The 218,652-nt window shown below is 41.2% G+C and overlaps 3 protein-coding genes across 7 annotated transcripts; 2 read left to right on the forward strand and 1 right to left on the reverse strand.

The window, feature by feature from the left end:
- The first annotated feature begins 77,127 nt into the window (after window positions 1-77,127).
- tnfaip3 (tumor necrosis factor, alpha-induced protein 3) lies at window positions 77,128-92,218 on the forward strand. Of its 2 annotated transcripts, none has more exons than XM_042333670.1 (9): window positions 77,128-77,214; window positions 77,898-78,222; window positions 82,689-82,879; window positions 83,475-83,622; window positions 84,342-84,512; window positions 85,407-85,587; window positions 86,432-87,477; window positions 88,831-89,054; window positions 89,469-90,080. In XM_042333670.1, exons 2-9 carry the CDS (start codon window positions 77,916-77,918, stop codon window positions 89,742-89,744), a joined length of 2,544 nt encoding a protein of 847 aa, XP_042189604.1. In that variant the 5' UTR covers window positions 77,128-77,214; window positions 77,898-77,915; the 3' UTR covers window positions 89,745-90,080. The 2 variants fall into 2 exon arrangements, 1 of the variants encoding a protein (XP_042189604.1); XR_006084971.1 differs by lacking the exon at window positions 77,128-77,214 and adding an exon at window positions 92,174-92,218 and having other exon boundaries at window positions 77,826-78,222; window positions 89,469-89,857.
- Window positions 92,219-110,275: 18,057 nt separating this feature from the next.
- Window positions 110,276-149,940, reverse strand: si:ch211-278j3.3 (E3 ubiquitin-protein ligase RNF19A). 4 transcript variants are annotated; one of them, XM_042333219.1, is made up of 10 exons: window positions 133,372-133,398; window positions 131,673-132,557; window positions 125,365-125,570; window positions 122,548-122,692; window positions 120,487-120,649; window positions 118,502-118,616; window positions 118,078-118,212; window positions 116,454-116,643; window positions 115,816-115,991; window positions 110,276-114,123 (listed from the first exon to the last, which is right to left on the reverse strand). In XM_042333219.1, coding segments are annotated over exons 2-10 (1,626 nt in total). In that variant the 5' UTR covers window positions 132,167-132,557; window positions 133,372-133,398; the 3' UTR covers window positions 110,276-114,121. The 4 variants fall into 4 exon arrangements, with proteins under 4 accessions (XP_042189153.1, XP_007891173.1, XP_042189152.1 ...); XM_007892982.2 differs by lacking the exon at window positions 133,372-133,398 and adding an exon at window positions 149,917-149,940 and having other exon boundaries at window positions 110,276-115,991; XM_042333218.1 differs by lacking the exon at window positions 133,372-133,398 and adding an exon at window positions 146,560-146,576 and having other exon boundaries at window positions 110,276-115,991.
- An 11,498-nt stretch (window positions 149,941-161,438) lies between these two features.
- On the forward strand, window positions 161,439-214,866 carry znf513a (zinc finger protein 513a). Its single transcript, XM_042332874.1, has 7 exons — window positions 161,439-161,515; window positions 162,097-162,171; window positions 177,011-177,142; window positions 183,054-183,695; window positions 190,488-194,070; window positions 197,145-197,230; window positions 213,209-214,866. Exons 2-7 carry the CDS (start codon window positions 162,132-162,134, stop codon window positions 213,952-213,954), a joined length of 5,229 nt encoding a protein of 1,742 aa, XP_042188808.1. The 5' UTR covers window positions 161,439-161,515; window positions 162,097-162,131; the 3' UTR covers window positions 213,955-214,866.
- Window positions 214,867-218,652: the final 3,786 nt, after the last annotated feature.

Below are 218,652 nucleotides of genomic sequence, written 5' to 3' on the forward strand. Positions count from 1 at the left end.
AGCAAACGGAAACACTTAGAACTTGTCGGAACATACAAATAACGAGGACCTCATGTTATCTGCATCGTGTTTTACATATATTCACCAGTGAGATGGAGAAATTTAGTAAATAGTGCATATATGCAATGCAGTCGTCGCCTTAAACTGCTTGTGGTGTGGCGGGTCAGCGCTGCCACTTAGGACTGTGCAGAATTCTGGAGAAAAACTCCCTTCCCTCCTTTTTCTCTCTTGGTGGCATTTGGAAATGTAAAGCTTTGAATACCAATTGCTTGAACTGGACATATGTGAATCTCTTCTAATCCTACTAATCTGGGCTCCAAGTGCCTCTTTGTACGAGAAGACAGCACACATAGATCTAAGTGAGAGTGGCCAGGAGCCTGGAAATCTTTTAAGTGCCCAGTGTGAGAGAATGGACAGGGGAGAGCAAAACTCTCGGCGGAGATGTTGTCTCAGAGGGATGTCAGGGAATCTCCTCACCTATTCCGAGCTGTCCCAGGAAAGGAAATCAACCCAGCAGGAAAGCACATAGACACCGCCACTGCACACTCGAGCAAATCCGCTCAACTGGAATAAAACATTCCCGATGCCGGGGTCAGAGTGTGTGGTGGAGGGAACTGATCAGCACCTTGTGATCCCAGCGAGGCTGGGAGAGAGCACTGACACAGCCAGACCGCTTCATGTGAAACACCCCGTCTGCAGATTAACTTGTCTGATTCCACTCGAGAGGCTTCGTAAATTCATAATAACTATGCAATGCGACTTAAATTATAACAGTGGAGTCACAACTCTTACCATTGTTTTGCTTGAAATAATATCAAAGAAGCTGACTTGATGTAGGGGATTGCTTGAGGGACAGCTTGTCTGACAATGAAAATTAAAATAACATTTATTCCATCGCGACAGCAAAACCCTCTGTGTGGATGGCACACGTCGTTTTATTACTTTGGATGCATAACGTTTTCCACCCCATCCGAAGGAATACAAACGAAATTATAATAATAATAATATTTGCATTTGATATAGCGCCTCTTCACACCATCAAGACGTCTTAAAGCACTTCACAGGACACACTGACTGTATTTTATGGGCCAAACACAGTAGCAATTTACTTACCTCAGACCTTTTGCTCACTAGCTTTAAGTATGTACATGTCAGGAACTGCAACCCCCAAGTTAGAACTCAACAAAATATCAAATGAAGGTGCCTGTAGATATAAACACTGACTAGGAGATCGAGAGAAGGTAGACTAGAACGATTCTATAGCTATTAAACACATTTAGCAAAGAGAAAAAGAACTGGTTGCCAATTTAAGAGATTATTTTTTTGGAATTTATCTATTTCCCACATTTACCGAGGTTTTAATTCTTTCATAAATCTTGCTCATTACAGCTTTGAAGATAATGTGCCATTTGGTTCAGTTTTGCAGTGTAAGTTTTGTAAGATCAAAGAATCGTATTAACCATTCTAATAAATTATTCTTAAATATTCTAGATCTATTCACTGGTAATTTACTTCGAAATGGTTTGCATTTTATAAAATGTCACCTGCACACTGGAACAGGGATCAAGCTGAAGGATGTTTTATTTACTAATTTCTTTAAAGGGCATTTCATTCCTCACTCTGGCTTCTGAGCTGAGGTTAAGGCAGAATCTTGATTGACGAGAGACGAGACAGATGTTAGTGAGATAGAACAAATCGAAAAATCAGTCTGCCTTTAAACTGGACACTGTTTCTGACCTCTGGACTCCCTGCCTCAATCCCTGCACCTCGCCCCTCTCTATATATCTTTGCATCCCACCTTTAGACCTACGTTTTCAACCTATGTGATCACACCTCACACTTCCCCCTCCCTCTTCTCTCTCATTCAGTGTCCAACTCTGCCACTGTGCAGCACTCGGAGACACTGCCCTATGTGGAGGATGCTATCTAAATGCAAGTTGTTGTGGTCTTAATGTGTAATCAATCCAGATTAACAACACCGGGTTATTAAGGTAAAAACAATACAACTAAAAACGTGAGATTCAGATTTCATCCAGGAATGATATCCACTCCAAGAGTCTTCAGAAGAGATGTTAAACTGTGGTCCCATCTACCTGTTCAGGTGGAGGTTAAAGATCCCATGACACCACTCCAAAAAAGAAGGGTGTTTCTCCCAGTGTCCTGGTCATTACTTCATGTTTGTATGTGAGACATTGCTGTCCACAAATTGGCTGCCACAAATGTAGCCACAGTAAATGCTGTGAAGTGCTTTGGGACACCTCAATGATGCAATTAGGCACTATATATGCAAGGATAATTATTATTTCCCTAATGAAGTGATATCAGTGCCATTCCTGCAAGTAACACACATGTGCAGCATAGGCAGCGGGTGGCTACAACAACAACAGCAACAACAAGATTACATTTGTATAGCACCTTTCACGTCGGGAGGACGTCCCAAGGCGCTGGACAGAGTACAGCATTTCAGACCCGAGCTGGGGTCGGGGGGTGGTGGGGGGGAGAAGGGAGGGGAGGGGAAGGAGGTGGCCAATGGCATGGTCAAAGAGGAGGGTCTTGAGGCGGAACTTGAAGGAGGCTAAGAAGGGGATAAGGCGGAGTGACTGGGGGATGGAATTCCAGAGGTTGAGGGCAGAGTGGCTGAAGGCTCTCCCACCAATAGTGGCGCAGGTGGGTCAGGGGACGTGGAGCAGGCCGGAGCCGGCTGAGCGGAGGAAACGGGCGGGTTGGTAGAGAGTTAGGAGGTCGCAGAGGTAGGGTGGGGTGAGGCCATGGAGGGCTTTGTATGTGAGGACCAGGATCTTGAACTGGATCCTCTGAAGGATAGGGAGCCAATGGAATCAGGCGAGAGTGGGGGAGATGGGGACATGGAGTTTGGTGTGGGAGAGGACACCGGCTGCAGAGTTCTGGATTATCTGCAGCCTGTGGAGGGAGGGGTTGGGTAGGCCGACAAGCAGGGCGTTTGCATAGTAGAGCCTGAAGTTGATGAAGGCATGAACAAGAGTTTCAGCGGCCTGAGGGGTGAGGTAGTGGAGGAGTCGGATGATGTTACGGAGGTGAGGGAAGGCAGAGCGGGTCATGGCTTGAATGTGGGGGAGAAAAGACAATTGAGGGTCGAACAAGATACCTAAATTCCTGACTGGCTTGGTGAGTTGTAGTATGCAACCATGGAGGTTGATGCTGCCAGAGCCTGGGGTGCTGAGGCGCTGGCGCGAGCCAATCAGGAGGGCCTCAGTCTTGTTCACATTTAACTGTAGGAAATTTACCCTCATCCAGGACTTGATGTCCGACAGGCAGTCTGTCAGGACAGCAGTGGTCCTGGAGTTGAGGGTGGAAGCAGAAAGATGGAGTTGGGTGTCATCCGCGTACATGTGGAAGTTGACCCCATGTCTGCGGATGATGTCACCAAGAGGGAGCATGGAGATATTAAAGAGGAGAGTGCCAAGGCCAGAGCCCTGGGGGACACCAGATGTGACAGTGCGGGGGCTTGAATGTCAATAGTGACTTTGACCAGGGCTGTTTCTGTGCTGTGGGCAGCGTGGAAGCTGGATTGGAGGGGTTCAAAGAGGGAATGGCGAGAAAGAAAGGAGCGGAGCTGGGACGCGACAACTTGTTCCAGGAACTTGGAGAGGAATGGGAGGTTAGAGATGGGGCGGTAGCTGGAGAGAAGGGATGAATCCAGGGAAGGTTCTTTCAAGATGGGCTGTTTTTAGGGGGGTGGGAACTGAACTGGTAGACAAGGAGAGGTTAATGACATCGGACAGGAGAGGGGCCAGAAGGTGAAGCTGGAAGACAAGGAGAGAGGTGGGGATGGAATCGAGGGAGCAGATGGTGGGTTTGAGTTTGCGGACAGTCGTGGTGAGGGAGGAGGGAGAGATAGGGTCAAAGGAGTATGGGAGGGATGGGTGGGGGGGTGGATCACGAGGGAGAGGTGATGTGGGGGTGGCTGTGGATGGGGCTGAGGTGGCTAAACGTATCCCCTCAATTTTAGATTTGAGGAAGTCCAGCATCTCACAGTTGGAGTTTGAGGAAAGGATGGACGAGGTATGGGAAAGTGGATGGAGGAGACGGTTAATGGTGGAAAAGAGAAGCCGGGGGTTGTACTTTGCCTCCAAGATAACCTTGGAGTAGAAGGAGGATTTGGTGGAGGCAAGAGCGCAGAGGTTGGTCTTGGTGTGGTGAAGTGAAATCTACCGATGGACCGTTAGTTTGGATTTGGTCCAGGCGCGTTCGGCAGCTCGCACCTGTGCCTTGAGGGAAAGGAGATGGCTGGTGTACCAGGGGAATTTACGGGTGTATGAGGCAGTTCGGGAAGTGAGGGGGGCAAGGAAGTCCAGAATGGAGGAGAGGGAGTTGTGGAGAAAGAAGAGTGAGGAGGGGAGATCGGTCAGTGAGGGTCAGAGGTGTAGAAGTTCAGATGACTCCAGGGCAGTGGAGAGGGAGAGGGAGGAAATTTTTTTCCATGGACGGTATGTAATGGTGGAGTGTTGGGAAAGGGGAAGGGGTATTGAGGTGTTGAGGGAGATGACGTGCTGGTCCAAGATGACGATGATGACGACTATCGACGATGGTGATATCCGAGACGGTGAGGCCCCGGGTGATCACCAGGTCAAGGGGGCGGCCACAGTCATGGGTGGGGGAGTGGATGAGGAGGGAGAGGTTAAGGGAAGAGAGGAGGGAGGAGAAATCGGCAGAGGTAGAGCAGGAGGGGGTGAAGTGGAGGTTGAAGTCGCCTAAGATAAGGAGGCGTTCAAAGTAGAGGGATTGGGAAGATAGGAGCGTAGAGATGTCCTAGAGGAAGGTGGGGGAAGACTTGGGGGGATGGTAAACAGGAGGATTTTGAAGGAAAGCCTGGAGGGGTGGTAGCGGGTAAGGTGTTCAAAAGAAGGGAAGGTTCCAGAGGAGTAAGGGGAAAGGCCGAGGGGGGACCGGGAGATGAAAGCCACACCACCGTCATGGCGATTAGACCGTGGGTTTGGTGAAAGGTATAACCTAGAGGTGTGGCCTCAACTAGTGGGAAGGTGTTGCCTGGGGTGACTCAGGTTTTGGTGAGGGCGAGGATGTCGATATTTTCCTCGACGGTGAGGTCATGGTTAATGAGTGGACGTTCTGCAGACCGATGCAGAGGGGACAGTTAGTGGTGGGACTGTGGGGGGGATGAGGGATGGGAGGGGGTGGGCAGGCGGGTCGGATGGGGATGAGAGTGAGGGAGGAAAGGTTGGCTCACGTGGGTGAGGGCCAGCGGGCCTTGCGGCGAGAGTGGGGGAAGGGGCAGTCAGGATGGGTGCTGTAGAACAGCCAATGGCGTCTACCATGGTGGGCACGACAATGATTGTGAAGGGAGGAGCAGAGGAAGGCCGTGGGGGAGTCGAGGAGAGATAGGAGTCGGGACAGGCGGAGGGAGAGGAGAGTTAAGCGGGAGTAGTGGAGGGAAGGGGACAGGGTTGGGAACATCTTGGGGAAACAGCTCGGGTCAATTGCAGCAGCCAGTTTGCGCACGTTGAGATACAGAGCAGACAGGAGTGTTGAGCGAGCCATGGTTAGCCCGCTGGGCTGGGCTGGGCTGGGCTGGTGAGGCTCAGTGAGGAGATGGGGGCAGTGATGTCTTCCCCGTGAGTCCTGGCCTCGAGATTCAAAGGAGGCAGGCGGGATGACGTCACGCGGCAGCCAGTTGTTGATTCGTTGAGCCCTCAGAAAGTCTGGGATGGTGGCGAGGGCGCTGATGATGGCACGGGCTCTGTTGGCGGATTAGGGCTAGAAGAGTGGTGTGCAGTGTGTGCAGTGAGGACGGTGGGGGCGGGCATCTTTGACACTGGCACAAAGGCTGCATCTGTCTAAAAGGGGACTCAACCACCTCTTCAGCCCCCTCCCAAAGAATATTTTCATCCGCTCCTTTGGTATGCAGTGTAAGGCAGTGACATCAGTGACACTTCCTGCACATGGTGCAAAATACAGTTGACGTGATATCAGTGGCAACCTGACAATCTGGAAATTGTCCATTTTTTAACATGAGGAGCCAGCTTTTCAAGGCCAGAAGCCAATGGTCCCTCTTACACACAAACTTGCACTCGAATGGGGTGCATTCTAATGGGGAGCCCTATAGTAACATAGAGACATGAGGAGGCTGTTCCATCACTTTATTAGATGATGACGAATTGTTTAGTCCCATGCCCCAACTTATAAGAATATAAGAATTGCGAGATGAAAGAAGACAAAAGTCCATCCGATTCACCTTCCACCATCCTGGCAGTCGCATGCACATGTCATGTTCCAAACTATATACTGTATCCCAAGATATTATTTCTTCAAATAAATCTATCTAATTTGTTTTTGAAAGAATCATCACTTTCTGTTACCATCATCACCCTAGGGAGCCTGATCCATACATTTACTACTTGCTCATTTAAATAGTGTTTAAGCAGATTTGCTTTGAATTTACCCCCCGTCAATCGCAGGCTGTGTTCTCTGTTCTGCTGTTCTGGACAAGATAAAACAGCTTATCAAGGTTGACATTATCTAGTCCCTTTAGAATCTTAAAACCGCAATCAACATCCTTGCTTCCCAAGTATATGTCAATCTCACTTGTAAACATCCAGTCAGTTCTGCATCTTCAGCCTTCTGCGATAGTGCATTCTCACCACCTTCTCTGTGAGGAAATGTTTTCTGATCTTGCTTCTAATCACATTAAAATGAGATTCGCTTGATATGAATCCCTCCACCAGACAGAAGAGTGCCTCTCTATCAGCTTGTCAATTGTCATTATTCAAAACACTTCAGGCAGCTCACCCCTTAACCTTAACCGCCTTAGTTTCAGAGAACTTAACCTAAGTTTACCCAGCCTCTATTTTCCGCATATGCCACATCATTGTATCTCAGTGGTTAGAGCACTCGCCTCGCAAGCGAGAGACCTGGGTTCGATTCCTGGTAGGGCGAAACCTTGGGCAAGTTTCCTTACTCCACACGCCTGATAATTATCCCTCAAATAAATAAAATAAATAAAAATAATAATTTGGCCACTCAATCCACGACTGTTTGTGGAATACTGTTGTGGGCAATTGGCTGCTGTGTTTCGCACACAAAATATACAGTCAATTCACTTTACAGTATATTCTGTGAAGCGCTTTGAAACATCTAGAAGACGTGAAAAGTGCTATATCAATGCAAGGATTATTATTATTATATGTATTATCATTGTTACCTTAGCTATTCTATCAGAATTACTCATGAAAAGGGTATGAGGAAATGGTGGGAGAATGGGATTAACAACAACAGTTTAGATTTACATAGTGTTTTTCATGTCAGGAGGATGTCTCAAAGCACTTCACACAGCTGACTGAACCGGGGTGGGGGAGGAGGGGAGGGGGATGTGGGAAGGAGGGAAAGTGGACAAAAGCAGGTTGAAAAGGTAGGTTATAAGGTAGGGTGTGAAGGCAGAGAGGAAGGGGGCAAGGCAGAGAGACTCTGGGATTGTGTTGCAGAGAGTGGGGGCAAAATAACCAAAGACTCACCCATCGAAGGTGAGGCCTAGTGGGTGGGGAAACGTGAAGCAAGCCACATGGATAGAGCAGCCAGGACAGTAGAAGGTCACAGTGGTAGGATGGGATGAGGCCTTGGAGACAATTGGAATGAAAATCTGGAATTCAATCATCTGGGGCATAGAGAGCCAGTGAAGCCAAGCAAGGATAGAACGATGAGCTTACAGAGCTCAGAGCGGGAACGGATACAGGCTTCAGGTTTGAATGATAGTCCTGGATGCTAGGAGTGGATAGCTCCAGTGGGGGAGCTCTATTCCTTAGATCAGAGGAGGTTAAGGGCTTATTTGTTTGAGGTGTTTAAAATACTGAAAGGAATTGATAGGTTGGATGATAGACAACTTTTCCCTGTGGCAGAGAGATCCATTACAAGGGGGCAGAGCATCACAATACAAATAAAGACATTTAGACCAGAGGTCAGAAGCTTTTCTTCACACAGATGGTAGTGAAGATGTGGAATCCTCTACCCCAGAAAACTGTGGAATCGGTAAGGATGATTAAAAGGGACATAGACAGAGACTTGGACAGTAGAGGTATTAAGGGGTATATGAACCTCCAGCCTTCCTATTCCCCTTTCCCATACCCCTCTATTCCATTCCCTTCATGTATGCATCAAGTTTTCTTTTAAATACATTGATATATGTTTCAAAACTTTCTTTTTTTACTATGAGGTTGATGGAAAATAATAATTTGTGCGAATCTACAGTTTGGAGTTTACTAAACTCACACTTGTGGAAAGCCAGTGGAAAGTTCCTTCTACTCATGTGTAAAACAACAACAAATCGCATTTATATACAGTAGTGCCTTTCACATCAGGAGGATGTCCTAAGACGCTGAAAGGAATGGCGGTTAACAATTTTAGTGATAGCAACATTTTATAGCCTTCGCTCCATCGGGTCTGGCCCCCTCCTTGTTCCCCGAATCCTCCACTCCACCATCGGTGGCCGTACCTTCAGCCACTACGCCCCAAGGCTCTGGAACTCCCTTCCTCACTCCCTTTGCCTTGCCCTCTCTCTTCCTATTTTCAGCTCTCGGCTGAAGACCTTTCTTTTCCACCGTGCCTTTGGTCACCTTCCTCCCCCTCCCCCTGGCTCGGCCCCGGGATCCATCACTGTGAAGCGCTCTGAGATGCTGTCCAGCGTGGAGGGCGCTATATAAATCCAAACTGTTGTTGTTGTATACCAATCCCCACCCACCCCAACCCCAAAATAGGCTATTATTTTTACTTGTAGAAAAAAATACTATTAACTCTTTGAGTACTTGAGGATTGATCACTAAAATATACTCTATAGGAACGATATTCTATCTTGTCTTAGACTGTAAGACCATTTTGTCTTAAGATTTAAGATTGCACAGAATTGTGAAAACGTCTTAAATTCAATGTTAATTAGGAAGCTAGCTTTCTGCAGTTCTTAAAATGAAACTGGTTTCCAAGTTAAGACTGAATTAAAGAATTTTCTGTAATTCCATAAATCTTAAGACAAAACAGTCTTACAGACTAATAGGACCTCAATGTGGTGAATTTGCAATGTTTCTGAACACATTCTCTTTTCATATTCCTGTGAGAGAGTTCTACAGCTGTAAATTTCTGCCCATTTTTGTCGATCTTCTTTATGCTGTTTGTTTATGCTGTTAAAAATAATTTAACAGATTTTTGTACAGTAAAAGTTAATTTAAAAAATGGTACTGCACTTTAATATGAATGCTGACTACAGCAAGGAACTGGACCATTAAAGCCTACGGTGCACTAATTGTCCTGAGTGCTCTTCACCGAATGACAATCAGCCATATCACTCCAACATCAGCACAGCAACATTTAGATTATATCTACAGCACAATACAGACTTTTATTCTGAATTGTTGACCATTCTATGAAGTTGTAAATACTGTATAGCACCAATGCAGAAAATTAGTACAAGATTATGCAAGTCTTAACATAAACAAAACATAATATCATATGCAGCCAGTTCCTGCTAAGTGAATTTAATTATTTCCCACTACCAGACAATTACAGTGAACTGTTTGTGACAAGATTCTGTTGCACAATTATTTACACATTATAATAATAGCATTGTCCTTCAGTGGCCAGACATATCGATTTTGACTTTGCTGCAAAAAATAGCTTATTCACTATCCTCTGGTCGCGGGATTGAAATAATTACAACACAGGTACTGGCATTTTTCGGCAGTGAAGAAAGCTGGTAAATGTCGGTACCGGCATTGTACTTACACTTAGCCGGAAATTCCGGCTTGCCAGACCAGATCTCTCTCCCAATTTGTCCAGCCAGCCAGGATTGTAGTTCAATTAGATTTGATATATTGCCTTTATCACATCATCTGTCTGAAAGCACTTCAACGGATTTACCAGGAAAAACTACCTTCTCTTTTCAAATAGTGCCATGGGATCTTTAATATCCATCAGAACAGGTAGACATTGCAGTTATAAGTGAAACTATTTACCATGTAAACTTTTTGTAATGTTATAACTTTTTTCTTTGCTGTAATTTGCTTTTTTAAAGAAAACATTCAACACTTGCTGAACAGAAGTAGCATATGGTAAAAAATAGCATATAGCATAAGGAAAATTGTAATTTAACATAAGTTTGTGCATTAAAAAAAATATAAACAATATTGTAAGTATCTTGAATTACCAAGATTCCAGTTAACAGCTAAATGTATAGTAGTAATCCTCGCATTAGGTGTAATGTTTATATAATGTAAATGTAAAACGTATCTATTAGTTTGTGACTTGTCTTATCAGTATAGTTCTTGGTAAGGAGTGTCTTTATTTCAGCAAAGTGAGAATTTAACCAGGAGGAAGAATGTGCAAGATGGTATAAATACATTTGGGGAGGAATAAAATAGGGTAGTTTATAGGAACAATGACATTACTACTGTCAGTAAATAGTGAAAGAAAACCAAGGTTGTAATGGCGAGAGAGAAAGAGATAGGTTGGAGGGTGGTGGTGAGAATGATCATATGATTACACTATCAGATACGCTTTTCTCGAATCCTGTCCAGGAGGTGAGAGAAGTGATGGAAGAATGTCCTGAGTACAAAAGAAGTATGCGAATCTCGGAAAGATTTCATAAGGCTTGAAACTCTGCCTGGTCTTAACCTATAAGACCATTTTATCTTCAAATTTAAGGTCACAAGAATTATAGATTTTTTTAAAATTCAGTGCAAATTTGGAAGTTGATCTTTTTAAAAGAATGTGGAAGACTGTTTTACTGTGGAAAACTGGCTTCGAAATTTGGATTGAATTGAAAAAATTCTACAATCCTGGGTGACCTTAAATTTTAAGACACAATGGTCTTACAGGATAGGACTGCATGGAATTTCAGGCAATTCATTTTGAAATATTGCATTTTCGACCCTTGTTTGAAAAAACACAGTTTTCCATTCTCTTATTTAAGGTATGGGCAGGTAACATAGCAACTCAGATTAAAAATTGCTGTACAAATATTGTGCTATTCATCCCACTGTTGATTAGATGAAAGAGAATGCAGAGCTATTGGAAATTGAATCACTAATACAATTGCAACTTTGCTATTCTACTCTTTCCTGGTTTTGGTCGCATGTGGGCAGATATTAGACCATGTTGGAGAAGAAATTGCTACGGAGTTACTATGCCATTTCCATTCAGCCGAATTCAAGCCACACCAATGTATGGAGTCCGTGGCCCACATGCATGGACAGCACAGAAATGGCAAGCTGATTTGGAGAAGTTTCAACTGCACATTATGGAAGGGTGAATGGTCCAGTTTAACTGTCAGCGGGCTATGTGACCATTAATTCCCTCCTGCTCATTAAGCTCCTGCCATAATGCCAGCAGCAGCTTGAAATTTTGCCAAAATGTCGCAAGAATTGTGGCTCACATATTCATTCTTATAATTCCACATGGAATAAATATCTACAGAATGCGTTGTGCAAGATTACCAAGAGGTTTGATGCTAACAGGAAATGCAGAATCAGATGCTATTGATTGTTTTGCTGTTATCTCCAATGGTGAAACAAACATTCCACTTCCAACAGTGCTTGCCTGGCACCTCTGTATTGTTGTCCTAGTACAATAAAGCCACAGACGTATGTCTCTTCAGAACCAGCATGAGCACTTAAACTCCAAAGTGCAGTCAGAATCTGGGATTTTATGTTGTAACAACATTCGAATATGTTTGCAGAACAAATAACAATCTTTTAATTTGATACAGCAAAAAACATTGTGAAACATCTCAAACTGCTTGAAGCATCGATGCTATAAAGTTTAATGACTGTGTATTTGCAGGCAGCCAGTTTGTGCACAGTAATATTGCACAAACAGCCATGAAATGAATGTTCAATTTATCTGGAGCATGTTGGCCAGGACATTAGGAGAAACTCTTTTTGAATGTTATTTTTAATGACTTACTGAAAAGGCAGACTGGACCTCAATTTAATATCTTAACCAAAAGACACCTCCTACAATGCAGCGCTCTCCCAACATTGCATTGGAGTGTCAGGCTGGACTGTGAACTCCTGGCATGGGTTTTTTAAAAGCAGGAGACAAATGTGAGACGATAGAGGTTATTGGGTGTTTGTCCATAAATTTCTTGACCTTATGTTGGGTGTATTCATACAAGCTAAATATAGTATGTCACTTGACTGCATTTTCTCTAATAATGAGAAGTAAAATGCTCCTCACTAAAGATGTATAATTTATAGATAATCAGAGAATAATGTCTCAATCTTAATTTTGATGTGTAATAGAAGGAAATAAAGTATTTTATCTAAACACATTTTCAGCAAGACCAATTGGATTACAAAGAGATTGCAACCATACTGGAGTTTGTTTTGTCCAAGCTCTCCCAAATAACAGTCTCAGATTTTGCTATCATTCTCCTAAAGACCTGCACTCCACAAATGAATTATTGAAGCTTGTTCCTGTTGATTTGTTGAGATGATTAAGAAGCCGTGAAATTTGCATTACTGAAAGTACCTCCTACAATGATAACCCAGCAGTGCCTATGGACAGACATCAAGTTTAACAGCTTTGTTTGGGGTTGGGATGGATATCAGCTCTATGTTTTAATAAAGGTTTCACCTTGGATCTTGTTGGGGATTTTACAACCCTGTGTACAGTTCCAGTTCTATTTTAGCAGAAGTTGGATTCTGTTCACACATGCCAAATGAAATGGATTTTGACTTGACTTTATCACATAATATTGAGTCAAAGTGAGTGTCATATAATTTGTGATGTGCTCCCATACTTCCTACCAACCTTCAAACTTGCACCCTTTACCAGAGCTGGATATTCCAACACCTTTCACAAAGCCCTGTCAGGGGAGCGAATGTCCCACCTCCAGCACATCATTAGATAATTCAATGATGATACTTAAGGGACCTCCTCATTTAGAACAGATGTTAGATTGTTGTGGGACATTGCTGTTCACAAATTAGATGCCAGATTCGCCTGCAACTTTCTGTGAAGAGTTTTGAGATATTCTGCCAAGTTGATAAGCTGATATATCAAATGCAAAAATTATTATTAGATACTGTTTACTTCTAGCCTTTTGTCTTATTTCAGATTTGTAGTTATGATGTTTGATTAAATTCACAGTAATTATAGGGGTCAATTTCTTGATGGAATTTCTTATTTTAAGGAAATTGTGCAAATAGAGATTCTTTCCAGTAACCAAAAGAAAGTCATCCTATCAGCTGAAACACTGCTCCAACATATTCTAATTTCAGAGCGGTCTTGAGGATCTCCCAGAATTCCAATGTCTTTATTATTAAGGGAACCTGTTGAGAAATATCACATATTAGACCCCATTACTAGTCAATACAAAGTATAGAGAGAAATACAGGTGATTTAATTGTATGCTCCATACGTGCCAACTCACCAAACTACCATGTACATGTGCATGATTACAATAAATGTGGTATATATTTTGTACATTCAGATTAAATTTTGAAAACAAGATGATGCAGCTTATATAGAAGTGTAATGTCCTAGCCTTTAAATCATATGCCTGAGTTATCTATAGAAAATAACAGTTGAAACTAGTAAAACACAGGGTTGGAAACAAAAGTAAAAACAAATATGAAGATCAACTTGTCCTGCAAATCCAAGATGCCTGGTTAATAATGTAGCATCTATTTGGTTCTTTACTTGACAGCTGAAGCCAAAGCCTATGTTTGTGTGTGTATGCGTGTGTGTGTGATATAGCTCCAAGCTAGCCTGGGTTCCAGGCCCCACTGTTTAACTGTCCTTTCAATCCAGCCAATTGTCCATCTCTTTTTGGCTCCTTTCTATATTCCTTTCAGCGCTGCAGCCTCTATTCTGCTTTGTATGTCGCTTGGTGTTTGGTTCATCCGCTCCCAATGTGCTCATGTGACCAGAAAATGAAGGTTTTCATCCCAGCTCCCTGAGGAGGCTGATAAAAAAAGATTAAGATGTAAGCTGGCCAGATAAGCTGGGAACAAGGTTTATTATAGCTGAATAGAAGTACAAGGATGGAAAGCAGGCCAGCTTTATTTTTGTTTCGGCAAGGCTGGAGGGATACCCGTTGATGACTACATGTAGCTTCGAGAAGGTTTGTATCATTAATTACACATTAACTATGTCTGCTAAGTGGGAGGTATCGATAAAAATGCAGATGTTTCTGCTTTGGAACAGGATGAAAAACACTCTTGATCCTGTCAAAAGGACATTTTGAGCCAAAGGAGCTTCATGGGTGTTAAAGAATGGTTTGTATTTTAGTGTCCTGGTTCAGCCTCTTAATCATTAAACTCCTTTATAGCAGTAAAATGACCATCCATTGTCATGGTCACTCTGATAGAGCCATCAGACATGCTGAAAGGAGAATGTTTTACGAAAGGCACTAAAACAGAACACAACAAGCATAACTGCTTGAATTCAAAAGGTAAAATGGTAGAGATTCACAAAGAGAGAAAAGCAACCCCAGGTTAGTCTATTTGAATGGCTTTGTTCTACAAGTCAAATATGCTTCAGCCGTAACATGTATCCGCAGTTTAGGTTTTCCTCTATCCTCATTTTTCTTTCCCCTCCCCCCTTGTCAGTAATCACTTTCCCACATTATTGAGCGTCTGTTATCCACAAGCATCTCTGTCATTGCCATGCACATCTAGCTTATTTAAAACATGTGGTTTAAATTGCTTTAAACTGTGGTTTAAACCCTCAACCAGTCACTCAATTTTTTTGTATAAGTTGGAAACCAGTTATACAGTAGAATAAAAGTTTAGGCATTAGTATAAAACCCAGAACAGCAACAGCAACATTTATTCATATAGCACCCTTCATGCGGGTAACATCTCAGAGTGAATTAAGAGAAGGAAAATATGTAGAATTAACAACATAGCCACAGGGGCTGTAAAATGTAACATTTCTAGCATTATACTGCAAAAGATTATATCATATTCCACCTGCATGTGGACCTTGAAAAGCATGCATTATTCAGTGGTGCAATTTGCAGTGAATCATAATGTATCCTTTTGATAACTATGATAAGGAACATGAAGTACCTCAAATTTCACCTCTGTATTTCCTCTAGACTTTACTATAAAGGTATACAATCAACCTTCTCTCATCTGATCATACATAAGATATATTTTTTTAAGTTTTGGTCACAATATATTAAATATGCATGTGTATCTTATTGAAAAGTACAAAAATGAGCTAATTTGAAACTATTTTTGAATATGGACTACAGCAAAGCTTCATTCAGCTATTTAACACTCTGTTCGTATTGCAGTCTGTTACATTCTTTCCCTGCTAATCCCAAGCCACTGTTTTATCCGTCTCCTTTCAAACGCTTGGACTTTTTTTTTGCCTTAGTGTGCTCCGTAGCAAATCAGAAAACAAACTAACAGATACAAAAGAATATGCTCCGCTCCTCTGAAACACATCTTCTTAGCTTTCATTGTCTGAGGCTTACTTCCAGTCCTCTACAGTTACCACAGTAACTAATTACAAATCTGCTTCTCTGAGAAAGAATTATTTAATAGTGATGTAAGCCTTTTTATGCTTCGGAGCTTGGCCTTTTGCTACTCAACTTCTGGTAGATGTTCGGCCCTGAGGTCATACTGTACAAACTCTGAATGTTGGTGGCCGATTCTCCTCTGCCAATGTTTTCATTGGAGCTGAACCAGTCATGTCTTTAAGGAAGCTGAGCCTCAGCATGTTCCTTTAAGGATGTAGTAGAGGGAAGATTGGGAGAGCATTCTCACTGTCAATTGACGTTGATCTATTCTGTGGGTGTGATCTGTGATCCTAATGCACGCCAGCTGAAATCCTTGTGCACTTTACATCGGTCAGCAGTGATCTGGCCAGTATATATTATTAATTAATAATAATAAAATTAATAATTCTTACATTTTATTTAAGGGCTCTTTAACCTTTAATGATTTTCATCTTAAAGTAACTTTATTCAGACATTGGAATATTTTGATTTTATATAGTATATTGATCATGGAGGTCCAAAATGTATGCATGGGGCAGTCTCCAATAGTTCGATTGTGTTTGCCCACAATACACCTACTTTATAGTATATGGGACATTCTATAAATGTGAAAGACACCATATCAAATGTAAGGATTATTATTAGTATCACAACATTTGATGTTGGAATCAGAAAGAGAGTTGATTAAGACACAAAGGAATCAGCTGGAAGTTGTTTATTCTAGGAGTGAATTTGCTGGTGTATGCACTGTATCTAGTAGTCGGCAGATTATATAATTGCTTGTGTTACAGCTATCAAATAATTTTTTTAATATAATTTAGACTCTCCTGGGGATTACTGCCCATGGCTAGTCAGCCTTGGTGTGTAAATTTCAGAATCTAAACAACTAGTGTGAAATGTTAGTGCAAGAGAGGAAACAGAACATTGCTTCAAAACAGGAAACTGTGTCAGATTAACATGCCCATCATAGCACTAGAAACATTTAGGACATGTTATGGCACAGACAATATCTTAGTGATATATTTTTGGCATAAAGTTAAAATGTAAAGAAAAATTAAGTTTTCACGGTCAAAAATCAGAAACAGCTAGAGTCCCTTAAGCAAGAGGCAATCATTTTTGAAACCTTCGCATACAGTATTTGGGACAACTATTAAAGAGAAGAAAGTGTGAACTTTTATTTAGTTTAATACATTTATGCTTTTAAAATATCCATATTCCCTGTTTTTTTAAATGAGTGGAGATAGGTCTAATTCCCTGGTGATCTAGAGAAGTGAAGGATACTGCTGAATGGCCTTGTGATGTCTGACTTTGTGGATAAGTTAAATTCTTTAGTGATTTTGTGGTAGGAGAATCTATCCAACATCTGGTTATGTATTTGGGGATGTGTGTCTGGCACTCCAGTGATCTTGTGAGGATGAAGTGTCTAGGTGTTTAATCAAGGAAGTATCCAATCTCTCCAGTGATTTACTGAGAATACATGTATGTTCACTGAAAAGCCAGGAACAGTGGTGTGGTACAGATCTCCATCAGTTCAATGGAAAGAGGGCGTCAATATTCCCTGATAATAATAATAATCCTTGTATTTAATATGGCGCCTAATTACATCTTCTAGACGTCTCACAGCACTTCACAGAATATACTGTAAAGTGAATTGACTATATTTGTAAGCGAAATGTGGCAGCCAATTGTGCACAGCAGTGTCCCACAAACAGTTGTGAACTGAGTGACCACANTTTTTTTTAGGGATTATTATCCCTGGAAAAGCCACCCACTAATCTATTAACAACTGGGTTCCTACTTACTGCTAGGTAAACAGAGCAGTGTGGAAACTTGCCCAATGTTTCACCCTGCCCGGGAATCAAACCTAGGTTTTGCGTTTAATCCAGAGAGGGCTGATCAAATGTTCTGGCAATCCATTATTTTATGAAATAGATTTCAGATTCCTGGCAACACAGGAAAGCTCACGTGCACTTATGTACTATTTCAGGATTTGAACCTTCCAAATGTGGGTGGTCTGAATCAAAGATCAAGTTGTTCCAAACCCTATTCCTGCTACCTAATTGGTTCTAATTATGACATCTCTCTCAGAAATGCCAAGATAGGCAGCGTGCAGGGAAATGGGATTATCATGCTGGAGCAGAAGGAGGCTTTCTTCTGTGGTCCTTGATGGACGACTCTGCTTTACATAATTTACTGTTGTCATTTTATTCAGGCTTGTAGTCTGCCTCAGCATTTTTTAATACATAAATATATCACAGATGAACAATCAAAGAGATGTATAAAACAATATGCTCAATTTCCAAATGTAAAAAAAGTAAAAATGCCTTGCATTTGATATAGCACCTTAACATGTCATCGAAACATGTCAAAAAGCTCTTCACAGAATTTACTGTAAGGTGTAGTGACTATGTATTTGCAGGTATTTGAGACGCTCTGAGATGCCATCCTGCGTGGAGAACGTTATATAAGTGCACGTTGTTGTTATATTTGTGGCAGTCATTTAGACACAGCAATGTCTCACAAACAGCCATGAAGTGAGTAACCAATTTTATTTGGGGGAGTGTTGGCCAGGACACTGGGAGAAACTCCCTTCTGTTTTTGAATAGTGCTATGGGATCTTTAACATTCACCTGAACAGGGAGACGGAACCTCAGTTTAAAATCTCATCCAAAGGATGTCACCAATAATAGACAGCTCCCCCTAACCTTGGCTTAAAACCACTTTGGATTGAGAGGCAGGAATGCTGCAACTAAGCCAGGCCTATACCTTACTGGGCTAGAACATTCAGATAAATGAAGGCAACATTATAATTTTTAAGAACTTCTGATCTAACACTTTATCTTCTTATTCATGGAGTAAAAATATTGGGTGGTACTTTTGGTGGCCTTCTGCAGAGATTTTGTAGCATCAGAAAAGTTAAATCAGTGCATGGATCCACCACGCTGTGTGGCACTTAGCAATGTAGGTCAGGAAGATGCCTGGGTTTGATCTTCAATGTACATTGAGTGAAATGATCTCACTCAGGATAATGGTGGAGATGAAACTATTGGCTTCAGTGACCCAGAGCTATGAAGGGGAAACATACAATGTTACAGTGCAGAAAAAGAGCATTCCGTCCTTCACGTGAGACGTTAAACCAAGGTCAGGTCTGATTATTCAAATGGATGTTAAAGATCCCATGGGACTATTCAAAAAGAGAAGAGAGTTTCTCCCAGTGTCCTGGCCAACAATCCCCAAATATATTTGGTCACCCACTCCATGGCTGTTTGTGGACATTGCTGTGTGTAAACTGGCTGCCACATTTGCCCGCAAAATGCATAGTCAATCCTCTTCACAATATATCCTGTGAAGCACTCAATGATATGATAAGGTGCTATATTAAATGCAATGATTATCATTATTATTATTATTCATCCCATTAAATTTGAGCTGGGGTTTTACCCAGCATGAGCCCCCTTGTCTAATCCACTCTCCTGGTCACACCATCTTATGCTTCAAACAGTCAGTTTGGGTTATTGCTCCTGAAGACTGTCGGAGTAGGGTTTTTTAATTAACAACAACAATAACAACAAATTACATTTGTATAGCACCTTTCACATCAGGAGGATGTCCCAAGTCACTGAAATTAACATAATGTTTTGTGATTCTCACCCCTTAATTCAGCACCACTGACAGATCTGTAAACACAAGTATATTGCTTAATGTTATTATACCTTAAAATAAGTGTAAGGCATATTACAGTGTATCTGTAACTCAAATCTGTAGCTCTCCTGATGGCTATTTTTCAGATTTCAAATAAACAAAATTTAAACCCTCTCCCCCTCAATAATTTGTGAGCATTTACCTACAAAAATACCCACTTTTCAGTATATACTATGAAGCACTTTTAGATAGATGTCTTCCTGACATGAAAGGCTCTATATCAAATGTAAGGATTATTATTTATTAGAATAATTTATTGAATCCTCATGGCAGTAATATACGTGTCACAAGCTTCTTAAATTGTAAGCTGCAAATTAATGATTTTATATAGATTTTTAACATTTTCCTTCTTCCTATTTTAGCCATTCCATTAACTATTCGTCACCATAGGGAGGAAATGTCTTCTATGGTTGCTGAAGGTTCCAGTCAGACACGTGTAATGCTGTCATAGGCTAACACTTCCTTTACACCCCTCTATTTACTTCACCAATTGAGGAAATATATACTTACCCTCCAGTTGTCACTTCTTCCTGACAGGCAGGTCAAGGTTGGAGGGGTGACTGGTGGCACAAATACGTTTCTTTGGGAATTTGGGGTTTAAGATGATTTCAATAAAATTTTGCTTTTGCTTCCCAGTATGTAAACTCTTTAAAGAGTCCTTTAAAAGGGCAGTGTCTTCCTGGCAAATGAACGTGTTTGGCAAACTTCCATATGAGGAGAAATTATAAAACCAGAAGAGCATAATTTTATCACCATTGGTAAAAGTGGCACAATAATAATAATCTTTACATTTAATATAGCTCCTTATCACATCTTCAAGATGTCTCAAAGCGCTTCACAGAATATACAGTAAAGTGAATTGACTGTATATTTTGTGGGCGAAACGCAGCAGCCATTTGAGCACAGCAGTCGTTGGTTGCATGATGCACTTGCATTTTGCAATGATGCATTTTGGTAAGATTTATGGCATCGTAGACCAAGAAAGGCTGAAAACGGTCACCTTCTAAACCGCATCAAATAGTTAATCTTCTGATGATCTGGTTCCTTCAGTGCTAGTATATTAGCCAAGATTCATGTCAAAACTATTTTGCTCAAAAAAGTCATGTCAATATACTTTATACTTCTTGCTCTTAAAGTTTTGAATCATTTTCAGTGCCAGCCTTGAAAAATTATAAATTATTCACACAGAATATTTGAGGGGGAGTGTATATCATTTGGTGATTCAATATTCATTGGGTCAAACAAACACACAAAGAACAGCTATGGTCCAACCTGTCATTCAGAATTAGAGACACTGGCTGGGAGTTCACTCTTAAATGAACGGGCAGGGGAGGATGTGACTTCCAATTTCACTGTCAATCACTTTCATCCTGTCATTTTGCAATTCAAAGCTAATAGTTTAACCACTATTCACTGATTATTACTAATGAAGCATAGAGTCCATCTCTGCACTGTTCCCACCACTCTCCCCAGAGATAGCTCCAATTGACCTTACCATATCGTTACATCCCCTAAACACCTACGTGTGGAGCGGGCCATTAGGTAGTCAGGTGAAATAACCCTGTCAGGAGAGGAGGCATTGTGAAAGGTCACCTCTGAAAGAATGCTCTCATTATTTGTTGTTTATCTGCATTTGCAATGATGCTGAACCACATTAGGAGGAATAAAAAAAGCCTATCAAAGAAACTGTTCACAAGTGGAGTGAAACTTAATGAGGGAATTAACAACTGAAAAGGAGGTAATTAAAAATAATGCAGTATGTTTTGAACTGAATTCATACAATGTACACAAGATTTTTTTTGAAAAGAAGGAATGTTTATGATAAAATTGGAGGCAATTTATAATATAATTTTACCCTGATTCCGAAATGGAGTTTGCCCCCCCTGTCCTCAGTCCCAGTGATTAGCGGCCTGTCCGGTTAGAGTTGCTCTTCTCTGTTTGTGTTGTGTGTCTTGGTGCTGCATCTGTTTTGTCGGTTTCCAGCTAATGGGCAAAGTTAATTGTGTTGGTTGTAAGGCCACCTGTCACACACATGCCTCATTTCCATACTAATGGGCAGCCGGTGACAGGCAGACAGCGCTTGTGCAACCTACTTATTCCAAACACACTCAGCATTGGCCTAATACAGTCAGGGAAAGCTTTAAACAGAACGCCAAAACCCCAAGAAGATCCTCCCATCACCCTCTCCCCATTCTTTGCTGAGCCTGAATCTCCATAATAATTTTTGATCATAATGTGCTTAACTGCAAAGTGAAAGCTTTACTCAAATGAGCATTTAAGGCAAGACTTTATTAGAAAAGAAATGCAAATATAATTCATTTGATAATTATACTTTATACGAATCCCATCATAACACTAAGAATTTATTGCATTTTGTGTCATAGAAAATTCCCTGGTTTATTATAGGTGCAGGAACCCATTGATGCTTTCTGTTGTTCATTAGCAAGTTAAAAATCATAGTGGCAATACCGAATAAACTACCAAATTAAACATCCGCTATTTCAATAGGGATTTATTTTATATGTGCTATAAATTATAGTTACTAGCTCATTACATAAACACATTTAAATAATGGTATAATTAGAATCCACATCGGAAACTTGTTTGTGCAATTGATGTCATTTTTTTACCAGTAACATATGGTGCATGAAATCCTTTAAATGAACACAATGGCTTTTCCATCCTGCTGCAACCAGGGAAGGAGGAAACGGCAGCAGGAAAAAGGATTGCATTTAGCAAAATCAAATTAATAAACGGTGGCACCCCCTGCTGCTGGTTGTAGCAACCAAGGAATGTGTGTGAGGCTTTGGTTTGCGTAAGCTCGAACAATGATTTTGTGGGGGTAAAAAGTATACTTGTCAAGTCAAAAAGTGACTGTAGCATTACATTTTTGGGAGTTCTTTCAGAGCAATATTCATACCTCACAAGCATTTTGAGTGAGGAGGTTCAGAAGGGTCTTTCACATGAAGGAAAGAATACTTGAAATGCACTGGTGAGGTATTCGTCTTGTAATCTGTGGGAGAGCAGCTCCTAGTGGAGACTTAAATGTAGCTTTAAGTAAGCTAGCAATACACTGAAAGCCCCTGTTGACCATTAAGTCTCACGTGCGTCTGGTGGAAGAAGGAAGGAAGAATTAATGGGGAAGAGAGGAATCGTTCCTGCTCCACTCAGGTCAGTCTTGTTCCTGTGACCAAGCAGTGCTGTGCAGACCATCTGCTGAGAGATGCCTGCAGGCCAGACAATCATGCCCTGCCTTTCTCACGAGTCCATTGTAGATAAATGGAAAGAATGGCTTGTAGGAGAAATGAATGACAAAGATTTGTTTTGGTCAGCTGGGCATCTGACACATGCAGAAACCCATCACCATTCATAAGAGTATCCAAATCAAACAGAGTTTCCCATACGAATGTCACCTATGGATGGAAATTTCTCTGTGTTTGGAATGGAATGAGCACTCTTTTCCTGGAGGGATGCATCCTACTAGGCCCAGGTTGGCGAGAGAGAGCAAAGGCTTGGGGACCCCAGGGTATGTGTTCGGGGAACCGTTGGAATTAACTAACTAAAATCGCACAGTATGTCATGGAAAGCACTGGCGACCGTCTTACCGTCCAGCTTCCTACCAGCTAACTTAGAATAGTTCAGGAGCTAAGGGGAAGAAGCCCTGCCAACCTCCCCCGTCTATTCCTCCAAGCCCTACCAATGGATTAGGCCGATTGGTTTATCATTAGTGGTGCAGTGGAGTACTTTGAACCAGTCTGGGTCGGAAACCGGACAATCAAACATAAAGTGGACTCCATTCTGACAATCCGTTGCCAAGCATGTCACCTTGGAAGCAGTTCAGCTCCAATGAGACTCTGCTTACCTTGCCCCCAGGAGGATACGATAAGGATATCTAAATGTAATTTTATAATAAATGCTGAGATCTTTAGATGCTCAGTTGAACATTTTATAATTAAATAGTATCCAATTCTAAGTACCAAAACGCTTAATGATAAACTGCATCTCCTATTTGAAAAACAAGATGCCGATAGAATGCTAAAATTATTGGTTATTGTTTACGGCTTTTTAAAAAAAAATCTTTAAAGGAGCAATAATGTAGAGGAAGTTCTTCCACTCTTTTACTTCTCTTGTTAGGAAAATGCCATAATTTCAATGTTAACTGTGATCAGCTTTAATGCAATTTGAGTGGTGTGACTGCATCCATGGTCAGAAACCATTGCTCAGAAATATAGCATTCCACACTGGAAAAACTTTCATCTACTCATTACATCCAATATGACTGGCTGCCAGTCAACTCCTAACCATTAGAATACCTGAAGGTCTGGAGAAATAATTGTCTCTCTTGGTCAGATTGGGGACAACCTCTCCTCCCTCATCTACATCCGTACCCTCCTGTCAGTCCTCCCCCACATTCCACCACCAACTGTTCCTTCCACATCTGCCTACAAAATGTCCGCTCCCTCTCCAATAAAACACTCACCATCCAAGACCTCATTGTCGATGAAAACTTTGACCTTCTCGCTCTCACTGAGACCTGGATCACTCCAGGTGACACCTTCCCACTGACAAAGGCCATACCGTCCAGCTACACCTTCTATCATACCCCACGACCTAACCGCCATGATAGCAGTGTGGCTCTCATCTGCCCGTCCCCACTCGGTCTATTCCCTTACTCCTTTGTATCCTCCCCCTCCTTTGAGCACCTTTCCCTTTATCACCCCTCCAAACTTTCCCTCAAAATTCTCCTTATCTATTGCCCCCACAAGCCCTCACCCACCTTCATCCCTAACATCTCCACCCTCCTATTTTCCCTCTCCCTCTGATCCGAACACCTCCTCATCCTAGGCGACTTCAACCTTCACTTCACCCCCTCCTGCTCTACCTCTGCTGACTTCTCCTCCCTTATCTCATCCCTCAAACTCTCCCTCAACATCCACTCCACCAACCACGTCCACGGTCACCCCCTTGACCTGGTGATCACTAGGGGCCTCATCGTCTCGGACCTCACCATCGTCGACAAAGCGATCTCGGACCATCACTTCAGCTCCCTTAACTCCTCAATCCCTCTCCCCACCGAACCCACTTCCATTTCCTACCGCCCCTGGAAAATAATCTCCACCCCCACTCTCTCAGCCACCTTGGAGTCATCTAAACTCCTTACCCTCTGGGCTTTCTTCCGCAATGACCTATCCTTCTCAGTCACTCTTCTCCACAGCTCCGTCACCACCACGCTTGATTCCCTTGCTCCCCTCACTTCTCAAACCGTCTCCTACTCATGAAAGTCACCATAGTACACCATGGCCGTCATCACTCCTATCCTTAAAAAACCCTCCCTGGACTCATTCCTGCTCTCAACCTACCGCCCCATCTCCAACCTCTCTTTCATCTCCAAGGCGCTGGAACAAATTGTTGCTTCCCACCCCTCCCCGCCCCTGCCTTCACGAACCCCTCCAATCGGGTTTCCGTGCCGCCCACAGCACAGAAACAACCCTGGTCAAAGTGACAAATGTCATTCTGTCCATCTGCGACCAGGCTCCCTCTACCTCCTCATCCTCCTTGACCTCTGCTGCCTTCAGCACCATTGACCACTCTATCCTCATCCACTGACTCTCTTCTCACCTTAACCTTCATGGTTCTGTCCTTGAGTGGTTTAGATCGTTCCTCTCACATCACCTCCACTTCATCTCCACAAGGTTTCTTCTCTAGCCCCAGCACCGATTCGTGTGGCATTCCTCAGGGCTCTGTCCTTAGTCGCCTCCTCTTCAATATCTATATTGGAGACCTGTAGCTCAGTGGTTAGAGCACTCGCTTTGCAAGTGAGAGACCTGAGTTCAATTCCAGGCAGGTCAGGGCGAAACCTTGGGCAAGTTTCCTTACTCCACACAGAGCCTAATAATAATCCCTCCAAAAACCAAAAACAATAATAAATTGGTCATTTTCAATCTACGACTGTTTGTGGGACATTGCTGTGCGCAATTGGCTGCCGCGTTCGCCCATAAATATACAGTCAATTCACTTTACAGTTTGTTCTGTGAAGCGCTTTGGGACGTCCTCCCGACGTGAAAAGCGCTATATCAAATGCAAGGATTATTATTATTATTATTATTATATGCTCCCTCTTGGTGACATCATCCACAGACATGGGGTCAACTTCCACATGTGTGCGGATGATACCCAACTGTATTCTCTGCCTCCACCCTTGACTCCAGGACCACTGCTGTCCTGACAGAATGTCTGTCAGACATCAAGTCCTGGATGAGAGCCAACTTTCTTCAGTTGATTGTTAACAAGTCCGAGGCTCTCCTGATTGGCTCCTGTCAACGCCTCCTCACCTCAGGCACTGACAGCATCACCGTCCATTATTGCACACTCCACCTCACTGAGCCAGTCTGGAACCTCGGTGCCTTGTTTGACCCTCAACTATCTTGTCTACCCCACATCTGTGCCATGATCCACCCTGCCTTGCCCCACCTCCACAACATCACTTGGTTCCGCTACTGTCTCACACCACAGGCCGCCAAAACCCTCACACACGCATTCATAACATCGAGGCTTGAGTATGCAAACTCCTTGCTTGATGGCCTCCCCAACTCCTCCCTCCAAAGGCTGCAGATCATCCCAACCTCTGCAGCCTGTGTCCTCTCCCGCACCAGGGTCCGTGACACTATCACATCGCCCGATTCCACTGGCTTCCCATCACACAGAGGACACAGTTCAAGATTCTGGTCCTCACCTTCAAAGCCCTCCATGATCTTGCTCCCCCTACCTCTGTGACTTCCTAACCCCCTACCATCCTGCCCACTCCCTCCTCTCAGTGGGTTCCAGCCTGCTTCACATCCCACGCCAACCCTGCCCCTTCATTGGTGGGCTGGCCTTCTGCCACTCTGCCCCCACCCTCTGGAACTCCATCCTGAAATCCCTCCGCCTCACCCCCTCCCTTGCTTCCTTCAAGAACCATCTCAAGACACTCCGCTTCGACAGTGCTTTCGATTACCCTGTTTCCCCCCCTGCCCTCCACCCTCCCCAATTCCGACCCCTAATTCAGGTCCGAAACACTGACTATCCAGCGCCTTGGGACATCCTCCCAACGTGAAAGGTACTATACAAATGTAATTTTGTTTTTGTTGTTTCAAAACACTTGTGCCAGGGAAGCCCAGTGTGATATCAAACACTAATATTACAGTAATACAGCTATTGATGTACTATACCAAATTTATTATTATGATAATATGACTAAGTATAAAATAATTAAACAAATTTTGATTGAAAATAAAACATGTTAAACACTTTAATTTTGTTTGTTGTATCATTGCTTAATTTCTCTCTGTTCAATGGGATTCCTTAATAAGTCGTACAATATGGAGGATTGTTGGTCAGTAATACTCACATTTGATGTCATGTCTATCAGGTTAAAATCATCAACAGGCATCACAAGGAATCGCTGTAAATTGCATTTGAAGGCACTTACGGCAGCCAATTTGCATTCAGCAATGTTCGACAAAGAAATGAATGACCAATTTATTTGGTTGTCTATCACACCAGGAGAAACTCCCTTCTGTTTTCAAAATAGTATCATAGAATCTTGAACATTCACCTGAACAAGCAGAGACGACCTCAGTTTAAACTCTCAACAAAGGACACCGACAACAATGCAACACTTTCCTGGATATAAACTCAAAGTCCCAAAATGGGCTTGAACCGACAAACTTCAGTCTCAGAAGCAAGAGTGCTACTAATTGAGCCAGGCTCACACCTCATTGTGACATTGAATGTTATATTTTTGCCGCCAAAGTTATTATACAATGCTATTGGGCTTTATTATCCACTGTGCTAAAGAGATTCCTGGTGAGTGTGTGTTGGTAAAATAGTTTGCAACAACAACAACTTGCATTTATATAATGCTCCTCATGCAGGTAGCTGGGTAATTTATGTAAAAGCATTTACTGCACAATGTTATGGGACTTACTGTGCAGTATTATTTGGAGTTAATATACATTTATAGTATATCAGTGTACTAGAATACTATTATATCATGCACAGAAGATTAGACTACTATATTTTTATGGGGAAGACAACTGGACAATGTTACAGAGAGGTATGCGTGTGTATGTGTGTGGTGGAGGGTGGGAGGGAAGGGTGGGAGGGAAATATTATGTTGTACATGTGGAGGGTGGGAGGGAAATATTATGTTGTACATAATATTTGTTTCAAAGTGGTATATTAGGGCTTATGTTCCGGTGTGATATTTAAGGGTTAACGTTACAGTGGTACTGCATAGAGAGGGTTATGATACAGCGTGATAAATAGAGGTTCTTTATACAGTGTGGAGTGCAGAGGTTCATAACTCAGTATGAGATTACGATACAACAACAACAAGATTCCATTTATAGAGCGCCTTTTACATCGGGAGAACGTCCTAAGGCGCTGTACAGTTGGGTCAGGACCCAAGCAGGGGGAAATGGTCAGGGTGAGGGGAGGGAAGGGAGGGAGCGAGGAGTGGGTAGAGAGTTGAGAGGGGAGCTGAAGGCACGGTCAAAGAGAAAGGTCTTGAGACCGGCCTTGAAGGAGGAAAGGGAGGAAGCAATCGAAGGCACTGGGGGATAGAGTTCCAGAGCCTGGGGGCTGAGAGGCTGAAGACCCGGCCACCGATGGTAGGGCGGTTGGGGGAGGGGATGTGGAGCAGACCGGAGCCAGAGGAACGGAGGGTACGGGCAGGTAAGTAGGGGGATAGTAGGTCAGAGAGGTAGGAGGGAGCAAGGCCGTGAATGGCCTTGTAGGTGAGGATGAGGATCTTGAATTCGATCCTCTGGGGGATGGGGAGCCAGTGGAGGCGAGCGAGGGTGGGAGTGATGTGGTCACGAAGCCTGGTGCGGGACAGTACACGAGCTGCAGAGTTCTGAAGATACTGTGTCAAATGTAAAGGTTATGATCCAATGTGGTATAAATTGATTAATACAGTGGGGTATATAGGGTTTACGTAGCAGTGTGGTTCTCTATAGAGAGGCATATTAGCTGCTGTGTTCACAAAATCCACAAACCCTCCATTTTACAATATATGCTGTGAAGCGCTTTGGGACATCCTCCTGATATGAAAGGCACTATACCAACTGCAAGGATAATAATAATTATTATTATTATTTATATTATTATTACATAAGTATTAGTATTATGTTACAATGTGGTTTACAGTGGCATATATATTTGTTATATAAATACAATACAGAGGTATATTTATATTATATACATCGTGGTATATAGAGGTTTATGTTACAGTGTGGTAAAAGGGATATATGATACAGTGTAATATACAGAGGTCATGATACGGTGTGGTGTATAGGAGTTCATTTTACAATGTGATACAATATAAAGAGACATATGATGGTGTGTTATATAGATGTTTCTGTTACAGTGTGGTATCCAGGGGTGTACGTTGGAAAGGTATAGGGAATTACCGGTGCAGAATGGTATAGGTGTTTGCTGAATTTGTCTAATAAAATCAGCAGTCAGCTGAAAATCATCTCTTATGCTCAGATCATAAAGTGTTGAAAGATTTATAAAGGCTTTGAACATGCAAAGCTCCCTTGTTTTTAATGTTTCCTATTTGAAGGCAATTTATGCTAATAATTTCCTAAAATTGCTTGAAGAATATTTTCTTTTAATAGTATTGTTTTCTTCAGTGACAGCTGAACGGTGTCTTGGTTCGCATCGTTCAAAATAATGTTTTTTTCGCTCCGCTATTCAAATGTACTTTTCTTCTGTTTGAATACTATAAAATGTATTATTCGCCCGGTTGTGCTAGAAATCATCAAGCTGCAATGAGCAATCCATCTCCTTAATGTGCTGTAGGGACATAACTTGTTATAGCAGAAAGTGAAGGAAAATGGACAAGTGTTAATCAGAGAATATGATAGACAGCTTGTGTAAATCTGTTCCTTGGTGGATTAGAAGTAGCACATGCCCATCTTCTTCTCTATGCCCTGACAAAAGGGTCAGCATGTGTACCTAGTGACAGAAGGAAGAAGAACAGAGGCATATGGGCCCCAGTACTGTTCCCTGCTGACACACTGTCCCACTGTAAGTACCGCCCCACCAGCTCCCTGAACAAAGCAGATTGCAATACCCTTTCTTTCCCATCTGTATCCTCATGCCCATGCCCCAACAGTGCAGAGACCATGTCTTTCTCAACAGAAAAAAAACGGAGGAAAAGGGAGTTAACTGGGAAGGAAGACAGATTAACAACCAATAACCGCAACACCTAAACCATAATGAATTGTCACCAGAAATTTACATGGTATATTCCCTTTGGGGACTCTTTCATCCATCAAAGCAGTTTATTGGCCCTCTTTTTGTTGTGGAAAGCGCAAACACTGTCATAAAATTCTAAACTGCTTAATTGCTGCGCTGTAAAAATTTGCATATCAGAGATGGGCAATTTCATCATTAAATGGCATCAGGCATTTGTTACAAGGCCTCAACAATCATACAAAAAGTATCACTGAAGAAAGGTCACCCGTCGGCAACACGTCTAATTCAGTGCTGAATTCTAATAAGCGGCAATTACAAGTTAAACACTATCGTGATTCCGTGCATCTAGCTTTTGGTAAGCCTCGGGATCGTGGTTACTGTCTGCATGCTCTGACTATTAAGCAACATCATTACTTGAGAATTGAGAAATTCTGAGCATGAATAAATGCTTCAGGTTTGTTTAAATAAATAAGAGGGAGGAGGTTCATTTATGTGCCCCCACAGAGTAAACTGCATGTAAAATTATGTATTGGAAATAAAAAAAACAAGTGCCATTTCATCTCAGCTTTCTTAAATTTTAAGCAATGTTCCAAAGAACTGCATTAACAGTCTTTTAGATCTCAGTCACTTGATCGTGATACTGATTATTAGCTGATTGAAAATACTCAGGATAGGTGCAGATTTAAATTCAGAACAAACAACAATAAATTAAAATAATACAACAATTATAACCATTATAACCCTCCGCATTATTTCAGCCTCAATAATCCACCCTTGTGTTATGATGAGGCACAAACCCAAAATGATCGCTGCAATGTCACTTCCTGTGTGCTACACATGTACCCAGCATCCAGGAAACACAGCTGACACAATTTCCTGAAAAAATTATCATTGCTGACGACATATCCTGTATTGTGAATGCAAACTCATGCAACAACGAGCTTCCTGTTCTTGCATTTGATATGGCATCAGGCATTTGTTACAAAATAAATGGCATCAGGCATTTGTTTCCAAGGAGCCAACAAAATAGCATTTTGCCCACAAAATGTACAGTCGATTCACCTTAGAGTATATTCTGTGAAGTGCTTTGAGACGCAGAAAGTTACAAACCCTGAACCCTGCACAACTTCTTCATTCACTTTACAATCCCTCAAAATTCATTGTGAACCTGCGCTTCCTTTGCAATCTCCTTCAGTCCTATTCTTGCCTGAATATCCTTGATTCTTTCAACTCTGCTCCTTTTTTAAGCACTTTGAGATATCCTACCAAAGTGAAAGGTGCAACATAAATGTAAATTGTACGTATTCTTCACTCCCTCAGTCCCACCATTAGTGGCTGAGCAGTTATGTCCCACTCTCTGCAATTCTTTCTCAAAATTCCTCCAACACATGTCTTTTCTCTTTACTTTCAAATTCTTCTTAGAGATGTAATTTGGTATTCATTGGCAGGATATCTAAAGCATTTCACAAGATATCCTGCAAAGTGGAGTTTTGTAGGTGAATGCGGCAGCCAATTTATGCACAGCAATGTCCTGCAAATAGCCATGAAGTGGATGACCAGTTTTATTTGGGGGAATGTTGGCCAGGATACCGGAAGAAACTCCCTTCATTTATCAAATATGTCATGGTATCTTAACGTCTACCTGAACGGGAAAACGGGATCTTGGTTTAACGTTTCATCTGAAGGATGACACTTTCAAAAATGCAACCTACCCGATGCGCTGCACTGCAGTGACAGCCTAGATTATATGAGCTCCAAGTCCCAATATGGGGCTAAAACCGCAAACCTGTCAGTGAGAGGTGAAAGTGCTACCAATTGAGCCAGGCTGACAACATTATATAGTGTCTTTCAGTTGTCCGTGCCTATCCTTGTTTGTAGTGCCAGGCATTTCTTTCTGCAGATGCCCACATTGCCACATTTATAATAATAATCCTTGTATTTGGTATGGTGCCTCATCACATTGTGGAGACATCTCAAAGCGCTTCACAGGATATGCTGTAAAGTGAATTGACTGTGTATCTTATAGGCGAAATGGAGCAGCTAGTTGCACAAAGCAAGCTCCCACAAACAGAGATGGAATAAATGAGTCACCAGTTTTATTTATTTTCAGTTGCAATGTGATGGATTAGCATCTATTGAAAGTTACAGCTGGTATGGAATCTGCACTGCAGCCAAACGTGGCTGTTGCTATCTAAAGGACATATACAATGTTCAAGTAAAAATATGTTAAGGTCTATGTGAACTTTGTTGACATAGGACATTTGAAATGCAGAGTAGTTACCAGATGCACACTGGCTTGTGCAATTCAAATATGGAGTATTAACAGGTTTGTCTCTAAACAAGATCATAACCGAGGTTCAGATTAAGAAGATTCTTCGGACCATCTGATCTCATCCCATTACTGCAGCAAACTGTTTCTTAAATGAGATTGTGAGTCACTGACTACAAACAAATCGGGTTGCTCAACACTCTTGATTTGACGGCTACAAAGACAGATATGTTCTGCTTGGTCTGCTCTTTTTCCACGATCACCACTGCCAATTTTTGCTACCCTTCTTTTAAACTGATTAGCTTTTCCCTACCATTGGCCTATTCCTGTTCCTATGTTCCCATATGTTCCTATGTTCACAGGATATACTGGAAAGTGGTTTGACTGTCTATTTTTGGGGAAAACATTGTCATAATTTGCCACTTGACCAAATTTAATATCAGCAGCAAATTTGAACATAGCCCTTTATGTGCATATCGACCATTACCTACTTACCTGCCGTACCCTCCATTCCTCTGGCTCCGGTCTGCTCCACATCCCCCGCCCCAACTGCCCTACCATCAGTGGCCGGGCCTTCAGCCTCTCAGCCCCTAAGGTCTGGAACTCCATCCCCCAGTGCCTTTGCCTTGCTTCCTCCCTTTCCTCCTTCAAGGCCGGTTTCAAGACCTTTCTCTTTGACCGTGCCTTCAGCTCCCCTCTCGACTCTCTACTCCCTCCTCGCTCCCTCCCTTCCCTCCCCTCACCCTGGCCATTTCCACCCTGCTCAGGTCCTGACCCAACTGTCCAGCGCCTTGGGACGTCTTCCCGACGTGAAAGGCGCTCTATAAATTAAATCTTGTTGATGTTGTTGTATTAATATGTAGTCCCGTAGCTTGGTGGTTAGAACATTCGCCTCGCAAGTGAGAGGACCTGGGTTCAATTCCCAGACAGGGCAAAATGTTGGGCAAGTTTCCTTACTCTACACGCTTCTGTTTACCTAGCAGTAAGTAGAAACCCAGTTGTTATTCGATTGACAGATTGCTTTTCTGGGGGTAATAATCCCTTCAAAAAATGTTAAAATTACGTAGTCACTCAATCCACAACTATTTGTGGGAAAATGCGGTGCAGACAACTAATGCTCCATTTTCATTGGTGAGGGATTGGATGCTATAGGCCTGAAATTCCACCTCGTCTGAGCCTTAAATTCAGTCTTAATTTGGAAACCAGGTTTCTGTAGTCCTTGAAAAGATGAAAAGAACGTTCTCACCAGGGCTCAGTGCCTCAGCCTATGCTCCCATAGAAATATCTTACATAAGGACATACTTGGTGGTTGCTTAAGCATGATAGTTACAATTTGTGCTCATGTATATGGTGTTCCTCTCCTGTTAACAAACATTCCACTGGGTCTTACTTGATCCTTGAAGAGAGAAGACAATACATTCACGGTACATAGGTACTCATTTTCATTTAGGATCTGCATTGCATCATTATACTGCCCTGATGCAATTGCAGCATTGCCATTATATGTAATATGAAGTGTTTGGACACAACTGGTATGGCCACAGGTTTTTGTATAATACAGTGGAATTTATATGAAAGTACATCAATTTTATAGATGATGATTAATATCAAGTAGATGAACCTTCACAATACGCCTCCAGAAAAACACAGATTGGACATTGGTGGTTACTGGTGTTGCAAGATCACATTTTTTAATAATACCTGAATAATCTTACTTGAATGGAGTTTCTCCTGGTGCCCTGGGCACAATCCCCCAAATATAAGGTGATTCACTTCATGGCTGGTTGTTCAATATTATTGTGCACAAATTGGCTGCTGCTTTCGCCTATAAATCCACAGTCATTACACTTCACAAGTGTAGTTACCACAAGGATTATTAGCAAGATTGTGTCACTTACTAGATGACAAGATCATAAGGAAGTAAGAAAGTAAAATCTGGTGAAGCGCTTTGTGACGTCTCAACTACTTGGTAAAGCATTGTATCAAATACAGGGATTATTATTATTATTTTGTCACCCGCCATTAATATATTTCTTTGTTTCAAGGTTTCACGGCATTCAACATTCCATCCTTCACAAGACAACTATGCTGCCCTATTATGTGTCCAATATATGAATTGTTGGCTCCACTTTGTGCTACAACTGTTCACCTTCTGGCAAAACACCAATTCTTTTAACAGAATACTGATTGAGATACAATAATCTGGCTATCGAAAATTGTCTTTTGAGAATATTCATTGTAGCTCCTTTGTATTTTCATTGGAATTTACAAAAAATATTTATATTCCACATTTATCACTTTGCTTTCTATACTCTATTATTTTCCTGCCAGTACAGCTTGTCAGCACGTATCATTTGTGGAGTCCTATAGCTCAGTGGTTGGAGCACTTGCCTCGCAAGTGAGAGATCTGGGTTCAATTCCCAGCAGGTCAAAATGTTGGGCAAGTTTCCTTACCCTGCAGCCTCTGTTTACCTAGCAATAAGTAGGAACCTGATTATTAGTCGATTGGCAGATCACTTTTCCGGTGGTAATAATTCCTTCCAAATAAATAATCATAATAAATTGGTCACTTCAATCCACGACTTTTTGTGGGACACTGCTGTATGTAATTGGCTGCTTTCCAATCAACATTTCATTTTTTAAATAAACAATTAACTGATTAAATGAAATAAACATCCTTAGCAATCTGTTTGTGGATGAATCAAATCACTGTCACACCCACTAAATTGTCAAATAAAAAAGCAATGAAAGAAGATATTTACAACAACTAAAGAAGAGTCAGTCATCACTAGCTAAGGGCAGGTGGCATTACAAGTGACCCCATTCTTCCAATTCACAGTTGTTTTACAGTAACTGAATCAGTAAACTAATAGATGACCTGTATTTAGCCTGGGGTTCCTTAAGGTTACTTGTAGATCATTTGCAGGTCAGTTTCAGAAGGCTAACATTTTGCTACCAACTCCCACCCCCCTAAACATGTTGGTTCACTGACTGCAGAAAGGATTGGGAAAGCTTCATGGAATGGTTTGAGCAGACTGTGTTGTGGGAATTCATCTCATACAGAAAAGGAACATGTTGTGCATATGTTTTCGTCTGGAATTCTCTCCGCCCTCTCTCTCTCTTTCTCTACCTCCACCCCACCCATCACATTCTCCAGGTCAGGCAGTTGAAAGGTCATGCACAATTCAGCTCTCTCGGCAATAATTAACAATAATCTTGGTAATTAGATTCAGCAATAATTGCCATGTGAAAGTAACTGAAGCCTTTGAAATGGAAAGAAAATAAACACAATATGTAATGCATCAAAGTGGTAGGCAATTTAATTGTTCATATATAATGAAGGTAAAACTATCCTGTAATGTGCTCATTAGCATAACAGATTCCCATTCCCACCATGCATCATAGGGTACATTGTAAACACACACTACAGCACATTATCATTACCATTATCATATATTTTGTGATTTAACAAGCGCATCATGATGCACCATTACACAGAACAATTAATAATTTGAGAATGACAAAATTATAGTTTAGTCAGTTTAGAACAATTCCAATGAATGATATTTACATATGCCTAATGAATCACCATAGATGGCAGATTAAGGGATTTAATGAATATTCATGCAGACATTCACAACCTATTCCACAGTTTATAAACTGAATTATGGTTGATGTGCCCTTTTTTTAAAATGAATGCATAAGTATCTCCTACATGAAGTAAGTGAGTAATAAAGTTTGATATTATACAGTAGATTTAAATGATGGATTGTGCAGTATTTCCTGCTTTAACTGCGGCAGTGAGTTAAGTCTCAGTATTGTTACAACTGCATTTTAGCTCAAGGGATTAAGCAAAGTTTTTATAAGATTCAATTCATCAAAGGAAGCTGATAGCTGGTGTGACAGCCATTAGGATTCTGAACAATCATTGTGGCAGCTTTATTAATTCTGGGCTGCAAAAAGTTCGGTAGAAAAAAAACTGCCTTTGACAATGTAACGAGTGTTGGCTAAAATCCATTTACAAGAGAAAAAAAATAATAAAACAAGCTTTCAAAAAAAAATCATAAAAAGTTTCAGCTATGCGATCGTGCTGCTGGGTTACTATTGGAGACGTGTTTAATAAAGACACTGAGGTCAGCATAAAAAAGTACCAGAGCCAGACTTGTCCAACATTTTTATTACTGAAGCTGCGGCTGCTCAGTTCCATATCTGACAACCCAAACTGAATTGTATTCACTCCTAAGTGTGTCAGGATACAAGGTTACCAATTGTGCCAAACAAAGTGTGCCACTTGTCACACTACAGATTGGCATTTGCAGAGGCCACGCTTGTCACAACACCAAATCGCATTTCTTTAGCACCTTTCACATCACATCAGAAGGACGTCCCAAGGCGCTGGACAGTGAAGGGTTTGCACTCCAGCTGGGTGTGGGATTCAAGAAGGCAAGGGGGGTGGAGGTGGAAGATGTCCGAAGGCACAGTCAAAGCAGAAGGTCTTGAGATGGGCTTTGACGGGGGGCAAGGGAGGCGTAGAGGCTTCAGGATGGAGTGGAGTTCCAGAGGGTGAAGTCAGGAAAGCTGAAGGCCCGACCTCCGATTGTGGAGCGGGCGGGGGAGGGGAGGGTCATGGAGCAGGCCAGTGCCCACCGAGCAGAGGGAGAGGACAGATTCTTAAACTTTTAGTAGGTCGTATTCTGCTAACCAGTGATCCAGAACTCCAGTGTCTGACACAGCCAGCATCCTAGATACGATCATTCAGAAGGAGGTGTGAGAGAGGTCTGCCTCCAGAATACTTAGGGACCAACTAATGTGTTAAATATCACTAATTTGGCTCATTTGAATGCCTGTGTTATGTAGCACAGAGGAGTTACTTAATACATCCCAATATTGCAAAATGTACCTCTATTATTACTGATGGAGAATTGTGATTAGAAACATCGTCATTGACAGCTGAAAAAAAACACATGATAGATACTCGCCTCTTCCAGTGAGGCAATACCAGAGTAACCAGAATTACAGTACACAAGCACTTCCATGGTTCCACTGCTCCACAGACTGAGACCCTATCTTCCCAATAGCACAGGATGAGATCCCTCCATTCTATAGTGTGACGTCAGCAGTTTCTTTGTCCACTGGCATCGTTTCCACCCCCTTAAAAACAGCTGTCATCACCCACACCCATCTCTGTTCTCAAACTATCATCCCATCTCCACAAAATGTACAGTAATTCACGTTACAGTATATTATGTGAAGCCATTTCTTTCATCTATGCTCCTCAACAACAACAATAAATTGCATTTATATAGCGGCTTTTACATCGGGAGGACATCCCAAGACTTTGAAAAGTCAAGGTTTGCACCAAACCTAGGAATTAGGTTCAGGATGGGTGAGGACCGAGGAGGGTTGGGGATGGAAAGATGATTGCAGGTCCAGTCAAGAGGAAGGTCCTCAGAGAGTTCCTGAAAAACATCAATTAGCTTAGTGGTGCCCCTTTATAAATCCAGGCCCTTGATCATCTTATTTTTCTCCAGATGCTCAGCAGTTTTTTTCTCTTATAACAGATTCCAACATTTGTTCCCACTATCAACCTGAAACTACCTGGTCAATAGTTTATCTCATTCCCTGGTGTAACATTTGCTCCTTCCAATCGCTTAGGATGTTTCTTGTTTTAAGGACTTCTGAAATCTTCAGTCCACACCTGCACATAGCACCAGCTACACATTGTGTACTGTGCTTTGGGGCGTGCTATTTATTTTGCTGTATAACATACTCCTAGGTTATACTTTGATTTTTTTACAGTGCAATTGTTCCCTCTTTTGCTCTAAGTAAACAGGTTTCTTTACTGATTTAAGTTATTCTGTACTTAGAAGCAGCATTAATACATGCCCGAACATAAACAGCTGGTGTATGTGAGTTATTATCCTGGTGGGCAATTATTAATGGTACAGGCATGGTCACACTGTAAAAAGGGAGATGTCCCTCAGGACTTACAGATGTCACATTCTTTAATAGATTTGTCTAATATGCTCTGTTTTCAAAGATTTAGATTTAATAAGCAAACACTGTATGATTTGTTTGAGGAGTTCAAGGAGGATTTACAGTTTCACACTCAGATGGATAACATGATGGCCAGTATCAACGAAGGTGTCGACAGTGATCATCCTTCGCTGCACCAGTACCTTTCATCAATGGAAATCTCACATTTCAGCCAATCAAAGAGGTCCTGTTTAGAACTGTTACATTCTGAGTTCTGTACATATCCATGTGCCAATTCATGGTCCATTGAGAATATATTACAGTATATTATAAAATCTGCAGTATTCTTTAAATCATTCCTTAACTTGTAAAAGGAGTGATATAAGGAATGTCACCAGGTGGAAACTCACTACAGATAAGGAGTTTGTTCCTCTTGGATTTCCCAGCACCATTTTTGTGAGACTGTGGCGAACTATTATTTGTAAATTTTGGTCCAACATCCTCAACTAGTTTTTAGCAGGGTTTACCATTTGTTTCTCAATGTCAATCCACTGTATTCTGTGGGTGAATCGCGGAAGCCATTTGCGCACAGCAGTGTCTTCCAAACAGTGTTGGATTTAATTATTTATTACCCTCGGAAAGTGATCCGCCAATCAACTAACTGCTTACTGCTAGGCAAACAGAGGTGGGTGGAGTAAGGAAACCTACCAAAGGTTTCGCCTTAAATGCAAGTTGTTGTTGTTCTCCATTTTCTGGGTTAGAAATGATGGGGTTTGAGGCTGTGGTATATGAGTCGCAAGCCAAGTCTTAATACTGGCTTCCAGAATCACTTAAGAAACAGCTTAATGTTGTAACAGGAGAAGCGTAAAGTATGAAGTTAAATGGGCCGAAGGGCATTCTTCACCCAAACCTCTCATGATCATGACAAGGAACTGTTACAGGGTTCATGTCACATTAAAACACCAATTGAACCAATTGAACACAACATGTGGCATATTTAAAAGCTAAATAATTACACTTCATATGGAATAATGCAACCTCTGGAAGCGATGTGAATATTTAGCTGCATTTCATATCTTTTAGCTTTTTTCTTAAGGTAGTAACCTAGGTAAAGGGCGAGGGTCCATTGCGTAGGACACTGCCAAGGCTGAAAAGAGTAGGAAAGAAATGAGATAAGTCAGTGAAGTTAATACTGAGGCCTAAAGTGTTAAAAGCCTTGTGATTGTGGGAAGAAGGGATGATTACATAACATCATAATAATCCTTCCATTTGATATTGCGCCTTATCACGTCTTCGAGATGTCTCAAAGCGCTTCACAGAATATACTGCAAAGTGAAATGACTGTACATTTTGTGGGCAAAACATGGCAGCCAATTGCACACAGCAGTGTCCCACAAACAATAGTGGATTGAGTGACCAATTTATTGTTATCATTTGGCAATGTATGTCAAACTGTTTGACCTCCTGCAAGGAAACATTGGAGATCATTTGCTAGATTCATAACTGTATAGATTAATAATAATGATAAGAATAATTCTTACATTTGATATAACACCATTTATGTCAGGAGCACGTCTCAAAGTGCTTATTCATGGAAATTTAAAGAGAATTAGCCCAGTATGCGCTTAGATCAGATAAATTTACCTTTATGTTTGAGGTCAGGATTTGGTATTCCTCCCACAGAAACCGATGACAACAGTGCTCCTTTAAGACTACTTTTGGCTCCAATTGTTGTGTTTGCGTGCTGGCGTGTGTGTATGTGTGTGTGTGTGGCTCTCTGCTGCCTCTATGTGGCTATTCAGGAGACTAGGAAGCTACAAATAACACTGAATATTACATTCCTCCTTGTCACAGCAACGTCTTTGCTATTTATGAGAAACTATTAATAAACAGAAAATTATTAATAACAGACACATTTATAATAATACCAAATTGTAAAAGTGCAACACAGGCAACACCACAACTGCTCATATAAATTGCTTAGCAGACAGTGAATGCCTGCCTTGAATGATGCACTAACATGCTTATTAACATTCAATCATAACTGTAGGCTGACTATTGTGTTCCTTTTGGGGGGGGGGGGGTGCAGTGGGAGCTTTTCCAGGAGCCTGCCATTCTTCACATGCTCTACTTATTTATTTATGTTCTACTCCTCACATAAGCTATTTAATCCTTGTTCCTGTAATGGCACCATGATTTGTATAGTTTCAGTTAAACTAAATAAAAAGCAGCTGATACAACGGGCAATGATGAATTGTAACATCTATATTGGGCTGTTCTCAAGAATCATAGGATTGCAGGGCAGAAACAGGCCATTTGGCCCATCAAATCTGCACCTGTGTTTCCTCTGTATCAATCTAATCTCACGCTCTTTCTTCCTCTCTAATACTCCTTGATATTCCTTCTCTTCAAACATTTATTTAATGCCCATCTATTTATAAATTCTGCTTTAACTATGATTTGTTACAGAGAATTTCATATTGGAGTGGAGTCCTGTAGCTTAGTGGTTAGAGCACTCGCCTCGCAAGACATGGGTTCGATTCCCAGGCAGGGTGAAATGTAGGGCAAGTTCCCTTACTCCACCCGAATCTGTTTATGCAGTTGTTAGTCAATTGGCAGATCATTTTTCTAGGGGTATCAATCCTTTAAAAAAAAAACAAATAATAATTTAGTCACTCAATCCACGACTGTTTGTGGGACACTGCTGTGCGTAATTGGCTGCTGCAATTCACCCACAAAATACAATCAATTCACTTTACAGTATATTCTGTGAAGTGCTTTGAGACATCTCAAAAACATAATAAGGCCCTATATCAAATGCCAGGATTATTATTCTGACAACCCATTGTATAAAGAATTTATTTCTATCCCCCACCATTATTTTTTTATCTGATTATCTCAAACATGTGCTCATTACTGACTTGACGACCAATGGAAATAAACCTTTTTTTAAAAAATCCATTACTAATTATTATGATGGTTAATAATTCAATAATAACAGTTTTGTATGATAATAATTACTATTTATGATGTTTAATTAATTCAATAGCAACACTTTTATATGATAAGCCCTGGAGTTCTGCAGACCCATCTGGTACATGAATCGGACTATCGACACCGCCACAGAGGCTGAACTCGATTCCGACATTCCTTACCAAACATGTCACCTTAGAGCTAGTTCAGTTGCTTCTCTTCCCGCCTCCCCAAGGTGAACAGCAGCCAGTATGCACACGCCAAAGTCCCACAGACAGACATGAAGTGATTGGTCAATTGTTTATCAGGCCATCGTTGGCCAGGACACCAGGAAAAATCATTTCTTTTTTTTGAATAGTGCAATTGGATCTTTAGCATACACCAGAGCAGGCAGACCTTGTGTAACATCTCATCTGAAGGGAAGGTACCACTGATAATGCAGTGGTCCCCTGCACTGGACTGCCAACATTGGGCTTGAATCCACAATCTTCTGACTCAGAGACTTGGACGTCTCTCTAAATGAATTTTCTGAGCAGTCCTCTGAGGTAGTGATTGACGTGGCATGTTAGAATTGCTTAATTTTTGTTTCCTCCGTATATTAAACCTGTTTTGAGGGGGGACATTGATAAAATCTCTCATAAGGTTCACATCTGAGTTGAATAAAAGCTGCACTCCCCCATATTTCCTGAATGCTGAGGTTGCAGATTGAGAAGGAGTGGTTCGTTTCACAGTAGCAGAGCAGTGTTTATGTTCACATGAACTCACTCATGCTCACATAAATATTTCCAATGTTATTGTGAAACTCCTCCACCTCAGTCTGCACCTTTGGTATTCAGGAAATGGAGCTGTTTTTTATCCACTCACATGTGAACCTCACAAGAATTTTTATCATTCAACTAAGCCAAAGCTAAGCTCTGCTCCCTCTCCAATTTAAAATTCTCACACAGAACTCATTGCTCCACTGATACCAACAAGGATTGAAACAAATCTTTGGCCAAGGATATTTCTAATGCACAAAATATCATCTCAGCAGAACGTCTCTCTCGTGACTGCAGCAAAATGAGGAGAAAAAAATGTTTCTCTTAAAATAAAAACGCAGTAAAAAAATAAATATTACATTTTTAACAAAAATAACAGATGTGATATAAAAATAGTTAATTTCCATGAATGCATATTCTTGGATCCAGAGTTGGTCTACAGATGGATTAAGCTGCTGTAATGGTTCTTTTCCCCATGGTTGAGTTCAATTAAAAATAAGAGTTATATTCCAAGTAATCTAGACTGTTAATGTTTTAATCAACTCTTCGAAACATTCATTCTATGTGCAAGGCCTTATTTAAGTGCAAGTTGTTATCACTCAGTTCTTGAAGCAATTGTATCCCAATAGCTAGTCTTACGCCATCTCTGTTACTGGAATCCACACAGCAGAGCTCATGTCCTGTCCATATCTACCATGATGACCAGTAGTGGTACAAAAATAGACCTGAGACTGAATAACACCAAGGTCATGAAAGTCGCAAACCACATATTGTAAAACATGATATACACTATGGGAGCAATAACAAGGTAGCATTCTCGATAAGAGCTTCAGCCAGGTTCATAAACCACAAGAGCAAAGCTCAGTCAGGTTACTGTCTGTAACAGAATGGGCTCACTAACCCCACAGAAACAAAGAAACACAGAAACTATGTGGAGTGCACAATGCAGAATAACCTACACTAAATTAAAAGGCAAACAGAAATTCAGCTCAGGAACAAACAAAGCTTTTACAAGGAATTTTTCCAATACAAACAGGGTAGGTATCAGATTCTTCATTGAACAGTATTAGTAGTTTCTCAGAGGCAGCTTGGAGATGTTCTCATTATCGGCTTGCACCATCGAGGTTGATGAATTTATCAGCCAACAGAGAATCACTCCTTGGGTGAGTGAGAAATTGAGCGTGACAATGGTGGGTGTACAGAGCGAATAGACCAATAGCACACTTTGATGATGTAGTACAAAATGCACACATCTCCCTCCCCCTCTCCCCCCGTCATCTCCCTCCCCCACTCCCCCATCATCTTCCTGCCTCTCTCCAAAATCTCTTCTTCCCCCTTGTCGAGTCTCTCTCTCCCTCCAGCATCTCACTCTCATCGATCTCCCATTTCCATCAAACCCAACCCCCTCCCCGCTTCCCCCATGTCCATCCCTCAACCTCCAGTCTTGATGCAAACTCACTGGTTTATGCCTTGCAGTCCAATTCAAATAAGCTGCGCATCTCACCAGTCAATGAATGGGTTCTTTCTCTCTTTAGATTTTGTATTAATATTTTGAATTCCTTGGTCAAGCGAGAGACCTGGGTTCGATTCCCGTCAGGGCAAAACCTTGCGTAAGTTTCCTTACTCCACACGCCTGATAATAATCCCTAAAGAAAAAAAAACAATAATAATTTGGTCAATTCAATCCACAACTGTCTGTGGGACACTGCCATGCGCAATTGGCTGCCGCGTTTCGCCCACAAAAATGCAATCAATTCACTTTACAGTATATTCTGTCCAGCGACTTGGGATGTCCTCCCGACGTGAAAGGAGCTGTACAAATGTAATCTTGTTGTTGTTGTTGTAGTAGTAGATAACTACCAGCACCCAAGGGTATTGGGCTGCAGCTCAGGTCAGAGGAGGGAAAAAGGTAGAAATTTCAAAAAGGAAACTTAAACTAGTATTCACTTTCTCTTACCAATTCTAACCCAAACAACTGTTTAATCGTCACAACACATGTTTTTCTAGAATGTGCTGTACGTCAATAAGTTAGAAATAAACAAATGATCCTTGCATTTGCTGAAGTGGCTTATCATGCCAAATATCTCAAAGGCTTTCACAGAGTGTTCTGTAAAGTGTAATGACTATGCATTTACTCTCTTGCTTTAATTATGACTTTGAAACTGCATGAGGTCCACATTACATACTTTGGTGAAGATTGTCACCTATGATTTGCTAATTCATACCAATAATATTTAATCCATTGGAAATAAATGAGGCCAATAACGAAAGACAATCGATAATTAAAGTTTGGGCCTGGTGTGACACCTCCTCCCCAACTCCTTCACAAAGGTTGAGTCCTAAGCTCAGCGGACCGGGTTGAGACTTGCTGACCCATGAATTGCAATATTGGAGTGAATGCCGGTTCACATTGTGAACGATAGAGCTGCAATCTTGTTATCAACAGGCCCCACTGACTGCATCAGCTTTGCTCAGTCGGTAGCTTTCTTGCTTGTAAGTCAGAAGTTTGTGGATTCAAGCCCCACATTGAGACTTTGAGCTCACAGTCTAGCTTCAAACTCCAGTGCAGTGTTGGGGAAGCGTTGCATTGTCTGAGGTGCCATCCTTTGAATGAGATGGTAAACCAAGGTTTTGATTAACGTCTTGGTCAGGTGGACATTAAAGACCCCATGGCACTGTTCAAAACAGAAGGGAGTTTTTCCTAGTTTCATGCTAACAATCCTCGAGATAGAATTAATCCATTCACTTCATGGCTGTTTGTTGGACATTGCTCTGCGCAATTGGCTGCTCTGTTTGCCTAAAGTACAGCATTGCACTTTATAATAAAAAATCCTGTGAAGCACTTTGAGATGGTTTGACGATGTAATAAGGCACTAAACAAAGTGCAAGGATTATTATTATTGACAGCATTTATCCAACAAATTGATAATTATCAATGGTAATAATTAACACAACAATCGCAATTTTCACACAGATGATTTTAAACTATTCCCAATACAACAAAAAAATAACATTCCAATTTCATCTGATTACTGAATAACATAGAGGGTTTGTTTGCAATTTGCTTTTCTTTAGAACTGTCAGTCAACTACATCTAAACTGCCTGTAGTCCTGGGCACAGCAACTTTAAAGGTTAATAAATACAATAGATGCACTGTGCACCTTCCTCATGGGAATTGGAGGCTGAATTGTGTTCAAATTCAGGAAAGTTTGGGAAACACATTAAAATGAAATCCTGGTATTCAGGACTGTGAAAGACATCAACATGTTACCATGGCTGCCTGTCCCACTAGATGGCAGCATTGAAAACCAAAACAGAAAATGAAACTGAATGCAAATAAATAGCACAAATACAAGGGAAGGTCAAAATAATACCTTTCATCATGAAATGTAAACTGTGGTTATCACCCACTGCACAAAGATTGAAATCAACTTTTCTTGTTGTTATTGTTAGTTGTTGATCCACTGTTTTGCTGGCAGTTTTTGTTTACTGCATAGCTTCCCTGTCAGTTGACCTGAACAATATGCATCTGTAGAGGTTTATTGAGGGGGAGCCTTGTGGCAGTATCTAGCTGATGTTTGGTGAATTAGCAATGAATGTTCCTGAGTTTTGGGACAGAGACTGAAAGCACGGCCACCAATGGTGGAACGGAGAGCACAAGGGACACACAAAAGGCCGGAGGCAGTCAAGCGGAGGCAGAGGGTTGTGGGTTGGGGGTAAGCAGGTCAGAGCGGAAGGGAGATGGAAGAGCATGAAGGGATTTGAAAACAAGTTTAAGGATCTTGAAATTACTACCAAGAGTATAGTATGGACAGCATTTGGTCAGCAGGAACTGGGCTGTTCCTTACACTCATTTCCCCTGCAGTATAAATAGAGTGGGTGTGAACAGTGCTGGACTTGTCTCTGCATTGCCTATTGAAACTTTCATCATTGGTAGATGACAAAAGTCAGCAGGCAGGCAAACAAATGAGCTTTGGGCCCAGTATTATCACAAAGCACAGCATATTTCAATTGCCATTGTGAGTAAGACTATTTTAATCTTACAATTTCAGAGGGTGCACTGACATGCCCAAGAACTTTCAATGCAACATGTTTTTAAATGTCATTGAAGAGCCAGTTGCATAAACATCTCTTTAACAATTACTGAAATTAACCCAAGATTTGAGCATTCTGCACGTCTACTGTTGATAGAAGTATGAGTCAGGTTTCCTCTCCAATCCACATGTTACTGGAAGAAAATTAATTTTGCTCCCAACAATAAAACACAGCAATAAATCAACAGGATCAATTGCAGGCTGGCTCCCAGTTCTCAGTCACCCTTGTAAACATGTAACCTGGAAGTTTTAGGATTACAGTTTTAAACTCTACAAATAAAAGTCTAAAGTCTGAACTTGAACATGAAATGAATGATCTCAAATCAGTTGTGGGTAGACTATTAAACCCAAAGTTTAAACTCTAAACCCCAAATCCTATGTATTCTTAGTCTGTAAATCCATAGTATCATAAAATTTAAGAATCGCTCAGAATTGTGCATTGACTGAGGAGCCAAGGAGCTATGTATGAACACTGCTTTCATCATTAGCTGATGACAAAAGCCAGCAAGTAGTCACACAAATGAGCTTTGTGCCCAAGTATTACCATAAAACACAGGGCCTGATATTTCAATTTTCCCTTTGTATGTAAAACTATTTTTATCTAAAAATTTGAGAGGGTGCAGAATTGTGGACAATTCTTCAATCCAGCCTTAATTTGGAAGCTGGTTTTCTGCAGGTTTAAATAATAATAATAATAATCGTTGCATTTGAGATATCATGTAGTTGAGGAGTCTCAAAGTGTTTTACAAGATATACTATAAAGATGTTTGACTGTGTATTTTGTGGGTGAAACTCTGCCACATTTGCCTAGAAATACACAGCTACTATCCTTGTAACAATTCTCTGTGAAGTGCTTTGAGGCGTTTTGACAAAACAGGCGCAATATCAGATTTTTTACCAATATGAAATTGCTTAATATGTCGCTGTCCTTAATCTCATATGGGAAAGTTGTTGATCTATAGCACAGAGCCCCCTGGTGGCAAAAGCTATAGTGAGCAAGGCTACAATGGCTTGATTGACCTTGTGTGGTGTGGACTTTTCACTGTTAGTTGAGTTTTTGGAAGAGTCGAGAAGAACTTGCTTTGAGCATTGTTGCGTCTTCTTCAATGTTTTCGATAATCAGCACAAGATAGACATCAACACCAATTCCTGTCATAAGGCAAGGACTACTGTCCTATGTTATTCTCCTCTTGGAACCTCCCTCAGCTCCCAATGCACATAAATCCCCCTCCCTGCCACACGTGACCACAAGAGCTCACTAACCACTAACTCCTCCTGTGAGTACACATTCACAGTTCTTTCAGCATCAAATGGGAAACCGAAAAAGTCTTATCACATCAAAACATGATAGTCCAGTAATACTGTAAAACAAAAATGAATTCTCATAGCAATCCGTATCTTCATACAATTTACAGGAACTGTTTATTTCCTTTTAATATGTCTAAGTTTATTGCTTAACTGATAAGATACTTCCTCCCAAGTACATCCATGTTAATCATTTTCAATTCCATAGATATGAAGCACTTGAGTGGAAAGCACATTTGTAATAAATCTATAGAGGTGAAATTCATGACATTTTCTGACCCATTCCAAGTTATCACATTGAATCAGATATAAAACGTCCCTAATTTTGCCTCTATACAACAACAACAACTTGGATTTATATAGCGCCCTCCACACCGGACAGCATCTCAGAGCGCTTCATAGTAATGGATCCCAGGGCTGAGCCAGGGGGAGGGGGAGGGCCGGGTTGTTAGGGTTTTAAAAGATCACACTGATAGGAAGGGGCAAGGCCATGGAAGGATTTAAAAGTGAGAATGAGGATCTTGAACTTGATCTTCCTTAGGGATGGGGAGCCAGTGGAGTCAGGCAAGGATTGGAGTGATAGGCTCACAGAGCCTAGTGCGGGAGAGGACACGAGCTGCAGAGTTCCGAATAGTCTGTAGCTTGTGGAGGGAAGAGTTGGGAAATCCAGTGAGCAGAGAATTGGCTCAGTCTAGGCTGCCGAAAATACAATTGGCAGAAATTGATTATGCATCAGAATTACATCTGTATTTTGGTACATTGAACCTTCCTCTCCCATAACCCCACAAAAAATACATTCACCCACAAAATACAGTCACTCTATTTTACAGTATATCCCATCAAGCTCTGTGATGTGAAAGGCTCTATACCAAATGTAAGGATGATTATGATTACGCATGAAATCATAGCATCAATATTTGTTGAGGATTGAAATAAGCTTTTTTTTAATTCATTTTGTAAAATTCAGTGTTATAAATAAAATACTAGGATGAGTGAAACTTAAACTGAAAGACTTCCTTTATGTTTGTAGTTTTTTAAAGTTTTCAGGTGGGATTTTGATATTATAGGGGGGAGGAGCACAATGGAGGAATCCAGAGTGGGAATTCCAATGAGAGGGAGCAAAGTGGCTGAAGACTCTCTGCTGATGGTTGCACAGATGGTGGAGGAGACAGAGGCATGGAGATATATAAAAAAAGAAAAATAAAGACGCTATTTATAGCATAGATGGTAGAACCTAAGAGGAGTTGGGGAGCAAAGAGATGTGGGGATTCAGATCTACAAATCTCTAAAAGCAGCTGCACAGGTAGATAAAGCTATAAAAAGGCCAATGGGGTCTTGGGCTTTATACCCAGAGGGATAGAAAATAAAAAGTGAGGAAGTGATGTTGAATTTATATAAAACCTTGGATCAACCACATGTGAAATATTGTGTCCAATTCTTGTCACTGCACTGTAAGAGGCATATAGCAATGGTGGGAAGAATACAGCATAGGGCTGGCAGGTTACTGTAACCAATATAGACTGAATAGATTAGGCCTTTTAACATTAGAAAAGAGATGTTTAAGAGGGCACTTGACAGATATGTTTAAAATTATAAAAGGGTTAGGGTAAATCGGTTAATAAGGTTAGGATAAATCGGTTAATAAGGTTAGGGTAAATTGGTTATTTTTACTGCTCAGGGAATCCATAACCAGAGGGACACAATATAAGATAGCAACTGGGAGATCAAAAAGAAAATTTAGGAGAAACTACTCCACCAGAGGATAATGAGATTGTGGAACTCATTGCCTAAAGTGGTGATTGAATCAGTTAATATAGATACATTCAAGAGGAAGCTCGACTTTCACAAGGAGAAGGAATAGAAGGATATGGGAGGGAGTAAGAAGTGGGTGGAGACTCGTGTGAAGTATAAACGCCAGCACAGACTAGTTTCTTTGCTGTACATTCTTTGTCATCTTTGAAGCTGGCCAAAGTTGGGAGAATGGAGCAAATGACTGGCGGAGCAGTCTGTCAGAACAGCAGAGGTTTTACAGTCAAGAGTAATAATAATAATAGTAATCATTGCCTCTGCTATAACGCCTTTCATGGTTTTGAAATATCTCAAAGCATTTCACAGGTTTTGCTATAAAGTGTATTGACTGTATTTGTAGGCAAACATATCAGACAATTTACACACACCAATGCCCAACAAACAGCCATGGAATGAACAAGTGGATTTATCAGGTAGATTGTTGACCAGGACACTGAAAGAAATTCTTATCTTTTCAAACAGTGCCATGAAATTTTTAAATAATAAATAACATATGGAAGTGGACCCCATTCCTGAGGATGATATCACAGGAGGAAGCACGCAGGTGAGAAAAAGGAGAGGACCAAGGACAGAGCTTTGGAGAAAGCTGCACATGACTGCAGAAGGAGGAGGAGAAACTATTAGAGACGACAAAGTGGAGACGCTGGGAGAGGGAGGAGTGAAACCAGGAAAGTGCAGAGATGAGTCAGAGCTCTAGAAATACAATATTGTAAAATTATTGAGTGTGCTGTCAATGTGAGGGTTGCAGAGAGCTCACTTTCGTGAAGGCACTGTGCAGTCATTGTGGGTAAAACATTCTTTATTCCATTAGAATCCCCCATCCTATCCTTCTCTGCTCCACCAAAACCAGTCCCAACTTTGCGAGTCACTCCACATAATTATAATTCTGGATATCATCCCTGTGAGGTTCCCAGAACTGGGTCCAACACACCATCATCTACAGGCATGAGGTCCATTCCCATTTGTTGAAGTCAAGTCCAAGACCATATCAGCATTTAAAAAAGACGAATCTGAAGATACTTGAGGAAAAAGAATATTAAAGGACATATGAAAAGAGAGGGAATGCGATTAGAGTACAAAGCTTTAGAGAGGGAACACAATGAACCTAATTCCCTCGTTTTAAACGTTCTATGATTCCATAAGCCTGCTAACGCAACAGCTCTGGAAACTCCCAGAAAGGTAAGCCACAGGTCAGTGTACATACAAAGATCTAAAAGTCATTCAATAAAGTTCAACACTTTCTCAGGTAGCATGTAGGTAACAGCTATGCTGATGCCCTTTGCATTTAAACAAAACAGGTGCAACAGATACTGTTACTGGGGGAAGAGTTGCAGTCCTGAATTCACTCAATTAAGTTTCCTGCAGGTTCAGTGCGGGTGAGAGTTAATGTGTGATTCTGACACTGATACAAAGCTATAAAGTTGACGTTAGCATGCTACTTCTGAAACGCTTTCCCTGAATCCATCTGCCTTGCAACCTCCCTCTCCATTTTCAAAACACTTCTAAAAAACACCACATTGACAGCACTTTCAGTCAGCTCCCTCCCACATCTGCCGACCTCATCAGGTTCCCACTCCGTATCTATAAAGAACTTTCAGATACTTGACTACATGAAAGATACTACAAAAATGTTGTCGTTTTTGCTGAGGATGAAGCTACTGTAGCATAAGAAATCCTGTGAAATAAATCTCATCCAATTGCTTTAAAAACCTGACAAAACAACTTTTGTTTATGTGGTGCCCTTCACACAGGGTAGCATCTCTAAGCAGTTAACAGTGTCAGAGCTTGACCCAGAACCAGGAAGAGAGGGGTGGTGACTGTACGCAGGGTCAAAGAAGAAAGTCTTCAGGTGTGATCTGAAGATGGGTAAAGAGGGGCAAGGTGAAGGGATTGAGGCAGAGAGTTCCATAGTTCTGTGGCATAGTGACTGAAAGCATGGCCGCTAATGGTGGAGTGAAGGAGACAAGGGACTTACAGAAGGCCGGAGGACCTGCGTAAGGGGGCAGGTAATAGAGTGGGGCATAAGCAGGTTGGAGAGGTAGGGAACTGAATCAATGAAGTGAATTCTACACGTGTGTGAGGATCTTGAAATCGATCCGTTCTGCAATAGGGAGGCAGTGGAGCCTGGCAATATCTGGGGTGATGGGGAGACCAGCAAGGATAATTGCACGAGAATGTGATGGATGCGCGGATAAGGATTTCATGCTGCGTAGGATGTGAGGTACAGCTGAAGGCGAGCAATGTGATGGAGGTGGAGGCCGGGGAGGTTAAGGAGTTCAAAGCCACAGTTAAGAAGATGTTGACGCAGCCAAGTTGTATGGTTTCCATCTCGTCAACATTCAACTGAAGAAATTTGGCACTTATCCAAGCCTTGATATCTGACAAGCAAGAAGACAGAACATCAAAGGACCTGGAGTCATAGCTGGAGGAGGAGAAGTAGATGTGGGGATAGTGCGCATACATGTAGAAGTTAACCAGGTCTGCAGATGACATCATGGAGAGGGAGCATGTAAATAAGAGAAAAAAGGAGGCCAAGGATGGAGCCTTAGGGTCACAGGTGACTATGCGAGGACGGGAGAAAAAAACATTTGCGGAGGCAAAATGATGGCAGTTGGTCAAGTAGGACTCGAACCAGGAGAGTGCAGTCCCACTAAGGTGGATGAGGGAGAGGCGGTGGAGGAGGATGGCATGATTGATTGTGTTGAAGTTGTACACAGGCACATCAGCAGGTTGGCAGACAGTAGCATATTACCAAAGAGCAGATAAGAATCTTCCAAAAAAGTGAAACCTTTAGCTGTGCAAATAAAGACATAAACTTGAAAAAAAAAGTGTGGATAAAATGGACTCTTTTACTGTCTCTCTGTAGTAATAATAATAATGTTTGTCACCTGCAGCTCAAATGCCATCATCACAGCTCCACACTCTCCACAAAAGCTCCAGCTCCTCCAAAACTCTGCGTCCACATCCTTACTTTCACAAAACTTCACATGCCCATAACAATAATAATTGCATTTGATATAGCACCTTATCATGTCTTCGAGCAGTCTCAAAGTGTTTCACGGAATATACTGTAAAGTGAATTGACTGTATCTAACATCACCCCTGTCCTCGCCAGTCTCTGCTATCTTCCTGTCTGCCATCAGATCGACTTCAAGATCATCATGCTCACCCACAAATTCCTCATGCCTTCTATCTGTGAGACAAAGGAATTAAAACAACAATCCGAGTATAAGGAAAGTTACAGAGAAAAAACCCAGAGTGAAGTTTTAATGAACAATAAATCTTAATCCACCAGATTGAAAGTCCAGATAACCAAAAAGTTTTTCGATTTAAAGAACAGTATCCTTTTGAGAGTGTCTATCCTGAAATTGGTTGAGAGGGAGGAGAAGCCAGAAAAGCCTGGTATAATTTCATCACAAAAAAAACTGATCCCATAATCATCGCCATGCTGTTCATCAGAACTTGTGTCATCGGGTTAATTGTTTGCTAGTAAAGTTAAAATAGTCTGTATACGTGATGTGGCGCCTTAACATGTCAAAATATTTCAAAGTTCTTCCTGTAAGGTGTACGCAATTGTGGAAACAAATTTCCACACAGTAAAATCCCACAGATATCCAGGAAGTGAATGATTAATTCTATTTTGAGGATTGTTGGCAGGACACAGAGTAACTCCCTTCTGTTTTGTACTGGTATCATGAAATCACCAGAGCTGTCAGACAGGGCCTTGGCTTAACATTTTGTCTGAAAGCCAGCACCTCTGACAATTTAGCGCCCCCTTAACATTGCATTGGAGTGTCAGACTAGACCATGAGCTCAAAGTCTCTGAAACAGGACTTGAACCCACATCTTTCTAATTCAAAAGCAAGAGTGGTACCATCTGGGCTAGGCTGACACACTCATGAAATAGCATTGAATCCCTGTGTTACTCCATTGTGTACAATGCCGAACTCCACCATCAGTACAATAACAGCTTACAGTTCCATAGTGCCCTTTAAATTCTCTGAGTAAGAACAAAAATGTTGGTGGTAAGAATGTTTGAGGCCCAACTATTAAAATTGGGAGAGTGGGGGAAGTGTTCACCACCAAGCTTGTGATAATAATTAACTGTTTTTAACCACATTCACGGATTTTTTGTGATAATAATTATTATTATTATTATAATTATCACCAACATCCCTCTGTCGCCCCACTATATGTTGCATGTGGTTTGGCAGATTAATATGTATAGATCAATTTTATATATAATTAGTGGTTATTATTTGCTGACTTTTTAAGAACTTAGCCTCTCTCGCAGATTTTGCTGCTGTTTTTGATGCTGTGTTTTCAGAAGGCCCACCGTCATCTTTTTAGGAGAGGTAGGGACCAGACGTTAAGTGCTGGCTCTCTTATCGGCACCCACACCCAAGAAAAAATGAAAACAAGGTCAATTTTAAGGAGGGGTGCTCAAAACTTCACACAATGTCTTTCAACACCCTCAAAGTGTAAACTGTTCAGTTTCACGTTGACTGGACCATTTTGAATTTAAAATCACCTGGAATCAGAGCCTAAATGAACTTGTGCCGATGGAAAGAAGAGAGATGAAAGAAATCTCTAAGAAATAAATGTCAGAGAGGGTTGAAGTGCAGTATTGAAGATTCCCTGCTTCAAGGAATCACTGTGATAAGATAGACCTAGTTATACCGCTTTTTGAAAGGAAGCCCAATGGTTACACACAGCTAACGTAGATGATGTGCTTGATATGATAAACCTATTTTTAGTGCTTATGGAAATTCCTCTCTTGCACAAGACACAAATGTTGCTTTGCACATTGGATTCTCGACATTGACATGGCTTTGCTCCCAAGCAACACAATGCAAATTCCTGCTCTCACTTGAGGGGAGGTTGGGACCAACTGAACTCAGGATGGCCTGTCTATTTTGTGTGATTGTGTTGAGGTTCAGACAGTCTTAAATAATGTTGCACATTTTATTTATTATTTAAGCAGAATCAATCAGATATGTATGAAATGTTTGCAGGGCTTTGTTCAGTAGTTACACAGGAGATAATTTTATGAGAAATCCACAAATCCACTTCACTGCTCAATCCTGGACTTTGCAAATAGGCTGGAGGAAGCCCCTCCCTGCATCCCCAGGAGCTCGGATCCATAAAGGAGGACTGTTTGCACACAACGTTTATATGTTGCAAAGTTGACCTATAGCTCAGTGGTTAGAGCACTCACCTCGCAAGCGAGAGGACCTGGGTTCGATTCCTGGGTTGGGCAAAATGTTGGGCAAGTTTCTTTATTCCACACGCCTCAGTTTACCTAACAGTAAGTAGGAACCCAGTTATTAGTCGATTGGCAAATTGCTTTTCAGTTGTAATAATTCCTTCAAAATAAACAAAAATCATTTGATTACTCAGTCCACGACTGTTTGTGGGACACTGCTGTGCACAATTGGCAGCCATGTTTCACCCACAAAATATACAGTCAATTCACTTTACAGTATATTCTGTGAAGCGCTTTGAGATGTCTCAAAGACGTGATGAAGCGCTATAGCAAATGCAAGGATTATTATTATTATTGGGACCTTACTGTCATTGAAGAGAGAGAAGCAAGCCCAGACCAGGTGGGGGAAAGCTGAATAGCACAGAGGTGAGGTTAAAGGACATTGTGAGGTGAAGTGTGCTTCTATGGCGATTGATACTGTCAGCGCCTGAGGTGAAGAGATGCTGAAGGATGCCAAGCAGGAGAGCCTCTGTCTTGTCGACATTCAACTGAGAAAATTAGCTCTCTTCCAGACTGATGCCTGACAAACAATCGGTTAGAAGTAAATTCTGTAAATCCTGCAAACTGCTTTGAGGTTTCTTCCCGATGTGAAAGATGCCATATCAAATGCAGGATTATTTATCATTTGTAATAATAACAATAATAAGAGCACTAATGATATCCAATGGATGCATATCAGTACTGCGCGTTACTAGTTACAGTCCAATGAACCCCTAAGTGGCTCAGCAAGCTATTTCACACTTTTGCTGAACCTCACCTTTTCAATAAAGTTTCAAGTACAAAAGAGAAGGGGAAAGTGCAAGAATGAATAAGAAGGTAATTGAAAACAGAGAGGAACAGAAAAATTGAAATAAAGACATGAACCTGAAAGAGAATTCATCCAAAAAGAATCCGAAGGATTTTATTTCAAATGGCCAATATTTCAAAAGTGGAAAGGTAAGCGGGGTGTCCTTGGAGCTGAACTGGCTCCAAGGTGATATGTTTACCAATGCAATGTTGGAGTCAAGTCAATCTTCTGTGGCAGTCTCAATAGTCCAAAATGGAGCCAGCCCTCTGTGGTGGTCTCGGTAGTCTGCGTCCTGAAGCAGCCGGGTCCACAGTACTCCAGAGCACTGCTGATGACAGCCTGGCTCATCGGCTGGACTTGGAAGAGCAGACAGTCACTGGGGGCAACTGACCATTAACCCTCCAGCAAAGCCCTAATAGCTAGGGTGTTCCTAGCCTGGACAAGCAGCAGGAACCTAGCCAGTCAGTGTTTTCAATGCCAAGCTATGGAATTTTAGCTGGTTAAACTCCAGCAGTACCCGAACACGCACTCTGGGGTTCCCAAGCCTTGGCTCTTGCGAATACAGTGCCTAATACTCTCTGGAATTAGGATGCCTCCTTGCAGGGAGAGAATGCACATTTCTATTTCAAAATACAGGAATTTCCATGTATAGGTAAAATGCATAAAACACAGTTTGGTCTGAATATTTGGAAGCATGACATGTGTCAGACACCTGGATGGCAAAAAAACAATGGTGTGGGTGCTCATTGCAACCATATCTAGTTTCCTGACTGAGTTCGTGGAAAGTTAACAATAATCCCTCTCAAAGGCTTAAATTTCCAGTTACCACATTAGCTGCTGGGGATTTTCAATTCACCAACTGTTTCTCCTGTTGCTTTTACAGGGGAAATGTTCAGTCTCAGAAAGTCATCTATCGTGGCATCGCACATTCTTTTGTTTATAAACCTGGTAAAATAATATGTAAGCTTTTTGCCTGCCTAGATAATATGCCTTTACTGGAGAGGGAGAATCAAGTAGAATCTGCAGATTTCACTGGCTTCCATCATGTCTTGCAATTTGTAAAATCATCTGAATGAACCCTTTAATGTAACTTCTGAAGAACGCAAACTCAACCAAATGCACAAGCAAATGCTTTATTGGCTTCCAGTCATACATTCTAATACAAAGTCCTGGAACATTAGATTAAATAGTCATAGTTCGATTACTATTCAGCACCACTAAGGGTTTACTTTCCCCTGGGGTCATAAGGATTCTTTAAACTGTTGACTAATTATTTTCAGCAGTATTTACCAGCAGCAAAAGAATGATGTAAAATAATCGAAAGTGTGATTCATGATGAGGTTCAAAAATGTAAAAAAGTAACCTGATATTATTTTCACTCCCTTGATATGATCCATTAGCTCTCTTTGCTATACACAGTAAGAACAGCTGCCAACGTTTGTTTCTGTCCCAAGCTTTGCTCTGTACTTTCGATACGACACATCTGTCAGCAATCTTATTTTCTGCTTACTGTAAGAGGTAGATGATTAACAGAATTCAATTTGAACAGAGTGGATTTTTCCTCCCAAAATTCATTTTGCCATAAGCAAAGCACAGTCATGATTTTGACTATTCTGTTCCACTTGTTCAATACTGCAAATTCATTGAAATGGGTTCAGAGCTATTTATCTTCATTTACTAACTTTAGCACCTTGGAAGGAGAAAGTCCAGGTGGGTCTAAATATACTCTATTTTCTCAGTATTTCGGAACTTGGCAAGTTCTACACTATCGTCTTAATTTTGAAGCCGTTATTGTGAAAGTTCTTTTAGAACTATAGAAGAACAGCTTCAAAGTTAAGATTTAATTCAACAATTTACCAAATTCTTAATGGCCTGAAATGCCTAGAAAATAGAGTAAATTTAGACGCAGGTGGAATTTCTCCCCGTTGGATGCTCTACCCTTACGGATAACTGTATTAAAATTTTATATGTATCATTTCATTTTACAATAATTTCTCTGATGGCACAGATGACACAAACTGGGCCATACAAATTAATATTGATGGCAGCAGGCTTGATTCCCTGTTTGTGTGGAGTTAGCTGAATTAAGCTTGGATGCAATTGGGGTTTCAGTCACTCTAGGTTAGGTAAGAACATTTTGTAGCCTGATTTCATCTTGTGAGAACTCAAATTTCACCTAATTTTAGCCTGTATAACTATTTTGGGACATCCTCCCGACGTGAAAGGCACTCTCTAAATGTGATTTTGTTGTTGTTGTTGCTTTAAAATTTAAGTCTCAGTCTTAATTTAGAAGCCAATTTTAAGCAAGGGATCAACTCCTGCTCTACACAGGGTGAAGTCGAACGACCAGACCACCACAAGGCTATGAGCTCCTAGAGGACCATGGAAAGGCTAAAGGCCAGTGAGATCTCCTGCACAGTGACTTCCAATAGGCTGAAGTAGTTCCTGAACTGACATTAAGATTAGCATATCTCCTGCCCCAGTTTATCTGCTCATTATACCGACATGAGATCTCTGGACCGCAAAATCTCAGGGAAGGTTTTCTGCACATCAGGGAGAAATATTTCCTTGGGCACAAGGTAACCCTTTGCTACCCTCACTGATAGAGCAAGAAGGACAGAAGCCACCACGCTACATCTGTTATACTGCATTGTTAGTCAGTCTGCTGCTGTAAGATATGTGCCCCTGCCCGGTTCAACCTCACACTGACCTCAGATTTATCTCTGACCTTCCCAATCTTATAATAGATTGGGTCATCTCCTAAAGGAGCAATAAGAGGATGTGAAAAGGTTAGAAATCCTTGGACATCCTCAGCAGGCTCCCACTGATAGGGGTAAGACCAGAGAGTCTGGAGAGGAGCAGGACTGGGAGCTGATGTCCCTAATTGTGGGTGACCTTGGCACAGCTATTGGGCCATAATGTCATTTTTTGTTCAGCTATGGCTTATGTCGACTGCTTATTCTGTGACCATCCCCCTTCCGCCCCCATCCCCAGCCCATGTATGCCACAAGACCTTTTCATGAAGACTAACATGAGCCGAGAATAAGAGGATCCACTATAGAGTACAGGAATCCATTTTGACTTTTGGAAAAAAAAATCAGCACCTTTAAATTATTTTACATTTCTAAACTGAAATAAAATAAGTCCTCCTGACGTGAAAGGCACGATACAAATATAATTTTGTATTGTATTGTGTAAGATCATTTGTTTGTGCCATAAAAGAAAAAAGATCTTTTCAAAATAACAACACTTTATCAACTGCAGATGGTATTAGGGTTACAGTTTATATACATCCTTCAAAAGAAAGTAGCAACAAACAAGTATACAAGTAATCTAGTAGTAATCTACTAGACTCCAAAATGTTAAAACAGCGTTCTGACGAAGGGTGTGGACCCGAAACGTTGACTCACTTTCCTTTCTCCATAGATGCTGCCTGACTTGCTCAGTGTTCACAGTGACTTATGTTTCTGTTTCAGATTTCCAGCATCTGCAGTATTTTACATTTTGGTTTTTTTTACAAGTCTAGGTTGGGTTCAGTAAAGGATGTGCTTCACCATAGTGCTGAAGTACAAAAAGTGTGCAGGACTGGGAGATCAGATAAGATGAGCAGCAGACTTCATGACTATGTTACATGATCAGATAAAGAAAGAAAGCAATGAGCAGGTAGATTCATGGAGTGAACTTCCACCTTGGCAAAGCTATATTGCAGTGAAACTCAGAAATGGAGCAGGTGGACGATTTGTTCCATCAAAGTGAAGAGGTATTTTCACTTTGCCATTAAAAGCAGCACTAGGGCATGAGTGTTTGCACAATCAAGGTAATGGAGAACTCACTACTACTTTGGAACCTGGGAACAAATAGGGCAATATAGACTATTGGACCCAAAATAAAAATAAATAATTCTACATTATTTTATCTTTCTTACAACTTAATTGATATCTAAGCTAAATATGTTAACTACCTAATATCCCCCTTGAATTTGCTGATGCAATACACAGATCATAGAAACATAGAATTATACAACACAGAAGGAGGCCATTCAGCCCATCGTGTCTGTGTGATAAAATTGCTTCTATAAATAAATAATAATAATCCTTGCATTTGATGTAGCGCTTTTCATGTCTTCTAGACGTCTCAAAGCGCTTCACAGAATATACTGTAAAGTGAAGTGACTGTATATTTGTGGGCAAAAATATATTGAAAATATACTTCTGACCACATTATGTGATGTGAAAGAGAGTTGGGTTAGGATTGAGTTAATATCAGTAGATAGCTGGTGTTAGCAGTGTACAAAGGTGAAACATTAATTCATCCAGAGGAAAAACTGGAGCCCCACCACCAGTACAGGGAACCAGCATGATTCATTGTTACTGGTTATGATGATAAAGAAAGAACAGTACAACTATTTTTGATTTTTACTCTGTGCTCATTGTTCTGTTTCGACCATTGGAAAACATAGTTTATCTATATAACAAGCAGAGCAAAGAAAAGAAGTAACTTTTACATGGAATAGAATTATACTTTTCACGGCCTTGACATAATTACCGTGTACTTTCATTGGATTACATTGTTTCTTGCAACTGGAAATGTTAGACCATTGTTGCTAGAATTATTTAGCTCTGCTCTATGCTGAAGCTGCCCAGACATGCGTAAATTATACAGTCTGGATGATATGTCACCCAGACTGTTTAGAATCAAGGGGATAGTGAAAAACCATAGGCTACTGCAACGGATATAGGTCTGTGATAGAAGATACCAGAAGGTTAAACTTAAAGGAAGTGCCTGAATGTCACTTCAGCAGTAAAATGGATTCAGCTTTACCTGTAAAAAGAGTTCATTGAGTTACTCATAGACCACATAGTTGTCTGGATTATGTATCAGATGAACCACGAAGAATAAAATATGAATGAACAAATATCTGATGGAACCACAGACCCTGCAGATTAAGCAACATAGGATTTTTTTTCCATTAGTTAACAGAACCAAGAAATGACTGGTGATGTCAGGAAGAGCAAGAATCACTTTTTAAAAACAATCTAGATGTTTGACACATGCAAACCCATCATTACGTTTATAACATCTAAACTAGTCCTAGAGTTCCACATATGTATGCAATCTTCACATGGACATTTCCCTGTGTCTGGAATGGAATGTGCATTCTCTCCCTGAGGGATGCATCCTGGTTACCTAATTCTGGAGAGTATTAAGCACAGGTTGCCAAGAACCTAGCCTCAGTGACCCCAAAGTGTCTGTTGAGGTACTGCTCAGGTTTAACCATTGAAAGCATGGTCTAGCAAGCTTTCCCACTGTTTGTCATTTGGGACAACGCTATCTGATAGTGTTTTTTTGGCTTGCAATGTTAACAGGAGCTGAGTAGAATCACTGCCTTAATGATTGGTCTGCCGCTCCTGCCAATGAGCAAGGCTGGCTAGGCTGTCATCATCAGTGTCCTGGAGTTTTATAGATCCGCCTGGTTCAGGAACCAGACAACCAAGATCTCCACAGAGGATTGACTCAAGTCCAACATTTCTTTGCCAAGCATTTTACCTTGAAGTCAGTTCAGTTTCAAGGAGACCCCACTTACCTTCTCCCTCCCCCAAGAATCACTGAACTTGGAAGTCAGAAAGTGGGAATTTTCAGATGGATATTTAAGATCCTAATGCATGTTTTGAAAAAAGGCGGAGTTTCTCCTGGTAACCTGTCCAACAATCCTTCAGATAACACTGATGATTTACTTCACGGCTACTTGTAGGCCACTGTTGTATGCAAAAATGTCTGCCATGTTCACCTATAAATACACGCAATTACTCCACGTTACAATATAGTGCCTTGAGACTTTTCGATAATGTGATAAAGTCCTACATCAAATGCAAGGATCATTATTGTTATTTATAAACTCAACGTCCTGAGAGCTGAAGTTCCTACTATCATTGCACAACAGTATTAGAGAAATCCTACTTTCAGTTGACACACCCAAAGACTACATTAACTCTGACCAGAATGTCAGCATCGATGTGGGGCTTAGAATATACAATCTTCAGATCCAGAGTCAAGAACGCTGCAGTATATCAAGGCATTATATAAATACAAGTTGCTGTTGTTAAATGCTTTGATGCATTCAACTTCAACCACATATTTTGCCATTGAGTTCTATCCTCTGTGTAAAGATGTTCCTCCTAGAATCTCTTTTAGATCTGTTGGTGGCTAGCTTATATTTATGCCCCTAATCATGGATTCAACAACGATAATCCGATGAAACAGTTTATCGTGGGAAAACACATTAAAGTGCACTATTTAATGGGGTAAAAGTGAAATGATTCATAACAGTTTCGATCTGATTCTCACATCACATTTTTTTCTTTCACCTCAATAGTGCAGTCACTTGCTATGTAAGCACAATATGTTATGTTTTGTTCATTGTCAAACCATTTTTCAGTTATGCTCTCAGTATGTGGAGGAAGTAACAGCAACATCTTCAGCCTTTTTGTGGTCAGATTGCATATATATTATGCATATATATTGATATATTATGGACTCCAGTTAAATGGAAAATTGTTTATCTCACATCTATTCATAAAGCTCTAATTTGATCTCAATCTGCACGAACACAGAATCTGTGAATCTGCACTGTTTAACATTGTATTTAATTTGTGCCTGCAGGATTATGAGGAGCAGCACTGTTGGCAGCACTGACAATGTGATACCTTCTTGTCAGACCTGCCTTAACTCAGTGTAATAAAACTATTGCCAACTGGTCTCTACCCCTCATATGCAGATGAGTGCAATGGCCTCCAGTAAAAATCATAGTGACATCGCATACAAGATGACATCAATGCATATGCTATATGATGAAGCTAGTAGTAATATACATGCTCAATTCAAGCTTGAATTTGGATACGACTGAATCTAAATAAAGGTAGGGCAGTGGCAGGTGAATGTGGGACAACATTACTTTTGGGCCTTTTGCTGGCCTCGACTAGCTTTATTTTGCTTCAGTCCTGTCAATATGGAATTGGCATGAGGGTGCTGACACTAGTGACACCCACTCCGATTGGTACCCATTCAGCAATGTGGAGGTGTGTGCAGCAGCTGACATTCAGCTCCCGAGTCATGTTCCTGAGTCAAGCAAGTCTGCTGTACTCCAAGCAACTTGTTTGGTGGTTCAGTCACTACAAGCACCGATTCTTCCCACTCAGCCCTGATAACCCTAAAGCAAGCCTAAATTTTAAAGGACTGGGGATCTTAGCTGGACCAGCATTATTCACAATGGCAAGCTATGTGATTTTTTTCTAATTAAACTCTAGCAGTACCCCAATAATAATAATAATAATAATAATAATAATCCTTGCATTTGATATAGTGCTTCATCACCTCATCAAGACATCTTAAAGCGGTTCAAAGGATACACTGTAAAATGGATTGACTGTATTTTGTGAGCAAAATGTGGCAGCTAATTGTGCAAAGCAATGTCCCACAAACAGCATTGTAGTGAGTGACACATTTTATTTCTGGGAATGTTGGCCAGACACAGGAGAAACTCCCTTCTCTTTTCAAACTGTGCCATGGGATCTTTGATGTCCACCTGAACAGGAAGAGGGGAACTTGGTTTGGCATCTCATTCAAAGTACAACACCTCCAACAATGCAACAACCCATAGCACTGCATTGGAGTGTCATCTTACACTAGGTGATTCCACGTCCTGACATGCGGCTTGAAGCCACAACCCTCTGACTCAGAAGCAAGAGTGCTACCACTGAGCCAAGCTGACACACAATACCCACTCTGGGGTTCCCAAGCCATTCCTCTTGTCAACCTGCACCTAATACTCTCTGGAATTAGATGAACAGAGTCTGTCCCTCTGGGGAAAGAATGCACATTCCATACTAAGCACAGGGAGATTTTTAAATATAAATTGTGTGCTTACCTGGAACTCTCAGTCTGGTTTGGATACTCTTAAGCATGGTGATGAGTTTCCACTTGTTTCAGACATCCAGCTGACCAAAACAGAAATCTCCACTATCTAATCCTTAATAAATATCTTTTTTCCAATCACCATCTAGAAGCTTCAGCTTATTCAAAAGTTAGCCATCCACATCCTTACCTACATAAAGCTTCACATGTCCTTCACCCCCTTCCTCACCAGACTCATCTGGCTCCCGAAGCATCGACTTTAAGTCCCCTAACTCGCATATGCAAATCCCTTCACTCTCCCGTAAATTCTCCCCTGCGATCTCCTGCAACCTTACTCTTCTGATCGCCTCCTCTACTCAGCAGAGGTGTGCTTGCTGCATGTTCATTGCTTCCTCTTCCCACCATTGGTGGCTGAGCCTTCAGCCATTATGTCCCCACCCTCTGGACACCCTCCATTACCCCTTCCAACTAGCCCCCGTTCCCTTCTGTCTTCAAAAGCCACGTAATCACCTATCACTTAAATCATGCTTATAGTCGCCTCCTTTCTTCTCCTCTTCTTCCTCCTTCTGCTATCTGCTCGATATCCATCACAGGGTCCAAAATGCACAAGACGTTTCTCTCTGTGAAGGGCCCTATATACGGTAAATGCAAGTTGTTGTTCTTTTTTGCAATGGACCAACAGTTTAAAAGGGACATGATTTGGGTACAGTAAACCACAAAAAATGAATTCACTTAGGAAAAATTCTGTTATTTGTGTTCAATGTTTCCAAAAATGGTGTCATTTAAGATGCATTGGCTAAATTATGCCTGAGTGAACCATAAGGTATAAACTTGACTCATTTCTCTGAAAAACAAATATTTATAAAGGAGAGAATGTGAAACACGAAACTGCTGTGTAAACATATGATTAGAAATCTGGTAATTTTACCGAAAATGACTGTGTACTGAAGACAAAGTGAATCTAACAGTGTTTACAGCACTGGGACTGGTTCCTCTTGAAATGTTTTATCTGGCAGGAAATAAAAGGCAGCACTACTGAACCAAACCCTACAACATATGGTAAGAGTTGAAGGCAATCAAAAGTATGGGCGCAAGTATCATGTGCATGCTATCCAAACCCATCCACCTCAGCTTTCATGCCCAGATAAATTTGTCAAGCCCTTTGAGACGTCCTCCTAATGTGAAATATAAGTGTAAGTTGTATTGTACAGGCCTAAACCAACAGCACAGCGATCCAGTAACACATCTGCTATGAAGTGTTCAACTCCCCAGTTTCCATTGTCACAAAAGCCATCCGGAAATTAATTAATCCATAACTCCGACACCCGGATACTGACCCGCACAAAACTCTCTATCCCCATCACACCAGTCCTTGCCAGGCTCCACTGGCTCCCAATTACCAAACGGGTCGATTTCAAGATTGTCTCACTAGTTTTCAAATCCCTTCACATCCTCACACCTCCCTACCCATCCAATCTGCTTACCCCCCACCCATTCCACCACCCTCTGCCTCCAAAAGGTAACATATATTCTGCACATTATAGAATGGTGTAATTCACTGTAAGTCCACTGGCTAACTGGTTTTCTTTGATAGAGAGGAATCATGTGATTTCAGTGGAGAAATTCCTAGGTTTTGAATAAAAATAACATTGAAAATAATCTCAATTTTAATAACATAATCCTTGCATTGTAAAAAGATTTCCACTTTGTCATACGCTATTGAAAGAGTCCAGTTAGCCTGTGGAAATTTTTTTTTGACTTATAAATAAACAAAAGACGTAACTGAGCTTGCCAAGTCATACGAAATCTTATAATGAAATTGTAGAACCTTCTTCCAGAAAACAAGTGGGAATGATATAAACAGGAAGTATTTAAAGTTCAGTTTATTTTGAAAGGAAAAAAAATTACAAATCAAATTATTGTAGCAATGACACATTTTGTATGGGAAATACATTACCAATAAAATCTACCGTATCTGCCACTTGCAGATAATCCCCCAACCTTCCCCCTCTCCCCATTATGTTTTGAGCAACATCAAGCTGAGGATAATAAGCAGCGGTTGCACTCAGCAGTGAGGCTCCAATGCTGCCCCGTAGCCAGTAGTACAATGAGAGTCACATTCCCATTTCGTCACTTCCCGGCTAGGCTATTCCAATGCCCTCCTCGCTGGTCTCCCCAGTTCCACCATACACAAAATTCAATTAATCCACAACTCCGCCACCCGGATACTCACCCGCACAAAACTCTGTACCCCCATTACACCAGTCCTTGCTAGGCTTCACTGGCTCCCAATTACTGAACGGGTCAATTTCAAGATTGTCTCGTTAGTTTTCAAATCCCTTCATGTCCTCACACCTCCCTACCAATCCGATCTGCTTACTTCCCACCCACTTCACCACCCGCTGCTTCCACTCGACTAGATCTGGCCTCCTGTTTGTCCTTCGTGCCCTGTTTCACCATTGGTGGCCATGCCTTCAGTTACTATGCTCTGAAACTCCCTCCCTCAATCCTTGCCCCCTCGCTCCCCACTTTCAAATCCTGCCTAAAGTACTTCCTTTTTGATTGTGCTCACGGTCACCTCTTCCCTCCCTCTGCCCCTGGCTCGGAGTAAGACTCCGCCACTGCCAAGTGCTTCGGGATGCAAGTTGTTGTTGGAAATTTACTCTTGGCAGCAAAACGAGCATGACAAAAAATCTCTTGAGACTTTCCTGCTCCCTAGTAACATCATTAGAATTAGCCAGGAGAAGGTATTTTAAAAGACATATCTTTTATAAATCAGTGCAATAAGTGCATATTGTTATCTTACAGCAATTTCGTGAAAGAGGATTACCATAGACCCATAGATATTTACAGCTCAGTAGAAAGCCTTTGCTGTCCGTTGGGTTTGTGCTGGCTCTTTTAAATTATTAGGAAGTAGGGCATAATTTCATGACAAGGCATGCAGTACCATACCAGGAAGTCTTCCATTCTGAGGGACTTTCCAAATGGCTATCCAGAGCAGCAGCTACAGCTCAGCAGTGATAACAAGCTATTTGCTTTTACCACTTTGGTTCCTGTTTGAACAAGAACCCAGTTATGAAGACATTTGCTTCTGCGTCATAGATGTTCTACTTGAAAGTATATCGGTCACATTAATTGATAGAGATTATGTATTATAACCCTCTTCTAAAGGAGGCAGGTCACTCTTCTGTTTGTGCAAGTTGCAATTGAGATTTCTTCAAGAAGCAGGAAAATAATGTATGAGATTTGAGCTTCTCACCCTCAATTTCCACCAATCTGAAGTTCAATGCAATAGAATGTAACATATGTCGCTGCTTGATATACTGCAGCTATAGATTTTAAGAGCAATGTTGTGGGTAGATTGGCAATTTATGTTTAAATATTTGAGCTCCTTAAGCTTTAAGTCATTTAAGTTCTACTTCCTAATGGGGAAAATTTTGCAGAATTCATAAATGCGTCTGTTTCTTATTAAATAAACACTTTTAGGTACCACTGGGGTATCCCCTTCTAGATAAATAGTTTAATCTACCCAGAGACATAAAGCTGCCATTTTGTGGCGACTATTTTAGTTTATAAATTTTAGACCCGACATCAGATGCTAGGTTATTTTTGGTGTTTAATTTTGTTTTTCCAGGTTTTATTTCTCTATGAGGGCCAACATTTGTGCTCTCCAAAGCAACTTCAGACTTAGCCTGCTCTCCCCACCCATCACTGAAAATGATTATTATTTTCAAAACATTTTCAAGCAGAGCAACAGGTATAAACCAGCAATAACAAAGCATTGTTACATTTTAAGGTTTATTATCATAACTTCACATTCTAACAGGAAGGGATATATTTTTGCAGTACTGTCTTTTTTAGTGGGAAGTTTTAACTAAGAAATCTGGAAGTTAGTGAACGCCAACTCACAGCAATGCACCCACACAATCTATTTTCAGAGCAGAATTCCCTAGAAACCAAGTGACATTGACTTCTTGTTACTAGAAAAAGTAGCAGTCTGATTTTCCTAGCTGAGAAATCGCATTAAAAAATCCAACAAAACTGACCACTTATTGCTATACATTAATGTCTGGTTTTGCCAATAATCATTTTTTAAAAAAAAATCCTTTTCAAATACCTACCTAATTCCTTTTTGAAAGTTGCTATTGAATCTGTTTCCAGCACCCTTTCAGGCAGTGCATTCCAGACCATAACAACTCTCTGGAAAATAATTTGCCTCATCTCCCCTCTGGTTCTTTTGCCAATTATCTTACATTTATGTGCCCTGGTTACTGACACACCTACCAGTGGACACTGTTTCTCCCTATCTATTCTATCAAAACTCCTCATAATTTCAACACCTCTGTTGAATCTAAATAATACTTAAAACTAGAGGGGAAATGGAGTTAAGTCTAGCCTGGTTCTGACAGACTAACTTGCACTTATATAGTGCCCTCCATGCAGGATAGCATCTCAGAGCGCTTGAAGTCAGCCTGGCAAAAGAACTTGCTTTGTTATAACACCTACACTGTCAAAATGTCACAAAGTGCCCCGCAGTAATTATTATCTTGCATTATATTGCATTATAACAAAGGGCACCATTGTCTCAGATCTTTGTCTTTCTTGTGATCATAATTTCCTGCCACATTTTTGGGCAAGAGTCTGTAGCCCATGTAGATTGTAACATGCTTAGGAGGGAAAGTGGACACATTTCTGCCTGAAGCTTCACATAATTGTATTATTTGCATCGCCCTGATAGCCTCATTGATTTCTTCTTAATGTTTCTCATTGGTTTGGGATTTTGTGGAGTTTGATTATTCTGACAAGTTTATCAAAGACTCTGTTATTTCTGACAATCACTAGTAGAAGTGAATGAAGTGAGCGCTGTAGCACATAACGTTGGAGCGTTCCCAGCTTCTCCCCATGTTCATAATATTTTACATTAGTAAATTGCATTACTCATTCCATGATGGGAGTCAGAAACATGATGGGTTTGTTATCTATTACCCAGGTTCCTGCGTGGGAACCTTGACTGTTACTGCTATAGTTTCACTGTTAAAATTTTCCGCTTGTTACCAGTTCTTTAATAATTGTTGCTCTGTTCGAAAAAAATATTTTTCACAAGGGAAATCACAAGTATTTCGTTGCAGGTCACAAGCTCACTCAGCTGATTACAACAAGCAAAGGGAAGTTTGGATGACCAAACAGCAATGTGTTGAGCTCTCAGTAATAATAATAAAAACCTTGCATTTGAAATAGGATCTTATCACGCCGTCGGGCCATGTCAAAGCACATCACAGCATTTTACTGTAAAGTGCAGTGACTGTATTTGTAGGCAAATGTAACAGCTAATTTACACACAGCAGTGTCCAACAAACCTCCATGAAATGATCAATTTTATCTGGAGCATTTTGATCAGGACACCAGGAGAAACTCCCTTCTCTTTCCAAATATTTCCATGAGATCTTTAACATCCACCTGAACAGCAGACGGGACCTTGGTCTAACGTCCCATCTGAAGAATAGCATCTCTAATATTGCACCACACCCCCAACATTGCAGTATCAGCTTAAACTATGAGGGCTTCTGCAGCAATGCATTGCATTTGTAAGAATTCTTGCTAGGTTTAATCTGTTAAGTTAATACTCATATCATGCTGTACATATGTGGGTAAGCATTCAAATCCTTATCCTACCAGATACCTAAGATCCATAATCTCTCAGAAGTATTTATTGAGTGTTCATTGAGGTCATTTGAGGGTGGTGGGGGAGATCCAAAATATTGATTCCAGACCTTGCCACCTTTATCTGGTTACTTATTTTAACACTTAAATACTGTATGATGATACCACTGATTCCAATGGCTTTTCTTTCCTTCTTTTTGGAGATTCTTTGCTTCATTGAAAGTGACATTTTTGGCACATGAGTTGTTAACCTAGGCCAAAAATTAACATGGCTCTAATATATCGGTTTTGCCCGAAAGGTGGTTATGAGAAGCTCTGAATCTTCTTAGTTAATTGGTGGTGCCTTCCCTATCATCTGTCTTGTTTGAGCATGCCTACAGTCTTCCAATGAGTTATCCCTCCATTAGACCATTGAGAATCAGCATTTTTCTACTAAGGAGTCCTTTAGCTTAGAGGACCTGGGTTCGAATCTTGGCAGGGCGAAACATTGGTAATATTTCCTTACTCCACATGCCTGTTTACCTAGCAGTAAATAGGAACCCAGTTGTTAGTTGATTGGCAGCTCGTTTTTCCAGGGGTCATAATTCCTTTTTAATTTTTTTTAAAAATAAGAATTTGGTGTCACTCAATCCACAAATGTTTGTGGGACACTGCTGTGTGCAATTGGCTGTTGTGTTTCACCCACAAGATATACAGTCAATTCACACTACAGTATATTCTGTGAAGCACTTTGAGACATCTCGAAGATGTGATAAGGCGTTATATCAAATGCAAGGATTATTACTATTAGGGGTATATGAGGTTCATGGGGTGAGCCTTCTTTTAATTTTTCGATATAGGTGCTCTCTTTTATTTCCTGTTATACTCAAATCATCTCAACTTTACATTTTTTTCTTACAATCAAAGAAAGTGTTTCACTAACAAAGCTGGAAGAGGTGGGCAAGGCCACAAGTATCTGTCATGTGTGTTTTTTTCCATCTATCTCTTTTCCAGTGATTGTGAGGCTTAGCAGAGATAAAGACAAAAATAACATAATATGCACAGGCAGGTTTCCCTAAAATCTACTGCAAGTCGTTATTAATTATTTTTGTAAAATTCATTGACAATGTTATTATTTGTTTTTATTCTTAAGTTCTCGACATGAGTTAAGAACTTTGTATGGTGGGTGAAGTGGGGAGAAGCAAGTGGGGACGCTTTGAAGCTGAGCTGATTCCAAGCTGATGTCTTGGTAAAGGAATGGTAATCAAGCCAATCCACTGTGATAGTCTTGGTAGTTCGGTTCCTGAGACAGGTGGGTTTACAGTACCCCAGGGCACTGATGATGCCAGACTAAGCAGCCTGACTTACCAGTAGAACTTGGCGAGGCAAGCTGGCAGCTGGACTTCTTCCCACTCAGCTCCTGTTAACCCTATCAACCAAAGCCCTAACAGGTAAGATGGTCCTAGCTGAACAAGCAGCAGGAAGCTTGCCAGACTGTGTTCTCAATGTTTTTAGCTGGTTAAACTCCAGCAGTACCCCAAAACATACTTTGGCGTCCCCAACCTTGGCTCTTGTCAACCTGCCCCTAATTCTCTCCATAATTAGATAAGCAGGGTGAAAACCTGCACCTTCCATTCCAGACACTGGGAAATTTCCATGTGTAGGTCGGGGAGCGGCGGCAGGAGAGCGCGGGGAGGAGCCCGGGCCTACTGACCCAGGTACTTAAACTCGACGCCGGAGCGAGTTCAGCTAGCGAGGGGAGGGGACGGAGCGGGGGAACTGCGACGTCATAGATTAGTTTTCAGGTGAGTGCGCGCGCAAAAACAAAAAAAAAACAAAAACAAAAACAAAAAAAAAAAAAAAAAAAAACCCTCTGCGCCCCCCCCCCCCCAGGGCTCACATCAGAGCCCACTATGGTCCTGTTGGGTTCGCTGCCCCAATCTGCGGGATAATGCCATCCACCTGACCGCTCGCTCCCGGTCCCCGCGTGCGCACTATGGCTGCCGCTTTGACCCGAGCCCCCTCACCCCCTCCCTCCCGCCCCCCTCCTCTCTCCCCCCAAACCCTCCCCCCTCTGCATCTCTCCCGCTCTCTCCTCCTCTCTCTCCGTCCCTCTCGTCTTCTATCCCCACTTGACCCTCCCACAACCTCCCTCTGCTCCAGCCTGGGAATCCTCCGCCGGGCTCACCGTGGCACTCGGCGTTGGCTGTCCAGCAGCAGCCACACCGACTGCCCCATTCCCCACCACACTCGCCACCCACCCCGGACACAGACCCGGGGAGTCAACCTCTCCTCCCTCATCCCCATTCCCCCCACCCCTGCCTCACAACCTGGACCCCCCTCCCCTCCCACACACCCTTCTGTCAACCGCTCCCTCCACATCGGACTGCAAAATGTCCGCTCCCTCTGCAACAAGGCCCTGGTCATCAACGATCTCATCCTTGATGAGAACGTTGATATCATGGCCTTGACAGAAACGTGGCTCACCCCAGGCGACACCTTCCCCCTCACGGAGGCCACGCCACCCGGCTACACCTCCCACCACATCCCCCGCCCCAACCGCCGTGGCGGTGGTGTTGCCCTTATCTCAAGGACACCACTTGCCCTATCCCCCTACTCCACTGGCTCTTTCCCCTCCTTTGAGCACCTCACCCTCTCCCACCCCTCATTCCTCTCCCTTAAAATCCTCCTCCTCTACCGGCCCCCTAAAACCTCTCCCACCTTCATCTCTGACATTTCAACACTCCTCACATCTCTTTGCCTCTGCTCCGATCGCCTCATCATCCTGGGCGACTTTAACCTACACTTCACCCCCTCCTGCTCCATCTCCACAGACTTCTCTTCCCTGCTCTCCTCACTCAACCTCTCCTTACACATAAACTCCCCCACTCACAGTCACGGCCACCCACTCGATTTGGTGATCACCCGGGGCCTCAGTGTCTCGGATGTCACTATTACCGACAAGGCCATCTCTGACCACTACTTCATCTCCTTCACCACCTCCACCCCCCTCCCCACCTCCACCAGACCCACCACCATCTTCTACCGCCCTTGGAAGAAGTTACCCCCACAATCCCTAACCGATGCCTTGGAGTCCTCTGAACTCCTCTCCCTCTGGCCTTCAACCCTCACCGACCCCTCTTCTCCTCTCTCCCTCCTCCACAATACCCTCTCCTCCACACTCGATACTCTTGCCCCCATCACTTCCCGCACTGTCTCCTACTCCCGCTCCTCCCCCTGGTACACCACCCACCTCCGCTCACTGAAAAGCCAGGTGCGGGCTGCTGAACGCACCTGTGTCAAATCTGGCCTAACGGTCCACCGACAAATCTGGCTGGACCTCCTCAAAATTTACCGCTCCACTCTAGCCTCGGCCAAGTCGTCCTTCTACTCCAGGATAATCCTGGAGGCGAAGAACAACCCCAGGCTACTGTTTTCCACCACAACCCGACTCCTCCGTCCCCCCCGCCACCCCGCGCAGGTCATCTCCTCCAACCTTCACTGCGAGGAGATGCTGGATTTCCTTGAATCCAAGATCAAGGGAATCCGCTCCGCGGTCACTTCCCCTCCAACTTCCACCCACCACCCACCCCTTCCCTCCCACACTCCGACTCCTACCCATCCTCCCCTACACACCTTCGTACCCGTTTCCCCACCCTCTGTCACTGAACTCATCCTATCCCTAAAACCAACCACCTGCTCCCTTGACCCCATCCCCACTCCACTCCTTATCTCCCAGCTCCACTTTCTTGCCCCACATATCACTGACATCATCAACCTGTCCCTCTCCTCTGGCTCTGTCCCCATTCCATTAAAAACTGCCATCATCACGCCCACCCTGAAAAAACCCTCCCTTGATGCGTCGCAGCTATCAAGCTACCGGCCCATCTCCAACCTCCCCTTTCTCTCCAAGGTCTTGGAAAGAGTTGTCGCCTCCCAACTGCGCTCTTTCCTTTCCACCCATTCTCTTTTTGAACCCCTTCAGTCAGGTTTCCGTGCTGCCATAGCACAGAAACTGCCCTGGTCAAGGTCACCAATGATATCCTGACCATCTGTGACCAGGGCTCCCTCTGTCTCCTCGTCCTCCTCGACCTATCGGCAGCATTCGATACGGTCGACCACGCTATCCTACTCCACCGCTTGTCCTCCCACCTCAACCTTCAAGGCACTGTCCTTGAATGGTTTAGGTCGTACCTTTCTCACCGTCTTCACTTTGTCTCAACGAATGGCTTCTCCTCCACCCCCCGTACTGTCTCATGTGGTGTCCCTCAGGGCTCTGTCCTCGGTCCCCTCCTCTTCACCCTCTATATGCTCCCCCTCGGTGACATCATCCGCAGACATGGAGTTAACTTCCACATGTATGCGGATGACACCCAACTCTACCTTTCCTCCTCTACTCTCAACTCCACGACCACCGATGTCCTGACAGCCTGCCTGTCCGACATCGAGTCCTGGACGAGAGACAACTTTCTTCAGCTCAACGTGCGAAAAACCGAGGCCCTCCTGATTGGCTCACGTCAGCGCCTCCGCACCTCAGGCGCTGACACCATCAGCATCCAAGGCTGCACTCTCCACCTCTCAAAGCCAGTCAGGAACCTCGGCGTTTTGTTCGACCCTGAGCTGTCCTTTCTCCCTCACATCCGCACCACAACTGGCACCGCCTTCCATCACCTCCGGAACATCGCCAGACTACGGCACTACCTCACCCCTCACGCTGCTGAAACCCTGGTCCACGCCTTTGTCACCTCAAGGCTGGACTATGGGAACTCTCTCCTCGCCGGCCTTCCCGCCACCTCCCTCCACAAGCTGCAGGTCATTCAGAACTCTGCAGCTCGTGTACTGTCCCGCACCAGGCTTCGGGACCACATCACTCCCACCCTCGCTCGCCTCCACTGGCTCCCCATCCCCCAGAGGATTGATTTCAAGATCCTCATCCTCACCTACAAGGCCATTCACGGCCTTGCTCCCTCCTACCTCTCCAACCTACTATCCCCCTACCTACCTGCCCGTACCCTCCGTTCCTCTGGCTCCGGTCTGCTCCACGTCCCCCGCCCCAACCGCCCTACCATCGGTGGTCGGGCCTTCAGCCTCTCAGCCCCCAGGCTCTGGAACTCCATCCCCCAGTGCCTTCGCCTTGCTTCCTCCCTTTCCTCCTTCAAGGCCGGTCTCAAAACCTTTCTCTTTGACCGTGCCTTCAGCTCCCCTCTCGACTCTCTTCCCCCTCCTCGCTCCCTCCCTTCCCTCCCCTCACCCTGACCATTTCCCCCCTCCTCGCTCCCTCCCTTCCCTCCCCTCACCCTGACCATTTCCCCCCTGCTCGGGTCATGACCCAACTGTGCAGCGCCTTGGGACGTCCTCCTGACGTGAAAGGCGCTTTATAAATGGAATCTTGTTGTTGTTGTTGTTGTTGTAGGTGGCATACATATTTGGAACTCTGCCTGGTTTGGTTACTCTTAATTGTGGTGATGGGTTTCTGTATGTGTCAGACACCCAGCTGAGCAAGAGAAACAAGTTCATGCAAAGCTCCTGCAGCTCGGTGGTTAGAGCACTCACCTCGTAAGTGGGAGACCTGTGTTCGATTCCCAGCAGGGTGAAATGTTGGGCAAATTTCCTTACTTCACACGCCTCTGTTAACTAGCAGTATACAGGAACCCAGTTGTTAGTCGATTGGTAGATCGCTTTTCAGTGGATAATAATCTTTAAAAAAAAATCTAAATAATATTTTGGTCACTCAATCCACAACTGTTTGTGGGACACTGCTTTGCGCAATTGGCTGCTGCGGTTCGCCCACAAATATACAGTCAATTCACTTTACAGTATATTCTGTGAAGCGCTTTGAGATGTCTAGAAGAAGTAAAAAGTGCTATATCAAATGCAAGGATTATAATTATTATTATTACAAGTGAAAACCAACTAAACAAATTGAACAATTATCTTCATCTGCTTTCCATTTCAATTTGCTGTTTAACTATTTAAATTATAAATATTATTTCTTTACTTTTAAAAAATCCTTGCATTTGGTGTAGAATCTTTCACATCAGGAGCACATCTCAAAGCACTTCACAGGATGTAATGTAAAGTGTAGTGACTGTGTAGGAAAATGTTGCAGTCGATTTGGCAGCCCACAAACAGCCATGAAGTGAATGACCGATTTTATCTGGGGAATTGTTGGCCAGGACACCAAGAGCTACTCCCTTCTCTTTTCAATTAAATCCATGAGATTAATGTCCACTTGAACAATCATGAAATTAACTGAAAAGAGAATAGAACAGGATCCCAGTTTAATATCTCATCCAAAGAATGGCATCTCCCACAATACAACATATCCCCAAGACTGCACTGAAATTTTATCCTAGACTACGTGAAAAGCCCCGGTTTAGAGCTTGAACCTACAGTCTTCTGACTCAGAGACAAGAATGCTACCAATTGAACCACGCTGACACATATGAATATAAGTGGATGCTTTATCATGCTCCATTATTAGTAACCAATAATGATTTTCGATAAATTTCTGCCCTAGATACAGTATATGAAAGATACATGATGAACATGGGTCTTGAGATATAAGTAAACTGGTCCTCTATGAATGGGCAATGAATGGTCAGCTCTCTGATGTGTTCCTACACACTTTAACCATATTACTAACATTAGAGTGATGTGCAGATTCCAGTGACATCACGGTGACATTTATTTCAGTTGTGATCATTGAAAATACAGTGATTTTCAGATGGAGTTTCTTCAATACAACTTTGAGTCACAAATGGGGATTCCTTCCTAGTAACTGGAAGTCTGTTTCACAGTCCAAACCGGGAAACTCCACACCAATGTAATTCACCTCCGGAACAGAATTCCCACAGGCCTACAATGACACAGTTCCAGTTAACATTTGCAACTCAGAGTTCCTATTAAGAAATCCCATTTTAATTCATGACATTTTACACTCAGTAGAACATCATGAGACCATAATAACCTGTATGACGTTAAGTAATGTGAAGTAGTAATCTATCAAACTCTAGATGAAATGAACAAAAAGGGAAGCTGGACCAATGCTGTTTTCCTGCAATGAATGCATTCCTCCGTCCTTGAATTAATTTGTGGTTTAATCTCTGCAACCAATTTCTTTCAGCTGTTCATGATTTGTTCTTCAATTGTTGTGTTCTATGTTTAACTTGCAAGCGAGGGAACCCGGGTTGAATTGCCGGGCAGGATGAAACGTTAGGCAAATTTCCTTACTCTACACACCTGTTTACCTAGCAGTAAATAGGAACCCGGTTGTTAGACAATTGGCAGATAACTTTTCTGGGGGTAATAATCCCTTTTTTAAAAAAATTGGTCACTCAATCCACAACTGTGTGTGGAGTCCTGTAGCTCAATGGTTAGAGCACTCATTTTGCAAACGAGAAACTCGATTCCCAGAAGGGTGAAATGTTGTGCAAGTTTCCTTACACCACACGCCTCGGTTTACCTTGCAATAAGTAGGAACCTGGTTGTTAGTCGATTTGTGGATTGCTTTTCTGGAGTAATAATTCCTTCAAAAAAATAAGAATAAAATTGGTCACTTCAATCCACGACTGTTTGTGGGACACTGCTGTACGCAATTGACTGCCGGATTTCACCCACAAAATGTACAGTCAAACACTTTCCAGTATATTCTGTGGAGTGCTTATCTTGAAGACATGATAAAGCCCTATATCAAATGCAAGGATTATTATATTTCCTATTTAGGAATTCTCCCCATGAGACTGGAATGCTGCAGCGAGTCCAAGGGGAAAAAAATCTGGGATAACAAAAGTTGGCATTATCATTTGTTTATAATCAGTCCGCTATTTGTTCCAAGTGCAGGACCATATTTGTGATAAAGTAGAACTGGGGTATCTTAAGATAATGTGATGGCACATGTTAAATGACCAACTGCCTTTCCTGGCGTGGGGGAAGGTAAGTGGGGTCTCCTTGGAGTTGAATTGGCTCCAAGCGAATGTGCTTGGCAACAGAATGTCAGAAACGAGTCAAACCTTGGTAGTCCAATTCCAGAGCAGGGCACTGCTGATGGCAGACCAGGCAGCCTCGCCTTGTTGGCCACCACGGATCTAGGGGGTAATTAATGACTGGAACAGGTTCCCAGAAAGGGTGGTTGAGACCAGGCCATGGGATTCATTTAAAAATGAGCTTGATGCTGTGATGGAAGGACGTTAGTGTGGGTATACTGGAAAGATGAGATCAAATGATCCAAAGACATTTCTTCATCCTAACCAATCTTGTGCTCTCGTCTAATCCCACAAAATATACAGCAGTCAATTCCCAATCTGATCCGCAAAATAAGTCAATTTTAATCCCACAAAATATACAGTCAATTCGTTTTATTCTGTGAAGTGCTTCGAGACGTCTCGACAACACGATAAAGCGCTATATCAAATGCAAGGATGATGATGATTGATGGGTTATTCCGATGATGATAATCTCGCTTTCCAGCTGGGAATCGATCTATTTGTCCTCCCGAAGGTGGTGAGAAACCTTACAGTGAACACTTGCGGTTACGGTATTGGTAGAGATTACAACCTGCAATCAAATGCAAAAGAAGGAAAGAAGGAAGGAAGGAAGGGGGAGGGGGGGGGGGGACACACAGGTGACAGGTGGAGGGGTGGGGGGTGGGGGGACAGTCGTAGCTATTTTCCTACACACAGTGAGTGAGTGAGTGAGTGAGTGAATGCTCTGCACGTTAATGAGTCAGAAGGGCTGAGCTCGGCGGCTCCCCCTGTCTGCACTCACTCACACACACACACACAGACACAGACAGACGCACAGACAGTGGAAATCCCCGCTGGAAACCCCCGGTCTTTATTGGCTTTTCTTGAGCCTTTGCCTTTGCAGTGAGAGCTGCAGTGATGTTGAGGCAGTGAGTGAGTGAGTGAGTGGAGGCACAGCACAGACACAGCCCGACCCTGTGCACAGTCCTGGCCCCCAAACAGCACAGCACAGCAGCACCAGACACTGGTAACGACTCGACTTCTACAAACTGAGCCAACGACCCCCCCCCCCTCCCCCCTCCCCTCCTCTCCCCCCCCCATTTTTTCTTTGGTGGAGGGGGTAATGTGTATTTTTATTTGTGTGTTTTTTTTTTGCAACGTGGCGTTTGCTGTATTGTTTTACTGTTGAGAGTTTTCTCCTCTCTGCTCCTGTCCGGCGCTGCGCTGTGGGAGCGGAGCGGTTCGGGCGCTGCGAATTGGGTTTATTTTGATTGGTTTTGCAACTGAAGTTGTCGTTAAGTGAGGATTTCGAGTGTGTGTGTGTGAGTGTGTGTGAGTGTGAGTGTGTGTTGGGGGGTTCCTGGGTCTTTGTTGCAGGAGTCGCTCTGCAAACATAGTCTTTTATTGTTTTAATTACAGCAGAAATAAAGCGCTGTGTTCATGGCCTGTGTCTGTGTGTGTGTGTGTCTGCTGGTGTCTGTGTGTGTGTGTGTGTGTCTGTGTTAATGGTCTGTGTTGTGTCTGCTGGTGTCTGTGTTAATGGTCTGTGTGTGTCTGCTGGTGTCTGTGTTAGTGGTCTGTGTGTGTGTCTGCTGGTGTCTGTTAGTGGTCTGTGTGTGTGTCTGCTGGTGTCTGTGTTAGTGGTCTGTGTGTGTGTCTGCTGGTGTCTGTGTTAATGGTCTGTGTTTCTGCGTCTCCCCTTTTGTGCAGGTCACATACAGAGCCGCAATGGCAGCCGAGGGCAGCTTACTGCCTCAGTTTCTCTTTGCCAGCAACTTGACGAAGACGGTACGTATCCGGGAGAAGATACCCGGCGACATCGAGAGGCCATCCCGCACCAATGGCTTGATCCACCACTTCAGGAGGCTGCACAGGTACACGGTGGAGCTGTTCCGCCTCAGTCACTTCAGCCCTCAGTTCAGGGAGAAGGTCCAAGCGGCTCTGCTCGACAAGGCTCTACAGACAGCCCTGGAGCAACTCAGGAATCTCAACTGGTGCAGGGAGGTCACCAAGCTGGTCCCTTTAAAGACCAATGGTAAGAGCAAAGGCACTGTTTTTAATCATTGGCCAAAACAACTGGCACATACTTGCTGACGCATTCATCCCTGTTTATGCCAGCGGATATAGAGACATAGGTATTTTTATTTATGTATTTGGACTAATAGCTTGGCAGGAGATAAATAGAGTCATAACAGCACCAAACAAGGCCTTTCGGACAATCCCGTCTGTAAGAGCCCGTCCGTTCAGTCCCACTCCTCTGCCCTTCCACCCCCACCCCATCCCATTTTATGTTCTTCTTTCAGATGTTTATCTGATTCCTTATTTAAACATCAGTGTGAGTTGAAAGGTCTACAATATTTGATTGTAAAGCTGGGTCAAACAAAATGGATGACTGATACAGTGTGAGGCAAGTGATGGTAAAACCTCCATACCTCTCAACCGTGACGATTCCTCCTCTCGGTGATGTCAATCTTCTCCGAGACGATGGAATTAGGGTGTCTATTTTTGCATATTCGGTTACAGGAATTATAAATACCCTCAATTTTGTGTTTAATCACCAAACCCTTTCAATTGCTTCAGTACACACGTGTTTACATATGGCACTTAATATTCCCAGTTTTGCACATGGTCTATATATGGCACATAGTAGACCCTGTTGTCTTGTGTTTCATTTTTGGATTCTGAATAATTTGATATTTAATTTAGGAATATTTGCAATGTGTCAAAACATAATCTATAATAACCATTTAAAAACCATCTCTTCCGCTCCTCCAGTGCATTTCTGAATTGCACAAGGCCTTTCACTTAAAACATATCTAGCTAACTGTGCAGGTAACAAGTCATATCCTATAGCTTGATCGCTGTTGGTCTCTTTCCCTGTATTTTTCACACTTCGCTGAATACTTATTATTGTATGATATTCCGAATATTAGCACATTTTCTGTTGTAATTAATTAGAATTATTTTTTGTGGCATTTCAAAGAATGAATGACCGAATACTAGTAGGCATTAAACCAGGGAAGTTTAGACAATTTTAATTTGGTATTGGTACAGACGAAACAGAAATATCCTTTACCAAACCGACTTCTCGTAACTTACTCTATTCGCCTACTTATAGATATGTTTAATCTTTGTGTCAAATTTAAGTACCTTATGGTATTTCTGACTCATCGCTTTTGCACTATTCTGTATAATTGCAATAAATAATAAGAGTTTTCATAAGAAATGATTGGGAATTTGGAATTTCAAAATGACTTCCTAATACGGTAATAAATGTACAGAACTTTTTAAAAAAACTTTTTGTTGGTTCCAAACAAAAATGCAACATCTTAATCTTAAATGTACTGAGGAAATATTCTCTAATACATGTTGATTAAAGCCAAACTGTTGGGTGTACATGACAAAAGTTGCATAAGCTGTCAGAAAGAAGGTTAAAATTAATTCTTGACGCTTTTTTTAAAAAAAATGAACAGTTTCATTTTCAGTTTAAGAAGCTTCATGGTAAAATCTAAAGGTCAAGCTTGAAGCTTTGCAAGCAATTAAAAATTAATACTTTTAATTAGCAATTATTGTTTACCTTTCTCCCCCCCCCCCCCCCCCCCCGCCCTCCCAAAAAAAAACACCTTGGGGGCTATTTGCCAATAGAGGGACTCTCAGACAGCATTAAGAAATGTAGTTATTTTCGGTGATTCAGTGCTGACATATCTGGGGGAATATGAAAATATAGTAAATGGGGAAGAATGTAGGTGTAACTTCCCCTAAAAGTCCCAACGTCTATTGGCTGAATCAAATTTTACTTGTGTAATGTATAAACATTCCAAGCACCCAAACTCTCCAACCACACCCACTTGGAAATTCCACTGCATAACTCCGGGTTCAGAGAGCACTGTATGACAGAAGAAGAATAGTGATTGACAACGTGTGGTATTAGTCAAAACGAGTAGTCATTTGGAAATTCCATAGATTACACAGGGAATTTTACACGGGCCATTCTTAAAAAGGAAGTTTAAAGTGTGCACTCTGTGCATTCCCCGAGCTGATTCATGTGGTGCTGTTTTAATTCTCTCGTTAAATAGGTTAAGTGTATTCCTGTCTACATCCTCCCGAGGTTTTTCCAATCTCTCTCCCTTCACAAATTGGCTGTCAAGGAATCATTGTTTCATTGATATGCTCTGACCCCATTATAAGGCGGTAAAATACAAGTGGCTGCTGGTCCTATGGCTTGTGGTGCTGACTGTCCAGCTTCCTGTGCATGAACATGTCACGCAACTTCGTTGCAGACTTTCTATTTCTGTTTCTGTTGTCTAGCTGTGTGCAGTATATCTTGTGTGTATAATGGAACCTCGTTATATGGTGGGAGTTGGGGCTTCGTAATGATTCCAGACCACCTTATAACAAGCTCAACATGCACACAGCCAGTCGGCTCGCGTCCTGTCTGCATACTGACCGGTTCCCTCACTAAAAAAACGAATGGCATTCCAGGTCACTAGATCAAGTTTTGCCCACAATATATACAGTCAATTCACTTTACAATATATTCTGTGAAATGCTTTGGGACGTCTCAAAGAATGTGATAAGGCCCTATATCAAATGCAAGGATTATTATTACTACCAACATCACTTCTTGGTGTTGTGTATGCATAATGTAGGAAATTATGTTGGGGTGACCTGATGACCTGTAAGTTGTAATTTTTAGCCTGTGGAAGGCAAAAAAAACTTAAGTTGTCAGGTGTCCACTGGTGACACTTCCAGGGTTTCGCTCGTGCAGCACACGAGAAGGGATGTTGGTAGCGATCCTAATGATCTGGAAGTTGACCATTTCTAGCACAGCTGCTTGCGCTATAACAAACCATATTATAATGGGCTGCAGTGTGTGCCTAGACACGTGATATCAATTGTGTAATGCCTAAACATCATTGTTTCCACCAATGCATGGAAAATAACTTGCGTGTTCCTGAATTACACAGAAACTTAGTTAGTTTTCCGTCGTATATTGTGACCGAGCTTCTTACTGCTACGTAGACAGCAGCTGTGTGGCACATTGCATGCTGACTGTGAGATTGAACAACTTTTATGTCTTTAAAAAAGAACCTGATCGAATGCCTGGCAGTTGGCATGTTCATACTTGCCAGGTGTGTGGCACAATCTGTAAATTTTCACTAGGCATCAACACAGAACACATATCGTCAGGGCTGTCTGTCAGCATTTAAGTGAGTCTCAAAAATGTGTTACGTTATCACTGGTGCTGATAAGTCACCGTCTGGATTTACAGTTACTACATTTGTAACCATTAATATCCACCTTATAATCACTGACCGGCAGTGAGCTGACAAACCCATCAATAGATGAAATTCACCGGGAGCATTCAAGACAATGATGGAGGCAATAGGGCCACTATTTCTGGATTTCTCTACCACACCTTTTTCCTGCCCCTCCCCCACCCACCTCTCCCACTCCCCCTTCTCCCCCCCCCCCCCCCCCCCCCCACTTGCCTGACTGTGTTGTATTTTGAGTTTAGCATGTTTAGCATGTTTGAGTTTAGCCTTTATGTAACAAGATTCATAACAAGTTTATTTATGATGGCTCCCACAAGGGGTTAAAGTAGTCTCTTCACAATGTGTTTTGCCACCTGGCTCTGACAGTGAGCCCCTCTGCATACTTCATGTACAAAGGATAGCGTGAATTAATAAATACTGAAACCTTAACTCCCGGAAACTGAAAGGACTTATTGCCTTGCTTCAAGCCCCATTTTATTTGTACTATGAGAATAAACATACCTTTAAGTTGCATTGTCAATTGAAAAAGGCAGAGGTAATAAATAGATCTGCTGTCCTTCATTTTATATTTATTTACCTGATATTTCAACCATGATGGAAAATTAAGTTAAGTGTGACAGACATGCAAGTCTCCAGCAGTGTAGGTGAGTCTCTGCAAAGCTTTCACATTTGCTAAATTTATACAGATTTTATGGCAAGGAAATAGGCCACTCAGCTCAACTAATCCATGAGGGTATTTATATTCCACATGGCATCCACCCACTCCGTACTCCCTCGCATAACCTTCTACTCCCAAAATGAAACTTCTGTTTCGCTGCGAGGAACAGTGTAAGGGCACTTGGCACAGCAAGGTATTGTGAAAGGCGTTCCGTGGGCTAGAAAACCAGTTTAGAAAGTGCAGGCTGAGCCAAGCTCTGAGTTTTCGGGGGTTGACCTTGTTGTTGCACCTGGTCCACAGAATGGTTGGTTTGTGGAGTGACTCTGAAATAAGAGCAGTGTTTTTGTTACAGGCCCTTTTAAACATCTGGCACTCAGGCTATCGTTTATATGTTACAAACACTACTGACTGTCCCCAGAGGCTGAGCTAATTTTCTAACAAAGTGAGCTACTTAGCAGTATTTTCATGAGGAGGTTGTTTTTCCACCTGATGTTTTACTGGGGCACTGGACTGGGTAACTTTAATTTAGCTCATTTATCCATCTGACTTTCATGTTACTTTTATTAGGAGACGGGAACTGCCTTCTTCATGCCACATCTCAGTTTATGTGGGGCGTTCAGGACATCGACCTTGCCCTTCGCAAAACACTATGGGAAGCTCTGAAGGGAACGGACACAAGGAACTTTAAATTCCGATGGCAGATTGAATGTGTAAGGTCTCAGCAATTTGATGCCACAGGTCTACGCTATGACACCAAGGTGAGCAAAAAATATTGTTTTATAATATCTGATGAAAACCTAAATGTTTCGTAATTACGCATTGATATTCAAGAGCTTAGGTCACTGCTCATGTCACTTCCTGGCCATGATGCACAGGAAGCATGTGATGTCACTTTTGATCGGAAGTGTGAAAAGCCAGGATGGTCTTCCAACCTATTGATTTGGCCATTTTTTGTACTTTGCTTATAATGCAGCCACTGAGATTTTAGACTGCAATATATATTATATACAGGGGTTGTCCTGCATTGCCTTGGATTATGTTTTGTGTCTTGGGTAAGTGTATTAAATTGTTTGGTGCAGTGGAGCCATGACTAAGAATGTCTATAATGTCTGATAACTCAACCCTGGCTAACGTGTCGCTACCACTTAAGTCATCATTCTGTCACTATTCCGGCTGCAATTATATATGTATTTATACATGTGCCTAAACCTGACATTCAGATAACTTGTCACTGAGCCCTTTTTCTTTGGCGTGATGAATTAGCTGTAGTTTACTGTAATTAATTGTGTCTATTCAGCCGTAGTGATTCAGACCGGTTTACATCTCCATGTTTGATATGAACCCTTTTTCTAGAACTGGGATGAAGAATGGGATAAAGTGGTGAAAATGGCATCAGCAGCTTCCAACTTGGGCCAGCCTGGATTATCGTACGGTTCACTGGAAGAGATTCACATATTTGTTCTGGCCAATATACTCAGAAGACCAATAATTGTGATTGCCGGTGAGTACTTCACATAATTGAAACCTAATTTCTTGTTGGGCTGCTGGGTGCTAAGAGTAAGCTCACCGTGAAGTCTGGCCGCTTGCCAGAACAAATAAAGTGACTCAACATCAGGTGCTGATGTAAAGATGATCTGATTTCTGAAAAATGATTAGAAAATACCATTTTATGTAACATTTGAGACTATTTGTATAAACACAGCTGTACAACTTGTATACACACGTATTGGGTTATTCCACATTTTCAGCAGGATCTGTGGAGACATGTAAGAGGTGAAAAGGATGCATTTTCCTTGATTACTAACTACTAATGATTGAGGTGGCCTATGCACATTTGGAATGATCCCTCAGGAGAAATAGCAGAGATTATGTTGCCCATGGATCCCTGTACAGCAGGTGCCAGTGCTTCAAGGGAAGGGAGGAGAATTGGTCTACTTGTTTGTGAACCTGGCTTGTGTATGACTTGGTTAAACTGTGATCTCTTCATATGAGCAAATCCTTCCTTTGAGTGTGGATTGCAGTGAACCTGAATGTAGGTCTGTGGTGCCCAGGTTTTGGTACAAAGAAAATTGCAGTTAGTGGATTGACTCCAGTATAAAAGGCTGAACAAGCCACCCCATTAATGTGAAATTTTAGTAGAGACTTTTGAGTACAAGTGGTCTTCACGAAACACCAGTTTGTAATATATTTTTCCTAATCTTGATCCCATTTTTTCAACAGACAGAGTGGTGAGAAGCTTTTGCAATAATACAAGTTTGGCTCCCTTGCACTTTGGAGGAATTTATCTGCCGTTGCATTGGCCAGCACAAGAATGTTATAAATATCCTATTATAATAGGCTATGACGCACAGCATTTTGCTCCGCTTGTTGCCGATAATGACATTGGTCCAGGTATCTATCGTTTACTTTATCTTGGGTTTTGTAACTATATTTCCTCTTGTATGTACAGTTTGTCCTGTTACTGAAATGGGAATATTTTATTTAGCAATATTTTATCCTTTCCTCTGATTTTATTTCTTTTTGGGGTGGGGGGGGCGCGAACCCTTTACCCAGGCATCTTAGCCCAGCCTGAGGAGCCAAGTGACCTGGTACCTGGCTTCTGCTTAGTGCTATTCCTGAGATGGCCAGAAAGAGCCCAGAATGATTTAAGTTTTTATTCTGTGCGTGATGTCTGTTGACAAAGCATAAGCAGCCTGATACATAGAATCTTGGGTGTGCATTGTCTACCTATTTTAACAGGTTTTTTTGTTCCAGTATTTAAACTGTTATAATTTACCAGGTTGGTTTGGACAGTGCTCATAAGAGAAAAAAAAATCCAATGTTGGTAGCCTAATCTGTATTTTAAAGCTTAGTTATTCTTTAAATTATTCTTCCCAAGACTGAACTGGGTTGCAGAGATAAAGGGTTGTCCAATACAGCTATCAAACCATTTCCTGGTTTTAAACAATCCACTATCTGCAGCGAATGTCTGCATGTTCCTTAATTCCTTATTTGATACCGGAACAGCTTTTATGTTAGTACTGTGTGTAATGGGAAAGTAATACTAAGGAATACACAATGGATCCACGAGGGAGAAGGGAATAGAAGGGTACGGGGTGAGAGGGATGGAGGCTGATTTGGGGTATAAACTCTGGCACTGATTATTCTGTTTTGGTGCTACAGAGTCTATGCAACTCTATCTAATTTGGCTATCCATGCAGCAAGCTTCTGAGGTGTGGTCTCCACATGTCTATGTACGTTATGAATCTTTGTTCCATAACACATTCAACCTATTATTTTTGATAGCAATCCGTGCTGTTCCACTTGTGCACAATGAGGGAAGACGATTTGAAGACTTCATGATACACTTCTTAACACCAGAAGAGGAGAAAAATAAAGAGAAACTATTGAAGGAGTACTTCAATCTTATTGAAATACCAGCACAAGGCCAGGATTTTGGCACCACTGACTTGATTAAAGCTGCAAGGTACAGAATAAGCTATTCTGACTCGCTCCTTGTTTGTCTGTGTTGCTTAGGACTACAGAGTAGCTTACAATTAGATGATCTGAATTCAGGAAAACAATCTTGTTGGGCTGGTACCAGACTGTGTAACCAACAACCAGTCATTGTATGACAAAACAAAAAAAACTTTGAACTCGGTATCTATTGTACTCAAAATGTCTCCAGTAAATGATTGTGACAGTATTCAAAAGAAGGGAGAATCAATTCCCCCCCCCCACCCCCCAGATAAATGAGTCATTCGCCATTGGTAGTTCACTGCTTATGAGGCCTTGCCATGCACAAATAGGCAGCTGCATAGTCACTACATTTGACGTAAATCACTGTAAAAGGCTTTGAGATATTTCAAATGTGAGATTCTATAAAAATGCAAGTTTTTTTCACTTCTATGCTTCTAACGTATGACTAGAAACAAGTAATAATGCAAAATCCACCTTCCACTGCGTTATTTTCATTGATGCAATATATTCAACACTTTGAATGTCTGGCTCAGCTCTTCATATCATTTTTTTAAATTGATTTCTTAGAAATTGAATTAGCTATTTCACTCTGCCAAACGTTTACCTGGAGCTATTTTAAAATATTATTCAGTGATTAGTTATTGGTTTCTGAATTTCGCAGTGCATGTTTGAAATTTTTGTGACTCATGTTTGCTGTGTGGTAAAGTTAGAGGGGTTTGAAGGGACATGGGGATAGTGCAGAGCAGTAGGATTAAAATTACAGCTGGCGCAGACTCAATGGACTGCATCGCCTCCTTTTGTGCTGTAAGTGTCTATGATTCTAAGCGGGTGGTGCCTATGCTTGTTTTCAGGTTGGATGAAGGCAATCTTCCAGAAGATTTGAATTTGGTGGAGGATTACTATCAGCTGGTAAATCACGAGTTTAAGAAGTGGCAGCAGAGTCCGGGTGCGATGAGCAGACCTGCGTACCAGCCAGTCCGAATGAATCCCGCCGCAGTTCAAGGTTCGCTCATAGAAGAGAAATGCGCAACGCGTGGCTGCCCATACTACTGCTCTGTGGAGACCAAGCCAATTTGTCATGAGTGTTTTGAGCGGGCAAACTGCAGGAAAACTGAAAGCAAGCCAAAACCACATGAGCAGCAGAAAAAGAAAGGGTCTCGTCCTGTTTGGCCTGAGTTGGTAAATGCTGCGATAGAGCCTGAGCCTTCATCTAGACCTCGCTCAGCACCGCCGACGGCTCCGAGCCTTTTCCTTTTTAGCGAAACCAGTGCCATGAAATGCAAAGTTCCCACTTGCCCATTCACATTGAACGTGCAGTACAATGGATTATGTGAACGTTGCTTTAAAGCAAGGACAGCCTTGCCCGGTAACGTCCCTGATAATAGGACTTCTGAGCTGAGATTGGCCCATCGTAATGAGTCCAGTTCTGAGCAGCTTGGTTCACCCCAGGAGAATATAAGGACTAAACAAGGTCCAGTTAACCCATTGCACCAAGAACAAACGTGGTGCAGTAGATGCCATCAGGACGTCCTAAAGACCATTAATGGCTTGTGCAATACATGCTTGTTAAGGACCTTTCGAGGAAACTGCAATTCCTCATTCGAAGGCACCAGTTCTTCACATTCAGGCCATGAGAGGTCGCACTCAGACCCCTGTCAACTTGTAAAGAATGCTGGTCTTCCATCGGTCACTGATCAGCACCAGGTCTCCAATCTGTGTCCCTCCATCAATGGACTGCAAGGTTCTGACTCTACACAGCACAGTCGAGGCACCCATGGGTCTGAGGAGTTACGAGAAGGTGTGCCAAAGTGCAAGAAGCCTGGATGCATGTATTTTGGAACTCAACAGCATCAAGGATTCTGCACCCTCTGCTTCATTGAATACAAGACAAATTTAGGTATGTTGCATAATCTCCCTCGAATAACAACATAGCTGCCTCAAGACCATTTTCAGTTGGGGAGCTTGCTGGTAGACACATTTGGGTTTCACCTCTGGATAGCCCTGTAGAAATATTAATTCATTAAATCTGGATTATTTGCATGATTGTAAGAAAATGCTTATGAAAAATATCAAATCCACCTGGAGCTGGATAGAGTCCATGATAAACTACCTTCTCATAATTGCTTCTGTCTTTTCACTGTCACTTGTATTATCCTAAGCAACAAACGTGGCAGCCAATTACGCACAACAGTGTTCCACAAAGTTGTGAATTGAAGTGACCGATTATTATTTTTTTGAAAAAATTATTACCCCCGGAAAAGCGATCCGCCTATCGACTAACAACTGGAATCCTACTTACTGCCAGATAAACAGAGGTGTGTGGAGATAGGAAAGTTGCCCAACATTTCGCCCTGCCAGGAATTGAACTCAGGTGTCTCGCTTGTGAGGCGAATGCTCTAACCACTGAGCTACAGGACTCCTGTTATGTTATAAGTAGCGCAACACTTGTTGTCTCGTGATGCATGTAGGTTTATATAATAATTCTTGCATTTGATCTAGTGCCTTATCATGTTGTCTCAAAGTGCTTCATGGAATATCCTGTAAAGTGAATTGACTATATATTTTGTGGTCGATCAGCTGTGCTGCAACCATATTTTGATGTTTGGTGTTTTTCATAAAATACACAAAACAAAGGAGGACCATCGAAACCCATTCCTTCCAAAGACTATGCAACAATTTCTTAATATGAAATTGGCATTCAACTGCAAAATATATAGTTACTATACTTTGTAGTAAATCCTATGAAGCACTTTGAGGCATCCTTCTGATGTGAAAGGTACTATATCAAATGAAAGTATATGTATATTTTTTGTGTGTGTATGTATACACATATATATTATGTCAGGACTCAGAATCACATAGTCTAAGTTGACACTCCAAAATAGTGCTGGGGGTGTGTTGCATTGACAAAGGTGCCATCCTTCGGATGAGACTTTAAACTGAGTTACTGTCTGCCTGTTTAGGTGGATATTAAAGATCCCATGGCACTATTCGAAAAGAGAAGGGAATTTCTCCCAGTTTCCTAGCCAACAAATCCCCCAAATAAAATTGGTCACTCAATCCATTGCTGTTCGTTGGACATAGCTGCGTGCAAAAACTGGCTGCCACTTTAGTATATTCTATGAAGCCCATTGAGACGTCTCGACGACCTAGTACAGTCCTATATCAAATGCAAGGAATATTATATGTTATGTTTTGCCATTGAATGTTTGAAACCATTTTAATCTTAATTTTTTTCTCTTCTTAAAAGGCGATCCTTTAGCAATTAACCCAAACCGAGCACAGAGGAATCAGCAACGATCCCACCAGCCGTCACCGTCAGATCCTAGGTTCCAGAACATGGCCAGATGTCGGGGGCAGGACTGTGAGACGTTTGGAAAGACTCTGTTCGAAGGATACTGCGAGAAATGTTTCATTGCTGCACAGCATCAGAGAATCAATGAAGCAACAGGATGTAGAGGGCAATCCAACATCGTAAGTGCTTTTGGATCCCCAGACGGGATTTGAACTCACAATCTGGGTTGATGCTCAAGTGCAGTGTTTACACAAAATTTTAAAAGGTTACAAAGAAAGATTGACTTGCGCACAGTTATTGGGATTTCTCAGTCCTCCCTTAGTTTTTGGTTTCATAGCTGATCCAAGACCGGGGGGGGGGGGATAGATATTATGTTCAGAATTTCCTCACAATTAAATGAATCTGAGGTTCAGGCAACGTGTTGTTATTGAGGAAGTTGTTACTGAGACATTCTTCAAGGACCTAACAATTTGCGAAAGGGCAGTGCACCTCCCAGTAAGATACATTTGATATCTTCCTGCATTCTGTACTTGTTGCTTAAAATATAATCTGAAATGATGGTTTCCTCACCTTCTGCTTTATTTTCTCTCTAGAATGCTGGGGAACATGGACATTCTGACCGCAACGAGTTAAGAAGACAGCAAATAAAATGTGCAAGAAACTATTGCAATAACTTTGTAAACACCAGCACAGAGGAACTTTGTTTACAGTGCCATCAGAGGAATTGTGGTAGCTCCCAGGACCAAGTGGAGAGTTATCCACAAAAACCACGTTGCCAGACAATTGGGTGTGACCATTTTGGAAATGAGAAATGCAACGGATATTGCAATGAATGCTACCATTTCGTTCTCAATTCTGGTGGGCAATAGATTTCATTGCAAGCTGAGGAAGAACTTGTTTTTCGTCCAACTGATTGTTTTGTTTACGGTGCTAACTTTAAAGAGTCTGTATTCTCAATCTTCAGGCCAGTACTTTTGAAAAGGTGAAACTTTATTATTTCCCTTTAAATGTTTAATTTGTCAATTTTGTATATTTATTTCCTTTCTGTATAATTTGGTTTGTTTGGCTAACTATAAAAGCCTATATATTTCTCCACACTTTGTGTGTCTGTCCATAAAGTAAAGCTGATTCCATTGATTATAACTCTAATGTTGATTTTGTAAAAATATAAACAAACTTTACTAATAAATTATTTACCAAAAGTACAAGAATGTTTGCACAATTCTTTTATTGCTTTAAATGTAATATTTTGAGGTGTGACTCTTAAGGCCATAGCATGTCTTGCAAAAGAATACCCATTGATGTCATAATCCTGTTTCACAAGGCAGCCAATTTGAAATTGTTTCTGAAGATATTAATAATGATTGATCCTCTTAATTATTAAAGCAAAGCTTCATTGGGTATGTGAGGAAGTAGATTAATGCATCGTCTGGATCCCTGAGATTATTTTATTCTACAAAATCATGAAGACACAAACCTGTCTGGGAGACAGAATATTCATGTGCACTTGGTTAGCAGTTTGAAACAGATTATAGAATACATTTTTAATTTACTCCCCTGCTTTGAATCAACCATTCCATGACTGCCTGTTCAGGTGGACTACCTGTTAAGGATTTCACGGGGTTAGTGGAAAAGAGAAGCGAGTTTCTCCTGACCAACAATCCACTAAATAAAATTGTTCATTCACTTCATGGTTGTGGGATGTTGTGGTGCATTTGCCCACAAAACATGCAGTCACTAAACTTTACAGTACAGCACTTTGAGAAGTCCTCCTGATGTAAAAGGTGCAGTATCAAACATAAGTATATTCTGTAACTATTTTCCAATGATCTGGTTTCATAAATTTGGCAGAAATATATTTTGGAAGTTACCAACTCATTCAGCATTTATAATAATAATCCTTGCATTTGATAGTTTTTCACGTCTTCTCGATGTCTCAAAGCGCTTCACAGAATATGCTGTAAAGTGAATTGACTGTATATTTGTTGGCGAAACATGGCAGCCAATTGCACATAACATTGTCCCACAAACAGTTGTGGATTAAGTGACCAAATTTTTTTTTTTTTTAAGGATTATTATCCCCGGAAAAACTATCCCCCTTACTACTAGGTTAACGGGTGTGTGGAGTAAGAAAAGTTGCTCTAACATCAAAACCAGGCCTGTACTCTGTATTTTTAATAGTAAATTCTCCAATTTACTATATCAAATGCATGGATTATTATATATTTGCTTCCAGTGATAAAACTATTCTGAACTACCCAAATGAAGTGCAGGTGGAGCCAGTGAGCTAATCAAAGATTGGAATGGGTTGCCAGGAAAGGAATTGGAGGCCAGGACACTAGACTAATAAGTGACTTGATGCAGTGATAAGTGATTAGCCCGCTTACCTTGCAAGTGGGAGAACCTGGTTTAGTTCTTGAGTAGGGCAAAACTTTTGGCAAGTTTTCTTACTCCGCACGTCTCTGTTTATCCAGCAGTAAGTAGGGACCTAGTTGTTATTCGATTGCTTTCCAGGGGTAATAATCCCTCAAAAAAAAATTGGTCATTCAATCCATGACTGTTTGTGGGACGCTGCTATGTGCAGTTGGCTGCTGTGTTTTGCCCCCAAAATACACAGTCAATCCACTTTACAATATAACCCGTGAAGCACTTTTGAGACGTCTCGATGACGTGATAAGATGCGATATTAAATGCAATAATTATTATTAATTAGGGTGGATGTTCTGGAGGGATGAGATCAGATGGGCCAAAGGGCCTTCTTCATCCAGTCCAATCTTGAATGATTTTTATTTTCCCTCCACAGCAACATTGCCGAGCTGGAAACTTGGCAGAGTGAGTCATTAAAGCTATATTTTAACTGATCAATAATGCATTGTGTTTGGGTTGCAGCTTATTTTTGCTTAGTTTAAGGGGAACTGGGTAAAACAGGGAATTTGCAGATTACCCTTTTATCTGCAGAACACAGGTTTGAATGTAGTTCAGACTGGTGAGATGGAAACATGCTACTGGGTCCTTCATTATGAAATAGGCTTGGGCAATCTCAACCTCAGTTCTTGATGCATTTGTGTTCTCCTCCCCACCACCACCCCTGAAACTGCTCTTAACTCTGCACCAAATTAACAACCTCACACAAACCTCATGGGGTGGGGAGGGGGGAGTCGGAAAATAGACACCGGTGATGTTGTGCATGGTTGTTTGAGGTTGGGTTAACATGCATTGTACAAAGTGATATTTCTGTTGTCTATACTTTATTTGGAGTTTAGTAACATTTTCCTCTGTGTTCTTTTGTGTTTTGCAGAAGTTGGGGAGGTTCTTGCCAAAGGGGCTCTTCTAGCCAATGTTTCAGTTCTGACAAAGGACTATGTGTTTGGAACATATAACCTATCTTCCTTTTTCTGGTTGTTGAGTAAACTGTGTCTTTGTAACATTTTCTGTTTTTGTTTCAGATTTTCAGCTGTTGCATTTTTTTTTGATCTGTGATGTATGACAATAAATAATGATCCTGGGATTTTACTGTAAAGTGTATTGACTGTATTTGTAGGCAAATGCAATGGCTAGTTTGTCCACACCATTGACTCACAATCAGCCACAAACTGAATAACCAGTATTATTTGTGGGATTGTTGTCCAGAACACCAAGAGAAACTCTCTTATCTTTTTTGAATAGTGCCATGGGATCTTTAACACCCACCAAACAGGTCTAATGTGTGTCAGTTTCCTTCAAACTGAATTTGTCAATACAAATGAATGGGCCTTCCTCTGCTTACCAGCAGTGTGTCACATTGACTTGCAGGAACTTTGCGCCAACAGATCATGTCAGAGAGAATTCCCAGGGGTGGCTCTTGTTTTCTTATTAAGGAATCCAATTACAAATTGCTGCATGTTTGAGCTCATTGTCTGAGATCCAAACTTCCAAAGTTTGATGTATACAGGAAGAAGGATATGGGAACGAGGATGAGGAAGGCTGAAGGCTCCTGGAAGGTATAAACACCAGCTCGGACTATTTGGCCCAAATGGTCTGTTTCTGTGCTGTAAAATTCTGTGTAATTTCTATGCTTTCAAAAGCTCTAACATTTACCCCTGTGACTGGTTCTGATATCAAACTGTGGTGAAAGTCAAAAGTTAATAAAATGCCAGAGACATTCATCTCCCCTACCTCCACTTTCCCCAAGCTGAATCATACAAAAAGGAAAATCAGTATCACAGACTGATTGATCGGATAGCCCGGTTTGCTGGGGGTGGGTGTTGTACTCTGTGTGCAAGAGGAAGTCTGGCATTTACCACAGTTTTTTATAAAGGGAAACAGAAATGAATTTGAATGTGACAGAAGGTGGTTTCCGTGTCTTTCACTTTGAAGAATTAGGTGGGGATGGGGTGGCGGGCAGTTTACCCACTGACTTAGTAACGAAACATCAAACAGCAAATTCTTCCAAAACTGAGACAGTTTGATTAAACATGCTAAGATATTGCACCTTATCGTGTCATCCAGTTGTGTCAAAGTGCTTCACAGGATTTTACTGCGAAGTATAGTGATTGTCTATTTTGTAAAATATAAAAGCTTAACTTTATCATTGTGCTAGTAGTCATATCCATGATCAACAGTCATCTATGATACTCAACACCCATCTTTGGTGACTGCATGTGGGACTTTGCTGTCTGAAAATTGGCTGCTGAGTTTGCCTACAAATAAACAATCACCACGCTTGACAGTGATTAGTTGTGAAGCGTTTTGAGATATTTTGACATTATAGGAGCTATATCAAATGCAAGGATTATTAATTTATAGTAATTATGATTTTACCCTAACCTGGAATATATCCAACTTTCATATCTCTCACATGCCACTTCAGTTGGTTTCTGTGGTCTCACTGAATGAAGTACCCAGTTCTGCCGATGTTACATTTGTGTCCCGTTGCCAGCCTCTTTCAGCCAAGATACAACCCTAGCATCTTGGAGGCTCAAATGTGAGCAATGGTCTGTTGGGTGAGGTTCTGGATTGCTTCTATGCATGGATGGATATTGACCATCATAGATGACTGTTGATCACACATATGGGTTATGATAATAATTCTCGCATTTAATATAGTGTCTTTCAAATCGTCGAGATGTCTCAAAGCGCTTCACAGAATTTATTGTAAAGTTGTTTTTTTACTGTGCATTTTGTGAGTGAAACATGGCAGCCAGTTGTGCACAGCAACGTTTCACAAACAGCCATGGAGTGAGTGATCAATTTTATTCTGGCATAATGGCACAGTTATACTTTTATATTTGCATAGAGGCAACTCAGTGGCTCACCTAAGTGACTATCTCTTGTGCATGAGCCTAGACATTGATTATTGTTAGGCTATGCGGCCATGTGGCTAGCCCAGGAAAGTATCACACTTTCCAGCAGAGAACACTGGATAGCAATCGGGAGCAGGAACCCAACTGATCCCTAGCGTAGTGTAACTGAAGTCAGCTTTAAAGTCCCAACTGCTACCCAGGATAAGATCAGCTAACTCAGTGCAGACCAAATATTTCAATTCATTTTAGCTTTAGTGTTAAACTGCTGCCTCTAGGCTTCATTAGAAATCATGTAAGTAGGTTTTGTTACATAATTCCTTTTTGAGCAGAGATCCTTCTGTGGTAGAATTCAGTTTGTGGTTTTGTGTTTGGCTCTTGGATTTTTATTGTTTTGGATACCAGACTATTAGTTGCTTCATGTCTCCAAGTGTTTAGTTTTCATTTCCCTTTTTGGGGGAAATGTCCACAACAACAAAATTACATTTATAGAGCGCCTTTCACGTCGGGAGAACGTCCCAAAGCGCTGAACAGTCAGGTGTCGGGGCCCGAGCATGGGGGAGGGGTGGTGTAGGGGTGAGGGAAGGCAGAGAGGTGGGAGGGAGACCAAAGGCATGATCGAAGGGAAGGGTCTTGAGACCGGCCTTGAAGGAGGCAAGGGAGGCAGCGATGCGAAGGGACCGTGGGATGGAGTTCCAGAGTGTTGGGGCAGAGAGGCTGAAAGCCCGGCCACTGATGGTAGGGCAGGTCGGGCGGCAGACATGGAGCAGGCTGGAGCCCACTGAAAGGAGGGAGCGAGCAGGCTGGTAGAGAGTCAGCAGGTCAGAGAGGTAGGAGGGGGCAAGGCCATGGGCTTGAAAGTGAGGACGAGGATCTTGAACTCGATCCTCTGGGGGATGGGGAGCCAGTGGAGTCGGGTGAGGGTGGGAGTGATGGGGTCACAGAGCCTGGTGCGTGAGCGTACATGAGCTGAAGAGTTTTGGATGCTCTGCAGCTTGTGAAGGGAAGAGTTGGGAAGGCCGGTGAAGAGGGAGTTTCCATAATTGAGCCTTGATGTGACAAATGCGTGGGTGAGGGTTTCGTCAGCCTGAGGGGTGAGGCAGTGGTGGAGTCTGGCAATGTTGCGGAGGTGGTGGTAGGCAGTGCCGGTCATGGCGTGGATGTGGGGGAGAAAGGACAGTTCAGGGTCAAACAAGACACCCAGGTTCCTGACTGGTTAGTGAGGTTGAGTGTGCAGCCGTGGATGCTGATGCTGCCAGCGCCCAAGGTACGGATGCGCTGGCGCGAGCCGATCAGAAAGGCCTCGGTCTTGCTGACGTTCAGCTGGAGAAAGTTGTCCCTCATCCAGGAGTCCACACAAATTATAGGCATTCCTCTCACTCCATATTTTGGCCTCCTAAAGCACCACATCAGCATTTATCCGGAGTAATTTAAAGACACTTTCATTTTCAGCCTGCAAATTGTTTGATATTTTTACTGAACCTCTGCATGGAACCCATTTACAAGACGCAGAAGAGCAAAGGGTCTGGGAGTAGAGGTACATAAAAAAACTAATCGTATTCTGAATTTTATACATAGGGCCATAGAATACAAATTAAAGCAATAATGCTAACTTTGTACATATCTTTGATTAGGACACAACTGGAGTGCTGTGTTCAGTTCTGGGCACCTAACTTCAGGAAAGATGTTAAAGCCTTGGAGGAGGTGCAGGGAGATTTACAGGAATGACACCAGTGATGAGATGCTTTAGTTATAATTTTTTTATAAGGAGAAATTGGTCTATTTTCAGTGGAGTCCTGTAGCTCAGTGGTTAGAGCATTCACCTGGGCAAGCGAGAGACCTGGGTTTGATTCCCGGCAGGGCAAAACCTTGGGCAAGTTTCCTTATTCCACATGCCTGATAATAATCCCTCAAGCGAAAAAAAATAATAAAATTGGTCACTTCAATCCACAACTGTTTGTGGGACACTGCTGTGTGCAATTGGCTGCCGTGTTTCGCCCACAAATATAGTCAATTCACTTTACAGTCTGTGAAAGCGCTTTGAGATGTCTTGAAGAGATGAATAGCTCTACATCAAATGCAAGGATTATTATTATTATAAGATTGAGACGGAAACTGACAGAGGTGTTTAAAATGATGAGGGGTTTTGACTGGGTAAATATAATATAAAAAATGTGGTTAGACTAAATTTGGAGTACTGTGCCAAATTTGCCACACAAGAAGGATATAATGGAATTGAGAGAGTACAGCATAGATTTACTAGATCACTAAAAACAACCCCCCCATTCTTTCCTCTCTGCAAGACACCCATTTGTACAAACATTCCCTATTTTAATAAAGTTTGTGGGATTGCAATCCAATCAGAAAGTTTCCTTCCTCAACAAGCCTCTGTTTACCTGGCAGTAAGTAGGAAACCGGTTGCTAGTCGATTCGTAGATCGCTTTCTGAGGGTAATATTTTCTTTAAAATAAATTATAATAATGATTTAGTTACTTGGTCCGCGACTGATTGTGGGATGTGGGGATAAGCCGGGAGAGTGGAATCGATTGAACAGCTCGCGCTGAAAGCCTGTGCAGACTCAATGAGCCTCCTTCTGTGTTATAAATTTCCATAATTCTATGATTCTAATCATTGTACAATGATCTTCAAAGATGAACTAAACCAACCATTGATGTGACACCATGTTACCCCCGCCCCAATCGCCCTACCATCGGTGGTCGGGCCTTCAGCCTCTCAGCCCCGAGGCTCTGGAACTCTATCCCCCAGTGCCTTCGCCGCCTCCTCCCTCTCCTCCTTCAAGGCCGGTCTCAAAACCTTTCTCTTTGACCGAGCCTTCAGCTCCCCTCTCGACTCTCTTCCCCCTCCTCGCTCCCTCCCTTCCCTCCCCTCACCCTGACCATTTCCCCCTCCTCGCTCCCTCCCTTCCCTCCCCTCACCATTTCCCCCCTGCTCGGGTCATGACCCAACTGTGCAGCGCCTTGGGACGTCCTCCTGACGTGAATGGCGCTTTATAAATGGAATCTTGTTGTTGTTGTTGTTAGTTCTCCTAACCTCTTGTTACTGGTGTACTGCTGGATTTTAGCTATAATTGCCCAGCTTGTCACTGAGCACCAATCAGCTTCCCACTGCTTGTCCAACTAGGAACACTATAACCATTAGGGCTTTGACTTGCAGATTTATCAGGAATTGAGTGGGAAGAATCCCAGCTTCCAATGGTTGTCTGCTCCTCTGAATTCTGCCAATGAACCAGGCTCAGGCATCAGACGGATCCCACTAAACAGTAGTTGTGTAGAGTAATCCACAAACTAGATGTCAAATTCCAGGGGTGAGGCTTTGTGGATCACACCAAGGGTATGGATCAGGTGGCAGAGTGGGAGGAGGAAGGGGGTGTTGATCGTCAGCATATTCAGGGAACACTGGACATGATAAATATCAAATGTGCAACTAAATTGACTCAAATATATACATAGTATATAATCTGTGGAGTCCTGTAGCATATTGGTTAAAGCACTCGGCTCATAAATGAGAGGACCTGGGTTTGATTCCCGGGCAGGGCAAAACCTTAGGCCAGCTTCCTTACTCCACACGTCTCTATTTACCTAGCAATAAGTAGGAACCCGGTTGTGAGTTGAATGGCGGATCAATTTTCTGGGAGTAATAATCCCTTAAAAAAGTAATAATTTGGTCACTCAATCCACCACTCTGCTGTGACTTTACGTTTTGTCAACAAAATATACAGTCAGTTCACTTTACAGTATATTCTGTGAAGCACTTTGAGACGTCCCACGATGTGATAAGGCGTTGTATCAAATGCAAGGATTATTTTGTGAACCCTGTAGTGTTTGCTATGTTTTGTGCATCAGTGTCAGATAGTTGTAACCAATGTGATAACATCTTGTTAGCTCTGCAGCAAAACACTTTGCAATGTTTTGTGTTTTGAATAGATATGAAATTCTCCTATTAAGGTTGCAAAAGAGGATAGGCCTCAGCAGTTACTAATGAGGTAAATCAAGGAGAGGAAAGAGGAACTTTCTACAGTCGATTTAATTGATTTGTAGCACAAAACAGTAATCAAATAGCAGTATAATAAGGTTTTTTCTCTGAAATGTTATCTGGGTTTGTTTTCATATTTTGTTTCTGTGACCTAAATAGTTTGAAGATCTGTTTCAGTGACACCCCAACATACTTCCTGTTTGTATTCAAATACTTCTCACTGGATAAAAACAAGAGAACTTAAATTTCTAAAGGTACAACTACAGAAACTCCAGGTAATGATTTGGAAAGTTCCGCTTTTGGTGCAATTTAAAATTGTAAATATTAAAATCTTCACTAACTCAAATTATTTTTCTCATCTCATCCTAATAGATCTATGATACCTCAATGGTAAGTGCCTACTGTATTTTTATTGTTACTTTATCATTCAACAAGATTTTACAATGCAATACAATTTATAATAATAATAATCCTTGCATTTGATATAGCATTTTTCACGTCTTTCATATGTCTCAAAGCGCTTCACAAAATATACTGTAAAGTGGATTGACTGCATATTTGTGGGTGAAACGCGGCAGCCAATTGTTTATTGTTTATTTATTTTTCTTGAGGGATTATTTTGAACCGTGTGGAGTAAGGAAACTTGCCCAAGGTTTTGCCCTGCCGGGAATCGAACCCAGATCTCTCGCTTGCGAGGTGAGTGCTCTAAATTTATGGCGCAGAAAGAGTCTGTTCAGCTCATTGAGGCTACACCAGCTCTCAGAGCAACCTATGCTTTCAAATCCAACTGCCTTGTCCTATCCCATACACCTTCCGGCTTTTACCTTCCGTGTACCTATCTACTTTTCTCTTGAAATCTACAATGGATACTGCGTTACCGGCTTACTTGGCAGGGCATTCTGTAGCATATAAGGAGCTTGTTACATTATGTACTGTTTCTCCCAAAATTCTGTTGTGGGGAGTGTATGGATAACTTGGTTACAGACAATATATTACTTACAATTATATAGCACCTTTCTAGTCCTCCCAAAGCACTTAAGAGTTCTAGCTAGGCACCGGAGCTGAGTGGGGGGGAGCTGAGGGGGTGAGAAGGGAAAGATAACCAAACACACAATCAAAGACATATGTCTTGAAGCCTACCTTGAAAGGCGGGAGGGTGCAAGTCAGAGGGACCGGGGAACCAAGTTCCAGAGAGGGGGCTGAAAGCTCACTTGCTGATTAAGGGGCAGTTAGAGCGGGGGATATGATGTGATGACATACCAACCAGCCTGGTCCATTAGCAGGACTTAGAGTGGTAAGTCACTGGGAGCAGGGATTCTTCCTGTTCAGCTCCTGTTAACCCTACAGACCAAAGCCCTAATACTTAGTTGGATCTTGTTGGACAACTCACCTTAAGCTTGCCAGACGGTGTTTTCAATGGCAAGCTCTGCGGTTTTAGCTGGTTAGACTCCAGCAGTACCCCAAAGCCTTCACAGGGGTCTCCAAACCTTCGCTTAATCCCCTCAAGAATTAGGTAAGCAGGGTGCATCCCTCCAAGAGAGAGTGTGTATTCCAAGGAACTTTCCACATGTAGGTGGTATACATACGTTGAACTCTCAGACAGGTTTGGATACTCTTGTTTGGAAATGGGTTTCTGCGTGTCAGACACACAGCTATCCTAAAAAAATTAGTTTCCACAGGTGTTAGATACCTGGCTCCGCCACCTCCTCTTGGTTGACACTGGCCTCTAGCTTGTCCTTCATCCCCCCACCAGCCCTCACTCTACCATCAAGTGGCTGTGCTTTCAGCCCCTACACCTCGAAACTTTGGAACTTGCTATGTCAATCCTTTTGCCTTATCCTCTCCTTTCTCTTTTTCAGATCACACCTGAAGACCTTTGATCGAGCTTACAGTCATTCTCCCTATCCACAGATCAGTGTTAAACATGTTAAGCATTCCAAGATGCTACCCCGCCTGAAGGGTGCTATATAAAAGCTTGTTGTTGTTGAAGAACCAGAAAGAGTTTCTTGCCCAATGAGGACGACAATACAAGAGAAATTTGCATTGATTGAAAGTGATGCTACACTGCTGTCCAAACATATTCCAGCTGAGAAGAGAACCTCCAAGAAATATCTGACAAGATTGGGATAGCTTTGAGGGGTTGAATCTGCACAAACATTGCCAACAAAGAGTAGAAGTACATAATTATGAAATACCATTCTTGACTACCATAGGAAGAAAAACCACAATAGACAAATATAACCCAAACGTTTAGTGAAAGCAGCACGTACTTGGTGAGGACACCAGGGGAATTCCTAACAATCTGCTTTGAACTAGAATAGTTCTGAGGAGATAAGCAACACAATGAAAATATGTTTTTGGTAGAGTTCTGCCAAACATGGGCAAAATATTCTCAACTGTGAAAGAAGGTGAGAGTTCACTTGCTGGCTGCCAGTTGTGTACTTATAAGCATTTGTAAAAAACTCCAATGAGGATTGGAACAAGAAGTACAAGTACTGAGAGCAAGGTGACTGTCAGACTCTCAGTATCTTGGTCATACAAAAATAAATCATGTTTGGCAGGCCCCACTAGTGAGTCAGTTTGCTGCCCCCAAGAATGGCAGGAAATCCCTCCGAACTCACAGTCCCCCCACTCGTTAAAGTTCTCAGACTTGGTTATGGTTTCAGGAGAGGGGGCTTTCAGCAAAAAATAGCAAGAGAAAGTCAAGAGCAAGTCAACTCTGGCTGCTCTTGGGCATTCCCTAGTGGCCAGATTGGACATTACCCTCGATGACAGCTTAGCAACAGGACTGTTTGCTCTTTCTACAACAACAACTTTCACGTAGTTAAACATCTCAAAACGCTTCAGAACTGGCTGCGGGCACTCTAGCTGATCATTTTCCAGATCCTTGTCCCATCCTTCAAATCCCTTCACAATCTTGCCCCTTCCCTACTTTGTAATCTCCTCCAGCCCTATTTTCCTGACTGTACCCTCTGCTCTTCCAGTTTTGGCCCTACTGTTCTCCCTCACTCCCTAAGTGTCACCAATGGTGGCTGAGCTTTCAGCATTACACCCCACACTCTCTGAAACTCTCTCCCCAAATCCCTTCATCTTTCAATCACTCATAAAATCTTAATTCTTCAGTTTCAAATCCCATCTTCATTTTCCCCTGCTCTTTAATCCCACCCCTTGTGAACATTGTCAAGGCGTGCATTCTATGTAAATGGCACTATGTACGTGCAAGTTGTTGTTGTTGTTGTCGTAACTTTAGGATCAGCGTGTTGTCTTGATTTAATTGATCAAGGAGAGCTTCCCGAATGGTCACGTGTGGTACAGCACAAAACCATACAGAACAGTAATAGGCTTGATCTAGGTTTGTGGATATTTACAAATATCTTTGCATATTTTACAAATTAGACCCCACTGTCTTGGCTCACACGTGAAGGTTTAGTTATCAGAAGGTGAAGGGGAGAAAAGGGGAGAAAACGTTATTAGTTTGATCATGTTATTTTCAATCAGGAGTGACCAAGTGCATTTCCACTCAATGGGTAGATTGTGCTGCAGACATCTGGAAGCCGTGAGCTGCACTCACATGCTTGAGGGTTATTTCAGCTTGTACCTCAGTCTAATTTTCAACACAAGTAAAGAGATCAGGGAGCCACAGATCAAATTAGCACACTGAACAGGATATGAGTTCATGGTCACATTGTCACATGACGATCACAAGCTTAAAGTACACACCGTGCCTTCACCCGTGCAGCAGAAGAAAGTTTGTAAAGAGGTATGATACATATCTGCAGTGGGGAATGTTACGCTGAGAGCTAACTATACCAAGAAAGACTGATGAACCATGTCGGGCTTTTTCCCACAAAGCCAGTTGCTATGAAGTACTGTAGCATTGACCGCCAATGTCTCTCCACTGTTCACTTATAAATATGTAAATAATGCTTGGTTATTGAGCTGGCAGGATAATAAATGTAAGTCACTTTCTGTGTTTATCAGGTGTACTGCCATATATTTATATTACTCTCCCCTGTTTGCATCACTTTTCCAGATGAATTGAGACTATTGAATGCAATACTGAATGCAATTCCTTATTCATTGAGCTAGAGTTCCTGGAAAACTTGGTTTAAAGTCTCCTGGCTGTGGGATCATTTTGGCAGGATTTCTAAAGGCAATCAGATCCACTAAATGGTGCTCCTCTCTTGCTAGATTATTCTGGCCCAGTTTTTACACTGAAGAGAGCAATCCTACTTTCTAAATGTTAGGCTCTTCATTAGGGCTCTAGACTATTATAATTTTGTCAGTTTTAATAGTGATTTCCAAGGTTTATCTAGCTGCGATGGGGGAGGGACAGGTGAAATCTCCGCTTTCCTAGATCAAAATAATATTTTCTAATATATAATAATAATCCTTGCATTTGATATAGCACCTTATCATGTTGTCGAGGTGTCTCAAAGCATGTCACAGGATATACTGTAAAGTGTATATTTTGGGAGGATGTCCCAAGGTGCTGTCAACAGTCAGGGATTAGGACTCGAGCGGCGAGAGGGGGTGCACTGGGGTTGGGATCAGGGAGGGGGGAGGGTAGAAAGGTGGTCAAAGGCATGATTGAAGAGAAAGCTCTTGAGGCGTGCCCTGTAGGAGGGAGCTGATACGTCTCATGAAATGTTCGGGTAACTCAGGCACAAGGTTTCTGTGTTGATGGCAGTTCAAGGCTCACATCAGGACTTGAGCTCACAGTGTAGGCTGATGCTCTAGTGTAGTACTGGAGCTCCACTGCATTGTCACATACTGTCCTTCGAAAAAGACAAACTAAGGGTTTGAGATATTTCAACATCATTTGTTATAAAAGTGTAAGTTCTTCTTCATGGTTTGTGAGAGGGACAGCAGCATTGCAATGAACACCTGAGTGGGCTGTCTGGGAATTTCTCAAGTGTAAGAAACACACAATAAAATTTTTGAATTTTAAAATAAAAGCCCCTTTACTGCCCCACTTTCCTCTGTGTCTCATGATGAAGATGCTTTTTAATTATCAAAATTTACAATGAATTTTCCTCAGTTGAGAAAACACAAGATGATGTATGGTGTAAATTTTGCATAGGATGAACATATCAATATGCTTTACAAAACACAAGTCAGAACTCAAGCCATGATCCCATTGTTTGACATACAACTATCCTGCTTGTCCGGTTTTAAACTCGGCAAGCCTAACACCAAGTATACTCATAGAATCTTAGAAGTTTACAGTGCAGAAAGAGGCCATTCAGTCCATCATGTCTGCACTGGTTCCCAGAGCAAGCTGTGTCTTCAATCCCACTGCCATATTCCTTTAAAGCCTCTAATTCAGGTATGTTAGGCAGTTTCAAGGCACCTTATCATTGACCACTGTTCTGCTTTCAGTAGAAAAAGAATTTTTGGGAAGTGCCTGTAACATGTATGAATTTCCATTAATTTAGTAAGCAGTCAGGGAGAGACGAAAACCTCTTAAATTCCTATATTTAGTATTGAAAACTGGAAATTACCAGGGTTTCAAGAAGAAAAGAAAATCTGAGCACTTTAGAAAAATTACATTATGTTTTCATCTCACATGATACGTCTCATGAGTAATTTTAACCTATATAAAACTTTAGAAAATTCTTAAATCCGTCTTAATGTGGAAGCAGGTTTGCTGCAGTTATTTTTTAAAAAAGACTATTCTCCTCGGGGGAGTAAGCAGAGTCTCCTTGTTGCCGAGATGACTCTCAATTGAATACTGGAATAAAGTGAGCTCTCTATGATGGTCTTAATGGTCTGACTCCCGAACAAGGCGATTCCTGAACCAGGCTGGTCCGCAGTCTTCCAGGGCACTGTGGATGACAATCGATGAAGTTATTCAGTGGAGATAGAGATTCTAACCATTTGCTCCTGATAATCCTGCAAGGGATGGTCTTAGGGTGGTCTTAGCTGGACAAGCTCCAAGAAACGTTCAAAGGCAAGCTATGCAGTTTCAACTGGTTGAACTCCAGAAGTACCCCAATGCACAATCTGGAGTCACTCAATCTGCTTCTTAAGCATTAATTATCAGATGTATCCAGCTGACCAAAATAAAATTAAAAGAAGTCTTTCAATTTTTAAAAGCTGATTTTGTTTTCGAAAGGCTTGAATTTTCTAATTGTTACTGCAGCTTTTGTAAGGAAAAAACAGTTTGTATTTATCTTCCTAGATCAGAGCTGGGTCATGATGATCCACAGCTGGCAAAGGTCTAAAGGCACAACCTATCAGAGAGACAACATGTGGGATCACAAGAGAGGTTCAGATCAGGAAGGTCTTTCCGCCCATTTGAGCTCATCTTCTACAATACAAATCTCACATTGTCTTCATGAAGACATGTATTTTAAATGAATTAAGTTTCTGAATGATTCCCTGCATAGATGTCAGAGAACTAGCACAAGGTCAGCTTTTAAAAATCAAAAATTGAAAGACTTCTTTTAATTTTACTGAGATGTGAGGTTATGCCTGAGCCCTCACCTCAGGCAAAGAATAAAGTAGTCTGTAGCAAACTGAGGAGAAAATTACATTCTGAAACTTGAAGAAGGAAAGCAAAAATTTGCACGAGTAAGTTCGAAAGAGAAGTCAGCAAGCATGAGTAAGGCCGAGTCTGAGAAAAGACAGTAATCGCTTGAAGGGAGTGTCCCACAAAAAGGCCAAAATAAGGGGATCGAAACTGAGTAAATCTGAGGCCGTCCTCCAGTAAAATAGAGGCCGGTCTGAGTCGCAGTTAACACTCAAAGAATTACTGAAGTAAGTACCTGCAAGGATTCCAGTAAACTGCGTGTACATTCTTACTCAGAACAGGAAGGCACTGAGCCGCAGAATACATCAAGAAAAGTAGCTCAAATCAGAGCTTGACTGTATTAGTTACTTTGCTCAATATTCCCAGTTTTAGAAGAAGCTAATTTATTTAATAAAACGTCATTGGTTTGTAACTCAGTGTTTCTATACCTGGTTACTGCAATAAGAGGTTATTCTTACACCAGTAATCTATGTACATATTATGCAAATCAAAGCAGTTTTCATACTAGAATATTTGTTGCATTCCCATGTTGAAAGGTCTTTATCGTCATAAGGTACCATAAAGTTCACCATAAGACTGTCTCTGGATTTTTTCAGAGTTTTTAAAAACTTTTTGCGTTGTGATTTTCAGCATTATATTATGAACCTAGATATTAGTACAATAAAACAGTCAGAAAGAGACTCTGAATAACTAACTATGTACACATACTGGATATGAAGAAAGGAAGAACTGGAGTCCTCTTCTCTCCCCTCCGCAGCTCGCATGCACAGCCACCACTGTTAAGCACTTTAAGACATACTCCCAAAGCGAAAATTGCTATATACATGTAACCTGCATTGTATTGTATAAACACAGGAAATAGGAATAGGTTAGTGTGTGGTACATTGACTTAAATCACCATTGGATTTGTACCTGATATAACCAAGCTCATGGAGTGTTTGCGTGAGTTGCAAATGGTTTACTGGCAGTATCAATTACAGAAAAGTAGTTACCAATCCAGAGAACAGAGTAGACACTTACAGGAGTCTTCTTTTTTTAAATGGTATTGTCTTTTAAGCGCTCCCAGGCTGCCCTGCATGAAAGGCCCTATATGAATGCAAGTTGTTGTTGTCTTTATTCCTGTGTCTGTTACAAACTTAGGCTTGATAGCGTCTGATATTTATACACAGGAACAAACAAGATTTTGCGATTTCAAAACCATCTGGTTTTGTTCACAGATACCATTTGCTTGTTCTTTGCACCCGAGCTGCAGGCTGGAGTTAAGGAGGGTGGAGGGCAAGGGGGGTGGTGCTAGGAAGATGACCAAAGGTGCGGTCGAAGAGGAAGGTCTTGAGATGGGCCTTTAAGGAGGCAAGGGATAGGGCAAGGTGAAGGGGCTCCAGGATGGATTTCCAGAGGGTGCCGGCATAGAGGCGAAAGACAAGTTGGTAGGGTAATAGGAGGTCACAGAGAACAGGACCGTGAAGGTGGAGCTGAGAGGAGAGGCAATGGAGAAGAATAGAGCAGTCAACAGCGTCAAACGCAACAACAATAACAAAAAATAACATTTGTATAGCACCATTCACGTCAGGAGGACGTCCCAAGGTGCTGGACAGATACTGTGGGCAGGGTGGAAATCAGATTGAAGAGGTTCATTCAGGATTCAGGGAGTGGCAGGAGAGGAAGGAGTGAAGCAACGACTTGTTCCAGGACCTTGGAGGGAAAGGGAAGGTTAGAAATAGGACAGTCACTACACTTTACAATATATCTAGTGAAGTGCTTTGGGACGTCCTCTTGATGTAAAAGGCGCTATACAAAATGCAAAGATTATTATTAATGTGTGTTGCTTCTTTTGTGTTTAATATGTTTTAATTGGTCTGAGAATAGGAAAATACTGTGAGAAAAATCCAAACTAAAATATTTGTAATTTAATATTTTATTTCAAGCTTAATTTCAGTAGTGTATAAATAATGGATATTATACCTGTTGCTATCAGTTACAATTTTGCTATTTTTTGTAGAGTGATTCTTCCATATCCTTTAAAGCTGTTTTGTGTTTCCCCAATGCTGTACTTCAATCAGATTATTATTGTGAAACACATCCATTTATAATGTTGTGAAAGGAGCTCATTCATTTTCAATGTGGCATTATGCTGCCATCTAGTGGACAATACTCATCAAACCCTAATCAGAATAATATTTATATTGTATTTGATATAGTGCCTGTAACATCAATACATCTCATATTGATGCATTGCTGTAAAGTGTAGTAACTGTAATTGTAGGCGAATGTGAGAGCCAATTTACGTACAACAATGTCCCACAAACATCCAAGCCTGGTCTCTCACCAAACTTGCATAATACCCTCCGGAATTAGGTCTTCATCCCTCTGGGGAAAGAGTGAACCTTCCATTCCAGACTCAGGGAAATTTATCATGGTTTGGAAACACAGCGATGGGTGTCTGAATGTGAAGGATTGCTGGCTGACCAAAAAAAAATTCACAAAATTTGAGTACTTTTTTTAAAAAAAACTTTTGCATTTGGTTTCATTGCATCAACAGGTTTTCCCTATTTTGACTTAAACATGGGTAATTCCAAGAGAAATTCCTGGATTTTAGAAATCTGGGAAAGTGACCTGAATTTACCATGTTCAGGTCATACAGAAATATCCCTAGATAATCTAGAGTAAGTGATACATACATGTGTGTACTGGAATTTTTTGTATTCACTTTTTTTAAAGAATTCCCTTGCAGNTTTTTTCCCCCCCACACAGGCTCTGTACATTTTCAATTATGACTTTCAATAAGTAAATGTTCATGTTTAGGAATGTTTTCAAAAATCTATTCACACATAAAATGTCAGGTTTTTTTCATCAATTTTAATATATCAAAAATATTTTTAAATGTTACAATTTTTCATCTTCGATTGTGAGAACTCTTTTGGATTTCTGGGATTGATTCGGTGTTCTTTCCCTGACATATGTCATTAAGTCATTAGGATCTGAAATAAAGTCCACCCAGAAACCAGTTTAGACGCAATTTGTTTTTTCTGTGTATTATGGAGACAATTCAATCATTTGGACAATCCAATGGTCTTGTTCTGTTGTCTGATTATTGCAGTGGGTCACATAAAATAATCCTTTAATTTGATACAGTACTTCACACTAATGAACTGTATAGTGACTGTATATTTTGTAGGCAAATGTGGCAACCAATTTACAATAATCAGCCTTTAAGCAAATAACCAATTTTTATAAGGACAGCTTGCCAGGAATACTGGGAGAAATTCCTTTCTCTTTTAAAATAGTCATCCATCCATCCATTTAACATCTATCTGAACAAGTAGATGGACCTCAGTTCAAACAACTCATCTGAGGGACGGCACCTCAGACAATGCAACTTTCCCCCAGTGCCGCATTGGAGTGTCAGTGTAGACGATAAGTTCAAAGTTCCAACTTGAACCCACGGCCTCTGTCTTAAAAGAGTGCAATCAATTAAGCCAGGCTGATAAAATAATTACACCATTGCACGAGATTCAAAGCATTCAAGGGGTCTATTTTGTAATGTTGAGACGCACAATTGGGGACTCTTGGTAACTAAACCATCATACTAATCCACAGGAACTCTACTTAATCTACTTTTGGAGCAGAGTTCTTGCATGTCACCAGGAATTCTGAAAGGATTTCTTATGAAGAACTATTCAAACATACCACAGGTTAGGCCCCATTGACTCATGCCTCCCTGCAAAAGCAAGTAATGTGGGTTAATTGAAGTCTATTAAAAAGAGCGGGTTAGAGGAACACAAGGATAAATACAGATGGAGATGGTTCTATAGAGTATAATGTTTCCTGTGCTACTGAGACTGGAGAAATTGTCATGCCAATGTAGAACATTGGCAGCAACTCTGTCACTGTATTTTTATGGTCCTATGAGACATAAAAGGGTGTGGGCAAAGCTTCATGAGGCTAAACAGAGAGCTCTTTCAAACAACTACCCCAGATATGACGGGTTTTATCTGTGCTGTAAAATTCTATGGTTTCAAGAGAGAATTGAGGATTTCCAGTATTTAAAGCAGCATTCAACTGTACATCAGTCATCTTTAGCAATGGGACAAACCGAAACATCGGTTTTGGAGTTGTATTATTCATCTTGCTGTTATTAAAATCCGATGTGAAAGATAGGACAAAGATAAAATTAGGCAGGCAAGTGAAATCTGTGTCCTTGGAGTTCTAATTTCAAACTCGATGACAACAAACAATAGTCAAGGGTTTTTGGACTCAAGTCTTTTCTTGGTTAGGTTTTTAACTCTAAAACTTGAGTTGGTTTTCCTCAGAAATTGTTCAGTTTTAAGAATCAGTTTGCGTTTAATCAACAGAATTCCCAGCTGCCAGGCTGTACTGTTTTTAAACCGTCCATGCCAAATCCATCACCATCAAGGCATAAGTTATTTCAAACCTTGTTTGCTACATAACAACACTGATCTCCATGCTTTACAAGGCAATACTAAGATCGTGTGAAGTTGTATTGGCAATATAAGATTGTGAAGAACACAACCACCACATTTATATAATTCCCTTCACACTGGATTGACTGGGAGTGCTGCCCAGTGCCAGGGTTGGACACTGAGCAAGGGAGAAGGGGAGAAGACCATAGGCACGATTGAAGAAGTACGTTTTAAAGCAGAATTAGAATTCTAAAGTAAAATTAGAGGTGAGGCAGGAAAACTGAGGCAGAATCCAGTGAAGAAATAACACATTGGGTTCTAAAATGTAATATATGCAAACTGTATTTGTTGTGTTAATTGTGACTAATGCTTTCTGGAATTTGCTGTGCAATTATCAAAAAGGCAAACTGTGAATCCCAAGGTATTAAAGTCTGAAAAAACAGCCAATGTGCAAAACATTCCCACCTGCCATTGTATCTTTTTTCTGCTGGGTAGGGACTTTGCTGTTTTGAGATTTTCACAAACTGTAAATCGAGATTAACACAACACATCCCATTAGCAACCAATGTCTTTTAGATCCCATTGGTGCAATAATAATGTGTTATCCTGACATAGGTACAGGAGTACATTAACTGGCTAGAGTATTGGGCATTGTACTTTGTACACACACAAGTTTATGCTTCAATACTGCATGTACCTGGGAGAAGAGGAAGAATTTTTTTTAAAAGTCATTACACTCTGCAGTATATCGTGTGAAGTGCTGAGACATCCTCCTGACGTGAAAGATGCTATACCAAATGTAAGGATTATTATGTCCCTTTGTTTCCTCTCGCAGGAAAGTACAGTGAAATTAACAATCTTAATTTCAATACAGTTTGATCTATTTAGATGTTTTAATGAAATTAATGTTCTGTCAGTCTGACTCAACACTCAGCCCATATTTGCTGATCATAAACTCTGGTTTAGGATTTACAAAGACAATGTCCTGAACTGTTGTAGTTTCCAAATGTACTCACACAAGGTTTCTTAAAGGAATGCTTGAATAAGTCTGTATACAATTCCTTTAACTGTATGAGGAAACTAAGTGTATTCATTACACTAATCCCCCGCCCCAAGGCAAACCGATAAATCCGTTCATAAAAAGTTGAGTCATTGCTAGGGTAATACTAAAATGCTTTTAAGTTTTCTTTAATGAATAAAATTGGGGAAAAATTATATTCTACAGTTAAATGTTCAAAAGGATATTTTTACATAGTTTTAGTTCCATAAAAGTCTGAAAGTATATCCTCTCCCCACTCCCCCACCCCCAAAAGACAGTCATTTCTAGACTGGCAAATGTTCTGTTGCACGAGTCTTGGTATAAGTATATAAGGCATTACATTTTAAAAAATATTCCCAAGTAAAATGCATTTCTAACAAAAGGTGGCCATGTAAATCATTCGAAAAGCAGTCAACATATTAGTTGAAGTTCACACAAACATGCTACGAAGGATAGTTTTCAAAAAGAATAGCTTAAGCACAAATAAATTTTAGTGGCATTTTGGCTGCAAATGACTGGTATTCTGCTTGTGCACCACTCTAATGTGCTTCTGGAGCAAGTTTGTGTTTGTTAAATTAAAAATTGGTGCTCTTTGGCAATTTTTAAAAATAACTAAAAACTTAGGTAAATTTGATCTGGCCCAAATTTAGGACAATACTTCAGCAAAACTTCAAATCTTGGAAATCTGATAAAGGGTCCAACATGAAACTTCAACTCAATGTTCTCCTATAGATACCAATTGAGCTGATGTGAATTTTCCATTTCCCGTTTGTACATCAGGAGCTGGATTAGCAACTAGATCCACATAACTTGAAAGTTCCCATAAGGACGCTTCAGTTGATAGTGGAGAGGTGAAACAATTCCAGAAGATTGCTTAAAAGATAAAGTAATTTAAATTTATGGAGAGTACAGACCAATGCTTAGAGTTTATGATCACAAAGAATTATCGCACTAAGCTCTCCCCCCCACCCCACCCCTGGGACTCAATTTCAAAAAGGAAAAAAAGAATTCCAATTTACTTACAACATATTCCTATATAGCTTATGGATAAGTTTTATTTTATTAAAAGTAAACAATTTTCTAGATTAAGATTTTATTCTTGAAATCTAAGTGATGATAGGGAAAGGAATGAATGGTTACATTTTCTAAGTGAAAATGTGGTCCGGGGTAGGGGGGAGAGAAGAGGTGGATGTGAAAAGGGAATTCATTATCAACTGCTTGTTTTTTGGGGGGGAAATAGAAAAGTGTTGCTTTTAAGTGTTAAGATTTGTAAAAATATTGTTGATGAATGTATTGGCAGAGAAAATGCTACAGCCTACATCATTATCTTCCTTAAGTGAAAGTAAAGACAAACGAAATCAAGTCGGAAGAGATTTTCATAAGAAATTGGCGAGCATATCAATTTAAAGTTTTCAAAACATCTCAAAATAATTTAAATCTAGGAATTTAAAATAACCTGATTTATAAATGTGCAATAATGTTTTACATGCTAGTTCTTGTGAATTTTAGTAAAACAAAATCTGAAATGAAAGAGGGTTTAAAGATACTGAGGTAAGAATTCACGAGCAGAAGCATAACCAGTTCTGAACTGACGAGGGGAGGAAGCAAAATATTCTGTTAAGTCAGCTGAAACCGGTTTGAAGATAGAGGTAACAAGCTTGCATTTCAAACAAGACCGAGTTGTTACCTGAAAAGATGGAAAGTAAAACATATTTTGGGTATTAGGAATCAAATCATGAATACTGTGACCATGATGTATGGTGTCCATGTTGGAGGGGATGGGGAGGGGGAAAGAGAAGACTATTTTGAATTTTATAACCAGTGATACCACTATCCAGTGCTCAGATTAAAATCAGAGTAATTCCCTTTTGGTGCCGATACTGCTCCTCAACCCCAACCTTATTGAATGTCTTTGAATTTCTGATACATTCCGAGGTGGTTCTATGCAATAGGGTCATGTGAACGAAGAGCTGAATCGGGACTGTTCAAGCCGATTACTCTCATTTCCTGAACAGTTGGGAGACAGCAGAATGTCCATCCCACTTATCCAAGCTGGAATTTATTTTGATGTCTTGGGGAGTGAGGCATTATTGATATAACGTTATACTGATATGGATATAATTCCCCAAAGCAAGCATCATTTTAAAAAACAGTAAAGTTCATCTTCAAAATTCACATTTTTGAACTTTAGGGTGTGGATCATGTTCTTATACAGATAGAAATAAATGAAATTCAGCAGATATAGAATTAATTGCAACTGTACATCATTCAAGAACTCAAGGCATTATAACAATGAACAGCTCCAAAACTATCGAGATGAAACTCAACAATGAACTTCCATCAGCTGCGGTAGGTATGTGGACATAAGTTCTAATCATTTTTCTCACTCAATTTTGATACATGAAAGTTCTGTCAATTCAGATTTTGTATCATGTTACCCACTATATATTATGGCAGAGATTCAGCATAATATTCTACATGACGGGAATCATCCATTCTTAAATCATGTAACAGGTACTCAACCTAGTTCCACATATCATTATATCACAATAAAAAGGAGCAACTTACAAGTTACAATACCGAGTACCATAGACCCAACACTATCCTTCAATAAATCTGAACACCTAATCTGCCATATGGACATGTGCATGATAGTAATGTAGGTATCAAACAATGGGATTACAATTTATAATGAGAAAATCAGATCAAAAAGATTAAAGGTTGTGTTTTACATTTGCAAGAATGGAAGGTACACAGATCATGCATTTTAAGAGGAGCATTCCTTCATAACAGACAATAAAAATCCTTAAATTAACTCAAGTTATTCCTGATGAATGATTATGAACAAAAGATCAGCATCTTTACGTTTAAGAATGCCCACTATATTTAGGACATTGCGGACTTGATTTTCATGAACCTGTTATTTTAGTCAGGATTTTCCCTTTCCTTGTGCCAAGGTAACCTGAAAGCAACAGTGGCTTCAATGTGATTCATGCAGAGTTTGTCCAGACAGCAGGCCAGTCCTACTAATGCAATTTGTGGAGCTTCGCAATTCTTAAAATCCAAAGTGCAACAAGAGCAATGCTGCTAAAATGTTTAAGATTTTTGCATCTACCAATACACACAGTAGTCGTTCAGTGCCTGATGATCTGTGTATGGAGGAATGCTCCTTTAAGTTATGAAATCAGTGTCTTACATAAAAAGCAATCATTGTGCATTATCCAATATGGCTGCAAAATAAGGGTTTTCCACTCTTAGAAAACATGCTGAATTCCTGCAGCCCTGACATTTCAGAATGTACGACTTTGAGCACAGAAACCAGCATGCACCAATTAATATAACAAAGATTACCTGGGTTCCCAACTCAAATAATGTTCTCTTCTAGCAGATATCAAGTTAAAAGTTTCACATTTTAATATACTGTAATTAGGATGCAATAATACTGAATTAACTTATTTGCTGCTATTATGCACTCAGATGTTGACATGCGGTTGCTTCATGTTAATGTTTGCTGTAGCTTTTGCTTTAATCTGCACAATCCTATAATTATTTAGGTCTCTTAATGTTGATTCTAAATCAATTTTTCTACACAAAGTCCACATACCAAACATAAGCATTTCTGGCACTTTGTGGTCTCTGGATTACTTCATAGAATTCTTATCCGATATCATATGGAAAAGGGTAGGCTAACTCAGATTCTGTACTGCTTATAACCGTACTTCTGGTTAAACATTGGCATTGCATTGCAGCTTCAAGCTTGGTAAATAACTGCATTGCTAGTGCAATCCTAGACTTGGCCAGCAGAGACTGCACAGTCGTCTTTCAGCCCGTTTTTTGATTCCACGCAGAAGATAATTGTCACTGCACAGTATTGGGAATTATAGCTTCAGTGTAGTGCGGTTGAGCTTTGAAACTGAATGCAGAAGGTTAAACTGGATTCCAGGGGCTTTGATGAGCCACAGCCAGGTGGCATATTCAATCCTGAAGAAAATCAGAAAATCACTGTGCATTACTTCTACAGTCAGAGTAGCATAGAACTTCACAAAACAATTCCCCCTCAATTGGTAAAGATTAGAAAAAGCATTTTCAGCCTGTGAAATTTGCCTTCTTTTTTTTAAAAAAACACCTTACAACTGAGTTTTTACACCAATAAATCTGGTTTCATTAATAGAACATCTTAAGAGCTGCTGTCAATGTCACACACCAGTGAAGTCCATGCTCAGTGAAGAGAGGCAATTTTTTTCCTAGCAAGGTGAGAAAAGTTTGAGTTAATGTACTGTTGTGTCTAACAACAGAACTTTCCTTTTCAAGTTTAAGCTTCAATGCAGGTTCATCAGAAAGAGTTTACTTGGATTGTTAATCACTCAATGCGAAAGGAGCCTGGGTGTCAATTCAAGTCCCAGAAATTCCCAGCAATCGAACACTCACAAAATGTCACATCTTAACCCAAAGGGTTAAAATATGTTTAGAGGCCATATGTCATGTCTCAAGACTAGGCAGACATTGTGTTAAAAATTGTGGTGAGAAAATGGATGGGGGCACATTAGATATCTCCATCAAAATACTTATGCATGACTTCTCAAAGGCTGCAGTGAACTGTATATGAAGAGTTTGATAGAATTTTCATTTTACATGTAGTGCTGACTGTAACACTTTATATAGGCCATTCTCAAGAGCACACAATATTTTATCAAATACTTCAATTTATGAATACTTGAAGCATACATTATATTCAAATGTTGAACTTATTCTCATTCATCGCCATTTTTATTTATAGACATTTGAAACTGGCTAATAGATTGAGTGGTTACGTAAATGACAGGTTAGATGTGTGAGATAAGTTACCACCCACATTTGCTCAATGCTTACAGGATGGACTCAGAGAACATTTGAAAAGACAGATAAATGGCTGGCCTTAGGAATGAGTTCATATTCATTACAGTTAAAGCAAATGTAAAGTGACAGCAACAAAATAATTGAAAGATAGTTTTTACTATCCCTGTACTCCACCGACCGCATTTCTCACAATTATTTGAGCTAGACATCAACCATTGTACATAGAATGGGGCCAAAAACTACACATCATCTTTTAGGGGAAGCAAGATCATGACAATTCAGTGAACACCGCAGCAACATTTTGAATGCATTTTAGAAAGTTATTTTGTATAATCCAAAACGTATCGCAGATTCAATTCTGTGAAAAATCCACCACTTCACGATGTGGTGGGAGGGGGGAGAACCTCAGATAGTTTTTGTTTCTTGAACAAAAAACAAGTTCCAGATTCTAAAAAAGCCCTGATATGTCTAAAGTCTAAAAAGAATTGGGGAAAGAGGTAAATGGGGATGGTGGTCAAATAAATAGTTAGACTTGGTCACAAACTTTTAGGAAAAAAAAGTTACCCTTTTTTTGATGGTGTACCAAAGAAAAACACTCAAGACCTGTTGGATGTTCTCTAAGGGCTAAGGGCTGATGAAAGAGCTGCAATGTCAGACAAAACATTTACAGGTATCGAGGCAAGTAGGTAGAGTATTTTAATAAATTTAGTGGATCGGCATTTTATTAGTGTAAAAACTCAGCTATTCCACCATACTAGTATATATCTTGGCATTTTTAGGGGGTAGAAGCACTGAATTTCGAATTTAAAAGAACATAATTTAAACTCCTTCACACACAGGTCTGAATGGAGATCCGCTCTGTGTTTGGGCTGGTCCCACACAATAGTTCCCTTGAGCAGTGTGGTGATTCCATAGACAAACTGTGAACAGACAAATAACTGCTGCTGCTTCGGTCCTTGACACCCCCAGGCTCAGTTTCAATGTCCACGTGGACCTCGATGTTTTTTCCTTCCCTGGAATAGAAGCAATATTTAACAAGTTAGCAAAAGCTGCAACAACTTTGCAGGATGTGTTAGTTTTGTGCATGAAGTGCATACAGAGTGGGTGGAGAAGTGGGTCCATTTATGGAACGCTCCCTTTCCCTGGTCTTTGGAGTGAGGTCTGTCACCCCTGCCCTTGGCCTCTTGACAAAATTTAGTTTAGGTCTTGAAGATGGAGGTTTAACAAAGATTTGGTCAGGTAATGGCGCACGAGAAAACTAGGCTTTGCAGTTCAAAAAAAAAACAAAAAAGAGAAAATATGTTTCAATATGATAGCATTTAAAGGATTATTCATAGATGCAATGTTCAATTTCAAATTGACACTTGAAATGGCATCCTGACTGTCTAGATAGACAGTGTCAGTGATGCAAGATGTACACCGTCTATTTTTGGCCAATTCTAATAGCGTTCCACTTGACATTAATACACATTTACCTGTTTGAGGCATCGTGTTCTGTACTGAGCATGCTCCCTGCTAATGCCACAGTGCTTGCCGATTGGTCGTTTTCTAGTTTGACGCCTGCTCTGTCTAGATTGCTGCCGCTCACACTCAGTCCACTGGTCACCTCTTGAACACTGCTTCCACTAATGCTGTGGTTATGTAGTCTTGGTCTTGGCTCATTAACTGTTGAGAATTAAAGGATCAATAATCAATACAGATTAAATATATTAATATTGTAGTTAAGAAACTGTCACTTCTGATTCAGGATTCCTCTTAAGGGTTTGAACAAATTGCTCAATCTGTAACATCCACCCTCCAGTTTACTTATCGAGACACTATTTAAATTGTTTTACGTAAAGACCGGGGACGAAAGATGCCGTCTGATCAATGAAGCTTCCAAAGTAGAAAGAATAAATGAAATTTGTATGAAAATGTTGAAACTATACAGGGAAACATTGTTATAATAATAATCCTCGCATTTGATATAGCGCCTTATCACGTCTTCGAGAAGTCTCAAAGCTCTTCACAGAATATACTGTAAAGTGAATTGACTGTACATTTTTTGGTGGGCAAAACTATCATTACCAATCTCCAGTCGTAGGTGGAGAGGTGAGGCTGCACCCTTTGACCTTTGCCAGCCAAGGTTGGCCATTGGCAGATCTTTCTAAAATTGTCCTAATTTTGGTAGTGGGTGTGTAAAAGGGAGGGGGTGGGGTAAGAGTGGAGTACTGGTGCATCGCCTCCTCCACTTCAAAATGTCTTTTGAGCCTTATAATCTCACAAGGACATACAGAAACAACTAGCAGAAACAAACGTTTAAAGACCGACTTGCAACCCAGCAGATAAAATGTTGCAAACTATTTTAAGGGTGTATTAGAGTTCCAATCCTTCGGTTTGGGATGGGGGTGAGAAGTCAGTGGAATTAAAAATAACAAATACAGCTGTAAGTGACTGGTCTGACATGTGCTAATAGCCAGCTGTATTGAGCAATAATAGCAGAAGCAAGGGAAAAAAAACCACGTCATAGTGAAGCTTGCCAAAAAGTCAGATGCCAAAGGGGGAAGCGGTACAGAAAAGATTTTGTTGTATTAAAATGCATTCTTATTGCAACATAAAGTGAAAAATAACACGACTTAATATGTGATATCGACAAAGAAAATTTTTAAAATTCTGTAATTTAACCCTAAAAACAGTTTTCAAAATATTCAGTTTGAATTAGAGATAGGTTCATGGAACCACAAAGTTGGGTGCAAATGTGGCTACCACTTTTTGCCTGAAACTGGACAGCTTTGTACTTTAGAAAATTTATATTCTGCGAGCACACACAACACCATTGTGTCTTGCTAGACATGCAAAATAGTCACAAAATGCAAAATTAAATTAGTGTTTTATTTTAATTAAAATATTTTAATTAAATTACTGACCAGCTAAATTAGCATGGCCTTCTCTCTGCTTTGCTGTGGTTAACTGTTGCAGTGCCGACACATCTGACAGAGGTATCAAAGGTTCTATAAAGAGAGCTTGCTGTGCTTTTAAATTAGTTAATAATCTACTTCAAATGTCTATCCAATGTGGATAGGCCAAAAGTTATATAAAAGTTGGTCACGTTGACCTTACCAGAAGCAACATCTTCATCTATTTCAATCTTCACTCCTTTCCCATTTGCAGTAGTAACTCCACACCAGTCACTGCGACACAGAGATACTGGGACAACACCATAAACATAGGCAAGCATGATTGGTACTCCAATACCTTAAAACAACAAGTTAAAAGCAGAATTAGAACTTCATATTTCAAAAAAGTGAAACAGTTAATTGTAAGGAAAAACACTGTACAGTTATAAAGACTGTTTTAAAAAAAGAAAAAAATAGCAAAATATTACTTTGATGCAATGGGTGCACAGCAATATGACATGAATTTGTGATCAATAAACAGCGAAGACTTATATTCTTATAATATTTAAGAAATAAATCTACTTTTCATTGATGCAGCTCAGTTTAATGAACACGTTCAATGTTATAGTTCTTCAGTTTAACCTTACCCACTGTCACAGCAGCTAAGACTGGGGATACAATAATGGACAAAACTACTCCTCCAGCGACAGCAAGTCGTCTCCTGTGTTTTGATACCTTATTATTTTCACAACGGCTGTGAATCTGAAAAAAAGTGCACAGGAAGTACTTTTTAAGTTGTTAGCTTATTCAAGTGATTAAATATTTCTTCAAGTTTATTCTGACCATAGTATTAATATTATGTAGTTCCTCAGAAATTCAATCAGTAATGGGAGGGATCAGAATCCAAGGATTAGAAGCAATGACTAAACAGGTAGATTTAAAATTTCTTTAGCAAATGAGGAAAAAAATGCTACAGAAATTCAAAATGGAAGAAGCAATCAATCGTTTTGCCCAGGTTTTCTTTACTTTTTTCCCTACTTTGAATTTACCTTTCTGCATTGTGATGTATATTGCAACAGATATGGGAGCAGATTGCACAACACAAATCAGAGTCTGGTACAGAGAAAGGACATGGGGATAATGATAGTTCTGCTACATATGTTTAGCATGTTAGGCAATGACACAGTAATAGTGAAAATAATCGTTACAATCAATCCAGCACCTTTTACGTCAGGAGAACATCTCAAACAGTTTCACAGGAATTAATTTTTATTCTAGTGACTGAATTTGCAGGCAATTATGTACAGAACATTTTTCCAAAACTGCAAAGCAACCAAATATGGACCAGATCTGGTTTAGGAAACCCATCACAATGCTTAAGAGTTTCCAAACCAGAGTACATGCATCCCACCTACATATGGAAATCTGGTGTATTGGAATGGAATGCACACTCTGTCCCTGGAGGGATAGATCCTGCGTATCCAAATCTAGAGGAAAGGCTTGGGGTCCACAGAGTGTACACTGGGGTACTGCTGGAATATAACCAGCTAAAGCCACACCAGCTTGCCATTGAAAGCTTTTCCGCTGCTTGTCCAAATTGACACCCTACCCATTAGGGGGTTGGCTTTGCAGGGTGAACAGGAGAAGAATCACTGTCTCCCAAAACACACTCAATTTAGTGTTTCCAGGGGCATATTTGGATCTAAATGAGACGGAAGAGACTAACAGACACACCACCATTATGTGGCAGGTGGAATCACAAGATGCATCTGCATGATGTGGACACATGCAAATGCTAAAAGTTGCAGGTCTACAAGACAAGCAGAAGAGAACATGGGGAGGAAATACACGATTAACATGATGAATGAGGGAGGACTGGGAATTATCGGCAAAACTAACATGAATGCAGATCTTGGTCCCCCCTCCTCTACCACAGGCCCAGCAGCCCATTGGACCTGCAACCAATACAAAATAAAGCTCTATTGTGATCACCATATTTCAGGGGCAAACTGAGAGTTGCTGGTTAAAAACTAGATGTCATTTACTTGTATATTGGCATTTTAAAATTACATTTATACATGTTTTTCAGATCCGTTACAAAATCACGAAGGAATTCAATGGTATAACATTAGCACTACCCACGAAAAGCTATGGAGATCAAAGTTAAGTAATTAGCCATTTCACTGCAAGAGTAATAAAGGTTGTGCAAGTGCACACTGGAACAGCTGACGAATGAAACCATCACTGAATGGAGAATCTTTGTAAATGATATGGAGAAAGAAAAAATAGGAGAGAAAACAGAGCCTTGGGGAACATTGAATTGATGGAAAGAAAGTCAGAGAATAAACCATATACAAAAAACATTTTTTGGTTTTTAATCCTTAGTTCTGTTAAGATGGAGAAAACAGTTTGTTCTTTCCAGTGGTAGAAGTTGTAGCAAAATAGGTGAAAAATACAATATGCACTTATATCACACATTTCACATCAAAATGCATCACTGTAGTGCACAAATTTGAATACTGTTTCCAACCTTTTGACCACAACAAAAAGTGGAAAAGGAAAGAGCTCTGACACTTGCCAGGAAAGTTATCAAGTTTAAAGGGTCATGAATAAGTTTATTTTGAGGACTTACCTTTCGGCCTACATAGATAGGGATCCCAACCATCATAAAGGGAACAGCAATGCCAGCAATCAAAGTAATTCCAACTGGAGCACCAACCAACATGCCCACTTGCCAGAGAATTTTCTTTTTCCGGCTCCATGGTTTCTTTCCCCAGAACGTGCAACCAGAGGGACTGCAAACAAGAACATTAGAGTGAGTATGGATATATATATATATATATATCTTTATAAAAGTTGCAATGCCCATAATCATGGATACTTAGAAATTTGTACAAGAGACCCAGAAAAGAAAACTGAAGATTATTCAGAAACTGTGCAAAATTGCTGAATGCATCCAAACATTGCATTTTCACATTCGGCTGTGTACAATTGTGCTGCAGTTCACCAAGCTACTTAAAGTGAAATCCGCATCATCAATTCCATTGATATATAAGTTGTTCCATCAAACTGTGGGACCATGAAAAGGTACAACTTGTGCATTAAGATCTCATGGTATACGATAGTTGGATATCAAATTGAGAATTTTAAATGCTTGGTGGGAAAGTTTCTCTCAAAGAGCAAGGAATATACAATTCAATTGTATTTCAAGAGTTGCCATGTACATAACTAGAATTTGCAAAATTACATTTGGTGAAAACAAAAACCTTCCCATCAAGCAGTCCAAGGTCCGTGAGTGAAGTGGTGAAATGATTGGATTTTAGAATTTATTCAGTGAGTGCTTGTGGCCCACTTAATTGGTCATATCAAAATTATCACATGGCCAGAACTGACTGGCAAGGGTGGATAAGCTAATTTATGCACCACACAAGGACTTACCTGGGAAGGTATCTAAGAATGTTCTATGGTCTGGGCTGAAGGTTACAATTTAAATTGGTGAGCCAACTTGGGCCAAACTATGGAACTCTCAAACGTTCTAATTTACTCATATTTCAAACATTTTCTTCTGCTGTTGGGTTTTCACATGCACTTCGAAGCATCCTGCTGAACAGCAAGGTATCTGCATAGAAAGGTATCATGTTCGCCACTAGATGGCAGAAAATAGAGTATTATACAGTATTATTGACTCAAAAGTGCCTTCATGTCACCTGAAATATTGAGTCAGAAACAAGGATTCTGAACTGTCCAGATAATGTAGACAAATGAATGGCAAGTAACAAGTTAACAGTCATTCAACACCAAGCAGTTTAATGTACTTAAATTTGATATTCTTGTATTTAAATGACATTACATAATTCTTTCAGGTAATATTTTTTATCAGAAATTTTGAGCAACTAACATTTAATGTTATTTTACATTTCATTTGCTGTTCTATTTAATGTAGTACTATTCTGACCATGTAGAATTACTTGTGGACAAAAAAATAATTTTCACTAGTTAAGAGGATAGCAATATCATATTTATATTGAGTTGCTCTGAATTTTGGAAAATGTGCGGCGAGGAGGGAGAAGCAGAGCAATACAAGACAACTCAGACAGCTTAATGATTGCAGACTGTCAACACCCAAATCATGTCATCATAAAAAGAGAGAAAAAAGGGCAACTTCTGGGCTAACAGGTTGCAGCTGACATCACCTTCCCACACACTTGCATCGGCATTATGTGTAGGAAGTGACGCCACTGTCATTTGTAGCATGCTGCAAAGAAATGATCCTGACATGACTTCAGAATAGAACCAGTGCTTCCTGCACATGGCATGTATGAGCAGGAAGTGACATCTTCTTGCGCATTGGAAGCAATATCAGTGACAACCTGAAACCCAGAAGTTGGGTTATGCCTCTTTATAAACACAGTCCTTGAGACGTTGGACTCAGACGACCGCATCATAAAGGAGTTCTTCTGTATTTTGAAAAGGAGAAGAATTAAATGTTACTGAATATAGAATACACAACTCCCTAATCCACCCTGACACTGCAACCTTTGCAGTTAAGAGATCAGTTTGTACGTAGCTATGAAAACATTCATTCGAGCTAGCCAGAAATGGTGAGCAGACAAATCCATTGCAGTTTATACAGTTTATAAACAAAATAATGATCAGCAGTCATCAATATTACTGCGAATGTAGGCTCCCATACCTGAGGTAGTGCAAGTCTGTGATCTCCTTCATACACAGCCAGCAGAACTGGCAGCCACACACAGCGCATGTCATCCTGTTACAGCTCCCATCATTCATTTTCAGGATAAAAGCACCACATCGGGGGCAAGGCTTGATCTCTTCAGCTAAGGGTGGGTAAGAAAAATCTTTACATCTTTCATTCACACAATTACACTGAAATGATTGTAATGATACCACTGAATAGGAAATAGTTTCCATTTTTTAAACTAAATTAACCTTCACATATCTCAAGTGGTTAATGAAGGAAAGGAAACAAATGTAATAAAAACAGTGACTTACACTATCTAATGTACCAATAGTGCCATCTACCCAGCAAGACTTCAAACCAGGGACAATCATTAAGATCCCTCAATGGATGAACATATCACATGGCATAGCATTCAGACATACAGACCAACTTGTCACATCAGTTGATATTAGTAATGTTGAAAAAGTGCCCAAACATGAAAACTGAAGCATAAATAGATCTCAAGCTGGAAAAAGCACCTTGGGATATAGAATGCACTTTGTTGGTTTCAAAACTTGGTTTCAAGATCATCGCACATCAGAAAAATCCTCATGAGATAGAGATGTACCCTATAGGAGACGTAATTTATGTCTAGAAGCACTTTTTCCAACAAAAAGCACTATTTATGTTGCAGTTCTCCAGTATGCGTGTTTGTTTCCAACCCTACAGTCTCCCAACAGGTAGTGAGAGACAGAAAAGAATCAGCTAGGACTTCACCACTTGATCTTTATCAAGCAAATCCTGACAGAAGTACTCCCAATGTGGACATCAGGCAAGGACAGACCCATGTTCAGTTACACATCTTATAGTGGAATAGCATGCTGATATTCATAGTTCAATTTCACATACAAATAAAGAGTCACTTAAGTGAGGTACTGAAGGGGGCTGCAGGTTATGGAGCCCTTAAATGTAGAGGGTACCAGTCACTTGGGGCAACATTTCCCTAAAATGCCTCTCCAAACCAAGTGTTGCAAATGCTCCTCCATGACAATCAGGGGAGCCTGGATTACTGGATTATCCCATTGTAAAAGGCACACCTCCAAGCCACTGGAGGATGCTTTTGCTGAAGGTCTCAACGGCCTTCATTTTTACCAAAGTTGGACCCTCCCAAACTCCGGGCTTTTTAGGCCATGGGCACTCTGCGACCACCATTCCCCCTCCCCTCCCCCCAGACTTGCAGCAACTCCACCCGTGCTTCAATCAGACCCTAGAATGCAGCCTAACCCTATGCACATTGCAATACATTTAATATTTTTCTTACATACTTTTTCCATCAAAGTAATTCTTCACATTCTTAACAATTCTACTGAATAATTGTAATACTTACGAATAGTAAAGTGGAAAATACACTGACTATTGGGGGAGGGGAAGAGAATACCCTTTTATTAATTCAAACAAGTTGACCAGCTCAGCAAACATGTGCTGCAATTGGCATTGGTTAAATAGCTCAGTTTTCAATAAATTGTTCAGATTACGGAATCCGAGATGAAAGATACAGAAACAGAGGAGGGTGGTTACACATCAACCTCATAATAGAAATTTAAAAATAACGCACAAACTGGAACAGTTGACTTTATGGTGACGCTTTGGTCACTTATAGTATGGTGAATATAGCAAGACCTCACAGCCCATCCACTGAAAAGGACAGCTGCTCCATATTGTCGGAAAGATTCCACCTTTTAGCCAGTGGTCACATTCCTAACTAATACTCCATTCATCCTGTAGTTAGTGTAAATACTACATGGCCTTTCCCCAATACTAACATTAAAAATGTAGTATAATTTTATTTTTAAAGAGGATTCATTCCATTGCTGTCTCCAAAATAACTAAGTAAATCTATACGCCCCTCAATTAAAATCTGCATAACTGCACATATTGTCCCATAAATTTCAACAATATCCCCGTCTTAACAACAGACCAAACATCAAGCACTTCTTCACCAATCACAAGAGATTCAGCTGAGGTTATTTTGATCTCATTCTTCTACTATATCAAGCCCACAACCTACCCACTTAATTTTTTTGGGGGGGTCAGTTGAATGTCTTGACAGATATGGAAACCCATCACCATGCTTAAGAGTATTCAAAAAGGAAGGGTTAGGGGGCAAAAAGACACCAATGTTCTGCACCAGACCCAAGCAGGAAGAATCCCTGCTCCCAGCAACTGATCAGCCCCTCCAAGTCTTGCTGACGAGCTGGGCTGGTTGTTTTTTATTTTACATTTTCTATACCATTAAGCATCTTGTACTTCTCAATTATTAATAATAATCATGATAATAATACTTACATTTGATGTAGCAATTTTCAAGTCAGAGGATGCCCCAAAGCTCTTCACAGGACACAAAGTATAGTGACTGGGTGTTTTGTGGATGAACACAACAGCTAATTTATGCACTGCATTGTGCCACCACAGCCATGAAGTGAATGACCAATTTTATTGGGGGGAGGGGGGAGGGTTGTTGGCCAAGACACAGGGACAAACTCCCTTATCTAGGAAGTTATATCAGTGACAAAAAGGGGCAAATTATCTCATCATTCCTCATTTCAAATAGATGAAAAGAAAACAGAGATCAATTAAATATGACTGAACCCATTTCAACATCTAACATTATTAATAATTAATGTGAATATCAGTGTGGTTAAGCACAATTGCATGTTCTTTTTACTACATGCACGGTTTGTTTTGTAAACTCCTTTGAAAGCATGTTTTTGAATTTTGTTTTAAAATGTCTAATTTATTTAAAAGAAAAAAAAGCAATGGAATAGTTACCATTGTCTGATTCTTCACTATTAATAAGAGAGGTAGAGTGTTTTTCTATTCCAGCCATGAATGCATCTCTTTGCTTTCGAGCCTCACTGCAGGTCTGGTCCGGATGCCAGAGCTGTTTACAGTGGTAACAGAATTCTGTGGCACAGCCTGAACGCTCACATATCAGCTTTGGGCAGGTTGCACATCCACTGGCAATGACTCCAAAACTGTGGAAAAAGCCAGTGTTAAAGATCAGTTACATGCCATAAGATACAGGCAAACTTTACATATCACAGTATTACTTGTATGCTACTATTCCAAAACTCACAAGCACTACAGCAGGAACAATATTATTGACTAAGAGTTTTGTAGGAAAGCGGGGGCTATATTGTGCAAAGCCCGTATCCCAAAAAACCTCAGAGACACAGGGGCTTTGCACAACATAAAGGTGTTCCAATCACTAGTTTGTAATAGGTTAAAGTTATCTATAATCTCTCAGTGGTGAATATTCCTTTAAATGATTGCCTAATGCTGATTTTCAGAGGAGATTTCATGAGCCAAATGGCATTTTTTTTTATAAAAAAGGCCACAAATCCTACATTTTGTTGAAACTGGACAAGTCTTCTTACTCAGCATCAACAACTCCTTTGCCCAGAGCAGCAGGGAGTTTTGCAAGCTGAAGCTAAGAAAACACTGACCTGTTTCAGTGACAAATCTTGGCAGTGTTGTGAAGACAACAGCCTTGATCAGGAATTCTATAACTAAGTTTATAAAAAGAAAATGTTTTAAATAACATTGTTTATTTAAAAGACTAATCCTCTACTCATGGACAATACGATTGTATAGTCTGATCGTCGAGTATTCCTTTAATACAGATTTAGTATTAAAATGATTTTAAATAACCATTTGTTATTGTGCATAATCAAACTACTGGAAGCTAGCATTTCCTCCACTCCCATTGCTGGAATGTAACTTGTGGAAGGCTGCCAGAAAGGAAAAGCTTCAAAATCCAGTTGCAAGAATATTTAACAATAACAATAATACAAACAGTTATTTAAAGGGCAAAGAACTTTTTTTTGTCAGGGTCAGTTAAGAGACGTGGTGTGATTCTTTGCAGTGAATATATCCAGCAATTTTTAATCACACCTATTCTTAATATGCTGTCTTAAGAAAACATAAAGGGCAAAAAATCCAAATGTGTGGGAAATGCACAGTTGCAGGATCTCAACCAACCCACGTGGAAAATGACACTTCTGACCTGACTTTTAAAAATAGAACAAATTTGTCATCATCAGGCAGTTACAAGTAGAATTGCAACACCAGATGTTTTGCTTCTAGTATGTCCAGGCCAAGATATGTGTCTTTCTGTTTTTTTCAAAATAAACTAGAGCAGCAGCAGCAGGGGAGAATCAGTTGAGATGCCTCATTCTGTGCCGCTGACTCTTAGGTAAAGACGTTTTGTGCAAGTGTCAGCCTACTTCATTGAGCCCCTACCAGTGAGGTCAGAGTGGCTGAAGAGAAGGCCTTAAAGCAGACTTGTTCCTGTTCTGCATAGAGATACAGTTGACATTTGTGACGTCAGAGTGACAGGATGAGGCAGAGCAGAGGGCTTGGATTCCAAGGTTACCTTGGCTGTTTAATTTGTCACAACAACAACTTGCATTTATATAGCACTCTTCACACAGGGTAGTGTCTCGAATTGCTGAACAGTGGCAGAGCATTGTGCCAAGCTGGGGAGAGGAGGGAGGTAACCATAAGCATGGTCGAAGAGAAAGGTCTTCAGTCATGATCTAAAATCTAAAAATGATCTAAAAGGAAGGGCAAAGGCCAAAAGATTGACGGAGAGAGTTCCAAAGCTTCGGACTTAGTAGCTGAGGGACTGCCGATGGTGGAACGGAGGGAAAAGGAACGAGCAAGAGGCCAGAGCCACCTAAGTGAAAGCTGCATGTGGTGAAGTGGAAAGAAAAGCAGGTTGGATAGGTAGGGAGGCGCTAGGGCATAAAGGGATTTGTAGACGAGTGAGAGGATCTTGAAATTGATCCATTCTGTGATAAGAAACCAGTGGAGCCTGGCGAGGACGGTATGATGGGGGTACAGTTTAATATGGGCGAGTAAGGGGAGTTCTGAATTAGTTGTAGTTTGTGGGTAATAGAGGTGAAGATACAGACGAGGGCACTGGGATAGTCAATGCAGTAGGCGACGAAGGTTTCAGCTGCCTTGGGGGTGAGGTAGTGGCAATGTGACTGAAGTGGAGGAAGGCAGTCCTGGTCAGAGACTGAAGTTGGGAGAGGAACGACAGCTAGGGATTGAAACTGACACCTAGGTTATGTGCAGGTTCGGTAATTCTTAGGGAAAGGCGAGGGAGGTTGAGGAGGTCAGAGCCAGAGGAGAGAAGATATTGATGGTAGTCAATGAGTATGGCTTTGCACTTTGTCACATTCAGCTGCAGGAAGATTGTGCTATCGAGACAAGCTGACAGAACATCAGTGGACCTGGAGTCGCAGCTGGTTGAGAAGTAAATTTGTGTGTCATACGTATACACATGTAAGTTTACGGCATGTCTGCAGATGACATCACCAAGAGGGAGCATGTAAATAAGGAAAAGGAAGGGTCAAGAATGGGGTACCCCGCAGGTGACTGTGTGGGTTTGTGAGGAAAAAAGAGTCTGTGGAAACTAAATGATGGCGATTGGTTAAGTAGGACTTGAACTCGGCGAGTGCTGTCCAACTGAGATGGATGAGGGAGATGAGGCGGTGGAGGAGGACAGCATGATCGACTGTGTTGAATGCAGCGGAGAGGCAAGAAGGCAGAGGGAGCCCTGGTCATAGAGAGAGAGGACGTAAATTGTGATTTTGACAAGCGCTGTTTCTGTGCTGTGGGCAGAGCTGTACCCAGACTGGAGGAGCTGGAGTAGAGAATGAAGGAAGAGGTGTGAGCAAACCTGACGTGCAACAACACGTTCCAGAACTTTAGCAAGGAAGGGCAAGTTGGAAATGGGTTTGCAAAGTTCAAGGGAATCAAGGGTGATTTTTTGAGGAGGGGAGTCATGATAGTGCTTTTGAGGGGGAGGGAGTGGGATGGAGACTGTGGAGAGGGAGTGGTTGACTGTCAACCAGCAAGGGACAGAGGAGGGAGAAATAGAGTGACCAGGAGTTGGATTGGGATCAAGGTAACAGGTGGTGGGCTTCATGTTGATGATGATCGAGAGGGAGGAAGGAGAAATAGGGGCAAAGAAGTGTAGGGTGGGGGCAGTGATGTTGAAAGTGTGGGAGGAATGCTAGGAGACATAAGGGTGGGAGGAAGAGGCGGCACTAGGCGAATGTTATCCATCTTGGATAAGAAGTAGCCAGGACCGCTTCGGACTTTGCATTCAATGTAAGCATCGAGGGTGTTTGAGCGGGCACGCGGAGGCGGTGATGGAGAACAGCACTTTAGGGTTATTTTTGGTCTCCAAAACGGCCTTGGAATAGAAGGCAGTTTTGGCCTGAGAGAGGGAGAGGCGGTAGGAACAAATCTGCTCAAGTTACATTTGGCGGTGAACGTGAGGCTGGTTTTGTTCCAGCCTCATGGTTCACCACTGTAATTTACCTGAAAACGGCCAAAAAAAACTGTAGTAATGGGAATAGAAATCAAATAGTATTTCAAAACAGATTTTTGATGTCCAATTTACAAGTTCAGAATGCAAATGACCCAAAATATACAGTCTCCTACCAAAACAAATCTTCTGGAAAGGGTGTCTGGCTTACACCAATACATACATAGTCAACTTAAATTTCAATGCACATAATGTTATACACTGGTTAGTGTTAATAGAGTTGCATCATCTATATATGTCCCTTCCACTCTAACATGGTGCTATTATGTATAAATTTCATCCACAAAATACAGTCAATTCGTTTTACAATATGCCCTGTGAAGTGCTTTGAGATGTCTCAACATGTTATGGCACTATATCAAATGCAAGTTTTATTATTATTATTAGACTAGAACAGACACAGGGCTGATCCAGCCCCTACATCACCTGCTTAGGTGCACCTCAGTGAAGTCAATGCAACTAAATTTGAGAAGACACCCCGAGTTTGAAAAGTTGAGCAAATCACAACTCTGTTTGCATATTAAATTTAGCCAACGTGGCAAACCCTATAACAAGGGTATGCAAGGGAATACATTTGTTCTCGCTTAAAATTTTACATTCAACCAACAAAGTGAATCCAGCGTTGCTCTTTGATTCTTCCCAGTGCTATTAGAGAAGAGAAATATACACAGAAAACAGTCTACTCAACAAAGATCAGTTTACATTGCCGGACTAATAAGGCATCGGCTAGCAGTCCACCTGGATTACAAGCAAACATACTATACTGTACATTAGGAGTGGTATTGGTTCAGTTTAATTTGTTAAATTATGAAATTAATGAGTCGTGCAATGCAAACACAGCGATTAGACTTTCAGAGGTTCATCTTTGTTCGTGACTACGGCCAGTTACTGCTCTAGCAAACAAACCATGATTTGGATCTTGCAGTGCTATAGCATTTCAGTTTATGAACATTTAGGGTTACGATTAACCAACTGTAATTCCAACTGACCACAACTGAAGTTCAGTTAAAACTGTGGTCGAATGCACTGCTCAGGCAGATTAAAAAGGCAGAATTAATGGGAATATTTAAATAAGAGAGATATTTGGGAAGTAAGGGTACTAACTGAGAAAAAGAAAAATGAAATGAAATTCAATGGATCTAAAATATGGACCAATAAGCTTGACATGTTGAATGACCAACTCCTGTTTTATGTTCTTACCACTCACCATCATGGCAAAAATCTCAAGGCACTTCAAAGTAAATGATTTTATGAGATTTTTGACTCGTTGTGTAGGCAAACACGTGATCTAATTTATGCCAGGAACATCCCACAAACAGCAATGATATGAAAGACCCATTAAAGCTGTTTTTTGGTTACTGCATTGCAATATCTACCCTAATCATAAACTCAAGACCTGGCGTCATCTGTTGACCTTAAATATGCTGCATTACAATGTAGCACTTTCCAGAAGCTGGATTTTTCCTATGTGACATATTTTATCTGAAATTGAATACTGTATTTTATTTTAGGGAACAAAGTATTCTCACAGTACCACAATGAGCATATTACAAATACTTCTTAAGCCTTTTTTTCTAATAGAGATGTTTAGAAGTTACATATAATGATCCAACAGTAAAGACTTACAATGAAGGTGGACAAATTTATAAGACTACTTGCTTTGTTGCAGTAGTGTGAGAGCTAATTTGCTAAAACTAGCCTGGTATTCTGTGAATATATTGTTTTCTGTGAAAGTATTATGAATCAAAGAGAAAAACAAAGAAAGAAATATTAAGCTAACAATGCACATAAAACAAACTTTCTCAGCATGTCATCATTTTCAGCACAGAACATCTTAAAAGAAGAGCTCAAAAGTATGAGTGGAGAAAAAAACGTTTACTTTTTCTTTAAAAAATGGCCTTCAAAAATGCTGCCCTCCCTTGGTTCAGTATCTGATGTCCTGGCCAATTCATCCAAATTCAAGCAAACAGAATTATTGGGTCACCAGCGCTGGTGGGACCAACCAGTATATTTGCCTATTACAAATTACACACCATTGTGGGAAGCACTTCAGTGAAGTTTTGACAAGGAATGGTATCAAAACAAGCATTATAAAACCATATCTAATCTTGGGTGAAAACAAAAGCCTCCAGACAAGTAACCTCTAGCAAAAGGAAACTATTAGAAACCGAAACTTTTTGTAATTCAATGCAAGAATTGATAGGTGAAATGGACTATTTCAGTGTAATATTATATGAAATTGTACATGACAAAAGCAGCCTAAAAGTGGTGGTGTGTATGCAGATTGTCACACTAGCAAAACTGTACATAGTTAAACAGTAACTGGCCAGTCAATTTACTAAATACTATTTGACCATGACCTCTGGAACAAACCCTGTTCAACCCTCTACAAAATGTATTTTTTATGGTGTTATGGTTTACAAAATACTGTGAAGTTCATTGCACTTCAGACATGGTAATTTTCATATACAACCATATCGATATTGGCTAGGCATGGTTGGTTTCAGAATTATTGATAAAGCAAAAACTGGCAAACTGCTCAGACCTGGTCAATGCCAATCAGGATCCATAAGGTCAAACTGGATGTCAAACTGTTGAGACTTGGGGAGGGTGGGGGGGAATGAAAAAATGACTCTGCACTCTTGTCTATGGGTTAAACCGCATCACTTTTACCATAAATAGAACAACCTTATCCACTGTCTACATTTTGCCAACTCTTCCCAGCAGTACTTACCCACAATCAGGCGCAGGGCACCAACGGGCATCTGGATCAGACGCGAGGAACCTTCGCAACATAAATTCTTCATACTTTTCCATTAAAGCATCATTGTTTAGAATCATACGAATATCCGATGGATGAAACAACTCGCAACATTCTGGACAGGCAACGTTAACTCTGCTTTCAGAAATCTCAATTTTCAGGTACTGTTGTAAGCAATCCAGACAAGAACGATGATGGCAGGAGATAATCTCTGGGAAGTGGGATCGGGGCTGGCTGAGAAGGCAGAGTGGACACTCTAAAGTGCCCAATAACTGTTCATTGCTGGCTGATGTGGAGGAATGAATCGTCTTGTTGGCGCAGGGCAGCTTTTTCTCATCCTCACTTTCTGGCTTTTGATGTACTCCATCAACAGCAACTGTGGACATTTCTAGCTTTGACTTTGATTTAGGTTTCCTACTAAAGAGGCTGAAGAATTGGAGTTGTCGATGTTTATTTGGTCTCTTCATGATCTTGAAAGTACTCAGAAGTTTAAAAACAATTATGAGTTTCTCCTTTTAATTGCTTTCAAGAAAATGTTTTCCCACACAGTGTATAAGTTCAGAATCAAACACCAATAAAAAAAGAACAAGTTGCCTTCTCTCTTCTTGAGAAATCCAAGATGTTTTCAAGTATAATTGACCTTACAGACCAGTTTCCCTTTTGCTCAGTCAAGCATGCAAAACTTGAACTTGTCACATGAAGCATTAATTACAGCCCTAATTTTAAACGGTGCACCAATGTATAGATATGCATAACAGGTCCAGTTACGAGTTAACTCTAGATACCAATAGTAGCCCTTAATGGATTTCAATGGACGTCATCTTGCGTAAGTCGAAATATCCATTTTCACTCTTACACCTGGGGAAAAATTAAAAGCAAAGGGTCAATTATTTACACAAGAAATTGCAACATTTTAGAACAGTATAAGACATCAATTTTAAATGATTTTATTGCAACAATTTTAAAAATTTTAGAACAGTATAAGACATCTTTAAAAGTCAACTAAACTTGGGTTGTTTTGGTGGAGCGTGAAGTTCCACTTCAGTGATGTGAACAAGGAATGCTGCCCACAGACATGAGCTTATTGGATTGGAACTTCACTTGGCACATTGGAAGAATTGTACACCCTCAATCCCAGACTGTCTCTAACTAGCTATGTTAAGGTATAAAAGATCTTAGCAAGGGATGATCGACACCAGTAAATTTACATTGCGACATCTAGGATTAACTGACAATTCATAGAGACTATTTTCTCTATCAATTTTACTCTTAAGCAATAAATAAAGTCAAATACGTCTGGACCACAGCTGGCTCAACAGTACGAATGATTCTCATTCCAAATACTATATAGAGGACATTTTACCTATTATGGGGTTATAACAGCAGTTACAGTTTACAGTACTGTCACTTTTGACAGCACTGTAACCCATTGCAACGTAAAAATGATTCAACTTCTGCTATGATCAAGATCGAAAACCTGAAGCATCAGCATACCCTTAAATCAAAATCATAAGCTGTTAATGGCCAGGGAGCATTAATTTACACACAAACATTTTGCCAATGAACATTATCAATCCTGTAGACAGCAGAATTAGCAATAACTCCCAAACACTAAATCGGTCTTTACTCGAGTACTTGCTGCTTAGCAAAGCGTTAGTCATTTATTTCTTACCAGTTCCTCCATGTTAACTACGATTCTTACAGCACTTGGTTGATGTGAAAGTAACAAAAGCCAGCAGCCTTATTTATAAGACAACTGGAATCACTCCATAAAATCCTTGGCTCAATTTCAGATTGGAGCTCCACAACGTAGAGAATTAAAGCACAGTGATTTTACAGGACCCTCGCCTCAGTTGTGAAGCAGTACAACTAACGCCAACACTTACTGATGCTGTTTATAAGGGATTGATTTAACATTTCTGAAGCTTTTATAAAGGCTTGAAATCCATAAAACCATGACATAAACAAACTTCAAATATGTATAGGAAGACCCCACTAGACCAATGTCATTCAAGTTAAAACCAATATCGTCAATTTTAGACACCAGTAGCTTAAAGAAAAATAAAGTTCAATTATTTTATAAAACAAAATGCCACGGTCTCAGGTTAACCTCAATACCCATTTCCAGGTAATTGGATGGGAACAATGCTGTTCTTTTCACAAACACATAATAGAAATAATGTTTTCATGCTGTGCCAGAACACAATCAAAAAGAGGGGAAAAAATAAAAAATAAAGTCCACGTGCACCTAGTCTGCAGATGCAGAAAGTGAACTCAAATGGAAGTACTCTTAGCATTCTCCAGATTGGTCAGCAAATGTGGAAAAACACAGAGAATGTGGAACTTACTGTCAAAAGCTGTGGCTAAAGAAAATGGCATCAATGTATTTAAGATAAAATGTGATGCATACGTGAGGGAGAAGGGAACAGAGGGGCATAGGAGGGGTGAGGGGCTTGTATGAACTATAACCAACAGGACAAACTGGATGGGCTGATGGACCTGCTTCTATGTTGCATCACTATGTAACACCATTTCGTTCCACCACTAACTCTAAAATGGTTAACCAACAAAAGATAGATTATACTAGGTTTGTTATCTATATTCATAAGTAAATGTTGCCTCCCAACTTGCTCGTTTTAAGATCTGAAGTCAAGAAGTGGTGTAATTTTAGAAAGCAAGTCTCCAAGGAAAAAATCTTTAGCAGTCTCTCATCTTTCCATCTGTACAATAATAATACTTGCATTAAGACAGCCTGGTGAGCCATTCTTGGCTGATCATCCATTCTACAACTCCGCTGTTTGTTTAAGATACAGCTTTCATTATTTACTATCCTTGCACAAAACTTTCCTGGCAACACAAACATTTTTCAGTGAGCTATTAACTGCTTCTTTGGGCTGCAATTTTTTTCTCAGAGGAGCAAGTGGCCTCAATAAAATATCCCAAGTATGTGTTTGCTTGAAATACTCCAGGCAACTAAAATGTTCGTCCATTGCTGCTGTTGCAAGCATAGATTTCTATATAATAGAAGCATGACAGGCAGAATGGCCTATTCTTATACAGCTCAACATGACTGAAAAACAAAACAAAGTTTCAGCAAGAAACCTTGTTCTTACCAGTCATGCAGGTGAACATCGCAAAGAATTCGACAAGGATGGTGTGGAATACCAAGCAAGGTGGAAGGGATAGTGGTAAAATGACCACAGGCTGTCACTGAGGTGCTTTTTTAGAAAAAAGCAGTACATTAATGACTGAAAGAAGGTGTGAAGTACTGAAGTAGATAATTATTTTGGGAGGACACATTTGCAGGGCTATGGGGAGAGCGCGGGATTGAATTGGATAGCTCTTTTCAAAGAGCCGGCATTGACACAATGGGCCAAATGGATTCCTTCTGCGCTGTATGATTCTATTCAGGGAATTTGTGAGCGACATTCCAGAGAGCGGAAGTAGTATGGCTGAAATCTCAGCTGCCAACAACGAATGGGAAGGGGAAAGAGGGAAGTGTAGCAGGCCCAGGCTTGCAGAGTGAAAGGAATTGGTATGCTTGACTAAAACTAAATTAACTATTAATAGAAATACTACATCTAGAGTATTTGCAAATAAAAAATGCACTGCCTCAGGACATCCTCCCGACATGAAAAGTGCTATACAAATGTAATTTTTTGTTGTTGATAGGAGAGTGGATGGATTGATCGCGGTTTAGAGTTGAGCAAGGGCAGGGAGAAGCTGACGTTTAGCACAAAGATGTTGATGTTGATTGATATGGTAATGGAAGTCACTGGAGCCTTAAGGATGGGAGTGATGCACCTTGTGTGGAAGAGGATAGGAAGTGGAGTCCTGTAGCTCAGTGGTTAGAGCACTCGCTTTGCAAGTGAGAGACCTGAGTTCAATTCCAGGCAGGGCGAAACCTTGGGCAAGTTTCCTTACTCCACACGCCTCATAATAATCCCTCCAAAAACCCAAAACAATAATAAATTGGTCATTTTCAATCTACGACTGTTTGTGGGACATTGCTGTGCGCAATTGGCTGCCGCGTTCGCCCACAAATATACAGTCAATTCATTTTACAGTGTGGTCTGTGAAGCGCTTTGGGCCGTCCTCCCAACGTGAAAAGCGCTATATCAAATGCAAGGATTATTATTATTATTATTATTGTTAAAATGGAGCAGTCTTACAAGTCTGTTAAAGATTTCTTCCAATACTGAAACAAATACTATGAAATAATTCATTATGCTTGCTCCAAACTAAATTAACTGTCAATAGAAATGGATGGTACGGTACATCTAGAGTATTTGCAAATTAAAAAATTACAAAGTTTCTTATAGAGTATCTTCATTTGGCACACTGAGTACACACACAACTCTTACAAAAACACTGTGCGTGTATATATAAGAATCAAGACAGAGATACACATGTCAGAATTTACAGCTAAATTACCACTTTTTGTACTCCAAATTCCTTGGTGTTCTGCATTGAAATATATTATCAAGCTATTATGTAAAATTAATCTAACTATGTAAGTATCATACATTCAAGTATTCTGTTCGAGGATATATGGGACTTTAACCCTTAAGAATGCATTTGATTAATATAAACAACAACTTGCATTTAAATAGCTCCTTTCATGTGGATAGCATCTGGGAGTACTTACTTTTATATCTTACAGAATTACTTCTTCAGAAATCTCCACTGAAGCGATTAGTGCGAACACTTAATACTGTATAACTGTTTTTTCAAATAATCCTCTGTGCGACTTTTTTTTCAATGACCCAAAAGAATTCAAAAAGATTTACAATTTGATAAAATCCTAAAAGCAATGTGACAAATTGTAGAAGCATCAAATAGAGCTGGTTTAAAACCTACCACAAATCTTTCGAAATACAAAAATGTTCATTCAACAGCAAGTGGTTAAAGTTTTGTTCGAAGAACTGCTGCAGTCAAAAAGCTGTGGTGAAATGCAAAGGCTGGACGCTCGATGTTCAGTTAAAGCAAAAGCTTCAGGACAACAAGTTGATAAGTTATTGGGCTGGAACTAAACGGTCCAACAATGTCATGCAAAACAAACAAAAAAAAGTTACTTAGCTTCTTTCAGAGGCTTATTACAAAAAGCTTACGTAAGCAGCTTCCTGCATCTACAGAAACAATGCAGCAACGCAAACATGGCTCGGTACCAGAATGCACTTCACGCATTCATCACTACTAGCTACGTAGTTAATAATTGGAAAGTTAGAATACAAGAAACACATTGAACTAAAAGGGAAATTTGGTTCACGTAGCTTGCTCCTGTATGATCCAGGCAATTAAACCTCTCCAAGCACTTCATGCTTCACTTCCCTGTTCTTGAAACTGCATATTATTTTTAAATACAACCCACAGTAATACTAACGCTAACTCATCTGTTTTTCCTCTATCAAGTACTTCCATCTAACCCTTATTTTTAAGCAGTTATACACTAATTAAAATGGGTGCCAATCTTTCTAAATCTCCAGCTGTGAGAAAAACTGAGTCAAGATTTTTTTCAGCCATGTAACAGCAATTTAGCTGTGAGGTCATTCAACCAGTTACAGGATCTAGCAACAAGGCAACATCATGGTAGTAGGACATACTGTCCTTTCACTGTTATTGAACAAAGGAGCTAACAGGAAGTGACTGCAAGCACGGTCAAAGCAGTTGGTTTTTGCATAACTTTTGAAGTCAGAAGAGACAAGGCCAAGAATTGAGGGTGCGAGCTCCAGAGGGCGGAAAATAGTGGCTGAACATTTGGCCATCGATGGTGGTGCAGAGAATGCACGGCAGGCCCGATAATAAATTATCCCTTACATATAAGGGACAGCACATGGTATAGCACATCTGATGGTGCTTAACCACGTTTTTGTAAAGTATAGTTGTGGACAAATGTGGCAGAAAACTGGTATATAGTGATGTCTCACAAACAGCATGACGTAAACGTCTACTTTGATCTGGAGGACTGTTTGCCAGGACACTGGGAAAAGTTCCCTTCTCTTTTCAAAGAGTGCTGTGGGACCATTAATGCCTACCTGTACAGACAGACCAGGTAGATGGGATCTCAGTTTAATTTCTCACCTAAGGGACAGCACTTCTGAGAATGTAGTGCTCCCCCAGTACTTCTCCATTGGCTTGGAGTGCCAGGCCAGACATTGATGAGGAGCTTGAATCCACAACCTATTGACTCAGAGGGAGAGTGTTACCAACTGAGCCAAGCGGACACACAGCCACAGTACCCGATTCAAGTACAGTATCAAATGCACCAATTCACCCTCCATTCAATCATGCTGAAAATAATTCCTTATCCAAATGAAAAATGTTCCAGACATTAACAAGTAGTCAACACTTGCCAAAATTTCACAACAGCAATTTTCAAAGCCAAAATAAATTATTGGTGAAAAATAAGTTTTTGGTCATTTAGCTTATATTGTAGTCTATTTAACTCAGATACCTGGCAAGTCCATGAAGTAGCCTTGCTTTTGTGGATGACTATATTTTCCATTCACACTGGAAAATAACCTACAGTTTACAACAATAAAGCTACTCACGCATCAGGAGAACTATTTCTATACTGTCTCTCACCTATGAAACTAAACAAAGAATTAAATGAAATTTTGGCTAGTCATCACGACTCCCGCCTCTTATCTTTTCTTCTTATCCTCCCGATGTCGTTTAAATTTAAATGTTTCAGACCACTTTTAATTGTCACTTTTTTTCCCTCGAAGGTGATTCTTTTTCATTAAAAGGACACATCTAAAATAGAAAGAGGAACTGAAACATTCACCAAAGAGCAATTGCACAGCCATTTAAAATACTTTTAGCTCTCCAAGAGCTCACAAACAAACCAGCTATTTTACCTGCAATTTACAGACATCCTTATCCAAACATTACATTTCTCAGCTAATTGGTTCTATTCTCATTGGGATTTATAAATAATACCTTGTGTTTCATGAACAGTAAACATCCCCAAGCGCTTGAGCAAAACAAAACTGATTAGTAATGAAAGTGAATGTTATATATAGGTCAACGCAGTACCCAATCTGCACAAGCAACGTCCCATAACTAAAGAAGTAGCCAATTTATTTGTGGTAGTAAGTTGGTATGATATTGGAAAATATAAGGTAGCAGTAATTACTTCACCTGAACATCAAGTCAGAGAGAATTTAAATTAATTATTAAAAGAAGAAAAATAAGATGATCTGGACATAATTAGTAAAAGAAGAAAAGTTCAGGTGTCTTTGAAGTAGCAATAGCAGGGCATTTACTTCACCTGAACATCAAGTCAGAGGGAATTTAAATTAATTATTAAAATATAAGATGATCTGGACATAAATAATAAATCTAAAGATTATTATAAAAGCAAGGTAACAACCAACGCCACTGACAATGCTCCACAAACAAAGAGCAAATTAAAAATGAGAACGAAAAAAAGTAAATGGCTAAAACAAAAGCGAGCAAAATTGGTTATTATTTACTAGGTAAAAAAATCAAGCAAAAAATTAGGCTAAATTCATAAATGTTTATATACACACTATAAGATTATACTTATATTCTGTGGGTCTGTTCCGTTTTTAAGTGCAAGCTATTTCATTTAGTTATTTAGAGCTGAAAGACTGTAAAAAGGAGCCAGCGGTTAAAACATACGGTCTCCATACCATCCTACTGATGAAGCTTTTATTACTTATGTTATTTCCAGAAAACTCAGCAGCTCTCTAGAATGTTTCCTGAAGTAAAAAGTTATTTGTTATTTGCTTAACTGCTTTTCATTTCTGTATACAATGCTCTTCATTAACCCTCCACACCTTTAAAGCCCGCCTTAAGATCTTTCTTTTCGACCATGCTTTTGGTGATCTTTCTGCCCACCCTCAGTTTAGGCTCTCAGACGATTCTGTGAAGTACTTTGAGACGTCCTCCCGATGTGAAAAGGGCTATACACATGTAAAATTGTTGTTGGATGACTTTAAGTACGTAGAAACTACATTTATTTATTCAACTGTCACCACTAAATTATACAAAGCAGTTAGATGACCAGTTTAATAGGATGCCTTTTTTTTCCATCCAGTGTACCTACCTAGCTTCCAGTGCTTTTTGGATATTGCCATGATTCAGAGACTTATGCATCTGGGTTTCCAAGGATTACGATTATGCAACCTTTTTAATGTAATTATTCAGGTTAGAGATGGAATCAATCGGTTTTGCGAATGACTCAACAGATAGATACAGAAATGCAAATGAGGGCAGGGGGAAGAAAAAAGGTGGACCGAAAGGAGGGGGACTTAACCAGAGTCTTTATTCCCAATTATTATGCATTAATTATTAAGACAACAGGCGCGTTACGCAACTCCACTGCACTGTAATTCAACCATTTTTAGTATCTATTCTCATCTTTCTATGTAATAGGAGATCCTTATATGAATGTATAAAAATTCAATGACATTTAAATAAAACATCTTCAGTAACTGCATCACTACAGGAAATACAGTCTCCAATCTTTCCCCCTCCTCCCTAATTGATTTTTCTCCTCTTTCTGTTTTATCAGGTCTCTTATCGTCATTAATCATTACATTGAAACTACTAATATAGAGCAGCTGACATCATGAACAATAAAACTGATCCATGGTGGTTCAATTGGCAAATTTATGGACCGCTATGACTGCCGTATTGAGTAGTATTGAGGGAAGGATAATAAAATGCAGTAAGCAAAACACGTCAAGACAAAATTTTCAACACTTTCCAATATTTTATAACAGGTGGTATCTTTGCTTCTGAAGTGCATGACCACTTACCATAAATCATTTGAAAGGAAAAGTAAATTAGCAAGTCAGGGAAAAAAAATACAACAATTACCAGTGAAGAAAGAAAGAGGCAAATAATACAGCTTCCATACACTATTTTTCATGAAGTAATTTTCTTTCTGTAAATATTTCTTATCCAAAACTCAATGGGTGCATGTAATTAGGTTAATTTCTCATGCAATAAGGTCTCATTGGAATTCCATGTTTTCACTAGTCCTTAAGGAAAATAAATATTCCTAAAACATATTGAGATTTTTTAAAAGATACCTGCGAGTCATGGGGCAACAAAAGGAAACTAGTTCCATCTGACTCAGAGTGTCTATCGAATGAGCCAGGCTAAAACTCAGTTTGTAGTGTGAACCTTATGTCTTACTGATTACTCTTTTCAAAAGTGTGTGATCATGTGCATTTTATTCTACATCTCAACAGTCATTAAATGGATCTATTGAAGTAAGATCCAATGTGATGCAATAAAAGCAACGTCCTATTCCATGAAACATGTTTTAGATTAACAATTGCATTCTGTGCATCAGGTGTTACAGCAAAGTGGTTAGACTACTACTGTCTGTAAGGAACAAAAGTAGAATTGGGTACTGATACAGGATCCTGGTAGATATTTGCCTATACAATACCAGGATCTGGATGCTTGGTATATATTTAATTATGAATTAAGTTATGAAAATCCCCATTTGCTCCTCAGAAGTACATGTAAATATACCTGTGATGTGCAAGACTGGTTGAAAGAAACTGACTTGCTGGGGATAAGAAAAGTCTTATTCTTATATATAAATTGCACACAGACAGATATATATACCATATATATATATACTATATTATACATAATATATATACACATGTGTATATATATTATATATTTATTCAATATATACCAAGCATCCAGACCTGCGTGTGCCCATCATGGTACAACAGAAATGAGGAAAGCTGACCTTTAAGTAAAAGAAATGTATGTAGTGAAGGAAAGTAGAAAAAGACCAGAATAATACTTATTCAACATGATTATTTTTGTTTAATTTCTAACAGAAGCACATAGCATCCAGTTGTCACGATTGAAACATTTGATGAGGAAATATCACAATATTTAAATCTGACAACTGGTAAGGTGTCAGTGGTTACAGTTAAAATGCTGTATACAGGAAACAATTTTTATTCTTTTTAAAAAATACTTAATGGAAAAGGATCAAGGGCAATTAACCCCCGCATCCCCCAAACTTATAGGGTTAAACCTTCAGCAGCAATCCAACATAGATTGGGGATGTGCTGTGTATTTAGTTTCCAGTGATTCTCGAAAGATTCACATACGCCAAGAGATTTTGACCTTTGAGATAGTAGGTAGTCCTCCAATATCCCATTGGTTGACATCGAACCAAATTATTGTAACTCAAATTTTTAAACAATTTTTTAATTATGAAAAATGCTGAAAAAGTTAGCAACTATAAAGTGTAATATAATAATACTTGCATTTGATATAGTGCCTTATCACTTCCTTGTGATGTCTCAAAGCGCTTCACAGAATACAATGCAAAGTGTTGTGACTGTATTTGTAGGTGTAAACCTATGCTGCTCTATTAAGCACTTTGAGACCTCTCGAAGACATGACAAAGCACTGTATCAAATGCAAGGATTATTATTACAACAAGATTACATTTGTATAGCGCCTTTCACATCGGTAAAAGGCCATTCTAATTATAATTCCTCCAAAAACAAAATATATCACTATGGGAACCCACGTTCGGCCTAGCTATGCTTTCCTGGAGTTCTGCCAAAGGGCCATTGACCTGAAATGTTGGCTCGTTTTCCTCTCTCCATGGATGCTACCAGCTGCGTGTTCCCAGCCACTTCTGTGTTTCTACCATATTTCCAGCATCTGCAGTATTTTGCCTTTTAGTAAATGTATGCAACAGGCTCCCGAGCAGACAGTGAAAGCAGAAAGTGTCAATTTTTTCAAAAGCAAATTTGACAGAATTTTTTTGGAACTAATCATATAATATTTATATATCATAATTTGGTTACTTAATCCCCGACTGTTTGCGGAACATCACTGTGGGCAATTGGCTGCCACATTTCGCCCAAAAAACAGTCACTACACTTTACAGTGTATCCTATGAAGCGCTTTGAGACGTCTCGACAACATGAAAAGGTGCTATATTAAATGCAAGGATTATTATTATTATAATGCATTAGCTGGAAAGTCCATAAAATTCCAAATTACAACAGGATGTACTAACCAGTCCATACTTCTTCCAGGCCTAAAAAAAGCTGACTTCCAGGTTATCAGGTGACCGCCAAGGTCATTGCCTGCGTGCTGCACCAAGCAAAGCGCACAGGAAGTAACATTAGCATTGACCCCCGTGACCCAGAATTTGGCCATCTTTAAGTATGCAAGAAGCTGGTCAGTGTTTTGAAGTGAAATGAGACGATGTGATTTCAGTTTGTCCATCTGCACACATTTCGTATTTTTGAATCGGTAAACATTGGGATCTACATCCCAATCACACTATAAGCAAATCCACATTAGAGCAAAGCGAGTTTTAACAAGGTTATATTGTAGTAAGGGAAAGAATGCATCTGAATTGGGTTTCTCATCAATCGTACCCTTGTGAACAAGGCTCACGCATTCCAAAGCAGTATAGAGAGGGAATGGTTTAAGCTGAATCTTTAACTAGAGAAACATTAAAACCACAACTCAAACAAGTACGTTGAATTACAGATGGTAAATTTTAAAAATAATCGTATTTTTTTTAAATCACAATAGTTTTTCTTCCTCTTCTAGTTTTTCTCGTTTTCCCTTCTTAAACTACAGTCGTTACAATTCCACAGGTGCTAACCACCCTCTGGCATTGTGCCAAACGGCCATTCTTCATAGCTCAGATAGTGAGTATCAGAAGGCTCATCAAATGGAGGGAGGGAAAGAAAGTCGAGTATTATCCTGTCCACACAGATACACTTCCCAGCAAGTTACTGGATAAGGATCATGAACTTTGGCTTAGGACTCTCGCTAACTTCAACACCAAACACCCACAAATATACGGTCAATTCACTTTACAGTATATTCTGTGAAGCGCTTTGAGTCGTCGAGAAGACGTGAAAAAGCGCTATATCAAATGCAAGGATTATTATTATTATTATAAACGAAGGCCAACTGCAACACCCACTGCTGCACATCTGAGATCAGCTAACTCTGCACAGATTAGGGATTGAACCTGGTCTGTATTAATTAGTTTCACATGTGCAGTAGCTTTACCAAGTGAGCCCTTCTGGAGCAATAAATAAGTTTAACCCATTTAATACTAAACCAGTGCACAGAGTTAACATTAAAAAAGATGTTTTGATGAAAAAAAACTTACAGCTTGTACATTTTCACATGTTAATGTCTAGAAGAGTAGCTGAAAAGCATGTTATGTGCAATCTTTACAAGTAAAGTGAACAAATAGTTGCAACGGGCAAACACAAGGCTACCGAAGAAGAGGTTTGGGGGGTTATGGAAGAGAGGGAGAGATGGCATTTGAGGGTGGGTCCAACAACATGCACTATTGTGGTGTTTTTTGGTTATGCACATTCCAATAAACTTCAGTTGAATGATACATCATTAGCTAGTTGTACGTAATCACTTCTTCCTCAACCTCTCTGAAGTGAAACAGATCTGCAAAGATTCCCTATCCGACTCCCTCATCAAATAGTCTAAACTGCCATTCTAAATACAGTGCTGAGGGTTTGCTGTGTTGTTTAGGTAGATGTTAAAGGTCCCATGGTGCTATTCAAAAGAGAAGGGAGCTCCTCCTGTTGTCCTGACTAACAATCCTCCAAATAAAATTGATCATTCACTTCATGGTTGTTTGTGGGACATTGCTGCGTGCAAATTGGTTGCTCTGTTCGTCAATAAATATATATAATATTCCTTGCATTTGATATAGAGCTTTATCACTATAGTCTTCGAGACGACCCAAAGCGCTTCACGGAATATATTGTAAAGTGAATTGACTGTATATTTTGTGGGTGAAACACGGCAGCCAATTATGCACAGCAGTGTCCCACAAACAGTCGTGGACTGAAAAAAACAACTTATTATTATTATTTTGAAGGAATTATTAAAAGGCACTATATCAAATGCAAGGATTATTATTACTACTAGGTAAACAGAAGTGTGTGGAGTAAGGAAACTTGCCCAACGTTTCGCCCTGCTCGGGAATCAAACCAAGGTCCTCTCGCTTGCAAGGCAAGTGTACTAAGCTACAGGACTCCAACAAAATAGTCACTACATTTTACAATACACATTTATACATTATATATGCATTTACAGTATATCCTGTGGAGCACTTCGAGAAATCTTCAATGTGAAAGGCATTATATCTCAAATTTAAGGATTATTAAGAGATCTAGGATGTACATTTAAGATACCAAATTAGAGAAACACATAAGTTAAATCAACCTTTACATTAAACAGATCAGCAGAGCACTTTTTTAACGTGTCAGGTAAATGCCAGACACCCTGATTTTACAACAACAACTTAGATTTATATAATGCCCTCCACGCCGGACGGCGTCTCAGAGCGCTTTACAGTTTAAGATCCCGGGGCCGAGCCAGGGGGAGGGGTGGGAAGGTGACCAAAGGCGCGGTCGAAAAGAAAGGTCTTCAGCAGAGACCTGAAAATGGGAAGGGAGTGAAGAAAGCAATTCTAGAGCCTCGGGGCATAGTGGCTGAAGGCACGGCCGCCGTGGTTGGAGCGGAGGACTCGGGGGACGAGGAGGAGGCCAGACCCGGAGGAACGAAGGCAACGGGTATTGTGCTGAGGAGAGAGGAGGTCAGAGAGGTAGGGGGGTGCAGAGGAGTGCAGGGACTTGAATATGAGGGTGAGGATCTTGAAATCGATCATTACATTTTACATTAAGATCCATAATTTAAGCAAAAAAAAATGTTTTGTCTTCACAAGTGGTATCAAACATGCATTTGCCACAATATATTCTGTAAATTTGTGCAAGCTAGACCAGAATAGTAATTTAACCATGCCACTACAAATAAATAGCTGTGTAACTATGATTTTAAGTCATTGAAGTTTTAAATGACCAAGCAGTATTTACATAATGTAGAATTATAAATTAGTGACAGTATTGGAATGGACATAATCTTTTTATTTTTTAAAAAAAAAGCTTAATCATAACTTAACTTTCTGGCTAGATTTCTTTGAAGATTTTGCTTTAAACAGTGCTGATGACTTCAGTGGGGAAAGTGCCTTGGACACATTGCTCAGGGAGACAGGACTAGGGTTCCAAATATCAGCCGAGATGCCTATTAATAAGGGGCAACATTAGTGACTAATTTTAATTGTACGTGCTAAGTCATCTGCATGGTTATCAACTACAAGGCAGGTCCCCTGACAAAATAACAACACTTTATAACAAAATCAGGAGATAGAAAAATATGTTAAAGCGAAACCAATCTTTGAATGACCCTAACAAAACATGCTTTTGTTCAGTTAATGAGATGCAATTTGTTTTAAATTTAAAACCTGACATTTTCTTTCTGAACTAATCACTGATTGTCATTCAGCAAATTCAATTGCAGATGAGCACAAATGCACCTCGAGCATGAGAGATCACACACAAACGAGCCTTACAAATACATTTATCTGAATCAATTTCTGTTTACAAACTTTAAAACCCACACAATGACAACCAGCGAATAGAAGCCCCACTGAAACGTTATTACCTTTGTCATGTCTTTACCAGAAAACTGGGTGTAGGTTCAGAGTTACTAATCATTTCAATAACCAATAGTTTGCAGGGCTGGTTCTTTCTTGGCTGGGCACCATTATCGATAGAGATTACATAGAATTGTACAGACTGTGCAGCACCAAAATAGTCACTGCTTTCACATGAGCCTACACACATCCTATTTTCTGTCCCTATCCTCCTCCCATACCCCTCTATTCCCTTTCTCCCCCCACCAAGTATAAGATGGTTGCATTGGAATGTGAAATTGCTTTCACAACCCCACAATAAATCTCACTCCGACAATGACAGAGCATCAAAGTGGGCCTACTTACCATTCCTCCAACATCAACAGATAGAAGCTGTTAACCTTTTGACCAGGTCCCCAAATTTACACCAGGATCACTAGACCTGTTGAAGTTGCACCTACATATTCAATTCAAAAAATCAACACGAAATACCCAGAACAAAACTCCACACAGTTTCAGTTTGTGGAATTCTTCCAAAGAAAGCATTTCCTGGAATGGCATTTTCTGTACACAGGAATGCAGAATTCTTCCATTACTTGCTGAACCAGAGCTGCTACTCTGTATTAAGTTATGGAAAAACTGACTCTTCACTGATATCCTAGTACATTTTTTCCATGTCTCTCTTGTTCTCAGCAAAATTCATTGTCGCACATTGCAGTAAAGCAGCTAACACACTCTGTTGTTGTTGTACTGCAAGGGCATTTCAGGCTAACCTTAGAAGTTCAGCTATCATCACTATTGATTTCCGAATGATGGTCAAACCTTTCTGTCAGCTGCTGTCCACAAAGAAAATCAATGAAAGGAGATGGTTGTGTTGTCTCTAAAAGTACAACTCTCACAGTGAGTAGCCTACTTCTTCCTTTTCTTAAAAAATGTCTACAGTGTCAAATATAAAATATGAAAATGGAGTTAGATTTAATACTCCAAGCTTCACAAGTCGTAAAGCTAACCAACAAAACTACTAGCAACAGACAGATGAACAGACAAGTACTGAAGCTCCTCCTCTGGCATAACCTTACCATACCATATAATGAAGCATTATATTGTTTAGTGGCAAGAGTATGATCACTGCTGCATAAAGAACTGTTTTTCAAATGTTCACCAACTTTTAGGACAAATTTAGAATTTCATTCCCCCACCCCATTGTGACTTGAAAATATTTGCGAGATACAGGTTTATACATCTCCTGCAATTTCCTTACAAAAGTTTTATTGTTTCCACTGCTCTTTAAGTCAACACAACAGTTCCTTCTGGTTAATAGATCTCATACAATAATAATCCTTGCATTTGATATAGTGTCTTATGTTGTTGAGACATCTCAAAGCGCCTCAAGAATATTTATTGTAAAGTGGATTGGCTATTTTGTTGATGAAATGCAGCAGCCAATTATAAAATGCAATACATTCACACAAATGCAGTATTAAGAGTTAATTTCAGTGAAACACTAACTGTCCAATAAAACCCACCAATGGATAATGTTTCACCCAAAGTGAACAGCATAGATCAAACAGTGCAATTGCTCCAGGAGGTCAACTCCCCTTCCGAATTAGCTCAAAGAAATGCATATGGGGGGTGGGGAGAGAGAGGGAGAAAGAGAGAGAGAGAGACAGACAAAAGGTAGGAGTGGGAGAGCCTGAACCAGGAAAAAAAAATTGTGGAAATTGGTTTGGTGGTTCGTTGTCATTTTTGTCATTTATAATCAGAGTCGAGGAAAACACCTCACGTTTCCCGTTCTACACTTTTATTGCGGGAGGGCAAAGGACAAAAAAAACACCTAATTTCTGTACTTCAATATAAAACGAAATAGGTCACACTATTTCTTTGCCACATTCTTTCCCTTCATAATACGATTACTTGGTTTCAGTTTGTAAAACCCATGTAACAAGCTCTCTGATCAGGTGCCAATAATATGTATAATTCGAGATAAGCCAATGACTGTAGGGGAAGGAGAAGAAGGAAGTTGCATAGCTAGTTTATTTATTTTGAACCTTCCCTGAAACTTTTTCCAGTAACCTACTCTACAAATGCTTGCTGAAGCAAAGCTCCTAGACACAATTGAGACCCTTTTTCAAAACACATATTCAAACTTAAAATTCCAGAATTTCAATAACTAACTAAACACTGTAAAATCTGTCAATTCATTAGTGACGCACTTTGCCACCCCAATCATAAAGTTAATTTGAGTTTGTTTAGAAATGCACTGCAAAGATTAGTGATGTTTACCATGATAGCCAAAGCCTAAGCTGACCAAGGGACCAGAAGCTTTCCAGACAGTGCTCTCAATGGCAGCTATAGCTTTAGCTGATTAAACTCCGGCAGTACCCAATGTACACTCTGGGGTGCCTAAACCTTGTCAACCTGCATCAAATACTCTCCGGCAGTAGGTAAGCGAGGTGCATTATTCCAGGGAGAGAGTGCACATTCCATTCCAGACACACGGAAATTTCCATTTGTCGATGGCAAATAGGGTTCTAAATGTGTTGGAGAACTGTGCTTCAGAGCAGTTGTTGAATTTCTATACATATGTGGAACTCTGTCTAGTGTGTATATGTTTAAGCATGGCAATGGGTTTCCATACAATTCAAGATGCCTGGCTGACCAAATTGTTTTGTCAAACATCTGATCGGATACCTCAATTTTGTTCCCTCAATGACAGATTAATTTGCAAGTTATGCCTGTTTATTAATGCTGCTTTTAGATTAGAGCAGAAGCCCTGATACTTCATCTTTCTGCTTTTATATTCGGAAATATATTTATTCACTTATAAACCACAGACAACTATGCCCTCAGTAAAATTCTGTGAAGTGCTTTGAAATGTCTCTAAGAGGTGATAAAGCACTATATTAAATGCAAGGATTATTATTGTTATTCACATCTAGAAATTGGGCTTTCATGCACTTTATTCAAACCCGAATAGCTTTTGTTATTTTATTTAATTTTTGTTTTGTCAGATAAGTGTCTGATACATATAGAAACCCATCACCGTGCTTAAAGAGCATACAAACCAAACGACTGAATGCTTTCACTTGTGTATAGAAATTTCTGTTTCTTGGGAGCGTGTATTGGGATTCTGCTAGAATTTAATTAGCAAAAAACACACAGCTTTCCATTGCAAACTGTATGGAAAACTTAACACCATTTATCCAGCAAGGATTAAGTCAATGCCATGAATGGATCATTTCAGATTGGGCTCGTCCATTCACCTCTTGCTGGACGTTTGAAACATTTTAATCTAATACACAACAAATAACTCATAGATAATTTTGATTAAAGTAGGAAGATTTTAGTGTTCACATCAGGAGGCCCTCCGAAATACATAATTAGAACATTTGATATTCATTAATCAATTACATTGAATTCAAGAGAGGTAGCCACAGGTGCGGGGTGGAGCTGGGGAAAGATGACCAAAGGTGCGATCAAAGAGATAGACTCTGAAGGGGAGGGAAGCGGCGATGCAAAGGGTGTTCTGGAATGGAGTTCTAGAGAACTTTGGAGGATACAACCTCCCACAATGTAGCAGAGTCCTAGCACTGTACTGGAGTGGCAGCCTGGGCGATGCAAGTTCAAAATCTCAATGTGAACCTTGAACCCACAATTTTTTGACTCCGATGCAAGAGTTCTACCAACCTAGCCCAGCTGAGTATTGTCAAATATTCATCAAACCTTGGTAACAGCCAGATAGACCACATTGCCTGATGCAGTACCTTCCTGTGTTTGTATTGGTACCCCTTTAACAAAACAAACAGAAAGTCAGTATTTCCTCCATCTATTTTTAAAAATTCTTTTAATTAAAACAAAGCGATCATTTACATCATTTGGGGATAAGGTTTGGGGGAGTTACGAAGTTGGTTAATGTGAAGTAAAGTAAAAGTGCTTATTCTACTGAAAATATTTTTGTGGAATCAATAAAGGCAACAGGAACAAACAGCAGAAACAAAGGTATAAAATAGAACAAAGACAAGTTAATGAATCATGCTTTTTCTCATACAAAACAAATAAAACCACTTAACTATTTCTTTATTTATCCCCCTTTATATTCTAAAAACTTTATATTGCAGGTGGTTGATAAATATCAAATATTCTAATGTACCATTGTTTGCTCTCTATAGCCTGTGTGTCTGAAAAGCTGGTTTACAAATTAAATATTAATTTGACGCTCAAGCACGATCATACATTACAAGAACATTTTCTACTTCCCAGTGTAGAAACAACACGTGTAAATTTTGTTAAATAAAGTTTGTGGGAGGGGTTAAAATAAAGATTAAAACAGAAGGAATCCAATTTTTCTTGGAACAATATTTTTTTCCCGTTTCCACTATGAGCTGAAACTATTTCTCACGAGGCATAGAGGATTTATAAGAATTTGACAACCTAAGCTTAAACCTTTGCTGAAGGATTAGTGGAATAGATGATCTTTGTACACGTTACTGTTGTAAACATCCCTGAGATTTTTTAGGGGTGGGGGAAGAAACAAAAATCTGATTTCTACTATTTTTCAAGATACAATAGTAAAGGTAGTTGGTGAAATATGCATCTGCCCTACATCATTTTCACATGCTTTCCTCCAAAGAAAATGTACTGTACTTTACATGTAACCTTAGGAAAGGAGCAGGCATGTTGTCAGGTCACCTCATCATAACTCATTTGACACTAAGGAACAATAGCAAGGTGTGCTATGAGATACAGTAAAATTATAGAAAAGTTGGTTTGATTTAAAAGGAAGAGGTGAACCTTAGATAAGGAACGCTATTTCATCAGATATTGGACATGGTTTATTTCACAAGCCAAACTCACAAGCAACGAATCAATCAAAATGGTCATTAGGATATGACTTCAAAGGAAAATGGAAGGCATTTAGCACAAAATTAACCCCTTTTTGGGAGATAAGAGAGAGAACTTAACATCTCCTTTGTTCTTGCCTCAAGCACCCTAAATAAGGAAATCATTCCTTTTCCCAGCACTAAAATTCCTTACATTGATTCTGCATTCAGAATTATTTTTAAAAAAGGAAATAATGTTGCTTACAAGTGATCCTAAATGAAAATGCAAATTGTGCCTCTACACAAAATCTTTGAAAGTGACAACTACATTAGTAGAAATTAGATTCCATCTAGAATGTTCCAGACAAACGATGGCACTTCATGATTAACTAAAAATGTGATACAATATGCCCAGATCTACCAAAAGTGATTTTATAGGAAAAATAGTGAGCTGCTACTGAGTTCCAATGTATTTATCATCAAAGATACAAAGTCCAGGTCATTGGCAAAATTGTGCAAACAGATCAATAATGCCACCAACTCTAATTGCACATTTTGTTAAATTAAACTATAGAAAATATATATATATATAAACAGTAGCTATAGACACTGGTGCTGAAAGTTAATTGTTTTATTCACAACTGCAATACTATTCTGCAAAGATATTCGCAATTTCAAGCTGGGAAGGGAAAAATAAGCTATGACAGATTCCTGAAGTTTGTCTCATATGGAAGTCTCCGTTTCATCTCACTTTCAGCTCATCAGCACATTTTGTATTAGTAACAACCCTTGCATTTGATATAGAGCTTTTCACGTCTTCTCAACGTCTCAAAGCACTTCACAGAATAGACTGTAAAATAAATTGACTGTATTTTTGTGGGCGAAACGTGGCAGCCAATTGCGCACAGCAGTGTCCCACAAACATGTGGATTGAAATGACCAATTTATTATTTTTTTTTGAGGGATTATTATCAGACATGTGGAGTAAGGAAACTTGCCCATGGTTTCACCCTGCCGGGAATCAAACCCAGGTCTCTGGCATGCAAAGCAAGTGCTCTAACCACTGAGCTACAGGACTCCACAGCGGCAGCCAATTGCATTCAACAGTGCTCCACAGTCATGGATCAAAATTGGTCAAAAAAGTTTTGAGGGATTGTTACTCCCGTAAAGCGATCTGCTAATTGACTAACAACTAGGTTCCTATATACCATGAGGTACTCCTACTTATTGTTAGGTTATTTACTGTTAGGCAAGTTTCCTTACTCCACAGGCGTGTGGAGCATGGAAATATGCCTAAAGTTTCGACCCGCCTGGGAAACAAACCTGGACACGCTCGCTTATGAGGCGAGCGTCATAACCACAACGTTACAAGCCTCCACAGAATAAAAAGAATAATCATTTTCTGCCAGATTAATATGCTTCAAATTTTAAGTGTTATCAGAGCAATTATGTGGATCTTGATGCAAATGAGAGTGCATACACTGAACCTTTGTGCTTTGCAGTCAACACTTACTGCAAGTGGAGTCCTGAAGCTCAGCGGTTAGAGCACTCGCTTTGCAAGCGAGAGACCTGAGTTCAATTCCAGGCAGAGGGCGAAACCTTGGGCAAGTTTCCTTACTCCACACGCCTAATAATAATCCCTCCAAAACCAAAAACAATAATAAATTGGTCATCTTCAATCTACCACTGTTTGTGGAACATTGCTGTGCGCAATTGGCTGCCGCGTCCGCCCACAAATATACAGTCAATTCACTTTACAGTCTATTCTGTGAAGCGCTTTGGGACGTTCAGAAGACGTGAAAAGCGCTATATCAAATGCAATGATTATTATTGTTATTACCGTGTGAAAAGTGTGTACATGGTGATGTGTTCAGAATAGGAACATGTTTTGCTAACTTCATTTTATACAAAAGTAGCAATTTATGAATCAGCAAATTTAGTTGGTAGGGTAGCACCAGAATTCTGCAGCCCTGCTTATTAATCACCGAGGAAGGTAAAATTAACAGAACCAACCATTCTTATTAGCATTGATCTTTCCGCCTATAAATTGTACTTTAACCGGGATCTGCAAATGTTGTGCAAACATAAACAGGGTGGAATTGTTACTGCTAAACTCAGTGATGTTGATGATTTAGGGGTCCAGATCACACATTTCCACATTATAAGTACACCGGAGAATTATTTAAATGTAAAAAGGATTACTGTAATGAATGTCATTTCCCATTTCCAAGGTCTGTCTCCTTTTCAAACCAGCAACAATCATGATGTCCGTGTGACTTGCATCAGAACACTTGAACACATGGTTTTCAAAAGAAAATTCTAATAAACTAGCTAACAAAGTTGCATTCATTCAACATAAATGGCTTACACAAAATTTATTGAGCAAATAGATAACATTTTAGATCCCACTTTTGATAACGGTCATTGTATGGCAACGATAACAAATTAAAAAAAAAATTCATAGTAAATTCTGGCTGTCGAATCTCTTGGCTGCTCTTAAACAGAACATTTGACTTGATTCTTATTTTATTATTTTAACTGGTACCAAGATACATTGCCACGAAAAGTGACTTGGTTCAGTTTTCATCAGCATATGACAACCTTCAGTTCTTATGGTTTGGTGTTCAATGCTTAAATAAAGTGCTTTCATCATCAAAAAGAAATTTGTTAAGTGCAGTCTTGAATATTTTCAATAACAAAACAAATACCTACCAATGAGCTGCAAAATCTTGTCCCATTAATATGGGACAAAGTTTAAATCTACAGAGTCAAACATATACAAATATCATGATGATTTGACTTATACAATAAATTTGCCTCAAACATTGTTGGTTGACAAGGAACAAGATCTTTGTAAAGTTGCACATTTAAAGAATTACACATACAATATTCAATTTCTACTTAGCAATGTCTGGTCTCTGCATCAGCAGCATTACATCTCTGATTTATACTTAAAAGTTGCTGCAGTACCCACACATGCTTACTACACTGACTTTATTCAAGTCTGAAGATTCATTCCTCTTCATCAGAAACATTACATTCTAATAATCTTAATCAATTCCTTTGCAATGCTTGCTGTTACCATTGCAAACTTGGTATTTGTTTCAGGCAGCTGGGACTAGGATGATCAATGAACAAGAATAAAACCTGACTGCGTTTATTTTTAAAGTCATACTGCATATGTCAGGTTAATGACAGCACCATGTGCTAACTTTCTGATTTGGCAGAATGAGTATCCACTGACCTTATAGCTTCAGTCTGGCAAACTGAAAAGACAATTTCTTATAGGAAGTGAAGAAAACATAAGGGGACAGGTTGCCTACCTGACCTTTGTTAGGAATGCTACGTCTAGCAAAGGGATAAGTTATAGATGTACTGTATATCCTCCACGGAGAGTCCATATTAATTTCACCTTGCAAAAAGATACGTCCATAAAAATTCTTTAGCCCTAATAAACATTTAAATGTATCTTTTGACATTTTCTTTTCCCTCAGTGATAATAGCAATAGGCATTCTTGTCCTATCGCCAAAGAAGTAGATTGAGACTGTTCAGGCTCAGGCTGTTCAGGCCAGTAACTGGGTTTGCATTCTGGATTGGCCAGTGACAGCACTGTTCTGGTTCTCTTCCTCCCGTGGTAAAACATCCTACAAACACTCATATTCTAGGATCAGGCATAAACACTGTAGCAACCTGGACTGTTTGCACTCATTGGGCATGAACTCGAATTCAGAGTCGGTACCTTTAGAAGAGATGGGCATGGGGGGAAAAAAATCCAGAGAGATATACAAAAGAATTTTTTAAAAAGTGAGCTGTCACACTAAACATTAAAAATAGGTGATTTAAAAATAAAATTTATGATGGTACCATTGCACAGATCTTGGACATGATTTAATGTGCTCTAGCCCAAGGCAAATTCTCAACAACAAATTCTCAAATACTCAACTACTAAAGCAAAGCTTTAGGAACAGGCTGACCAATTTTCTACAGATCTATAGAGGGGGTGAGAGGAGAGAGAACCACCCTGGGCTATTCTAGCATCTTCATAGCTGAAAAACATTACATGTTACGAAGAAGTCAAATCATTTCTATATTTTATACACAGTATTATAATACCCAAAGATAAACCAAACAAAATTATGTTGGAAAATGCTACTGAAAATATCCCAAGAATCTCCTTCATTTTCTCCATTTTTTTAATATCTTCCATTTCTTGGCTCCAATGTTAGCAACGTGCTCTCAGGCTTCTTGCCAAATACCATTTTGCAAACATAACATGGTGTGCAAATTTACACCTAAGCAATCTTTTCTATTCCAGTCCCATCAGAAAGTATGGTACAATCACTCCACTCGGCACCTTTCTCAACAGATTGCTCATTGTTCATCTGATGATATCCAAATCCCAATACTTCAGCTTTCTATCATTAAAGAGCTAAACTACCCAACTAAGTCATACATAAAGTGTTCAGAATGTACGGTTTTAATTCCTAGGTTATGGTGTATTATTGATTTGCAAAAATATGTACATATTTTTATTTCAACAGAACTCTCCAGTTTTCTTCAACGTTCTACAGTAAGGTACTATGAACGATGCAACAATTAAATTACATTTATAGAGCGCCTTTCACGTTGGGAGGACGTCCCAAAGCGCTGAACGGTCAGGTGTCGGGGCCCGAGCATGGGGGAAGGGGTGATGTAGGGGTGAGGGAAGGCAGAGAGGTAGGAGGCGACCAAAGGCACAGTCGAAGAGAAGGGTCTTGAGACCGGCCTTGAAAAAGGCAAGGGAGGAAGCGAGGCGAAGGGACCGTGGGATGGAGTTCCAGAGTGTGGGGGCAGAGAGGCTGAAAGCCCGGCCACCGATGGTAGGGCAGGTCGGGTGGGAGACATGGAGCAGGTTGCAGCCCGCTGAACGGAGAGAGCGAGCAGGTTGGTATGGAGTCAGCAGGTTAGAGAGGTAGGAGGGGGAAAGGCCATGGATGGCCTTAAAGGTGAGGACGAAAATCCTTGAACTCGATCCTCTGGGGAATGGGCAGCCAGTGGAGTCGGGCGAGGGTGGGAGTGATGGGGTCCGGAGCCTGGTGCGTGGGAGTACAAGAGCTGCAGAGTTTTAGATGATCTGCAGCTTGTGATGGGAAGAGTTGAGAAGGCCGATGAGGAGGGAGTTCCCGTAATCCCGTAATTGCAATGCAATCAGCAGACAGAAGCAGTTGTGCCCACGACACACTGGACCTGCAGTTTCAGTGGACAAATTTCAGAACTGCAGACCTCATCTTTTATTTAAAAATATTTGAACGAGCTCCCCCAATGACTCAGCCACATTTAAAACATCCACCGAATACAATAAATATTCAACCCTAGAAAGGCTCAGGTTTGATCCCCAAGTATTGCTGAATTAACTGATCTCAACCAGGTAAGCAGTTCAATATACTGTAATTGGAATCATTTCTCCAAGGCAAGTGGGTCTTCCCCCTCTTCCCCACCTCCCCCTCCCATCAGACTACCCTTCCCCCCCCCCACTTCCTCTTGGGAAGACACCTGTTCCTGGACACAGTAAAGCCTGTATGAAGCGACAGTCAGCATCCATAATAATTAAGATAATAAAATAGTGATCCTTGCAATTGATTCCATCACTTATTAAATGATCAGGTCCAAATGAGTATTCAAACGGGGTTCAATTGTCACTTTGCACTTCCATATCCACTGCTAATGTGTACAGAAAGCCATCAGTTTTCTGCATTCTGTCTGGGTTCTGCCCTAAAAAAATGGCTGATTTGAAGACAATCAGGTCCCTGCACATGTTGTAAACTAATGTCCCAGTAGATGGCTATTACAAACCAGTGGTCTTTTTGAAGAAAGCCAGGCAACTTCCTGCACACATTTTGAATTTTGAGGCAAGTAAAGGTCAAGAGTCCAGACACAATCTCTCTAAAAACAAATATAATAATGTTCTACTATATTATGTGAGAACGGGATCAGGCTTGGCTATAATCACTTCAGCCTGCTAGCATTTGCTATCTGGAATTGCATATAATGGCCAATTAGGAAAGATATCAGAGGACACCTAACTGACTAGGAACCACAGCCCACACGAGCAATGTATTTAAATGAAGAGGTGAGAAAACATTCATGTCCATATTAGTTGTACAAACAGCACACAGTAAATATTTGCAGCTTCGGAAGTTTGAGAGAAGCTGATTAAAACTACTTTACAACAGTTTAGAAATAAAACTATGATGAGTTTCACAGTTTTCATACCATCGGCAAATGCCAGCTGCATTCACAACACCTCTGTCACCATGGCTGTTTTGAAGCATTGACAACACACAGACAACCTTCAAAGTTACACAACCACAAGTAAACAAGACCAAACAAACCCCTTAATCACTGCCATCCTCAAAGGCCCAGATGACAAGATCATCAGAAGCATTCTCAAGTGTAATCCATATTTGAGGTACTATTTATATCTTAAAGAAGACAAACATAAATATGAGTAACAATCAAACAATCTATCTCTGGGATTTCTATGTGTAGGTGGGATGCATGGAATTGTCATCTTGATTTGGATAGTTTTACGCATGGTGATTAGTTTCCGCATGTGTTAAGATACCCGGCTGGCCCCGCTGGAAGCACCCAAGCTCTATTGTTATAAAAATATCAAACTCATATAAATATGTTCTATAATCAGAACACTACATTTAGCATGGTTTAATACCAGGTGTAAAGACAAGTTATACTGTTCAACAGTATTAAAGAGCTGATGCATACTGATGCAGTATCCCCTATTTTTATAGCGCAGAATTTCAAAGCTATGGTCAAAAGTTAATTTATGATGATTTCGACACACAGAAGAAAAAATATGGATTAATATGGCGTAGTTCCAGTTATTTTCTTCACTTTCTAATGACTAATCTTTCTGTTCATTTCAAGGCCTTGTGCTAACTGGAACTTGAGCAGCTCTAATACTGCACATTATTTTGAGCCAATGACATTGTGCTCCATACCTCGAATTGATCTTCCCACACAAAATGAGATTTACTACAGCAGGGAACTATTTCAGGGACACACTGAAATCCTAAATAGAGATTTTTTTTGGATAACTGAGTAACTAACTGATAGGCAGAAACCCATCACTAAACTTTAAGAGTCTCCAACCAGACAGAGTGCCAATATGCATACCATCTATATACACAATTTTCCCCATTACTTCTTTTCGACCGCGCCTTTGGTCACCTTCCCACCCCTCCCCCTGGCTCGGTCCCGGGATCCTAAACTATAAAGCGTCCAGTGTGGAGGGCGCTATACAAATCCAAATTATTGTTGAATGCACACTCTCTCCCTGGAAGGACACTCCCATATCCTGCTTACCTAATTCCAGAGTATTAGGTCTAGATTGGCAGGAGCGAAGGCTTGGGAATCCCAGTGTGCGTTAGGGTACTGCTGGAGTCTAACCAGCTAAAACCGCATAGCTTGTCAATGAGTGTATTATCTGGCAAGCTTTCCACTGAATCCAGCTGGAAGCACCCAAGGCATTAGGGCTTTGGCTTGCAGGGTTAATATGAACTGAGTGGGAACAATCCTTGCTTCCAGTGACTGGTTTGACCCTTGAAGTTCTGCTGAAGAGCCAGGCTGGCTAGTTAGACATCAGCAGTGCCCTGAAGTACTGTGGACCATATTGTGGATCAGGAGCTGGATGACCGAGATTGCCATAGAAGGTTGACTTGATTCCGACATCCCATTGCCAATTATGTCATCTTGGAGCCACGGAGATGCCCTTACCTCCCGCCAAACAAGATAGTCAACAAGTAGAGAAGCACAAACCTGTATCATGTTAAAAGAATCAGTAAATCAATTTATTTTCTTTAAAAATGTTGGCAACAAGATAGCATTTAACATTAAAGGTAAACAGATCAAGTTTAGACTGGATTGGTGTACAGAACTATTTAAAAAAGTGTCCAAAACTCTTTCCATCAAGAGTATAGAGGTTCTTTTAATAGTTTGTCTTTTAATTTATTTCCCAATCTCCCATATTGTACACCATTCACTGGCCAAAACAGTGGACTCTCATACTTTGCCCTCTACCAACCTTTGCCTTCAGCTGGTAAATGACAATTTGAATAGCACCTTTCACATAGGATAACATCTCAAAGCACTTTACAGGGATCAAGTGGAACTCCATCATCTGCTCCCATACAATAGAAACCCTGTCCAAAACTGCACAAGAGATGTGCAGACCAATCAGGATCTTACAGTTTTCCCAACTATTCTCTATCCCATGACAACATTTTCATAAGTCTAACCAACAGTTATTCTTGGCCTCACCATCTCCTCAGATGAGAAAATGAATGCTCTCATTTCTTCCATTACTAATGCAGATCTCAAGAAGCCAAGTCTATTTTTTTCTGCCAAAATTTATTTTTCCTTCTACAACTTGTATCTTTCTTTTCCACAAGCTCAAGATTTTGCAAGTCTTTATCATCCAATCATCCTTTTCACCTTTAATCTGCAGACCTTTAATACCAAAACTTAATGTCACCTAATCAGTTCTTAGTTTGTCTTGATATTTCTGTTACTCTTTTCAATGTTGGTGGTTCTTTGCAATATAGATCCAATGTTGGTCTTTCAATTAACAGTTTGCAGCACATCACATTGGGATGACTAATAATAATATGGGATACTGGAATATACTGTAGTTCTTTCATCAATTTATGAGATGTAATACTCACTATTCATTTTTGCAATTTTATATTGTTGAGAATTCCAACTTTAACTGGAAGAAAATGGTTGCTCGTTTAGATGAAAGATAAAGGTGCAATGCAGCCAAAACCAAAGGAGAATCGGAAAGCCATTTAGATTGTAATGTTGAATTAAATGCTGCAAGTGTATTGTAGGTTGCCATCCAACTATTCTCCCTTGGGAAAACCCTGTTTAGGTTAATGCTTGCTTCTGAAGCATAATTAGGAACTAACCAACGGGAGGAATGTCCTTGTTTTTAGTACTTCCATGACAGGGTGAAAAGCAAACCGAGATAATGTCTTTTTTTTCCATAAAATACAACCGACTCAGAATTGACCAAAGAAATTATTCAAGACATTATTCCAGACAAATCTACATTGGAGCCTTGATCAGTTCCTTTACAGTATGCTCTCTATCCGCAAAGAAGTACAGGCACTCGTGGGGGGGAAAAAAACCAAATAGATCAAAGCAAATGATACCTCAGCCTCAGAGAACTGTTTGACACACACACACACACACACACACAGCGCCCCTCCTAACTTCAAATCACCACCCCGATAAAGGGTGGCGACCAACACCGGCACCGAGTGGGCAAGAGACCACATGTATTTTGTTGGGGGGCGTCACTGACATTCAACCGAGAGAAACGAGAAAAAAAAAGGTTGTCACTGTCGAATCATAAAAAGAAGCTGCACACACTGTAACTGCACTGTATAGACAGTGTGTGTATATATACAGTGTGTGTATACACACACACACACACACCAGCACATCAACCCCACTCGCCAACGTGAGAAACCTGCCCATATTTAACTGTGACTGTGTTCAGCCTCCCTCCCTGCCTCTCTCCCTGCCTGGGGCAGGAGCCTGGGGCAGGAGCAGCCATTCCCTGGGCCAACATGTTTAGAGGTTGCCAGGGCCGGGCCTCCTGCTCAGTGTACTCACCCGGAATTTCTCTTTCTCTCTCTCACACTCTCTCTCTCTCTCTCTCTCTGGGAACTGCAACAGCTGATCCGGCTCCCAATTCCACACCTCGCGCAAGACGTCACCGAAACCTGCGCTCCTTTTCTCCTCCTCCTCCCCCTCCCTCCCTCCCTGCCTTCTGGCCGACACGTCACAGAAACCTGCGCTCTTTCCCACTCTCTCGCTCCCCCCCCCCTCCCCCGCGCGCGTCGCGTCGTGTCGCGTCACCGCTCCCTGTGTAAACAGTGCCGCTCGCGGCGTGGTCAGGATCACAAACGCGCTCGTAGCCCAACATCCCCCCCCCCCAATGTAGTCAGGTATTACGTATTACACGTTGGTGGCAGAGCGGCCGATTCAGCTTTGGTGCTTTTGAAACCAATACGAGGTCTCTTGCAAAAGAGCGGGTGGGGAGGGCGAGGAGGGAACGTAGTGCGGGTTTAAATTTTTTTTCGAATGCGGCACCCGCCCAGTCGTTTTTTTTCACGCGCAGCGCAACGAAACCCCGCCCAATCGGGCTTGAACCCGCCCAACCTGACCACCGGGGCCGCTCCGCTCAGCTGTGACGTGACACGTGTTCCGCCGAGAGCCGCCCGCCCTCCCACCCGCACCGCCCAGCGGTCCGCTCTATGGTTGTTCCATCTCCCCTACCACCCCCCCCCTCCTCCTCCTCCTCCATTTGAAGTGGACATGTTGAGTTTCTTGTTAAAAAAAACACTTCGAAACGATGGGAAGTTTTACGGCTGCGACGGTGGCGCGGAGGAAGAGCGGGAAAGGCGAGAGAGGGGAACATTGTCAGGAACTGAACCACGTAAAGATGATTTATTTTCTCTCGCTCTCTTATTAACCCAGCAGGGATGCTGGCCGTCCTCTCGGGGCGGGGTTTGACTTGCGGCGGCCGTAGGTTGCCGGCAGTTGCCCCCTCGGGAGACTACAACCCCCAGAGTGCCCTTCGGGGGGCGGGGCGGGGGCGAGGAGAACCTGCGTGTCACGTCATCACCAAGTGCCCGGCGGTGTCGCTTCGCCGAGGTCGCGCATGCGCGGGGGTCGGCCGCTTGGCCGGAGAGCATTGTTTGCGTCGGCGCACGTGCGTGCTTACGTACGTGTACGCACGCTGAGAGGGGGGAAGAAGATAAGACGTCGCTGGAGAGGAAGTGGTGGGTTTCCTTCCTGCTCCCAGTCAGTCAGTCAGTCAGTCCGGCTGCTGTGTAACTAGTGGATTGTTAGTTTACAACAGGAAATGTATGAGAATTAAAAACATTTTTTTGTTAGAAAAAAAACACACAACATACATGTGAGTAATTTCACGCCGTGAGTTACCTTCTCCTCTTTCCCCCCCTCCCTCCCCTCCCTCCTCTCCCCTCCCCCCCCCTTTTTTTTTACACTTTTCAGGCAAATTTAATCTGAAGTGAGGAAACAAAAAAAATATGCCCAGAAGGAAACAGTCCAATCCTCAGCCTGTGAAAAGTAAGTACTCTTGTTGTATTATGGTAATGCTAAAAGTGTGCGATTGGGAAAGATGACGATGGAAAAGAGAAGCAGGGAGTTTCAAACAAGTGAGATTTATACCCTTGTAAAAGATTAATTCTAATGTGATACTGATCTACGTTTTAGGAACGAGAGGGAGGGATGTGTGAGGAAAATGGAGCTTAGTACCTTAGTCACAGTGGGGAATTGGAGAGTAAGTTTCTCACCACCAAATGTTACCTTTAAACCATGGTGAATTTAAATACTGCTTGTTTAGAGAGATTACTGTAGTTCATTGCAAGCTATGTAATTCAGTGGCACATTAGAGTAGTTGGATATTGATAATAATTTGGCCCAGTTTGGTATAAACATCAGAAGAGCCTGATTTATGAAGGAGCAATATTCAGTTGCATTTTGTTGTGCAAACCAGAGACTGAACTACTTTTGTGTTGCGTCACATATTTGGTAATAATAATAATCCTTGCATTCGGTAAGGGCATAAATTCTACCTTGTTACTTGAATGGTTAATGTATTCAAGGATAGTTTTGGCTAAGGTGACCAAGGAACGACTGGACTGAGTTAAAATGCTGTATTTAACAGTGGTACACAGGAAAAAGTAGCATGTTCTTGTGAACGAAGGTGGCTGTTTCAGATGGTTCTAAACAAAAACCTTGCAGTGAGTTGTTTGGTAATCCTCTTGTGAAGGATGCTGTAAGATTGTCTAATTCTGTAAAATAAATTACCATATGGCCTATTGAAATAAATAATGATAAATAAATGAATTTACATCACATTCTTATCTGGATTTAGATCTTTTAATTTGTAGATACAGTTTGTATACATTGTAATCCATTATGGAAGGGAGCATTGTGCAAGTGAGTATCAAAGGAGCAGGATCAAACACATGAATGCATGGCTGGAGAAATGGTACAGAAAGAAGGGCTTCAGGTCTTGGAACATTGGGACCAGTACTGGGGCAGGTGGGACCTGTACAAGGTGGATGGGTTACACCTGAACATGGGTGGGACTAATGTCCTCGTAGGGAGGTCAACTAGTGCTGTGGGGAGGATTTAAACTAATTTTGAGGGGGGGAAGGGAATCAGGATGTAGCATCAGAAAGGAGAAACAAGTTACACAGAGGACTAGGAGAGACGAATAGCAATGCGATAAGGAGTAGTCCAGAAAAGGCGGGATTAGACGGGGGAGAAATGCAGAGCAGACTAAGTCGGTCTTCGAGTGCATGTGTGTAATAAATAAGATTGGTGAGCTGCAGGTTCAAGTTGCTGCATGGGGTTATGATGTAGTGCAATAACAGAGACTTGGCTCAAACAAGGGCAGGAATGGGAGCTGAATACTCCTGGCTACAATGTATTCAGGAGGGATAGAGAAGGATAAAAGGGGGTGGGTGGAGTGACAATATTGATTAAAGACACGGTTACGGCCTCGGAAGGGACGATGTGCTAGAGGGTCCAAAAACAGAATCTATTTGGTTAGAGTTAAGGAGCAGCAAAGGAGTTGTTGCTCTGATGGGGTATACTATAGACCACCAAATATTAGGAGGGAGGTAGACGAGCAAATCTGCAAGCAGATTTCAGAAAGATACAAAACCAACAGGGTAGGGATAATGGGGGACTTCAATTATTGAAACATAGACTGGCAAAATAATAGTGTAAAGGGCAAGGAGAGGAAAGGATTCCTGAAATCAAGAAACAAGGAGGGAAGCAGTGTTGGATCTAGTTCGGGGAAATGAAGTGAAGCAGGTTTCAGTAGGAGAGCATCTGGACAACAGTCATCACAACATCATTAGGTTTAGGGTACTTATGGAAAGGGACAAGGAGAAATGAAAGGTGAAGATACTCAACTGGAAGAGGGCTAATTTCAGTGAGTTTAAAAAAGGACCTATCCAAGGTGGACTGGAAAAAAAGATTGGCAGCTAAAACAGCTAACGAGCAATAGGAAGTCTTCAAGAAGGAGATAGTTTGGGGACCGAAGAAATATATTCCCACAAAGGGGAAAGGCAGGGCATCCAACCTCCCTGGATGAATAAGGGAATTGGGATTCAAATAAAACAGAACAAGGTTTATGATAAACATCAGATCCAAAATACAGAAGATAATCAAATAGAGAACTGGAAATAAAGGGGGCAAAGTGATTGTATGAGGAAAGATTAGTGGGTAATGTAAAAGGGAACCCTAAGGTATTTTATAAGCATATAAAGAATAAAAGGTTAGCCAAAGGTAGGGTGGGGGCAATTAGAGACCAAAGAGGAAATCTTCTTGTGGAGGCAGAGGACATGGCTGACGTACTGAATGAGTACTTCGCATCTGTCTTCACAAAAGAAGAGGAATTCACAGAAAAATTATGGAAATGAGCAGGAAAGTGAGATTAATGAAAAGAGTTACTTAGAAACATGTGGTAGTTGAATAGGCACAGTAGGCTGAATGGCATATTTTTGTGCTAAATATTTCTGTTTCTAAAGTCTTATCGTTTGTGTTGTGAAAAATTAGGGTCTGTTTAAATGTTAGTGTAGTTTNAAAAAATTATATCCAGCGTGTATATATCACACTTGTTGATTTGTCTTGGGGAACATGCAGACTTTTGTTTCCTTTTACCTCTTTGGAATATATTGACATATCGTGTTTTTTTAAACGAAGATTATCAAAGCATTGCTTATTGTCTGCATTCACACTGCATGAATGTGGATATAAGATAGAAAAGGCTTAACCAGAACATTATTTTCTTTCCCATCACAAAGAAATGTGAGCCCATGAGGTGTAGCAAAATGGGTAAATCTTAGGTTGATTCATTGACAGCTAATCACAATTTAACGTGGCTTTCACTGTGAACCTTTTTTTATGGAGTGCTGTGGCTTAATGATTAGAGCACTCGCCTCACAAGCGAGAGGAACTGGGTTTGATTCCCAGGCATAGCAAAATATTAGGCAAGCTTCCTTCCTCCACAGACCTCTGTTTACCTAACAGTTAGTAGGAACCCGATTGTTAGTCGATTAGCTTTTCTGGGGGTAATAATCCCTTAAATAATAATTTGGTCACTCAATCCATGACTGTTTGTGGGACACAGCTGTGCAAAATTGGCCGCCACGTTTCACCCACAAGATATATATATACATTTTACAGTATATTCTGTGAAGCGCTTTGAGACGTCTTGAAGATGTGATAACATTAAAGATAATAACAAACTACACCTGTATACCATGTTTCACGTCAGGAGGACGTCCCAAGGCGCTGAATAGTCAGGGATCTGCACCTGAGCTTCTGGTTGGAATCAGGAGGGATGGAGGAGGGTAGGGGTAGGAGGGTAACTAAAGGCACAGTCAAATAGGAGGGTTGTAAGACAGGTCTTGAAGGAGGCGAGGAAGGGGGCGAGTCGGAGCGACTGTGGGATGGAGTTCCGAAGCGTGGGGGCAGAGAGGCTAAAGCCCATCCACCAATGGCAGGGTGGGCAAGGCAGAGACATGAAGCAGGTTAGCAGGAGGTTAGGAGGTCACAGAGGTAAGGAGTAGTGAGGCTGTGGTGGGCTTTGAAGGTGAGGACCAGGATCTTGACATTTATCCTCTGAGTGATGGGGAGCCAGTGGAGCCGGGTGGGAGTGATGGGGGTCACAGACGTTGGTGCAGGATAGGACACGAGCTGCAGTGTTTTGGATGAACTGCAGCCGGTCGAGGCCAACAAGCAGAGAGTTTGCGAATTGATCCTGGATGTGATGAATGCGTGGATGAGAATCTCAGCGGCCTGGGATGAGAGACTTGTGGAGACGGGCAATGTTGCAGAGGTGGGAAAGGTGGAGCGGGTCATGGCCCGGATGTGGGGGATGAAGGACAGTTGAGGGTCAAACTGGATGCCAAGGTTCTGTATTGGCTCCATGAGATGTAGATATGGTGCTGTATCAAATGCAAGGATTACTATATGGCTCTGTTGAATAAATGGGTTTATTTTGTATAATGTTTCTGCTCGCCTGAGTTCTAACCAAAAATATACTTTAATCTTACTTTCATATACATTTGTTTGTGGGCAATATCCTTCACATCTTCACGCTGCTAAGCAACGTGTTGTCCCAATACAGCAACTTTGCTCCAACTGTCGTGGAACTGTATTGTTGCTGTTACAATTGAATCAAAAAACTAAAGGAAGCCAAATTGAAGTAGAAAGGAACATTAACATGCAGATATATTCATAAGTCGGGGAAATTGGCAGCAAAGTGATTGTCTACTTGTATCTTTACTATTTAAAAACATTTTTGCAATAGTTTTTTTAACAGCAAAAATTTAAATTTGCATAGCACCTTTAACGTCGGGAGGAAGTTCCAAGGTGCTGGACAGTCAAAAATTTGCACTCCAGCTAGGAGTTGGGATCAGGAAGGGTGGAGGGCAGGGAGGGTACGGGTAGGAGGATAACCAAAGACACCGTCAAAGAGGAGGGTCTTGAGATGGGCTTTGAAGGAGGAGGCGAAAGGATTGTGGGATGGAGTTCCAAAGGGTAAACACAAAGCAGAACACAAACAGCTGAACTGAAAGCTTTATGCCATCGCTGACCCCAAGCGAAGGATGCTATATAAATGCAAGCTATTGTTGTTGTAAAGGCCTTGTAGTTCTGTTCACCCTGAGATTTTTAAATTTAATGTTGGGAAAGTTTGGAGAATTGGTAAGACGTGACTAAGGTTGAGAAGATCAAGAAGAGAAAATAAGAAGAGATCATTAAAATGAAGAAATGGTGGTTGGGTTTGGAAAGCCTGTAATTTGCAAGAAGGGACGATTGGGGGGAGGTCAAGAAAGGCAGCTTTGAGTTCCTAGGAAGGGTTAATTTAGAGTATATTCAAACCACTGTTTTATCCTCGGAAGATTGTATCATGAATGTGAATAGTACATATGTCTGTTTCTGTGAATGCTTAAAAACTGATTTGAATGATTGTAAAGTACTCGAGTGCTTCGAGTAGCAAGTTGTGGATTGGAATTTGAAGAATAGCTGCCTAATCCCATGAGTGAAACTGGGGATTTGTCCAACAAAGAAAGTACAGGCTGAGAAAAAACATTTGACCCATTGAACCAAGAAAGCATGTATAGCTTGCCCTACCATCACTTTTCACCTTGGAGGAGTTAAGTGGGTCTCGTCTGGATCGAGCTGACTCCATGTTGACAACCCTGTTGAAGGGATAGCTAGTTGAGTCAACTCTGGTGGATTTGGTGATGCGATACCTGATCCAAGAATGTCTACAGTACTCCAGTGCACTGCTTATGTTCTGCTCAAGGCGAATTCTGTGGTAGCATGTTAACAACTTGCTATGCAGCAGAAAGTCATTGTCATTCACTGTTGTCACTTTGCTTTCTACTGTCTCTAGAGGAAGGGCTTGCAGTGTCTTGAGTTACCAGATAGTTGAGGTACTTGTGTAAAGATGATCCTTTTTGTCTTTTGAATACTTCTGCTGATCCTGTGTACATACAGGACAGTTTGGTGTGCAAATAACAGCATCTTCAGTTGTAGAAACCAGGTCTCGTTTGTGAGGCGAGTGCTCTAACCACTGAGCTACAGGACATCTACCTAAATAGGCAGATGGGACTTTGGCTTAACATCTCATCTAAAGGACAGCATCTCTGACAGTGCAGCATTCTCTGATCATTTCATTGAAGTGTTTGTTAGGTCAGACTAAGTGTTAAACTAAATTTTACGGCAAAAGTTTTAAATTGTCTTAAAGACAATGCTTGTGACAATAAAAAAACCTCTGGACCACTAGTAGATGAAATCTCAAGGTATAAAAATGTCGTACTGGGAAACTGAAAGTCCTGAAATAGGGCTTGATAACATGTCATTCTAACTCAGAGATGCACATGCTAACAACAAAGACAGGCTGACTGACGCCTGTATACAGATTATAATTGAATGCTTGGTCTGTAAGTCTAAGATCTAGAGGTTGCATGGATTTCAATGTAAGAAAATGGTTGTGTTTAATTCATGAGTCTAAATGTGAATACAGCAAGTGTTGCACTAAAACTAGCAACTGTGCAGTTTTACTAGTTTTAACAAACTTAATAAACTGAAAGTGTGAGATTTTCTCAGTATTAGTTCTGTATTTCTGGTAAGTTATTGAGGTACATTAAGTAAGCCATGGTCACAAAAGCTGCAGTTTTGTCAACTACAACTTGGAGATTTGCATACCAATCTTGATATGGGTAGTTTGAGGAGAGAGCAAGTGAGATGTCGCCCTGTTAAAGTTCAGTGCTGCATCAGTGTTGATTTATTACATGACAACCCCTAACCCCCTCATTTATAAACGGACTGCTGGGTTTTTTCTCAATTTATGCGTGCATGAATATCAGAATGCCACAAATTGGCATTTATATGGTCTGATCCAACTTTCACAAAATCACATATTCAATCTAGTCTCATTTTGATGTAATTTTTGTAAATGTTCAGATTGTAATTTTATAGGTTCTCTGAGATTCCGACTTCGTAAAGATCATCAGGAATATTAAAGGGGTGGGGGCAAAAGAATGGATTCGATTAGGAGGCTCAGGTGAAGAAAAACACCATCACATATTTGCTGAGCTGAATGGTTTATTATGTCATGACATTCTATGTTAAGATCATTTTCTGATCTTAACTGTGCAAAGCAACTTCAAATTCAGGAGAGTTGAAAACTTTATTACTCAGTGAGATTATTGTGTTATTTGCCAAATTCACAGTCACTTCATTTCCCATGAAGCTATTGCGTACAGTATATCCTGTGAAGTGCTTTGAGACATCCTTCTGATGTGGTAAGGTGCTATCCCAAATGCAATGATTATTATTATTTAAACTCATAGGCTTTTTGTTCTTTCTTTGTCACTTCTTCGGTTCTTCAATAATGGTGTTACATTTCTTGTCCTCTGATACAATTCCCAAATCTACTGAACTTTGGGAAAATAAAAATCTAAATTTCTTCCCTTTTTGTACTCTGGGGTGGAAACCATTTGGATAGGACTAGATCTGCTAGTGTATTCATTACTATTTCCTTTTTACAATCGCTGTTTGCTGGATGCTGGACTTCCTCGAATCTAAAATTGAGAGGATACGTTCAGCCACCTCAGCCCCGTCCACTGCCACCCCCACATCACCTCTCCATCATGACCCACCCCCCACCCATCCCCCCTATATTCCTTCGATCCTATCTCTCCCTCCTCCCTCACCACGTCCACAAACTCAAACCCACCACCTGCTCCCTCGATGCCATCCCCACCTCTCTTCTCGTCTCCCAGCTCCACCTTCTAGCCCCCCCCCCCCCCCCGTCCAATATCATCAATCTCTCCCTGTCCACCAGTTCAGTTCCTGCTTATTTCTTATTTCTGCCTCCACCCTCGACTCCAGGACCACTGCTGTCCTGACAGACTGCCTGTTGGACATCGAGTCCTGGATGAGGACAAATTTCCTACAGTTGAATGTGAACAAGACTGGGGCCCTCCTGATTGGCTCGCGCATGCACCTCAGCACCTCAGGCTCTGGCAGTGGTCCTGGAGTTGAGGGTGGAGGCAGAAAGATAGAGATGGGTGTCATCTGCATACATGTAGAAGTTGACCCCATGTCTGCGGATGATGTCACCAAGAGGGAGCATATAGATATTAAAGAGGAGAGGGCCAAGAATAGCAATGTAATGAGGAGTAATCCAGAAAAAGAAGGGATTAGATGGGGGAGAAATGCAGAACAGGCATTGGAGTGCATGCGTGTAAATGCATGGAGTGTGACAAACAACATTGGTGAGCTGCAGGCTCAAGTTGCCACATGGGGTTATGATGTAGTGGCAATAATGGAGACCTGGCTCAAACAAGGGTAGGAATGGCAGCTGAATATTCCTGGCTACAATGCATTCAGGAGGGATAGGGAAGGAGAAAAGGAAGGGGGTGTGCCAAATTGATTAAAGATGTGGTTACAGCCCTGAAAAGGAACGATGTGCTGGAGGGTCCAAAAACAGAATTTCTTTGGTTAGAGTTAAGGAGCAGAAAAGAAGCTGTTACTCTCTTTGGTGTATTCTATAGACTACCAAATAGTGGGAAGGAGATAGACAAACAAGCAGATCTCAGAAAGATGCAAGACCAATAAAGTAGCGATAATGGGGGACATCAATTATCCTAACATAGACTGGCAAAATAACAATGTAAAGGGCAAGGAGGGGGAAGGATTCCTGGAACGTGTGCAGGATAACTTTCTGGATCAGTATGTTTCCAGCCCACCAGGAAGGAAGCAGTGCTGGATCTAGTTCTAGGGAATGAAGTGGATTAAGTTTCAGTAGGAGAGCTGCTGGACAACAGTGATCAAAATATCATTAGGTTTAGAGTAGTTATGGAAGGGACAAAAAGCAATCAAAGGTGAAGATACTCAACTGGAAGAGGGCTTATTTCAGTGAGTTAGAAAGGGACCAAGCCAAAGTGGACTGGAAAGAAAGATTGGCAGCTAAAACAGCTAATGAGCAATGGGAAGCCTTCAAGAAGGAGACAGTTTGGGGACCGAATAAATATATTCCCACAAAGGGGAAAGGCAGGGCATCCAAACCTCCCTGGATGAATAAGGGAATTGGGATTCAAATAAAACAGAACAAGAAGGCTTACGGCAAATGTCAGGTCCTGAATACAGACGATAATCAAATAGAATATAGGAAGCACAGAGGAGAACTGAAAATGGAAATAAGAGGGGCAAAGAGATTGTATGAGAAAAGATTAGTGGGTTACATAAAAGCTATTTTATAAGCATATAAAGAATAAAAGTTTAGTCAAAGTAGGGCAGGGCCAATTAGTGACTAAGGAGGAAATCTTCTTGTGGAGGCTGACGTACTGAATGAGTACTTTGCATCTGTCTTTACAAAAGAAGAGGATACAGCCAATGCCACAGTATCGGAGGAGAGGGTAGAGAAATTGGATAAGATAAGAATAAACCGAGAGGAGGTACTAAAAAGGTTGTCGGTGCTCAAGGTAGAGTAAGTCACCTGGTCCAGATGGGATGTATCCTGGGTTACTGAGGGAAGTAAGGGTGGAAATAACAGAGGCTCTGACCACAATCTTTCAATCCGTCTTACAACGGAGGGTTGCAAATGTTACTCCCCTGTACAAAAAGGGGCAGAAGGATAAACCTGGGAATTACAGGCCAGTCAGCCAACGCCAGTAATGGGAAAACTTCTACAGACTGTAATCCGGGACAAAATTAATTTTCATTTAGACAAATATGGATTAATAAAGGACAGCCAACACAGATTTGTTGAAGACAAATTATGTCTAACAAGCCTGATAGTTTTTTGATGAAGTAACTGAGAGGGTAGATGAAGGTAGTTGGCCTTTGTAGTGGGGTAGATAAAGCTGTTAAAATGTAGTTTATATGGATTTTCAAAAGACGTTTGATGAAGTGCCACATCAGAGATTTGTAAGCAAATTAGAAGCCCGCGGTATTAAAGGGAGGAGGACAGTAACAGACTGCAAATGGGCATAGACTGGTAAAATGGGCAGATACGGGGCAGATGAAGTTTAATGTGGAGAAATGCGAAGTGATGCATTTTGGGAGGAAGAATGAGGAGAGGCAATGTAAGCTGATGGTACAATCTTAAAGGGGTGAAGGATTCATATAAGTAAGTTTTGAAGGTGTCAGGACAGGTAGATAAAGCTGTTGAGAAAGCATGTGGGATACTAGGCTTTATAAATAAGGGCACAGAATACAAAATTCAGGAAGTTATGATGAACCTTTGTAGAACACTGGTTAGGCCTCAGCTCGAGTACTGTGTTCAAGTTCTGAGCACCACACTTTAGGAAGGATGTCAAGGCATTGGAGATTTGCCAGGATGGTACTAGGAATGAGGGACTTCAGTTATGAGGAGAGGTTAGAGAAGCGAGGATTATTCTCCTTGGAGCAGAGAAGGTTAAGAGGAGACTTAATAGTAAGTTTTAAAAATTATGAGGGGATTCGACAGGGTGAATGAGTAGAAACAATTTCCACTGGTGGGCGGGTCGGTAACCCGAGTACACAGATTTAAAATAGTTGTTAAAAGAAACGGGAGGTGAGGAGAAATCTTTTCACATAGTGAGTTGTTCGTATCTGGAATACATTGCCTGAAAGGGTGGTGGAAGCTGATTTGATAATAACTTTTAATAGGGAAGTAGATAATTTTTTGGGGAAGCAAATTTCCAGGGCTATGGGGAGAGAGCAGGGGAGTGGGATTGAATTGGATAGCTCTTTTGAAAGAGCCGGCACAGACATGATGGACCGAATGGCCTCCTTCTGTACTGTATGATTCTATGAATTCTGCCATGGCTTATCTTCTACTACTGCAACACCTGTATCAGTTAGCAATTGACCTCTTTCACTTGGTGTACAGATAAAATACTTTGCTGTTACTAAATATTCTTCTCAATCTCCAGTCTTGCAACTGTTTTTCCAAGTCCCCAGTCCCTTTCCATTTCAATAGCCTTTTTCTTTTGTTTAATACTACCTTATATCTTAAGTACAACCTTTCCCTTTCAGAGAAATGTACACTTTTTGATATGTACAGTATTTATCTGAATGGATTACACCTTGTTTGTCAATTTATTTAACAATTCCTGCCACCTTTATTTTCCTCATTCCATCAAAGTTGGCCTTGTTTAAGTCCAAAACGTTGGTGTGTGATTGTCTTTTCTTTCTTTCAAACCTTGTGTTGAATTTTGTTGTATTAAGGTCACTATTCCCAAGATTCTCTCCTACCATCAGATTTCTAACTGCTGCAATTCTGTCTCATTGCTCATAACAAAGATGAGTCTGGCCCAAACCCTTAATGGTACAAAGCCATACTCTTTTACAAAACTGTCCTGCACACATTCAAAAACGTCTACCATTCTATTTGTATTGCTATTCCTTTTCCAATCTAGATGCAAGTTGAAATATCCCATTTTAACCACATTTTTCTTCTTGCGAGCTTCCCTGATCTGCTGTACATATATTCCTTGTATTATATCATTAAAGTCAGGAGGTCTATATTAAAAAAAACTACCTGTGCTTTACATCCCTTACTATTCTGCATTTCTACCCACAGTAATTATACCTGTGGATTACATTCAAATACAGTATATCCATCCTTTCAATTGCCAAGATTGTATCATTAATAATTATGCTACATTTCCCCTTTTTCTCTATCCTTCTAAAGTTCCAATATTCTGGTATATTAAGGTCCCAATTTTGACCAGGTTTTAACCACGTTTCTGGAATCCCTTTCACATCCTGCTCCCAAGTGTATTTGAGCTTCCCACTTTATTTTGTAATCCTCCTACAATTAGTTTCAAGGCACTTAGGTTATCTACTTTATTTCACTCATTTCCCTCAGGTCTCTTTAGTTCCCTGTTCTCTTTTCTTTGCTAAATCTTATCCTATATTGATTTCTCTCTGCTGTTCCTCATTTCTTACCCCATCTCCCCTCACCCCCCTCTATGACTTCCAACCTTCCCCACTCATTTCTCTCCCAGTAAAGATATTGGAGTTCTGTAGCTCAGTGGTTAGAGACTTAGGTTAGAATCGTGGCAGGGCGAAAGGTTGTGTGACTTTCCTTATTTCACAAGCCTCTGTTTACCTAGTAGTAAGTAGGAACTTGTTTGTTAGTCAAATGGCGGATTGCTTTTCCAGGGATAATAATCCTTCCAAAAAAAAGTAATAATTTGGTTACTCAATCCACAACTGTTTGTGGGACGCTGCTGTGCACAATTGGCTGCCGCGTTTCTCCCACAAATATACAGTTAATTCACTTTACAGTATATTCTGTGAAGCGCTTTGAGACGTCGAAGATGTGAACAGCGCTATACCAAATGCAAGAATTATTATATTGGAACAGCCCCGTTCAGGTGAAGCCCTTCCAATCTTTACAAGTAATTCCTGTTTAAGAACTGGTACCAATGTCCCAGGAATCTGAACTCTTCTCCTATACTATCCCTCCAGCCACACATTTACCTAACGCATCTTGAGGCATGATGCAGGTCAGTTAAAAAGAATGGAGGGATACAAGAACAACATTTATATAGCCATCATCATGTATGGTGTAATGTGTGCTTTGGAAAGACAGTTGGATGTTCAGCCAGGTGGAGGGGTGAATGTGACTGCAAGTGTGGTCAAAGAGGTAGGCTTTTAGCCAGTATTTAAAGGCACAGAAGGGCTGGGGTAGTGGGTTGGGTGGTGGGTGAGAGTTCCAGGGATTCGGACACTGTTGCTGAAGGCTCGGCCACCAATGGTGCCTTCCAATGGCGAGATGCATTCCGAGACATTATATCCTACATGATGGGAGGGCTATATAAATGTTGTATATCCCCATTCTTTTTAAAAATAACCGCATCATAACTTGTCACTCCCAGACCCTACCAGGCATGAAGGGTGCTATATAAATGCAAGTTTTTGTTTTTTGGGAGTGTCGTGCAGGAGGAGGAGGTTTTTCAAATGGAGGGGATGAGCAGGAAAGGGATAGGAGAAGAACACAGAGATGGGGAGGTCCTAGAGCTTAAAAGGATTTATAGGGGATATGAGGACCTTAAAGATGTTCCGTTGGAAGCCTAGTGAGAAATGTGGAGTTTGGCACGGGTGAGGATTTGGGCAGCTGAGTTTTGTATGAGGACAGTATCGATATTGATCCTCTAAATCTTTCACAATCTCCAGCTCAGATCACTTGTCTGCTCAGCCTTAGGGCTAGGTCGTTGCTTCAGTAACACTTGAACAAATGCCATTTAGTTGATTATACCAACGTAATCTATTGTCCTGGAAACATTGGTAGTTGAAACAGAATTCAATTCCAATTATTGCACCAGAAAAGTGTGTCGTATGGATTGTAGTTTCAATCTCTGCTCTGTGTCTTGCCTGGTAGCAGGCTCACAAGATGGAATGCCAATCTACAGGGAGTACACTGACAACTTGTGCAACAGACACTATCCGAGCGGTGAGGTATTGAACAAACCCATTTTCTGTGTCTCAGCAAATTTCATATACTGGGGTCAGCAGAACCACAACAACACACATTTACATTTATACAGGGTGAATCAACAATCCTTACTCAGGTCGATATGTGACATTGAAACTTCATGCCATGTACACATAAACATATCAACTCAGTGACAAAACTTTTACAAACGTGATGAAAGCCATCTCCTGTAATAGCTGCACACTCGTCAGAAATAAAAAAAAACAAGAACATAATTAATATTAAAAACTCTTTTGAGTAATGATTTCTGAGTCGCCCTGTGTAGTGCATCCCACATCGGGAAGATGTCACTAGACTATGGACAGTCGAAGGTTTCCACCCGAGCTGGAGGTGGGATCCGAGCTATGTGTGTTTGGGGGTGGGGGGATATGACCGAAGGTGTGATTAAAAAGCAAGGTCTTGAAGAAGCCAAAGAAAGTGTTGAGACTTAGGGACTCCTGGATGGAGTTCTACAGAGTGGGGCAGATGGCTGAAACCAGATCATTCTTCTCAGGGATGCAGAATGTCAGAGTGAATGGTTTGAGCCGGAAAGGATTCAAATGCACAAGTGGCTCTTCGAGCTAGTGACTGGTAATCAGATGGTCGATATGCAGTTATTCACAGAGGGATATCCTGACAACTTTCCAACAAGGGTAGATTGGAGATGGGGCGGCAGTGTGAGAGATTAGATCTCTCTAATCTCTCACGCTACCGTCCCATCTTCGACCTACTCTGCCTTGCCAAAGCCCTGGGACGCATGTCAACTTCGGTCACATCTCTCCCTCCTCGAGCTCCTAAAGTATCATTTTCGCTCTGCTCCAACACACTCCGCGCCGATCTCTCCAGCTCCACCATTCACAAGATCCAGCTCATTCAAAACTCTGCCGCCCGCATACTGATCCGGATCGAACTCCGTACCACATCTCACCAGTTCAGGCCAGGCTCCACTGGCTCCCCAACACCGAACAGATCAACTTCAAGATCCTCACACTCTTGTTCAAATCCATTCACTCACTGGCACCTCCCTACCTCTCCAACCTCATCACTTCACAATCCACCACCCCGCGCCTCCGCTCGACTGGCACGGGCCTGCTGCTCATCCGTCACACCCTCCACCTCACCATCAGAGGTTGTGTTTTCAGCCACTACATCTCAAAACTCTGGAACACTCTCCTTCAATCCCTCCGCATCTCTCCCCTCTTTCAAGTCACGCCTGAAAACTTTCCTCTTCGACCGTGCTTACGGCCACCTCCCCCGGCTCGGAGTCAGGCTCTACCACTGTTAAGCGCTCTGACAGTGCATGTTGTTGTTTCTCAAGCAGTTATGAAACAAAAGACAGCATAGCCTGAGCCACAGTTGTCCCAATCTTTTTGAAGGGGAAATTTCTTCATGCTTGTACAATTATTCATTTACACAATCCATGTGGAGGAGATTACGGTTATTCTCAAAACCCAAGTCTTGTGTTTAAATTGTTAGTACAATTCATTTCCATGTATAATTTGTTAAAAGAAGAAGTATTTCCTCTTGTGGGTCTGTCTTCCTTATTTATTGAATGTAGTTCAAGCTCCACATGCAAAAAGCTCTCTTACTAACTTGGTGCTTTTTCAATCTGGCACACCTTGGTGCTTATTTCTGGGTGTATTTTGAAACTTCCTCTTATATCAATGAAGCTTTGTTCTTTCAAAAGGAATGGGGTACGTTTACAGTATGAGACGTATGCATCCAGTATACATGGGGAAGACCATGTAACTAATATTACTTATGTTTGCACATTTAAAGGGACAGTGCTTACTGCTCCTGTATATTTCATGAATGAGGAAGAGCATGCTTTTGGTGAGTCATATAGAAAGACTATTGATGACCCCAGGCAAGTAATGACTTTCCTTTCTTTTTATTGCACAGTTGAATCAGAGGCTGGCTGTGAACGCAATGGGCCAGAAGACCTGGTCCTGGAGAGTGACCTGATGCTGGGTCAAGAGCTGGAGTTTGAGGACTGTGATGAGAAGATCATGGGCTTTGAAAAAGATTCAGAAGGTTTGAGGCACTTTCTTTGTTGTTATCCTCTTCCCCAAACCAATTGTGGTGGGTACCTGGCGCTTTATGTCTCTGAATCAAATTAACATGATGGGAAGTTTACTAGCCTTCTGTGCATGCAGCACCACTTCAGATTAATAAGGCCAAATGTTATTTAGCCCTTGTGCTTTGTAATTGCTAATTTTTGTACTCCTATTGTTATCTGATTCATTTATCTTGTACTTGATTATTAATACAAATGGAGGTGGAAGGTTTTAAAATGGAGATGTGCTGCAAAGTACTTTTCTATTTTGGCTCGTAGAGTTGAGGACATGTTTGTATTGCCTCTGTGTCTCATTTAGCAACCAGATAGATTCATCACCCATCAACAGATTTGCACTTCTCTGATCCAGTTCAGCCCCAGGGCGATACAAAAAGGAGGATTACAATCCTATCTAGTCTGGTGCTCAGCAGACAATAATCCTGGGATGTTAGAGAAGGTGTGACAATTAAATGTCATGTTTGGTTCATGTATGTTTCATATATGAGAGGGAGAAGATAATAATATTAATAATTATTAGGCATAGGAGGGCAAAGGGATTCAGAGGAGTGGAGGGTCAAGTGGAGTTTAAGCACCAATACAGATGAGTTTCTGTTGTGTAATATTTTATTTAATTCTATGCAAAATGTAAAGATCAAAATTACAGTAAAATGAAGGAAAGGTTTTAACGATAAAGGTTTTAAAATAATAATTGGAAAATAATCTGTGGATAAAAACGGCTTTTTAAAACAAATTGTTCTCTGCAGTTCAATATGGTTCCAACCCAGAAGCTAAGTTGTTGGCTAGTTATCTGCACACTTTAGTTCCAGGACAATAGTTACCTGTGGAACTGTAGTAAATCTAGGGCAAGAATTGTAACCTTTTGTTTTAAAAATCTTGCACATGTAGGGGAGGAATTTTTTTTCATAACTCAACTCCTTTCTTCATTTTGTCGTAACTCAACTCCTTTTGTCTCAACAAAGTGGCGATAGATAATTTTTAGCTCCTTGGCTCAGTTGGTAATTCTCACACCTCTGGGTCGTTGTGGAACTTCAACCCAAATTCCAAGCCAACACTCTTAATGATACATAGTTGGGAGTCATGTCTTTTGAATGATAAACTCAGATCCTTTCTGCTATTAGATGTATATTAACAATCCCCTAACACTATTCGAAAATTGACAAGAGTTCTTCTTAGTTTCCTGGGCAAAAATTCTCCAGATTTGTCATTCACGTCATAGTTGTTCGTAGAACCCTGATGTTGCCTTGTTTGCCTACAAAAATGGTAACTAACATTGAAAGTAATTCATCGTGAAGCACTTTGAGACTTTTGATGTGATAAGTTGCTATAAAATTGCAAATTCACTTCTTATTGCATCATTTATTCTTCAGGTTCCACATGGTTGATACTTTTTGTATCAAAGTCTTAATGTTCCAACACAGATTCCTGATAGTGACATGGCTATGCCGGGTTGGGAATATCTCTATACAGTACCTCCAAGTCTATCTTGGATCACTGTCGCCTCGGAGCCCCATTCAGCTGCAAGAAGACCTCCCTTCATTTGCCTTCTTCCCAAGGAGAATACTGTAATTTCATAATACAGAATTCAGCTTCTGAAAGAAAGATTTGGGTATTGACCACCCAAATATTACCAGTTGAAATTTAAAAAAGGTGCTCTCCTGCTGATCAGTTTGGCTCAGTTAGTAGCACTCACACAGACTATGTATTAACACGTTATACACGTGTGTATAATACATGAATGTAGCAAAATAGGTAAAATTCCATAGTTTGGTGCTAGAATTCCAGTTATATTTAATTGTTGTAGTCCATCACTGCTTTCGCATTAAGAGTAATTTTTTTTAAAGTTGCATTTAGTCTGTGCTTGAGGAACCAACAGCTTTTGTTATCTTTAAATGTGACTGCTGTACTGGTTAAACAGCACTGGATCATTTGATGATGTTATCGGCCTTACCTATATGGTGTAATGAATTGAGCAATGATCAACAGGATTGGATTGTGGTGAGCAGTACCCAGGCTTACCGAACTTGCAATAAAACAGTGAAAGTGAGGTGGGGGAGGGGGGGCAGATGGAGATGGGGGGCTGGGACAAGGATGGATGGGGGTGCGGCAGAGATGGAGTGGTTGGGGGGCAGTCCTAGGGTTTATGAATAAATGGTGCATGCTATAGTTTTGTGGTTGATATAGTTGCCAGGCACTTAAAATCCAAAATTACATTTGTACAGCAACTTTCATGTCTGGAGGATATCCCAAGGTGCTGGACATCAGAGATTTAGACCCAAGTGGGGGGTCGAAGAGAAAGGTCTTGAGAGTCCCTTGAAGGAAGGAGGGAGGAAGCAAGGGGAATGTGGCATGGAGTTGTAAAGCATAGGGTATGCAGGGGCTGATGGTGGGGCCAGCCAGAGCCTGGATGATCTGCAGGTTGTAGAGAGAAGATTTGGGAAGGTTGACAAGTTGGCGTAGTCCATATAACCATAGAATTATACAGCACAGAAGGAGGCCATTCGGCCTATCAGGTCTCTCGCTTTGCAAGCGAGAGACCTGAGTTCAATTCCAGACAGAGGGCGAAACCTTGGGCAAGTTTTCTTACTCCACACAGAGCCTAATAATAATCCCTTCAAAAAACAAAACAATAATAAATTTGTCATGTTCAATCTACGACTGTTTGTGGGACATTGCTGTGCGCAATTGGCTGCCGCGTTCGCCCACAATTATACAGTCAATTCACTTTACAGTGTGTTCTGTGAAGCGCTTTGGGACGTCCTCCCGACGTGAAAAGCGCTATATCAAATGCAAGGATTATTATTATTATTATTATTATCATGTCTGTGCTGGCTTTTTGAAAAGAGGAATTCAAATCAATGCCACTGCCCCTCTCTCTCCCCATAGCTCTGCAAACTTGTCCTCCCCAAATAATTATCTACTTCTCTCTTAAAAGTTGTTATCGAATCGGCTTCCACCACCCTTTCAGGCAATGCATTCCAGATCCGAACAACTCGTGTAAAACATTTCTCCACACCTCCCCTCTTTCTTTTCATTACTATTTTAAATCGGTGTCCTCGGGTTACCGACCCACCCGCCAGTGGAAATAGTTTCTACTTGTTCGCCCTATCGAATCCCCTCATAATTTTGAAAACTTCTATTAAGTCTCCCCTTAATTTTCTCTGCTCCAAGGAGAATAATCCAAGTCGACCCTTGATATGATGAAGGTACTTGTATTTGAAGCTCAGGTGTGTCAGATAGCCTCAAATATTTTTCTTCAAACCTCAACATATTTTTTGAATAGATTATGTTGGAAGTGAACGATGACATTTGGAAGTCAGAATAAAATGATGGAAATTGGAGAATATTCCTTTAGGTTTGAATAACAAATCCTGCAGTGTAAAAATGCAATCTTCCCATTGTCATTTCTCCATTTTGTCATGTGTCATTTCTTCCTGCAAATTGGTCAATGTGTTCTTATATTATTTATATACTTTGTTAAGAATAAATGGGAGAAATTCCAATGAGGCTAGATTTACTTTATATGTGTAGCATTTTAGATTATACAAAATTTGGCAAATTCTAATATCGCCTTAATTTTGAGACTGACTTCAGAGTTGAGGCTGGATTAAGTTTTTGCTAAATTATGAACTTTCTGAAATGATACATTAATAGAGTAAATCTCGACCATTTTTCCCCAGTGGTCAGTTATAGTTCTGTGGCCAATTTTGTATTGTTTCACTTGAAGTAATTTTGATATAAATATTCAGCGGTCCTGAATTATACCAAACTGAGGCTTATAAATATTGCTACCACAATGGAATATATAAACTTAAAACCGTTTAGTCATTGTCAATTTTTTTCTCTTTCATGCACCAATTTATAATAATAATCCTTGCATTTGATATAGCACCTTATCATGTTGTTGAGACGTCTCAAAGCGCTTCACAAAATATACTATAAAGTAAATTGGCGTATATTTTGCAGGTGAAACACGGCAGCTAATTGCACACATCAGTGTCCTACAAACAGTCGTGGAGTGAGTGACCAAATTATTTATTTTTGAAGGGATTATTTGCCCCGGAAAACAATCCGCCAATCGACTAACAACCATGTTCCTACTTACTACTAGGTAAACAGAGGCGTGTGGAGTAAGCAAACTTGCCTCGGAATTAAATATGGGTCCTCTCGACTGCGAGGCGAAGGTTCTAACCAACACGCTACAGAACCTATGACATTGCCATTACAATCTCCCTCTAGTGGTTTCAATGTGATGGTGTATTAGCTGTTCTGTTTTCTCCATCTCAACTTCTACTTATTCCACTTTTCCACTACATCTCCCAACATTCTTTACCTTCTTGGTTGAGCTCTTGGGCGTACAGTGGAGGAGTTTCCTTTGGCTGTTTGTGAAGTCTAGGACCAAGCAATGAGGTGGGTTTGTGTTAAACAGGAAGCTGCTATAGGGAAGGAGGGCACTGACCTACACAGACCTGTTTCGCAGAGATGATATCTGCATGAAGGGCCCTATATAAATGCATGTTGTTGGTGCTGAGCACCATGGAGGTGGAGTCAGCTTCATAGCAGGGACATCCATTTGCCAAAGTTCCTCACATAACGAACTCAATTAAGCAGTTTATTATTGAGTAAACCTGATACTGTAGCGTAGAAATTTACAGCACAGAAGATGTCCCAAAGGCCTGTTGTATCTGTGCTGGCTCTTTTAGGAACAATCCTTTCAGTCCCTTCTATGTATTTTCCCATACCCCTGTTATGAAGGGTTTAAGCATGTGTCAGGTGCCTGGCTGACCAAAAATAAATCTTCGACATTGCTGATGACTTGAAAATGCAGAATTTCATGGCATTTGAATCCATAGCAGTAAGTGGGAACCCGGTTGTTAGTCAACTGGTTGATCGCTTTTCCAGGGGTAATAATTCCTTCAAAAAAAATCGGTCACTCAACTTACGACTGTTTGTGGGACACTTCTGTGAGAAATTGGTAGCCATGTTTCGATCACAAAATATAGTCAATTCACTTTACAGTATATTCTGTGAAGCACCTTGAGATGCTCAAATGCATGATAAGCTGCTAGATCAAATGCAAGTATTATAAGTAAGGGATAAAATTAACAAATGCTGATAAAAAGCACTGGTTAATCGGCATGAATTTTGCCAAAGGCAAGTTGTGCTTGATTATTATCATTTACACTTGTTCAGTAATGACAAAATGTATGGATATTCTTGTATTTAATGTAGTGCTTTATCACATTGTTGGAAGTGTCTCAAAGCATTTCATAGGATTTACTGTAAAGTGTAATGACCGCATGGGAATATGGCTGCTAATTTTTGAGCAATAGTAATAATGATCCTTGCATTTGTTATAGCACCTTTCACATCAGAAAGACATCACAAAGCGCTTTTTTAAAATCCACGACTGTTTGTGGGACACTGCTGTGCGCAATTGGCTGCTGCGTTTCGCCTACAAAATACAGTCAATCCACTTTAGAATCTGTGAAGTGCTGTGAGACATCTCAATGACGTGATAAGGCGCTATGTCAAATGCAAGGATTATTATAATAACATTTATTAACACTTCAACTGATTTACACCTCCAATATTACAGCAAACCTCCAACACTGCTTTGGAGACTGGGCCACACTGGTATCATCTTCACCTCTTCTGTTCTCTGCCTCCAAATTGGAGGAGGGAGGAAAGGGGAGTTGGTGTGGTGATGATATCTTCCCCCAATATCTTCAACATTAGAATTCTCGCCTGAAACCCAACCTGTATTATCTGTGGTGAGTTAGGAAAAGGTTCCATTTTGTAATATTAACACTGTCTGAATGATTGCTTTGTATTTGAAGAAAGATTGTATCCATCCAATTTTATTTGCAGATTCGATTGTCTCGGAGGAACTTGGTCTTCACGTAAATGGCAATGATGAATTTCCTCCCAGCTATAAAAGACTAAAGACTGAGGACGAGACGGACAGTTACATGAACGCTGAGAGTATAGACGGGGGAACAAATACCGACGACCTGTTCATTCCCTTTTCCTGCCAGCAATGCGGCTCATTGTTGGACAGTAATCCACAGCAGCTGGACAGAGTGACTGGTCCGAATTGTCCAAAATGTAGTCTGGACATTTTATCAGAAGAGATTAGCTCAGAGCAAATGGAGAGGCTCTTTTGCTGTCAGTTGTGCAGCTTCACGTCACAATATCCCAACCACCTGGCAAGGCACATGAAAACGCACAGCGGTGAGAAACCTTACAAGTGTAAAGACTGTCACTATGCCTCCGCCCAGCTGGAAAACCTCAAGCGGCACATGAGAACTCACACTGGCGAGAAACCCTTCAAATGCAAAGCCTGTGACTATGCCTGCAGTAATATGGCCAACCTGAAGCGACACCAGCGCATCCATTCGGGTGACAAACCCTTCAAATGTGACCTCTGCGACTACAGCTGTAACCAGAGCATGAACCTGAAACGCCACATGCTCCGCCACACAGAGGAGCCAGCCTTCAAGACCCCTGAATGTAATGTATCCAAACACTTTTATTCTTGACCATAATTATTAGTTATAATTTATTTCAATTGTTTATTTGTATGGTAGAATTTTCTTTTAAAAAAAAATACAAACTTCAAGCCTCCTCTTATTCTCCGAGAGAAATTAAAATAGAACATGTCAACGTCAGCATTCTGAGCCAAGAACAGAAACGCAGGAAGATGCTGAAATAGCTGAGAGGGAGAGAACTAGGTTAATGGTTCGGAACTGATGAAGGAAAAAGTATTAGCTATTTTTCTTTATCAGAAGTTGATGAAATTCCTTTCGATTTCCAGCTTTTCTGTTTTTCTAAAAAAAAAAAGATTTTAGAAGGGATTGGAGAGAAAGCATCTCTCTTCGATAACATTTTATTTTCTAGCTTGTTTTTAACAAAACGTTTAATTATGGGAAGTAGGACAAACTCCCCTATTATTGAGGTGGTTGCGTTTAGACTATGCCCACATTAGTATAACAGGAAAACATAATCCATCATTCCAAATGATGTTGGCCTTCTAGATAATATTGTAAGATTCTCGCTTAATTATTAGAGGAATAGTTTTGTGGAAACAGCCATTAAAACTGAAATGTAAGGTTATTCTTGTGAGTTGTGTGATGGTGTCTGTCGTAGTACTGCTGTCAAAATAACACGTCTTCCATTCAACCCTTGATTCACTTTTTCGAAAGATGGCTTTCCTCACTAATCTTAAAATGAGGTTTGTGGTAAGCTGGGCCGATAGAAAAGTGCGGAAGTATTTGCCAAATGTTGCAGGGAGATTTGTGACGGGTTGCGGGGGCTTATGCCACATTTTTCAGGAAATGGTTGGGGAGTTGATTGGTGCTATTGATGTACATTTTGCTGCCAACCTACATTTTTTCACTTTATTGATAAAAGCTAAACATGAGGAAATAGCACATTAGATTGTTGCAAAAAAATTAATTGCTTCTTTAACAAAGTGTGTGGCTTTTTTGGGTGAGTGGGGGACTCATCAGCGAGGCTACAGGAGCTCACCACTCTTGCCTCTCAGGGCAAGCACTGCACACAGACAGAGACACACACACATTCAGAGACGTACAGAGAGAGAGAGAGAGAGACACATTCTCAGAGACGCACTCTCAGAAAGAGACAGGCACAACAGCAGGGCCTCCGAGTGAAGCCCATTTGCTGCTTGCGAGGCACCGAGCATGCTCGTCCGGAGCCCACAGGAACATCAGGTGAACCTACACGAGCCAGAAACTACATTTATAGAGGGTTTGTAGTGGATTCTGCAGAAAAGGTGCAGCAGCACTTTTCTATTGGCCCAGGTGATAAGTAGTGGTATTCCCTCAGAATTATGATGTCTTTATAAAGCTAAAGTTGATCTGTATAACAGGAAAACGCTGTGTGTATTTGTTTTGAAAATGACAAGCTCAGCTAAACCATCTGCAACAAGGGGTCTATGAGGCACATGTATAAATCAACTGTGTTTTGCTCTTGTGTACTCAGGGAAATTACACATTAGAATTATATTATTCACAACCAGTAAAATAGATTTATTAATTATGTAACTAACCATCGACTTTTTATTGCCTGGCAGTTACATATTTCAAGGCACACTTCATTCCCTCTGGACATGTGCATTTACATATTGTGCATTAAATAGCTGTTAGGCATGGTGCATAAAACACTCTAATAGGTGTGTTTCAGGAACCAAATTCTAGAATTCTTTTCCAGGGGGGAAAGAGATTTAAATTTGGAAATCTGAAGTATGTTATTAAGAGTGAGTATTATCCTCTGATTTTAAATGTTATCGTTATTTCTGATTAATCTAAATTCTTGATGGGAAAGCCAATGTGGTTGGAATTCTAGATATTGTTTTTGGTGCAGTGGACTGAAGCAAACCTATACTTTCTTGCCCTCTGGGCTGCTTTGCAATATAGCATACAAAACACTCCTGAAAATGTTAGCAGCCCGTTTAAGGTGAGAAAGCTGAAGCATCTGCTTACTTCAACGGAACCTCAGGTTACAACTATTGTAATATTTCTGCCAGTAGTAGTATCCATTAATGCTTGTTGTTTTTACACTGCTTTCTTATGGTTTGGAGGACACTCTTATTTAGAAGCTGTGACTAAGAAAATTTGTTGCTGTGCACAAGTTTGGATTAATTTATCGTACAACATTTGTTTTTTTTTAATGGCAGAACATTCAGTTGCCCTCTTTGAGGATTTAATTGCTTCCTTCAAATTGTACTCTAAAGATAGCCAAGAGAGACAAATAAACAGGATTTGGGTTTTTATGATCCTATTCTGGTATTACAGCACTAATATTTCTCTGTCTCAATATCGTAGCTGAAGTGGTGTGAACACTGATGTAAAATACTGTATCTATTGACATTCATTGTTAGAGCAACTTAATTCTCCAGGAATGTCTGGTTGCTTCTGGTCTTAAGAGGATAACAATCTTAAGAACTGGTATTCCTGTATTTGCTATGAATGGAGAGGGAAATTTTCACCCTCGGTGGCTTAAGCTTTTTATTTTGTTCAGTTTACAGTATTTATGTGATAGCTGGTTATGAGACACAGAGCTGCTACAGATTATGAGACAGAGATATTACAGTGCATCAAACTGTCATACATTTTAAAATTAATGTAATTGTGAACATTTAGAATGAAAATAAGCTGAGAGACTTTTTTTCTTTACAGTGAAAATGATAAGAAATGTGTAACGTGTTTGGTAGGAAAGTTTGTTCTTAAATCTTATGACTGGAACTCAGATTTTATTGACTTTTTTAGAATATTTGTTTCTCAACCATAGAATCATCCTCAAATGGCATATACATTCATAATCTTTACTGTTCTCACCACTTTGCGCAAAAAGTTTAATTGCAAAAGTGTTGAGTAATGTGCTGCTATCTCTTGATGAAATTAGATAATGGTTTATTTTATTTTGTGCTGAGTGAGCACTGTTGTAGGAATAACTGAAGACTTAATTTCTCATTTATGTTTGAATGGTACATTAATCAAAATTCTATAATGACAGGAAGAGAGTGAAATTGAGTTTCCGTGATTTTGGAAATATTGTACAGGGAACGACAGAAATAAATGTAGCTTAAATTGGTTGGCAACAGCAGTTTTCAACTGATGATGAAGAGAGTGGGAAGATCATTCTATTTCTCATATTGGTTTGAGAAATGGCAGAATCAGTGTGGATTCATGGGAATTGATCTGTTGATTTGTACAGTACTTATTACATGCTTTTTGCAAGTACTGTACCTTGTAGAAGGAGCGGGTTTGATGGGTCTTACAGTTTTGTCTCATTCCATGGTTTCTTACAATAATAAAGAGTACTTGCATTTGATCTCATCGCATATCACGTCAAAACTTTTCACAGAATGAGTTATTTTCAAGTGTAGTGATTGTTTTTATGTAGGCAAGCTTTATCTTTACTGTTTGTATGACCTGTCCCCCATCTTGGATTCAACAACATTTTCGGGTCTTCAAGAGCCGGTTTCAGAATTAAACATTGTTTTGAAGTCTTTCAGTGTTGAATTCTGCAAAAGGTTCTCTCGGATGATTCCTGCTGCTTTAAAATACATTTACTTTTTTTAAAATAAATCTTCCATTTAGTTATTGATGTATCACAATTACTAATGTTATATTTGTAAGAGAAGAATTCTTGACAGTTATGCAATGATCAAATGACAGGTCAACTGTAGAAGCATTTCTATGTCTACTTGCTATTCAAAGAATATGGCTTTTAATTTTACAAATATTTGTACAATGTATGGGAAGGGTGTTCCACATCTCTGTTGAATTACACAGAATGATAATAGCTTCGTTCACCCACCCGCTTCCCAGACACTCTTAACGCAGTAAGCAGCTTAATTCTCAAGAAATGTCTGATTGCTTCTGGTCTGATTTCAGGGTCATGTCTTTTTTTTTGCCTTGTAGTTTTCAGGATTTTTTTTTTTCTCTCTTACACAAGTAAAGCCAGTCGGAATTTTAGCAAAATGGAATGACACAGGAAATAAAATAAAGACCTAGGATTGAAATGTAAAAGCTTTAACATGGAAATCTCTTGAACAAAATGGTAGACAGTGAGAAACAAATATTAGTTTGCTCCCTCCCTTCCCTCCCCGCACCCTGACCATTCCCCCCCTGCTCCGGTCCTGACCCAACTGTACAGCGCCTCGGGATGTCCTCCCGACGTGAAAGGCGCTCAATAAATGGAATCGTGTTGTTGTTGTAGTTTCCAGTTAATTTAAAATCCAATGTACCTGCAGAAAAATATCATTTTTTTTACTAACTTCAGATACAGGTAATTCTAAAGTATAAACGAGTTGACAAATATTAACTTTGACTAAATGTTTGGTTTCCATGTTCTATCAAACTATTTGAACGACAAGAAAGTCTGTTAACATTTTCTTTTTCAACCATACTTCCTCTTCTCAAAATGTCTTCAGACAAATCTAGCGTTGAAATTACAAATAGAGATTGTGGATCATAAAAACAAATATTGGTGATCACAAAATATAAAAATATAGGATTAAACTCTTTGTAAGTGATTGCTAAGTCCTATTTAGAATTAGATCTCAAATGAATACATTCCAGACATTATATAGCAGATGGCTCTTTGACCTACTAAAATCTATCAACTTGTTCTGGTCAGAATGTTGTACTTGCCCAGCTCTGATGAAATATTATGTTAAGTGAGGCAGTGAAAATAAAGTGTCATAATTTAATGAAATGATAATATTTTAGTGATCCTTTTCTGATTTGTAGCCTTTCATGGATGTGGTTCTCCCCGTTTCCAACTGATCTCACTTTACTAAAGGCATTTGCTTGTTTTTATCCTAATTAAATAACAGGATTTATCTTGAGTTGTCCGGGGTTCCACATAGCTATTCTCCAAATAAAGAAGGAGCACAGAAGCCTTGATGGGAAATTCTGATTTTAAACCCCTGTTGCAGCATTACTAGAACTGTGTAGCTAGCGTGTTGCTGAAAGTGCAGTTTTACTACAAAGTATGTTACATAGGGAAAGTGAACCAATAATCTTCTTGAATGCTGTTCTTCAGTGGCCCAGGATCATTATTTGGGGCTAAATACAATATGGTAAGTAGCGCTACTGCAATGAAATGTCTTTGCGTTTATAATAGTCACTGATTAGTGAATGCACGGTTTGTGATTTAATATATTTCAGCAGAGTAGCGTTACTTCTGGTCAGTGATGGGCAATGCGTTTTTATATTAAAAAACACACAGTTTTCATACAATATTACAAAACTTCTTAATAGAAGCTTATTTTTTAAAGATTTTTGGCTTTCATTCTACTAGTGCTAAGGAGGAAAGATTTGCTCCCAGTCAGTGAATGCTCAGACTGAATTGATTCTATGGCAGACTTATTTAAGGAAGCCATCTGGATTCCGATGGATGCAGTTGTCAGCTTTCCAATGCGTAACATTTTGGGATGTTGTCATTAGGCAGGTAGCTGCTGTGTATTTTTTTTTAATTCAGCAACACTCGTTTGTGTCTAGTTGTGTAATTCTTCCATTACAAGAATATGATCGCATATTTTACATTACAAGAATATGATCGCTTCTTTGAAAGCTGTGCCTATTCCATAATGATTTTTTATACAGATGTGATGATGTAGCTATGCTTAGTTATTGAATATCTTCTGTTTCTGCTGTCATCGCTTCGGAACCAAAAGCTAATATGGATACTCTCACGTCTTCTGTCATCTATTCTGAATCTATTCTTTCCCTCTTCCCCAATTGCTTATTTGATATCTCTCATCCCCTTCTCCCCACCAACACCCAATAGGCCCCAGTATTCTCCTCCAATAAGAAGAATGATTGTTTTGTATACTCGACAGGAGGCACTATCCAGGAGAGAAGGAACTAATGTGTCCGAGAGCTCCAGCCACTCTAATATTGGGAATTAAGCAGGATTTGTGCCCAAATTAAGCTCAACTTGAAAGGCCTTCTCTTTCCTCCTTCTCACGGTTAACTAGCCTACTGACAGACAGTGTCTGGGTTCACGCATGAATCATGGCCATTCAGATGAATATTGGATACCAAAAGTCACCATTACACATTACGTCATTAGAAAATATTCTTTGCATTTTAAAACAGAATACATGAAGTTCACATGAAATCACATTTAGGCATGAAACTAAACTTCAAATTAACCTTTCCCCTAGAACAAGGTTGAATCATCCAGCCAGTGCCCCTTGGAAATTCTTGAGATAATTAAAATGGGCTCACCATCTAGTCATATTAACTGTTTTCACTAGTGTGTACCAAATTCCCTCTTAAACCTTTAGCTGGGTTAATCTTTGTTTGTGCAGATGGTTAAAGGGTTGCATCTGCAAGACCTTCCAAGACTGAGCCAGATAGATGCACTTTAGTGGAGATGTACTTATCTCATCAAAAACATCTCTAAAAACCCAATATTAAACACAAAAATAAAGCCAACCTCCAATTTGTTGTACATCTAACTTATTAAAGCAAGCTTCACTATTCACTCAACTGCAACAAAGTTCTGGATATGTGAAGCGCTTTGAGACATCTAGAAGACATGAAAAGCGCTATATCAAATGCAAGAATTATTATAGAATCCTCAAACAAATTCTGATATACATTAGTAGCATTGTAATTATCCTGCCTACCCTACCTGTTGCCCATCACGACTTCTGGTACTGTAACTCTGTTCATAGAATTCCATTTTATTTGTCGTAGTTTTTATTTACTAGATAGCATTGCCCCAAAACACTAATTGTTGATTTTTTTTCTAATTTGTTTGCAGATTCTGATCTCTCGGAGTTTGTTCATGCAGATGATAGCAGTGAATTTACTCCAAGCTGCAAGCGGCTTAAAACTGAGAAAGACTCACACAATTCTGCAGATGTCCAAGAGGAATCTTCTTTGAGACTAGTCAATGGTTTTTCAGATAGTTATGACAGCCCCCCTCAGCAGACTGCCCCCTTGATCAAACAAAACAGTTCAGGAGCAAGTGTGGAAGTTGTGTTGGAAGAAGATTGTGGGGTTGAGGAGATTTCCCAATATTCCAGAAGCACTACTGGTAATGGGGCCCTCCACCACAAGAAACTCTATAAATGTACCCTCTGCAACTATACAACCGAGCAGCTGGGCAACTTCAAGCGCCACAACTTAATCCACGAGGGTTGGAAGCCTTTTAGATGCAATCAGTGTGACTATACATCTGGTCAATTAGGGAACCTTAAAAGACATCTGCAAACCCACACCAGGGAAAAAATCTTCAGATGCATCCATTGCAGCTATGCCTGTGCTAGTATGATAGTTCTGAAGAGACACAAGCAAACCCATGTGAAGAGCGAGCCTGCCCTACAATTGGAAGAGGACAGCATCACAAGTAAGTCTTTGTCCCCTCCCCCAGACTCTCAGACACCCTCTGAGGGCAGTGAGGAAAAGAAGCCAGTCAAATGTTCATACTGCAGCTACACCTCGCCCTTGATGGGGAACCTGCAACGACACATCCGGATACATCTTGGCGAAAAGCCCTTCAAGTGTGAGGAATGCAACTATGCAACAGGCCAGTCAGGGAATCTCAAGCGGCACAAGCTGACTCACAGCCAGAAGAGGTCTTTCACCTGCAAACAGTGTGACTATGCATCTGGCCAGATGGGGAACCTGAAACGCCACATGTTGACTCACACCAGGAAGAAGTGCTTCAAATGCAGCCAATGCGACTTTGCCGGGGACAGTATGGCTGAGCTCATGAGGCACAAGCATTGCCACAAAGAGGAAAAGGCTGTGCTACAACAAACCACAAGCTCCCTAAAAACAAACGGTGAGGAGAAGCCTTATAAGTGTTTGCACTGTAATTATGCCTCAGCTTTGCTTGGTAACCTACAGCGACACACCCGCATTCACCTGGGAGAGAAGCCTTTCCGGTGCGATCGCTGTGACTATTCATCCAGTCAAACGGGGAACCTTAAGCGACACGGTCTCACCCACACCCGAGAAAAGACACTCAGGTGCCGCCAGTGTGCCTTTGTCTGCAGTAACTTGCTGGACCTGAAGCAACATAAGGAGATGCATCTAAAGGAAAGGCTGCAGGGTAGCCAAGGTGATACCAAGGAACCCACAGCCCAGAGCTCCCAGCAGGCTACAATGAGCAGTGGTGATGAGAAGTCCTTCAAGTGTTTGTATTGCAGTTATACCTCATTGTTGCTGGGGAACCTGCAGAGGCACACTCGCATTCACCTGGGAGAAAAGCCTTTCAAATGCAAAGAGTGCAATTACGCAACATACCAGTCAGGGCACCTTAAGCGTCACGTGCTGACCCATATACAGAAAAAGTCACTGAAGTGTCGCCTGTGCAAACATGTCTCTGGAAATCTGGCAGACTTAAAACAACACCAGCAAGAGCACACTGAGAAATCTACCAGTGAAGACAAGAAACCTTACAAATGTTCCTTTTGTAATTATGTTTCCTCCCTGTCGGGAAACCTGCAAAGGCACATACGGATCCATCTGGGAGAACGGCCTTTCAAATGCGACCAGTGTGAATATGCGTCTCACCAGTCAGGTAATCTGAAGCGACATCAGATAACTCACAGTCGGCCCAGGTCTTTCAAGTGCGGCATCTGCTATTACACTTGCAGCAACGCACAAGACCTAAAGGAACACAAGGAGACTCATGTGAAGAAGAAAATGTTGTTGCAAGATGAGGACAACGGGACTGAAAAAACCAAAGAGCCTTACAAGTGTAAGCTTTGCTCTTTTGTCTCCGAGTACCCAGGCCACCTCATGAGGCATATGAAAACGCATAGCGCAGAGAAACCATACAAGTGTCACTACTGTGATTATGCAACGGTGCAAATGGGCAACCTCAAGCGGCACATATTGATCCACACGGGGGAAAGGCCTTTTAAATGTGACAAGTGTCCCTACAACTGCAGCCGCTTGGAGAATCTGAAGCGACACAAGCAGACTCACACTGAAGAGCAACTCTTAGAGGATGATGAAGGAGGCAGCTTGGTAAAAGTTGAGAAGCCACTTTACTGTCAGTTCTGTAACTTTAAAGCACGGTACCCCAGCATCCTGGCTCGGCACATAAAAACACACAACACTGTTGTGAGCCCTCAGAGGTTGCAGCAGACTGGCACGTGTAGAAAAGCCTTCCGTTGTGGCCAGTGCCCCTACTTTTGCCGCAGCATGTCTAGTCTGAAGTGGCACATGCAGAGTCACACAGGAGGCGAAGCATTAGCACAACCCCAGGAGGAGACTGAGCACAACCACCAATCCGACCATTTAACAAGCCACGTGAAAGTGCACAGCAACCAAACCCAGCATCTTGAAACCCCTTCTCCAGAGCCTGAGCAGGAGAAACAAGACCAGAACATATTCTCTTGTAATTTGTGCAGTTTTGTCACCCAGTACCCCAACCATTTCATAATGCACATGAAAACTCACATGAAAACGCACAGCAACAACACAAGCGATTACCAGTGTTCCCATTGCAGTTACACCACCAAACAATCTGGCAACTTCAAGCGTCACATTCAGGTTCACTTGGGTGTGAAGCCTTTTAAGTGTGACCAATGCAGCTATGCCTCGATTAATTTTACCAACCTGAAAAGGCATTTACAAACCCATATGAGACAGGCGTGCAACCAGTTGGATTACTCCTGTACAGACGTAGATGACCACAGCAGCTTTAAAGCAGAATTGGAAGCAAGTGACCTTGAAAAGCTTTCTGAGCCTCCCTCCTGCGAATCTGACAGTCTTACCTCTCAACCTCCCAACTGCCTTTCAAGGAATACAAAACGCAAGAGGCAGCACAAATGCCCGCACTGCGATTACGAAACGACCGATTTGGGAAACCTCAAGCGACACATCAGGAGCCACAAGGGGGAGAAGCCCTTCAAGTGCAGCCAGTGCAACTATGCCTCGACCCAGATGGTCAATGTCAAGCGACACCTACAAACACATGGAGAGAAACCATTGTACCAGTGCAGCCAGTGCCAGTTTGTGTGTGAGAGCAAGGCTGCCTTTAAACGCCACAGCCAGAAGCACTCGGCAATCCCTGTGGTCAAGCAGGAAAGGGAGGAGAAGATTAACGTCAGGAAAGGGCAAAAGGTGTTCTCGTGCAAGCTGTGCAATTTTGTCTCACAGTACCAGAGCAACCTCATCAGACACATGAATATACATAATTATCGAAGGCCGTATAATTGTTCGCAGTGTAACTATGTGTCCGCCCAACTGGGCAACCTCAAAAGGCATATGCAGAATCACTTCAAAAATGAAAGCTTCCAGTGTGACCAGTGCAACTACTCATGCGCTTCAATGACTAACTTGAAGCGGCACGCCAGGGTTCACACAGGGCAGAACCTGATTAGGCGGTAAATGGAAAGAAGATGGAGTCCATTTCAGACCAGTATTGGAAGCAATCAAAAAAAAGCTCGGGGGGCAAATGCAGACGAGATGTGCTGGAACAAAGAGAAGCACACACTGTAAACGTGTCCCGACTGGGCCTGTTAGATCTCGGTGAAATAATGTTTAAAAAGTGGACTCGCATGAACGAGAGCGCAAGCTGTACAGTAGTGAGCTTGATAGAGTACAGCAGGGTTGGAGCAGTGTAAGCATGATCTCAAAGGATCTGCTGCTACTTATCCACTTTACAGCTACACCTGCAATCATTGTAACTGTAAATTGAAAGAATATAAGCCATTATGCTCCTCAATGAGGTTTGTTTGTATAACACATAGTGGAGTGAAACCTGCCATTCTGGTCACTTTGGTTAAATGCCCACCTGTCTTAAGCAACAAATCTTATGGCGACTAATGTTTCAGTAGACCTGAATTCTACTTCACAAAGCCAACTTCTGAACATGGTTTATTTTTAATGTAAAAAGATGGTTTAACAATAAATGTTCATTTGGATTAAGAGGTTATTTTTATGTGAAGTCATAATCAAACTTTAAAAATGGCAATTGCAGTTTAGGTTGGGACCTAGGATTTGGATTAATTAATTTGTTAAGAGTTTTGTCTAAATGCAATAGCCATTTGCCTTAAACAAGCTATTAGGCTAATGCCTGGTGGTAGCTGCTTTCTGCAGGTTTCGCTGTGCTTTGTGTTACATTAAACATGTTGTAATGCCTCCAAAACAAATGTCTACTGTTTAAAATTATGTAAATAGGCATTTTTTTTCTTTTAAGAGTGAAATAATCTAATGAATGTACATTACCAAATGGGAAAACCTGCAGTTCTGTTGTGGTCCTGCAGTGATCAGTGACTGGCTGTATTTACACATCTGCGTGTATTTATCTTCAGAACATTTTGTTTTCCCAAGATAACTATAGTAGGTTACACTGGGATTGTTGATTTAAGTCAAATCTGAATTGAGTGCTGAATTACATTAAAGAGCAAAGCATGGGATGCATTTCTGTCCCGCATCCCCCACCCCATCCCCCCACCCCCTCACACCCACAGGAAATCTCTTTTTTTGTAGTGGAATTTATTTAAATTAGATAATTGTAAGATGTGGCCTCCAAGTCAGGCTTTCTTCATTAAAGGTGTCAAACCACACCATTTAAGTAGGGATTGTGAATGTAGGTTTGTGCCTAAACTACTGCTTTATCTGCAGCAAATGTGAGACGAGGATATTATCTCAAATCCTCATTATGTGGAAGACCAGCTCCCACACTGAGACTGAATTGAAGAATTTTCCAAAATTCTGCACAATCTTAAATTGTAAGGCTGTGCGACAATGAGAAATTTCAGGCATCCAGCTCCCAGAAGCTGGAATGATTTTAATTTGATTCTAGATGCACTGGAAGTAGAATTTGTACTTAGGGTCAGTTGCACTTGATCCGCAATCATTTATTGAAATAAAGTCCTATGCACACAGATTGCCTTTGAATGTATTGTACAACAACAATGACATCCTGTGTGTTGCATAAAAATATTCCAGCACGCTGAATCCAAAGGTCAAAGCCAGCTTTTGGTTATACTGTACTCAGGTGCCTGTAAAACTTAAAGCAAAATAGCATGGTTATATCCACACTTCTGGACCCAGATGTAGACTGAACTCCGAGCTGAATTATCTCACATCTAGAAGTGCACTGTAACCAGGTTATAAATGGTTCAGGCGTTCACACTTGCTTTATATGAATGCATCCCACGTTTGTAGTAGAAATGGTTCATACCATCACCAATCCATGTATGACCTCAGTTGAATTTGATTTGCAGAAAAGCTCAGGAATGTTGTACCTCGTTTATGCTAAGACTCAGTACCATACATTTGTATAGCGCCTTGGGACATCCTCCCAACATGAAAGGGGCTATACAAATGTAATCTTGTTGTTGTAATCCACACCGAGCAATTGAATTTGTGCAGACAGGATAAGTTAAACTGCTGTTTTCATACTGGTCAGCAGTTCCACCAGGTAAGACAGTGTTAACAGGCAACCATTCTATAATGGTTCCTTTCTGTGGGTTTAAACCCTTTTCAGTAGTGGCAGTAGTGAACAAATGGCAGTGAGAGGAAGTGAAGGAGAAGGAATGAGCCATCTTATCTACAGGGAACTTGTGTTGCAAGACCATTGTTGAGTTATATTGGCAGCTCTTTTACATGCATCTGAATCAGCAGCAATATAAGATCACCCCGCAGGTGGGTCTGTTTACATTTCTGCTCAATTGGAACTTGTTACCGAACCAGTTTAAGTTGGCATACTGATGCTGAATTTTCACATCAACGTGGCCTCCATAAACTTAGGCAGTCCCTGCACAGTTCAGATTCAGCTGCTCCAGATTGTTTCCACTACCCCTGCACGAACATTATTATGACAAGTTTGCTTTTCCTGAACTTCCCTGGAAGAGGATTTAGTCAGAGTTGCAAAATCATGTATTCTGGTAGATTCTCCTGAACGTGAACTCATCTCTGATCTCATAATGCCTTTTTTTTCTTGAATTATGTACTACTGTATGGTGAAGAAATGGCTTTTTGGAAGAGCCTTTTTGGAAGTGTGATACTGCTGTACTCTGACTCCATATTGTCTAGTCCTGGTCCACCAATTTCCAGTTATTTTTATTATAAAGACAGCCCACATTTAAATAAGGTAAAATTAGTAAGTAACTAATGGCAATTATTTTCTTCAAAATTGAAATGGAATTTTTACATATCAAAAATTGGGATGAAATTTATTATATCTGAAGGCTAACAAAATATTGTGTTGGGATATTAGATTTCTGATGTTTACAAAGATGTGATAAGGCGCTATATCAAATGCAAGAATTATTATTTACTGCATTGTGAGGCACTGGACTTGCTGTTACAATCGCTGCTGTAATATTAAATGCCTCTCTCACACTTTGTGTGGTTTAAATTTTACATGTATCTCATTTTTGTCGGAACAAAATAAACAAACAAACCTAGCATAACCCATTTGAGTATTTATGCGAGCATATTAGTCCAGTGAGAACAAATGTCGTCAGGCACCAGAAAAGAGGGCCAAGCCACAGTTTATTGGTAATACGACTGGTGACGGTAACATTTACCAGGGTACGTCAGTTATAAGAGTGGGTAGCAGTTCCAGTTTCTGAATCTAATTAGTGTTGCTATTGGCTAGTATCTTGTACAATACAGGGTTACAAACCTGACCAGCTCGAAGGCATTAAAGCTCCGGGGTAGGGGCTTGTCAGTAATTCTTACCAAAATTGGCAGGGTAAGTTCCTAAACTTGCATAGCCAACATCAACCCCTGCACCTTTGTTTTTGGCAGACATTGTCCCCAGGCATGACTTCTATGAGGACAGCTTGCTGGCAGTGAGACAAATATTAAATCAAAGTTCCTGCTTTGAAAAAAATCTTGTCACTTCTAACAAAAGTATGGTGGGAAGGGCAGTTCCTCTACATTGAACGCACTTCTCTCTTGCCGCAGCTACCTTCTCCAGGCTTTACATTAGACTTCTTCCTTTTTGAACACTATTCAAAACCTCCATTCCCTTTTTGCCTTCTCCTTTTGGTGCTCTTTCCTCTTTTGTACACTCCTGATTTATATATTCCTTTCTTTACCAGACTTGTTCCTGTTAAAGGCTTTTCTCTCACTGTACTTTTATTATTCAAGTTGGAGATTGACCAAATACTGTTTTCATCAAATCTGATTTAACTACTGAGTAGATACCCAGGATATTTCCCACCCACAAATATTGTCACTTACAGTAATTACTGTGAGCATTTTGAGACTTTATAGACTATATGAAATTAATAACTTATTTTGAATTAACCACACAAGTGCAACAGGTGAGGGGAAAGCTTCCCTCTGCAACAATGAGGTCAGATTATGATTTTCAAAAGCCTTCAAAGTGCAAAGAAAAATACAGGAGGGCAAATCGACTGGCAGTGGGTGAGATAGGGTTTTGCTTTCAAGTCTTTAGCAGCTTTAAGAAATTGCAGTAAGCCATTGTGTGACTATCACAATTAATGCAAGTAACAATTAGCACTGATAAAGAATCACAATTGCTCCTGTTTACATCAGTTGGTAAATCTCATCAGATTCGCAAACTGGAACTCTACTACCTAATCTTATAATTTCTGTACCCTAATAATAATAATCCTTGTAAATGTTACCAACACCAGTCTGATCACCAATTACCACTGTTCACCATCACTGTTAACAGAAAACTGACCTCAAAGTTGAGACTGAATTCAACAATGTAACAAATTATGGACCCTGAAATAGTACATAAAATCTATATCCCAGGTTGAAATTCTCCCACGATGAAATTGAGAATGGAAAATGTTATTATAAAAATGGGAATTGGCCCATTTCATGCAGGTGTTGAACAGGATTGGAGCCAGCATTCACTGTCTGTGTTTATGCATGAGGCATAGCTACTTGAAGGTGAATGGGGGTAACTGAACTGCACCATTCAGATGTGAGTTGACATCTTTAGGTGAGATTGTCATCACTTAAGTATATTTATCAATCATGTTGCTGACAAATATATTCTTTTCAGGTGGTGATTAGAAATCACTTTACTCTAAAAAGAGAAGGGAGTTTTTTTCCAGTGTCAGCCAACAATCCGCCAGAAAAAATTGGTCATTCACTTCATAGCTGTTTGTGGGACATCACTTTGGGCAAATTGGCTGTTTACACTTCATAGTAAAACTCTGTAAAGCATTTTGAAATGTCTTATGTGAAATGCAAATATAATTATAATAGATGAGTACCCATTTTCTCCATCTGACAATATGATAATTCACTTAAATGGCTGTTTAATCAAGTTTGATTCAAAGATGATGTGAAGGCAGGGATTCTTCTCACTCAACTCCTGTTAACCCATTCAAAAGCTTAATGGTGGTCCTAGCCTGCTAGACAGTGCGTTCAATGGCAAGCTATTTGGTTTTAGTTGGTTAAACTCCCAGCATTATCCCAACTATCACGCTGGGGTCCCCAAACCTACGCTATAACCAACCTGCCTCTAATACTCCAGAATTAGGTAAAGAGTATGCTTCCCTTCGGGCAGAGTGTGCCATCCATTCCAAAATGGGAATTTCCATGTGTAGGTGGGATGCATAGGCCTCAGTTTGGTTTGGATACTATTAAACATGGTGATGTGTCAGACCAAAAAAAATCAGTACGTGTTGTCAGGCTGTCAAAAAAGAGCATCATAGCTGAGCCAGATACTTTATTCATTTAATATCTACATTTGGGCACTTTAATCAGGGATTAAGGGCAAAAGAATGAATGAGATGAGGATATTCAGCCCATCAAACCCACTCCCTACACACAGATGGTTGCCTAGCTTTTCATGGTTAAGCAAAATATTCAATCAATAATTGAACTCCTTAATAATAATAATTAATAATAATTGTGCTCCTTTCCTTCCCCTTTATTTTAGTCAGCCAGGTATCACTAACATGTAAAAAATTTATCTTCATGCTTAAGAGTATCCAAACCAGATTGATTTCCATATACCAACCAAACATGTATGTTTCCCTGTGTCTGGAATGCACTCTCCCTGGAGGGATACACCCTGGTTACCTAATTCTGGAGTGTATTGTCAAGATTGGTTAGTGACAGCTTTCTTTCCACAAACAACATGCCTCTTTTTCCTCGCTTTCTCCCTCCCAGCAGCATACAAGCTATCACGGGTGTGGTTGTATCATTCCCCAAAGTTGTTCCCAAGCAGATACCTATGCAGAAATGAAAGCAAAATCTGAAATAAAATGATGGAAATCCACACTGAGTAGAGCAGAATCAGAAAGAGACAAGTGGATGTTAGTAGACATGTATCACATTCCTTTACAAGGAGTTTACAATACTCTGGGAAAAATTACCATTCTTTTGCTTCACTTGAACCTTTCATTTGAAATGTATATCCTCTAGTATGCTCCCTAAAGCAATGTACAGGTAACTTGCTTGCATCTACCATCGTGTGCTTCTCAGATTTTTTTTAAAAGACCCTAGATCATGTTCCTCAACACCAAATGGTAAGTTAGAAGAGGAACCTTGGTTAAGGTTTTACCCTCCGCCCTCCGCAGGCAAAGAGCCTGCAGGCAATTGTAGTACACCTAAAAATTTCTGCAAATGCAGCGCATTTACCACAGACTACGGATCAAAGCTGGAACATTTCTAGTTATCTCAATTCTACACAACATTCAGCCTGAAATCTCACCTCAAGTCTATTTTGTCTTGTAGAAAATTCAGAGGTTACGTATATACAAAAGCATAGAAAATTCTTAATTTGGAAGCTATTTTTCTACTGTTCATAAAAGAAACTGACTTACAAATTACGACTGGATTGAAGAAGTGCAAACTCAAATTTTAAGACAACGTTTTCCTAACAGGCAGAGGTGGGATATCAGACTGTTGGTGCATTTCCCAGTATTTTGGCACATTCCATTTTTCACGACTGATTGTTTGCATCCCTGTGGAGTCCTGTAGCTCAGTGGTTAGAGCACTCGCTTTGCAAGCGAGAGACCCGAGTTCAATTCCAGGCAGGTCAGGGCGAAACCTTGGGCAAGTTTCCTTACTCCACACGCCTAATAATAATCCCTTCAAAAACCAAAAAAACAATAATTAAATTGGTCATTTTCAATCTACGACTGTTTGTGGGACATTGCTGTGCGCAATTGGCTGCCGCGTTCGCCCACAAATATACAGTCAATTCACTTTACAGTGTGTTCTGTAAAGCGCTTTGGGACGTCCTCCCGACGTGAAAAGCGCTATATCAAATGCAAGGATTATTATTATTATTATTATCCCCTGAGGATGTTGCTTATGTTCATCAGGTCACTAGATGTCCTGTTCCGTTGAAAGCTCCTGGGCCAGAAATATCTTGCATTCTTAGGCTTAAGACCATTGTCATCAAATTTAAGATCCTGCAGGGTTTTGAATGACAGTTTTAAATTCAGTCTTAATTTGAAAATTGTATTTCATAAGAACTGGAAATTCAGCCTTTAAGTTAATTGCCTGCAGCCTCTGTGCCTGCGGAGGGCGGAGGGTAAAACCTTAACCAAGGTTCCCCTTCTAACTTAACATTTGGTGTTGAGGAACATGAATTTAAGGCTGTTTCGAAAATTCTACACGCATTTCAGAATTCTACGCTCCGATACACTATCCCATATGAAAGGTGCTGTACAAATGCTAGTTTTATTGTTGTTACCATTATTGTAAGCGATCTAGTGGTCTTATGTCTAAGAACATGAGAAACTTTGGGCTCCAGGTATTTTAATAATAAATGATAATAATCCTTGTATTTGATATAGTAGTACCTTATCGCGTCATGGAGGAGCCTCAAAACGCTTCACTGGACATCGTGTAAAGTGTATTTTGTGGGCGAAACACAGCAGCCAGATTGTGCACAGCAATGTCCAACAAACGGCCATAGATGATGTAAGAATAGAAAAAAAACAGAAGTGTAAATGCTGGAAATCTGATACAAAAACTGCCTCTGTATCAAGAACCAGAAATGAAGAGACATTGTCAGCACTCAGAACAATTACAGCAGTGACATAACGGAAACACTGGAAATCCACACATTAATCAGGATCTGAAAGAGGAAGATATGGTGTGATGAAGGCTGTGGCCAGTACGTCAAGCAATCATCCTCTTTCAGATGCTTTTTAACCTACTGTGGTTTTCTAATGATTCTGTTTTTGTTGCTGTTAAAACTGTGCTGAGCACTGATAGCATCTTTTCACATCTGGTTCATGAATTGTAGATGCCACAAGTTGACAAATTTCCTCTGAAACCAGTTGAGTAACCTCATATTATGTCTCCGGTTCAAAAACTGTGCAGTAGCTGGTAACTCAATATTGTTCCCATTGGCTTTGAAAATTGTTAAGGTCATTAGAAAAAATACAAGGGGAACTGAGAATGGCCAAAAGGGAGGCATCTGAAAAAAAAACAATTGACTGAATATTCAAAGGCATGGAATATATCAGCAATTTTAATAAAGAATCAGATTTTCTATGATCCCAACTACTGATGATGTAAAATCATTCGTGACGTCCTAACCTCCAATTCCTGAAGGGAGGTGTGGTACAATGTTCATAAACAAGGACAGACTTCGTGCAGAATACTCGGTGAACTCAGTTAGTGCAATTTTCCCTTTTGATATAAATTAACCCTTAGCAAAGCTGTATCCATTTACAGGCCCCTGTAGCAATTGGTAGGAGGTCGATTGTGTTTCTCTAGATTGTAGTATTCAGGTACATTTTTAAAAATTGTACAGGTTTGTACACTTATGAAGGCCAAAGAACATTAGAGCAGGTGGGACCCAATTCTATAACCTGGACTGCCCAGTTTCAAATCTGCTGCTGGGTACTATTAATAGAATTCAATGCTGGCATCACCCCCCCCCCCCCCCCGCCACCGCCCATACACACAAAACAAATTACACGTTTATTCAATTTGATTCAATATCTTGTTTTAAGAAGAAAATAACTACAAATTATACTACACTGTGATTGCTATATTAAAACCATTAACAATCTGAAATTATGTGCAAATTATACTGTATATCTTGTTCTTACTGTTTCTTTATAAAGGAAATTATTTAGAAAAACGAGTGTTGCTCATTTTTACCAGGCAATAAGTCATTATAATTATAGTTCATTTTCACTGTGGCAGAGGATTTGGAAAGTTCACATGTGCTGAAAGATGTTTCTCCTGAGACATTCTCTTACATGATGATAAATGCAATTGTGCTGGGCTTCTTAACAAAGCCTTAAAACTAATACCTCAAAACAATGAAGTACTATCTGTGCAGTGTTTACTGCTCATGTTTTCCACCACATATTACCTCATCTATTCTCTTCCTCAAGCATCCTCCATCATCATATTGGAAGCCAAATGCAAAGAGGCCCTGAACTTCTTTGGGTCAAAAATAGACAACATCTACTTAGCTGCTTTCTCTTCACCCCATCCTCCGCTCTCATCTTCCAGAACTCCTGTTTCCACTTTATATGCCGCAACCAACAACCTCAATGATTTGTATTTATATAGCGCCCCTGAGCGCTTCAAACCACACACAGCATAATGCCCCAGAGTGCTTCAAACCATTCATTTGAAGAGAGAGTGACTAGCCATGCTGATACATAAACAGTACAATTCCTGTGTTCCTATGGATAGAACAGTCTAGGTACTGTTGAGGTGAAATATATTTTCTTGTTTGTTTTTAATGTATGGTGACTATTCTAACGGAAATCATCATGTCCAGTACATTATTCAATAATACCGACAAAATATGATGCAATAGAGGGCCTTGTGCCTTCGGTCACCATCCTACCCCTCCCCTCCTCGCCCTCCATTTCTCCTGATCCCAACCACCAGCTCGGGTGCACATCCCTGACTTGGGATGTCCTCCTGACGTGAAAGATAGCCCCTACCTATCATTGATTCCATCCGTGATTATTCTTTGGTGGGGAGGGTGCGTATGTGATGTAAGAAAGGCTAAGTTGGCTCCAAAGTACCATGCCTGGCGAGAGAACATTAGAATTGAATGCATCCTCTGGTTCTTGAGCTAGTCAGGTCCTGCAGTACTCACTATTGATAACAGACCAGCCAGCCTGGCTTGTCAGCAGTACTTGAAGAAGCAGCCCTGCCATAATAATAATAATCTTTGCATTTGATATAGAGGGGGTATCACGTCTTCAAGAGTCTCAAAGCGCTTCACAGAATATACTGTAAAATGAAGTGTAAACTAAAGTGAATAATTAGATAATTATTTGGGGAGGACAAGTTTGCAGGGCTATAGGGAGAGCACAGGGGAGTGGGAAGTGAAATGGGATCTCTTTTCAAAGAGCCGGAATAGACACGATGGGCTGAATAACCTCATTCTGTGCTGTATGATTGTATGATTCTATATGTATGATTGTATGATTTTATGATTGTATGATCATATGACTCTATATTTCGTGGGCAAAACACGGCAGCCAATTGTGCATAGCGGCATCCTGGTGAATGACAAACAGTCGGGGATTGAATGACCCAATTTTGTTTGAAAGAGATCATTACTCCCAGAAAAGAGATCTACCAATCGACTAACAGCTGGGTTCCTACTGCTAAGTAAACAGGCGTGTAGAGTAAGGAAACTTGCCCAATGTTTTGCCCTGCCTGGGAATTGAACCCAGGTCCTCTTGCTTGTGAGATGAGTGCTCTAACCACTGAGCTACAGGACTGTCTTGGGGAGGGGCAGGGATGCTTCCTCTTGGTTCTTGTTAATGCTGCAACCTAAAGCGCCAACTGGTAGAGTGGTCCTACCTGGACGAGTAGTGGGGAATAAACTTATCAAACCATTTTCTTTCCAGCGGAAATGTTCAGCAAAGTTTCCTCCTAGCCCCAAGAAGTAAACCAATATTGCATCCTGCATTACTCATCCTTGAAAACCTGCCCTATTTTACATGGCACTTCATACAGTCAATAATAGTAATACAAAAGGATGGAATTATTTTTTCTTTGATGACATGAAATGCATTATGAAACACCATAAATTTCATCCCTTTGTGGATTTTTGATAGTTAATTTTAAATTGTAACATGTACAACAACAACAAAATTACATTTATAGAGTGCCTTTCACATTGGAAGGACGTCCCAAAGCGCTGAACAGTCAGGTGTGGAACATGGCGGAGGGGTGGTGTAGGGGTGAGGAAAGGCAGAGAGGTGGGAGGGCGACCAAAGGCACGAAGAGGACGGTCTTGAGATCGGCCTTGAAGGAGGCAAGGGAGGAAGTGAGGCGAAGGGACTGGGATGGAGTTCCAGAGTGTGAGGGCAAAGAGGCTGAAAGCCCGGCCACCGATGGTAGGGCAGGTCGGGCGCGAGACATGGAGCAGGCCGGAGCCATTGAATGGAGGGAGCGAGCAGGTTGGTAGGGAGTCAGCAGGTCAGAGGTAGGAGGGGGCAAGGCCATGGATGGCCTTGAAAGTGAGGACGAGAATCTTGAACTCGATCCTCTGGGGGATGGGGAGCCAGTGGAGTCGGGTGAGGGTGGGAGTGATGGGGTCACGGAGCCTGGTACGCGAGAGTACATGAGCTGCAGAGTTTGGATGCTCTGCAGCTTGTGAAGGGAAGAGTTGGGAAGGCCGGTGAAGAGGGAGTTTCTGTAATCAAGCCTTGATATTACAAATGCATGGGTGAGGGTTTCGGCAGCCTGAGGGGTGAAGCAGTGGCGGAGTCTGGCAATGTTGCGGAGGTGGTGGTAGACAGTGCTGGTCATGGCGTGGATGTGGGGGAGAAAGGATAGTTGAGGGTCAAACAAGATACCCAGGTTCCTGACTGGCTTAGTGAGGTTGAGCGTGCAGCCGTGGATGCTGATGCTGCCAGCGCCCGAGTAGCAGTAAGGATGGAAGCTCGTAGGTGGAAGGGGAGCCATTGTGATGAGTTGAACAGTATTTTACTTTGAGGAATTATTTTACACAAATAGCTGTATATAAACTCAATGGGTTTTCTTTAATTGAGCCACTAACCAGGGCACCTTCACCAAAATTGTCCAGTACCTTGAATGCCCTTGGTTTATTGCTTCAGACCTAAGATTAAATTATATGTAAGACTCCAGACAAGTTTGGGTAATATTTGAATACAAAGTCCAAGTTCTGGTTCAAAGCAGCAAAGCAAATACATTTGTCGCAAATAATTTTGGCATTGGATAAGCACTTGATTGTAGCACCATTATACTGTGAACGCTTCATTACATTTAAAAATATAGAGCCACCAACAGCAAATAACCTGCTATTCAGTCTGGATTCTTACAATGAACCAACCGACAGTAGCATGAGGATACGTTAGCAAGTCCAAATTTTATAATGCTTTGACTGTTTGCAGTCCTTTTTCAGTTCTGAGTTTGTATTAATGATGCAAATTACAGTTGTCAAATTTAAAAAAATATTTTTTGAGGAGATAATGAGCTGTTTCTCTCCCAAGGCATATTTGTTCTTACTCATTCATGTAACTGCCCCATACAAGTGAGTATGCTGTTAGCCAAATAAGAGGAAATCACAATAGGACAGACAATATCTCTTTAAGAATATTTTTACTAGACATTGTGTGATTGACCCCACTGCATGTGCAGACCTTGTGCAGGAAGTGTTCTTCAATATTTATTCTCCTGTCGTCAGCACAAGGGTGGTCCCAGCTGGACAAGCAACGGGAAAGCTTGCCAGACAGTGCTTTCAATGACAAACTATGCAGTTAGACTCCAGCATTACCCCAGTGCAGTAGCCCAATATGGGATGAATGGAACTCTGTTTGGATACTCTTTAAGTGATACAACTGGCATCACATAGGCCACATCCTACCTGGTGTATTATTTCATCCGTCCCGAGACCATTTCCAACTTCGGACCGCTCAGTGCTTCCCTCGGGGAGAGGGATGAGCTGACTGTAAGCACAGTTGAAGAAGAAGGTCTTCTGACATGATCTGAAAAAGGGGAATAATAATAATCCTTATTGCATTGTCGAGACATCTCAAAGCGCTTCACAGAATATACTGTAAAGAAAATTTGACTATATTTTGTGGCTGAAAGCTTGACTACCATTGATGGAACGGAGATGGCAAGGGACAAGAGCCAGCCGACCAGAGGCGGTGGGTGGTGCAGTGGGAGGTAAGCAAGTTGGGGAGGTAGGGAGATGCCAGGGTGTGTAGGGATTTGTAGGCGAGTGTGATCTTAACGTTGATCCATTCTGTGATAGGAAGTCGGAGCTCTGAATTAGTTAGATTTTGTAGATAGTGGAGCTGGGGAAACCTGTGAGGAGGGCATTGGAATAATCGAGGCGGGAGGTGAAGAAAGCATGGACGAGGATCTTGGCTGTATTCGCTGTGAGGTAGTCGCTGGCACTTTGATGGAGATGGAGGAAAGTGGTCCTGGTTAGTAGGAGGCATAGCTGGGGATCGAACCTGACTTCAAGGTTACATAGAGGTTCAGCAGGTCTTAGGGAAAGGCCTGCTCCTACTTTCAAATTCCTATGTACTAAATTTGATTTGCACTCTGTGTTGAGTTAGCTGATCTAAGTGATAATGGCTACAATTAGCAACAGCATCCTAGTTTGGCGAGTGCAAATGGAGATTGACATTCTTGATTCTTATTTGCTTTCACCCTGATGAAAAGAGTGAGTATAGAGTGGACATTGGAAGCAGAGAGGGTCACGCTAGGCCGTAATGCCCTTTGTGGTTACAAAACTCACTGTCAAGAATCACACATTAATAATGGCCAGTTAGTCAACATACAACAGGCAACAAGTGTCTATGGATCTGTATCACTGTAGAAAGGAGTAAAAACAACTTTCAGGTGAGATGTTGACGAAAATTGATAAGTAAAAGCTGCAGGAGAACTGAGCAGTATAAGGTGTACCTCTTGCACATTATTGCATTACATAAAAAAACTGAAAGCCCCAAAGCAGAACTAGGGTAACCAGGACGAAAATTGTATAATGATGTGAAACTTAAGGGACTTCTTGAAATACACATGCAGCGTTATGATGTGCAACATTCAGCAAATTAAATAAATGAGAACCAAGTCCTTCCCTGTTTCACACTTAAAACAAGACTTCCCTCCCTAGCTCCCCCCACACTTTCCCTCAAATATTATTGTACGGAAATATAAAAGGACATGTGGAAAAAGCAGGAGAGTGGGACTAAATGGATAGCTTTTCAGAAAACCAGCACAGGCATGTTGGGCCAAATGGGCTCTTGTGTTGTGAATGTCAATGGTTCTATAGCCTAACTTAGAGAGCTGGCCAGCCACCAATCCAATCCTGTTGATTCAAAGTGGAAGGTTCACAACAGAGCTTGAAAATGAGGAACTGTTAGGTGTCCCTCCCTACTATTGGGAAATGCTAACCACACCCTCTGTGCCTGGGGTAGGGATCTCACAGCTTGGGGTGAAACCTGCACCCTTACCAGCCCATGGTACAACAATTAGGAGCCCTTCACACTGCCTGTAAAATAATTTCTAATACAAAATTACAATACAAAATTACATTTGTATAGCGCCTTTCACGTCAGGAGGACGTCCCAAGGCGCTGGATAATCAGTGTTTCGGACACGAGCTGGGAGTCGGGATCGGGGAGGATGGCAGGCAAGGGGCAAGGAGGGTGACCGAAGGGATGGTTGAAAAGGAAGGTCTTCAGACAGGTCTTGAAGGAGGCAAGGGAGAGGGCGAGGCGGAGGGACTGTGGGATGGAGTTCCAGTGGGTGTACAGTGGTTGAAGGCCCACTCGCCAAACAGAATGCCAAGATTCCGTATTGGCTCCGTTAGCTGAAGAGTGCATCCATGGAAGTGCTGTCAGCGCCCGAGGTATGGAGATGCTGACAGAAGCCAACCAGGAGGGCCTTGGAACACCTTCTACTGCAGGAAGTTAGCTCTCATCCAGGACTTGATGTCCAACAGGCAGCCTGAGAGGACAGCAGTGGGCTTGGAGTCGAGGGTGGAGGCAGAGAGATAAAATTGGGTGTCATCCGCATACATATGGAATTTGACCTCATGTCTGCGGATTATGTCACCGGGGGGGCATATACATATTTAAAAGGAGAGGGTCAAGGACAGAGCCCTGAGGAATGCCACACATAACAGTGCAGGGGCTGAAGGAGAAGCCGTTAGTGGCAACAAAGTGGAGACGGTGGGAGAGGTAGGATTCGAACCAGGCAAGGTGTTTTTTCCACGGGCATTAGGTGATAGAAGTGGGTTGAGTAGGGAAAAGGGGTACGAAGATGTTAAGGAAGATGAAGTGGTCCGAGATGGCTTTATCTGAGACGGTGAGGTCGAGGAGGTCACCGTGGACATGGGTGACGGAGTGGATGTGGAGGGAGAGTTTGTGGGACGAAAAGTCAGCAGATTTAGAGGAGGAGGGGCTGAAGTGGAGGTTGAAATGGCATAGGATGAGGAGGCTTTTGGAGCATAAGGAAAGGGAAGATAGGGCGGTGGAGATGTCGGGGAGAAATGAGGGGGAGCGTTTGGGGGGGAATAAATAAGGAGACTTTTGAGAGAAAGGTTGGAGAGGTGATAAAGGGTAAGGTGCTCAAAGGAGGGGAAGGATTCGGAGGAGTAAGGGGATAGGCTGAGTGGGGACCAGGAGATGAGAGCCACACCATCACCACGGCGGTTAGCTTGTGGGATATGATGGAAGGTGTGGCCTCTGTCAGGGAGAAGGTTGTTGCGTGGAGTGATCCAGATTTCAGTGAGGGCGAGGATGTTGATGTGTTCATTGACAATGAGGACTTGGATGATGAGCATTTTATTGGAGAGTGAGTGGACATTTTGTAGGCCAGTGCAGAGGGGACAGTTGGTGGTGGAGGAATGTTGGAGGAGAGGGGGAGGATTGACAGGGAGGGTGGGGATGTGGATGAGGGAGGAGAGGTTGGCTGTGGTCTGCCACAGTGGGCAAGATTAAGGACTCGCAGGCTGGAGCAGAGGGAGACAGTGGGGTAGTCGAGCAGCGATAGGAGTCAGGGAGGGCGGTGGGAGAGGAGGCTGAGCAGGAGTAATGAAGGGTAGAGGACAGGGGTGGGAGCATTTTGGCGAAGCATCTCGGGTCGGGGGCGGCAGCCAAAATGCGTACAGCGAAACTAAGAGCGAATGGTGGGGGGGTGGTCGGCCTGGCATGGTTAGCCCACTGGCATGGATCATCATGGGGAATGGGGGACAATGTTGTATCTCAGTGAGTCCAACTCAGAAGTTTAAAAGTAGCAGCAGATCTGACATCATACGGCAGCTGATTTCTGGTTGGATGTTCACCAGGAGAATCAGCAATGGCCGCAATGGCACTTTGCTCCAGCTGAGGTGACGAATCCAATGCTGGCTCCGCATGGCACAGGTAGGTAGATCTCGGTCCCCGCGTTGGATCTGGTGCTGCTCAACGCAACATTCGCCGGTGTGCTCTTCGGGTCTTGCTTCAAGCCCTGTTCGCGTGTAACCCACTCCAGGCGTTGATTCCAGCCTTGATTCAGGCCCCACTCACGTAATAATATCCTGTGTGAAGAAATAAAGAATTTATCAGCTAACAGTGATAATGGATGAGACGTTAAAGGACAAAGCCCTGTCTGCCTGTTCAGATGGACATTAAAGATTCCACAGCACTATTCAAAAAGAGAATGGTATCCTGGCCCACAATCCCCAAAATAAAATTAGTCCATGGCTGTTTGTGGGATAATGCTATGCACAACTTGGCTGCTGTGTTGTTGCACTTTACAATATATGCTGTGAGGCCCTTTGGGATGTCCTCCTGAAGTGAAAGTTGCAATACCAAATGTAAGGATTATTATTCCTATTTTTACATTTATCCACATTGCAGCATTTGATATTCTTCAATCATAATTCTTTCATTTTTTTGCCTCCAAACAGATTTTCACACAGCTTTGAAATATGGTTTTAAATACATTAATCCAATGACAATATTGTGTTTGAAATTTCATTTTAAAAAATTGCACATGATCTATATACTTACAATATTGTTCTCCTGTTTGCAGTACTATGACTGACCGTTAGTGTCACCATTGAGCACAGTAGTTTGCAGGTTATAAATTGATTTTCTGTGGCAATATTTAAAGACAACATAAAGTTTGTTCACACAATCTGCCTCCACTTCTCTGGGTAGTTGATTGCACACATTCACCACTCTGTGCAGCAAGTAAATCTGAACTGTCCTTGGGGACCATGTGCCATTGTTGCTGATTGTTTTGAGTTTATGAACCTGTAGCTGTCACTTGTCTGACTCAGTTGGTAGCACTCCTGGCTCTCAGTCAGAAAGTTGTGTCAGGGCTTTGAACTCAAAGACTACATTGATACTTTAGAGCAGTGCTGGGGGAGTGGGGCGCGAGGGGTTGTTGCATTGCTGGAGGTGCCATCCTTCAGCTGAGCTGTTAAAATATCTGCTTGTTCAACACAAAATGACATTTGTATAGCGCCTTTCATGTTGGGAGGACGTCCCAAGGCACTGGACAGACAGAGTTACTGTGGAGTCCTGTAGTTCAGTGGTTAGAGCACTCGCTTTGCAAGCGAGAGACCTGAGTTCAATTCCAGGCAGGACAAAACCTTGGGCAAGTTTCCTTACTCCACACGCCTAATAATAATCCCTCCAAAACCCCAAACAATAATTAAAAAAATTGGTCATTTTTAATCTACGACTGTTTGTGGGACATTGCTGTGCGCAATTGGCTGCCGCGTTCGCCCACAAATGTACAGTCAATTCACTTTACAGTGTGTTCTGTGAAGCGCTTTGGGACGTCCTCCCGACGTGAAAAGCGCTATATCAAATACAAGGATTATTATTATTATTACTGGACCCGAGCTGAGGGTCTGGGTGGGGGAGGGCAGGGGGGGAAGCAGGGAGATCGAAGCATGGTCAAAAAGGAGGGACTTAAGGTGAGTCTTGAAGGTGGCGAGGGAGAGGGTGAGATGGAGAGACTGCGAGATAGAGTTCCAGATGGTGGGGGCAGAGTGGTGGAAGGCCCACCCGCCGATAGTGGGACAAGGAAGGCAGGGGACGTGAAGCAGGCCGGAGCCCGCTGAGCGGAGGGAGCGAACAGGGTGGTAGGCGGTTAGACGGTCGGAGAGGTAGGGGGGAGCTAGACCGTGGAGGGCTTTGAAGGTGAGGACCAGAATCTTGAATTGTATCCTTTGTGTGATGGGAAGCCAGTGGAGTTGGGCAAGGATGGGGGTGATAGGGTCATGGAGCCTAGTGCGGGAGAGGACACGGGCTGCAGAGTTCTAGATGATCTGCAGTCTATGGAGGGAGGAGTTGGGGAGGCCGACAAGCAGTGAGTTTGCATAGTCGAGCCTCGAAAGCGTGTATGAGGGTTTCGGTGGCCTTCAATGTGAGATAGTGTCGGAGCCGGCCGACGTTGCGGAGGTGGTGGAAGGCAGAGCGGGTCATGGCGCAGATGTGGGATAGAAAGAATAGTTGGAAGGTCAAACAAGACCCCAAGGTTCTAGACTGGCTTAGCAAGGTGGAATTTGCAACCATGGATGGTGATGCTGTCAGTGCCTGAGGTGAGGAGGCGCTGGGGAGGGGAGGGCAATCAGGAGAGCCTCGGTCTTGTTAACGATCAACTGAAGAAAGTTAGCTCTGATCCAGGACTTGATGTCTGACAGACCTTCTGTCAGCACAGCAGTGATCCTCGAGTCAAGGATGGAGGCAGAGAGATAGAGTTGGGTGTCATCCGCATACATGTGGAAGTTGACCCCATGTCTGGGGATGATGTCACCAAGAGGGAGCATATAAATATTGAAGAGGAGGGGACCAAGGACAGAGCCCTGAGGAACGCTGCACGAGACGGTCTGGGGGCTAGAGGAGAAGCCGTTTGTGGAGATGAAGTGCAGACGGTGTGAGAGATACGATCTGAACCAATCAAGGACAGCGCCGTGGAGGTTGATGTGAGAGGAGAGGCGGTGGATGAGGATAGAGTGGTCCACGGTGTCGAAGGCAGCAGAGAGGTCAAGGAGGGAGCCCTGGTCGCAGATGGACAGAATGTCATTTGTCACTTTAACCAGGGTGGTTTCTGTGCTGTGGGTGGCACAGAAACCCGATTGGAGGGGATCGAGAAGGGAGAGGAAGGAGCGAAGCTGAGAAGCAACAACCCGTTCCAGGACCTTGGAGAGGAAAGGGAGGTTGTAGATGGGGCAGTAGTTTGGGAATAGAAAAGGATGCAGGGAGGGTTTTTTAACGATAGGATTGATGACAGCGTTTTTTAAAGGGGTGGGAACAGTACCAGAGAACAGGGGGAGGTTAATAATGTCAGTGAGTAGAGGGGCAAGGAGTTCAAATGGTCAAAGATCATGTGGCACTGAAAAGAGAAGGGAGTTTCTCGCGGTGTCCTGGCTAGCGTTCTTCACTAAACTTGGTTATTTGCTCCGTGGCTTTTGTGGGGCATTACTACGTGTAAATGGAATTGTAAATGGGCTGCATTCTTCTAGAAATACACAGAAACTCCACAATAAATCCTGTGAAGCACTTTGAATGTTCCCCCAACATGAAAGGCGCTTTACCAAATTAATTATTATAGATAATAATAATAACTGCATGTTATGTTTTATTTGCAGACGCTGATGTCTCAGAGTTGCTGAAGGGAAGCGAGGAGTCTGAAAGCCTGCTGGACACGGGTGATGCAGGGGAAGAATCGGACTCACTCCCAGAGCTGCTGCTCCCTTTCACCTGCCAGCAGTGTGGCATGGTGCTGGATGACTGCGGGCAGGAGGAGGAGGGAGTGGTGGGGCCCCTGTGCCCTAGATGTACGTTCGATGGCTTGACACACGAAGAGGACAGGGGAAGAGGAGACAGAGGAGAGATCAGTCCAGGTAAAGGGGACAAGATCTACCCTTGCAAGCTCTGTCCTTTCACCTCGCAGTACCCCAATCACCTGGTGAGGCACATGAAGACTCACAGCGGGGAGAAGCCCTACAAGTGCACTCACTGCCACTACGCCTCCGCTCACCTGGATAACCTCAAGAGGCATGTGCGCATTCACACTGGCGAGAAGCCTTTCAAGTGTGATCGCTGCGACTATGCTTGCGGTAACATGGCTAACCTGAAGCGACACGAGCGTATCCACTCAGGACACAAGCCTTTCAAGTGTGACCTCTGTGACTACAGCTGTAATCAGAGCATGAACCTGAAACGCCACATGCTCCGGCACACGGGGGAGAAGCCCTTTCAATGCCCTGAGTGTGAGTACACCACCGGCCACTGGGACAACTACAAGAGGCACCAGAAGACTCATGGCCACACACTGGACGGCTGGGCGAACCCAAGGAGGATCACTCGCAGCAATGTCGAGAGTCAGACGTGAGGGGGGGGGGAGGGGGAGAGAGGGGCAGGTATAAGTTAATGAGTTCCTCAAGATGTAATACAAGGCTGACCAGCATTCCTCAGAATGAAGTTAGTGTTTTAATCCAACCAAAATGATATTGATAAGTTCTTATATCATACATACAACCGGGGACGTGTAGTTCAGATTCAAAGGTGATCCAATCCTTCCTCCGGGAGAGAACGTAGACCGCTTTGTGTACATCAATCTGCCCTCTTTCTGCTTTTGGTTCCGTATCTTCCTCTCTTCTCTCTGTGTTTCTGAGTCGCTTACACAGACACTCACTCCGTCCCTGTATAAAATCGCAGTCGTTTCTCTCTGCTTCATACTACCTACACACACTCTCCTTCACATGCGGTCGCCTGACTCCCTGCGACTACACTGTGCCAGCCCCTCATCAGGTGTCACCAGTGGTTTCACTGAAACCACTCCTCACCAGCTCATGCTGATTCTTTCTTTGCAATAAAGTCATTCTCACGGAAACCAGAGGGTGTCATGGCTGCAGCCACACTCTTTTTGCTAGGATACAGTAAGGATGATCGATCACCAAGCACACCTAGTGTAAAATCATCAGCTTACAATCCCCCACCTTAGCTGCTGTTGGGCTTATGTACCATTGTCTACAGGAGCTGCACAACGATAATCCTCAGAAAGTGCATGAACTTTAAAACATTAACGTATTCATTAATGTATCTTCCTCAAAGCCGTTACAGGGACTGTCGTACATCTTTTGGCGAACCTTAATTCTGTGTTTTTAGTATTGACCATTTGCCACACATACTTATCAAAGTCCAGATGTGCATTAAATCATCAGTTTACTGACGATGAATTTTCTTTCTTCAGCAGTTTCCATTTGTTCGGTCACCATTCTCAAACCCAGAGGATGTCTTTTCACACCACTTTGAATCCTGTAAAATATATTTTCTGAATAATTGTTTCAATTGAATCTTTTCCATTATTGATACCCCTTGCTTTCCTAACCTAACTTTCCTGTTGATTCTCTTTATCATGGCACACCAACAACATATAACACACAAAATTAGAATAATAACAGACTGTATCGTAAAACTATCTTCAGTATACATACACTTCAATTTTATTAACTACCGGTAATTACACTGTAAAAGTAATATAAAACAAATCAGAATATTTACATGAACCATTAGTCATTTTATCGCTACACTTATGCAACCCTGGGTGTAAGATAACATACCCAAATTACGCAAGGGTTTTGGTATATTATCCTCACATTCTATCTTTTCATTCTTTTAGTTTGCGTAACATGTGCTCCAGAAACATGGCTAAAGGTATATTATAATTTTCCTGTGTGTACCTAATCCTGTCTCGTGAACCATATCTCCATTCATGTTCTGTTTTGTTCCCTAATCTTTTCACTTTAACTGCTGTCACCTGTTGCCTGTTGTGTTTCTTTCTCCTTTTAACATTTGGTGATTGTCATTGTCCCGACACTCGGGCTTCACCACACCTGACACATACTGAACATGTTTCCAATGTCCATGTTGAGGTCCTCTGTATGGGTATTGGCTGCTGTTGTGGAATAGACAGCTGACTGGGTTGTTCTTGTCTGCTGGTCTTCCCTCTAGACGGTTGAGCTAGAATGAAAGGCGAAGATTGCCGTTGCGGCTGGGAGGGTTGGGAGGGAAAGGGTAAGTCATCCCAGAAGAAGTCACTACATGGGAGGCGGCGAGGGAGATCATCATTAGGCACACAAGGGACCACCACAAATGCCATGGGTTGGGATGAGCCATTTTTGTTGGTACCTGTAGGGACTGAAAACAACAACAAACAACAACAATATTACATTTATAGAGCGCCTTTCATGTCAGGGGGATCTCCCAAGGTGCTGGACAGTCAGGGGTCAGGACCCGAGCATGGGGGAGGTATGGGGTAGGGGTGAGGGAAGGCAGAGAGGTGGGAGGGCGACTGAAGGCACGATCGAAGAGAAGAGTCTTGAGACCAGCCTTGAAGGAGGCAAGGGAGAAGCGAGGCGAAGGGACCGTGGGATGGAGTTCCAGAGTGTGGGGGCAGAGAGGCTGAAATTCCGGCCATCGATTGTAGGGCGGGTCGGGCGGGAGACATGGAGCAGGCTGCAGACCGCTGAACGGAGGGAGCGAGCAGGTTGGTAGGGAGTCAGCAGGTCAGAGAGGTAGGAGGGGGCAAGGCCATGGATGGCCTTGAAAGTGAGGACGAGGATCTTGAATTCGATCTTCTGAGGGATGGGGAGCCAGTGGAGTCGGGCGAGGGTGGGCGTGATGGGGTCACAGAGCCTGGTGTGTGAGAGTACACGAGCTGCAGAGTTTTGGATGATCTGCAGCTTGTGAAGGGAAGAGTTGGGAAGGCCGATGAAGAAGGAGTTTCCATAATCGAGCCCTGATGTGCCGAATGCATGGCTGAGGGCTTCGGCAGCCTGAGGGGTGAGGCAGTGGCGGAATCTGGCAATGTTGTGGAGATGGTGGTAGGCAGTGCCGGCCATGGCGCAGATGTGGGGGGAAAGGACAGTTCACGGTCAAACAAGACACCCAGGTTCCTGACTGGTTAGTGAGGTTGAGTGTGTAGCCGTGGAGGTTGATGCTGCCAGCGCCTGAGGTGCAGAGGTGCTAGCGCGAGCCAATCAGGAAGGCCTCGGTCTTGCTGACGTTCAGTTGGAGAAGGATGTCCCTCGTCTAGGACTTGATGTCGGACAGGCAGTCGGTCAGGATGCCAGTAGTCCTGGAGTTGAGGGTGGAGGCAGAGAGAAAGTTGGGTGTTAACCACATCCATGTTGAAATCTACTCTGTGGATGATGTCACCAAGGGGAAGCATGTAGGGGGTGAAGAGGAGGGGACCAAGGACAGAGCCCTGAGGAACGCCACACGAGACGGTGCGGGGGCTGGAGGAGAAGCCGTTTCCAGGGACGAAGTGGAGGCGGTATGAAAGGTAGGACCTGAACCAGTCAAGCACAGAACCTTGAAGGTTGAGGTGGAGGAGAGGCGGTGGAGGAGGATTAAATGGTCTACAGTTTCAAAGGTGGCGGCGAGGTCGAGGAGGATGAGGAGGCAGAGGGAGCCCTGTTCACACATAGTCAGGATGGGGGCAGCACGGAAACCCAATTGGAGGGACTCATGGAGGGAGTGGGAGGAGAGGAAAGAGTGAAGCTGGGAGGCAACGGCTCTCTTAAGGACCTTAGACAGAAAAGGGAGGTGGGAGTTGGACCGATAACTGGATAGCTGTGATGGGTCAAGGGAAGGTTTCTTCAAGGTGGGGTGGTAGTGGCTGTTTTGAAGGGTGTGAGAACAGTGCCAGATGACAGGGAGAGGTTCATGATGTCAGTGAGTTGTGGGGCAAGGAGGTGGAGCTGGGATTTAAGGAGAGGGGTGGGGAGGGGGTCCAGGGAGCAGGTGGTGATGACAGAGGAGGGAGTGACAGGTTCAAAGGTGTGGAAATAGGGATGGGTAGTGGTCGGAGTGTGGGGGGTGGGTAGGGAGGGGTTGGAAGTTGGGAGGGCAGTGGCAGCTGAGCGGATTCCCTCGATTTTGGACTCGAGGAAGTTCAGCATTTCCTTGCAGTGAGAGTCAGACGAAAGAATCTGCGAGGCATGGCAGGGAGGGTGGGGGAGCCAGTTGGTGGTGGAGAACAGAAGCCTGGGGTAGCCCTTCACCTCCAGGATTAACCTGGAGTAGAAGGACGATTTGGCTGAGGCGAGAGCGGTAGGTTTTGATGTGATCCAGCCAGATGTGCTGGTGGACTGAATCACAAGGTGAAGGCTCTTGTGCTTTAAACAGTTTTAGTTGGTTAATGTGATGTCAGTAAAGTTTGCGATTGCCACATGAGGTGGGAATAGAAATCTAATAAACTGCAGGACTGACTCAATTAACAATGTGAAAGGGACCAGGATATTTAGCACCAGATTGACCCACTGAATTATGAACTTTAAGTAATACCTTTTGTCCCATTTCCCATTGTTCTTCACAAACATTTTGGTCAAAAATCATCTTATTAGACTTTTTGTATGCTACGATATTAAGTGCAACATGTTTATGAACTTCTTGTAGATGAGACGCTAATGAGCACACATAATTTTCCTGCGTGGTAGCCTGAATTTCAGGTGCTGACAATTCATTTGTCCACAAATGTTCAGGCATTTTAAGAATGTGGCCAGTCATTACTTTGACGGTTCTACACGCCTATATGTTCACCCACGATATGGCTCGCTCCCCCTCACAGAGTGTACTGGGTGACCTCTGTGTTCAATCCTCACTAAGGAATGCAAGTCCCTATAACTAGGTGTAACTTGACTAATGAGTTCTTTCACGATGACAGGTACAACCAATTGCTATTTAAATTAAAGTGAATTGAACCTTCTGTCCTTAGTCTTTTATTCTAAACAGACTGTGACGAGCGCTCAACCTGTTTGTGTATTCCCACCTCCTTTGATTTATACAGAAAGCTCGAGAAAACACGGCCAAATAACCTGGACAGAATTTTATTGTAGTTTTGATGAAATCCACAACCCTAGCCATTAAATCTTAAACGACATGATAAATATCAACAAACATAACTATGAAATAACAAACACTAATCATATTTAAACTAAACACGCTAGCAGCCACTTGTAATGATGTTAATGTAAAGTACACGAAAAACAATCGCTGACTACTACTCATCAATAGTCAGGGCACA

This window comes from Callorhinchus milii, unplaced genomic scaffold (genome assembly GCF_018977255.1).
Source record: "Callorhinchus milii isolate IMCB2004 unplaced genomic scaffold, IMCB_Cmil_1.0 Scaffold3, whole genome shotgun sequence".
Lineage (NCBI taxonomy): Eukaryota > Metazoa > Chordata > Chondrichthyes > Chimaeriformes > Callorhinchidae > Callorhinchus > Callorhinchus milii.

Bases quoted from the DNA above. Each gene is read 5' to 3' on its own strand.
- tnfaip3 (XM_042333670.1), top strand. From the start codon at position 77,916: ATGGCAGCCGAGGGCAGCTTACTGCCTCAGTTTCTCTTTGCCAGCAAC. The intron at 84,513-85,406 runs GTATCTATCGTT...TATTTTTGATAG, and splicing joins CGATAATGACATTGGTCCAG to CAATCCGTGCTGTTCCACTT. The intron at 89,055-89,468 runs GTAAGTGCTTTT...TTTTCTCTCTAG, and splicing joins GTAGAGGGCAATCCAACATC to AATGCTGGGGAACATGGACA.
- si:ch211-278j3.3 (XM_007892982.2), bottom strand. From the start codon at position 132,166: ATGAAGAGACCAAATAAACATCGACAACTCCAATTCTTCAGCCTCTTT. The intron at 118,617-120,486 runs GTAAGTCCTCAA...ACTTTTTTTCAG, and splicing joins CTATCTATGTAGGCCGAAAG to ATTCACAGCCGTTGTGAAAA. The intron at 116,644-118,077 runs GTAAGGTCAACG...AATTCTCAACAG, and splicing joins AGATGAAGATGTTGCTTCTG to TTAATGAGCCAAGACCAAGA.
- znf513a (XM_042332874.1), top strand. From the start codon at position 162,132: ATGCCCAGAAGGAAACAGTCCAATCCTCAGCCTGTGAAAA. The intron at 162,172-177,010 runs GTAAGTACTCTT...TTTATTGCACAG, and splicing joins CAATCCTCAGCCTGTGAAAA to TTGAATCAGAGGCTGGCTGT. The intron at 183,696-190,487 runs GTAATGTATCCA...ATTTGTTTGCAG, and splicing joins AGCCTTCAAGACCCCTGAAT to ATTCTGATCTCTCGGAGTTT.